General features: G+C 37.1%; 1 protein-coding gene across 4 annotated transcripts; it reads left to right on the top strand.

Moving 5' to 3' along the window:
- The first annotated feature begins 33237 nt into the window (after window positions 1–33237).
- NXPH1 (neurexophilin 1) lies at window positions 33238–169006 on the top strand. Of its 4 annotated transcripts, none has more exons than XM_090142156.1 (3): window positions 33238–33325; window positions 34955–35116; window positions 167866–168973. In XM_090142156.1, the coding sequence occupies exons 2-3, from the start codon at window positions 35063–35065 to the stop codon at window positions 168625–168627; spliced, it is 816 nt and encodes a 271-aa protein (XP_089998282.1). In that variant the 5' UTR covers window positions 33238–33325; window positions 34955–35062; the 3' UTR covers window positions 168628–168973. The 4 variants fall into 4 exon arrangements, with proteins under 4 accessions (XP_089998282.1, XP_089998281.1, XP_031470314.1 ...); XM_090142155.1 differs by lacking the exon at window positions 33238–33325 and adding an exon at window positions 33433–34129; XM_031614454.2 differs by lacking the exon at window positions 33238–33325 and adding an exon at window positions 34170–34369 and having other exon boundaries at window positions 167866–168972.
- Window positions 169007–223525: the final 54519 nt, after the last annotated feature.

Genomic DNA, 223525 nt, shown 5'->3' with positions numbered 1-223525 from the left:
TCATGAAAAGTGCATGAAGAATAAATATAGGCAAAGAATTTATCTGCAAAGAATTTTTATAGTACAGGGAAGCTATATTTACACACATTCTCCAGTCTTTATTTGAATAAATAAAGTGGTGTCATGGGACATGCTGCAATACTGATAATGAGTTTTATACTCATTCATCCTGAGAAGTTTCAATAGATATAGTTTGCCTATCAAATGGATTTAAAATTGTATTGTCACTGGCTTGCTTTCTGCAATGATTGCTTTTGTATTGCAGCTCCATGCCTCAATAGACATTTAGATTGTCTATATCTGCCACATTGTTCACATGAGTCTCCCTATAATCTGTAATAAGCAACCCTTCATTTTAATACTAAAACTCAACATATGCTCCTACAATGATTATTAACTTAGGGAAATGGCAGCCAAAATGATATTTTGCTTTCTATTCTCTATTCTTTCCATGTACATTGCATGACATGCAACAGTCTGCTTAGTTCAACAACTCAGCATAGTCAAAAAAGCATTGCAGAAGGGATGTTGTGGGTACAGTTGCAGACATTTCCATGGTTCTTATTACCATGCTATGCACAACTATAATAATAAACATTGGCTACACTTGGCTTAGCTATTATTTGAATTTCATATGATCCGAATCCTAATTTTCAGGACAAAGTATGACTTTAACTTAAAACATCTTTTAGACATTTAATCTATTTTAAACTCATTAAACACCTTAAGAATGAGTGCTAAATGTTCTGCTGGATTAGTGTTTTAAGACTTGGTTAAATACACTGCAGTCTGAATTTTATCAGAAGTGAATCAAACTCTCTGCAATTCTTAATGTAAATTCCTCTTTTTACTTTTCTAGTTGAAGTTATTTTAAACCATTTCAGCTTGGTAAAGGCTACTGAAATAACAGCTAGATTAACGTGTGGATGGACATGTATGTTTTTACTGGTCCCTTCTCTCATCTTCTTATAACCACTGAAATTTTTGGTCTATTCCAAACAGTCTGAGAGAAAAACAGTAATCTCAGAGATAGATTTCCAAATACTTTATGAAAGATGTAGCTGAGTGGAGAAAGCTTGCTTCAAAAAAAAAAAAAAAAAAAAAAAAAAAAAAAGCTACAGTTTGAGTCCTAATAACAGATCAAATAACAGAATCCAATTATAAAACTTAAATCCACAGGGAATCATCGATTTCTGTTGCTACTTTTTTTTTTGGTATGTTGTTTAGTTGAGTTCCAAGGATGATGACAGTTTCTTCTGGGAGATGTTGGCATGGTGATGGCAGGTGCTTTCTATTTAGAGTTTTGCAACAACAATAGTGTATTTTAGTTCAGTGTGATGGAACATATTGGTGCACTGTACCTATGTTATCCTAAAGTCTGGAAATGCTTTACTAGGGATGAGGTGTGATAGGGACAATGAAGGAAATGAGGAAAATCTTAGACTGAGCTAAGACAGTGAATTCACTGAATTGCTTTGTTGATTTGTTACTTAGTTATCATTTAATAATTTCATAACATTTTATAAAGGTTAATTATACCTCATATTTTATGTTTCAGTTCTCACTTGCTTCCACTCTGTCAAGAAGAAAAATAAGATATGGGGAGATTAAATAGATGATGAAGGCTCTGCTTCAAGTCTCTGTTATATCTCCAAAGTGCTCTAAGCAAGGTACATAGATACCAGAAACACTGCGGTCATTCTAATTAAATGGTCTTTTGAAGATTAAATTACCCTTGGCAAGTACATAGTATATATTGTAGATCTATCCTTAGTCAGGATAATGATAAAACTCTGATTCCAGTATATATAGTTAAGGTGACACTCTGGAATTTTGCCATTTCTTTAAAATATGACCAGATTTCACTTGTAATCCTTGAGAATACACTGCTTTATTGTGCAAGATTTTGGACATGGGCTTTTAAATACTTACAGTGTAAGAAACAACTCAACTCTAACTCTTCTTTTAAATAAAGTTAAAATTTGGTGAAAGAACCCTATACACTGAAATGGAAGCATGGAATAGCAACCATTTATTTCAAATTTTAATACTTTGTAGGGCTATGCTAGCTTCACAATACCCCACTACATTTTAAAAACTAATTAGAGCATATTTATTTGTAGTTCGCAGAAAAACTACTTACATTTCTCTTTGTGGTCACCATCTTCTGATTTCAATATGCTTCTAAGCATCTACTGAAACACCCAATAATTGAGTTTTAATATTGGGAAAATATACTCATGTTTGGTAAAGAAAGATTATGCACCCTAGTCCTCTTTATGGATCCCTCTAAAATGGTGGCTTTAAAAATTCCTAAAAAGACCAGGAAATTAGAAGGATATGAAAGAATAACTTTGGAGAAAGATTTGTTTTTCCAAATTAATATGATGAAGGAACATTTATCATTTTTCACCCTTTGTTTTCTACCCAAACTAAATTCAATCATCTATTTAAGTCACACTTCGGGATTTGCATTTGAGTTTGATGGCAATAATAAAGTGAGATAAATTAAATTAATATTCTTCTTGATACAATTAGTTTAATAACTTTTCCATTTCCATTCCCTTTTTATCTGCTTTATCACAATTCGATAACATACTACGGTAAACCAGTGCTTCAATAAACTTCTCTCTGTGCCCAGCATGAAGAGATTAGGATTTCTTTTATTGCTCAGATTGTCATATCTTGCCTTATATAGCACCTTTTATTGCAAAAGGAAGCCAGGCGCTTTGATATAAAGAAGAATGACATTTCTCAGAGTTGAAACGTGTATGCTTCTGTGGTGGAACAGAGACCTTTTTCACAGTCACCAGCAAATGCAAAGTCTTACATCCAAGTGCAAAGTACTGCATCTGGGTTGGGGCAACTGCAAGCACAGATACAGATGGGATGAAGAATGGCTTGAGAGCAGCCCTGAGGAGAAGGATTTTGGGAGTATCGGTTGGTGAAAGATTCAACATGAATCAGCAATTTGTGCTTGCATGCCAGAAGGCCAACTGTATCCTGGGTTGCATCAAGAGAAGTGTGACCAGCAGTTCGAGGGAGGTGATTCTGCCCATCTACTCTGCTCTCATGAGACCTGGAGTATTGTATCAAGTCCTGGAGGCTCCAACGCAAGAAGTACATGGAACTGATGGAGCAGGTCCAGAGGAGGGCTGTGAAAATGATCAGAGGACTGGAGTGCCTCGCCTACAGGGACAGACTAAGAGAGCTGGGGCTCTTCAGCCTTGAGAAAGAATGCTCTGGGCTGGACCTTACAGTAGCCTTCTAGTTCCTGAAGGGGGCCTACAGGAAAGCTGGGGAGGAACTTTTTATAAGATCAGGTAGCAACAGGATGAGGGGTAATGGTTTTAAACTGGAAGAGGGTAAATTTAGACTAGATATGAGGAAGAAATTCTTTACTGTGAGGTTGTGAGACACTGGAACAGGTTGCCCAGTGAGGCTATGAATGCCTCTTCCTTGGAAGAATTCAAGGCCAGGCTGGATGGGGCACTGAGCGCCCTGCTCCAGAGGGAGGTGTCCCTGCCTATAGCAGGGGGTTGGAACCAGATGATCTTAAGGATCCCTTCCAACCCAAACCATTTTATGATTCTATGATTCTATGTTGTACAACCATTAAGACAGAATGCTCTGAGAAACTGGGGAGGGGTGTAACAGCCTTGCTGGAGTCCTGGGACCTCCATTACACATAGGGCATGTACACAAATGCAGATACATGTGTACTCACATATATTCAAGGTTTTTTGATACTTATATACCACACAAAGAGGTTTTCTGCTTTTGTAGCCTGAGTATTTTGGCTTTAGCTGGATGGAACTATAGATTATCTGCAGAATGAAATTTTCCCTTTAAGCAGTGGGGTCACTGAACAGGATAGGACTATAGTGCTCTGATGCTACTGTTGCATCCATTGCCAATAAACTGCAGCCTCCGTGCATTCTGAGAGATGGAGTTGCCATGTTCAAGTGAAGGCAAGTCCCACACCCTCCAAGATGACCTTCCATGCTAGGTGACATGAAGAGTTTTTCTGAGATGTTGCTAATATTTCTCAGTGCAGGTCAAATATCATTTATATACATGTGTATATACACAAATACTCCTTTTTTTTTTTTTTTTTTTTTTTCCCCTCAGTAATTGACTTCTTTCTTTCCCTTTTACTTTCTGCAGGACTTGAAAACCCAGCTAAGATGTTCTTCTTGACAGGAAGGACAGATTTCTGTGGGAGTTGGGCAGTAGTAATTGTATTGGGTCAGCATCTATTAACACTGACAGTTTAAGCCACTGTGTTCATAATTGTCCTCTGTATGTTTACAGAAAAGATGAATATATATACACACAAACCTTTCAAGCCCATGTGTGGGCTGCTTAATAGTTTATCAAGTGTTATCAGCTAGTGTAGTCCTCCCGCTTACCCTTGCTACTACTGCCAAGTGTGTCTGGAGCAATTTTTAGTGGAAGAGTTATTCATTATGTGAATAGCCAGTACTTTTGTTCTCAAGACCATGTCAGGTGCACTGGAAGGCAAAGAAGTCATTTCACGGAAAGCATTTCAGCCTCTTGCTCCATACCAGGCTTCTACACGACCCTGGTCAAATCTTTTATATCTAGCTTTCTATATGAACTTAAGCTCATAGGCCTGGATCTGTAACAGACTGGCTCTGGGAGTAGAAGTGTCAAATATAAGTTGGGTGCCCAAAATGTGTAGAAAGGTGAGAGTCAAGCAGAGACTACTTTTATTTGTGCTCCATGAAGAACAGATAATTAAGTCATTTTCTTCAAAAGTACAGTGAGAGGATGTGAAGGGCAACAGTGCCCTACTTTTATATGGTGGTTTAGAGGTGAAATCCTTCCATCCTGGGTAAATAAATTTTGTATGTGTTTACAACTTTATATTTTGATAATATTCTGCTGAAATAGTTTTGATTTCATCGAGGCCTAAAGAAGAGCTCTCCTGAGGAAGCCCTGACAGGCTATTTACTCTGAACAACTCTGCTACATCTGAAGCAAAATGCATTCAGCCTTTGCAAAAGAACATAAGAATAAAAATAATGAAAGAAATTGGAAATAAATAAGATTTGTAGATATAAAAAAAAATAAAAAATGAAAAACTGAAACAAATTCTACCCTTTAAGATTTTTAAAGAGCCATTGATATTTTGGTTAAGGTTTCTCAGGACTTCTGGGCTCTCTATCAGAAGAGATAGATCTCAAACTGTTCTTTTAGTTATTTCTGTTCAAGGGTTGCTTGTAAAATCTCTTTTTGAATACCTTCTTCTAGTCTTCCTCAATGATGTTTTCATTCTACATCCCTTTTTTAAAACTTGTTGCTTGAAGTTATTAAGAGTTAAGAGCTCGGGCAGTGACTTCCTTTGTCTTCCTGGGGAAAAGCTGCACAACGACCCAAGGAATTAGTTCTGTCCATCAGACGTGTTCTGTTCTCTCTGCATAAATTTCTTCTATGTTGAAAGCTACAGTCATAAACAGAATTAATAAATTAATGCAAATTTGAAAGTCTACAAAAATATTCTCCAGGCCGTCACACAAGACTAAAAATTAGAATGCAAAGAGTTGTCAAAACTCTCCATAACTTGATGATTGACCCTAGGCTCCCTTCAAGATCAAGTACCACATCTATTTGCTAAAATATATTCATAGGAATATATCTTGTTTTTACATGTATTTAAAAACTTTAACACATTAAAAATGCTTGAAGTTCTGAAGGAAAAAAAATGTTATAAAAGAATTACATTGAACAATGAGTTTTTCTTATCCTAACAGAGTGACTTATCTCAGTTAGACATTTGCCCCAAAGCAGTAATTTAATATCTGTCAATTACTTCACAATTTTTGGTCATTCAAAGTAAAACTATTTCACAAAATGAGGAATGGCTTGATTTGTTGCTCAGATATTTTTCCTGGAGAGGTATGCTGCTCTCAGATGAGTCTTTTTGAATCTGTTGGTCTATACAAAGACTGGTGAGCCTCAATGGGCTGAGAACATCAGTGGATTAAAATGAAAGTTATTTTGGTTTGGATGGCACTCTTTTCAGACTTAGCTAAAAGAATTTCCTATTTACTTGGCACTGCCTAAGAACATGGATACTTTGGCACTTGTGGATCAGTAATGCAAGGTAAATACGTATGTGTTGTAACTTGGTCATAGATGAGATTTTTTTTTTACTTTCTAACAGTTACAGTTCTCACTGAAACTGCTGAGCATGACTATCACTGTTTCTTAAAGTAAATGAGAGCAGTTAAGTGATAGTAAGCAATAAAGAGGGAACACAATGGGTTTGCTACTGTGGACACTGACAGCAGAACCTGGCAGCTCCGAATTTCTGAAAAACACGCTCAGAGCCTAAGGTTCAAATGAATAGAAATGAGAATCAATAACTTTGAGAAAAACAAGGAGAAAGGACCAGAAATAATAGGAGACAAAGAAATATCTGTGACATGACTGAAGGAAAGCCAAAGGAAAAAGCAGCAATGCTGGGGGAGAATGATTGCTAAAAAGGCAGATTTAGGATGCTGAAAGAAAAAAATAACATTCTATTGCTTGTTCCTGCTGCATCAGGGATTTATGCTTGTTCCTGGTAAAGAAAATGGGTAGTACCAGGGCAATCACAGACTCTGTCATCAATTTATCCCCCTAACAAAACAATTCAGAGAACCCCAAATATCTGGTTAACTACCTGGATAAAAAGAATAAGGTTGTAAAGAAAAGAACAATGTTTCCAGCTGTGGAATTTGCTAGATAGGCTGTGAAGCTGAGTTTTGCATAAGAAATACATTTATGTTGCATTTCTAATGCAAATTGCCTGTATTTCACATGGACAGAATGTATCCTTTTTGGCTTGATCTTCAGCTTTTCAAATCAATAGAAGGACTCTAATATATTTTCAATAGACTTTGGAGCAGGCTCTTCTTTCCATACACTCAAAATGACTTACAATCAATTTATGGCAAAAATCCTCTCCAGAAAGTCTGAAAACTACAAATATGCAGTTTCATGGGAAGCTAGCATCAATTGCCTAAAAATAGACTCAATTTCAATATACTGGTCCAGATGCCTGCCTGTGAAGAATTTACTCCCTGTGCAAACGCTATCTAGCTTTTAGTAGCTTGAACAAAAGAGGCAGAAGACTATGTTTAAGGAAGAGATGCCAAGTGCCTCTTTTTATCAAATGTTCTCTACACCAAAATGGAAGTACTCAAGAAGTTCATTTTGATGACATGTTATTTCTTTCTCCATCCCCACAAGTAACTTGTCAGGTGACTGATATCAGAAGTATTGCAGAGAAGTGGATCAGCCACTTACATTCATACAGATGGGTCTGTAAAGAACCTTTTTATATAGTCTGTTCTAATGCAGTGAATGCAGTGACTTTTTTTTTTTTCCTGGCTATATCTCTACCTTGGATTTTGGGAGAATTTGCAGCTTCTGGCTGCAGAGGCGCATTCTGGAAGTGTCCTGTCTCATTGTTGAGCTAAAATTTGGGAAAAATACTTCTCTTCCTTTGTATCCACACAATAAATATGCACAGACACTGGCTGAAAGTGGGGACACAATTTGCACCAGGTCTGCCTGTCTGAACCATTAGGGTATGAAGGGAGCAGATGTTTTGCAGAGTTCAGAGCTCCAGTATTACAGATACAGACTCATGACACTACATTGAGGAACAGAGCATGTATATTAATCCCCTTTCATCTCTAGGGGAAGTGCCAAGAGTATATTAAGGGGATGGCCTGAGAGATTCAATGAGCAGAGTGGGCTGAAAGAAAAATATGGAATCACAAATCCAAAAGGGCACAGAACATTTTGAAGTTCAAAAGTATGATATGAGGAAAGGAGATTATGTATTATTCTGAAAGGCATCTGGGGGAGTAAGAGGAAGAGCAGTGGGCAAGTCATAGTAGAAAACTACCTAGAGCAATCTATGAATAGAAAGGGAGAAATGCATGAATATGAAGGATTGGTATTCTGGTTTAGGAGTTCATAACTTAACCTGACTCTTTGCAATGTGAAATAAGGGAGTTTGGGGAGTCCTGATTGAGGTTGAGAGAAGTCATGGGAGTTTTATGTTTCAATAATGCTTTTCTTTGCTATGTCAGCTAACGCCTAACACACTGCATCCATACTATGAACAGCCTGATGGGACAGCAGGAAAACTGGTAGAGATACTGATTAAAGAGTTCCTGGAACATTTAACATTCCATATTTAACTTTGTAATAATGTTGCTATCAACCCTAGGGGTGAACAGGAAAAAGGACAAAAGTCCCTTTTCACAATTTACAATCTGTGGTAGTGGTCATGAGGTAGAGCAATGCCACTTCTCACAGCATCAGAAAAATTCAGAGCAGTGTCACCCCTCCAATGAATGAAAGAGAGAATGATGATTTTCACTGAGAAATACCTGCTTCAAGGACTTGCCACCAAGGGTACTTGGCCAGATCCCCTAGCTTCAGTCCTCTAGGAGAACACAGCCCAGCAAGGAAGGTGTCCAGAATGATGACAAAAACTGTGAGGGTACCATATGCTCACTGGTGTACCCAACAGTGCAGCTCATGAGAAATCTGTGCTCTGGAAGCTGATGGAGAGACCTTTCTTATCTCCTGTAAATGATAGGAAGACACTTAATCTCTTTTCCTTTTATTTTTCTAATATAAACCACAGGTTTCTTAAATTTCTGAGCCCAGGAAAATAAGGCAGAAAGATATCCAAGCATTTGTATACCACTGCAAATGCTGCCAGCATCCTGCTGCTACAGACAGAAATTTCAGTGAATTGGTGGAGAACTGAGCCAGCGCCTTCTGTAAATGCACCTGACAGCACGAGCTGCCTATGATCATGTCCTTCCTTCTCTCTCTTTCTCGCTCTATTTCTAAACACACCTCACCATCTCCACCAAATATTGATGAAGAATTTTCACAGTTTACATCCTCAGTCCTCCAGACTGTGGGAGAAGTGCATGGGGAGATGACTCCCAGCTGACAGACTGGGTGCTCCCCAGCATTTCTAGACTTCCTGCTGTAGAACTGGAACCTGCAACAGGCAGATGATGTTTCACTTAGGGTGGGGTCTTACATCAAAGTGAATGAAATAAAGGCAACTAGAGAAAAATATAAAATGCACGTGTACATTTGTACAAGGTGAAGATTATTCTGAATATCCCTTGTTTTGTTAGAGTACAAAAATTGTGACAGGTGTTTGGTTTTTTTTTGGTTTTTTTTTTTGTTTTTTTGTTTTTTTAAGTCAATGAGAACATAGATCCTAGGAAAGAAATACGTGATAAAATGTTTTTGTTTTTTTTTTAAATTATTATTTTTACTGTTATTTTCACATCCCATTTCAACCCTAAATCTGTTGCTTCTATGCAGCGAGTGAATCCTGGCATGTTCTACCCCATGAGTGCATGCTTTGATGCTGATAGTTCAGCTCTGGACTTCTCCTTTGTTCCAGACCAGATGTTCTGCTTCTCCCTGGTAATGGTTAACATGGCGCTACCTCATTATACACCTCTCTCTGGAAATTATGCCAGTGCTACTTCAGAATCAGCCAAGAGCCGTGCTGAATCAATGAGACAGCTGGCACCCTCCCTGGGGACAGAGCGCTTTACCTTTTGGATTCAGGCAGTCACTATGAGCTGAGATTCAGGACGCTGTGAATGATTTTTCGTAGACAGGTGAGAACAAAAGAGCTTTGAAAATCTAATTCAATAGAACCTGAGAATATGGGGGTCTATTGATTAAAAAAAAATACACATACATCGTCCAGTTGCATTTTCATCTTAATTGATTTTTGTATGAGATGGAAGAGTGAATTCTGTCAAACAAAAGACTCCATAGAAATCTTTTCTTTACATACCATTAAGTAAGTAGATTTTTGCATACACAACAGCTGTGTTGTGTTTGCAAAAATCAAATAATTCCTGAATAAAGCTCACAAACTGTAAATTGATCTCTTTGATCTTGTCCATAACATATGCTAATCCTCAAATATCCAGGGAAGTAGAGGATGAGATAATGCAAACAAAATAAACACCTGCTTAATATAAACATTTGTAAATTGAGGTTTGAGGCCAGCTCACTGTTAGTATATTTACTTTTGGAGGAAAAAAAAAAAAGAACTCAAGACTTTAAAAGGAGAGTTTAAACAGGAGGAAATTTGGCTTTGTTCAGTGAAGTCTCATTAAACTGCAAGTTGGAAAATTCTGAAAATAAATGAGAATTGGCTGCACTTAATTTTCTCCTTCCAGTAAGTATACCTACTTTCACAGGATGTACTTGACAAAACCCATCATAAGAAAAGCATTTGGTTTCTACAAAGACTGTATGACTAAAGTAGACTACAGGATTCTCAAGATAATCCCTAACACTACATACAAGACTTCCTGGCTGATTCACATAAACTGGTTTGAACTGTTCGAAGAGCACTCTGTGCATTGTGCTACTCCCCTTACCTCCCACTCTGTATTTAATTTAGGAACGTAAAGTTGAGAATTTGTCTTTATTGCTACTTAAAAGTCTCTTGATCATGTTGGATGCTCCAAAAACAGTGATTAATAATAGTAATTTCTTCTTCCATGAGAGAAGGTCTTCTAACATAACTAGCTATGTTTCTGATGTCTCCCTCTGCCAGGGTTGCGTGGAACAACATGCCCTATTTTTGCTAAGTTTATTGAAATTTATGTTAACACCTGATTTTAAGAACATTTGCTCATTTCACCCCAAGAGGTTAATTTTACTTGGATGGCCAGTGTCCAGATCTAGAAAACTCAATGCAATAGGGATGGAAGTGTAAAGTACCAATGAAATCTGGGCTTCTGCCATCGTTTTCATCAGGAAATGCACTGCCTGTGTGATTGCTGACAGAGATCTCTCTGTGTTTCTTTCTTTCTTGACTTTGGTATTCCAAGCAAGTGCTGATTTTGCTGAATAGAAAGAAATACAGCTGAGTCACATGTCTTGAAAGTGGCTGCAGGATAAGACCTGGAACTGCATTAATATGACAGCCATCCTTCACAATAGTTTTTCTGCATCCTGTAGAGATCCTGCCTGGCAGAGAAAGCTATTTCCTCTAAAGAAGAGCCCTGTGGTTGGTTTTTCTTTCCTGCCTGGATTATCTCCCAACTGCTTTTATTTTGCTTAATCAAAACCAACTTCTGCTCAGAAATGAAGAAGGAAACTTAAATCTCAGAAAAATGATGGCATTTGTTAATTTCATACAAAGCCCATTAATTCCTTGCAAGTATATAGGTCATCAGTATACCCATGGTGCTTTTTATCTCAATCTTTTTCAAAAAAAGAAAAAAAAAAAGAAAAAAAGGCTTAAACTTTGCAACATTCCTGTGAGGCAGGTAAATCTTTTCATAAAAGGATTATTTCACCAATTACTGACATACAGGCACCTCCGGGGTGAAACACTGTGGTTGTTTAACTGCCTGTAGCCACACAGCACAAGAAGTGAGGGGACAGGAAATGAAAACCATCCAATCCAATTTAATTTTAAGGAGCAAATAGATAGGCAGAATGTAAGGTTCACAGCTGGGATTTCACCAGAGTAGAGGAAATAATACACCTTACGGAAAAGTGGCATAGTATCTTCAGTGATTGCAAATAGCAGGCTCTCGGTTTTAATATGCTATCTGAAAGACAGAATCCTCTGCAGCTCATGGCTCCCCACATTATCCTGAGATAGCAGCCTGAGAATTAGTGTCAGAGGGGAAGATGCAAGCTACCAAGTCACCATTTTTCTCCTTGGAGGAATTTAGATATTTCCTAGAGGTTCACTATGCAAATACTGCCCAAGCACTGCTGATGAGTTATGACAGCACTGCAATGCAAGGTAGCAGAATGTAGCAGATGCTTGAAGGTGCCATTGCAGAAATATGCCAGAGAAAAGATTATCTTCCAAAAAACTTTATTCCTTTTCCTGAGAGTCTCACAATCCATATCTACCTGTTTATTCATGATTCTGTAGCGATTAGAAATGTTTAGGTATTGTAGCATCATTTGGACAATTCTCCTCATCTGGACAAGGGCTGCTGCCCTCAAGGTATCATCCTCATCCAGTCAGAAACTGCACATTACAGCCCTGAAGAGGACCAAAGGTGTTAAGCGATGTAAAGCGATAACGATGGGGATAAAAATACATGGCTTGCTCATGTTTGATTGTAGGAGAAGAAACTGGAAGGAAGGAAAATGAGAGCAAAGATTAAACACTTGCTGCATTCATGCTGAACTTGTCTTTTTTGAGAGATACTGTGGAGGTGCTGCTGCAGAGCAATTACTCAGTGCTGCCAAGGAGAGCAGCAGCTGTGCAAACAGCTGTACACGGACAAAGCTTGTCTGATGGGAAGGGCCTGGCTGGTGGTGGTGGGGTGGGACAGGGCAGAGAGCAGCAGCACCAAGTGAAATCCTGCTCTGATTACAGACAAAGGTGTTTGCTCTCAAGAAAATTGGGATTTCTGTCAAGATGTACTTTTGTGGGTGAGAAATGAGAAGGCAGGATATCTTATTCTTAATTGCATCCTTGCATACTTGTCTTCTATTGGAAGTGTGTTTGACTTCTTCAGCTCTGAAAGATATACGTTAATAAGTGGAAACTGTTTTGAAGGAAAATCAAGCCTTTTTTTTTTTTTCCATAAACAATTCTTTGGAGCTGCAACAACAATGTTCTGAGCTTGAACTACCTCCTCTTCCAAAAATCATGCATTTATTTCTGACTTCCCTGAGCAAACCTAAGCGATCTACTGTGCTGTTTACAAGTGGCCTTCAAGCCTCCCACATCAGGATGTACCAATTTGCCAGCCTCCCCACTATGTGTTTCTTAGGTCAAAAAATTTGCTGTCTGCAGGATATCGTGATGAAAACATGTACGTTGTATCTCATGTGCAGCTTCTATGCATTTCCATCAGGAAGAATTTCTTTTTAAACATAAAATTCAGCCTTGCTTTTTATGGTTGGGGCACAAAGCTCTCAAATGCTTTGCAGTTTAAAGAGGACAACACTGATAACTGCAGAAATTTCAAATAGATATTGATTTCTGAGTTGCATAGAAAAGAACTAGTGTTATTTATTTCCTGAACTAAAGGAGTAGAAACTGAAATACCCATTGGGTAATGAAAACAAAGATCTCTGAGGACTTAGGCACAAAAACATCGACCAAGATAATCTACACAGAGGGGGAACGTTTAGTTTGAAGCCTTCACCTTTCTTACAAAGTGAGAAAGAGATGGAGATGTGCCAGGAGTAGATGATGTGTGGTCCTGATAGCCTCACCACAGGAAGGAACAGAGGTGTAGCCTTGAAGCACAGAGCTGGATACCCCATTTACCATGTGGAGAGTCTAAGATTCAGAGTTTTCACAGGACTGCCAAAAAGTGAGAGCTAAAGATGTGGAAAATGATGTGTGTAATGCATAATTCAGTTTCAGTGTTATATAATGGAACTCAGTGATGATATAATAGCAGCAGAAATGTCACCAGAAACTGTCAATGTAAAAAAAAATATTAACTTAGCTGTCTTTCCTTTTATCTCATAAATGCCAAAGTCTATCATAGCATTCTCTAAAAGATAGAATTCTTGTTTTGAGTTCATGATTTGGTGCTTGGAGGGGATACTTGAAATCCAGCATCTGAGATGGTGAGAAAGGAGTGATTTTGCATGAGGAACCTAAAATGATTTTGATGGAGTTTTGCAGAATACACAAAGCTTGTGTCTCTTACAGATTAGTGAAGTGGTGCCTGGGCCCTGTGTGAATCAAATCTTCTCAGTTTCTTTGATGTATAGTCCCATCTCTTTCCCCTCTTTCCTACTATGTGAGCTACTTTATCTTCTAGTTTGTCTGGTACTTTATTTACCTTCTTTATAGAGAGAGAGAGAAAAAAAGATCTGAGGACTCATTACTTTATCCCTAAGGCAACATTGGAATGAAGACAAGGGACATCACTGTTGAAAGATAGTAAAATGATGGGATGTAATGAGAAATACACTTAGGGAATGCCAGCTAAAGCTCATAGCCCTCTCAAGATAGTTGTAGCACAGAGCATCTTGCATTTGTCACAACCAATCATCCTAAAATCATTATGATGTGTAAGAAACCAAGAGTTTACAGTAATGCATATTTTATTATATTCTCTATGAAGAATACCAAAAGAAGTACTGCAAAAGCAAAATAGATTTCTGATTAAGAACAATAAAAATTTAGAAAGTTAAAATAGGATTGTGGGTAATCTGAAATTTCGCGTTATACAGGTGTGGTAATTAGGACTAAACAGGCAGGTTAGAGCACATTAATCATTAATTAATTTAGGAGTTTTATAGATCACTAGTTACTGTAGTAGATAGTTACTACTTATTTTCTCTCAGATAATCACACATATACTCAAGCCAAATGGGTGCTGTAATCACAAGGTATGAGATGGAAGAATGCTGTGACATGGCAGCCTGGACCTGAAAAGAGAAGACCCAGCAGAGGAACTCCTAGAGTCAGACAGGGGGCTGGATTCAAATTTGCTGTCCCCTGCATCATTAGCTGAATTAACTCTGGGGCTGTATGCTTCGGGAGAGAACTTGGGATGCATCCAATAAGGGTGCATTGACTTTCCTTCTGTACTCTGTGTGCTCTGGCACTGTGAATATGTGAGATAGTATCAAGGCATCCCTAGGAAAGCCCTGATGCTGTCAACCAAGAGGATGTAGAGACCTAGGGCATAGACTGCTTTCACTGTGGTTTCTGGTGGTTTGTGGAAGTGTGGGTTGACCAGCTCAGCTTGACCTAGCCATGACCAGTAAAGATCCAGAATGTCCCTTTCTGTATTTTTCACATAACTTCATAACACTGGAAAGCTACTAATGGTGTTAGATTATATTTGTCAGGACTGAACATTTTACATCCATGCAAAGATAACCAATGGGTTTTGGGATCATTTCTGAGTTGGATACATCATGGTAAGCAAAGCAAGGGATGAAAAAGAAACACACAGGTTTCAGAAGGGCAGAGAGGGTCTCACCACCCTTTCAGTATAGTACGGAAATAGCTAGCTGACACTATTAATTCATTTTATATAAGACACAAATACTAGTGACATTTTTGTGTTTTCATCCTATTATTATTCAGAGCCACACTACCCAGCAGCTGCAGCTTCCAGAGAGTCCAGCTGAGGCTCAGCACTATGAACTAATCTCACTGTACCTTCAGGCATCGTTTTAGCTCTCATTTTTTCAGCTTAGCTGAGACAAAAGTCTGTCTTCAGAGTCTGGCTCCTCTGCTTTATGTAGGCAGAAACATTCAAGCAAACTTAGAATCCCAGAGCTGCACAAGTAAGTGACAGGATCTGCACACATGGAGGAACCTGCTGTCCTGGCACCCCCTCCTGCAGGATGGAAGAGGAGATGGGGTGCTTTCGGCAGACTTTGAGGCTCTGTTTTTGGGCCATAGGAGGTGATAAGAGACTGCAATCTGCAGGTTGCCCTGGCTGGTCTGTGCATCCCCTCCTTCAGACCACATTTTACCTGCCAAGACTTCCACTTGTGTCCCTTCTCCACACCTCTGCTCAGGCACCTGTTTGATTAATCTTACCTACCAATACCTTGTGTTTTTACCATTGAACTATCTAGGAGGAAATATTGCCACTTGCACAACTTTCCAAAGGCATTTGCAATGTTTTCTCTTGCTATTTATACTCTTTTTTGCTCTCTTGCTTTCTCACTCTGTCTCACTGCTTTCTATGCTTGATCTTCTCTTTGAGCAGGGCAGAAGTAGTTGAAGCAGACACCTCAACAGCAGCCCCTGAGATGAGGTGCTACACTACAACTGAACCTATGCACACTTGCCCTCTCTCTGAGACTTTCTGCAGCAGTTTGGCCCACTTTCTTTCCATGGTTTCATATAATGACCAGCATCTCCAAACCAACATCTCTCTTCACTACAAGCATCACTGGAGATGTACTGCACACCCTCTAACATCTGTTGCGAAGTCTCTCACAGGTTGTCCTGTCAGTAATAAAGGATAGAAAAACTTGTTTTCTTGGGAACAGTGAAAAAACTCTTTCCCCTTGATTTCTTGCAGCTCTTTGTTGACAGCTGCCTGTGTTCTAATGAACAGATTACTTTTTTTGAAAGGGCGTACAGTAGCAGACACTTTCCTATCATTCACTATCTCTTTAAACATTTTGGCAGCAGTTCCATACATGCTCTAGTTTTTTCATTCACTTTTTATCCTGTTTCTTCTTGAGTAATGTCACTTTCATACAGCCTTTCACTAACAGCTTGTCTAGCATCAGCTGATACACAGTAGTACAGTATTTCCATTTTCAAGAACCTGCTGCTGTAGATAATGGGAACCCTTTCATCAAACAGTATTCTTTTTCATCTTTTGTTAGTCACTGAATGTAGTCCAATGACCTGTTCACTTTCCTTTACAAAGAGCCTGTTTACAATCAGAGATCATTTCTTGCTTTCATCTCACTTGCTTCTTCCATTTTCAGTCTCTTCCTTTGCAATGACTATGTCCCTTCACCTCTCATTGCTGAGCTGTTACCTCTTCATTTAGAACCGGTCTCATATGGTCTCATATCTAATTTTTCTTTTCTTGTCACACATAGACAGCAATGCGTACAACAGGATCTGGAATTGGGAAGTTCAGAATTTTGGCTCTTCTCCTCCCAGTAGAAGAAAGCACAAAGTTAGGGCAAAAGAAACTCAGTCAAAGTTATGCTACTGCTACAGGTTACAGTTACAGTATTTGATACAGTGGTAATTTTTCAAATTCTTTTGCAGTGGCTTCTCAAACATGCAATTTCGATTTTACATAAGTGATAAATACAGCTGTGACTTCTCACTTCTACTTTCAGTCAAAAGCCGTATGTTGGGTGAATCTTAGGTGGGAAAAAGGAGATTTCTGATTGAAGATCAGCTCAGCATGCTGTTCCTGTAATTAACACTGAAGAAAACTCAGATCTTGTTTATAAATGCTTGAATGCCTTGAAACATAGGGATGTGCTGACAGCTGAGTATCCAGTGGGAATTTTGGGTAAGAAATTGATACAAATGGAGTCATTTTTCTTCAGGCCTTTTGCTAATGAGGACAATGGATGAGTGAAGTGAGCAACGCATAACTCCACAGGTATTTTATTTCTAGGTTTGCTTATTGGCAGCAGTAAAACTTGGAACTGGGAACGTTGCCAGCAGTGCTACACAATAAGTATTAATCCAATAATCTATTATTCCTCTTCTGGAAGAGGCCAAACGCTAGATAAATTTGAGTTAGTGCTCCAACACTCAACTCTTTGCCATATTCAGACTGTTTGTCATGGCACCCATTAATTTTGATGCCTAATATGACATCTCTATTTAAGTGAACAATGAGTGATCTGAGAAATTAGGGGCCTTTAAATGCTGGTGTGTTGTACAGTCAAAATAGGCATCAAGAGTAGGTGTATGGCTGCAGTCCTCAGCCACTGAAATCTCTGTGCTAACCAGTGACTGGGAAATTGTCTTGTCTGGAATTGGAATGGCAAAGGTATTCCTGATGTCTCTGTGCATTATATTCTTCATTTACTTTTAATCGAGTGGCTGAGGTGAGCCTCTCAGATGAATAGATCCCTGCCCCAGGGTGCTTGTAAAAAAAGCTTCTTATTTACATCGAGCAGCATGTGAACAATTCACTGCTGGAAGCACCTCAGCTGTGTTTGCAAATAACTGCTGCTTTCTGACAGCAAATGCTCCTGGTTCATTCCCTATATACATATGGTGATATTATGTACGACGTAGATGCCCGTAACGAGCAAGGCCTTTACATTATTCCTGAGCTGGTGACTGCTTAACATTCATCCTGGAGAAAGAGCAAACAGCTTTGGAGTTTGACCTTCAAGGTGATTTCGGGCTGAGATCTCAGATCATTTATTTATTTTTTTAGAAAACAGCTTCTAATTTTGAGCATTAAGTAATTTGAACTTTAGGACTAGCATTTATGTGTCTGATAATGTATCTGAAAGCAGCATCAAGCAAAGAGTTGCCTAGATAGCCTCATTTAAAATCCACAATTAATGATTTCTGCATGTGAGAGGACACAAGAAATTGGTTTAATTCTCCCTAACTTTAGTTGCCTGGAATATTGGATTTAATCTATGTCAGACCTCCTTTCTGCAGCCAGTGGGAGAGAGATGGCATCTTCAAAGCACAATATGCTCTCACTAAAGCAGGAGCCTAATTGGTGCCAGAAAGCTAAATCAAATGTCAAAATGCTCTAAAGATTCGTGCCTGGGTGAGGCAAGATGAATTGCCCTATGGAGTTTCTTGCCCTAGTCCTCTGACTGCGAAACCCAGACAGTGAGCTAAGTCTACAAGCCAAATCTTTCGTGGTTACACATAGATGTGATGAATTGTAAATCAGAAATGATAGCTATGGAAACACTGCTCAAATTAGATCCCTTTTGCGTATTTAGCTCTCTGTACTGATAATGCTATTTAAGAGAGAAAGATCAGCTGAACAGACACTCAGAGAGTAGATGCTCCTTGTTCATGCCCAAGGAACATGGGGGGCTGTGAAGAATATGAAGCATTTTGCATTGTACCAAAATCTTTGGAAATTAGATCTATAGCAGCATCCATCAGCACAGTGATGTTCTTTAGGTTAGTTGATTTCAACAAGTACAATCCACAGCCTAACCTTGAGGTCGGAGCTGGTCCCAACTTTACGAATAACTAGAGCTTGTTTTTCTACTGAGGTTAAAATATGTTCAATCCCGTACATTTTCCAATTTACAATTCTCTTGTACAACCAAACTCTGCTTCAGCTATTGCTGTGAGAGTAAGTCATTCAATATTTTGAATCTCTGCACATGCTGGCTATTAAGACACGTTAACACATCATGCAGCTGATAGTGAAGAAGCGTGCACTATGTAACTCTGTATTTAAGGTCTGTTAAATATCACCATGTGGGTTTCACAGACATAATTGTGCTTCCAACTCTGCCAGTTATGGCTCCAGCTTCATTGGGAAGGCTAAACTTTTCAGAAAATTGCTTTTGCAAATGAAGCTGTGTTTTCCATAAAGAAGTAAATATATAAAACTCAGATAATACTGCATTGAATCCAAAGGACAGATACGGTTTTGTCTGTAACACTCTTCCCCAGACTGTATGGTTACAGCAGGATTCCCAGCCTTCCTTTTGTGAGAAGACACCAGAGTCAATGTGGGATATGGAAGATTCCCTTTTGGGTTTCCAGTCATCTCTGCAGTGTCGCAGAAGCATTCACTACAGAAATTACAAGAGCTGGATAGAGCAAACAGTGTGAAATCAATTTTGCTTGGGAATATAAGGTTTTACAGCACCCCAGGAAAAGGTGATGTCATTTGTCCACACATGGACATTTTTATTGTCTTAAACCATGAAGACTTATGCAGACACATGCTTTCAGTTATCAGTCAATCAGTAGCTCTTATCTGCCTATAGCTGCCAGACACAGCTGAACGCTTGCCTGGAGGAATACAAGCTGTCCCCCTGAAAACATGTTAAATGTGTGCATAATTTAAAGAGTGCTAGTAGTACCATTGATGCTGGGTACTGCTTAAGCAAACAGGTAAAGTTGATACTGAAGGACCCCAGATTAATCAGAAATCTAAAACCCTTTTCACACATCGCTGTGTAAAAAAAGATGACACTTTCTGAGTAGGTCTGCAGAAACATTGTGGGGCTGCCCATCAGCACTGCTTGCAGGGTCCCAAGAAACCCCACAGGGGTAGCAAGTAACTTGCAGCTAGGAATCTACAAAGCCAAAGTGCTACTGCCAACCTGTTTTCTCAGGTAGATAGTCACCAGTTTTAAAACAAATTATTTTACTCCCTCACTCCTATGTATGCGCACTGCTATAGTCTAGGTACTGGAGGGCTGTGTTGTTCGCCAGCTGTGTGCATTACTGAAAAACCAATTGCTGCAAACAGAAAATATAGCACAATTAAATTATAGTAAAATGATTTGTTGTTTTATTTATTTTATTTTATTTTGTTATTTTTTAAAAGCTGTTGTATTTTCATAACACTCTCCTCTACCCACATATTTCTTTTTTCCTTTGCAACTGTGGCTTTTGGGTTGAGGCCTGCATCCTGCTGTAGTGGATCTTCTCTTACACACTTTGCATTAGCAATTTCCTGCTTCACTGCTCCTCCACTATGAGACAAGCTTCAAGATTTAGTGATCGTATAGCAGAGTTGGATAACAGCACTTCCATTTCCTTTTACAGAAATTGGCATCTCTTGCCTTCTGAGAGCCCTAGTCACTCAGAGGCACCTAAACAGAAATTGCAACACAGAAAGGAAAGAGTAGCACCACATTTTTTAACAACAGCGTCTAATTTTTTTAACTTTTTTTTTTTTTTTTTTTTTTTTAGGAATATAAGAACAAACAAACTGGTGTATTTGCATTCAAAAGAGCTCTTTTCAGTCACTGCTGTTCAGCAAAAAATCACCAGGGGTATTCATTTTTGCATTTGTTTTTGCTTTTGTTTTAGCCTTCCTCTCTTGGGTAGACATCTACTTTTTGCAGTTCTGTTTTACATGGGGAGGTATGGAGGAGAAGGTGGAGTCCTTCATCTCCTCCTGTTCTCTTCCAGTAATGTACTGTAGTTTTGTCTTTTCTCCTTTAATCTAGGTTTTAAGCATGCAATCCTGTTCACAGCCTTGAAGCCTTCTGGTTCAGCAAATCCCTTCTGAGCCACGGAGGGTTGTCCTGCCAAGGACTGGACACAGTGGTTCAAGTTGTTTCTTCCAGTCAGATTTTCTACTTCTGGGCAGCTGTAGTTTAAGGACTGCTAGACAGACAAGGGCTTTGTTTAGACCAAAAGTCTATCTCTGGATGGTAATGCAGAAGGATGGAAGGTGTGTGAGAACAGAGTTTGCCAGCTTCAGGTAACCAGCAATTTAAAGACTGGCTGACCTAGAGAGAGCAGCTGGACTATTGTCACCATTTAATAGCATGTAATGCCTCTATCTATCACAAAGTTGTCTCTCTTTCCACAATTTCAGATGTGTAACCCACACATCCTTTGGTGATGTGCTCAGGAATTCACTTACATCTTGACCTCCATTTCCCTTTAATAATACTTCTTTCTCAGTTTACTGGGTGAGAACTCTTGCATTGAGAAAAGTAGTACAAAAATCGTTGCCTGCTTACTTTCTCCACATCATTTTCTTCCTTTGCTGTTGGTTTTACTAGCAGAGGAACTTGGTTTTTGAAACTTCCCTCATGAGGAAACTGTAGCACAGCAGACCATTTGTGAGTGGTGTACTTATGATTTCTAACCTGTTCACTTCCTATCTTCAAAAAAACACTGAAGATTTATTTCTCTCTACAATTTCCATGGATTGTTCAGCTAATAGATTCACTGGAAATTTCCACACACCTCTTTCCTGTGTGGAAATGACCATCTTAGAGCATGTATTTACATAAGGCTCTACCTTCTGATTTACTGACATTGAATTTCACATCAAGTCTTATTACCATTTTACATTCAAACCACTTTGTAAATGAAATACTTCTTCACTGCCATCTTTATTTTTTTCCTATCCTGACTAATTCTGCATCATCAGTAAATTTTGGCATGTCACTATGATGATCCTTCCAAATCATTTACAAATCCCTTGAATACCAAGAATGCCTCTACCAAGATCACTGCATCCCCTTGGCTAAATCCCTCCACTGGAAAAATTTTGAAATCATAATAGGATCTTCAAACTCAATGAAAGTGCTTTTGAATATCTATCTGCAAGAACTTTGTAGAAGTTTTTAAGAAATCCACATAGTACTCACTAATTGCAGTATCTTTGTTTACATATTAAGCAACTCTTCAAAAAAAAAGTAATAGATGTGTGAAGCATGACTTCCCTTGACAAAAGTCATGTTTTATAATGTACTGTATTTCTGGGTCTATAGTTTTGTCCTTCTGTATTTTTTTTAACAATTTCCAATTCATGATGGAATACAGAATTCCTAAGTTCAGTACTGATAACTGTATAAAAACGGCATCACCCTTAATGTCTATGGCACTGAGGCTGGTGTATGTTTTAGGTTATGAAATAGAGTTGATTGCTCAGCAGTTTAATATTCCTTTAGGACTCCTTGAGTGAACATTATTGAGTCCTGGAACATGATTTGCTACGACTTACTTTATAATTTGTTTCAAAATATTTTCTAACATTTCAGTCTGAGACACATCATATTCTTCCCTTGTATGAAGTACTTCGGTACCTGAGCCTCCCCCAGATCCTCCACCATGAACACAAGTGGAAAAATTCATTAAACATTTCCAGCCTTATCATCCATGTGCACTCCTTTTACATCTTGATCGTATATCTGCCTGACTAACTAGCTGGCAGGCTTCCTACTTCTGAGGTGTTTAAAGAGAGCTTTTTATGAAACATTTTTACGCCTTTAGCAAATTGTTCCTAAAAATATTTTGGGCTTCTTTGTGGTTTTCCCTTTAACTTGCCAGGTTTTTTTTTCTTCTTTTTTTCCTCACTTGGATTAAACTTCCTTTCTGTTGTTTCTACATTTAAAAGCTTTGTTCATCCTGTTGTTTACTCTAACTGACTTGTGATTTTGTTCCTTTTAAAGATTTCTTTTGATAGTTGTCACTGTCTTACTAAGAGCCGATGCTATGACATCTTAAAACAACATAAAAATGTTTACCCTTGTGCCTGTTATATTTATTTTCCCCTTCTCCATATTACAGTATTATAGGTAATTCTCTTTCTTGAAGTCAAAATCAGTTTGTGTTAATTCTTTCAGCTGTTTTGCTCCTGTGGGCATAGTCACTGTGCATGCAGCGTGAGAATATATTGCAACCCTTTTGCAGGTTGCTCTGAAGCAGACCACTTAGAGCTAAGTCAGTACTGGCTTTTTGTCTTGTAACTCAATCTGCAAACACAAGTGTGCAATGTCCAGAGGATAGGACACAGCAGGCACCTCTGACACCCTTCTGTACAGCAGCAGTGCCCTTGGACCTTTGAGTAACTCTAGGAAGATTCTTCTAATGCTTATCAGCTGTCTGGACTGGCTTTATTACCCACATATGATCTCATTCTTTCACCGTACTGAAAGGGTTCTTCTTGATTTACCCACCAGTATCTGTGAGAAGAAAGGAGGAATGTCTAAACTGAATAGAAATGAAATATCCCTTGGGGTATTCTGTTCAATGAGGAAAGAAAAGTCATCAAATGTCACATGATTATTCCTTACAGATATTTACAAATAAAGAGCCCTGTTTTTTGTTTTTTGTTTTAATTTTATTTTATTTCCCTAACTCCCTAACTATGGGCAGTAGGCAAAGAATGGACTCTCCCAGTTAGTCCCTGAGAGCTTTCAGGTCTTGTGTTTACTAATTACGTCCCAAAGCTTCAGATGTTCCCAACCCATTTCAGGATTCTTTGAAACTGGGCACTTAGAAGTTTGCCTGGAGCTGACTGTTCTGGAGGTGGGACTCAAGTAAAAAAGGGGATACCTGCTTTGTGTTAAAAGGTCTGGGAAATACAGGTATTGGGTCTATGATTAACTTTGGCATGTTATCATGGAGATGAGGCAATTCTCTATCTAGGGATTGTCACCCATAAAATCCTTTCTTAATGGGAATCTTTGAGTCTTCTGAGGGACAGAGGGAAGAAAGGAAAGAGTTCATTCAGCACGGCAGTCAGGTGCCCCATGAAGTGAGACAGATGTCTTGCCAGAGCTGTGAATTTGGTGAAGATGAATATCATTCACTTGCTTAAAAAGAGGGGGAATTATGACATTACAGAACATAGGAAAGAACAGGAGCTTTTCCACAAATATTGGCTTTCTTCGAGTTTTATTTAAAAGTTATTTATAACTTTCTGGATGAATCAAAGATTTGGTTCTGGTTTGACTTTGCATTCTGATATCGATCTCAAATATTCCAGAGAGCTTCAAAATCTTAACTTTTTACCTTTTTATTTACTCAACCACACTTTTAAGTGCACCTTTTCTGTGGTTCTCAGCACGGTACTAGAGTATTTCAGATTAAACATTAATTCATTTCCTAAAAGATGAAGTTTTGTTTATTTTTCTTCTCCCTTTGATGTTGATAATGCCATGGTCCATAACAACCAGGTCCCCTTTGCATAAGAAACTGTTCAAATGCCTTCAGAAGTCCATCACTGTAACATGCGACATATAAATAATTGGACAATTATCTGTGGCATCAGAAACTGGATTATGCCTGAAAATTTAATCTCTATAGAGTACTTTCTTAACAATGCAATCTTGATTTCTTGTCCTTAGTGCTAGAGAATATATAGATATCCTCAGTATCCTATTGCTCAGGGAGCCCTTTTACTGGAGATGTTCAGTCCTCTTTGGATAGATGCTACCCTTAGACAAAACTTACTTTCTCTTTGGTAGCACACAGCTGAGACTGTGCTAAGATTTGTCTGTGTGAGTAGTGCTATTCTGTCACTCCAAGTTCCTTCAATGTGTCGCATTTATCAGGGCCAGAATAGTGGTTGCCCTGAGCACACCCCATCTGCTCAGAGGGCAGATAATTGTACAGGTGATACCTGTGCATTAAGTGAATCAAGCAGCTTTCCTTCTGGTCTCATTAGATACTTTGCTCCAAGCTTCTACAAAGGAGATAGTTAATTAAGGGTAATTAATCTTTGTGTTACCCAGCACTCAAACAGAAAACAAACAGCTACCTATTTATCACTTTCTTAGACCAGCTTTATACCTGATCCAGTTGAAGACTGTTAAATGTGTGGATGTAATTCAAAGTCAGAATTTAAACTACCAGGTTTTACTAAATTTTAGTCAACAAGGGCTTAAACTGAACAAGTTCTAGAACTGAACTCCATACATCTGTTTTATGTGAGTACACTCTGCCATGCTGGCGATGTTTCAAATTTAGTTGAACTTAAAGCCTAATTGAATTACAGAATTCCTCCTGCCACCACACAAGCTTAAATGCAATGCCCCTTAAAGAATAGGGACATATCGACTCTATAATTATGACCTCTGGAACAAAAATTTACTCCTTCAGTGTTTGAAACTAGCCAGCTTGGAAAAGCAGATTTAATTCTAAACAGTCTGCTGTTACTGCAGAGTAATTTTATAGTGCATATCTGAATCTGGAGATATCAAAACCTGAGAAAATAGCGAATCCAAATTTGGCTGTGCACAAAGATGACTCTTTGGTTTGCATGTGTTTGGCCAGGAATACTGTAGTCATTCATATTGAAACTGTCCTCCAGATCTGTAAAGACAAAATGAGATTTGCAAGGCTCAATTTAACTGGGGAGCTGGAGTGATCATGGCCACCTTGCTTTAACATTGCTGTTTAAATCAGGCTTCTGTCAGCATCTGATTGTCTCCTTAAATCTATGTGTGAATATAAAACTGTGGACACATCTTCTACCCTCAACAAGAAGATGAATCTTCCAAAAATGTGCTTCTTACAATTATGTTTTATGATCCTATTATCTTATGAGTGGTACAATACATAAGCTCAGCTCCTTTGAAAACGGCGTAATATATACTATCGACAGATGACATGAAACAACACATTTGTCAGCATAGATCTACTGGAGTATAGGCTGAAAAGTAAAAGATGGCTCTGACAGTAGGTTAAATGGTTGATTCTCCAAATCAGGAATCCCAATTTAAGACCTGTTACATAATACCTGACTGGCATTGAAAGATAATTTTAGACATAATTATCCAGAAATGATTTGGTGCTAATGGACAATTCTGCTTTAGCAACCTGGAGATTATTTTCATACAATTGTCTTTTGTGAGTTGCCTGGACTTTCATACTCCTGGACAACAAGCAACTAAATTCCCCTGTTTAATTTATATCCTTTAATGTCTTTGCCGTTGCTTCAAGCCTTGTTTAGCTGAAAATGGCAGCTTCTCTGTAGGATGTGGGATGGTGAGTCAGCCTGGGAACTGGACTGTCCAGTCCATGAAATGCAGTGCACAGCACCAGTCTGAGCATGAACCAGTTTATACCGACTGCCAGTGCCACTGACAGCCCTTTGTCTTGTATGCCTTTCCTTCTTGAAGATACACTTTTCCTGTTTAAATAAGATATGTCCATCCAGATATGAGTCTCTGAAATTGACCAGTTTTGTTTATGGATAATGTAGATTTCTTCACTTCTAGGTTTAAGAAGCCCACTTAGCTGTTGGTAGAAATCCTTTATCGCTAAGGGATAGTTATACAAGTGGTTTATATTATAGACACATCTAAGGGCTCTGCTCAGGAACCATGATCCCATTGCTGTAAGAGTGAGCATCAGATTGCAGCAAGGGAAATCCTTATGGATTTAGAAAAAAAGTCTTCACAGTGAGAGCAGCAAAGCACTGAAAAGATGCATGCATCATGTTGAAGTAGACGCAGTGGTTTCATAGACTCATAGAATCATAGAATCATAGAATCATAGAATCACAGAATAGCCTGGGTTGAAAAGGACCACAATGATCATCTAGTTTCAATGCCCTGCTATGTGCAGGGTTGCCGAGCACCAGACCAGGCTGCCCAGAGCCACATCCAGCCTGGCCTTGAATGTCTCCAGAGATGGGGCATCCACAGCCTCCTTGGGCAACCTGTTCCAGTGCATCACCAACCTCTGAGTGAAAAACTTCTTCCTATTACCTAACCTAAACCTCCCCTGTCTCAGTTTAAAACCATTCCCTGTTGTCCTATCACTATCCACTGTCAAAAGTATATCCTTGGTTATATCACATGGAATAGTCATGGAGCAATGCTAAAGCTGTTCTCACACATGGGAAAGCCTGCCTCAGAGTCTGTCTGCAGTAAGCTTTGGAGCATGTTTGAGTCATATCTGAATGTTGGCATCAAGAATGACAGGTAGAACTCTGTACTGGCAAAAGTTGGAATTTTGTTCGTGAGCAGAGCAAAATGTAGTTCAATATGTAAGATGAAAAACACTCTGAATTTGTTATCTTAACTTATGGACTGCTACATGAGCAATTGTGTGTTTATGCTTGGTGAACGTGAAGTTTAATGTTGGATGCATTTTGCAGTCTTATGCTAAGCCACAAGGTGGCACTGGAAGATTGTAATAATCCATTGTAATTAACATTTCCCCCCCCCCAACTCCCCCCAACCACCCCCACCCCCTTTCCCTCATAAATCTTATACAGAGAAAGCAGGATTTTTCACATTAAATGATGTAAACCATGGGAATTGGTTATTTCTCTTTTGTCTGATTTTTGGCTTCACATCCCAATAATTTTTAGTAAAGTTTTCTCCAGAGTAAAATAGAAATGCATCTGTGTGCAGTACAGCCATTGCATCAGCACAACAAAGTAACTCGACAAATCAACACGCCTTTGTGTTTAAACATGTATTCATTAATACTGGTGATCCTGTCAGCTGTCCCTCTTTTTGCAGCCAAGTATTCATACCTCAGCAGTAACTGCATGCAAAAGTAGGGATTTCATTTCCTCTGTAATTTCTTTGATACGTTGCCTGAAGCTTTCTCTCCCCTTGCAAAGCAAAGTGGAAAGCCTATTTCAGGTTTTCATCAAAGGCAAAAGTTCTTCCAAGATTTGTCCATTTCTAACAAAGATTTCACAACATTCTGTCCAAAACATCTTGCATTTTTCTCATAGAAAATGTAGGTTCAGATCAGCAAAAGCATTTGATTGTTTTATGGTTGTTACAAGGTGAAATTTGACATATTTTCATGAAGTTTTGCAAAAGACATAACCCCTTCCCATAATCTCACATTTCTTTTATATTTCCTAAGTATGAAAACTGCTAGACCCAATTCTAAGTTGAGTAAAGTGGCAAGATGAGTGGATGCCTAGCTGAAGGCCATCCTTCATACCTATGGATCTGAAAGACACAAAATCAAAATGAAGTCCAGAGGAATTCTGTTTTAACTTTTATATACAGAGGGAAAAAAAATAAAAAAAAGGAAAGAAGATAATGAGTGTGACTCAGAGAACCCCTCTAAATAATTAAAACCAAAACTGTGTTGGGATCTTTTTTAGCCCTAATAGTTACAAGGTAAGATCTTGTTCCTGAAGTGCATACAGCCTTGTCTGATTTTAAAGCTATCCCTTGTTGGCCTTAACATCTTTCTGTGTGAAGTCACCTCCTAGATGAGGGCTGAGACAAAACCTGTTTTTAGAAATTCTTGTCACTGCAAGAGGTATCTAAACAAGAATTCTTGTAAGGGCTTAACATTGCCTCTAAACTTTCATTTCTCTGACAAAGAGCAGACCGATAGACTGAATGTAGGTGTCTAAAACATGAAAAGTAGAAACTCCTGAGTTGTTTCTTTATAACTCACTTTGCCTTGCAAGACCAACTACATGAAGCCAGGTCATTAGGGAAGATAAAATATCATCCTTGCTCAGATTCTGCAAACGACGAGTTCCCAGAAAAATCGGTGCGGGTGGTAGTTTACAAACTCTCTGCAAAGTAAAAACTGTCTGAAAGTGCTTAGAACTGCACATATCTCATTGAAAACTCACCCATGAGCCCGCTTCATCTTAGCTACTGTCAGTGGCAGCAGTATTTGGCATGAAGAGTCCCATATCTGAGCTCAGCTCTCAGGCTGTTCTAACTGAGGTAATGTACACCTTTATCAGCTCTTTCCTTAGAAGAGAAGAAGGTTTCTTTTGAACATCGACAATTCTAGTCATTCACCATCTGTACTTTTCTTGAAGTCAACAGGACTGTGAGGCTCTTTATTGCAATGCAAAGGAACTGTAAAGAAGTGAGCCTGGAGCAGAGGAGCCAGCACTGCACCAGGTGCTGCATGTTGGGCATACTGTCATGGTCTTGGCACAAAACTCAAGGGACGGAATGATGTGAGGAAGGGGCTGCCCTCAGAGCCTCTGGAGGTGCTGATGGAGGGGACAGACTGGCGTCCTGCCCTGCTCGTCTTCTAAAGCCACCCTCCATAGAGTAACAGGTAAATGCTGTCTTTGAGACTGGTAACCTGGCACTGCTGGAGTGTGACTGAGAAAAAATAGCAGAGCAAAAAACATGATCTTCCTTCAGTGACAGCAATGCTGTGTCATGGAGTTAATTCCTACTTGAGGCACACGTGATATAGAACTGTGATGTCCTACCTTGCACTCAGGGAGAAATTTTGCCTTTCCCCCTTCCTCTATGGAGTGGACTTCTGCCCCAAATGCTCCGAGTTTGTACAAAGCACTTTCTGGACAAGCCTTGAAAAGCTGTGTTCTCCCAGAAACAGCTGCTATAACAGTGCCCTCAGCTGCAACTGTCCATCCTTCCTCTGCATCCTTCCTCTGGCCCTCCAGGAAGTCTAATAACCTTCAGCTCTTCCCCACTTTATTCCTCACCAGCACACAGAAAACAAAGACTGACGGCCCCAAAGACTCTTTCCTCCATCAATTTCTACTTTAAGACAATTTAACTCCCTCATATTTTCATTCTCTTGCATAAAGCTTTCCAGCTGACATTATATATGTTACATTATCATGCAGTTAAAAATACATGCAGAAAAATTTTAATAAAACTTTTGTTATCAGGTTTTGTGATTTCAAAAATTGTTGCCATCAGCTAATAATCCCTTGAGTGGCCATCATGAAGTATTCCAATAATTGAATTTTAATTAAGAAATTCACTTAGTCCTACAGAATTTTAGAAATCTAATTATGTCTCTAGGAAAATCACCCAAGTTGTGGTATTTTCTAGACTTTGCTCAGTACAGACTCATTCCAATACTTTAAATTATTATTTTCTTCTTTTTTTTTCTTTTCTTATGGTTATCATTAAAACTCTATTTCCTGTGTTGCTACTGTAGAAATTGTCAAGATTTAATCGATGAAAAAAACATGGAATGCAAATAGAAATCTCTATTATATATATAGTGTTAGAAAAGAAGCTCTCTATGCAAAGAAGATTAGAAAGCTTTTTTTTAACTTATTGTGTTTATGATCTTAAGATATTTTTTTTTTTCCTGTGGATTTAAAGGCATTATTAATGAGCCGGTAGATAAACTTGGCTATAACTTTTATTCTTATAGACAATAGTTTATGTCTCACCTCATCTCAAGTATTTTGGGAAAAATCCTGAGTGTGCACAGAGTGTCACCTGTAATAAGCCCAGTGAAGCCTGTAGGCTTGCTCATATTTATATCACAGAAGCATTGAGTGATCCAGACACTACTGTTAGTACATTACCTCTTAGTCATCTGTGATGCTGCATGCCACATCTCACTCCAGTATTTCATGATTCTTCCTGACATAGTGACAGGAGAAATAATTAAGAACATCGTGAATTCAAGGTGTTTCTGTTGAAGTGATTGGAGTATCCCTGTATTTTTCCACGTGGAATACAGAGTAGCATCACTTCATGGTACGTCTTTGTAAGTAGGCAGAAATCAATGTAGTAAAAATAGAAGTCTCACAGAGATTTATTTTTTTTTTTTTTTTTTTTTTGTATTTAGATGTACGAATAGAATATACAGTCATATTATGACCTTGAAAAAATGGAAATAAAATGTGACAAAGGATCTGTTTGCAGTATTTATACCAACAATAAAAATACTCTGAATGTGAAGATTTCCTTGAAACCAAACAAAATCTCTTGAAATTGTGAAGAGGGGAAGGGATAAGAAGTGAAGGTCTGATGAATGAATGGTTGGCAGCATGAAGAACATTTCAGTAAGATTATTTACATGAGTGATATGAGGCATCTGGCCCATATACTGTATAGTACAAATATAGAAAAGCTGTGGAGGCCATAATCTGTCACTGTTGTGTATATGCAACTCCAGTTGAATTCAACGGTACTTCAGTGTGCATATAGATGAGATGATATTTGCTCACAGTACAGGCTGATTTTTTTATTTATTTAAAGACAGTAATTGCTAACAATTTAGTGTATCCTTTAAAGAGATGGGACAAAGCTTTTATTGACGTTAACCAAACAAAAATTCCCACCCCAGGCATTGGTTGTAACAGTGAAACACTGAGAAAAATCTGGTTGAGGGCAGACTGAAAAATGGTTGTTTGAGCTGCATCAGGTTTTTGCCTTCTTAGGCTTGCTTCATCACTCAGTACTCCAGCCCCTCTTGGCTTCTCTGCTTTATTTTCTTTTTATGTATATATATATATATATAAAGGATTCTTTCCAAAAGAAGACACTTAGGCTCTATGAATTGTATTGCATGACATCCAGATCTTCTTACTGCTTTTATTTCATGTATAACGTGCAGGTGGGTTAGCTACATCGCACAGCAGGTTTAGCCCAGTCATTTGATATTTATCATTACAGCACTGTGTGTTCTTCTAGTGCCTCAAGCAATTAAATCATGTGCCCATCTTCTGTTGGAACCTCCAGCAATTATTAATCACTTGCCATTGTCTTCGGATTTTCTGCTTGTGACCCTTTCAGTTCTGAAAGCCGGGAAGCTTTCCTCACGATAACAGGGAAGCTACCTAAAGGTCAGAATATATTTCAAAGCTTTAAAAGTAGTCCAATTGCATTTTAAAGTCTAATTGGACTTTTTAAAAGTCCATTAGTAAACCCAGAATTTGTGATTCTTTAAAACCTCACTAGCCGACACCACCTTGCTGAGGACCTTGTTGCTAGGATCACACACAGTATCCAAATGGTTAGAATTAAAATTAACTTTTAAAAATCTAATATTTCACTTAAGCTGCTCTGCCAATATTACAGATTCAGATAAAAGTCAAATGACTATGTCGAAAAATCCTAAATGTCAGATAAGCAGTGCCATTCCCTTTGAAAAAGTATCATGTGCTCACAGCTGGAATCCTTTGAAACCAAATTTCTATTTTTTTATTTTTTTAATTTTTAGTTTTTAGCAGAGAAGACCAATCAAAAAAGATCATCCTTGCTTCTTTCTTCTGGAGTGACAACAGAGGGAAGCGGTCCAACTGGCCTTTCTGAAGGAAAGCTTGGTTTCTCTGTAGTTAAGGAGCTCGGGTGGGGAGGTCAGCTGAAGTGAGAAAGCCCACAGTGAAGCCTTGGGTCAGTCCCTGCCTGTTAGGAAATAGATTCACTCCCTCTTAAGACCTTTACCTCAAGAGCCTTCTGATGCCTCAGTTAGACAACATACAGGCTTGTTCACAGTAGACCTCACTGAGTTTCCAGGGGGAGGGGATTTCAGTGAGCTGAAATAAAGAGGAGCCACGCTTGTGATTCCAATGGAGCCCCAGGGTTCCACTGCAGAGCTCATCTAACTGGGATACGAGGATCTAGGTGAGAAAGACTGAAGAGACCTTAATTCACCTAGCCAAAGAAAGAATTCCTCTCCAAGGTCCACTTTCATACCACTTCTGATTTGAAGACACTAACGATCCAGTCTTGGAGAGGCTGAATCAAGCTGTGCAGGCTGCAGAAAAGATAGTTTCTTCTTGGAGGAGGCTATACCTTCCTCAGCAACGTGCTCCTGGCTATCAGTCAGACTTTGCATTTGCTCCTCCTGTTCTACATGAACCTGGCAGTCTCATATCAAAGGTAAGAGTAACCATGCTGGGTCTACATACATAACAGCAGCATCTTGCAAAGACCCATAGCATAGATAATCCGTGGGCTCCACTCAGCTGATGGCAAGTTTGTTGTGTGCTATGAGAGGACCATTTCTCTTTCTATCTGTAGATTGTGTACTAAATGCAGACAAAGCCTCTCAACTTATAAGAAAACAGGCGTTGAAAAGATAGGAAGATGGTTGTTGGCACTAAGGATAAGTCAGCTGTAATTTTTGATTTGTTACCCCTTTGAAACAAGAAGTCCCCAGGCTGCTGGAGCCTGCACGGTATTGCAAGGGCTGTCTGAGGGGCAGAATGACAGCACGATTCCTTGCAGGCTGCATGCTTCTGTTCAAAGCCGTGACGTGAGCGTCCCACATGTCTGACAGAGAGCTAGTGCTGGAGCCATATGGAAGTGTCCGTCTTCCAGGTGTCTGGAGCGGGAATGGCCATGGGGGGAACTATGGTGCAGCTCTTCCAGAGGGGATTCACCACCTTGCCCACTCCCCTTCTGTATTAGCGTTCCAAACTCAGGGCCCGAGATTAAAACAGTATTTTACAGATCAGTCCTCAAGCCTCAGATTGCAAATGCTAAGTACAAGGACATGCTCTGAGAGAAGCAAGGATTTGGCAGGACAGCTGAAGTCTTCCCTCCCTCCAGTTCCCTGCTCTGTGCAGCTTGCTAGCTTGCTTCTTGGTTCCCCTTTGGGAGGTGATAAATCTGAGCTTTGCTATCGAGGCTGGGGATCTGGGAAGGCTGCCCTGTGCTGTTGGTGTCCTCCCCTTCACCCTGTCCCAATGTCACATTGGTAAGACATGGGCTGGGGAGGGGGGGATGGGGGGGGGGAGAGTGTGTGGAAGAGGGCAGGAAAAGAACCCGGAGGACTTGTGAAGAAGAAGGAAAGCAAGGTCGATGAGACCTTTCTCCTTGAATGACAGCCGGCGGGATTCGCCGCAGCACCGGGCAGGGATGCGCCTTCCAGCCTCCCTCCGAGGGGCTGCCCAGCCACAGGTTTCTGCCGGCGGGGGGAAAGCGTTCCTTTAATCCCGGAGCTCGGCTCCCGCAGCCGTCACCCAGCTCGGTCTGCAGGCTGAGCGGCTCCGCGGCTGCACGGGACACCCCCGCGGGTAGAGGAAAAACTGAAAGGAAAGAGAAGAGGCCGAGGAGCTCCGCAGGCGCCGGGCAGGGCAGCAGCGCGGCGGGCAGCGCGGGCGCGGCAGGCAGCGCACGGCTCGCTCGGGGAGGGCTCTGCTTCATCACCCCGTGCAGAGGAGAGGATGGGACGCCGCTGAACTCCCCTTCCTCCCTCCTCCCTTCCCCCCTCCGCCGAACCAGCCTCCCCCTCCTCCCCCCTCCGCCGCTCTTTCTCACTCCCCAAGCAGTGAGGCTCGGACAGCGCTCGGCTCCGGCGCTTTATTTTAAGATGATCGGCCAAGGTCTTTGCAGATAGATTTTATCTGAAGTTAAATAGCGGGCGCTCGCCGCTCCCTCGCCAATAAGTCATTTCTAATAGAGACAAATCGCCCTGGACGCCCCGGAGCGCCGCTGTCGCCGCTCCTGCCCGCACCCCCCGCCGAAAGCGTGCGGGCAGCCGGGGCAGCTCCCTCCTCCCGTAAGTGTCCTCCTGCTCGGCGGAGCCGTGCGCGACTGTGTGCGGAGAAGGGGAGGCGGAGGGGGGGGAGAGCCCGCCGGCCGCCCCGCCAGTGCCTGCGCCGGATGCCCAGCGGCCGCGGGACAGCCCGGCGCGGAGCGCGGCGAGGAGATGCGCAGGGGCGTGGGGCTGCGCCGCGGCGCTCGGCCCCTCTAGGCTCGCCCATGGAGCGCCCCGCGGAGCCGTCGGATCCCCCATGCCGTACGTATCCCCGCCGCGGCCCCCCCGCGGGGTGCGGGGCCGGAGGAGGGCTGGGGCCGGGTCTGGGGGGCAGCGCCCGTCGGGGCGCTCCGGGGCGCGGCCCCGAAACGGAGCGAGGCACGGAGAGGCGAGAGGAGGGATGTGGGCGCTTGGGCGCGTGGGGGGTCTCGGAGCTGCCCGGTGGGCCCGGCGATGATGCTCTTCGCCCCGGGGGAGCAGCCAGAACCCCGCTCCCCGCACCTCCTGCTCTTGTCCGCTGCGCCGGCCCCCGCCGAAGGCGGGCGCGCAGGGCTGGCTGTGGCACCCCCGGGCCGTCCCGGCCGCACTACGGGGCTCCCCAGCCCGCCTCCGACACGGGGAGCGCAGCCGCCGGGCGCTCCGCAGCCAGCCCGGACCGGGCGGTCACTCCGCTCTGCCGCCGGATTAATTAGATTTTAATCGTTTTCCGTTCCCTCCACCCCCATCCACACACCCCGTCTCCTTCTTCTCCCCCGCCCCCCCTTCCCTACACACCTCTCATCCCCCCTTGTCTCGAACCTAACGTTGTCTTGTGGTCATGAGGTCTATAATTTCATTTTTGTCTAGGCTGGTGAGAGCTCCGCTTGTTCCGTAAAGTGGATGTCAGGTGGATCTATGTTCTGCGAGGAACAAAGAGGCAGCGAAGGCAGCGCGGGGGAAGTTTGAGCGGCGAGGATGCAGGCTGTGTACTGGTGCGCGGTCCTCCTGCTGCAGCCCACCCTCTACTTGGTGAGTGCACGGGCCGGCAGCGGGGAGCGCCGGAGAACCAACAAACTCACGGCAGCTGCCGGCAGCCCGCGGCGGGGCAGGGCCGGAGGGGCGCGGGGCTCTGCGGGCGGCTCCCGGCGGAGGAGCGGAGGGCACGGCCGGAACTTCTCTCCCCGGGGAAGGGCCGCGCAGCCGGGGGGCAGCGGACGCGGGGTCCCGGTGCCACCTCCCGGCCGGGGCGCCCGGTGCCTGCGGGGCTGCCGCGGGGCTCCCGTTCGGGCTCGGGACCCGAGCAACTTCGTGCCCCACCTCTCGGCAGCCCCGGCGCCGGCACAGCGAGTGCCCTCGCGTGAAGCGCCGCTGAGTTCCGTGGCGAACCTCCCTTAGGATTCCCGGGGGAACGCGGGTACACAGAGGCGTTATCTCCGTTAGCGCACACTTCGCTCCGTTCGCAATCGCAAGGAACAAAACCAGGCAGGCTGCTCCCTGCAGCCCGCACCGGTGCCTGCGGTGCTTTCAGCGGGAGAACGCCGGGCGGTAGTTCATCCCTGGGGCGGAGGGGAAGGAAGAGACCGTCGGCCAGCGGCAGCCGCCGAAGGACCCCGACTCCCGTGCGCGGAAGGCTCCGGCCGCGGCTCCGGCGGCGGCTGCGGGGCGGCGGAGGCGGGGGCGGCGGCGCTCCCCGTTCCGCGTCTGCCTGCGTTGGCGCTCCCTCGCCGCATGGGGGCGCTGCGGTGCAGCTCTGCGCGGCGCAGCCGACGCGGGGCAGCCAATCGCAGGCGGGCGCGGGGCTCGGCGGGTCCGCGCGCGCTCTTCTCCCGCGGCCGCGCAGCTCCGGGGCCCGCGCCCGTCCCGCGCCATCCGGCCGCCCTCCATCCCTGGGCGTCGCCTCCCGCCAGTTTGTGGCGGAGGGGTGGGGAGAGCCGGGAAAAAAGCGCGCGGCGAACAATCCATCAAAGTACCGGAGCGAGATCGATACGTCGTGTTAAATTTTAAATGTGTTTGCTGGCAGTTAAACTGCTCTCGACTCATTACAACAACAGCGCTGGATTTATTCTAATGCGCAGCAGTCTGAACAACAAGCGCATTAATTCTCCTTTAATTGTAAACTGGGAGCATTTGAAAACCATTCAGTGTGCAAATTATGCTGATTCAATTACCGTTTAGTTACAGACTTCATTACCTGAATGCTTTTTTTTTTTTTTTTCGGGCTTGGCATCAGTGAGCAAAGGAGACGATATACATTTTTTTTAGTTTCCTTTGAAACAATGAGAATATAGAAAAAAAAATCGGGAATAAAAGGCAAACAGGGGGAGGGGGGGTGCGCTCCTCGGCCGGAACGCCCAAGGGAGTGCGGAGTGATTCCCTGTCCCGTCGGCTCCTCTCCCGCTGTCAGTCGGTCCCCGCTCGGAGATGCCGGCCCCTCTCCCCCCTCTCTGCATCCAGGAGTCAGTCGGAAAGTTCGCGTTGGGCCCTCGCAGTGATAAAGTGATCGCGTGGAAGCGCCGAGTTCTACCCGCAGCGCCACGCAGCAGCGCTCGGTGTTCTCTCTCGGTGTCCCTCTGCTTGGATTCAGTTCGGAATTAGATTACCTGTGCCCAACCTGTTAGGAAGGGTAAACGAAATGACGACGCAATCAGCTTCCCACCGAGTTTGTGGCAGGACCGTCTGTGGGCGAGAGGACAGCCGTCCCCCCCTCCCAAAACCGGCGGCATTCAGCGAACGCCCCGAGCCTCCCCGTTACAGCACTGCCGCTGTGTGACCCCCCCCCGACCCGTCGAACTGCTCTGCTCTTCTTCCACCGTTCAACCTTTTCCTAATGAAATCTTAGGGTAAAAAAAAAAAAAAAAAAGACAGAGAAGTGCTTCTGCTTTCCCTCCCTCCTTTTAATAGAGCCGTATGCCATTCCGCCTTATTGCCTGGGATTTATAGAGGTCACGGCTGACCGCAATGAGTGGGAATTTTGCTTGGCTGTATTATGCTTATTGATAAGAACATTAAGTAGCCTGTGCAAGACATGTGTTTTCTCCTTGTTCTGAGCTACACGGTGTAGTGCAAATATTACATTTGATTTGCACGGGAAGCGCGCTGCCTTTGGCCTAAACGGGTGGCTCTGTATTTATGCGGTAGAATTAGGAGTTAATCTCCACGGGCCGCAGTGATTTTGTTCCCTCAGATTTAGAGAGCTGCACAAAGTATTCAAAATGCCACACTCGGATGGATTTACCCCGAGACAGCTCGCTGTCCTTTCTAAAGCATCTCGGTAGTATTTTAATGAGTAATGTTTTCTCAGCTATCAGCGCTGCGCCCAGCTCAAAACCGTCATTGAGGAAGCATGCAAATATTTAGAGAGAAAAACCCACTCGGAGACTGGAGACTTTTTTCCCTTCTTTTTGGGTTTCACTTCTGTCTGTGCATAAGGACACCGGCGTCCCACACTATTCCTTTCATTGAAACCTTCTCGTTTAATTCCCACTTAGCTGATGGTGAATTTTCTGCCTGACACCACAGCAAAATAAAACTCCATGCTGTCTTTTCCCGCTTTTATTTCCTTCTTCCTTACTTTCTTCTTCCCGGGGTAGAAGCAACGTGCTGCAGAAGTGACTACAAAACGCACAGCAAAGCTGCTGGCGAAGCCGGCAAAGCTCCCAACCACTTGTTTCTCGGCGGGTCACCTCCGGAACGGGCCAAAAGGCCGAGGCAGACCGTTCCCACAGGCTGCACGGAGCCACTCGGTGCGAGCGGGGCCCGGCGGGTTCCCGGCAGGGGCAGCTCTGGCCCCGTCTGCCGCCCTCAGCGCGACATCCCGCACCGCCCGCTGCTTGCGGGCCCGCCGCCCTCCCGGCTCTGCCACACCGCAGACACCGGGGACAGCCTCCCACCCCTTGAGAGGAAGGAACAGCAGCTCGCACGTCTTCTGCTGGGATCACCCACCCTGCTCTCTGCCCGAAGCAGCGGGTTTGTCAATTAGGCTCGACACAAGCGTTGTCTGGTAGGGAGATTTTCCTCCGTACAGCACTTAAACGGAACAAGGGCAAATCATGATTCCCCCCACCCCCACACGCACCCCCGACGTGGGCTGCGAGGAGGTTGCTCCGCGGGGGAGCTTTTTCTGGGCTCAGTGTTTTACAGGGCGACGGCATTGGTATCTGCAAAAAGCCTGCGAACCTCCTCTCGTGTCGGTGGGATTTTAAGGTCCGTTCCACACCGATTGGAGGCCTTCCGACAGCCGAGCGGGGCTCTCCTGCAAAAATGTCGCGAAGAAGAGCTGTTTCCAATTGTTCTCAGCGGTGGCACACTCGGTGCGGTGTTTGCTGAGGGGGTAAGCGGGGGGTTGGAGGCTCTGCAGTTTGTGTACATTTAATTTCGCTCTGTGTCGCACTGTTTGCGGTCATTTCACCCCAGTTAATGAAAGCTATGGAGAACGTGAAGAGATATCACGTGCTGCGAAGATAAGTTGATTTTTTTTTTTTTTTTTCCATTTTTTAAGATAGTTGCTGATTGCGTCCTGCTTTGATGTGGGAGGGAAAAAAAAACAACAGCTCTACAGGCAGCGAAGATAAAAGAAAAGAAAACAAAACAAAAACAAAAGAGAGGGAAGGTATTGTCCTGTCATAATCACCACCCACAGTATTTTCTCAGAGGCATTCGGTGCTGAAAGCATTCGGCTATTGCTTTTTATTTTTTCCAAACAAGAGATTTCTTACATTTTTCAATTTGACGTCCGAGGCGTGGAGGGGGGAGAGAGCTTGGCGGGGACTGGGGGAGAGAAGTGGCTTTTTGTGCTGGGGAGTTGACATGTTCCTGTGACAGTCTCGCTCCCCCCTCTTTAAAGGAGTTTGGGACGCATTTGCAGTGGTGTAGGGGAAATAGTCACTCTTTCGGAAGATGGGGCACGGGAGTAGAAATCGGTCTCGAATCACTTGCACCTGGTGAAGTAAACTTCTCTGTGCTCTAGTTTTCTGTTAGGCACACAGTGATGCATTTTTTTACTTTATTCTTTTTGCACGCTTCCTTCTTTCCCAACCACAAGAACCGTTCTAGGAGCTTAAGGAGGGTTTCCTCTGCTCTGAAATTTATTTTCCTGCTGCTTAGCACATGCTGTTTTCATCTCTGGAAGAGGCAGTTCCGAGTAGTTTTTACCTTTCAGGGAGGCACCTGAATAGAATCCAGTATCCCCTCCCCTTTGAATAGCCCAAAACTTCCAAGGTGGTACTTAGAGGTATCCATTTTAAGCCCTTTAATATATCCCTGCATCTCTAAACCGCCATTTTAATTAACAAAAAGCCAATTTCCCAGTCGTCTTGGAAAGTGCGGTGAAGCAGGTTAAGAAACCAATTGCTCGGAATAGCCAGCACTTGGAGAAAATGAATGTGTGAGCCATCCTTCCCTCTCTAGGATTGGCTTCTGTTCTCTCGATTGGGCTTGGGTGAAGTTATGCTGTGATTTATCAGATAGTTTAACTCTCAACTCGCTCTTCTTATAAGTCAGCATTAAACCACCTCCTGGGTGCTTTGTAAATACAGCTTTAGCATTTTTTTTTCATGCAGCAGATTGACATGTTGACGATTCTGCTTTAAGGAATGTGACAATAAAGTGGAAAACCAAAGGCTGGCAAGCACTTCATCAAGGATAAAAAGGTTCTGCTGTAAGGATGTCACTCAATTTATTGTGAAAGTCGAATGAATTACGTTTAATGAAACTGCTCCCCAGATGAATATTACCAGCAATTTCCTGAGTTGGCTCTGTCAGATTGATATGAGGAAATGCCAACCCATATCAAAAAAGATCTCCAATCTCAATTACTATGCAAGCTTTCGAAGAGCTCCTTGTTATTGATATGATATATATTGGCGGGTTCTCAATGCAGTGGAAACTGCTCTCTGTTCCACAGGACAGCACTTTTCCTAGTTTATTGTTTAACCCTAAGTTTTTTAAGGCTGTATTTTAAACTTCTGAGAGTGTCCTTCCTTTGGTGGGGAAACTGCTTCTCATTCCCTTTTCCTTTCTGTGACCTAGAGAGACTGAAGTTGTGCTTCTTGCAGAGAGAAGGGGTGATGCTCATTTAAGGGAGTTTGTTCAGCCTGGATGGACAAAGCCGAAGGTCAAGACAGTGGCGTTGGATCTCCTAATTTTCAGTGTATTTCTAGGCGACAATCCAGAGCACGCCAATATTTATTATGACTGGCAGTCCCAATATTCCCGCCCTTTCTTCCTCATTCCTCTAGGGCTTCTTTGGGCAAATTAGAAATTCACTAAGCTTGCTAAGAGAGAGAAAAGCTCTTATGTCGCCTCATCTACATAAGAATTGACTTTGTGAGAGGCTTTTCTCTTCTATTTTAACTATGACACCGGTCGCTGCTTAGTAACAGTTTCTTTCCCAGAATCTGCCTTAATAGTCTTGTTTGTGATTAAAGGAGGAATTCAGTCAGTTTTATTCTACCACAGCCCAAGTTGAAGTGGAGAGAGAAAGAGAAGGTTTTGAAGGACAGTCGGGAGGTTCTTGACATTCTGCAACAGGACGAGATCATGGGCATCTTTACACGTGGATCTGAGCCATCTGCAGGCAACACTAAACAGGAAAAAGAAAGAGCTTCTCCTTATCCCGTTTCGAGTTAATTTTGGTTCCCTTCCTCTTCCTTGTTATTGGATCCGCGTGCAAAACGTTCTTCAGTGCACGATTAGTCCACGTGATTTTTAAAAAAAGTGGTTTTCTTTTTGTTTTCTCTCTGTTGGAGGCTTTGGACGTTGCAAGTTGGGGAAGGCTGTGAGGGGAGGAGACTGGGGTTTTCAGACGGATCGAGGCAAGGCTGACCTGCAATGCTCTGCTCTGCGGCTGTCTCGCCTGGTCCAGCCGCCTCCGGACGCTGGCGCACCCTTTCGGCCGCCCCCAGCCGCACGGGCTCCGTGGCTCTGCCACTCAGAACCTTGGAGAGCTCCGGGGCTGTCAGGCTGCGGCGTCAGCACCGCGGACAGTGCCCCTAGCCGCCCCTCTTCCCTCCCGCCACGGAGCCCAGCCGGCGCCGCTCGCTGTGTGCAGCCGGGGAGCAAGCCGGCCCTGGAAACTCCTCCGTCATAGACACCCCGTCCCGAGCCAGTCAGTATTTCGGGCAAATGCTGCACAGACCATAATCGAAACCCGCTCTGGACCTGGGGTTTTGTTGCCTGCGTCACTTTCCTGAAGTGGATGGGTGGACAGAAGGTCAATGTGTTTCCTGTTGCCGTGGATTGGCTTTCTTTTAATGGCGAAACAGCCTCTTTATTTTCTTGAGATACATTGATTAGAGGGATAATGCTTGAGTGGGTTGCGGAATAAGGATGAGATTTTGTGTTTAATTATCTAAGATCCCCAGTATGATGCCTCTGGAGTTGGGAAAGTTGTTCTGTGATGCTTGGGTTTGCCTCATGCCATCCCATAGCACTGCATCCTCTTCTTTTTGGAGAAGATCAGGGACATCTGAAAGCATCAGAATCAAAATGGGCTATGGGACATGACTGACACTGAAGTGTGAGAGTAAGAAATGATTAATTACTACTGACAATTCCCATCTTCTGGGTTGTAGTAGAAAAAGCTCTCTTGCATAGGCAAGAGCTGACATTACTTTCAGGGCAGTGGTGCTCTGAGACAACCTCAATGGACAGCCAGATCAGCTCACTCCACTTGCTTTTGTTCAGACAGCCAGGGCTGGGTTATATTCCAGCTCCCTACTTGCTCTCATGAGGAGGTAATCACACACAAGATCCTCCACTCCTGTAAATCCCCACTCACTATTGACAGAGCTGTCCTCTAGAGGTCTGCTGCCTGAAAAGCACTTGTCAATGAAATACTGACAGTTGACTAGGAAGGTATAAGTGGATGACTGATGGAGAGCCCTTCAATAAAGAAATGTGATAGGAATTGACTGGGCTATGAGGATAAACAACCCACAATCTCCACCAACCTCACAGACAAAACTCAAAGCCATTTATTCTTGATCCATATTCTCCCATGAATATCAGTAGTGATGGGGGTACTTTTGCTGGATGTGATCATTTTCCAGTCTGTTTTGATTAAACCATGTTCCCATGAGTGGTGCCTGGAAACTGTATTGTCTGCTTCAGAGATATTGCTTTTATCTTCCAAATGCCACCCTCATTAATGTCAGTGTCTTGCGGTACATCTAGTGACAAATGTCTCAGGAACGTTCATCTGCCTTGCATGCTGCATCCATCTCTACAGATGCCCTGTCTCTGCCTCTCCAAGGGGCAGTTCAATAATATTTTCTTCTTGTCCCCTGTGCCTGCTTTAAAAGGATTCGTTTGCTGGTTGGTCGCTGTCTTGTCCATTCCCATGTTGGTTTTGCTGATGTCCTCTGGGGTATCACCTCTTCTATTGGCTGTTTCATCACTCAGATGACAGGTTGACGAGTGCGTCAATGCACGGAAAGATAACGTGCTTTTTCCACATCTGCAGTTTGTAGAAAGGGACGAAACCAGGTTTAGTTTGCTTTCTGAGTGACTACCAAATGATAATGATACTAGTGCCCTATTTTCCTCAAATCTCATTTTCTAATCCAGGCTCATTTACTGCAAATAAATCTAAAGAATGTTGTTTCTTTGTGTGTGCAGCCCAGTTGTTTCTTTGTGTGTACAACCCAGTTGTTTCTTTTTGTGTGAGCTTTTAATCACTCTGCTTTTTGCTGAACTTTTGAAAAACTACTAAGTGAAATATACCTATGCTATTTCTTTGTTCATTTCCTTAAAATTAGATGATTGCTGGGACAGGGTCCCCAGGATCAGCAGACTCAGTAGGAGTATAGATTCTGTCTCCTGTTCAAGATTAAGTGTATCATTTCTATCACTGAGGATTGGTTGTTATTATTCAGGTGCCTCTTCAAATTGAAAGCATAATTGACAGCACTTCAAAAATTGTTACTAATGGAATTTCTGTTATGGAAAGTTCAGATCACCTGTACCATAATATTTTTATAAACCATTCTTGATTGAACTTCAGAAGAAAAATTCTTCTGTTAAGCTATTTTGTCAAGAAGTGTTGTCTTAGCACTTCAGGTACATAAAACTACTTATATAAAATTAATGGACTGCTTTTATTATATTTGTAATCTCATCCATAGCATTTGAAGCCTTTCAGAAGAAGATATGGGCTTAAAATAAAAATAATATTAAAGTTGTGCCCTCACAGTTGTTGCACAATCAATAGCAATATTGTAAAATATCAGTCTGTTTAAAATCAGAATGTTACTTGGTAATTTGACTCTAATTTAGAGTAATTTCTGTTCTCATTTACTGCAGCTACTCTGTATTGCATACAGAGTGTTTTCTTAAAGCTTACTCTGGAAACGTTTTGCACACTGAGGTTTTTTGGCAACAGGGCTAGGTAAAACATAGCAATGTTTTTGTAGCTATATGGGTGACAATTGCTAAATGCATGGGTCTTTAAAGAGCAGAAAAATAAGCAGGAGTATGAATACAGAGATGTGCATAATAAATGCCAAAACCTTGACCACCAATAAAGATGGACTCCATCCTGCTGCCTTCATCTGTTATACATACTGCCTTAACAAGACACACAATTTTATATACATACTTATATCTTATCTCCTCTTCCACAAACAGTTCAATTGTCTTCACTGGACTGCTTGCAGTAGATGGTAGAGTAATCATCTGGCCTTTGATAAAACAGTGCTTCGTGTGAATCAGCTGCTGTATTTTCAGCTTCTTTACAGTTAATCAAGTGGTGGTACTCTTCTCTTGATGTGTATTCTGTGAGTAGCTCTTCTGGCTCAGATAGTACCAGTCACTGTAATAATACACTATTCTACAGAATCATAAAGGTATCAGAAAGTGGCTTATGTTTGTATCTTTAATGCAGTTAATATTTGCTAACTAGAGCAGAATGTAAGCCTTGAAGAAGTTATTCGGTGGCTTAGCAGATTGTAATGATATGGTTCAGTCTTTCAGTGTAATGCAATCCAAATGAATATGGAAATGTGTGACTAAGTAGGTTAGAGGAGGTGCGGCTGCTTCTTTTATTCTGCACAATGAATGGAATATTCTGAAATTGTGGGGTTGCATCTGACACTTTAGAGTAGATGCCATGACTTCGTGACAGCTTTTTATAAAACTCAAGTTTAAGTAAAGAAAGTAGAATTGCTTACATGGGCTTCAGTGTTTTGCTGTACAAGAATCATAAGAAAGTGAATGCAATAAGTTTTTTTTTTTTTTTTTTTTTTTTTTTTTTCTGCTTTCAGGATATAGTTTTTTCTTCTCCTGTACCAGAAAAGACCATGCATCTATGTTTTTTAGGAGTCCTACAGCGTAATAATTTACATCTCGTCTACTTTGAATCTATTACAGAATTATGCTTCTAGGCAAGCATTACACTACCTGTCATCCCTTACCCTAGAAATATTTCCTTTATAATTTTTAAGAATAATTATTGGATAATAAGCTATTTGATAATAAAAATTATATATTGTTGTTGAATAAGATACTTTTTTCTACCTAATTCTGAATTTTAGAAATCGTGAGATATGATTTATTCTGCTAATTCAACTTGTGTATAGTCTGGGAGACATTTTTTTGTCTTTGAAATGAAATACAAAGTAGGCTTTTCAGATAGATTATTCATTTTTCTTTTTGGTAAATGTGTTTTTGGAGTGTTCAAGCACCACTTACTGTTTTCTAAAATTACAAAGATATGCAAATGGTGGCATATCTGAAGAAGCCGACCATGTGTGGCCTGTATGCAATATTATATCTGTGCTCTAGATTTGAAGTCTAACTGCTATTGATACATGTTTTTTGCAGACTAGTGCAGTTTTTTCCCCTTTCAGAAAATATTGTACTTGAATTGACAATCATATTAGTAAAAAAAAAAATTATCATTATATTTTCTTCCACAAAAACACAGAGTGTTTACTGCTCACACTGTTCAGATTTGTGAGAACTTTGCCATTGAATACTCTGGTCATAAAATAGTGTCCTTTTCTTGATTTCCATTTTTATAAGGTGGTTGGGAATGATATTTTGTTACATTATAGTTTGAGTTTCTTTGTTTGCAGTGGCTATTCGTAACTAGCACAGAAGAAGGAAATAAGCATTTTAAGAAATATGAATGAACAACTATGTATGTCTGTAATCATGTAAGGTTTTTGTTAGTGGTATTCATCATTTTTGAATAAGTTCATTTCCTGTGTAGTCAGAAGGAGCTGAATGGCTTCTATACTCTTTCATTTCTAACATTATTTCATTAATTGTGGTATGCTTTAGTAAATTTATCAAAAAGACTGGGATCCTGTCTTTGGTCTGCCATGAAACTCTTCCTTTACATCCAAGTCCTTTTGTGCTTTGGCAGAATTGCTCAGTGGCTACAGTATTCCTTCACTTAGAATAATGACTAAGTGGTTTGTTCCTAAACCTTTAGGTTTTGTTTTAGCGAAATAGAACAGTGTTATTGATCTCTGTCTAGCAAAAAAGAGAAAAAAAAAGAAAAAAACCTATGTTGCTAACTGTTATGGGTGGATGATTTGCTTTAGCTCAACAGGTGGAGCTGTGACTTCGCTAGCCTGGTGATTCAGGCTAAAATTCAGCTATCTGGACATGTCCCTGACTCAAGTTTGCTCACGTATTTTACATCCCCTAAAGTTGCATACACTTCTGTTCCTCATGAAAAGTTGTTAATCTCCTGAACTTCAAAACACTGCAGAAAGTGAGAGGCATATGGGCTCATGCGTTTGTCAAGAAAACTTGTACATTGGTGGGAATGCAGTGTTTGTAAGGTGCCACTATGAAAGTTTAGTTTTTACTCCAACCCTGCATATTAATGGAGAAATTAGATTGAGTCCAAGACAATACTGACACTTGCACCTATTTGAATATGGTCCACATTGCATGATTGATTTAAGATGAATTCCTAAATTCTAGGATTTTTTTGGGGGGATTTTAGCTACTACATCTATACTTTGCCTTTTTTTTTTTTTTTTTTTTTTTTTTTTTTGCATCTCTCTCTGTAAAAATATGAAGAATAATTCTTTCTTCTGCCTACTTAGAAAAGGCTATTTGCAGTAGATTTATGCTAATAACTTTTTAAATAGCAAGTTAATTGCTTATACATCCTATAATTCTAATTTCATAGAGATGTACTTGCACATCCTATGGGCCACGCTCCACGCTGCTCTTTTTTCCTTACTTTAGCTGCAGCTGATTATGTGGTTGGAGAAAAGCATGAAGGATCCCTCTGTGATGGAAAACATTTCATAGAAAAACAGCTTGACATTTGTTGGGATAATAGCATGAAGATCCAGATATAGAAGTTCACACTCTTCAGAACCTTTCAATTCTCCTATATTGTCATCCTTTTCATTTTTATATATTTTTTCAAGGTATGTCTATGTAAATATTTTTTTTTCCAGTGAATAGTTACCTAAGGACTTTCTGTAAGGACTGTACATCTCTTAGACGGTCAGAGGTTCAAACATAATGCTAGATATTCAGTAACCGCATCAGAAGTGTTACTCGTACTGCACTTAAGTGGCAAAGTCAAGTAGGGAACAAAGACAATAGTATTTGTCACACCATATCCTGTAAAACAATAATCATTGCGATGATGAAACAGACAGCTCCCAAGCAAGCTTCAGCATAAAATATGCTGCAAACACTCACAGAATGCTCATGCATAAAATAAAAACAAAAACAACAACAACAAAAAACCCAACAGAAATCAAAATAGCAGAGGTTATTTCAGGAACAGAAATGTAGGGTCAATTAATCAAATAAATTGTTTGCTATTAATAATGTGACCAGCTACAGTCAGATTCCAATAAATATGCCCTGTGGGAATGGAAATTTGTTTCTAGTGAAATTACATTGATAAATTTATCCTAGCTTCCAATGTCTTCTGTGTGTGTATTTCGGAAACAAACACTGTCATAAAGATGGCCTAATGGAAAACAACCTCAACTATCTTTTTAATTGAGATAGCAATCTTTGACAACAAAAGTAATTTTGGGGTTATTTACGGATGTTAAATGTATCACTGCATAGACAGAGAAATCCTAGCAGGAATGCCAACATAAAAGTGACCTCCAGTGGTTATAAATATAAACTTGAGGTTGTGCTTTTTTTTTTTTCTTGCTTGTTTTGGTTTCAAGACAAATAAACATGATATGAGAGCTACCTTTAAAAACAAAAATTGCATTGTTCAATCTGTTTAATTAGCTTTTTTACTTTGGTCACCTCTATTTTTACTAGAGGACTTATTGGGATTGGTAGAAAGAATGTGTTATTAGCTCTCAAAAAGATGAACAGAATGTTCATCTTTAATAAAACACTGTTGGTTCTAAAATATGAATGAGTCACTGAAGTTGCATAGAAATCAGTACAGTAATTGAATGGCAATCCTAGCTCAATTTCTTTCTGAGAAATCAAAGAAATCAACAAAAAGTAAATCATTCAGTCCAAATTGCTGAGCTTGCACAACCTTGGCTCTTTAAATGCTTATTTCTACTGGGCTATTTAAGAATCATTTACACAACATTTAAGACAAGGTTACACGCAAACCTAACATTTTGACTTTGGTCACAGCTTTGAATCAAGGCTGAAAACTTCAGTTAGAGTTTTCTTTTCTTAGACAGTATTACTGCCACAAAGCACAGCAATGAAATCCTACAAATATTCAAGGTCTAAGAAAATGACTGTGCAGAAAGCTTCTCTTATAGGCATTATTCTTTGTTTCTCATTGTTGTTGTCTTTTTCTGTCACAGCTTCTAGCTTTAATTAATGAACTACTTCATGATCTTCATAATTCTCATTACCATACACTCAAGCTCCGGTTTTCATTAGTATGGTGATTTCTGTTCATGACACTCTGAATATCATCTTTGGACATTTTTGCATGTGGATGTCCTCAATATGCAGTATCTTTTCTGTGGCTGATATGCCAGGCCATAGCTTTCTTGTTTGATCATTCTGAGCTCAACTGCCACCTTCAGTCACGCTCTGAAATACCACAGCTGCAAGACACTAACAACATGCAGCTAACCTCTACTCCCAGATTAATGAATGCACCTCACATTCAGATATGACTTATGGTAGAATTGATATCAGCTGGAATAGACTTCTGGGTTATTTTTAAGCTTAAATGCCATCACTACAGCAGCCTAAAATGCTGTAACTACTCTAGCAATCTTAATTCTTACAAAAATGTGAAAGCAAAAAGAGTACTGGCTATCAAAAAGTGGTTTCATGTGGATCTTATAGCTTACCTGAGATTTATAAAAGGGATAGGAGGATCACAGGATGCATTTCTTTGTTCTCACTCCTATTTTAATTATCAGCCCACTGGCTGAAAGTTTCATTATGGGTTTGGGAGATTCTGTTTCATTCTCTAATTTAGGAAGTATGAACTCAACACTCGCACTTGCTTCACTTCAGCCACTATTTAGTAGAGATTTTAGTAGAGATGGGAGATTTTCTTGATTTCACTTGTTCATAACATTATGCTTGGCTTAATACACTCAGGAAACAGGATCTGCTTATAGGTAAGTTCTGAAGCACTTCAATTTAGTTTTTTTCTTGCCCTTTGTCCTCATGCATAGGATTTCAATTGTTGTGGAGCCACTTCAGATTTTGAGAACTCATGTTAGAAAAAAGCTTTGTTTGGATGTGAAAGAAATGCTTGAGCCAGAAAGCTGAAATTACATTGCCAACACTGTTGCTATTAGCAATAGCAGGATAAGGTGCCTAACTCTAGGAGTGTTGCATGCCTAGGAAATGACAGAAAGCGTTAATTTCTCATCTTCCTGTGGTTGCTCAGTTTGGAGTGCATAGTAGCTTCTGTAAACCATGCTTTCAGAAATCTTCTTCCAATGGGATTATATGGTTACCTCATTCCAGATTAGGAATTTAAACATGTCCCTGATACAGAGAGAGTAAGTGCCTAAATGTAGCTGTTTCAGCCTCGTTTTGAATCTAACTTGGAGAATCTGCTAAAATTGCTAATATTAAGTTTAAGCAGTATTGTACTTTCTTGTTTATAATTTGCTTGCCTGAATTGGATTTTATTTATAAAGCAAAAATTGGATTTAAATGCAGTTTAACAAACCTCTCTCATGGCACATCTAACTAATTATGTCTAGAAAACTGTCCATGTGTTTGTGCCTATCACTGTGCATAAATATATCTCTTCAAAATACTATGCTCTCTATACAACTAGTCTCTGTGTCGTCTTCAGTGCCTCTGAGGCAGGAAACATCAGTAAGAAAACTGGAGAATTAGGCTTCAGCATCTCATTAACTGGCTTATGACATCAGGAACAAGAATTGCAGGTTTATAGTAGCTCAGTGCATCTAGTTCTATTGACTTGAACAAACACATTGTTTCGTGGAGTTAGAACATGTAACTGTTATTCCATACAAATAAAATTGGGAGCTGGAATATGTAAGGAATATTAGTGATTTTAGCTCTAAAATCTGAAGTGTTTCTGAAAAACAATAGTTAAGACTTGTGATTTAAAAAAAAATAATGAGGAAAAAACTCCCACGAAAATTGAAAACTAGACTAACTTTGAATGAACATTTCAGGAACTGTAAAAAATTACATACCTGGCAAAAGGGACATGCCCTACCACTTTTCAACTGTTTTCCATTCTCCAAAAAGCTAACATTAGGATTTCTAAAAGAAGAACTCTTTTATCAAAGCAAGGTATATTTTCCTGTAATCTTGTTCTCTAAACCATTTTGTGTGGAACTTTCCAAAAAGGTTAAACAAATACTGAGGCAGATACCTTGCAGTGAAAATTTTACTTCAAGTGGTTAAAGTTCAGCAAACTTTTATAAGAAACTGAAGAAAGGTCTTATTATGGGAAGTTTCAGGTAACCTTAATCATAGGCATTGCTACAAGAACCACCTATAATTTATAGACATATGTGCCCTCCTAGGCACTCTGTGTGGCACTAAATGCTCTCAAAAATGGTGTTATTCTATAAACTTATTTATTTTATGTTATACTCTGGAAAAGCCTGAAGTGTTAAATAGAATGGCTAGAAGAATTCAGTTGTTTATATTGTCCTTATAACAGAGCTGACTGTATTGTGGTTACAGACCAGACTTGTAAGAAATATTTTCTCATGAGAGCAAAAATAATGGTATGTAGTAACAGATGGATTGTTATTTTTTTTAAATTAAAAATGGCACCTAGCTACACCTGGTGTATACAGAATGAAAAAAAAAAGCTGCTATTTAAACACTTAAACATACAGGTTGTACTAAACCACATATAGTTTTTGATATTTCCCAAACTGTGGAAGTATAGACATCATAGTGCTGTTTGTCCAGAAGAGATGATTTATTTATTTTAAAATAAGGCTTTTTTTTCACACCACCACCAATGGATAGACTTTTTAATCCGCTGAAACAAGTAACTTGCTATAGCAGCTCCAGACATAATTAGTGATCAGTTTGCAGAAGCAGTAGTGGGTAAAAGAAGCAGTACCTCATTCCTAACCTCTCCATCTTAAGATACGAAGACTTTTCAAGTGGTAAATGAAAATTAATAACCAGCACCAACAGTTCTGGGCAAAATGTACTGGTAGTAGAACCAAGAAAGCCTTGTTTCATTTCAGGTTACATGTGACCTTGGGAGAGCTTAGTTATTCTTTGGGACATACAAAAAAGTTTCATTTTGTAGCAGTACCATCTTACACTTTTATGTGGATTTAAAAATCTAAATAAAATTGCTTTCTGTCAATGGTGTATGTGAAGGTCACAGTCATACTCACTACTAGAATTCAAGCTACTGTTTGACCCACCATTTGTTCAGTAGATAACAGTGTTCTATTCACTTCCTGTAATTTAGTTTTGTAAGTATTTTATAGCTCAATATTTTATGCTTAGTTGCTAAAAAGTAAGAAATAAACCTTCAAGCACTTCATTGCAGATTTATTTACAGAATAACTGTGTACTAAACACAGATGTTTTTTAAAATGTCAGGATATATTGTGCTACAGTCTTACAAAAATAGTGAGACAGAGTACTAGAAAAGATAGGAGTAATGAATAGCGGAAGAGTTCAAGAGTTCTCTCTCACTTTTTTTTTTAACTCTTATGTTCTTATCTCATGCAATTCTTGCACAGATCATTTTTGTTGCTGTTGTGGGATAAGTAAGAAAACAAGTATATATCACTGTGCTACTTTAAAGGTGGAGATGGATAAAAGGAGTTTAAATTTAAACGATATGGTAAAAGTGAGATTTTTCTTTTTTTCCATGTGTAAGGACAGCGAATAAGAGTGAGGTTTGCCACAAATCAGGCTACCCAGGTGCCTTCAGCTTACTCTCTGGGTATCTGGAACATTTGATGGCCAGAGCTTCAGCTGGTATTAAGTCCGGATGTTTCCCTTGATCTGACCATATGTGACTACCAGTACCTTCTGTTGTGGTTTCCTCTCTTGGCTAGCAAACCAATTATTCTGAAAGTGTGTAAGTTGTTATGCTAAGGCAGAAACAAACCCTTAAATGTGAAATGCTAGCATGAACTTTCCTTAGCACAATTGATTCTACAATTTCTCAATATGTAGATATTTTGTTCACTGAAATGTGAACTATATTTTATTATATATATTTTTATCTTCTGCACTATTTACAACTTCCTTATCTGCACCTGATATTGGCCATAGGTAGAGTTAGGACACCGGAGTATATGTACTAGTTTGGCTGTTACTTCATTCTGTAATAAGAATGCACTGAATATACATTACTATGAGACTATCTCCACTTAGTTGAGAGTAATCAGTGAAGTTCAACCACTGTTAGAATCTAAAAATGCTTTACAGCAACAGAATTATGGTTGAAAACACTTCCAAAAATGCCCCTGGATTTCCATAGATCTATAACAAGGTCTGACTTCTAGATTACATGAATGTACTGGGAACTACATTTTTACAAAAACATTCTTAAGTCTTCTGTAGGAAGATTTAATATACAAATAGAAGGAGTTGTTACTATGTCTAGTGGGGGGAGCTCAGCACCTCATAAACTAGAAGAGATTTCTTAAAGTATTACTGTAGAGAAATAGTTATTTCTCTTGCTTAGAGCACAACTGCATAGCCATGCACAGATGACTATATGCTTGGTTAGCCCCTTTTTTGGGGGGGGTAGCAGAATGAAGCATGCCTAATCCTGAACATATTGAGTTAGTTACAGCAATATGTGAGCTAAGAAGTCTTGCCTCTTAAATGATCTGTTAGCATGGCTGTGTACAAATACAAACAGTTTTATCTTGGAGTTTTCTCACATGGAGTCAAAGACATATGTAGCATTTGACCACGCAGTGGTTACATTTCCACAGTTCTTGGAGAGTTCTGTCCTTAACCTTGGCATGAACAAACAAGATGAATATTTTATCTGAGACACAGGAGCAGAAGATCCATCTTTGTGAAATTCCTCTTGTCAACAACTTTTGCTGATCTTTGCTTACAAAATATTTTTGGATTCAATAAGAGATATGAGGGCAGCATTTATTTGTTGTCACTTTCACAGTAAAACCCAGTTTGAAGGGAAATAGGTGAAAGCAAGACAATGAGTCTAGAATATTTTTTTTTGTGTGTGCTTATTAACCAAGAGGGAATATTCAGAATGAATGCATTTAAAATGAGTCTCCTGTTAAAATCATTCAGATCTAAGAATCTGTGTCAGCTAGAAGCAAGATTACTACATGGTTTGCAGAAAAAAAGCTTGTTTTGATTTATTTATTTTTTTGCTTTTTTGTCAGTCCTTTGTGAAAAATATAAGCAGAGGAGCCCAAGGATTATAAACGGTACTCTCAATGTATTATAGAAAGCAGTGAATGTGGATAGAAATGTGTACTAATTTCCTATGTTCCTCATAGTCTGATCTAATACTCATCACTGAAATAAATGGCTGCTTTTTCAAACTGCCACAAGACAAATTCAGCAAAGTCTTTCAATTAAAGATTTCAAAGCTTTTTGAAGTATAAAAGCAAAGCAAACATAAAGGCCCAAGCACCACCAAAAAAACTCCCACGTAAATCTAGACACAGTAAGTAGATAGTAAAATGTGCTACCCATTTTGGGTACCTCTAAATTTAGACATTGAAATCATCACTTGTTTGACTTACTAACTACAGAGAAACTGACAGTGAAATTGAAGATTGAGAAAAGTTCTCTGCAAATCAGATTTAACTGCAGGCATTCCACAATGGCAGTAATGCTGGATGCTGTCTAGGAATTCATACTACAGCAGTAATGTCTCTGTGTGAGGCAGTTCACAGAATTACAGAGTTGTTTGAGTTGGAAGGGAGCTTTAAAGGTCATCTAGTCCAACTGTCCTGTAATGAACATCTAATGCTAGTTGGGGTTGCTCAAAGTCTGGTCCAGCCTGACCTTGAATGTCTCTGGGGATGTGGTACCCACCACCTCTCTAGGCAGCCCATTACAGTGTTTCACTGCCTTTACTGTAAAAGACTTTTTCATTATATCCAATTTAAATCTCCCCTCATCTAGTTTGAAACCATTTCTCCTTGTCTGATCACAACAGACCCTGCTAAAGAGTCTGTCCCCTTCCTTCCTATAGCCCTTCTTTATATACTGAAAGTCTGCACTCAGGTCTCCCTGGAGCCTTTTCTTCTATGGGCTGAACAGCCCCAGTTCTTTTGCATGTCCCATCCACCACATAAGGGTGTTGATATGTAAGTCAGAACACTTCACCTACTGTGAACAATTAATGATATGATAGCTCAATGCATTTAGTCTTTAATTTAAGTTGTAGATCTCATGAAAGAATAAAACATTGAGGCAGAAGTGTGAGAAAGATATATTGATTTGTCAGTAATTGATTTTTTTTAAAAACATGAATCCTACTCTCATTATGTCATTTCAGATTGATGTTTTGGGATATTATGTATTTTTTGCAACTAACTTATCTGTAATAAAAGCCCCAGAGCAGAGAAATATGACTTGAAAGGATTTAAAAGAAGCAAACAAATTTGAATTTCTTACGATACCTTAGAAAGCTATGCAGAGATCATCGTTCTTGATAGAGACCTAGCAGAAGAATGGTGAACAGTTTCCTTTCTTGGTATTGGAGGAGCTGTGCCATAGCCTTTAGGTGCCAAAACATTTTCCTGTGTCTGAATAGCTCTTGACAGGTCTTTACATGTTACTTATGTTCTTTATATATAATTTTCAAAATAATAGTTAAAAAAAAAAAAGGCTCCTTGCATGCATCCATTATACTACCACAAATAAATCCTGGTTGAGGTTTAGCGTTAAATTGTTCGCTACTAAGATGAAGAGAAATTGCTTGATGACATTCTTTTTTTGACATGGAAACCCTGTTAGTGCCAGTCCAGTGAAACTCTAAAATGCATGCTTAATTTTAAATAAGGAACTCAAGTTACAGTCAGACACTTCACATGTTTAAACATTTGCTCCTACTCTCTTCTGGATTGAGAGCTATGTCCTGCAGGAGCACAGGTGAGCAATGTAAATAGGGATGTAAAGATAAATTATTGCACTATCAATATATGATTACTAAACAAAATTTTAAATTTCTACCTAAAACATATTGTAATATACTTATTAATATAATACTCTCTCATTTTTCTCTACTGCGACTTGAAAAATAAACACTTGTTCAGTGCCAAAATTCAAGTTGTGAATTACTGCCTGAACTGTGTACAGCTTGAGGCAATAGCCTGAGGATTCAAACTAAAAAATAGAATTAACAAAGATAACTGTTATTTTATATAGTGTCTTACATCTTTGTTATCTAGCTTGTCAATGTGAATTTGATTGATAAGGGATAATGGTGATTTTGTATGGTACACAAGATGAGGGTCTTTGCACTCTAGCAAGGCCCACAGAAGACTTACCTACTTTCCAAAGAAAGGTTTAAGTAGGATAAAGGAATGGTTTGTAACTGTCTTTGTAACTGGTCTTAACTTACAGTGGATTCTGAGAAATAATTCAGCCCTAAGGCACTTGGGAGTAAATACTTGTCTGGTATTAGATAAACCAGATGTAATGTAGTTTTAATGGTAAGACTTTATGAAATTTTAAGCTATTGGGATAACAGACAAAAAGATAGAATGACATTATACTACATTTTAATGCAAGTCAATTTCACTAGTGAAAGTGGTAAAATTCAAATGCTATTTGGTCAGAGTTTGGTTTGGCTGTTTTCTCAAGTAAATTCTTTTACATATTACAAATTAGCCCTATTCATTATTAGGGAGCGCTAATTGTCCACTGTTTGGTAGGAGATTATGAGGACAGTCCTTGGTTACATCCCATGGTTTCCCATCTGATCTCTATCTGCTGCAGCTAGAGCCTATATATCTCATTTCTGCAGCTGGACAAGATGTGTTTGATGTTTTCTCTCTAAATTTAAAACACCTTTCTTACACAATTTTGCTGATGATGCTGGTAAATGAGTGAGAAAACTGTAGCCTGGGTTTGTCTACTAGCTTCATTTCAGTCCCTTTGAAGGCATCAGACAGCTACGGTGACTCTTGTGGAGAATAGGACATGCATGAGTATTTCTTCCCACGGTTACAGTATGGACCTGTAGCTGCTTCTGCTCAGTCTTTCCTTTGCTCTCGTGTCAATCAGTGGAAACATTCCTATTTTTAATTATGCATGTAGCAGAGTTGGTTGTTACCAGTCTCTACCAAAATTTGTGTAAATCCAAATCGATCATGGGTTTGGCTGCTCATCCATGCTGTGAAGCCTATCCAGCCTTTCCATCTGGATCCTCTCTTTCCTTCCGAAGTCTTTGAGAACTTGTGTTGCTAAAAGTACAGAGAAGGTGAGGCACAGCTCCATGTAACCTGCAATGAATTGTTTCCTTCCTAACCTAGCTGTTTTATAACTTGGATTGCAAGTACCTGTCAGTTACACAGAGCAGTTCAGTTTGGTACAGTAAGGGACACTTATGTAGGAAGCAAATAGATTCCATGTGCAAGTATTTGTAAAAATTGGCCTGTTTATTCTAGTAAAATACCTATGCAAAAGACAACATTTGAGAGGCACACCTGAAAAGATACATGGCCTACTTGATTTTGCTTTACAGAAAGCTCATTATGGTGTTGGCAGCCATGTCTCTGCTTCTGTGATTATACTGGTCCCAGTCACTCTTGAATGTTCTTTGAATTCTCATTCTGGACTACGCATTCAGCAACTTGAGAAGATAAAGAAAATCAAAAGTGTAATCTATGTAAGATTCTTATATCTGTACCTACTTGTTTTAGCCTCATCTTTCCCGTGTCCCAGGTTCTGCTCTCACCCTCTCCCCTGCTTGTTGGTCTTGAGATCCATCTATTGCTACTCTGCATGGCCATTTCCCTTGTTTTGGAATGCATTAGATTTACTATCTCTCTTCTTGTTGTGCAGGGAAAAAGAACCCTGTCCACAATGTAAGCCATCCAAATAAGCCCTGCCAAGTCAGATGGCAATCCTGGGAACCAGCATGGGAGAAAATGACTGCCTGCAAAGATGGTTCAAGCACAGGGACAGACTTGAAATGGCTCAGATACTGAGTGTTGGAAGGATATACTGGGCAAGTACAAAGGCCAGGAACAAAAGCTGTATGTCTTAAAGAATTTGTTTTTGTATGCTTTTTTTTTTTTTCAGTTGAGAATTTTCAGTTTGGAAATCAGGCTGCCTCATATACATCTAGATATTTTAATCCAGATTGCTGTGCAGAATTATCAGATGGTAACCTGTTTTGACAAAGAGACCTAGCAGTGGAGACAGAGTAGCATTATTTGAGTGCACATATATGTGTGCATATGCATATATCTAAATGTATGTACATGTATAAGTGACAATCAACTTTGCCTGTTACAGTAGCAGTCAAGACTAGGATAGGATTTTCTTAACATTACCTGTCCTTGACAGAACATTCAGGTTAGAGCATAGACAGCTGAGGTATGTCTCCCCATGAAATTCCATGTTTCAAAATGGGCTAAGGACAGGTTCCTTTGTGATAAGTGCCATCCTTGCCTTCCAGATGTGCCAAGAAAGCACAGAAGCACTTGGGTGCTGCTCCTTGGGGCAGGGCTGTCAGAATACATTTTTTATGAAAGCAAAAAAGTGTGTAGTGAGGTGAATGAAGGTCTTTTGTTTTGGGTAACAAAAACCTTTAAGTAAAGGTTTTTGGAGAATGGTTGTTTACACATGATTCATCAGCTCTCTGTCTGACTTGGGAAAGGACCTTGGTCTTGTTAGCATCTGTTCTTCTATTTCCCACCTTCTTCAAGTTGACCCAAGAAAGCTGTATGCTGTCTTTTCTTGTGTGCTCTGTCCTGTGTCACATAAAATCTTGGTGACCTCTGATTATTTGGGGTATTCTCAGTGGGAAGGGTTCTTCAATGTGTTCCAGTATAAGTACTCCCAGAAAAATGATATATATATGTAAGAGTACCTACTGGAGTGCTGTGACCTGGATCTCTAGGAAAATAGGTGTCCTTTTGCTACCATGCCTTATTAGGCTACAAGCTCCAAAGTATATCCATGCCTGATGGAAGTCTGAGAGCCTCCTCCAGGGGCTAATCTCCTTTTCCTTTGGCTATGAGTACCACATAAGTAAGTAAATAGTCAGATTCAGGTAAGGCCTATTAAGATGTGTGTTTTATTCCATGATGCAGTTGTCAAAAACATAGAGTGAGCTTTAGGCAGGGATTAGTAGGAGAACAGCCAAGGACCTGGGTGCCCATCAGGACGCATGTAGTTTGATCTCATACAAGGTTGACAGGAATGTGGGTAGCTGCCTACAAGGCTGTAGTACTTATTGCCTCTAGTAGGAGAAACACAAGGGATTTATGCAGTTGCATTTGAATAAAAAAATGGCATCATGCTGTTCAGTTCCAAGGCCATAGAAAACTGATATTAATGGATTTTGTACTGCACCACAGCTGGGGTATAAGCAATTACATAAAGGTAATGCATTTGCATGTAGTCACGTTGACTGAAGGAGCTCAAAGCTCATTTGAAGGACTATCTTTATATTTCTTTTAACAGAACTCACATCAATATACTAATTTTTGTCTGTGAAATATTTCCATGCTTTTTTTTTTTTTTCTTAAGATTTGGCCTCATGGAAATCCAATTCATTTAGACAATAAATCACAGATTCTATTTTTAAATGATCATCATTGCATGATATCAATACCTTGAGAGGAACAAGTATTTTAAAATTCTACATTATGAAAGACTGTCTTACTCTATTGAAAGCCAAAGGAGATTGCCACTAGACAATATGCATGAAGAAAGTGGATGTTACTGTAAATTATGCATCTATCTGATCTATTTTTTCTGTTATTTAAAAAGTAATTGAATGGGAAGATCAGAACTACAAAGAAGTTAACGCACCTGTCTAGGGTAAGGCTTTATCTGCCTACCAGGCTGCCTTGGCTCACAATAAAGTGAAGCTTCTCTTCTTATGCAAACAACTCTAACAATTTGGAAGTCTTTTTAGGCCAAGCTTGTACAGGGAAGCAAGTATTGACAGGCAGAAATCTTAATTTTAATCATACATAAGGTCTAAAGTGTTAACATTCATAAGGAGCTTATGAATAGGAATCAAGAGGAAATTACCTGCTTCTTATCAAGTCACTATTTCCTCCTTTCACAAAGAGGGCAAGGGAAGAATACTTGGTAACTTTATTATGAAAATGGCACGTTATTTTCTTTTTTAGGCTTCTGAAGTATAGATCTTGTACTTGAAGAGTATACATCCTTTGTGAACAGGGAACATAAACCCTATTGTACTTCTTAATAATATAGATGCTGCATGGAGCAGAAATACATCACATTCTCAGCTTTCTACATACAGAACAATTGCTCAGTTGTCCATAGTCCTATAAAGGAGGATTGAGGAGTTGAATACAAGGTTTGTGAAGGAGATATCTGAAGGAACTCTGACTGCCTATTTACAAACACTGGCTACTTTGTAATAGAAAAGTGAGAGGATGGACCCTGGATTATCTCTACCCTCTGCAGTTATCACTGAAACAGGTTAGTTGCTAGGTCTGATTGGCCTCCAACAGTCATTTCAGAAGGGTGCTACATAGAGTAGCTCATTTATACCAGTGGAAAGCAAAGGAGTTTTTGATCCTATATGCCTCCTTGAGATTTTGTGTTTTCAGGATTTTAGCACTGCTTCTTGCCAAGGCTGTGACTTTAGGACACAAATGATGAATCACTAATGATTTTGAGGTGGATGAAAAGCAGTTGGCTTTCTGTACCTTGAGTTGTCTTAGGTGAGACAATGGGTGGTGTTTTCCAGAAATAGTATATTCTGTCTTCAGAAGATGACTGAGCCACAGATGGCTGGAGGAAAGGTATTCTGAGGAAATGTCACTATAGACCTGTTTTGTTCTTACAATCTTCTCTAGATACATTTTTCTTGCTGGTGTTGAAATGCTGTTGTACCTATCTGCTTGTTCTTGTGTGCTTATTGTAGGTGATGGTGGAAATTGCTTTGTGTAATTTTAGTCTCTTCTGACTCATCAAGGAAGGAATATTATTTCATGCACCACATCCTAAGACACTGTACAGCTATTGAATTTGATTCTTTGGGTCTCTGCATTCATCCCTTGAAGGAGTAACAAGTGTCTGAGCTGCTGCAAATTAAGTACAATCAGTGCTTTACAGGCAACTCTCCCTTCTGCAACTAGAATGTGCTCATGCAGGTGGATCAGCTAAAGAAATTTTACTGTATTTTCTAACTTAAAAGAAGCAGCTGTCTTATCTAAGAGACATCTGCCACTATTCCTGAGATTAAGTATTATGGTTGAGCTGATAGAAAGTAAAATTGGCAAGCTCTAAAAAATTAACATTTTTCTATGACAAACTTGAGCTTGAGACTAGCCACCTGAAAAATGGAATACTCACTAGGACTTGATTTTCACTTGCTTGTTTTTGGCTGCTCAGTAAGCCTATTTAAAAAAAAAAAATATATATATATATATATATATATGTATTACTGTTTACTAGGCGATTCAGAAATCAAAATTATGTAGTATATTTTCATACTGCTTCTAGTTCTGATTTGATTTGCTGTTCATCTAGCAGATTTGCTTGGTACTTACTAACTCCGTGGGTTTCTAAAGTCACTGTGGGAATTCTAAGATACACAAAATTCCATAAAAAATTCATAAGATAGTATCTCTTTCAAAGCTTGAATGGAAGCTTCAGCTGACATTTGCTATTCTGAAGTTCCAGTTTCTAACTGTACTTATTACTCTTTCCTTGCTTTCATGTTTAAAGGGTGGCATATCATAGGAGAAATTCAATGGAATAGGAAAACATACTTATTTCAAAAAGTAATTCAAATGCATTCAAATCTATTAAGTACATTATAGATTTTTATCAACTGTATTTTTAATTACTTTAAAGTAGATGCTTCTAATTTTATACACTTTAATACTAACTTTGACTTATGCATTTCAACAGAAAAATGAAGGAAAAATGCTAGTGTAATACACACTTTGCATGAACATGAATGATCATCTGAAGCACAAAATGATAAATCAAGGTTGGTGCTCCTTTTCCAGATAGAAGACTAAGAAACAGCTGGTCACCTTGATTAAGCCTAAAATGAGATACCTCAGTCTGTTTAAACCATTCATGTTTTAAAGCTTGGGGATCTCCCATTTCCACAATAGATACTGATGGGTGTTCAAAAGCAGTGCTTTTGAAATGAAAATCTTTTAAGTACCTTTTAAAATCTATGACTTTTTAGGGACACCTACACTTTATTTTGATACTTTAGTAGTATGTGTAGAGAAAAGGTAACCTTAAAGTCTATTTTTAAATTTTAAACAAAACAATTTTTCTTTTCTTAGTCCAGAATTCAAGTTCCTTTAGCATACTGTTATTTTTGAACACAACAAGAATGAATAAAAAATAGCTTTAGGGTTTTTTGGGAAAGATCTTGTCATGTGTATATAGCACACCTACATGGAGCATCTATTTGTATTTCTTTATGTTTCATGATCTGTAACGGGTAAGGTGTTGAAAATAATGACAAGGAACATAGACTGTGAAAGTGAACAGAATAAAATCTTTAGAGATTACTGTTTTTGAAGTATTCACAATTTATAAAGATCAGTTGCAGCTAATCGATCCTTTTTTGTCTCTTTCACTTCAGCTTATTAGAGAGAACTTTAAAATCATGGCAAGTGTAGAGTGCTTAAGACAATCTCAGGACATGGTAAAGGATGGTAAAGCATTCATTGGTGAGAGTATAGAGGTGAAAACAGGATTACACTGTGATGTGTGGGAAACTGTTTCAGTAAACGCACTGCATGTTGAAGAATATCTGCATTTATGTTTTGGATTTCAATACAATTTGCTCCCCTTTTGTTGTCCCAGGTGGAGTAACTGAAGAGATGAAAAACCACCCCTTCCTTCCCCACACTGTATCTCTGCATGTAAATGAAATGGAATGGGAAACAACATTGATTTTGATCATGTGTACAAATTCCATTTTCACAAATTAAAGTAAGAACACTTCATGAAAATTATTGAAGATGTGAAAACCTATTTATGCTCCATTATTTTTTCTCTGTTGAGGTGAATCATAGTTCTTAATAAAACACTGACTGTTCAATAGTGTATCTATATCTTTCTGATTGGTGACAACAAATCACAGTCCTGATATTTTCACAGGGTTTTGGAAATGCAGCTGTGAATTTTTTAGTGGAATGCTCCTACTTTTTGTTCTTCATGTCAACATGGAGACCAGTGCTGGTTATAGCAGTAGGAAGTGACAGGGAAGTTACTTTGGGGTGATCAGTGGCCTTATTTATAGTAAGGGAGAACTTCAGAAGGAAAGAACAAGCGATTTTTACTTCACTCATTGTAGGTTCTTGACACCTACAGTGAATGTAGTAGACTGTTTTGAAAAGTGTATTATGTTGTACGTTGCATCCGGGACCTTTCCCTCACGTAACTTTGTGCTAATCTGATTGCTGAATGAACTGATACAAGAATGTATGTGAAGAGTAGAAAGCATGTGCGACTAAGGACGAAATTATTTGCTGATCAAAGACAAATGGTCTAAAGGTTTTGAAGTGTTGATGCAAATGTATGTCACGATTTTCTAATCCTTTAGGCTGTATCAAATCTGTGGAACTTTTGAATAGCTCTCCAGCTCCTGGATTAGTGTGCATGACCCAGCCGTTCCCTAATTTGTCTGATTTGCATCAGTTTTATTCTTCATCTCCCTCCCCTTTCCTATGCTTTCATTTTATGAAGAGAAAGGGGAACTGTCATACTTTCAGTAAGTTCCTGACTGACTTGTTGTGAACAGGAACTGTAGGCTGCATCCTGGAGTGTATCCAATCTATGTATAGTCTCGCTCTTCAGCTGTGTCTCTGGAATGAACAACGCAATTCAAGAGCAAAGGGAAGTTTTTTTAATTTTAAATACTTGTCAAAATTTCCCTTAGCTCCTGGAGGTTGCATGTTGTCTCGGTTTCTTTTTTCTTTGTCCATCTCCATAAGGTACTTTATAATATAGGGATGATCTTTTATCCTGTATTTTATCTCATTCATCTCCTTTACTGAGATTACAAAAACAGGCTAGATACTTTCCACCTTTGTATTTATGGAAGTTCCCATTTTCTGGTAGTTGCTTCAGGAGAAAACTGTGCTGTCTTTAGGCATGCTTTGCACTATTGGTGTGGCAAATGCTGTTCAAGTACAGCTAAGGATCGGGGCCATATGCTAGCTGTCAGACGTGATTATTTTTCAGAACTATACCCGCAGAAGTGAGTCCTTTGATCATATCCCAAAGGCAAGAGCAAGAGGTTTTCTCTGGTCGTATTAATGTCATGCTGGTTTTCATTTATTTTTCAACCAAGTTTTTTCCTAACTGTGGTGAAAATCCTCATAAATAAATCATGGAGCATTAAACAAACTCAGTATGCACTTGGTGTAGGAAGTTTTTGCCTTTTAATTTTAGAATGTTTTGAAACCTATTTTAGACGATTCCATCCCAGTACTATTTCAAGTGTTCAGTGTTCAACAGCTGTGGCATTTCTACTGGTTGCTTGTAGCTGCTGAGGAAATGCCTGAAACACTTTCCTAAGGAATTAATTTCCATAAAGAAGGCTGCTTTCTCATGAATATCGTCTTCTAGGTCATGGTGCAACTCATCAGTAAATCAGAAAGTGAAAAAATTGTACTTTAGCTACCTACAGTGCTGTTGACACAAAGATGAATGACATCTAATTTTGGATGTTACACCAAACACCCCCCCCATGCTTGAGAAGTTTCCACTTCAGAAGCTTCTCTTGTGACAGATACAGAAGGAAAACACCACTACTGGGGAAAACACAGAGCACTATTTAACACAAATTTTGTGGTTGTCTGAAAGGCAGTGAGACTAGCAATTTCGGATTCAAATTTTCTTGAAGTAATATACATTACTTACATACATAACATACAGTTAGTGCTCTCTCTTTATCTCAAATCTGGAAATATGAGAGAGGTCTCCTTTTAAGAAAAGAGATATCTGTAGTCTGAGAATAGTCATGAGTAAATACCTGCATGGCTTCTGAGCAGAAAATACTCCTAGGTTTTGCACTGTGAAATGTCTGCCAGCAAAATCTATATACAGATGAAGTAAATTATTATGACTATCTACATAGGCTTGTAGTAAAATACACTGACTGAAATACTTCCCATTCAATTCAAGTGGATGTATCAGTAAGAAGGCTGTCAGAAGTTGACACGACTCTGGGGTGGAGTGCTATGTGTGCTGTACACAGTTTTTTTTGTTGTGCTGGGCAATAAAGAATTAGAAAAATTATATCATCAGAAAAGATGCTTCCACATGACTATGGGTCATTGATTACAGAGCGAAATTGAAGTTTAATTTTGCAAATGGACCTCTACTTGCAGAAGTTACCAAACTTAGGGATGCATAGCATGTAGAAGGTGTATATGCTCACTGTAGAATAAACTAAGAATGATAGATAACATGAAGCTCTTACAAATTAGAAATCAGTAAAATGAATGTCATTGTTATTGTTATTAATATTTCTTTTTTTTTTTTTTTTGCTTTATATCATCTATGTTTCTTTAGAATTTTACTACTTTTTTTCCAGTCTTTTACCAGAGTTTTCTGTTAGATTATTTTCTCTTATTTCTTTCTTCTCCACTGTCATTTCCTTCCTCTTAAATACTAAGTCATTCTTTTTTTCCTTTTTCCCCTACATTTTATTCCTTCAAGGTCTATTTTTGCTCTTCTTAGTGTTTCTGTTTCACAACAACATACATCTTCATTTTCTGATACTGTTTAACCCTTTCTTTTATTCATTTTCTCAGTTGAAAGTTGTTCTACTGTCTGAGTCTTTTGTCCAAGGCTTTATTGCAGGTGTATAAGAAATTAAGTCCTTGAAAAATTATGTTCCTATTATACTCTTAGCTTGGACTTATTTTTCTGTGAAAGCAATTAATCAAGCCATTGATATTTTATAACAGAAATGAAATGCACTAGGTCCATGTTGGTAATTGGGATTTATTACTGAATCACACAATCTTAATGACATAATAGAAGTTTTTTTGACATCTCATAAAGTTATTTCACTTTGAGTAAATGCCTTTGTGTAAAATATAAAAAAAAAAATTACAGTGAATATTTGCAGTTCCACCAAAAAAAAAAAAAATAAATCAAAAACAATCATGAAATTGAGGCTAACAGAAAAAGAATTATTATATTTCCAACTTGAGTTAGATGATAGTGGAAAAAGAGCATATTAATGACCAAAAATATGAAATAGCTTTAGCATTCAGAATGTCAAGTAAGTGTTTCTAGACACATCTAAATTTCTATGCTACTCCTACACAATCCTTAAGAACATATGATTTGTTTAGAAGCATGTGCCAGTGTCAAGTGTTCATGAGTCAATCAGATTTAGACCCCCCAAACTACTTACACTTCTAAGTCTGTGTAGCACTCAGACTTTCAAAATGACTGTAATAGTAACTCTCAAGGACCTAAAGCGGTTGTCTTTTATTTCAAGATTTTGGCCGTTTTTAGTTAGCATGCACTTAATTTCTTTGAGCTGCCATTTCCTATTAGACAGTGACTACTTCTGAAAAAATATTTTTCTTTTGTAAGTCGAGGTAATTATGTATTTGTTCAGTTGTACAGTGGCATGAGATACTAGTATAAGTTAGATCTTTCAGAAAGTGAATAATAATAAAAATTGGTTAACTAAATAATAAGAAAGACATAGAGCAGTTGTCTATCTTCCAGTGCAGGACAATTAGAAGTGGTGAGACCCCAGCTGCATGTGTTGTCTTTCATTTCATTTTATCCAGAAATGCAACATACAGCAATCACTGAACACAACCAAATTGGTATATTTTAAGAGTAAAAACAATAAATTTCTTATATTCCAGTGAAGAGCAATACAAATAAGTATAATTTGGAATTTTTATTCTGATTAACAAAATAACTATTTCATAACTTACAGCTATTAATCTGTAGAAAGTGTAATAACTGTGTACTAAAGCATCTAATAAATGAGATCAGCTTGAGCCAACTGTTTAGATTTACAAATTGCATCAACACAGAAGAGAGTGAGACACTTTCAAGCTTAAGAAAGAATTGCTGATGAAAGGCCCTTAATAAGGTGAAATACACATTTCTTCTGATTTGCTTTGCTCTTGTGCATTTTTTTTAAGACTGGTTAGATGTGAACTACATCATTAGTCTTTAAGAAATGGTCAATTACTGGGAATTGCAAATTAGCTCTACCTGTCAGTGTCTCCAAAGGGAAAGATTTGCTTATCTGCAATATGGGAACAAAAGGAAAACCAAATGTCATGGGAATCTCAAAATCAGCTGTGACAACAAGTGAACCTGTCTTCAAAGAAGAACAAGCCAATCGACCTTCCTATGAAAGTGAGAAGCTTAAAAAGAAAAATCAGAAGCAGCACTGCAGGATGAGAGTTTAATATTAACAGCTCAAAGAAAAGGGCTTGTCAAGAAAGAGATAAACTATACAAACTAGGAGATCAATTTGATTCGGCCCAAAATGATGAAGTACAGATGTTATTGATAAAATTGTTTTGTCTACCCTTTAATCACCAACTCTCCTAACATCCTTCAAGGGTCCACTACCCTTGTCTTCTCCAAATGGTGTGTACTTCAATTTTGGAAGAATTTATTGAGGCTCTACTTATCCTGCAGGCTAAAAATCAGCTATAACAAAAGTTTAGATACTTGACTCATGTGTACAAACATATATGTAGCCATCTAAATCAATATAATCCTCATTCCTGTGAAAATTTCTTGTGTCACTTAATTTGGTTGTTGCTGGTATAGGAGGAAGGCTTTTCTTGTTTACGTTATCTGTTGGCCTGCTCTAGGCTTTAAGACAAAATGAACAGCTGGGGAGGTTTGTCTTTGGTGTGATGTTGCACCAGTAGAACAAGTGACACATGTCCACATTGCTATTGTGCCAGACAAAATCATTTTCAGTTGAAGTGTACTGACATCCTGAGGTCAACTTGCAGAGGAACTGACCCAGCAGAATAGTAAGGGACCTAGAGGATGGTCAACCTTTTGTGTGGATAAAACTTTGGCCTAGGAATCCTTAAATTCCTTTCTGTAAGTGTTCTGGAGTGCTGAGATAATAGAAGTTTACTTGTTCCCACACTGAAACAAAGGCACTTTATCATGATTGTGTCTAATGAGGTCCTATTACTTGATTATTTCCTGAATGTTTTCATAGTATAATATTACTTGGAAATTGTTATACACTTGGAAATTTTATTAAGGAGTAAAATTAAGAGCTTATGTGACTGACAACACTGTGTGGCATTTTTTTTTTTTTTTAATAGGGGGAAGTGTAGAGAATATCACTGAGGAGTTTTTTAAAAAATATCATTTGACTTGACACAGTGTGGTATGCATCTATAGTATTCTGTTTTAAATTTGTGATCAAAACAGTACTGATAACACACCGGGGTTTTATCTGTTGCTCATCAGCTCTGGCACAGGATCAAGTCTCTCTCTCTAACTTTGCCCCTTGCCACAGGCAAGAGGTTGGAAGAGGGAAGCACCCAGGAAAACAGATCCAAATTAGTTGAAGGGATATTCCATACCATGTGAGGCTATATACCACATACTCACATATATAATGTTTTTGCAATAAAACATTAGGATAACTTTTCCAAAGTAGATGAATCTCAGAGATTGGTTGAGCCATCTGCTGGTGGGAAGTGGTGAGGCATTGTGTTTGCATCACTTATTAGTTCTTTTTTCCCCTCTCTCCTCCAGTTATTAAATTGTATTTATTGTGATCCATGGGTTTTTCCTGCTTTTGCTCTTCTCTTTTTTTTTTTTTTTTTTTTTTTTTTTTTTTTCCCTGTCCCCCTGGAGAGAGAGTGAGTGAAAAACTGATTGGAGTGCTTAGCTCTCCATTGGGGTCAACTCACTACAACTGCTCATCAGGTCATTTCTGATCAATCTTGAGTGTGGTGTGAACACTATTATAACATTTCTAAGTGTTTCTTTCAGGTTGAGTATACTGCAGCAGATCATTTCTTCAACCACAAGTAATGCTGAAGGCAGAGAACAGGTCAAATGCTGGAAAAACAAGATTCATCAGCTTTAACAAATTCTAATCTATCTGGGAAGTGTCCAGCAGAGCCCAGTTGTGGAATGGTCTAGGAAATGATTCATAACAAAAGCCTAGCCACATGCTGGAAAACAGCTGAAGCTGTATGCAATTGTGTGTTCTGAATATAATTTGTAGCTAATGGTATCTTTAATGAAAACATTTATTTCTGCCTTCCCCTTTACAATTTTTTATCACTAGAATTTGCAGAGTTCATTGTTATTATGGTAAAGTTAGTAGCCACTAATTTGCAGTTTACAGAGACTCTGATTTGACATCTCGATGTGATTCAAAAGAGAAGATGTGTGAAATGATGGTCTTTTTTTTGCTAATGGCTTACAGGCTAAGTCTAGGTTTGGATTGAATAGGCAAACATAAGTATCAGAAGAAAACACAAGATGAGACAAAAAAGATTAACATATTCACTAGCAGTCCTTTCCCTCAGGGCAGAGAAGCTGGAAAGGTCCCTGAACAGTTCCTCTGTATGTGAAAGAATATTTTTATATAGAAATATTGTGATATTGCTTATTAATACTTGCTTGTCATATATGTCTGTCCCGGTTTCAGCTGGAATGGAATTGATATTTTCTTCATAGTGTCTGGTATGATGCTGTTTTCGCTTTAGGAGAAAGACAACATTGATAACACACTGATGCCTTAGTTGCTGCTGAGCAGTACTGCACACAGCCAAGGATATTTCAATATCTAGTTGTCTCATACTGTTCTGACAATGAAGGGGGCTGAGGGAGTACAAGTTGTTGGGAGGTGATAGCACCAGGACAGCTGGCCTGAACTGGCCAAAAGATATTCCATATCATATGACACCATGCAAAAATACTTGAAAATGTTGAGGAGATGGCTGGGTGGGCACATGCTGCTTGGGGACTGTCTGGGCATCAGTTGACGATTGGTGGTGACCAATTGCTTGTACATCACTTTTTTGTGTGTGTGTCTATATCTATATATTTGATAATATCTAGATATTATCATAAGTATGATTCTTTTTTTCCTTTTCCTTTTTTTTTTTTTTTTTTTTTTTTTTCTGCCTTAGTAAATAGCTTTTATCTCAACTCATGAATTCCATTGTTTTTTTCCATTCCTGATTCTCTCTCCCATCTCACTAGATGGGGGGAGTGTGTGTATGACTGCATGGTGCTCAGCTACCCGTGGAATTTAACCACAATAATGTTTTTTTTTTCTGAATTGTTGTCTGTCTTTTAGCTCAGTTAAAAACACTGCCTTTGTAGGGATCCCATGATGGCTAAGTTGCTGTAGAAATGTGGGGGCTAGACATAATCTTAGAAACTTTAAACTTCCCAAAAGAGAGATATGCAACACTTTTTTTTTTTTTTTTTTTGACATCAATAAATATCCAGTAGATATGGATAGGAAGTTAAATGTCATGGCCAAGGTCAAACAGAAGAGAATGGTAGAACTGAGATTTAAACCTACTTTTCTCTCAGGTGTCTTAACCACAGATCTAATCTGCCGTTCTTTGTCTTAAAGGTAATTTATTTTGTAAGTCAAATTCTCAGTATATTACTCCTAAGATGTAGCAGGGTAATAAAAATAATTAAGCAGATGTTCAAATCACTAAATGAATGTCATTTTTTGTTTGAAGGCTATCCCAATATGAACTCAGATTTTAGTCTCCAGTGAAAATGTCTCATATAATGTAGGGTTTTAGCATATTACCAGAGAGAAGAATATTTAGCTACCTTAAATGTATTCAGCTATTTGATTAATTGAAGGGCTCAGCAGTCAGCGGACATCTCATTAGCCAATTCACGTAGGCATGCTGTGACTATTTTGGATCACATATCCACAATTCCAATTGACGGTAAAAGGCCAATTAAAAAGTAAATGTATTTTCATACACTGTAGCCGTGGTGTTGTCATGCGGCTTGGATTCTTCCTTTTATTTCATTCCCAATTACTCATTTTAATGATGTGCTCCTGAATGTAAGAAACTAATGTGCTTATTTTGAGCTCTGCTTAGAGAAATTGTCAAGCAACCTTTCTCATACTGTTATGCTCAGCTGCTACAAAGTTGTGTACTTTGACTACATGTACAGAGGTTATTGAGCCAGATGGTCTGGTTGTTTCTGGGATGTGAAGAACCACAGAGAGATTCCTGAAATATATCCCTTATGTCATAAAACATCACTTTAACTGGCTTTTCATAGATGAGACATATAGGTATATTAAGAGAGCCAAATTGTATCTATCATTGAATATCAAAAAGGTCAGCTGATACATTTACAAAGACATTGTATATCTACCACATTATGCTATGTTTTAGTAATGTTTTTTTTCCACTAACATCAATTTTTTGCTTTTGTCAATTGTTTAAAAGACAGAACATTAACTTAGCTATCAAATGATAATTTAGCAGAAATGTTAAGTCATGGCTTGAATCAGTGATTGAGCACCTGGTGGGAAGGCGGGGCCAACCCAGGGGAGCTCAGGTGCATGCAGTGCACCTGGGGGACCAGAAGGTGTAGAACCATTATCCACACCCTCCCAGACCTCATTTAAAGGTTGGCAGTAGAGGCAAGGGTATCTTTTTGGGAGTCACTGTGTATCTGAGGCCTTCTAAGGGTAAGCAGATGTTTTCCTTTGTTTCTGTGTCAGTGGCTGCCAGATTTGAGCATGTTCTCGCTTGCTGCAGTCTGGGACTTTGCTGCTTTGCTATCATGCCTGTGCTTTCCATTGTGTTACAGATAATTTGTCTCTAATTTTGTTATTCATTGTCATTTGAAGCAGTGATTATAAAGTGTATTTCTTGTTTTTCTGAACTAGCTAGATATATGCAGTTGTACAGAAGTGATGATGCAAGTGATAGGTTTGATCTAAAGTAGGTTGGGGCCTAAGTAAAAAAATGTAGAAGCTGTGACTAGTTTTCTATCTATTTCTCTCTGTTATCCCCCACAAAGAAAACAAATCAAAGTCAAGGTTTTCTGGTAGTTTAGCCACTAAAACAGTTTGTGTTTTATGAAGCAAATGTCAGTGCTGAAATAAAGGAATGTACAGAACGGAGGACTTTCTCTCTCTTTTGAATGTAATCATCAATTATGTTGACTAAACTCTGTTATAACCTGAATTCACTAACAAATAAGAGCATATGAAGGATGGTACAGCATACAGCCATGCCCAGTAGGCTCTGCCAGCTGGTGTAGGCTGGACAAATTTAGGGTTCTGCAAGTCCTTTTGCACACTCCAACGGTTGCCTCTGAACTCCATCTAGCACAGGTGAGTTCTGGATCATCTTTGAAGGACTACACGAGTTCCTACGCTACACTGTGCAGTGGTCTGAAGATCTCCAGAGTAGTCATGAATGCATGGTGTTGTACAGAAAAGTCTTGATACAGCAGACCAAGAACATTACCTTTGAATATGCATTTGTTTCCTTTCTTTTCCCTATGTTTGTAATTCCTTATTCCTAAAGGCACTTGGAACAGTACTTTACTATGTCAGCTTACTGGGCTTTGAGAACACCTTTAGAGCTTAGAGTGCCAGGGAACTGGGAAATGAATCTCAAGCCTAAATGGCAGATACGTTCTTTAGATTTCAGTGAACAGCAGCTAACTCCTGAAGTAAACTGTAGTTCTAGGAAGTTATTGTAGACCTTAATTTAATCTACCTGTTCAATGTGTGAACTAACAGCCTGTGTACTGCACTGGGTGGGGGGAAGGGAAAAAAATTGCCAATGACTGTAGGCTTATGATTGCAAGCTTTTTCAGATTTGTTCCAGAATTTAAAGTCTTGTGACAATTTGTAAATATGTGTAACTTATGGTCTTCACATTTAGATGTTGTAACAAAATTGGTACTTAAAAAAATTCTGATGTTTCATGGTCAGCTTCTTTCATCTTCAGTGCTCTTCAATTACTGACAAAAACTGCACATAAGTGCTTTGAGTAGTAAAGTTCCATTTGTGAATCATCACACAATAAGATGAACATGAGTAACATGACCAAAGCTTAATGAGAGACAGTACACTGATCCATCCATATTGATGGAGATTTTTCAAGTTCATCATTCATTCTCTAAAATGGATAGATTAAACTAAAAGGCTGCTTTAGCTTTTTTATTTTTATCACTTTATCTGGTGAGCTAAGAAAATAGAATTTAAATTCTATAGACACTTGTCTTTATTAACATCTCAAAACTTACCAGAAGGTTATTTTTTAATGCCACATAATAATACCTAATTTCTTCAACATATACTGACTAACCAGTCTTTTGTGTATGCCCATTAAAGTGTCATTTATTCACTGTGATTAGTAATCAGATCTGGTTAAGAAAGATAAAACAAATGTAAAAATATTCCTCTGTCCCTGAATTTCTTGCTTTTAAGGCAAAGGAAAAGTAAAACAGGTCATCAAGAAATTAAATACATAAAGATCAGAGGTGAGATAATGAGCTCATTTGCATTGCATTCAGGATTTGTTTTGAACTTCAAAACATGAGATCATACAACAGTCAACATTTAAATACTGCCATCTATATGAAAGACTAAATCAAAATAGTCTTCTTTTTCATCCCCTAACAATTATTCCCTCACTGTATGTTCTCAGTTTTTCATTTGGTGGCCTCTGAGTATGAAGTGCTTTATTTTTCTATAAACAGAACTAATCCAAAAACTACTGTATATAGCAGGTAGTGGGCAGTATAATAACAGAAGTGATACTGGGCAGGAAACAATTGCAGCTATTGGACTATTTGAGAAGCTGCTTCATAAATGTTTTTCCACTGGTGCAGTTCAAGACTTAGGGTAAGTAAGACTTGTGTTACACTGAGGAAAAATGAAGCTGGGGTATACGACTCCAGATACAATTTTCCTGTCCACTACTGTGAAAGGCCTATAAAATATCTTCTACTTTTGATACCTGGTCATTTTACAGATGTAATACAATATGGATACTTCTGTGAGTGCTGAAGAAGAAAGCCTTAGTGTTTTTTGGATATGGCTTTACAATCATTCACAGATTAGTGGAAAATAAACACAGGACAGCTGTGTATGTACTCCCTCAAAAACAGACCAGAGGACAACCTGAGTGTAGGTTTGAGACAGGGATGTGTATATTGGCATGTATGTTAGGAATTTGCCAACTAGATTTCCATCTTTGCTCTTGTATTCCTTTTCCTTTCAATATCTGTGTAGAAAACAAAATGCTTCACAGTTTATTTAGGACCAGATTATTCCTCTCGTAATTCTAGCAGAGTTATGGGCTGAGATGGCTTATACATATCTTCTCTCTCCTTTCTCTATTAGTTGGAAGAAGCTTTCATGTCCTTACAACAGAGAAATTCATGTTCTGAGCAGGGCTGAGCAAGGACATATGGCTATGTGAGGCCTTTCCTTTCCTCTGTTTCCTTGAAGAGCAAACCAAGGCTGTGACGGTTTTAACCTGCTGTGATAAACGATAACTCAGCCACCTCATGACTATAGCTTACAGCTTATAGATATAACAGGATGACCTTTCAGGGATGCACAAATTTGCTCAAACAAATAAAATTGGGAAAGGGCAACATATTTTTCCTTTCCCCAGTTACTGCATAACAGTAAAGACATCTGATTTTTCACTCTACGTCACCAGTTCAAAATCAGTCCAAGTATTACTTGGCTTAATTTTCTCTGAATTAGACACACTTGACCAGGGGACTGTCAGATACTCAGTGACCATAACTGGACACACAAAATTACATCTTTGCTTTGTCAGCATAAAAATGGAGATGAGGAAAAAAATATAAATAGATATGAGTAAAAAGCAGCACAGGTGACTTTCTGCAGGAAGCTTAGTGGAATCTACAGTCAGCCCTACTGATAAAGCTGCTATTTCTGCTTGCAATCTATTTTCCACTGAATATAATCAGCCAAACAAACACAAAATAATCATGTTTGGTGCAGACTGCTGTGTTGGCACCTGAACAGCACCTAATGTGCCAGCTGCTGCTTTGTTTTGTTTATTTGTTTGTTTCTTGCTGTATTAATGGATTTTACATTGCTTTCATTATCCAGTAAATATATAATAAAGACCATTCAGGGTGTGTGGATGCCAAGATGGCTTTGTAGAGAAATTTGAATGCAGATGATCTATTTTTGGAATAGGTGATCTTAGTATGTTTTCACTTGATTACACCTGTACAAAGTGTGTGGACTCCATTGCTCTGGGTGGGCACTAAGGATCCAGTGGGAATTTTGTAAAGGTGCCTGTACCCTGTATACCACATTGTTTTACAGCAGGCACTTTCTTGAATTGCTGCTTTCTTTGCAAGGAGACACTCTCTACCTCTCCTTTTATCTTCTGTTCCTGCTCTCAAGCTAAGGGAGTTGGGTTTTTTCAGCCTGGAAAAGAGAAGGCTCTGGGGAGATCTCATTGTGGCCTTACAGTACTCGAGGGGAGTTTATAAACAGAAGGAAACTGACTTTTTACATGGTTTGATAGTGACAGGATAAGGGGGGGGAGGAAGAGTTTTAAACTGAAAGGGGGAGTTTTAGATTAGATATTAGCAGGAAATTCTTTACTCAGAAACTATGGAGGCACTGGAACAGGCTAGCAAAGGTGTGGGCACACCATACCTGAAGATGTTCAAGGCCAGGTTGGATATAAGTTATAAGCAACCTGGTCTGGTGGATGGCAGCCCTGACATACAGTATGGGGTTGGAATTGAGTGAGCTTTGAGGTCCCTTTCAATCTAAGCTATTCTATGATTCAGCCATGCTAGACTTTTTACTGAGAACATGAAAGAAGGGAGGTTTTGTTTCTTTAATTACATCAGTGTTTCAGGTAATTTCTTTCTTGTTTGCTTTCACCTTCTCAGTGGTCTATTTCAGGTACACCATTAACTTTCATTTCTGAATTCTGGCAATATTATGAGAAAATCAGATATTGTTATTTTCACCCATAGAAGACTGATCAGAAAAAATACTTGTGAATGTGAAAGCTGAAACTTAGGGTCATGTTAAATTTAGCTGGATGCTTTGTTTAAGAGAATTTATTTTCCTAGATGAAATTAGTGCTAATTTGCTATTTCTGAAGCAGATAAGTGGTGAATTTCATGACTTGTAAGAATTTTTGGATAGATGTCAAAGAAAATATCATACAATTTCAGCTGGCTAAATACTAGTAACTTTTGTGCACAAAATGTCTTTTAGTTATTGAATATACCTAATAATTTTTCACATCTATGATAAGCATAGAGTTTTATGGCTGCGCTGGCAGCCAACTGCATCCTGGGGTGCATCAGGCCCAGTAGTGCTACTGGGCAAGGGAAGGGATTGTCCTGCTCTGCTCTGGTGTGGTCTCAACTTGAGCACTGTGCAGCTGGGGGCACTACAATATAAGGAGGGCATAAAACTATTGGAGAGCCTCCAAAGGAGAGCTGTGAAGATGGTGAGGGTTCTAGAGGTCAAGATATATGAAGAGCAGCTCAGGTCCTGTGACTTGCTCAAGCCCGGAGTTGAGGGGAGACCTTATGGCAGCTGTAGCTCCTAACAGGGAGTGGAGGGGCAGCGCTGAGCTCTGCTCTATGTGACAGCGACAGGGCCGGAGGGAACGGCATGGAGCTGCGTCAGGGGAGGGGCAGCTGGGGGTCAGGGAAAGGGTCTGTCCCAGGAAGTGGTGGGCATGGAACGGGCTGCACAGGGTAGAGGGCATAGCCCCGAGTGCTGGAGTTTGAAGAGCATTTGGACAGCACTCTCACACACCGAGTCGTTTTTTTTTGTTGTTGCTTTTTGGGGGTGGGGAGTGTGTGTGGGGGGGGGGGGGATGCCTCTCTGTGGAGCCAGGAGTTGGATTTAGTAATCCCTTGGGTTCCCTTCCAATTAGGATATTTTGTAATTCTATGACTTGCATACCTTTTAACATTTATGATGTCTGTGAAGCTTTAAAATAATGCCATTGTCATTTAGAGGAAAGCATTTGATTTAACTTGATTTTGTGTATTACTCAGAGACTTTTTCACAGCTAATAATCAACTTTTGTATTTGTGATAAAAGCTTCATTTATATGCTTTGAAGAATTTTAGTCTGGATGTGTTTATAAAATACTTAAGAAAAATTCTTGTTTAAAAATGTTGAGGTAACAGCTGTTAGTAAAAACACTGATATTAAAACAACATCATAATATTCAGTTTATTTTTATGTCTGGTAGAATAAGCTGTATAACTTAATCACAGCTATCCCAAACTCTTGATCTTTAACATTTATAGTAAAATACATTCAGGAATAAAATATTAAACAAGTGGTTTATGGCATGCAATTAAACAAGAGCAGTAATATAAAGTGCATAAAATTTATAAAGCATGAACATATAGATAATAGTTTGTCAACACAGACAAACAAATAGGCATTTGAGTGCATACACGTATATGGTTTTTTGATATATAAGGATATGGCACTTCTAAAATCGTTATTACCAGTGTTTACCACTTGCTTGCTTTCTGGTCTGCATGGCTTATTGCATATTATAATTTGAAAAGATTATCTTACTAGGGTAATGAACAATAAAAAAAAAAATTGTAATTCATCCTAATAAGCTTGAATGGTAACCCACATGCTTTGGACATTTTTAGCCAGGCATAATTTATCCACATCTTTGGCTGTGAAACAGTGTGGATCTTCTTAACTGAGTCCCTGACAGATGGTTTAAGCTTTTTCAGGACTACATTTCTAATCATTTTGCCCATATTGCAAAATTGGCCTTGAAAAAGGGTAAAGAGTTGTTATGCTGCATTAACATCTCTTCTGAATTGCTTGCTGTGAAGGACATGAAAAAGAAAGAATCAGAAAAGGAATGATTTCGAGATAAAAATTTTGAATGTTACAAATGTTAGACATAAAGATCTTAAATTATACCCCTTACCTCAGTGTGAATGTGGTCATGTTATGTGTGAACACAACTTTCAGTTACCTTGTTTCATAAATGATTCAGATGGCATTTATGGTTTAAGAGTTAAAACTGCCTGTAATTAGAGAGGCTTCCTATAGTCTTAAACCTCGCTGATGGATAGCACAATTGACTGCTATTAGACGAACGGGTATTTCTGTGGAATGTTTGAGGTTTTTTTTACTGCTCTCAATCAAATATCTGCCTTTGTTTCTGCCTGTAACATGGATTGATCATGCATACTATGTGAAATTTTCATTTTCTTTTGCAGCCTCAGCTGACTGGCTTCCTCATATAAAATGCTGTTCTTTTCTTCTTGCCACCTTTTAGTTTATGATAAAAATCAATGAAAGCTGAAGCCTTCCACGATCATCTATAAAATGCAATTACTGTATACAACACACAGTAAAACTCCTGTGGTGCATACGTTGAGACATAATTTATGCCACTTACCTCCAGAGGGGTATTGATCCTACTCCGTGAATACCTTACAAAAGGGCTGTTGAGTGCAAGCTCAAGGAAATATGTGGTTATTGGGCCTGATCTATAATTTGATTAATAATGACCTATTTCTTGAACTCTGCTCCTTACTGCACTGTTTTGTGTGACTGAGCCTTTTATCTTTGAATGCTATGCCCGCTGATCTCTGTCAGAGGCCCACCTCATCTTGCTGTCCCTCAGGCTCAGTGGTCTCTTTGATCCACGCCAATGGAGCCATAGAAGAAGGCTGAAATGACCTGGCAGATATGGTTGTTATCTTTTAAAATGTCTGGCAATCTTTGCTAATCCTGAAAATGCTGGTTGCCCAGCACAGCCTGCACCTATTCTGTGACTGGATCCAGTTCTTAAAATATTTTCCTGCTGTGGAAGGAAAAGCAGTTCCAGATAAGCGGTCCAGCAAGGATTCTCTGAGATATGTGTAAAAGCTACCCCACTTGGCTCAGTTCATGGCTTTGAGAACTGCAGTTTAATATATAAAATACCAGGAAAAAGCCCCAGTGAGTGAAATAAAACAAATGAGTGGATATTATTCAGAACCTTTCAATGTTCTGGTGCTGAAGGAACACCTGCATAGTAAAAGCACCAGAATAACGCAGTTGTATTGGATTTATTCCTACACTCAATATATCAGCATTTTTTTCTCAGGTAAATTCCTCAAGTAAAGAATTGTTGAGTGGTATCTCTGACCTGACTGTTTCCATTTCAAGTTCACATTCTCTGGGGCACAGCAAGAATGGTTGCAATTTACTGTACTATATGGAAAAAAAAAAAGCCATTGTGTATTCATAGAATGAGAGTTCAGGAGGGTTTAATTCACTTTGGACAGAGACCTGTGTTGTGGGGTAAGCTTCTCTATTATATGATTACAGTAAATAGTTCAACCTTGTTCTGACATAAATGCCCTGTTTTGGGATTTGGTGGAAGTTAATTATCTATTGTGCTTGCTCTGTAGTTGGTGAATGACATAGTGGCACAATTGATGAACAACAAAATATTTATTGAAAATGAGGAAAAATAGCCTGTTAAAGGAGTAGTAGCAACATAATTTTGGCCCAAATTGGCCTAAATGACTTCAAAATAGAAATATGCATAATTTCTGACACTTCTAGGGATGCTTTCCTCTCCTAATTATTAATAGGGTTTTCAATCAAGTATAAACTTATTTCATCAGTTCTATAAATCCAGAAGTGGTGCTTGATTAGAATTTGAATAAATAGCAAAATGAACTCAATAGGGTCATTACACATACAGAAAGAAACAGACCAAAAAAAAAAAAAGACTAAGAAAATAAAACAAGAAGCTGAACTTAAAATGTTTTTCTAACCATATTATAAGGAAAACCTGGTCTCAGTGAAGTCAATGGTGATCTATTATTGCATTTCTCAGGGCAAGGATTACAAGATGGTGGTAATTTCTAGATCCACTCTCTTACTTGTTTGGATTAAGTCTTGTGGCTTCCTCTGTTTCTCCTTTTGTAAGATGGGTGTATTCTATGAACTACAATAATAAAGGTGGCTTTTAGTGTTGAGATAAAGTGAATTAAAGAACTGAGTAAAATTCCTGATACTGAACATTGATCCAGTCCAAGCATGGAGTGGGAGTCCAATTCTCACACTGCTTTCTGGAGAGCTTTTACAGCAGGAGTGATCTTGATATATTTTTTTTTTTTTCCCCTGTGAAAATTGGAGAGAGAAGTTAGTGAAGTGAAAATTTTTGGGATTCAGCCACTACATTTGGGGACTAATAACAAGAAATTGTTTTATGAACTAGAGAAATTGGAAATTGCTGAGAGAAAGGAAGATTTATTGAATCAAGTGACCACAGATTAACCAACACCTACTGACACCATTTAGCCATGAAAAAGGTAAAATGTTCCTGAGACAGGTCAGGTGAGGTAATTCTAGTAGTGAGATGAGAAATGCTATTACTGACACGTCATATGGAAAATTATGTGTAATTCTGATCATTCATATTCAAGAAAGGAAAAATCTTATGTACAGAATAAAGGCTACTCAAATGACTCTGGAAAAGGGCAAGCTCTTTTAGGAGAGTAACATGAAAGATGAATTGGTGAGACTGACAGAAAGGGGTTATGTCTGCTCTGTATAAATATACTCAGAATGAACCCAATGGACAGTTTCTTCAGCTAGAGAACAATGTTTCCTTAAGAATGAATGACTACAACCCATTCCATCTCCCACTAGACCTGGTTGCTCAAAGCTCTATCCAGCCTGACCTTGGATGCTTCTGGAGGGTGGGGGGGCATTCACACCCTTTCTGGACAACCTGTTCCAGTGTTTCCTACTCTCAGTAAATTTCTTCCTGGTATCTACCCTCTTCCAGTTTAAAACCTTTTTCATTTGTCCTGTCACTACATGACCTTATAAAAAGTTCCTCCTCAGCTTTCCTGTAGGTCCCCTTCAGGTACAGGAAGGCCACTATAAGGTTCCTCTAGAGCCTTCTCTAGGCTGAAGAGTCTTGACACTCTCAGCCTGTTCTGAGATTAGTATTAAGGCAGGTTCTGATCATTTTATAAAATACAAGGTGAGATGTTGTGCCTTTTTGTTCACTGGGGTCTTTGATGCTCTTTTTTAAATAGTACATTTTAATTCATATGAGATAAATCCATCCATTTGAATTGATGTAACTCTACCAACTTCAGTCTGACTATATATAAGTTTAAGAGCACTTTATCTAATATGTAAGTAATTATTTGCAGAGAGAATAGAAGATTAAAAAAAATTTCAAAATTACAAGCAGGACTAGTGGATTCATTTAAAGTCACTTTGCTTGGTGAAGTCCTAAAGGAGGAAGATAACTGATCTTTCTGAGGCCAGATGTTTAGCTAGAGTAGCCTCAAGCTAGAATCTCTCAAGAGGACCTTAGATGAGAGCCTGACACAATGCAGTCCTATTCTTTCCACAATCTTGACTTACTGTGCACAGTACCCTAGGAATGCAGGAAAGGGTATTATGCAGACTATGCAACACTATCCTATTTGGAGACTTACTGTTAATGAAATAATATCAGATAGCTGGCTATCTTTATCACCTTCTGAGATTCTGGAGTGAGATCAAAGTAATTGCACTTGCTGGACTGCATTTTATCTAATAAGCTAAGAAATGATGCTGTTATACAGTTAAATCCTTTATTCATTGAACAGCTGGTTCTACACATTTTCACTCTCTGTATTTTGAAGTAATGATTTCTGTGGTTATCATCTGATGCCATGTTATGATGATACCGAAGGACTGCTTTGTCTACCTTGAAGTGTCACTGAAGGGATCAGACCATTTGGATGGTGTTTATCCTCATATTGACAAACTGTTCTTCAGACTGCAGTCACTGGCAAACTGTCTTGTCTATCTGTGAGATTTGATGTGTTTGGTCTATGGGGTCATGATACTGCAGGAATGAACCTTCACTTTTATCAACCAGCGTGTGGCTAGAAAAGGCTCTTGGGCAGATAAGTACAATTACTGACTGGGAAATCAAATGTGATAGGAAGTAATGCTTTAGCCAAGTTTAACTTTTAAGACTTCACAGAGACAAGGGTTAGAAAGAGGTTTGCTTTGGTCTGTCTTTGTCCCCCTTCTACTTTCCTATTTCCTAATTATTATGTTGCATCCTGGTACTGGATTTGGATGGTGGAAGTGGAAACTGTCATAGGAGATAGGGGAGCAGCTTCTGTCAGCTTTGTATCTGTTGTGATTTCCCCCTGTACAGAGCAGCTTTGGAAAAGTGGCATTCTTCGGGTTCTTTGCATGCACCTTGTAGCTTGTCTGTATGTCAAAGCAGATAAACAATAGATTTACATATTAAACATTGCATATAGATGAAATACATAGAATTGGTGCTGCCTATTTCAGTGATTGAAAGTTCTACCATATTTCTCTGTGCATGTTTAGGGAACTATACTTTGTCTATAAATGTGTGCTGAAACTAATTCATTTGGAACCTTTGTCTCAGGCAGGGCTTATCTTTGTGATCTAGAAAGCACTTGACATGTGATTACCAGACAAACTTTGACCATTTGTTTTTTAATTTTCAGTACCTGTATATTAGATACAGAACTTAGAAATCTTGTAAAGGACTTGGTCTTTTGTAGCCTTTGCATCCTGAGTCAGTCCTTGTTTGTATTAATTTATGTCCTATTTCAAATGCCAAATTGAGACAGTTTTCTAACATTTTATACTAATGGTATGTTGTGATTTTTTTTTTTTCTTTGTCTGCATTCATGTGATGGTGGCTTAGGTTCTAGTATGTTATTTGATGGTTCATCCAGGTTTAGGATACTTGCACAGACTGTTACTATGCATCTGTTAACTCGCTAGAATCTGAATTTTATTACTTGTTCTACTGTATACCAAAAATTTGTGGGGAAACTGGCTCAGAAAATAAGCCAGGTGTAAATACTACTTTGCTTCTGAAGAAAATCCTCAACAGCACAAATACAAAACATTTGCACCTCTCTCAACCAAGTTGCAGCAGACAGTTTCCAGGTGTGCTTAGAAGAGCACTACGTCTATGCTTGAGTTAAAAATGCGGTCCATTTTGGGTTTGTCTGCAAGAGTAGCAATTACTGTAAAGCATATTTTTTCTTATCAAGGTTGACTCAAAGGAAAGCAACCATCAGGATGCAAGAGAAGCCCTGAAGCAGATTGGCCCTGCACCAGCCCAAGGGCTGTTGCACAGCTGGGAACTAAGCCAGGGCAGAAGCTAGAGAAAAGGCTGGTCACAGATGCAGATGCCATTGCTCAAGAAGTATAATCTCGAATGTGACAGCTGCCAAACTAGCACTCAGAGTGGCCAGACCAGTTGGCTTTTTTTTTTTTTTTTTTTAAGGAGATGACAGAAAACTGCCAAAGGGACCAGTAAGGGCATTTCTCCAGCTAAAGGACTAAAATAAAGCCAAACAAGTATTGTGATCATGCTGTTTTTCTGTTTTTTTTTTTTGTTTTTTTTTTTGAAGAGGAGGTACTGTCAGCAGAATTTTAACCTAGACATTGCCTGTTGTTGCATCCATACATCCTCGAGGGCCTGAGAGTAAATGTAAGGACCAAATAGGAGTTTCCCCTTACTCTTACTAACAACATCCCCCATCCAGGGCAATGGTGTAATAAAATAATTATAAAAAAACCATCAGACCCCCTTTTCCACATCTCATAAACTGTAAAGCAAGACAATTTTCAAATTAGCAACCCGCTGATAATCCATCTATGACTGTTAGGCAGCTGAACAATAGCTATGTGGGCCATCCGCTTTAATGGAGTCTGCTTAGAATTGCACAGAATAAGGGAAGTGGTAATTGCAAGCAACTGTGTTTGGCACTGCCCTGAAGTTCATGTTAGGCACAACTACTTCTTGCTAACCTCTCTTTGGTCTTCTGATGTGCCTGGTGCCAATGGCTGACCTGGCAGCCTTCCATTCCACAGTGGTGAGCTGTCTTCACATCTGTACCATGGACAAAGGACAGAGTCCTTTGTTTTCTGTCTGAACAATCATGAAACATGCTTAGCTAATGAAGTCCCTGAATTGCTGCAATGCTATCTCAAGAGGAAGATGGACTACCAACACAAGCTATCCTGTCCTAGGTTTATTCAGACGTATCATGGTTAAGTGAAAGACATTGCTCTGAGTGATGGCAAAAACAAAAGGATGCATGGAAAGACTGAGAAGCTGAAGATCTTTTTCAAATAAGAAAAGGGTCCGGAGAAGACCACGAAAGAGATATCATCTTTGAAAAACAAATCTAGTGTGAAAAGAGATTGATTTCTGGGGGAAAAGGAATTTGAAAACTGTTACTAGAACTGGCTATTATACAATAAGCATCTAGTACATCTGAAGAGATCTTTTACACTTTACACACACTGCAGGATCACATGGCAAATTATATAATCACATGAGAGCTGAATGGATCATATTCCCATGACCAATCTCATCCATCATATTTTCTTTGATAGGCAGTTCATATTCTTATGATTGAGCCATCATCTTAACATGTTAAAAGTAGTATAGAAGAAAAATGTTTTCTGCTTCTCCTCCTGAATATAAAATTAAATCCATAATGACCTTGATCAGTGCTCAGGAGGGACAAGATACAATCATGTATTTTTATAAGTAAAAATGTCACTTCAGAGCAGGGGCACAGAATTCTTAGAGGGAGGGAGTTCTGAAGGCCATCTAGTCTATGTCCCCTGCAATGAACAGGGACAGCACAGCTAGATCAGATTGCCTAGGGCCTTATCCAGCTTTTCCTCGCAGGGGATGGGGCATCAATCACATCACTGGGCAATGTGTTCCAGTGCCTCAACACCCTCACTGCAAAAGATTTTTTCCTTATATCTAACCTAAATCTACCCTCTTTGAGCTTGAAACCATTTTCCCTTGTTCTGTCATCACAAACCCTGTTAAAGAGTCTGTTCTCTTCTTTACTGTAGCTCCCCTTTAGGTACTGAAAGCCTGATCTCAGGTCACCTTGCATCTTTCTCTTCTCCAAACATCTCTTTGAACATTTTTGTGGCCCTTCTCTGGATGCGCTCCAACAGGTTTATGTGTCTCCTGTTCTGAGGGCTCCACATCTAGGCACAGTATTCCAGGTGAGGCCTCACCAGCAAAGAGCACGGTCAGCTCCGTCACCCTGCTGGCCAGGCTTCTTTGGGTGGAGTCCAGGATGCAGCTGGCTTTCTAGGCTAGGAGGGCACCTTGCTGGCTCACGTCCAGCTTCCCATCCACCAGTATTCCCAGGTCTTTTTTGACAGGGCTGTTGTACTCAATTCTTTTATCTCCTAGTTTGTATTGGTAATCAGGGTTGGCTTGACCCAACTGCAAGACCTTTCACTTGAATTTGTTGAACCACATGAGGTTAACCTGGGCCCATTGCTCAAACCTGCCTCGGTCCCTCAGGATGGCATTCCAACCCTTGGGTGTGTTGACTGCACCCCGCAGCTTGGTGTTCTTTATTTCAAATTGATGATTATGATGTAAGACATCAGAAAGCTCTGTTCCTGATTGGTTATCATGCTCTTGTAGCCAAGGAAAAAATGGAATGTAGCTTATAGTTTATTTTTTATTTTTAACTTTTAAGATAATTCACCGGCTAAACATATATGCTTATCTCCTTTGACTACAGCTGGGGTGTGCTATGACAGGTTTGGTTTTAGGCATTTACCTTGTATGCATTTGAAGGTAGATCAGGTAAGTTGTATTAGTTGAGTCTTTATGCTTTAGGTTTGATGGCTTCCTGGAGTTGAGACTCCAGATTACTTGTGCAGTCTTTTTAGGGCCTGTCTATTACTCAGTATGTGGGAGACTCAACTCAGGCTCAACTGTTTAGAGACATTTCCTTCATTGCTTGCAAAAGTGGAATGCAAATTTTCCATCTGCCCATTTTACTTAGAGGGTAGCTGCCCCCTGGGGTTCTTTGTTATAAAACACATGAGAGAAGCATAAGGTGTTACAACTGTTTTCACAGAAACTGATAAATCATGTTTGGAACCGATTCTTAAAAAAATCCAATGACATGGATTTTACAGTCTTTCCCAGCAATCTGTTCTGATGTGTTACCCTCTTCATGTTACATTTTTTTTCTAATGCCTAATCTAAAGTTTTCACATTCCTTTATTTCTTGCTCTAATTCCCATGGACATGGAGAACAATTGATTCCAATTCCTCAGCAGGATATTATTGAAGCCTGTTATGACGTTTCCTCTAAGCATTGCATTCTCCAGACTGATCTCTTTTTTTCAGTCTTTTCCTTGCAGATCACCTTTATTCAACCCTCTTATCTACCTTTCTTGTCCCTCTGATCTACTGCAATTGTTTCACATCTTTATTAAAACATGGTTTCTAAAAGCACATGTTATATTGTTTAGCTGCCTGCTAATTCTAGAATATCTACAGCTGATTCTGGCATATGATACTGCTTGTATGACCTGGACAGTAGCTTTATTTTTTCACGGTGGAATTAATTTCTTGATTTCTGCTCAGCTTGTGATCCTTGTAGATGCCAAACAATTCCTTACAGATTCATTTTCTATCTTCTGTTTGTACAGTTGATCACTTCTGCATAAACGTAACACTTTCACTTGTCCTTACTGAATTGTATGCTATTGATTTTTAGACTATGTCTTCAAGCTGTCGGGTTCACTTTTAATAGAGAAAAATGAGTTCTACCTCAGAGCTTGAATGTGCATAGTTCAGTACAGTTACACAAGCATTGGAAAAAAAATCACAGCCTTTCCTCCACTTGTATTCCTTATGAGGTGGCAAAGCACAATGACAGTGTATCTCCTGGCATAAGTCCATCCTTTTGCACAGGAAGAAGTAATCATCTCTTTCTATAGTGGAGCTTGAAGACAAGACAAGTTTATTGTTCTGTTAAAAAGTGTTTTATAATGCTTCTTGTAAAGCTCCCACATTCTATTACGTCTTGTCTTTTAAAGACAGAGGAAGAGAAATTCACTCTCATTCCTTAGCATAAGGATCCTTGTTTTAGGTACTGCATTCACACAAAAGCTTACAACCTAAACAGAAGAAAAAAGAATGAATCCAAAGGTCTTAACAGATAACAGGAAGGTAGCAAGCCATATGCTCATTTTTGCACTTTCTAGAGGAAGAGGAGGGTTGTCAGGTGTTAACAAGAGAAAATAGGAAGTAAAAATGTAGGGAAATAGTATCCTGAAGTGAAACAAAGTGAAAGGGATTGAGTTTGATAAGGGGACCAGAAAGGCAGTGGAGCTGAGGGAAGAATGTTCAGACAATAACAAACCAAGAAAGTCCAGCCTTAGATGCAGAATGTTGCCTGTCAAGAGGTTCCCATATTGTCAAGCAGCACATCTCTAGCTATACTTGCTCTAGAGCTTGTCTTTACAGCTATAAGTCAGGAGAAGAAGATGCAGAGGAATGGAGAGATAGTAGTTAGATGTATTTTGACAAGAGCCCCTGTGTGAAAATGGGTTTATGTGTCTCGCTAACACAGTTTGAGAAGTGGTAAGAGTAGGGCTGGCACCATCAAAGCTGTGTTCCACACTGATATGTCTCGTGTTGTATGTCAGGCTATTCACAAAATTAATGCATTCTGCAGACTGGAAGAAGATGATAATCATATTTTTCTCCTGCTCCAGCAGTACAGTGTTTGGGAGTCTTAGCTTGACTGTATTCACCATGTTGTGAACACCATATCATCTTTAAAACATGCTCCATCCATGCACCTTTAAAGCCCTCTAGCTCAGTAGCTAGAAAATTGCAGTATATTTTCAGTTACTGACTTGTTCACTGAGTATTAAAGTGAGGTGTTCAGAAGGGTTAAATCACAACCTTTCATTATAATCTAAGTTCTCTCTTTGTTTCTTCGTTTTTTCTTCCCTCATCCCCTCCCCGACATAATTGGGGCACATTAGTTTCACTGTCTCAGTTCATTAGGTCATTTCTGAAAATCGAAAAAATCATAGTTTGTGTTTATTGGTGTCTTTTTATTTGTAGGAAATCATTTGCAATGAAACTACTTCTAAATTTCCTACTGTGTAGATGACTCTAGATCTGCCTGCTTATACTTTGGAAGAACTGCTAGAAATAATAGCTCTGAGTTAGGGAATGATGTTGCCTGAGGACTCTAGCCCTGATAATTAAAAATGCCAGTCCCTCACAGTGTTGTAAACACTCAATTCTCATGGGCTGCAGAGGGCTCTCAGTTCTTTGTAACATCAGGACTTAATTGTGAAGTGATGGAATAAGCTTTTGGAGCAAGCACAAGGCAAAATTTGTTTCTGTTACAGTATTAAAAACCAATGCAACTACATATGAACAGAATCTATGAGATATCCATAGGTAATTCCTTTTCAGTGAACTACGCTGATGTTCTCTAGCCTATGGTGTTTATAACAACTCAAAACTGGTCTATTTCTATGTATACCTGGCAGTAAATAAAAAGAATATGAAATTGAAAATTTAAGATGACCTGTGAAGAAAAGTATTTATAGTTTGTTTGAGATATAATTTTATTGAATCTTTATATGGCCTTTACAAAGGAACAAAAAATCTGGGTTATCTCTAAATGAGGAATAATATAGTGAGTTATATGTTGTAAGATTACTGCTATAGGGAAAATCTGGTCATTTCATCTTTCACAGCCTCTTTACCCCAGCATCACTTCACACTTTTCTTTCTTCATCAGTACCCCTCATCCCTTTTCTTGTCAATGATATCTCTTTTCTCATTTCTCCAAATTACTGTTTCAAATGTCAGCCTAACTTATGGGAATAGTAAGCCAATTTAGTCTATTTTTAATGATCTCTTTGAGTCTGGAGCAGCTTTTTTTTTTTTTCTTTTTTTTTGCCAATGTCACCTCTTTTTCAAAGATGTTCCTTGAGAAAACATGTAAGAGGCTGTGAGATGCGATCTTGAGTAGTAAGCATTTAGCTGGGACTTGCAACTGTAGGAGCTGAACGTTTTCTGAAGTTTAAATTTGTAGATTACATTTTGCAAAATGTTTACTTTGTATTCTAAAGTCAGTTGTTGATTTACTTTGAGAATTGGCTGTAGGAAATAACAGTTCCACTGTAAGTTTTCTAATAATTTAGAAATCTTATAATCCAGTTTTGTTACTGGATGATTAGTTGCATGTGCTCTAGCCTGATGGAAACTATCACACTGAAAAATTTTATGAAAAAAAAAGTAAATGGAGAATCGTGCCATTACCACTTAAAATTCAATTTCTTGACTCTGATGGTTTAAAAACATTTAAATTATGCCAAATGTTTAAAAAGTTGAGATCCGTAACATTTTTAATACATTGGAACAAAGATTTTTGAAGGAAAATGTGCATATTCATTTGTGTATTGTAATTAATTTCAAATGGAAAATTCCAGTGGTCACAGCATCTTTCAGACTGGATCTTCTCAAAGTGTTGAAGCTGTTTTTTGTGCAATACCATGAGGTAAGTTTGACAGTAGGAAATTCAGTTCTTGTTTGAATCACCCACTGAGTAGGTGATTATTAGAAAGGTATGTGTGACAGGTATTGAGATGGGCAATTTCCTGACATGTCAGTGAATTTCTTGCAAGACCTGGGAAACTGTTCTGGCCAGAGACTGAATTTATGCCTATGGCTTAGCATTAGGAAGGTTCAGAAATTAAAATTAAATTACCAAGGAAAAATACAGCAGTAAGCAACTCTTTCATGAAATGTATTTAAGTATATGCAGGACAAAAAAGTACTCAATCTCAGACCTGTGATGGGAAAGCTGATGTAACTACAAGGGACTTAAATCAAGTTAGAACTGCAGAAGGTTTTGAAGAACAAAATGTATCTGCAGAATGTAATGCTTCATCTTTGCCACAACAGAGCTAAAGTGCTACCACAGAATCTAGCAAATGTTTAGGGGGGTTATATAAAGCAGGAACGGGAGAAGACTGACAAGTGCTAAGGAGTATTCAGGTCAGACAAAGACATCTGCCAAAGACATCAGTCATATGAGATAAGGAAAATTACAATTGAACTCGGGGAGGGACAGGTGCTGTTCACAGAGGAATATCCTGGAAAGCTAATGGTATGTCAGAACAAAATTAAATAAGACCAAAAAATTAAATAAAAAACAAATATACATATTTGTGCACAGCTCAGAATTGTAAGAAGTAACTTGGTTGCTTGGACATATTGGTAATAAGACTTCTGAAAACTTGAGAAATGACAGCAAAATGTTTAAAAATGTGACTTTCACTCTTTGAAATAGACTGTCATCAAATGGTTGAGTAGTGTTACACCTAAATTATTCTCTATTCTCCAAGAACATATGATTTCTTAATATATGGACATGCCTATGAATATGGGCTTTATCACACAGATTGGCACATTTATAACATTACCAGCATCCTAACTAAGATATTTTGCATGACAAAATGAAGATCAATATGATATTAACTGCCTAAACACCAGAGGAGGAGTGACTTTGGGTGCATTTCTAAACTCCAAAGAATAAAACACACTATTTTTCTAATATGTGAGACTTAGTTCAATTGGAAATAACAGCTGAGATGACAGATGTGACACTGATATAATTAAGCCTGATTTATTAAACGCTATGGAGTTGGAAACACAATATTGGAAGCTACGTTGGACAGTAACCTATAAATCTCCATAGCAATCAGCAGAAGAGAAATAATATAGCATGGAAGAAATTGGAAGATATAATGCCATCACTTTATTAACTCTGTGCTCTTGTTGAGGCCATTTATGTATAAACTAGAAGAGGCCATTAAATACACTTTGAAAACAGTTAGAATCATAAGGCAATTTTAATTTGAGGAATAAGATGAAGTACTGAGTTTCAGAAAAGAAAAATACACATTGGAATTATACAAGTAGTAAATATTAATATGAATAATAATTTTGCTTCTTAATAAGAAGCTAAATCAGAGGCTTCTTACTTTCTAAAGATTCTATCAGAAAGGGACATTGGTTCAAAATTGAAAGCCCACAATTAAAACTGATGAAAGGAAATGCATTTAAACATAAAATACTTAATTAACCTGTGGCATTTGTGTAGACAGTGCAAACACTCTCAGTACATTAAGTGGGAAACAACAAACAAGAAAATAATCAGAGACTTAAGCCCTCAGATATCAGCATGTTTGCCTACCTTGGGAAAAATCACGTCTGTGGACAAGTCATTTTTAAAAATGCTGCTAATGAATTTTGTTCTTTACTTTCTCTCATGAACTGAGAGAAGGTTGTGGTATGCTGCTGAAGCCAGCAGTGGGTTATCTGTTTTAAAGAAAAGGTGAAAAATCAGATTCTGTTACCACCCTGCAAGAGGTGCAGTGCAGTAAATGCTTTGACTTGTCAGATGATATTTAAAATTTCAAATGTTATAAGTAAAATATTTTAAAGCCTTTATAAATTCAGTAAGGAGAGAGATCCTATGCTTTCACAGCATCTCATTTTCTTAAGAATAGAAAATAAATTGCTGTCTCAAAGTAAAAGACAGTAAAAATAGGCAATTGTTAGTTCATATCTATTTACAGCATTTGTGTATATGGATGAGGGATGGAATTAAACAAAGTCCTCTATAAGTTTTACGATTTCTGTTGGAAGTGTACCATCATGAAAAAAAAAGCAAGTGATGGGCCTGAACTCATCACTAAATCTGAGCATTCTTTCAGGTTCTGAGGTTGCATCTCCTGTTAAGGATGGCTTGCTGAGCTGGGATGGTTGAAGCATACCGATAAGAGGAAGGAAGGTGATGTGATTAGTATCTTATCTGTTTGTCCTTGAATTCCACACTCCTATGACCTCATCTGAGTTCCTACTGTCTGGGGAAATGTGTGCTGGGGGAAAGGCAGAAGGGATTAGAGCACTGGTCCATAAGGAAGTCAGCTCATTTCAAATATGAGGACACTATACCTACTCTGTTTTTTGTGCCCTGTGATGAATTATCTGGTAATGTCTTCAAATTATTTGCATATTACTTAATGACATTTATAGATAAGAATGCTTTTTTAATGATTTTTTTAAAAATCCAAACCAGATTGCATAAAAATATGTTGTTTTAACAACTGCTCTTTCAGACTTGGTTCACACTCTTCACATTTATTTGAGAGGTTACACATAATGCACTTTAAAATCATACCATTGTAGGTCATCATTTGGTTTTATCAGAAGACTGGAAGAATGGGAGCCTGTGCCAGCCTTACATACTGGGGACTGTCAAGTACCACAGACTTGAGTCTTAGAACGCCTAAAGAGAGTTGTGATACCGGCACAGAGAACCTTGTTGACAAGGGTTGTTCTGAAGGTGTTAGAGTCTACTACAGCAGTTCATAGAAAACAGTCCTTCATAATGGGCTAATGGCTGTTCCAAAACCATTAGCCTCATGAGACTTCTGTTATTTTGTGGGAGGCATTAGCAGAAGTCTGCTGAGTGTGGAAATGGAACATATTTTCAAAACATCTGTTGACACTATCCATGTTAATTGCATTTCAAAATTGTCATGTTTTTCAACATAGGACATCTGTAGTGGTAGGCAATATCTGTAAAGTGCAAACAAAAGTGGAATTAAATGTACAATAAATAGATGAGGACAAATAACATTTTTCAATACAGAAACAAAAAAAAAGGAGTATCTCCTTTATCTGCTATCCCCTTCTCAAGAAATATGCTTTCTCTGTTCAACAGCCTAGCACCAGACAAATGAATGGGTTACAAGATCCAAGCATTACTGGGACTGTAATAGCTTTCTAGTCATGTAAGACAAGTTGTTACCCATGTCCTAACTTCTACGCTCTTATGTACTTGACCTCTGGTAAGTGCGTTTAATTTATACTGCTAAAGTTTTCCATACATGGAGTGAGACAGTTTTGATGCTTAGTCTGGGTCATAGAATTACCAAGTTTGGAGAAGACCTCCAAGATCATCTAGTCCAACCATCCACCCACCACCACTATTTCCCCACTAAACCATATCCGTTAGTACAATATTTAAACTTTTCTTAAGCAATGGTGATTCAACCACCTCCCTGGGCAGCCTGTTTCAGTTACTGACCACACTTTCAAAGGAGAAATTTTCCTAATATCAAACCTGAATCCCCCGTGGTACAACTTGAGGCCATTCCCTCTAGTCCTATTCCTAGCTACATGGGAGAAGAGGCTGACCACAACTTGTTGTTGTAGAGATAAGGTCACTCCTGAGCCTTCTTTTCTCCAGACTAAATAATCTCAGTTCCCTCAGCTGAATCTCATAAGAATTGTGCTCTAGATTGCTCACCAGTTTTGTTGCTTCTCTTTGGACTAGCTCCAGGGCCTCGATGTCTTTCTTGTAGTGTGGGGCCCAAAACTGAGCACAGTACTTGAGGTGCGACCTCATCAGAGCTGAGTACAGGGGAATGATCACCCCCCTGCTCCTGCTGGCAAAATTATTTCTGACACAAGTCAGGATACCATTGACTTTCTTGGCTATCTGGATCTCTATTATCTCATGTGCTAATCACTGGGGTGATAAAGTTACTTAGTAGGATATTAAAAAAAAATAAATAAAAAAAAAAGAGGGGTGTTTTAAGGTTTTTTAAGCTAACCATGGTCTGGAGCTACTGTGTAGGCTTCAGTAAACAAGTATACATTGTAAACAAATATATTCCTGTGACATGAGAGCTCTCATTTGCAGTATCTCTATGGATTTTGCATTCTAGATAGTGGCTTAAACACCACCATTCTGAATGGAAGTACTCTGTGCCCCTTCTATTGAAGCTGGGCTCTTTCATCTGATGTGAATGTTTCAAACCAACAGCCACCACGTAAGAGACTTTTCACATAACTCAGAGCAATCTGAATGCATTACGTTTGGTCAGAGTATGGCTGGAAATCTAGGCTCCTCTGAAGTCTCAGACATTAGCACATCTTTCTAAGTTGTTAATAAGAGGTGACTTATCTAGGCAGCCAGCTCAGAAAGGAGAAGAATGCCTCTGAGTTTCCTCAGTAATGCATCTGTAATTACTGAAGAGACTTTTCCCTGAAACCTAAGTGGATTAGATAGGGTTTTATCAATTACTTACTTGATCTTGGTAAGTTAAATTTCATCTATGGTATATTTCAGATTTGATGGAAATCTACCCAGTGTGTTCCATCAAAAATCTACTTTCTATCACATACTGCCTCAGGAAAGATGCAAGAAAAACAAGCTGTGTAGACCTCTTTTGGAGGCCTAAGGAAAACAGTGTCTTCATATATCAGGCCTGGAACTTTGGCTCTGCCTGTTTTTCTAGGAAGTGGAGGAACAGTGGATGAGGCAGAAGGGCTAGAGTGTGATGAAGGCTGAGCTACAGAGAATTGTGTTTATTGATATTGCTGACACAAACAATCCCTGCTGTGGTAAAGTCTCTTTTGCCAACTAATAGTACTACTGCCTGTTGGATTGCCTCTTGTCTTTTTGCAGCTGTGGCATGTAACTTGGGTTTCCAGGGTTCTGCTGTCAACAAAGTAGATAGGGATGTTATGTCTGTTTTTGTTGTTCCTGCTAGTCTTTCTATCTCCAAAAAAATATCAACCTGACTTTTATCTAAAGCAAGCCTACCTTCAACATAGAAAAAAATTTACTGAGCTGAAAATGGAAATATGTCCAGAATGTGATTATTTTGGATGACAATGCTTACTCTTTAAAGGTATGCCTAGGAACATAGAGCAGTTTGGAAAAAATGCTGAAGCTGTTGCTTTATGTTAATTATGTTTGTGCACTTTCTGTTTTCATGTGTGTGTTCTGATCAGCTCATAATTGGAAAAAAAAAGGAAATAACACATTTTGCTCCAAACCTTCACAAGTTCTGTTTTGAAAAACATTCAAAACATAGCATTTCATCTTTTTTACTTTGAAAGAACTTTTGCTTAGGATTTTATCTTCACATCTCAAAGAAATGTATTTAAATTCTAATTGATATCTTTTCTTACATATTTTTGTGAACAAGTATGATTAATGGAGACAACTGAAAAATCACTTCAGAAAATATTTCAAAATTATGCTTCCTTATATCAATTTGAAAAAGGAATTTGAAATCTTGCTATAGTTTCCAGGTGGCAAATGTATCTTGCTTTCCTCCTGACACTGTTGTGCAAAACTAAGTGAAAAACCACTAAAGTTTGGCATGGTGATTTAAATATTTAAGCCACTTCAGATGAAACTGCACTCTAATTAAGCAACTTTTCCCTTTCCCTTTCTTCTTCCCTACGACTATCAGTAGCTTATTGCTCTTTTGTAAATGTAACTAGGCCCTGGATGAAGTGGGGAAACAGCAGGAATAGTTTAACAGGAGCTTTTAACAGGGTGAGTTTTACTACTTCTTGAGAAATGCAGGTGTGTTGATTCAGGTATGATATGAATAGCTGATACAAGAGATGTTTCTCATCTGAAGTACTTACACACCTGCCAATGTTCTGTTAGCTGGTATTATAAGGAAGCCTTGCAAAGATTAGTCAAAGTTTAAGAACACTTACATTTAAGTTAGGTAGAGAGCATAACCATAGAGTGAGTATTTTGCTGTTACTACCACAGAAAAACATTTATAGTCAAGATCTGTTCTATTATTTGCAGTTAGGATCATCCTTGAAAATATATTTGTTAGCGTAACTTTGTGCTGTGCTATATGTCAGGTTTATTGATGCTGAAGAAAATGCCCTTGGTCTAGCATTTGTTCAAATTTCTCTACGGATCAAATTGGTTTGGAACCTCATATTCCAGTTTTGACATAAATTTATCTGCAGACATTATAAAAATTATCCTAAACTTACAGTTCCCAGGAGTTTTTTTTTTGTGCTTCAGCCCATTCTACAGAAAATATTTGTCTATGAAGCATAATTTACTGGGTATAGGAAAAACTTCCATGCATCTTTCACTGTGTTGTGCTGTTCATTGATAGTGTGAAGATAGTGTGAAACATTATTGATTACTACAGGGTATTTTGGTAGAGTACTCTGCAAGGATTGAAGTTTACAGATTTATCGTAGTATCATATCATGCAGTACATTTTTCTTGTCATAATGTCTACTAATCATTTATTACTTAGAAGACAAACATTAGTTTATGAGTGTGAAACAGGATAATTCCTTAGAAAAATACACATAAATCTTTCTATGAAAGACACTAGCTGTTGGTAAAAAAGGGATTTCTTTTCATGTATTCTGGTGAAATGACGTATATCAAGGACTACTGAGGTTGAAAAATCAACTCTTCTGTCTAGTTGGAAATACCAGGTTGTGGCATGTTCTTCAGAAAACCCGTTTTTGTAATGTGTTTCAGTAAGTTGCAGTGCAACATACTAATGCAATTAATTGGTCTTCAGTTTGGGATTTATATAAATTTCATTGAGATGGGAAAATAAGACATGTTCAAAGAAAGAGAAATCATTCAACATTTGAAATAGACTTTACCAATATTAAAATGCTGTTTAGATTCGAAATTTTCAGAAGTGCCTTCATGCTCATTTGAGTGGCTACAAAAACCATCCCTGATCTTGAGATCTTGTTAAAATTAATGATATTCAATTTTAAAATTTGCATTACTAACCATTTTTTTTCCCACACATCACCCTTGTTCTTCAATGAAGAAATCATACTGTGTTCAGTGTAGGAAGACAAAACATGCTTTCTTAGCTCTACCAGAAACCTACTGGAAGGAACGAGACAATTTTGAAGAATGTCATTGGAGAAATAGATTTCTCAGTGCTCTGGTCCAAAACCGTGTTACACAAATTGAGTATCTTTAAATGTGCATTTTTTTCCACATCTAATGCCACACTGAGACTTTTTTCTTATACAGTCAGGAATGAATTAAATTTGATCAGAGAAAAAGATGTATAAGCAACTGAAGAAGAGAATGGAATCCAAAATGCCTCGTATGCATGAGAATATCTGTATGTTCTTATCTCTACTGCCCACCACAATAATGAAGCAAATCAACCTCAAGTACTGGAGATCTTATAATATGTTCTCTATAAATAGTGATCTATGGATAAAGTGTTAAAGCAATTTTATACATGCTGTAATGAGGAATTTTCCCATTGTAACATTTGATATGTTTGAAACTGACTTTTGTAATGATATGCTCAAAGAGACCACAGCTCTATCATGCAGATATATATATATCCTGTCTGTAACTGAAATAGTAAAACCTGCCATCCAGTATTTTAAGGAATTAGCATGAAGTGTTTTGAGGTTTCAGCATATTATTACTGGAGAACTATTTTTATCTTCAGAAGTTTTTCTTTAAAGCTTGTTAAAAAGAAATCCTCTTTTCTTTCATGTCTAAAAATAAGTAGAGGTAAACTAAAATTTTCAGAATGTCGTGGTGATGACAGAAATCCTCATGAAGCCCATGTTATAAGAAGTTTCAGACTTGATGTAATTTTTGGATGCAGAGATTGCTATGAATTTTGAATATGAGAGATGCTCCGGGCTTTTCTACCTCTCCTTCCTCCACACAAATAGTAGTGTTTTTTTCTTTATAAGGTGAAATTGTTGTGCTTTGTCCAAGGGGCTTTGCTCTGACAATTACTATTATAAAGATGGCCCAGTTATTTTCATTCCCTCAGCAGGCATAGAGCGTTTGAATAACAGGAAAAAGCATGTGGCTTTGCTGCATGTAGTGCTTAGGGAACGGTGAAGAGAAAGCTCATGCAGAGATGGAAGTGAGGGTCATGTGTACTTAGAGTGGTTCTCTTAAGGTCTCCGTTTATCACTGAAGAGGGAATGAAGGCTTTGGGGACTGGGAGAAAATGTGGTAAATGCAGATCTACCAGTTAACCTCCTGACAGTGAGTGAGTATATAGGGAGCAGTTGCTATGCAGGATTTAATCATAAGCCTCCAGAAGAGAGTAGTAGGCATGTTGAAAGCAGGATGAAATTTCAGAAGAATTCAGTCTAACACAGGTGGCTGGAAATGATTATAAAAAGAGCATCATCTGACATGTTTGCCTGGCTTCTTCTGTGAATTACTGAATCAATAGATAACGATGTGTCTCTACATGCCGTTTAACAGCCTTTCTGATAAGGATTTGACAGTGTATCAGAAATAAGCTGATCTATAAAATCATAATATATAACATGCATGCTTGTGTCAAACACATTGTGTCAGGAAAGTCAAGATGGGAATTTATGAAAGGCAAGAAATTTTGGCAAATCTCAGGTTGCGGTAGTCTACACAATTATAAATATCATAAAGTGTATGTATATAAAACACTGATAAAAATTTGCTTTAAAAATATCTAGATATTGTGACAATTATATAGAATGAGTGTATGCAGGATGCTGGTTATTAATGGAGTATATATATGGGTTATATACATCATGGTAATTAGGAAAACGAGGGACATTCTGAGAGTCTGCAGATTTTTGCACACACAGTTGTGGTTAATCATTGTTTTTTATTAAGCATCAGATACTGGATTCTAGGTAATAACTGTGTTCTTAAAGAAGTCAGTAACTCCATGACTAAACCTTAGATACAGAAACACCCTCCTGCTCTGACAAACTTGGAAGAAAACTTTTCTAAGTGTTAAACAACTGTTATATGGACAAAAACTCTCCTTGATCACTCAGGAGTAATAGGTGCCTAGAGTGCAGATAAGGTTTCTAGAAACTAAAATTTTGGGTTTTTATTTCTTCCTAGTGAAACATAAGAGGAAAAAAGGAGATGACTAGAAGGTAAAAAAACAAAAAAACAAAAAAACAAAACCAACCAAACAACAACAACAAAACACAAAAAAACACAGGTCAAGAAGAATTAGAACTTGTCATAGAAGCTTATCAAAATCAGGAATCAGCAACTGATGAAGAATGTTTTGAAGTCAGATATGAAAATCAGCCCATTAATTAAGTTAAAATTTGTTTGGCATACCGGATATGGACTATGTACTGATATAGAACTCCAGTTTCCAATATTGTTACTATTTTTTTTAGTATAGATCAAAGAGATAATGAAAAGAAGAAAGTTTGAAGTTTCTTGAATATTCCTTATTTTCTCATTAAAAAAGTGACTGAGGAAAAAAGAGGGCTGTGTTAGACCTAGGTTTGGAAAACTTTCTCAAATTATTGCATTTAAAGGAACTCAGCTGCTACTGCTTGAGGAATTCTGAAATCTAAAGGAATACCATAAAGCATGTTTTAGCATCATTTTTCAAATGATTTTTTGTGAAGCTGATTGATCAGGAAGAATTTTTAGCTTCTGCTCCATGACACCTTTCATGATGCTACTGAACATAGTACCAGAAAAACATAGTGAATTACCTAGCCGTTTTTGAAACCTATACCTCTTGTTTGGTGTCAGCTATTTGTTTTATCTTAGAGCTCATTCAAATATAGGAGAAGAGGAAGGGATTGCATATCTCATCAGAGAATCTGAAGATATTGGCATATAAAGTGGAGTCAGAAATAACACAGATCGCCAAAGCAATTTGACAATTAATATTTTTTTATACATAACTTCATATGAAGATTTAAAATTTACATCTGTGCATAGAAGATGAATAAGCGTTTTCACAGTGGGTTTTTTTAAGCATTACATTCTCTCTTTGCAGAAGAAAGAACTACAGTTTTTTAAATCACAGTTGCATGGCAAGTCCTGCAAGTATAAATATATCTAGTATTCATGATGAGAGGGATAAATACTAAGGTGATAAAATGTCTGAGGTACTTGGAAATAAATTACATTTAGTTTCCTGAACCAATAACCTCTGCAGTAATACAAAAAGTAAAAGAAACTAATTTCACTAAATATTTGTACTGTGAAGATTGCTTGTGAAGTGTTTTTAATAAACATAATGCAAAACAGGAAGGCATACTACAATGTCTCCTGAAATGTTCTTTTGCTGTTAAGGAATAAGCAGACGTAAAGAGGGAGAAGCAGAACAGGAATGTTTCATAGAAAATACTTATTTTGGTGTAAGTTTTCTGTACAGATAATGCCTTAAGCAGAAAAGCAAGATACTGTGCAGGAAGGGGATGGAGAGGTAGTAGAAGTTTAAGTCTTATTCTGGAATTAGGTTTGATTTGATGTTTGGAATGTCAGAAATAAGTCTATGATTTGCAAAATTGTAAAATCTATACCATTAATGGGCAGTAATAGGAAAAGAAGTCAAACAGATGATTCTCCTCTCAGATGCACATCAAAATAATTTAATTTACATTTTGTTTTTTTTTTCTTTCTCATTTAAACTGCTGAGAGCAACAGAAAAGCCAGGCCCAGAAGTGGGCCATTAGGACACCATTTTTAGATTTAGTTCCAGCTCACATGTCTGCATGTGAGCTGGGAGTCTCCACACACAGTATAATCATCAGGGCTTGCTTAATTCAGTTGCTTAAGCATGACTACCTGGTGCCAGCTGAAAAGCAGATGGCCATGGCTGAAAGATGTTGGTTCAGAAGGGCTTGGGTTTCCTAGTTTTCTTATATTACATTTACACTTGCATTGAATTTACAGTTATGCACCTAGAAGCAAAAAGTATCAATTTTGTGCAACCTGAATTGAGCACAAAGTGTTTATGGTTACTGAAGCCCAAATAGGCATTGAGCTGATCAGCTAGAAGTCTGGGTTCTACTGCCTATATTCACTAGCTTTCCAGGGACAACAGAAGCAACCTGGGCATCTAGTGTGCATGCGCACTTCTCAGCTGAGTCCTACCCTGGAACTGTGCTCAGTTCTTTCGCCCACCTAGTGTTGTGCTATCAGTACTGGTCCCCTTCTAGGGGGCAACTGGATTTCAGGCTACTGTCCCAGTGGGAGTAAATACTTATTTTTAGGTAAATTAATATAGTTTTATCTTCCAAGGGCAGAACAAGTGCCATAAAACACCCTAAAAATGTTCTGTGATAGGGAAATATATAATTCCACCCTTTGCCCTGTTCCAGAACAGTCAGGTTATTAGGATGCTCTGCTTCAGGTGTTTTTTTTTCGTTTTTGTTTTTGTTTTTTTTTTTTTAGATTAAACAAACTTTCAGAGGCATTTTTAAATAAAGAAAATTAATAACATAATAAAAGTATTTTGTCAAGGCACAGGTGTAAATCCACTGGAAAAGGAATCTGAAGACAATCCCAATAACGGGATTCAAATTCAGAGGTACAGAACCTGAATAGCACAGTTCAGCCAGAATTAGCTCTAGAGCTGGATTTGGATTAGGAGCATTCACCAGCTGCAGAGGATTCAGAATTTGAATTATAGGATCATAGAATCATCTAGATTGGAAAAAACTCTCATCATCCAGTCCAACCTGACTACTGAGTCCCATTACTAAGCTGTGTCCCTTAATGTCACCTCCCTTTACACAACTTGAGATCTGTTATTGTGTCCTACCACTGGCCACCTGAGAAAGGAATTCAACACCCTCCTTGCTGCTGCCTTCCTTCGGGGAGATTTAGAGAGCAACAAGGTCTCCCCTCAGCCTCCTTTTCTCCAGATTAAACAGCCTCAATTCTCTCAGTCACTCTTCATAATTTTTTTTTTTTTTTAAATGATGGAAACAGGGAGAAAGCAGCAGTTCTTATGGGATTTTCTATTCTCCTATACTTAAATTTTGAAAAAAAGATGGTTTCATTTTAATGAGATCTAAAAGAGAAGGAAAACTAACGCTTGGCTTAGGAATCTAGAGTGGGTTCAGATCTACAAAATAAAAGTTATTCACCCTGAAGTGCACTGGGCTGAAGGCACATTTAGAATTCCTAACTCTATATCATTTCAGAAACAATCAGTATGTGAAAGTGTATTTTATAACAATAACAGAGAATGCTAGATTTATTACAATGATTTTGCTGATGCTGAGGTTGTGTCTTATGATTATGTCATCATTGTGTTTAGCAGTCAGACTTTGATGTTTGTGTGCTATAAATAGAGCTTGAAGTTGTGTTTTAATGCCTTAAAATGAGGTCTCATCATTATTCTGTACTCAGTAATATTTTCTGCCTTACTCTAGATCATCAAAGTTCCAAGATATATTCTGAAATAAATATTAATACCGCATTGTCTATAATAATAACAGCAATAAAAAACAAAAATAGATAGTTAAAACCCTGCATGTATTAAAAACCACAGTATGACATTTGCAAAGAACTTTCTTCTGACATCAAGATACAGTATTTTAATTCTATCAGGCATAAGAAATGTGCAAAGTACATCCTCTTATCTCTTACTGCTAACAGAAATGGCAGTACTCAAAGATTTCAGAAGGTGATTGTAGGATATCAAATATGTAAATTAAAAGGTGGAAGACAGGCCAAGTTGAAAACTCTTTGGAGGTTTCTGCTGTTACTAAGTAACTTTTAAATAAAACTGAGAGAATGAAAACCTGTGCTTTCTATGGACATAAATCCAATTTTTTTTTTTCTCATGGCAAGTTTCTTTTAGTAGGTGGTTTAGTTCAAGGAGAACTGAAATAGTCTGTGAATTATGTTGTAGCTATTATGGCTATTTATTTATATGATAAAATGGCCGCATTATTCTGCCAGTAAATCACAGCATTTTAGAAGGAATAGAGAAGTCCTTGGAAAAGTGAATATATTTACAAAAAGAATATTTTTCCCACTCTCTACAATAATCCATGGGTTTATTAATGGTCTTTTCTATAAAGTATAAAGATTCTGTAGTATTGATTATTTGCATGATTAAAACAAAGGAAAATCCTAAATATCAACAATTTTAGTGCAAATGGCTTCATTAACATGCAGCACAGAACATACGCCTACGTTGTTGATACCATTTTTCCTGTTTATTCCATGGCAACTACACAAACTGGCAGCACTTAACATGATTATGTCAAGATCTCACACAAGTTAGCTCACAGCCAAGGGCTGACATGTAGAGTCAATATGCCAGGGCTAATTATGTTGATGTCACAAAGTTACCTTTCTTTGTGCATGATAAATGTTTCACGTAGATTAAAGCATGTTTGTATACTGTGAGTTTTACACTAAAGATTGCACCAAAAGGTCAGCAGTCTTTGATGCAATTTAATTACAGTATTTTTGATTATGCGTGCCTTGTAATCAGAGGCTCTGATCAAAGTCAAGTGTGGGATTTGGAAAAAAATATGCATTATGACTTTTAATCATCCTTTCTGCTCAATTATTATGTCTGGGAGCACTAGTAGGGTCTGAATGTTAACCTTGGAAATGAATGCTTTGACTATACCCATTGTACTTTGTTTTCATTTCTTCACAAATTGAAGATATTAGCATATTCTTTTCTGTGAGATTTTGTGTAGCCCATGACTTGTACATGTAAGGAAGAACAGAAAAAGCTTTTTATATTTTGCAGCAATAAAAACTGTTCAGTGCCTCCAGTTCTTCTGTCTGATTTTATAGCATTCCCTTACTGCTAATGGAAGGCATGTTGCTTATTCTGTAGTATGTAACCTGCTCGCTCTTCTTTTACCTTCCTTAATATTTTTCAAATGAGCACAATTACTTGTTACTTCAAGTGTATGGCTTAGATTCTGGGAAAAAAATGGATATGAACACACTGGAGGATAAATTCCTGCTCTCTTTTATCTGTTTTTCTTCAGCTTTCCTTAATATTGTACAGCTTTTTGGCTTACCTTACCAGAGGGACCATATCTGGACAAGAAAATCCATAACCTTTTCATCCTCTATTACCAGAGTCGTTGCTAGTTTTTGCAAATTATAATGGTGAGGAGAATTTATATGGTAATACATTGAATATTCTACAAGTACCTTTCAACTTTTATTTATCATATTTTCACTCTGAGGTGGAAATACAGTTTTGGTAGGTTTATGTATTGCAAAATGGACTTGTCTCCTTTTTCTTGTTGTCTGTTCCTAGTGTAGTTACAATGCACTTTTCTTCTGGGAAAAGATCCATGAAAGATTGGTGATATGCATGCTGACCATATTTGGTGTTTGTATGTATTTTATATGTGGTGGAAAGGGGTGCACCCGACTAACTGTCAGTTGGTGTCCATACCTTGAATATATGCAAGATATGTGTTATTCTGGAAATAGAAACTGCTGTTTAGCCACTGTAAGTTTATTAATTCACAAGGTATTTTTTTCCCTTTACACAACTTAGAGACAAACTTTTTATCCTGTTTGGATAGAAAAATATGTAGCCCAGCCGAATTCTTTAATCCCTCTTTCCTTCCCACTTCCCTTCAGTATACATTTCTTTAGTAATGACAATTTGTGGAGAAACTCTCCAGAGAGATATAAAATCCTGGCATCTGTATTCCTTTTTGGAACCAAACATTCTGAAGAGCTATCCTTGTTGCCTAATGAACCAAAACCTAAAACCTTGGATTTCATTATGGTTATGATTCCTTAACCCACTAGAGTCTCTCATCAGAATGTGGTCACATTAAGTGAAAGAGACGCTCTGCACCACTACATTAGAATTTGCTAAGCTAATGTGTTGTCTGATGTGAGGTGAGATGAAATAAAATTATTTCAGATCTGTTCCTAGTGGACTGTAACATACATCATCAGCTGGAAAAATATGTGAGACAGTTCAGAATTCTTAGTTGTGAAAGTCCAGTTTTGAATGCATGTGTAAAGTACTGAGTCCAGAGAGGCACGGGCTTCTTCTGATTGAAGAAACTAGGTTGCCTGCATTGTAGTTCAGATACATCCAATTCTGCTGTTTTTTGAAAAAAAAAAAAAAAATTGCTGGTGCTTACATTATGCCTGGTGTTTGCATGTTTATCCAAGAGGTGAGAGAGCAAGGAGCCTTTCTTCACATACATGTCCCACTTTACAGACCCTGGGCACAAAAACAGGCTCTAATCAAGAGATCAAGGGACTGTTTCTTGCTGCTGACAATTTGGAGATCAACAGAATGATTTCTTGCTTTTGCAAATAGAAAGATCAGAGCTGAAACGTGCTTTGAGATAGTAAACAATGTGTTTGCCCCAGAGAGCTGTAATAAAAGTCAGAGGGGAAGAAATTTCATGCAATGCAAAGGCTGATGTACTTTGGGAATCTGTTGTCCAGGGAAAATCCAATAAAGATCAGATTAACAAACAGAAAGTCAAAGCTTTGAGTATGCAATTAAGTAACTAAACTCAATGCAGAATTTCTGTATCTGGGGCATGTAAACTTAACTCCTAAGTAGGTATTCAGCTACCTATTTACATAGAAACTATATGATCATGTATTGGTGCTACCTGCATATGTAACTAAAGCTCATTGCTCTGGAGCCTTATTTCATGCAAAGCGAATATGGATTTGGATTTTTATGTGCCAAAACTTAAAATATTCCTCCATGATATATTTTAACAATTCTTTGTAAAGAAAACTTGCAAATTGCATTCTGGATATCAAGATGAACGTTTCAAGATAGTGACTGAAAGGGCATAGCAGAGTGAGATCTTTGCACTCAGTGGCTTTCCTGCTTCAACTGGGAAGGTGATATTTGAGCATCATACACAAATATTAAAATTTTCTATTGAAATCGTCTGTAGCTGTGTATCAGTGAGTTGGTCCTATTGTCCCATGTTAAGCTGTGCATACTATCAGCACAATGGGTAAGATCACAAGACAGAATATGAGAAAAAATGAGGATTAGTGTGGTCTGTGGTATTCAACTATCTCCTTTGGAATGCTGGTTGTCAGAAGTCAGGAAAACATGTTAGACTTCCCTGTCAAGAGTGTTCATGTTGAGCCAGGCATACTATGGGTCACTGAATACTTGAATAGATCTTGAATGTTTCAGCACATTTAATTCCTCAAATGCTGTTTTATACATTTTGCACAAGGTTGATGTGGCTGTGTAGCGAGTTCTCTTTTTTTGCTCACTCTAAGAATTAATTTGACTCTTCCTGTGCCTAAGAAAAGTACTCCTGTTTGGCTTAAGTGCAAAGATTTACAGGAAAAAGAGCAAACTAGAGAAAGAGTAATGATTTGTAGAAAGCTGCAGGAGGTCTGAGTCCCAAATCCAAAAGTAACATTGCTTACAATTACATACATAGTGTTCCCATGCATTTATCCCAGCTATAACCAATAGCTAATAACAAATTATAGAGGCCCAGTGTGATTTACACACAGAGGTTTCTATACAGGGCTTTGTGTGAATAAAAATGACTATTATTTCTTTTTCTATCCAAAGAAAGAAATAAATCGAATTCTTGTGGAGAATATAATTTTCTTCCATTTAGTTTTAAATAGCATTAGCACAGCAATCAGGTTTTGAGGTGAAAGATAAATACTTCTGGACCTGGGTCTGAAAATGTACAAAACATTAGACAATAAAAAGAACAACTCCTTCGCCTTCTTATTTCAAAGGGCTTTAATATTTCGCTGTATAGATGGATAGCTTCACTGACTGTTTTGCTGCTAAGTTGACCTATTCCATTATTTTTAAAGTGTATTAAATGCTTTCTGAATGTATACAAAAAAAAAAAGAGAGAGATTTAAACATTTAAATTTTACCATTATTTTAAATACACATTTGATATCGCAGTACAATCATGCCACTATTGGTGATTGCTTCCAATATTACTGTTCCTTCCACTACAGAAATTTCAGAGCTTATGTAAATATGTAACAGTATGGATAAAACAGTTCAACTTCGTCAGGAGAAAAGTAAATGTAATATCATTAATCCTTAAACTGCACTTTAAATTACACAGGGGGATCAATGTCCTGTAATTATGAAAGGCAGCAGTAACACAGTGACTAAGACAATCCCAGGTAGTCATCTCCAGCATTCAGAAAAAAGGAACCAAGAAAATAAGGGTAAAAATCCAAGTTTCAGCAGTGGGGGAAATGTCTGCTCCTCTGTAATGCAGAAGGGAGAAGGCTGAGAGGCAAGATGGGGAGAGCAGTGAAAGGTCTCTGCAAATGCATGGGTGTAGGGAAGGTGGGTTACAGGGACAGGGGATAGAGAGGTCTGAGTCAGGGTCAAGATGAAATCATGGCTCTGGTTCATGAAGAGTTTATCTTGTATCTTTCTCACGTTATGTTGGAGCACATATATGGCACCTCGTATGTCAAGTGGCTTTAATTATGCTTTTAAAAGGGTGTGATTAGAAATAAACCAAGCAAGGTTAAACCTTTGGGCTGCTGCTCACGTTTCCCTGGTCTCTCACTGGATAGATTCCTCTAACTGCAGTGAGAATGTGCCTGAGTAAAACAATGAATCAGAGTCTTTGGTTATAGCTTTAATTATGGAACTGAGCTGCAGGAGAAATCAATGTCACATTCACTTAAATTTGCAGTATTGGAGCATGTTATTGGCCTTTCTAAACCAGGGCCTGCCTTTTTTAGCTGTGTAGATCTGAGGCAATCTTGTTGATTTTTTTCACTGTTTCCTTATAGGTTGATTGCTACAGTTCCAAGTAACTGCAAGATGTGGCAGCAGCTACTGCTGTTATTGATAAATGGTGCAGCCAATTCAACTAGGACATACTGAGGTGCCTTTGAGGTAGACAAATAAGAGGATTTAAAGGCAAAGCCCTGGATAGAGTGATGTATGAAGTGCTCAGTCTGCCTGGTTGTGAATTGGCTGGTTGTGTTTGGCTGATAGCTGTGCTATAATGCATTCACAGCAATGAGCTACTGAAGGCAGCACTGTGTACCTGTGAAAGGTCTGGGTACATGAAGTGTAACTGCACCCCTTCTCAAGCAGATATTTCACCTGCTTCCTTCCCATTTGGGGAAAGGATGATCTTCTCTCAGTTTGTTAGGGGCCAGCTCGCTTCCAGTGATGCGCTGCTTTTGTTTGGTCTACCCTTCTTGCCTCTATCTCTTTGCTCATATGGAGACATGGGTTTGCTGCCTTTACTCTTTCTCCTACAAGTGAGGCCAAATTTGAGGAAGGCACTTTCTTATCTGTGTACCAGCAGAGAGTCAGTAGATGTATCATGCCATCTCATTAGGATTCTTCCTTAAACTTTCAGACTTAGTTATGGGCTCTTGCCCATAACTGCCTTTTTCCTTTTCTGTCACTTACAAGTAGACAGTCTTTTCCTCTGTTTTTATGGTTTTGGATCTGAGAGGAAAAAATCAATAAAACATTCAAATAAAACCACAGTGAAAAACAAAGAAAGAAGCACACACAGAGCCCAAGGATGTATGCTCTTTTGGTGGTAATATTCTGGAAAAGCTTTTATATTTCTGAGCAAGAGAGAATGATTGCTTTTGAAGGTATATTCAAGGATACACACAAAAAATGCTTTGTGAATATCAGTGGATGAATACTTACTTTTATGGTAGTCGATGATGGGAAAAAACTTGACACAAACAACATTTCAGCTTACATGGGTTATGAAAATGCAATGTAGTATAAAAACACACTGTCACTATCTGATTCAGAAGATAAGTGGAAAGGAAGCAACTAGCCGCTTTGAAAAGGCAAACATTAAGATTAAAGATTAGAAAAAGACTATGGCGTTTTGCTAGAATGCCCAACAGCTAGTTTGCTTGCACTCAGTAAAGCGAAGCCTTTTGCTGATTTTGTCTCATTGTTTTTAACTGATGTTTTGAAGAATGTATCTGCAATAAAGATATAGGGGAAATAACCTGTACCGAGATGACAGGGGATATGATTAGATCATGAGAAATCCAGATCCCTCAGCTGAGAGACGATATTGAGAACAGACTAAGATGCAACTAGACAGGTTGTGAAGAGATTAAGGTTTGCATGACACAAAGCTGTGAGCTAGTTGCACAGCATGATACAGGCTTCAAAACCAGACTTTTCTCTTCCTTTCAGGAACCTTCACTGATCCCAAAGGGAAAAAACTGATGAGAATTTAGGCAGGGTGCTTTGCAAATATATTAGATTGTGGCTGACAGGTGCAGAGCGGAGCACTCATGACGTTGTGCAACCAGGTGGGTTGCAGAAAATGAAGGGTACCTACAAACAATGGGCTGCCTACAAACCATAAACACTCAGGATACAATCTTTTACAAGTAGAAATTGATGTAGCTCATACATGGGTTTATAGGCAGTTTATCTCAGAGGCATGACAAAATGTTCTCAATCCTCCCCTTTTGTACATAGAACATAAATATTCTGTCAAGCTTCTGGGATGGTGGTATTCACCATAAGCCATGAGAAAGTGTACCAAAGTATTTGCTGTCAGTCTCCGTATTGTCCTGATTTTAAACATTATCTAATAGTTCCCTGTTTCATTACTTACAATTGCAGTACATGGGTGATTTATATAAAAGATTAAAAATAATAAGCCATATTCTTTCTTTGCAGAACAAAAAGGGATCTATAATCTATAATCTATATTTTGTATCTCAGCTTTACTTGACTAAAATTTCAATCAACATAAAATTTCTGCAGAAGCAGTTTAAAGGAGACCTGGGCTTTTTATTTACTTGTTTCTCAAGTGGTAAAGATGTTTTCAGCCCCCTAACATCCTGAGTTTCCATCAATATCTAAGTCTTATATAAATTATTTGACTAATAATAGTAAATTTATTTTATTCAGTTTAATTAAACATACTTCAGATAGCGAAAACTAATAGATTATCAGATGATACGTTTATAATCATGACATTCTCCTCTCTCTGTAAATGTTAGGTCATATTGCATTTTGAACGTAGGATCCTTTGTTATATTTAGTTGTCATGACTTCTCACTGTCATCTCCAGATGTCTTAATAATTGGAAATAGAGTAGGGATTTCACATCGTTTCTACAGAGGACACAGATGAAAGGATCAAGGCTGAAGGGATAACACATGAAAAGAAGCAGAAGGAATTATTACTGCCAAGTCCAACAAGCATTCAGAACAGGGTGTCAGAATGGATTGACTTCAATAAAAAAAATTGCCCCAGTAACAACTGAGAAAAATGCATGAGTCAGGACCTTGAGAATTGGACTACTGTTTGATATTTCTGCAATATCTTTGCATGTCAGTCAGCATTAGTGACTGTCTGGGAAGCTGACCTAGCTGAAATAATTTGGCTGTTAAGTATTGGCAATGGTCTGATTAGCCTTGTTTTAAAGGAGCATTTGTGGTGTAGATTGCTGTCTTTATCCCTACTTGTTGATTTGCATGTTCTACCTACTCACACTTGTTGCAATCCATTTTGAAGTTTTCTTTGAATAAAAATACTTTGTGGTAGTGTTTCCTTTCCTACTGGCTCTTCAGCATCTTCACTCATAATTTGTTTAATGATAAATGGAAAACATCAGTAGTACTTTACATAGCCTGTATGTATATTTTTGTAGGACTAACAGTGTGTTTAGGCTTCTACTGTAACTGAAAGAATCTGAAATAATTGAAAATTCACTCCTAAGGATTATGTTTTCTTAACCCAAGTTAATTTCTTACAAGCTGAACACTATAAGCAGGCAGTAGATGGTATGGAAAAATTTGTTTTTCATTGGTGTCAATATATAACTATAGGGTCTCTTTTCTAGTGCAGTTGTATTCTGAGAAGAGACAATGTAAAAGTATTTCTTTCATAAACAAGCTCCCACTCTGTGTGAGCTACAGATTTATTTATTATAATGATATTAAAAGAAGGAAATCTTTCCCAGTGGCAAAAGAGAAGATATGGAATAGAGTGAGTAATACATAATTGCCTGATGTTGAGTTTTCCCTAATGATGAATCAAGCTTGATAAGATGTCTGCAGTGGACTAGGTTTCTGAAACTCAGCTGAGAAGGATTTGAACCCTTTTCTCAGCACTGCCATTCCTTCTCCATACATCAGAGGTCATGTAGGGTCTTGGCTTCCTGACCTGCTCTGTCTTGAGCTTTGGGCCCAATGTGCTGAGAAGTAACTGTGTCTCCCTATTATCTGACTTTACAGCAGCATTTTTGACCTTTTCTGCCTTACACACAGCTGTTCTGGGGAGTCAGCATCCACCTTTGCCTTGATCATTAGCCTTAAATAATTGAATAATCTGTCTGGATTGCAGGAGCTCTTGTGCCATCCTTCCGGCAAAGAGCCCTGTCTAGAGAAAAAGACTGTGACTGAAGTGCTGATGTTCACAGCCGTGGTGCTGAGGGGTTGGGAGTGGTGAGAAGAGTTCCAACAGGAGAAGGCTTTAACTTTGGCCTCCAAGATCAAGAACGGCTACTGGAATTCAGAACAACTTTTGTTGTCACATCTTATTTTTTCGTGGCGCTCACTTTGACGACTTAAGATGCTGCTATGAAACAGAGCAATGTGAATAAACCCCAAATAAATGCATTAGCTGGGGAAGCTGGAGCACTGCTGCCAAAGATCATTGCTGTTGAACTTTGAAGAAAACCAGGAAATATAGTGCCCAGTCACCTAGTAATTTAACTCTGATTCATAGTACATCTGTCAGGAGTTGATTGCTGCTGCTGACAGAAATTGAAAAAAAAAAAAAAATCACCTTCTTGTGAATCCAGCCATAAGTGCTGTACCCTTCCTTGCAGCAAACCTAATTACAGGAGACACAGTGTACGGGCAGATAATTATGCAGACCATAGAATGATGTGTGCACCTTTGTTTTTATTCTCACACCAAGTGGTCAGTTCACAGATGCAAAAAGTCTTTTCAGAATTAGTTATAATGTGTTTCTTTTCCTTTTCTGAACATTGTAATTCATTTTTGTTTTAATTACTGCTATTTGAACTATTAGCAGATGAAAATTAGGCAATGATATAAAACATAAAGGAACTAAGTGCCCATATACAAACTTGTGTCATAGAGAATATCTCTCAGTTATGTCAGCTGTATGTATCACAGTCTATTTCACCACTGAAAAATATTTTCTGGACAATTGATAGATGTGGAAAGAAGAGAACAGCTAGAATATTTGACAACATGCAAAGGAAGACATTTTGCTGGGAGAAGGCATTACAATAGGAAATATTAAAGTGGTGGAAAGTTGGTACAGGAGTGGAACAGCAAAGGGACTAGTACGGATAGGATGGTATTTCAAAGGAGAAGGTGCTCATCCATCTCCAGAGATACAGGCTTACAGGAAAGACTCCAGAACAGAGGGATCTCCAACCATAGATCCTTCCACAGTGGCAGCCAGCACTTAAATGAGGTCTAAGAGAGGTGCAGTCAGGCTCCACCCCTTCTACACACACAGATGAATTGCCTTCACCTGTGCTCCCTGGGCTGACCCTGTCCTTTCCCCAAGTGCTCAATCAGTGGTTCAGACCGTGACTCAACAGTTACCATACAGATGGTTTAGGGAAAGGAGCGTAAATTGTACCTAAAATGATCAATATTACATATGCTTTCAGACTTTCATATGGTTAGGTTCAATGCATAACAGTGAGGTACATGTATCTAGATTATAGTAAACTTTATATAGAAACTCTGCTTCAAAAATGTCAGGTTTTTTTTAAAGTACTTTGACAGGCTCCTCCACATCCTTTTTTTACAGTAATGCTATATTTTTCTGCTGATAGTGTAACACATGTGCTGAGTTTTTTCAGCTCTTTGACATAGTTTGAAAAAATGCTTCATGGTCTCCTCCGTTTTTTTCCTTTAGCCATCTAAATTTGTATCCCTCATTTTCAGTAGTACTCCTTAATCATTTCTTTCTGGAGGCAGTGATGGGAGTTGAGTGTTCTACAAAATCCCTGGATCAAGGCTTCAAATGGAACAGGGACAGTTGTTTTCCACTTGTTGCATCCATACAGGTTTTAGCAGAAATGTTACCTTTTCAAATCCTTACTTTCTGATTAATTGTCAGATACTACTTTGGTTTAGCAGACACAGAAGGTAAGCTCTCCCTAAGGCTGCAACTTTGGGTGTAATTCATGGAGATGAAGTTTCAGCAGATCTCTATAGCTTCTTTGTAGTTTGTGTCTTTAACAGTTTTTTTTCTGCTTGTCTGGCCTGTTGAGAAAAACAGTCTGGATTTGGGCATGACTAAAATGTCCTTTCTTTGTCTTTGAAAGCTCAGGCAAAATCTGAGGTATGTGTTCTGGGTAAATCAGTATGAGAGTACTAAGAAGGAGCAAGTGGGTTAGACTACATTTTCCTGGTTTTCCCAGCCTTTCACAATACTTTAAACCAAGTGAGGATGGACCCATGTTTCCTAGGCTTGCTTTATAGAGATGCTTTAGCAAAGAAGGGACACTAAAGTACTCAGCTTTCAGCATCTTATCTTTCTCTTCCCTGATAAATCTACCACTGTTATGAAAGTCAGACACCTACTTTCAAGATGCTATTCTGGGGCAACATACTTTCTCGCAGCAGGCTAAGTCTTTCATGTTTGCAACCTGCCAAACGTAGATGAGGGATTTGAAAATGGAATCAGAAGTAAATGTGTTTTCATTGATATTTATGTTGCAGATCTAGGGGGAAGAAAGAAGGTGGAAAAAAAAAAGAAATGAAAGATAAATATGCTTTTTAACAGTCATTGCTTTTATATTGCAGGAAGTGAAGATGTGACTTTCAGTTTTTAAAATCTAAAACTTGAATAACTTGCTTGAGTTATATGCAGTGGATGAGACAAATGCAGGCTGGAGCAGCACCAAGAGAGCTGACGCATTTACAGAAAAGGGAGATTCAGAGAACGTTTTTCTGCATGGTGAGCTTTACATATACATATAGCTGAAATTCATCCTTCAGAAACTCTGACTGGTGGTTAAGGATGATAACTGAATGGACTCAAAACAAACAAACAAACAAAAAACTAGAAAGAGAATGTATTTGTGTGGAAAGCTCTGTTTCTGACAAGTGGCTCTCTGTCCCTCAGGAAAAGAGAGTGCAAGTGCTGTCTTCCACAAGAGCCCTGCACAAAGGGGCTGGAGGACAAGGAAGGGAAGAGCTCAGGTTCCACATGAACCCTGCTCCCTGCCTGAGCAAGCAGCCCCAGAGAAAAGAGGGGGTGGTGAGGCAGCTCCCAGTGGGCAACCCAGGGCTCTGGGAGCTTGGCCACTTCTCTGAGTCCCCACGGCTGGCCACCCTATGTGGGAAACCTGTCTGAAGTGTGGCCACTCAGCCATTCCACGTGATCTTGTTCTTTCTGAGTTTACCTATTCATTTTATCTGCATCTCCAGTAGAGGTTATCCTCTCACTGCTTGAACTTGGGAAGCAAGAGAGGGTCTGCACACCTCTCCCCTCCAGAACTCTCTAGGTAGTTTACCTAACCCCACAATACGTGCCTTATGTCACCAACCCATTTGCTGCAGATCTATTTGTTAGTGGGGAGAGACAGCCCTCGCTTGATCTGCAAAAGCATTCACTGCTGCTCAGATAAGCAAATTGCATTTCAGATGAACTTGATACATGAGATGATGACAGTTTAGGAAATGTAAAATTGAAATATGAATGGGTTATATGCTACTGTGTATGTGGGGGAGGGAAACATGATAACTGAGCAGTTTAAATAGCAGGGTTCCCCTCTGTTTCTTTTCTTCCTGGTACTTGTGGAAAATTACGGGCTTAGTACTCAGACTCCAGCGCACATTTTACCACCTTGTTTCATAAGTCTGAATACAGCATTTAGTGGGAGGACAGCCTGTAATTATGCTGTAAGTTATCAAACAAACTGCAGATGTATAAATGTGAGGGTAGGCTTAACTATTTTGTTTTGAAAGGGAACTTTAGTATTAAACAAATATGTACTTATTGGAAATGGCAGTTGAAAGCCTGCATTGTGAGCCTGACTTAATAAATCTAATCTTTCTATAAAGCTTCTTATATTATGGAGAAATAATAAGGTATCTCAACTAACTTAAATATTTCCTTTCATCTTAGAAAGAGGAACCCACTTCTAAAAGTAATTAATCATTTGATTTAAAGCATCTTGTGTACATGATCAGATTTTTAATATTACCTGCACAGATGCAGTTTCTTGCACAATAACCAGGTATGTGCCTGCACAGTAGTTTAGTTTAGTACATTAAATGTTTGTGTGTATTTAGAGAAAGAAAAAGTAATGTTTTCTTGCATTTATTTTTGGAAATCCTCCCTGTAAAATAAGGCTTTGACAAACAGAGCTAGATATGAAGCAACCTCCTCCAAAAATTGCAACTGAATCTAGGACAAATATTTAATATTTTTCAAGAGCTATGGTTTTTGTTACTTCACTTTTTACCATTTTCTGTTTTCCCCTTTTCACAGACAGAACAAAAATGTACATATAGCACATGAATATCTACATGAAATGTGCTATTTTTTAAAAATAATTCTGATTCATCCAAAAGGATGAACTACATTGAGCATCATTTTTTAGTCCACTTTAACACAATAGATTTGGATCATTCGTAAAGACATCAGATGAGCATATGGATAATGACCACACCTGAAAGCTGATATCAGCTACTCTCACCTTTTCAGTTTTCCTGTTTTTTGCTGCAATGTATGAACAGGATGCCAGTACGGGTACTGTACAAGGAAAAGTGCTACGAAGATAAATGTGTCAGTTATCTTGCTAAACAATTTAACAGGGTGTGAATGAATGCATAGGCAAATATGATCTTTTCTGATTACCCAAATAATGATAGTTAAAAAGTCCAAATACTTACAATTCATTTGTTATGGAGAAAAATGAACTTATTTTCAACAGGGACAAACTGGAATCAACATGAACTATCCTGAGTTTGTGATTTGGCTTTGAAACCCAGGTCATAACTCTTAGAGTGGAATTGTTTATTGTCAGCTATGCATATCTAAGTGGCAAGTAAGTAGAGAAAAGAGTGAAGTTTTAAAGAAGCAAGGTATAATTCATAGTCCTGAGGAACAGAACAAAGAATCAAGGGTGTATTAGGGAAATGAGTCTTGCGGTATACATGGCTCACATAGGAAAGAGTATCCAGAGACCAGGGGTGGTGGCAGATGAAGGCAAGGAATTCGTTCTCAACTCATACTAGAGGTATTTTTGGTATTTGCTTTCTGTTGTAGTTTGATCTTTCATCTGAGTATGTCAGCTTGCCTGCTGTGTAACTAGTATCCAGAGCTTGCATAGTCCATAATGCTATGTATATTTCATGCTGGATCATGCACTTTATGCACTTTCTAATACATAAGGCATGTAAGTTGTCATTACAGCTATCTGTGATTTTTTTTTTTTTTCTGCTAAGTTTAATGCCAGATGGTGTTTTCATGTTTTGATGAATCCATCCTTCAAGAATATTCATTCTACAGGAATTAATGGGACTCCAGTTTCTTGATGGAATATTTCTCATGCTATTAAAGGACCAAGATAAACCAGGATCAAATGCTGTTGTTTTCTGTTTGTATTACATAACAGATTTACAAATCTCTCCTAGTAGAGTACCGTTGGCTGACTTAATTCATCATTTACAAAAGCAAAGAAGTAAGAACCAACCAGAACAGCAATGAGTTATAGGATTGCTCTACTCTCAGACTAAAAAGTAGCTCTGTAAAGAAGACTTTTCTCTGGCTGAGACTAAGTGACTACACTCAAGAGGTTGGGTGACTGCTTTATTCATGCTGATTTCAGCATTTTAATAATAATTTCAGCGTAATTTAATAGACAAACCTGACGGCTCCACTAGTTAGATGAAGTTTCACCTTCAGTATCTGTAGCTATTTGGGAGCACATCAGATCTGCCAACAACACCAGGAGAACTTGCCTATGATGGTCTCACTGCCTTCTTGAAGGCCTTTCAAAATTCCTCTTTCCAGTGCAAGAGCAGTAGAGAGCATACTTGGAGGTGTGGTATAATGTGTGCAGCAGCAATCTCTTCACAAAAGTTCTGACTCTGGGGCAACATATGAGCCAGACTCTTAGGTCCCAGGCTGAATGGCAGAAATATTTTCATTTGAAAAACTGTACCATGTTAGTTTTGCATTTAATTATGTTAGGTTTTATGTAAGTTAAGTTAGATTTTATGTAAGCTAATAATTAAGCTCCAACAGGTTTTGAACAGTCCTGGAGATCCAGTCCTGATCCCGTGTGATCAGAAGTCATTTAAGTCACCTGATAAATAGGCAGGCTTGACACGTGTATTCAACTACAATTACCAGTTAATGGATTTATATTCAAAGTGTGCAGCAAGTATTGTTATGTTGGATTTGAGGTAGTCTTAGAGTGCTATGATGGTTCAAGTGATAGCTGCTAGATTATGAAGTTTTTGTAGCCTTTAGATCAATGTGATATACTTAATTAAATTTTTTTTGTGATCAACTCGGAGGTAGATATTACATGTATGGATTCCTGTGAGTGGGTAAAGTCTGCTGTGTGTGAAAATGTGCTTGAAAATTGGAACATCTTTTTAAATGTGCTATTGCTAAAAAGATTTTCTGTGCATTAATATTTCTATTTTGTATGATCATTGGTCCTAGTGTTAATTGCTGTTTAAAGCGTGGCACAAGATATCTTTTATTCTAAGTTACCTTCTGATTGGAACACCTGGCTTGGTTTAGGAGGAAAAATGTTTATAACTTTTAAATACAGAGTATAAAATCAGATATACTACAAACATTTATGGTGAACAGCATTTTAATAACTTTTCACTTTCCATGTGCTAAAGAGAGACTATCCCTTAAAATTGTTTCCTCTTTAATGGCAGACACAATATAATTTGTAAGAAGTTAAAAGCACTTCTGTACAAGTAATTTCACTAATAATGTGCATTTATAGTGCTTTTATGTTTTTATTTATATGGATTTGGAGAAAATAGGAGCACAAATCAGAGACTGAAGAGTATTGCAATCAGGAATCCATCAGTGACACTCTAGATGGATCAGGATGTCTCTGAATGTACAATAACACTCCTTTAACATGTATTCCTATCTACGTAGCTACCAAGACAAAAAAAAAAGTCATTTAAAATCTATGAATCTCCTAATGGAAGAACTAAATTGTGTTTATATCTTTAACATCATTTTCAGTGATCACAAACACATTTCCCATGTGGCCAACATTCAGTATGAAACTTCTTATAGTAAAATTCATCCATGCATGCCAAAAATCTCTACGAGAAGTAGGCCAATAACATGTAGGTGTGATCACAGCCACCAACAGGGACACTACTGCCAGCATAATTAAAAAAAAAGAACTTGATGTACATATCAATTTTATCTCTTAGAGACTGAGAGGACGGGAAAAAGAGAGGTGGCTATTTGAATCCAGAATTTTTGAAATCTAGTTCAGCATTAAGAGACAATATTTACTGTTGCTGTGTGGTACAACATGTGCAGATAGTAGGGAAGAGAGTTGTAGGTGTGAGTTTAGTGGCATCTGTACTTTGCAGCGTCCAACCTGCTATTGTTCTGGAAGAGGCAGAGGAAGCCAATATTGCAGAAATAATAATTGGAGACTGCCTCTAAGGGCCAAGAGAAGGTCGAATTTCACTCTGAGGTCTGTAGGGCACAGTAACCAGTGTACTGAAAACTGCTAGTGATGCACCAAATAAGCATTTTTTTTAAATTTTTTTTTAAGTCAAAAGTATATGGGGAAAAGAAAAAGATGTCAGTCACTGTGATGACTCGGCAGCTGCCCAAAAACCAGTAACTGGAAATGTGTGGATCAGCAGTTGAGAGAAGTTTGTGAAATGAAGTTTTATTGGCTCTCCAGAAAAATTCATCTTACTGAAAAAAGTTTTCTTGTTTACTTGCCTTGAGAAAGTCAGTACTTCATCTTAATCAGATAAAAAATAATTGACACCCACCCCCCACCCCATTTTCCATATCTGAATAGCAATGTCTTTGAAAATCATAATGTCCCTTGGATATACTACTGCTCCTGTTATAACTGCGTGCTAGAAGCAGCTTTCCAGTCTGTATGGTTTGCTTCCTCCTCAAACACACAATATCCTTCCTGAGTGGGAGATTATGTAGTCAACAGTCCTCTTTTTGAATTAACTCCATGTAAATTTGCAACACTTTTAGTTCCTTCAGGTGCCAGAGATCACCAGATCCTAGTTCAAAGTGGTTATACCATCTGTATGTACAGAACCTAGAAGGAGCTTCTGGCAGTTTTATGAAAATCCACTAGAAGAAACCTAAAATTACCCTGAGTTTTGGGGATTACACAAAATGAATTTGTAAATTATGAAACTCTTGTGGTTCAAAAGAATTTAGGTTGAGATCTGGGCAAGAAACTGGCAGAAACTGTAGATACTGGAAAACTAACTAACCTACTGTTGTGTCCAGTATATATTTTTTCTTCTGCACAACTGCATTAGATTTAAAGCTTGTAAACAGCTCACCATTGGAAACCGTTTGAACTCAGAGTAAACGTATGTTTCTATTTATAAATCATCCAATAGAAAGCTGTCCTATGCTTATCTTTCCTTGATATCCTAAAGTAATTAATTAAAGCGTAAACTCTATCTTCTGAAAAATCCTCTGATACTGGTTGTGAGCTTATTGCATTTACTGATTAGACAATTTTGATTGATTTAGAATTTAGCATTCTCTGTATGTTTTTGCCATTACAGCTTTGGTTCATGATGACAAACAAACACAAAAACTGGAAGCAAAATGATTTAAAAATTCCAAAGAAAATGAATATATATGTTCTTTGTCTGCATACAACCAAATGGTTCTACAAGAACTGGGACAAATTCATTTTAACCTTTTTAAAATTCTGGAGAGGGTCTTTGCAGAACTGGGAAAAAAACGTATTGTGCTATGGCTCAGCCTCTGTACATCTAAAGTTTTGAATTTTCTGTGGGTATAGGAAGGCCACAGTATTTTAAATTCTCAATTGCATGCTAATTCTTGAACTGTCCTTGGTTTTTCTCCTTCAACTTTGATATAATTTATGAGAATTTCAGTGAGAATTGATTTTCTAATTCCTTTAGATCTTTTTATAAGTCCACCTTGTGCATAACATTTTACATATCTGCATGTTCTGTAGGTCCAATTATGCAGGATCCTTTCAAACTTTATGAAACCCATATGATCTGCAGCACCATTCTAGAAATCATCAGCACCTTGTCACATTAGGCCTTTGTGATCTGATAGGCAAGTTGTGTTTTTAAAGAAAAGTACCTCATAAAAACAAACACATTTGATCTTTTCAACTATTTTTAGTTTATGCCAATCTTTTGTAGCCCTGAGCAACACAGGAAAAATGCCAGCCTTGGCAATCTTTTCAGACACTCTAATATGCCAAGTTCTGGCAGCAGCACATTTTTGATCAGAATTGTTTTCCATTCTCAGTAAACGGCTTCAAATGCTGGTATGCCTGTTATGGATAAGACATCCATGGAGACCACAATGATTGCAATCAAAAAGTAGTGGAGAAAATAGAAAGAGTTAGTGTCATTTCTGATTCTCACTATCCTCTTCATCATGACAGTAAATTAATACAGCTCAGCTTCTTCTCTGGTAAGCCTTTTCCATGAGAGCAAGGTTTTAGAATTCCAGTGCTTAACATTCAGAGTGAAATATTCCACAGTGTTACAAATGTAGTGGAAGTCTAGTATGAAATGCAAAAAGGTATGTCTGTGCAATGTCCTGATAAGAATGTACACGCAGAGAGGAGTCAGAGAATTTGAAATGATGATTCTCACAGGAATTTTAACATAGTTCCCTTTTACCTTACAGAGAATTTTCTAACACTTCCTTTGGCAGATATTTTCAAGCTTACATGCAGCGTGGATGTTGCGTTTGCCATGGAAATCATAATTTTGAATTGCTTTACTTTTTGGAGAGTGTGAATTTCTTAAGCTAATGTAATAAAAATATTCTTTTAGGGCGCTTTACTTCCTTTAAACTAATTGCACCCACGGTTGCCATACAGTGTACTTGTAAGGTCAGACCACAAGTGCTGTAAAGACAATGAATTGTTGTGCTTATGTTACAGATAGGGTACAATTTCTATGTACTAAGTACGTAATGCAATACTCTTACTGTTGATGTCACAGAACTGGGTTCATACCTGAAGTTGTGACTTCCTTGTACCTTAAACATACTTGTAGTTCTGTTGCCTTTGGGCATTAAATCAGATTTGTTGTTATAATACAACCCGTATTGACTTATGCTACAAAATATGTTTTCATGTGTTAATTAATTTTTTCTTATCCATTACTTCTAAAGTCAGTCAAGTATGAACTCTTCCCCTTTGACTACGTATATACACCATTTGAAGCTTGCCAGATAACTTTTTGGACTAAGCACTATGCAAAAAAATGACAAGGACATTTTCTTTAAAGCACAAATGGCAGTTTTTCATGAAAATAGCCACATTTTACTTTATTCATCATGAAAGGTGGTGAATCTGAACTGAGCACAAAAATGAATAAAATCAGTTCAGATGATATTTTTGCTTTAGAAAAACAAAAAAGAACTCAAAATAGGATTTGGCACAAAATTGTCTCTATGCTTATATTTGCTCATCTGTTTGCTATAAAAAATGACCTTTTCAATGTTTTCTCCTTGGGAGGAGGCTCTTATCTCCTGTCTCATTTCCAAAGGAGATTAGAGCATTAATACTAATGCATCCTTCCCCTCAGAGAAGCCAACATCAGGACAATTTTTTTCTTTCACTGATCAGTACGGTGGTACCATGGACCAGCTGGACAAAGGGAGAATCAAATATAGTGTTAGCTCCTCAGGATAGATATCTCAGTGAAGAAATGGAAAGAAATGCAGGCTGTGGAGCCCTCACTAATGTACTTCACAGTACAGATTCCCAGTAGAAGTTTTTATTGGATGCTCTTGTTTTTCACAGGGTCTGCCCTACTACAGTATGAATGGATAATCAGGTGATATTCTGCTTTAATAAGCTAGCTTCTCTTTCTCTAAAGAAGAATGCCTCAATCTTATACAAATCATACACGATGGAAGAATGGTACAACTGAAGTAATAAAATAGCAGGACAAGACAATGTGGGACTCTTCTTTTTAGTCTAATATGAAGCCAAAAAGAGATAATGAAATATTAGTATACTATATAATACTTTTGCTAATGCTTATGAATATCACACATAGGCAAGGCAGGCTGTTGTTGTACTCAAATGCTCTGCTAAGGGAGGGTGAGGGAATAGTTTTTTGGTTTTTATTTTTTTATTTTTTAATTTTAGTTTGCTTGTAATTTTTGATGCATTCTCAGATATTACTGATTGTTAAGTGATAAATAATGTCACAAGACTTAAAGTTGAAACTGTTATACTTGTATACTTAACACCTATTCTGGAAAATGAATACCTGAGTAACTTATTGAAAAAACTTGAAATGTATTGCATGAAGTGTTTTTTTTTCTTGACTTTATAGTTAGGATTGGAATAATCTGGCATTTCTTAAATTTGCTTTTAAGGTACAGGTGTGACTCTTACAGTCATAATCCTTTATCAGATATATCAACTTCAAAAATTCTGCTTGACCTTAAAGAGTGATTTAGGGATTGATTTATATTCTGGATATGCTTTTCTTCTTAGATATACAAAATTAGGGAAATAGAAAAATCTTGCAATGGAGTTTTCTTAGCAAAACTTTGCCATAAATAAAAATAGCTCATAAAAGAGATGTATGCTTTCACTTTCTGAAGCTTCTTGTTTATAAAATACTTTTGAAGTAAACTAATGGTGAACAGAAGTAAAAGTAAGTTTTGGCTACCTCAATGCAAAGCATAATGAAATAGGCTTTATGGAGAAATCTTCTGTGGTATTTCAGAGTGGGGATCTGGTAGCATGCATGAGACTTTCCCTTACAGACTAGAAAGCATTAGCATAGCTCCTGTTTAACTTCTATTTTGTCATATCAGGTCTGCACTAATCTTTGAACCTGAACTCTCCAATGTCTACTTTTTGTACATTGAAAAGTTATGAGGAAATAGTGCAACAGAAAGAAAAAATATTTGGTCTTTATGATCCAAGGTGTTCCATCTCACTAGATAAAGTATTTTAATTGCTTTAGTGACACTGAAGTAATAAGGTAATGTCATTCTTCTCTGAAAAATTTAAGATTAACTCCTGATGTGTCATTTTGGACATTAGATATTAAGCCTATGTATTTCTGCTGATAGTTACTGCTGCGTATCATCTGCTCTTGGGGTCTTTACTCGTTTTATTCTAGTATTGAAACAGCTCTGTTTGTGGTCTTTCAGTTATGGTGTGGTGTATTCTGCTGTATAAAGCAGTTGTCAATGCAAATCTTAAGATGTCCAGCCTGTATGATTTTTTGTCAAAGCTAGAGGTACACCTGGCCCATAGAGAGTGACCAAAAGCAGTTGCACAGAAAAAAATCTAAAACATGACGAGATACTTCTCCACAGTACATCTTCGTTTTCCAAACAATTTAGAGTTAACAGAGGATTACAGATAAGACTTATGATAGAGGTAGGACAAGTGACGTGAATGAATCTTACTCACAGGTGATGGAGATGATGAACAATTGATCAAAAAGTCTGACTCAAGAAAAAATCACTTGCATTGCATGGGATTTGAGATGATGAAAATTTTGAATTTATCACTCATTTTCACCTTTGTTACATATTAAAAATAGTCTAATAAGGAAGAGTTTTAAAAAAAATTTCTAAAAAAAAAAGGATCAATCATTTTATATTTTATAAGTAAGTAATTTCAAAAGATACAGCACACCAAAATCAATTCCTTATCTTTCTTTCCATTTGTTGTTTCTTTAAGATATCAAACAAATTCCTGTTTAGTAACCCACGTTGATCATAGCACTACAGTTGGCACACTGTCATTCTGCCAACACAATGAACAATTAGGAGAAATCTGGAAAATAGAAATTTCAACTGCTGGCTTGGCTAGAAAAAAAGCCTCCTCTCTGGCAAGTTCCAAGTGTTGCGGACTGCTTTACTGACTAAAATTGACACCTTTACTGTGTAATACTGCATTTAAATATTAAGGCCCATCTTTACCAAATTTCTCATCTGCGATAATACTGCCAGGTACTAAAATGTGTGCTCATAAAGTATTTGGAAAATGAGATTTTGAAAATATTGGCACCTAAAAGGATCTCTGTTGATGAGTATGTTTGGAGGATTAATTTACCTGCTCATGAAAAAGGAGCCAAACAAATGAGAAGCAAGGAAATATTTGGGAATAGAGAAAGCACAAAATGTTCTCTAGTTAATTTCAATATTCTGCCTTTTAATCACTAGGATAATTAAAGCAAGGAAAACATGTTTTGCGTTCTTTTGCAAGATAAAGTGTTTGTTTTGGAAGATGCTGATGTTTTGCACAAATGAGAAAATAACATCTTATCTGCCCTGAAAACTTTCATTGACACTGGCTTGTTAGTGATCAAGTGGGAGTGTGCATGTGTGCAGGCATTCACTAATTTTGAATATTTTATTTCAGTTACTCCCTGTCTTAACTCCAGCAGTAGTTTCCATATTAAAACCTTGGGATTTTGCCATCTGCAACAAAATATGCAAAGGTCTTATTGCTTGCCACAGCTGTGCTGTGCTCCTCATTTTCCCTCAAGCCTTGCAGTTTCACCTTTAAAACTTGAGTTCATAGCTGTGCTAAGAAGCTGAATGAGTTGTGCTGAGGAAGGGTATTTGACCTCTCATTGTAGTGTTGATGTGTTGTCCATAGAAGCCTAATAGCTTCCAGTGACAGAAAGAGCAAATGTCTAGTTTACACACTCCTCTTGATTGCTCTGGGAGTTGTCACTGCAGGTTTCTAGGATTTTCTCTGAGGCAACTGTATCTGACTGTTGAAACATCAAAAAGTCTTTATGTTCAAACTATTGGCAATCTTTGGCAGAACTATTCAGGGATGGAAAAATGCTTACGTTCCGCAGTCTTCAGAATCACTCAGTTTCTATCTCTTTCTGGACCCTCATTCCTGAAAAGAAAAGCCATATTTGAAATGAAGGAAGCACCCTTATTTGAAGTTTTCTGAACTTTCTTATGAGACCCTCTTGGGCTACCCTGCACGTGTATCATTCTGGATGTTTGGCAGCAGCTCATACCCTTGAGGTTGGGGAAAGACAGTCAATGCAAAATCATTGACTGGTGTGAATATGCATTTGGTCATGGAACATCTGAGCTTCTGCCAGAAATTACAAGCATTTAGTAGTCCCTTGGCTAGTGTAAACACTTTCAGCTACTAATTAGGAGTAGCTTCTCACTTTCCTGCTCTGGGGAGAACAGAATTGCTTGTAAAAGCAGAGCTTCCTCTAAGCTTCTACTTCCCCTTAGTGAAGTACAGCACTAGTGCTGTGTTCAGGTTATATTAGTCTGACTGTTGCAAATGAAAGAGTGGTTTTGCTCTTCCCTCTACCCTTTCAGCTTCTTGTGTTGGAAACAGCGAGTGTGTGACTGTGTGATGACTTACACTGGAAGTCAACCCTCCAAAAAACAATTTTTCCTTTGGGTTAGTAAATTGATGTGACTCTGTATGGCTCCATTTAGTGTTAGAATTGATGAAAATGAAGGAATAACAATCTATGGCCATGGAAAAGGAGTTTGGCTTAAGCCATTTTAAAATGTCACTTTTAGACCTTATGGTCCCTTCTGAATCATTTCTTGGCTCTCAAGGGACACATAACATGCCATTTTAAAGCATAGTCAGGGAAGAAGTGAATGGGACAGGATGAAAGAGATTAATACAAAAGGAGTTCAGAAGACATGAGTCTTATAATGTCTCCTTGAGAATTGCTTGTAGAATTAGTTTGAATTTGAGACTGTCTTGTGGAAACTCACTTCCAGAATCTTCTTAAATTAGTCTGGTGCATAAGTGTTCCTTATTATTTTGCGGGTAATTCTAGTGATGTGGTGGTTCTTGTGCTTCATTACATTCCTCTTTAACCAAATAGTGACTTGTATTAGATAATTACTACAAGGTTTGTTGCTGGTAAAAAGTAACTTCTGTTAGTCTATTTGTGTCCAGGCTGTGCATTCAGGGAACTTTAGTGAAACAGAATGAGCCATTCTATGGCAGAGGATCTTTTTGGAAATAATATTTTTATAACTATGGAGTTTTGGCTTTGTGATTATAGTCATTACTGGAAAGTGCTGAAATGTCTTATCTCTTGCATTCTTCTACAGCGGCTGACTTTGCATAGAACATTTGTCATTTGCTCAGTCCTTATTGCTGTTTGTATTGAAACTAATGATGAATTGCTGTTTCAAAGTGTTCATCAGATTGTGCAGATATTTTCTTTGAGCATATACCCATTTATTCTCAAAGGACTGTCTGGATAGTTTAATTGATCTAATGTAGCACAATGGCATGTGTCAATCTACAAGCAACCCTTTCTTAATATCTCACTCCCGTTCTTTTAATTTGGATTCAGAGAATGCTACATCACAATGAATGAGGAATAACTACCATACCTCCTGATTGTATAGATGATTGAATGATTCACTGTGTCTGTTATGGCCTCAGGATCTTTCACAGAATTAAGAAAGAAGCTTTTTTTTTTTTTTTTTTTTTTTTTTTTTTTTAAATAAGTCCACATTTGCTAAGCAATTCAGGATAATTTCTTGACTGTTTCTTCAGGCACATCTATTTCCATGTCACTGCTCTTGGCCACTGAATTAATGCAAAAGTGTTTTTCAGGTTTTTACCTGTCATATATTTATACTCTATGGCATATTTGTTGTATACATCTTGTTTTGTAGCCTTTTGCTTTACCTCTAATGAATAGAGATCACAGTGATTCTTCTGATAGAAGTTTTTATTCTGTTTCAAGATGTTATAGTGAAATCACTATTTTTTTCAAGCTATTTGTGTAAAACTGATTTTGGAAGGAAATGAGGAAATATATCTTGGTATTGAGTCAGAATGAAGGTATGTATGCTGACCAGGCTCAGTTAACTGGAGGCTATTTTGTGGCTTTCAGAAAATTTGGATCTGTACTAGAGGATTAATCTTGTGGGTAGTAACCAGCTGAGATGGTTGGAACAAAACAAAAATTAATTTTTCTGATATGTGAATGCTATACTCATGAAAACATTCAGAGTAGTAGTTTAAATAGCCTTTTTTTCCCCTCATAGATTCCCTGAATGGACTTATCTCCTGTTGTCTTCTGTCACCTACTGTTTCTTCTATCACATTTCCCCGTCACATAATATGGTCTCTTTAGTTAGAGCTGTGGATGATACAAGGTAGTGTCCTTCCACCTGAGATAAAGGTTCTTGTCTCTAGGTCATTCCCGGATGAATGAGGGAAATGTTGAAACATAATTCTGCTTCAAAGTCTAGTGAAACTATTGGAATTTTTGTCTAATCCCACTACTTTTCATCTTGACTTTACAGTTGGCTGAATAGTCTGAGTTTATAATTTCCTCTAATTTGGTCAAAATTTGTATCCCTAGAAACCACAACAGATTGTCCATTGTCCATTTATGTGGCCATTTCTTTAGTGTTTGTACTTCTATGCTCCAATGGAGATCTTACTGAAGGTTCTCATTCCAATTGTGCTTCTGTCAGTGAAGATGGCCTGCAGCACTATTTTTCTTGGCAGCATTTTGAGTTGTCCATGACTTTGCATCTGAATATAAAGAAGTTCTGTGCAATATATTAGAATCTTTAACTCTTTCTTACAAAAGCAACTACAAAAATCCTGAGTGACAGAACCTTGACAAATATTACACTAAAATGCTCTTAGGCAGAGTGACCTCAAATCCTTAAATCTGATTTAAGAAATATCTGTAGGTGGATTTTATCATCTGAAAATAGTTGCAACTACATTTGATAGCATTTAGCCTGATTACAGTTCCCTATGGTGAAATGTCAGTTACATGTTGCCTTTCTTCCATTTTGGGGTCCGAAGTGTTTTTTTTTGTCGTTGTTGTTTTTTTGTTTGTTTGTTTTTGTTTGTTTTTTGTTTTTGTTTTTTTTCCCCCCTTCTGATCTATCTAGTACCAAAGAATTACGCTGCTTAGGCATATTTTGATAAAATGGTACATCTTAAAAACATCCTTGGCCTTAAATTTCACCAGGTTGGGTATTAGGAAAAAATTATTAGAAAGAGTGATGATACATTGGCACAGGCTACCCATGGAAGTGGTGGAGTCACTGTCCCTGGAAGTATTCAAGAAATGTGCAGATGTGGTACTGGGGTCATGGTCAGTGGGTATGGTGAAGATGGGTTCTCAGTGGACTTTTCCGACCATAATAATTCTATGATTCTATAATCCAAATTTACTGAACACAAAATCTTTCACGGTTAGATAAATATTTAGTAAGCCCAATGGAGAAGGTTACTTTCCTCAGGGGTGGAGCTTCTGCTTAAAAACAGTGAGATAAATGGAGATTGCTGTTACCTAGAATTACTATCTCACTCATTAATGTGGTGAGAGTATGAAAAGGAACTAAAAGTGAGACTTCATCATAATAGTGGGTAAGAACTTTCCTCCTCAGGATATCAACTCTTATGGATGTTGGTCTCTCACTCATTTTCTCCATGTTTTGGAAAGTGACATTTCCATACCTGGTGGCAAGTTACTATCTTTAATCTTCTACATCTTTCAATTCAAACATAGATGAAAAATTTGGATAACAATAATAGGGAAAATACTAAAGAACTGTATGGACATGTTGGCAAGCTGAGAAGAAACTGGGAAGAAAACCAAGAGAAAAACCTGGAAGTAGTTCCACATGTTTGAATTCATCTTTCGTCTCATGCTCAGTCTAAGTAGTCTTAGATCTTAGGGTTATAAAGATAGCATGAGAGTCTTCTAGAATCTTGAATTAAGCAAACTGCATTATTTGTATAGAAACTGATGCCTGTTGCTGTAAAACTTTTACTGTCTGAGCAGACAATATACTGCTAGATCAACGTGACTACGTTTCAATGTACTTTTATTCTACAGATGACAAGCTTCAGTATGCTTCTGAAAAAAAATACAATACAATTCCAAGTGCTTAATGATCACAGTGTTTACTGAAATAACTTTTTTTTTTTTTTTGAGTTCTAGCACTAATAAGTTCTTGAATGAGTTATACAATTTAAGCTACTATATTTTCATTTTAGTATAAGACTAAAAACTCTGATTAACTGGGAACAGAACAGGTATTCTTTAGTAAAATCAGGCTGCATTTTGAGTCCTGCAGTGTGTCCTGGATACTGTGGAATTGTGCTTGTTTTCCTCAGTACTGTTTTTGATTGTGATAGTTTTTTGTTATACTTGCTCATGGCTCATCTGACTTTTCAGAATTGAGTAGGGAGTGATTTTGATACTAGAAATTTAGTAGAATCTCCTTCACAATTGTTTTCCCTTCAATCAAATTCACTACAATGATATTCTCACTTAAGGTGGTTTCCTTGGCTGAGGACAATATCTTGAGGCATCTTCATTCATCTCATCTTTACTAATTGGAGCATAAAGCTGTAGTGCCACAACTTTCCCAAAATAATAACATTTGAAAACAAATGTAATGAAGATAATACATTCCAGGCAGAAACAGGGCAGGAAATGACAACTATGGATGCTACCCAAAATATTTTGATCCTATTAAAACAATTTGTCTCTTGCCCAATCTTCCCTGTCAGTCTAATCCAGACAAGGGATACTCAAAAGTTCCTTGGTGATTGCGATTTGTGATTTTTTATATCTCATGGAGTTCATTTCCATTTATAGTCATATCATAAAATCATGGAATCATAGAATGACCTGGGTTGAAAAGGACCACAATGATCATCTAGTTTCAACCCCACTGCTGTGTGCAGTGTCGCCAACCACTAGACTATTGTTGAAGTAGTCACCACTAATACCTTGCATTTATCAGTAAGTACCATATGATTTTTACAAAATCATGGAATCAAAGAATTCTTTGGTTTGGAGGGTCCTTTAAAGATCACCTAGCCCACCTCCCATGCAACTAATAGGGGCACCCGCAGCTAGATCACGTTGCTCAGAGCTGGTCCAGCTTGAAGAGTAATAATGCATAAACTAAGATTTTGCTTAGAATGATCTCTTGTATGGTATGTGCAGTGTATATATTGCTATGGAAGGTACAGCCTACTCCACCAACCTAGGGTGAAGTAGGCTGTATGTGAGGAGGAGTTAACCTCCTCAGAACATTTTCATATATATATATTTTTAATCTTAAAAAGAGGGAGTAAGTCTCCCAAACACTTGCAAAGCTTTTTTAGTCTGAGGCCTGGGCAATCATACAAGGCATTCAGATACTGGCACACTTTGCATATGTGGGAAAACATTGATATTTTGTAAAGATGAATATTGTATTCAATTGTACTGCAGTGTATAATTGCTAGTATTCTACATTACCTTGTAGCTAAGACGCTTTACAGTGTGCCAAGGATGTTGATTGTATAGTAAAAATCTGTTAGAATCTGTGTTTGACATTATTGCATCTTAACATATGCTAAACACAGTTGCACTAAGTTTTTGTGCATGTATAACTTGTAATGACTTATAATAACTGCAGTCCCCAGTTCTGCGTTCTATTGTAATTGGGCATCAATACCTGAACCATATTTATTCTGTCTGATCTTTTTCCTTGGCTTGGCTTTATTAAAACTATTTTGTGTGATTCCTTAGGATATGTAAAAATAAAAGAGATACACAAATATATACAAGCATAGTATAGTGACACTGCTTATGTATTGATTTTGGCACAACTACACGCCATTTGGGGGAAGGCAAAGGCTAATATTCAACAGATGGCAAAGCCTTAAATTCTATATTAATGACTACAGTTATTTTCATTACTGTCATCTGATGACACACACAATAGCTGAAAAAGACTTGAACTGGGTAATCACAGCAAATATACTCCAGAAGACCAGATGCACTTCAAACAATCACAATAGTGATGGATGTTCAGGCTGAATGCTACTTCTGTCCATATTCTGGGTATATTTACAGCTGAAGACTAGAAGGCACATTGTTTGTTGTCATACACTGGACTAACACTTTGCCTCTTTGCAATAACCATGAAAAAAATTAAAAATTGGCATCTATTGCATATAGGAAATTATTTTATATAGCTGATACAGCTGTATACTGTTATCAAATATAAACAGGTTGCTCTGAAAGAAATGCCTCCACAATAACATTATTTGATAGACCAAATCCTCAGCTACAAAACACTGTTTCTCAACGTAGCCCAAACTAGTACCCATGCATTTTCACAAGTGATGAACAACAACCTGCATGCTACACTTGTAAAAATCTGCATGGCTGTTCAAAACACAGCTTGTTTTTCATGTCACTGTCGCCATTGCTGAAATGCACCACCCACTGTCTCACTCTACTGACATTCACTCTTAAGTCTCCATAAATGTTCAACAATCATTGATGACTGTCAGTGAATGCATTTTTTTCTGCGTAGAGGAATTCTGTTCCACACCTTTACTTCATATATGCTTCCATGTCAGAAGCCATTTTGTCAGGCTGCCTCTCTGCTGCCATCTGTCACACAGCAACAACATGAGATGAAATATGTGTGGGAAAGTTCAACCTCTACTGCCATGCCATCAACATCTGCCTTCGATGTCACGGGCTATCGTAATAAAATAGGAGACATAATTTTCATTGCAACCATTGTATAAATTTAGTTTGTAGATTTTTCATGCGAAAATCAAAATATTTAAAAAGCAGAAAATATTTGCTGGGGAAACACAGAAAAAATTATAAATAGGTTGGATGAGTTTCTTTATGATAAATATCAGTTTAGGGAAAGAAAATTATCAGGAGATTGTATCACAAAATTGTGCAGGGTTTATGGTATTTTGGTCCTTACTGCTTAAGACGCCTACAAACTGTTTGTTATTATCCTTTTAAGGAACTATGATTTCACCATTTAAAGTTTTATTAATGATTTTGATTTTTATGGTTTTTCAAATTTGAAGGCAAAAATTATGATAATCTGTGACAGCACTGGATTTTAGAATATTGGTTTGATCATATCTGAATTTATTTTATTACTTTGTATCTGTGTAAAAATAATTCCTGCCCATTACCCAGAGATTTAGAGTTTGGCCTAGTACAACCCAGTTAAAAAAAATGCCCAGCAAAGGAGATCTTTTTTTTAGGTATTCATTTTAGCATCCACCATCATGTGTTTCCAGGCTTTGGCTCAGCTCATGTTAATAAGGGCATGCAGTGATCTCTTCCTTCATGTTCATTTATTTTTTCTAAAAAAAAGCAAGTAAAATCATGTTACTTTATTTAAAAATTCTGTACAAAGCCTTCACATGCTCCAACAAAACTGGAATATTTCACATGTGCCATCAGTGATCTAAGACTTAAGTTTTTCCAGCTCCTACTGTGATATTTTTTAAACTATTTCTTTCCTCTGCTTGGCTAACAGTATAATAAAGACCAGGAAAACTGCTCTGAACATGGCATTGCTAAAGTCTCTGCAAAAAAATTCTGAGTTAAGCCTTCATTCTGACTGTGCTTTCATAACTGATGCAAAGCAGACTAAGAGAACCTGAAGAAGAAAAAGTCTTGTTAAATCAGAATGTTGTTTTATCAGCTGATGTTTATCTACTTATACAAGTTCTTTGGTGCAAATCCTGATGTATTCATGGCTTCTATAAAGTGGCGCATTAAAACGACATAAACAAGGGGGGAAGTCCATAAATCAGCCTGAATGGGAAACTGAAATTATAACAAGACTTTTACGAATCTCTTAATAAAATGAGAGTCGTTTTTAAACAAACAAACAAGTGAACAAAAGAAGAAATAACAGAAATAAACCAACTATACATTATACCTTAACAGGTATTATGGAGCACATGCACCTTGGTCTACAATATGAAGACCATTAAAATTTGTAAGAAATCACCCCCCAATGTTTTCATTACATCTCAGATCAAGCTCCTTTAGTTCATTTGAGGCCCCTGTGGAATTAAGCTGGACATTTTCTGAGAATGTGTTTCAGTGCTGGTTTGGAATACATTGTTGAGTACACAGTCAAGAAAGCAAGCCATCTAAAAATAGCCTTTATTCAAAGGAGAATGAAGAACATTTTAAACATACTTCATGCAGAAATGGTAGGGATTATTTTTGTTTCGTCTACTAGATCTGTGTTACATTGGAAATACTGTTTAATTTGGAACAGATCTGATAGCAACTGAAAATGATTGTCAGGCTGGTAAGACTGTATCTGTTGTTAGCAATTGTTGCTGTTAAACCGCATTTTTTTTTTTAGTACTTGGTAAGATATAATAAGAAGAATTCTAAATTTATATAGACTTGAATAATGGCATTGCCATGGAAAGTCCGCTGACTTTGATCCTAGTTTTTAATAAATTGATGTACTTGCAGACTCACAGTAATAGTAGACACAAAATCAAAAGCTCAGGTAATTGTCAGGTAGATACTGGTAACATATGAGTAAAAGTGCAAACCTTTCTCTGTCTTTTTAGTTTGTAAGTTTGAGTAGGATAAAAATCAAATTCGAATGCAGAGATATTGTGCAGGAGCTACGCTAAACTGATCTAGAGGTATCAGCTTTGATTCTCAAAGATAATTAGGAGCTCTAAGACCTGCTATGTTGCTTGCAGACTCAATGTAATCAATAGGAATTCAGAAGATTGGAGCACTGTTGTAGAACTGATTAACTTGACACAATTTGATTCCGAACTTCAAAAACTGATCATATGAAAACAAATTAATATTGAAGCTGTGCATAAGAACAAACCCCATCATTTCCCTAAATCAAAATTTGAGTGTAGAAGTCTTGGCCTTTAAAAATCTTTCTAAGAAAAGTCAATGTTGCATGAGCAGTGCTATGGCCTTTCTACTGTCTGGTGGTGTTTGTACTTGTTGATCATGGATAATCTTCCCTCATCTTTTCAGTGCCCACAGTCCTGGGCAATGGAAGACCTCTTTTTCATTTCTTATTGCCTTTTCTTCCTCTTTTAAATCTTCTCATTCATGTTGATTTCAGAGATGACAAAAAGTTGTGACAACCAGATGTATTGTCCAGTAACAATGGCATTTGTAACAGTGGATGGCATTTCAGTACATGTATCATTTTCATCTCCATGTAAATATGGGACGTGAATGAATTCCTCAGGTTTGTAGCTATGTAACCTGTCTCAGGATGCATTATGAGTTGCCTTGATAGAGCTAATGATTATGTATGTTTTGAGTTTTACAATTACCTATGGGCTTCAAGTGACATTGAGGCCATGTTATATTAGAAAACATGTACATAAAGAGTAAATGAGAGTACCCACCACACACAACTTGCAGTCTGGACAGCAAATGGTCAGAATGGGACAAAATGTTATACCATGAAATGGTGATGGTCACACAAAACGGAGTAGTCAAATTGGGTTTAGTTTCCTAATTCATGAGATTCAGTCCGCTACTAAGAACACATTTATAAGGGATCAATGAATGTAGTCATAGCAACCATTAGTTATTTTATAGTCCTATTTTGGTCCATTGTTGTTATAATAAAATCCATTATGGCCCCTCAGTCTAATGATACATGTAGAATAGGATAAATGGATAAACTTGCCAATTTTTTCAGTACCCTTTGTAGGCTGATCTGTTTTACCACCTGGGTCTGTTCTATAGCTCTCTATAAGAAATTGTTAACTTAAAAATAAATTCAAACTGGAATTACCATCAGCCTTTTTTACATTAATGGCCCTTTTTCAAACCTTTACAATAAATGAATTTGAATTGTGAGGATCAACCAAAATTTTTGTTTTGATTACCACAGCTATATGAGCTGGTTAGTAACAGAATAATACCTATTTCAAATTGTTTATTACAGATGGAACAGGGTGTAAAACCTCCAAAAAATAAATTGATAACAAAATAACTTATAACATTTCCTTTTCACATTACATGTGTTTATCCTTGTAGAACAGAAACTTGTGATCAGTTCTTGTGTCACTATATTGATGCATCCCATATTTGACATAGACTAAAAACTTGTAAACAAATGGAAAACTTTTCTCATTTTTGACTAGGCTATTATTTCAACTAGAAGGGAGAATTTCTACTTTTTTTTTCTGTCTGTGTATGATGAGTACTGCTGAAGTTCGTTGGAATTTTTCCAGCAATAACTTTATCAAACCCTTTGTAGCTAGCTGAAGTAAACAGTTTCTAGTTAGTCAAACCTCTTATGTGGGGTGCCAAACTACAAATATTTTTGGCCTTGAGAGTTACGCCTCATTTACTTAGTTATGCAAATAAGTCTTTGAGTATCTAAATTTAGGCTCTCAAAATGGTCCAGTTGAAAAGAAGGAGTACTCCTAAAAATATGTCTTTCCTTACCAAAACTGTAGCTAACTATAGGGTGTAATGCTAAATGATAAAGTTGGTGGAAATGGATAATTGTGGAAGTGAAATCACAAACTTCAGAAATAGAAGAACATGTACTGTTAATATATTGTTGTCAAATTAGGTGGTTGGGTAGTGATACTATGCATAGTTTAGCTCTTTTATTAATGACTTTTGAGTGGAATGTAGACTGTATTTACATAATATCTTTAGAAATAGAAAATTTCTCTCTGCATCTTCATATTGTACAGAATCTGAACCTGCTCAATACTTATTTAGCTCACACTGTTTAGAGGCTTTAGAGATGTCCCTCAAGGAAGCAAAAAATTTGCATAAAAAGATAGAAAAAAAATAAGAACAAATTATTTTTCCAAGTAAATAGATTTTAAATCCAATGTTTGAAAATGTCTTTTATCTTCAGCAGAGTGATGGATTAATTCTTTAAGGGAAAATGGCAGTAATTAGGTATAATACCTGAGAGAACTCAATAAATATTTACTAAATTAAGATTATTTATTATTTGAATTCTAAGAGTGTCTAGAAGCCTCTCGTAAGTGCAGAGCGCCATTGGTTAGGAACTGTATAAGAACAGCTGCTATCCTAACCAGCATACAGCCCAAAATAAATGCCAGGGAAGACAGGAACAAAATGAATTGCCTGAGGGCATGGGGTTAGCTGCAGATCTAGGTCTATGATCTCTAAAGCCACCCTGGGAGCATTACCTACGGGAGCTGCTACTTACTCTTCCCTTCTCATCCCTAATCCTTTGACTTCCAACCATTCCTCAGTGCAGCAATGTATCTCTGATCCATTATCAAGGCCTTAGTGACTATTATCATTGTCCATTTGCTCTGCTGCTCTTAAATTGACCCTGTATAAATGTTGGGCAAATTGTGAGTCAGATGAGAGTTCGTTTTTTGCTGACATTTTCCAGATGATACACTGCAGAACTTCTATTAGAACAGTTAATTACTGTGATCTGTGCTTTTTTTGGTGGCTGATAGTCTTTATCTCCTTAGCTGAAAATGACACAGCCAGCAAGTTTACACATCCAAGAGTGAGGCAAATCCATGTGGACACAGACATTCCAGGTAGTCTCCTCTGCATGCTGCTTTTGATTTATGCTCCAAATTCAAAAGAAATTTCAAATATGGCTGTTCCAGACAGCTGAACTAATTAAGTGGTTTTGAGAAGAAATAAATGGGTGAAGGACTGCATGGGGAGCTCAAGTGAGCCTATCTAGGAGAGAACAGTACTCTGCATGGAATTACTTCATCTTGTGTAAATGTTGCTTAAGAGGCAGAGAAACAGACCTGGGGGAGATGATTTCTAGGGACGGTGATTCTGTCATACATAACATGTATCTTCTGCAGTTTTGACATTTTCCTCTTAGTTTATATATCAATGTGAAATTTATTTGTACTTGATTTATTGTTATGTCAATTGTTCTACTCTTTCGCAAAGGCTTCAATTCTGAGATCATTTTGTTCAGCAGTCCCTTGATTCAACAAAGGTCTGCAGACACCCAAGCTGAGCTGTGCTAATAGGGGATTCTCCTAGGAGCATCTATTGACAAATATGTTCTGTAATCTAAACAGCAATTGAAACATCCTGTTTCGTAGAAAAGTTTTCCTTCCCTTCCTGCCTTTGGGAATAGCTCTATGGAGGTTACTTACTTAAAGCTATGCACCAACAGATTTATGCAACTTTACCTTCAATTATTGCTTTTCTGTGCCTCTTTTTCACAGTGAGTGAAAGGGCTGAGTATCAGTAGTGCTAATCCCAAGGTTTGAGAATTTTGTATATATTACAGTGTAGGCACTGTCTCTGAAAGAAACCAAATAATAGTACAAAGATTCCTAGAGGCTGAAATAATGGAAAGTGAATTCTGTGATGAATGTTCCTTACAGCTGGGCTGTTGGAGAAGTCTGGCTAGAAAGGCATTCAGCATAAATTTCTAGGGCGTACTCCAGTTTCATCTTATCGCTGTGTTACCTTTAGCTGTAATATATTCCTCTCTAGAGTTTGATCTTGTTATCTAGGGAAGAACTTTTGTGATTTCATAAGAGTGATGCATTGCCAGATGTATATTCAGACTTTTGATAACAGTTTAATATATTTTATATATAAATATTTGTCTGTGTACATACACGCACATATATATATGTACACAGAGATATATATATATACATATAGGCTTCAGTGTGTTTCTACCAGACTGTCCATCCAGACTACCTCAGACTGTTTCTAGCAGCTAAATTTTATAGTGGCGAGTCAAAATTAACACAGATCACTTGTGCCAAAAACTGATAGGAACACATTTACAATAGGTTTATAACTGAAACATTTTCCAGGAGCTTATATAATGAGTTTTTTTCCTAGCTGAAATAGCAACATAAGATGGCATTGAATGAATTTCCAGTATTAATTTCTCCTTTTTGTTTTCTTTGTCAGGAAGGACAGTATTATTACTACTTTTCATCTGTTCATTGTTAGATCTAAATACTTTTAAGTATCCTCTGTTCTTCACACAAAAGAACTTATAACTCTAAGAGGACCAAGTCTTTAACTGAATCCTTAGATCTGTGCAGAGACCTAATTAAGCTGCTATGCATCTCCATAGGAATATAAGTAGTCTATCACAGTAGCAAGACCAGGACCCAAATTAGGATAAAAAAACTTTTGAACAGAGAAAAATCATAAGGAATAGGCTGGAAAGTCCTACAAGCTTATAGTTATTTTTGATGATTTTCAAAATATCCCTGCTTTGGATGATAGTCACAGCCTAGGTAGCTTTAGTCAGCCGAAGTGTACCTGCAGGATAGAGTTCAGGCTTTGGAGTTTTCCTGGTAGTCATACCAAGAATGATTCAAATTAGTTGCATAGAGACTTCTTTTTTGTCATCTTAGGGTATCCGATAGCTTGAATAACTTTACATGTCTAAAATGGTATGAGAGGCCTATATTTAAATGCATTATGTGTCTTCTTGACACTTTTTCAGCATCTCAAATATATTTGACAACTTTGATATATCCATACACCTAGTTACAGTTCTGAGCCTGACTTTGTAAATGCAAACCCTGCATATGCAAACACTATGAAAGTTATCTCAAGAAGAGGACAATAGCCTCTTGAAATTACATCTATCTTTTGTTTAGAGAATATTTCTTTCTAATGATTTTAAATAAAATGATCAGGCTTTTATCTTTTTAAGGTATGATTAGGGTGGGATTCTCAGAGATGTGTAGGGGCTCATTTTCTTTTGCTTTTTGGAGACAGATCTTCATGCCCTGGTGCATAGATATTTTGGATATTTTTAAAAATTAAGGGAAGCCAGAATCTACTTCTTTAGATGCCTCAGTAGTTTGACAAAATTTGTCATTCATTCCCAACTATTTAAGACAAGAAAGATTACTTTCTCAAAAGTGCCGTGAAATGAATTTTTTTGAAGATTTTGGGATCTTTGCAAAGTACAGGAGGAACATCAGAATGCTAGGGTGTCATTGCAATCAGAACTATATAGTTATCCATATGACCTTATCACAGTACTATATATATCAGATTTGGAAATAAAGAGTTGTGCCCTGACAGACTACTGGATAGTGCTAAATATTAAAAAATTAATCTGCTGGAATACGTTCCAATCCAGAATTTTGAAACGCATAATAAATAATTCAGAATTCAGGACCTTCAACATTTGTTGCTTTCTCTTTCTTGAGACTCATGCATGCACTTCCCTTGTGTAACAGCTTTGAAACCCTAAGCTAAATCTCACTGTTCAAAGCCCAAAACACTTCAGAGTGAAAACCCATCTGAAGCTATTAAGGGATGTGAAACCAATTATATATGAGTTTTCCATCATTTTAGTGAAAGTCTAATAAGAAGTAAGTAGTATTTTCTACATGGAACATGGGAATGATCTGTTTTGTTTCACTCCAGAATCCTCTCTGGAAGCCAAAGCTATAAATTACAGCATGTGCTCAGGGGAGTCTAAGCAGCATTCCTTAAACTTGCTAAAGCAATCCAAGAAGTCCAGGACATTTAAATAACTCTAATGGCCTGCAAAAATGGCTGAGCTCAGAGTAGAACAGTATACTCTGCCATTCTTTTGTCATGAGAAGAGTTTTGCAAAAAGTTTGGTCTGGAAAGAAAGTTACATTGGAATTTCAGCTGATATTTTGGTGATGAGCTAAACCAAGTTTAATGTTTGGATCCTTACCAAAGTAGGTGAGCCTCTGCAAGGTGCTATGTCCCTGTGCTCTCTTCCATGTAGTAAGATGTCTGCTGTGCCATTTTCTTAGATGCATAGCACACAGGCTCACCTGGCTCACTCCATGACTAGTGTGAGAGCAGAGGTGAACTGTGTTTCTACTCTTCTTTGTTGTGTGCTTATTCATTCCAAAGACTAGCACTAAGCAAGGAACAATTCTCAGTCTTCCTAAATAGAGGCTGTTATGAGTAGCTTTCAGACCAATGGTATTTTTTCTTGGGACTATTTTCTTGACATCAGGTGCAATATTGCTTCTGAAAGAATATAATGGTTGCACAATATGGCTATTTCATTTGGTTTGCATATGTGTACATGAGTATACACTGCTATGCTACTATATTCATAGTATATATAACTAATATATATAACATAGTATATATAATTTGTTATATATAAGCAAAATATATTTTGTTTCCATATTCCTGGGGAAGTCATAGTTTCAGGTGATGAGTACAATATTGGTATGAAGAAAGAATAAAAAAAAACTAAGAAGCAGTCATAATTTAAATGTGAAATATATAGGTAGAACTCAAAAATTAAACACTGTCAAACAAGTTTTTGCTCTTCATAGTTCACCTACAATTGTCCTTACTCATAATTAGAGCTACTATCCAAGGACAATATCTGACAGTATAGTGAAGATGCATAGTGTTGACACCAAAGTAATGGAAAGTAGTGTCATGGATATACATGTAAGGATACAATCAGCTACAGAATCAGTTTTGTCCTTTTTTAAATTCAGCTGTTCAGTGCTGCCAGGTACTGTGAAAGCTGGGGAGTTTTTCCTAAAATTCATAATAAACTAGTAATACAGTGATGGAATTATTTCTTTTGGTTTTGCAACAATACATTTGAATAATTTATATCTATTTTTTATACATTTGAACTATACCTATGACTTTCTGTGCTTTGAGTAAAGGGAGAGTTTTACTCTTCAAATCATATAAAAACAAAACATAAATTCCTGGATGAACATAGCTTTTGTTTAAAACATTAAACCCCTTCCAGCTCAGCATTATCACTGTATTCTGTCAGTTTGAACAAGTACCCTGTAAGTCACATATTCCCATTTTTGCCTTATCTGGGAACAGCTTGTTTAAACAATTTCTTTGTTCTACAGAGTTGATTTTCTCTTGAAACTTTGTTCAGAAACTGTTCTGCAGGTTGTAGTTGATTTTTGTCAGGACAAAAATACCCCATTTTTAGATGTATATTTAAAAAAAGATGTATTTATTAAAATGTTTAATTTAAGAGAAGAAATTTAAATGAGCAATTCCTGATTTAAGGACTGAAATATTAGAAAAAATCTTATTGGTGCACAATTAGTCCCATAGCAATTTTTTTTCTTTCTCTTGACTACAATTAAGGAACTTGATGTGATTCTATAAGTAGGTCTATGCAATCAGCATTTGTTTTTAGAAAGGATGAGAAAGAGATGAAATTTATTCTGTTGTTCCAGAAGGCATCTCTATTCTTTATTCAGGTGTAATATTCAGTTGTAATTTTCATAGCACAGCAGCCAGGCATTATGGAAGGCAGAAATTAGAAAATAAATAAAATAACCAGCATAGAGTTATTTCAGTGATGACAATATATTCAGGAAAGATTTGTAAAGATCACTATATAGCCTTAAATAAATCATATCATCTTCAGCAATTTTTTCTTGGTTAAAAAACTATTCATGATCTCTGTAAGGAGAGCACCTCTTGAAGAATATTATAATGAATGAAGAAAATACTGAAATGCTACATGAAAGCCTTGATTTCTACATGTGAGTCTTCTCCAGTATCAATGACATACTTATCCTTCCTTCCGCTCTGAGATACCAGTTTTGTTTCTTTCTTCCTCTTAAACCTTGTTTATTAACAAGGAATAAGAATTACAAATTGTCTATATCTATATAGACAATAATTTCTAAATGTATAAGTATCTGTACCAAGATAAAAAATTCTCCAAAAAGCAAATCAGGTACCTCATTTAATGATTTTGAAATAACAATATGATTTGACAAACCAAAATTTGTAACAAAAGAACTCAATCTAACTGGATCTAAACTGCCTAGAGCAATAATTATTAGATAAAAAAGACAGGCATGAAATGGTCACTGAAAGAAAAAGAGAAGACAAAAATTATTCAGGTAGGTAACCTTAATTAAATCAAAATAATATAAATAATAAAGACAAAGTACAGATGCATCATTCATATGAATTTTAAAACTACCCATCAGCAAAATTTTAATGTAATGTAGTTTAATATCAAGTAAAGTCTGACAATAATTCAGAAACATACTTCAAGCAAGGTATGACTCCAAGGGCAAGCCATAAATAACAAACATAACAAAGGAAGCTCTATCACAATGAATAACACAACTTACTACTGAGTTTATACTCAGCTTCACTATTGAAATTACACTCATGTAACTATCAATTTCAGTGTAGGCCAAAAGTTATAAAACTTGAATATCACTCTGATGAATAAAGCTCAGATTCTCATTTCTTTTTTTTTCATCACCTGGACATTAAAGATCTTTAGCAGTGCTTGTCATATTTTTCTGCCTCCTTATTGGTCAGCAGCTTACATGCTTATTTGATGGCTATTTAAGAACAATTTTCCAAAAGATTTGTGTCTGGAACATATTCCCTAATTCTGACTGTATGCTTAGACACTGAATTTGCTTGAGACTCATTTTTTATTTTAATTTTTAATTTTTAATCCTAGGTTATTCATAAACATCCTATACATCACCAGATTTTTTTACACATAGTTTTCCGTTTTTTAATCTCAATATCACTGCAGAATCTCATAAGGATTTCCCATGCCACAGCCTACTTTTCAATAGTATAAGACACAATTGTACAACCCTAATAATTTTATTAGGCAGTTCTTTCTCTACAGTACAAAGATTATGTTGGAAAAATGCTATCACACAGTTCTTAAAATCTATTTATGCACACTAATCAAATTGCAGTTTTTCTTTGTCATTGAAGCATTAAAAATATCTGATACATAAGGATGAGATATATGAAATGTTATTTATGTCTGGAAACACTTTCATTCTCCTATTGTTTGTTGCCTGTAAGGGGAAAATCTATATAAGTGTCTAAAGCTAGAATTCTATGAATCATAATGCACAGAGAAAGCAGTCACTTTACATTTTGTCTTTCTTTTTTAAAAATTAGAAATATGTCTGCTTTCTTTAATTCCTTTAGCATTTCCACAGGCCTCCATATAAAAGGTGAAATCATAAATGAGGTCTCCAATATTATAGGTTTTTTTGTTTGTTTGTTTAGCACTGCAGCAGCAGCACTGTTGACACCTGGTGCTTGTTATTCCTAAGAGTTCTGATTACCTCTTGAATCTCTTCAAAAATTTGGCTCAGCTGTCTGGAAAATAGCCATTTGTTATTAGCTTTTTCATTCTCCTTATGGTGCTTGTCTAAGTACTCCTATAATATTTCTGTAGTTGTATTACTTGAAATAAAATTATTTCCATTTTTATTATTTATCAGATATATTTTATTATTTATATTCTTTCCTTCATGCATTGATACTCTTATAAAACTCTTGTACACCCTCTGTATCCCTTGGCTCAATCGTCAGAAGCAAAATCTCTATAAAATATAATGGTAATGGTTCAGACTTGCCTGAGAAAAAATGTACAATTTGCCGATGACGTCCATCATACCATACTAAATATCTCCCCCAAAATAACCATGAAAAGCCCCTAATCTTGTATTTGAATTTCCCAGAATATAATATATGTTGTATATAGAGTATAATCTGTTCATGTTAATGAAGTTTCAATATCATGAAACATCTCTTTTTTTACCTCTACACTTAGCATGCTAAGACTGTGGGTATTACAAGACATTGTATGGTTCTTCAAAATATTCTGAGCACTGATCAGATATTAATCTTTAGTGAGAGGAAATATATTGGTGAAATCACTTCTGAGCTATCTCTTTTTAATGTTGTTTACATATTTGTCCACTAATGACTTTTAATGGCTTTTGATAGTATATTTAACTGTTCCCATTTCACGTTGTGTAGTCCTTCTTCCACTGTGAATATATAAATTTCTGTGTATCCTATCTCTGAGAAGACTACCAATTATGCACAGCTCTGCTTCAGTAGCTCCATAAAAAAATTCAGAAATTTTGGGCCTAAATGTTAAATGTTCCATATTTCTAATTCCTAGTCTTTTCTGTCTTTTTCCTCATCTTTTCATATTTGATGGCAATTATTCATATTATCTGCATTTTTTCTGAAGTTTTTCAGTTGTGTCCCTAAAATTATGCTTTACTATAGATCAAAGAAGCCATTACTAAATTTCTGTTTCCCGTAAACATCCTTTTAAGCTATAGATAAAATCATTCCTAATCTTCTCTAAAATATTGAACCCATTTAGTATTTAGCTATGAACAGAATTGAACTGCTAGGCCTACACAAGGCTCTTCTGTCAACTGATTGTGATGTACCAATGTTCTTCTTGAAACATTGCCACTAGAGATGGTGTGTTTGGCATCGCTTAGGATGTTGCCAAACATACAAAGAAGTATCACAATACTTTTCACCGAAATATCTCTTTCCTTAAAAATTCTGGGAAAGGTATTGTCATAGGATTTGATTTGGTTTCCTCCCAACCAAATGGTTTTGGGTACGTGGTGTGATGTAAGATTCTGACAAAACTTTTTGTACATAAAATTTATATTTTCATTTAACCTTTAGAAAACCTCCTCAGTTTTTACCCAATTCACTTAAAGTGTCCTGTTGGGTTTGTACTGGCTGTTCATCTAAGAGATTTGCTACCTTTCACTTACATCAAGATGTGAGTAACCTAAAGCCTTTATCAGTGATGATTTATGTTACTTCTAGATCAGTGTGGATGCTTTTAAAAAATATGGGTCACAAAAACTGCAAATTGCATGACTGAGGTTTCACATAAATAACTTGCGCAATTTCTCGAAGTCATCACATCTTTTTGTTTCCTCTTCATCCTCTATTTCTATTGCAGCAAATCTCAGAATAAAATTCTCAAAGGTAATGGGCATTTGTTTTAAGTTAAGGCAGTATCAGGCAATTTGACATTTTATACCTCTTTTACTTTTCTAAATGAGCACTGGTAATGCATATATTTTGTGTACTGGAACAGGTCATGTCCCTTTCTGTCACAGTCCACCTTGTTTTGTGATTATGCACCCTTGAATGCATAATGGAGATATGGCCACTTGTGCATAAAGAAACATAGCTTAAATGAAGTGTAAAGATTTGTGCTTTATTGGACGGTGCTTTTTGAACTTTTTTTCACGAGCGAATTATTCAAAAGATCTTCGTAAATGGTGCATAACTTTAAATTTGATCCCTAGAATGCAAGTCATATAATTGATTCTCCTCCTTAACTTCAGCCATTATATGATCATAGCACTGCTTTTCATATTTTGAGTATTTTTCTAATATTGATATTGTTATGCAAATAACATAAAGCAGTGTCTAATATCTTAATCTGTTACCCTTATTTCTTCTGCTTATTTAAATTACCCTTCATGCTCTCTTGCAAGGTCATTTCTCTTGCTGAATCAGAACACAATTTCAGATGAAGATATCTGCTTGAATTTGGAGACAGACTGAAATTGATAATGATATAAGACACATTGAAAGTGATAGGAAAGTGATCAAAATCCACAGAGAAAGAAAAAAGCTTAGCTTTTTCCGTCAGAAAAAGCTAAGGAGAAATTCTGGAAGAGTATGGGTATTTTTTTTTTTGTTTTTTTTTTTTTTGTTTTTTTTTTTTTTTGTTTTTTTGTTTTTTGCTTTTTCTGCTCAACATTTTAAGATGGATCTGTTCAGTTTGGGTTGCTTTCCTATGCTATGTGGAGATAGACAAAAAGTTTGTTGAAAATACTTAGGTGAAAATGAAAATCTTACACTACTGTGAAAACTGAGCTTCTACTGTGTTTGTTACACACAATTATTATTATTTTTTAATATATGCTGCACGGACTGAAAGTCTTCTCTTTTATAATATGTGTAGCTGCTTGTAAGTCCCTAGCAGGTACTGTGTATAAGAAACAGTTTCCCAGTAGTCTGCATTACTCACTAATGCATTTTTCATGTCTGTATTCTAAAAGTCACAAAGACATGAAACTTTCTTAAGATAACAATTTATGATTAAATGGAGACTGGGTTGTCAGCATATAATCAAAGGAGAGGACATTACTGTGTTTGTAGAGTGAGATTATGCTAACAGCATGGAGCTGCCTCATTCCCCTACAAGCACAATGAGACATTCTGCAGCTCCACAGTTTCAAGTCTGAAATGCTTTTTGTAGTGGTATCCATGTTGTCTTCAAACTGTTTCTGTGCTAGAATAGTGTCTGGCTCTACCTACCACTTGACTTGCCTCCCATAGAAGTGCTATGGGATTAATGAACTACTGAATCTCTAGAAATCCTTAAATTCTCATAACTAAACTATTTTCTGATACCTCTGACTAAAATGACAGAATTCAGTTTCAGAATTCACGAACATAACTGATATAAACTTCCAGATCGCATTCTTAGTATTTTCTTTTAACAAAGTGCAGTGGAAGGAAAATTTATTCTATGAATTTGAGTAGTCTTAATCTTAACTGAGCAATACAAAGTCTAACTTTTTGTATCTTTGTTGGTATGTAAATGTACATATAAAAGCTGCTTACATGCAAATAGTGTGTTCTGTACCATATATGAATATTTGTTAGGTATACTTATGTTTACATTTTCCTCATAGGCAGAAAAAAACTTTCTCTTTGAACACTATGTATCTCTGGTTAGAAAAGTGCTAGCTTTTCTCCAGGTGATAAACAATTATCAGGTGAACTGTGTTAATGAGTTGTACTTCTGTTTAAAGTAATTTTTGAATGTACAATCCACAGCAATAATGTATCAGGGATAGGAATAAGGTGACAAGAAAATAGTGTTGAACTTCCTTGTCTTGTTTAGAAAAAGAAATTATGCTGAAACCAGGGCTTTTCCCTCTTACCCATAGTTCTTTTCAAAGATTTTTTTCAGAATAGAGAGTGAACTGACCCTTCAATTGTGTGTTTTCTTGCAAAAAGGAGAGAGGAATTTGAGATTATATTGCATGACTTTCTATAATTACTTGCTAGAAAATAATAGAAAAAGGGAAGTGCAAACAGGTTTTCAGGAGCTAACAATGTATAATGAGAAGGAAAAGCCTTATCTTCTGATTATTTATATTTTCAGCACGAAAGAGCCATAAGTCATAAACTAGGACCTCATGGGGAGGCTATGATTCAAATCAAAGATAAGAGACAACACATGGATCCAGACAGTCAAGTACAACGAAACGATGAAGCAACATTGGTTAGCATGAGAGAAAGTGTCTCAGTGCATTATTAGCTTAAAAATTCTCTCATGTTTTTTGTAAGCATCACAGCAAGAGAGTTTTAATGAGGGATTTGAAGGAAGATAATGAGGTTGTGAGGCAGATGCTTGGAAAAAAATCACAGAGGAGATTGTTTAAAAATATCTGACAAATGGGTAATGGAAGCCAACATTCTGGTCTAACTGGAGAAAAATCTCACTGGAGATGATAGGTAGGATAAAAATAAAAGGGAATTTGAAGATGAAGCCAAACAACGTATATCTGATTATTTTGAAAATCATAGGTAGAAGTTGGTCAAACAAGCTGACAATTTTGTTCTATTTGATTCTGTGTGAGAGTGTCAGGGTTCACCAGAGGAATAGATGTTAAAATAATAGAGATTTGAGGTGGTTTATGGCTGGATAATACCTTCAGCTTTGTAGGTGAATAGGAACAGGTATTCTTTAAAGACACTATGCAGAAACATCTACAAAAATGCTGAACCAAATTAGAAATTATTTAGCATCATTTACAGAATTGACTTGTTTATAAAGGATATTATGTGAACCCTATTTCTAGAGGCATTTGATATAGTTTTATAATACATAAAAGGGAAACACTAATTGGCACTGAAAGGAAGTTGTGTCAGAGGTACAGTGTCCGTCCTTTCTAGTGTGTGAATCTAAATTCTTTGTTTGAATGAAGACAATGAAAGAATTTAAAAAATTTCACGTGTGAATAAAAATGCATTCACTTATGTACAAAAATACAGTGGGAGCAATGGTAGCAGTGACAGAAAGTCAATTCTGCACATTTTTGATAAATACTTATTCTATCCCAATATTTTTTTAATCAGCTTTAGCTGATTAGTTTCAATTCTTAATGGTCTTCACCATCAAAAATTTGCTTGCAAGATACATTATATCTAAATGCTTGTAAAAAAAAAGGTTGGTTTTTGAAAAATCGGGGAATCAAGGCTATTTCTACATCCCACGGTTGAGGCCAGGAGAGAATAGTATATTTGGGAAAAAACTAGTGCACAAAACAGACTTCATTTTTTAAGTTTTACAGAAGAAGGTGGCAAATATGTGCTCCTTTTGTGAAGCCTAAAACTACAGAAAGTGTCAACATGGGAGAAGACATGCTGAAATGTTTTGTGAAATCATTTTAAAGTACTTTACATCAGAAGTTCATAAAGGTAGCAGGAGTGAGAAGCTAGTATAATTAATGGTCAGAACTTCCAGACATTAAATTAATGGTTTGCCTGAACATTCACAGGAGTGGGAGACAGATGCTGAGAATTGATGTAAATTTCCTAGGAAAGGTAGAAGAAATACTGAGGGAAATCAAGGCCATACCTGAGCACGTGATCAGAATATTAGAATCTCTAAAGTTTAGCAAAGCTCAAGGGCCATCATGAGTCTGTTCTAAAGATCCTGAGCAAGTGTAGTAAAAATATTATAAAAGAGGGAAGATGTTAGAGGACTTAAAAGACGTGACTAGAAACTGGGAAGCAAGAAATTACTGATATTTCTATAATACTGATTAGTGTTCTTCTGCTCTTCAGGATAGTGAGATCCAAACATTCAGTTTCAGGAAGGTATTATTTGATCATGATTAAAACACAAAAGTAAAAGGAAGAAGTTTAATTATAATTTCAAGTACTCGTCTTGTTACCTCAGCTGGATTAAAAGTTAACTAGTGAAGGGAGAAAAGGAAAACAAATGTAATTTATTCTAAACAAGCATTGGCTATAGCACAATCTGAAAGAGATAGTAGTAAACATCTATTTCAATGTATGTACCTCACCTTTTTAGTCTGTGTTTCCTTTAACTATGTTCAAAGTCCTTAAAGGAGCTGCAAAGACTCTGCACTCATCACATCCATAGTACAAATGGTGCTGATTTGGAATAAGTACAACTCAGTGTCAACTACAGCAACCACTGAAATGTTGAGCTTTTTTGGATAAGGGAAGATGATTAACTTCAGGTGATGAAAGAACACCGGAGTTAGCAGGTAATGGCAAATATAAATGAAGGCAAATGACTTCAGCCATTTTGTGAGTATCAGTACAATGGTAATTTTTACTTATTGGAGCAATACAGTGAAGAAGTATAGGTGAGTAAAATGATAAGAAGTGGTAATGATTTGTAGCTGTGAAGAACGTGGCATTAAAGCAGAGGTAAGCAAAATAATTCACACTTGCCTGGAATAACTCAGAAACTTGGTTTAGTGGACTGGCTAGTAAATACCAGGTAGAAAAGTGTTAGAGAAATAAAAATAACTTGTAAAAATGACTGATTCCCTATAGTCACATGCAAATTAGCATTAATCAGATGGAAGATCAAGATGAAGAAACACTATGCATATTGCTCATTTTTCTGCATAGGGTGTAATAGCAGTAAACAAAGAAAGCAACTTCAATATATAGGTTTAGGAATTGTATATAAATTATGTTAGCATGCTATAAAAAACCTGTAAATCTGAGGTGCAAATATCTCCATTGTTTTTGTCATTATAAATCTTGTATTAATAACTTGTTTCATGGAAGACTTCAGAATAAGCATGCATGGATAATAATTTTGCAAAGGATACATATCTTTTTTATTGTAGATACACTATTTATTTCTAAAATGAAAATAAAAATGATCACCCAGTACTGCAACCAATCAGAAAAACTCAGTGACCAACCAAATACCATTAGTTCCATACTTAATTTGTCATTGTTCTACTATATTTAAATATAAAACTTATTAAAATCTAAAAACTGTAGAATGCCTGTGAGTACATCTCCTGAGCTTTCCTTGTGCAGTAGAAATGTCAAGGTTGTATTGTCTGCCTCTGTTTTTCTAGTGCAAAACCTCCCCTCAAGTTGTTAACAGTGGTGATTAATGACTAATGCAAAAGTCTATCAAAGTTAATGGAAAGATTTCATTGTCTTTTTGATCAGTTCATCTGTCCTCTGGCATTTTGGACTTGTGGCTTTTCCATCAGTAAGAACTAATTTCAGTTGTTTCCTCTTTACAGAACAAGGGAGATTTACTTTTAATCAGACTTTCAATCAGACTAAGGGAGGATTTGTTTCTCGGAATGCACAGACCCAACTTTCAGAGTAAAAGAAAATTTTGAGAAGTCTGAGGGAGGCGAAGGAAAGAGGGGAAGCTAAATGCCTCAGAGAAAGTGAGAGAGAGAGCAAGGTGAAAGATCTTGTGTTATTGCCTATTTCATACCTTCGGAATTGGAAGAAATAAACTAGAATGATATAGATCTTCCCAGGGAGGACTGATCGTATCAAAATACCTAAAAGTTACAGTCAGTGGAAACCACTGGAGAGAATACTTCATACTCTTTCTTAATGATGAACAACAAGCTGGAAATATGGGTCTGGGGTGGTGGTGAGAGTACAAAAAATCTTCCCAGAGAAAAACATGGTAAAAGTGCTACATTGCCCTTAATATTTCTGACACAAAAATTTCTTCTGCTGCTAAATAGTTGCAGTAGCATCCTAGATGCATATGCAGATACTTTTTCAATCCCACAGTAACTTCAAATGCTAATTGATCACTGATGATGTATATGCATCCTGCAAATCTTCCAAGTTATGTGTGCAAAATCTGATAACAAAAAGAGATTTCCCCATTCAGTACTGTGCAGTCAATAAAAATGTAGCTGCGGCAAACTAAGGTGCACTCTCTTCTCCCAAATGTACAATAACCATTAAATTATAAGCTAAGATACAATTCCAGAAATAATTTTGCACATAACAGTTGAAGCACAGAGAACATAGTTAACGTGCAGATGTGAATTTGTGCTTTCATGCCCACCAGACAGGAAAATCTGGTCTTGACTTAAACTAAGAACTTTTCAAATGGGATCCTCTGATGGATATACATATGAAAAGCAAAAATGTGTTTGTGTGGTCAGTTTTTTATCCAGATGAACCTTATTTCTTCCTGTCAGATTAATTGAGGCATATACTAATTTTCTTGCTATCATTCCTTGTATGTTCCTTTGAATGTAAATATTGTCATGGTTTCCTGTTTTTACAGACATATTCTATTTCTTGCTGTTCAAGACATGGCACGTCTTAATGATTTGATATAAGTGTTATCATGCAAAAGACTAAAGAGTATAACACTTTCATAACAATATTACCTTTCTAGTTCTTTCTTTTGTACAGTGTGTGAGAACTGTAGGTTATTATTAAATTTCATAGTGTCTTGTTATAGGACAACATTTAAATACTAATTCTAATCTTTGAATTGAAGATACTTTCAGGAATTGTGCCTTGAACAGCAACCTATTGCAGCTAACTCATGTTAATTTAGGGTGTAGGAAGTTTATTGCAGTGGAAGTTGAGATTATTCCATAACAACAACTTGCAATCTTGCTTTGTCCTTGTGATACACTTCTGTTGTTGCTTATGCATGGTATGCCCTTGCCATACCTTGGATTTACTATACATCAAGGACAGGCATGTAAGGCTCTGTGGAGAAGCTGACATACAGTATCTGAATCCTTTATGATTACTTTAAGTGTCAGTGAGAACACTAGACACACAGCTGGGAGCGTGCATTACATGGAGGCCTCACTGCCTTGCAATTTAGATACATTACCCCAATACATGTCAAAGTATCTTCAGCTGATACTTTGTTCTTTGCAAATGGCAGGGCTAGCTGACTTTGCTACTCTGATACCAGCTTCCTTCAAATTTTCCAGAAAAGATTATTGTTGAGAGTTAAAGAGGATATTTTTAGAGGTGGTTGCAGGTAATTGTCTGTCTGAAGTAGACTTCAGAATGGAGCAAGCTAGAAGTTTCTTCACAAACTTCTTTATCAAGGCTAAGAGTATGCACAGAAATTGTCTTGGTGAGTTTGAGTTAGTTTTTCTTTAGCATATTTGTTTTGCTCAGAAGGAATGTCTTTATCACAAATAAATGAATGAGGAAAACTTAAAGGTGCAGGAGCAGATGATTGAAGTATGCCTGTCTTCACTTACAAAGTCAGCTATTTTCTGTTATTCCAGCATAAACCTACTTAAATGTTGGCCATAAACCTTGGCTGCATTTTAATATTGGCTGGGTTCTTGTGATCTTTCTCTACTGATGCTTAAAAAGGGCATTGACTCTTCCCTTTATTAGATTTCTGTCTGCAGTTATAAAATTAATCTCCCAGTCTCATGCTGCAATGAGCTGTGCCAGTGGAAGAGAGATCAGTTTCATTTTTTTTTGCCTTAAAACTTCTTCCAAAGTTACAAGGAGTTTAGAACATTACTTTCTCTTTTCAATTTTAACAAAGCCTTTGTCTTTTTTTTTCCCCTGCATTTCTATTTTATCCATGTCATTTTGGTTCTTTTGTTTTATACTTCACATTTTTCCCCCACTCTTTTTTCTTCCCTTCAAGCCTAGTTTATAGTCTTTGACAGGATTCTTTCTACGCTATCTGCCAAAACATCTGTTTCTTTTCTGAATAAAAAGCTTCAGTATCCAGAAAGTGTCACATGGGTCCTCACCAACTATAAACCTTCCTTTCTCTATATGACTTTGTCAATGATGAACCAGCATTGTGCATCTTAGTACCCTTGTCTGCTTGTCTCATTTTTTATTATGCCCAAGACAGGTATTTTATTAGGAAAAAAAAAAAAAAAAGTCATTGCACTATTTGGATTTCAAAGTACATATTTCCTTTCAAACTATGCTATTAGTTATTTGTACTTTCTATTTTTAACCTTGCAATTATTTCCTGAATTTCTGATCAGAGCAGATATTTATTAGCTTAAAATTGATTCCAGTTACAAATACTCTTCTATTTGTGCTTTCTTGCTAGGACCACATTTGAATTAATATCCTCACTGAATATGCTACATAACTGGCCGTGATTATTCTTGGATTGATTTTTGTTGATGATACAATTTTTCAGTCAAAGTGGCATTTAGGGTAGTTTTGGATTCTCTTGAGCAAGTTGTGTCACTTTCAGTACTTTCATTTTGCCATTTATATTTTTAATGATAGTAATAACTCTTATGTAGTAGACAGACTTGATTCTGTTGTAAAATACTTTGATGTCTTCAAGGAAAAGTGCTGTATTTGAGCATATTATTTGTATATTATGTTCCCACAGTATTACAAACTCTATGTCACTAAGGTTTTTTCAAGCTACATTTTATAAATGGTCAACAGAAGAAATGAATTTAAATGCTTCCTTTAAATACTGAAAGAATTTTGTATTGCTTTTTATGTTGCAAGGTAAAGGAAGAAAGTAATTTTCATATGTGTTTGTCTGGTATAATTTTCTGTTGGTATGTTGTTGATATCTTTGTCTTTTGAGTATATTGAGGAGTAAGACAAAGAGGATTTGCTGGTGAATGGTTTTATGTTCCTCCAGACATCTAAGCCTTAGTGTGTTAAATCATATAAGAGCGATGTACAGATATTTTCCCCCTGGAATACCTGTAGGTGTTTCACTCTTTCAGTCCCCTGAAGTTTTCACTGATTTTTGCAGAAAATGAAGAAAATTTTTTTATTATTTTTATTATTTTTTTTTAATAAATCTCTCAGTAAATCTCTCAGAAATTTCCTCATTTATTTATTTATTTATTTACAGATTTTACATTTCCATTGTAAGATCTGTTACTTAGTTACTTAGGAGTTTCTGACATCAAACTTGTATGGGGAGAGGGAATACACATTCTCCTTCATTGTTCCCTTTCTCTGCTGGACACAATGGGAGTTTGTCCAGGTGGCAGAGATTTGATAAATACTGGGAAGCCATGTAAAGAGAATTGCTAAGGAAATTGAATCCAGCTTCTTTCCATCACACAATTCCCCCTAGAACAGGTGGCCTGGCATGCTGGCCACAAGTTCTGTTGACAGTCCATCCAATACCTCAGTTCCCTTGTTTAGGGGGTTTGTTTGTGAAAGTTGGCAAGCTGCCTTCCTGGAGGAACTGCTGCAACAATAGGAGGGCTGGGAATGGTTCAAAAGTTCTAAGTCTTTTCATGGCTCTTTAAGTGGTTTTTTTTTGGTTCTCTGAAGGGCCTGACAGAGATTGATTTGTGATTCTATGTATAAAAGTTTGAAAAATACTAGTTGATGAAATATTTTCAATAAAGCAGAAACCACACAATTTTCTCAGTCAGCTTTTGGTTTTAAGTACTCACGTGTGTCTCTTGCCAAGATTTTAGGGCAAAAATTAAGGATTTTTTTCTTTTCTAGGCTTTAATTGTCAAAATTATTAATTTTAAAGTAGTTTGTATTACGTATGCAGGCATGTCACAGTATTACCAAGACATCAGGAAAGGGAAAATATTCTCACTTCTGACAAAAATTAATTACCTATTTTAGTAAGTTGATACTCAGTGGACTATTCAGTAAACACATGGAACTGATTAAGGCTTCGGTCATGTATGTGTAGTACTAGAATAACTCCACTGAAGAATAGTCCGCTCATAGTATAACTTGCTCTTATTTGCACACCGGTAAACCATGCTCTCTATTTGTCCCTTGATATGTACACCAAGTATCTGGTAGCCCATCAAACTGGGAAGTATGTTTTAATATGTCCCTTTGTGTGAACTACTAGCATCTCCTGTGGTCCTTGCCAATTTCAACTGGCCAGAACTCAGTTTAAAGAGAAAATGATTCATTCCAGTGAAAACATACAATTACTGTAATACTGTATTCGCCTTGTAAAATATGCAGTGGATAACAGCGTAGGAAATGAGGGCTCTGTCAATGCAGCACAAAAAATACAGTGCAAAACACATTCTCCTAGTTTAAGCTTTGCAAGAAGGCTTACCTGCTTTTCAACTGAAATATCTGTTCAGGTGCTGAGTGCAAGGTAGGCTTCCTTGCTTTTCTTTTCTCAGTTAGTAATTGTTAGTCTAAAATATAATTGAATGTAAATTTGAAAATAACCAAGAAAAAAGATTAGATTTGGTAATAAGAAACTTAGAATAAGCTAATCATATTCAGAGTAAAGCCTCAAAGAAATGCTCTTATACTATAGCTTGAAATTTGAGGAGAGGAAAAACTTTTGTTCATCTCTTTGCTATGTATGATCCTTTCTTATAATGAAATTCACTGCAAAGTGAATCTCAGTTTGTTTGGAATTGTATTACCATCTGGGGGAAGATTTTGACACAAGCCAAAACTAACAGATTTCCACCTGGCTCCTCAAGAATTCCAATTGCCAGGAACTGGGCATTTCTTTGAAGCAGCCTGACTGTTTAGTTGCATGAGTCTGCAAGATCTTCTTGGCTGCAAGATCATCTTGGCTGGAGCTACTTTTTGATTAATATATAATCACTAAGAGCCCAGCATATTTTCTTAATATTTCTAGTTAGACAGTTTCATCTATACTTCATCTGAAAAACTGTGGCCAAAGCTGTAATTAGCATTGGCAAGTCTGAGCATATTCTTGATGATGTTGTTGGTTAAAACCAATGTTGAAAAGAGGGGTTCAAGCTGCATGCCTCAGAGGCTCTACAGCTACTTCAGAGACCCTCCGTAGGGGTTAACAATCAAGTTACCAGTTCAAATCCAGCAAAGGTCAAGAGTGATTAACACTCTTTTGTTCTATTGGTTACTGTGAAACAGATGTGAAATGAAGTTATGATCAAAATCCAATTCCTAGTAGATATTTTACATCATAAACACTAAACTCCTAATGATCCCTTGCTGGCAATCTGATTAGAATGAGCAGTTAATTGAACAGACGCAGAGACTGCTATGCATCCCTTACTGCTCTTCCCTGTAACGAAAATTATGCTCATTTTTGGACTGAAGGACATGACAGAAAATTGCTTTTCCTGCCTGAATCCTTCATATTCAGTAGATATATTTAAAATTTTTTTAACCTCAGTGATATCAAATTATATTTTTGAACACAGGTACTATTAAAAATTGTTTTAAGTTATTTGATTGTAACTAAAAATGAAGCATTTGGTAATTTTAAATGTATGGTCAGATCCTCAGCTGGATTAATCAGGCATGGACCTACTGAAAAATCAGTTAAGCGGTAGTCAGTGATGTTGGCAAAGGATCTGCTTCTGCGTTACTCAAAGTACATGACAGTGCTTGAAAAGGCATGGGTAATTTTAGACAAAAGTATGCCATAGCTGAATTATTTGCATACACGTGTGTGTTTTCTCTTTAGAACCTCACAGTCACTGCCCTTCTCCTACTTCCTGGGCACCAAACGCATTTAGGGGCTAAGAATGAAGGGATTAGGTCTTTGATTTGGATTTTAGGCTTCAGACATTTGGTTATATTTACTACCATGATACAGATACTGTAAATTACAAAGCCTGATCTTCTCATACTATCCTGCAACTACTGCATGACTGAATATCTTTTTTTTTTTTTGTAAAAATAATATCTTTTAGACCAAATGTCTGTATACATTGTGCTCCATAGAAAATATTGTTTTGAAATTACTGGAACATCTATTCTATTAGTTCATCCAGTGTATTACTGGATTCTACTATTTCATAAACTTATTTTAGAAAGAATATCTGTAAGATGAGGGCTCAAAAAAATTCACTGAATGGATATAATCTTGTAACAAGTACAAATTGGACTTTTCTTGCTGTCTTACAGTCTCATGTCTTAGTTACTCATACAGTAAAGTAAGGAACCCTTTAAAAAGCAGCTATACTTCTAAGTTGAATAAGATTTTACTGGTTTTCAATAAGTTTATGGGAATTATATTATTAGACTTTGATTAAGTAAATTTAAAAAAGCAGAAAATGTCATTCATTATGCAGTTTAGAAATTACCGAGAGGTGCTATTGACTGACAGCTGGATAATGAAGGGGGAATTGATGAATTCACACTTTCAAGGATGGATTATATATATACATATATATATCATTACCTTTACGACAACTCTTGTCAAAGCAACAAGTCATACATGTCTCACAAGTAAGGAGAGATATCCTTACCTGTGGAGAATATTCAGACCTCTTAATCTCCTACGAGTGGGTTTCAGTTCCTTTGATCATATGGACTTACTGAGTACAATAAAAATCTCCTCTGAGATGTCTTTGTTTCCCAGAATTTGTATATCTTTCAAAACAGCTAGTGGCATTTTATGTCTCTGCTGGTGATTGAAATCAACATTTTTGGGATATCGTGTATATGACATTCAAAGTAAAAGTGCAGAGATTTGTACGAACTCTTAACTTTGTAGTTGAATTGTGATATCACCAATATTTCTTCTTTTTTTCTTGCCTTGGCAAATTCTATTTCTATGATAAAGCTGTCTAGGGCAGGGACTGTATATTTTTGCAGTTTCTAGTATGTCCTAACCCTGATGAAAGGGTGGATCATGAACACTGCAGTAATAGTAATCATATATAACACTAATTGTGGATTTTGAAATGATGTCTATTCTGCAAATGCATTTCAAAGAAACACAAGGAAAGGTGTAGTTTACTCCCTGAAAAATAGAACTGCTGGGCATTTAAATTTAAATTAAATGCTTTTATGAGTTCATTGAATGTTATTTAGCAAGTATATCATAGCAAAAGCGTGTTACCTATTGCCTTAGAATGAGGATTTTATTGCTTTTTCATAGTTATCTTTTGTACCGGTATTTGGCAGGTAACAAATGAAATTTAGTTGCTAAGGTTAAATTGTTTTGTGCTGTTGTTCAGCCACACAAATATAGAGAATACAGCAATGGAAGAAATATTTGCTTTTGGGGAGGGGGCAGATGTTTATGTATTGTGGTCTTGACCTCTCTTTAAGGAAATATTTATTCTCTGAAAGTCGAAGAAATTAATTCCTATCTGAGCCACTCCACTGAAAGCCAGTTCGAACAAGAGATGGTACAAATGGAACTACAAACAGAATTGGCCCGAACAATTCTGTGTGGTCAAGGCAGTGACACTCAGAACGGTCTGAGGTCAAAGCAGAATGGACTCCAAGATGAAGGATCTCTCAAACTTGATATGAGGAGTTCCTTCTTCTCTATATATCTCTAGAACTCCCACATTTCCTGATTCATGCTGATTTGGAATCAATAATGTCTGATTTTTCCTGAACCCTGAGTTTGTTATATTTTAGTGTTTGCAGTACTAGAGGGGAGCTTACAAGCAGGAGGGAGACTGACTTTTTACATGGTCTAATACTATTAGTGATAAGAATGGGGAATGGCATTAAACTAGAAGACGGGATTTTTATGTTAGATGTTAGGGAATAATTCTTTACTCAGAGTGTGGTGAGGCACTGGCACAGGCAGCCCTGAGAATTTGTAGGTGCCCCATCCTTTAAGTCATTCAAGACTAGGTTGGATGGGGCCCTGGGCAGTCTGATCTGGGGGGTAGCAACACTGCCCATAGGAGGGGATTGAAACTAGATGATCTTTAAGATCACTTCCAACAAAAGACATTGTATGATTCTCTACATACATGCTGTTGATTAAATACTCCAACCCACACATATAAGGATTCCAGCCTTATTTTCTGGTCTCCATTTTTTTTCTCTAATTCTCAAAACCTTCTGAGTACTACACATGTTGGAAGTTCACTGTTTTCTAAATCCATTTCGATAGACCAGTTGAATTTTTTACATAACTGAGAAGCCACTGTGATACAAGGTCAGAATAATAAATTTTATACTTTTATTCTTTACGTAGGAAATGTAATATAGTGCCATCACTACTTTATTACTCTGCAGTCATTCTGTTAACTATTCAACTTAAAATATTTCAGCCATCAGCATTTGGAGAAAGTTCATAGGTTTTGGGCAGTCCATAATAATTTGCCTTAAAAGACTACATTTCTTCTAGACACCCTGCCTGGGAATGCAGTTATGGATCAAGACACTGGAGTAGTTGAAGTGAGCTGAGGAGATGCTAGTCTGAGAATGCACTCAATTACCTCTAGTTTACTAATGCTTTAGGGCTCCTGTATTTCTATTTGGAAGCCAAGTTTATATTTTCTGCTAACTGGGGTAGTTTGGTCCCTTTCTGTAGACTACGAAAGTGTCTCTGAAGGGTTTATGAAACTTGGACTCAAGTTTTGATTAAAAAAAGTTTCTCTGTTCTTTGAAGGTGCTAGGCAGAGATCAGCAAGCATAAAATAATCCCAAAGATATCAGCCTAGTAGACCTTGAACTATCTGTATTCAACTTGCTTCAGTACATCTTAATGTGAATTTAAAACTATGTATCAGAACTACTCCATGTTATAGCAGAGTATTTGTGATCCTCCAAAGACAAATTCATAGGAATGCTCATCATCTTAGAAATCAATGTGCTGAAATGCTGTTCATGTATTTTCTTCTTATGCTTTTCATTTTTGGTATGAAAAACTTAGCAATGAATAACATCCTTCAGCTTATGTGTCAATGCCCAAAAGACTTGTAACTCATCTGAATTTAAATTAATGACCTTAGTGATGGTACTAGCAAGTGGACCAAGGATCTCATGAGCCAGATATTTGCATATGGAATTTGATTAATCCTGTTGGCTATTAATTTTCACTTTTAATTAGCTATGATGCTATTGTAGGAAGAAAATACAAGACAACTATTAGGCATAGAAAATGTTGATTTTTCTGTTGAGTACTCTATTTTGTTTTGACTGTGCTACGTTCCTTCACAGCATCTGCTTTGATCAACTCAGAAATATACCATAGACCTAAAAACTAGTCAGCAGAAGTTCAGAGATTATACTACAAAGGAATACTTAACTGAATAAATATATGTACTTTACAAAAGGTAGAGAAATTGGCATATGGTATCCTCTTCTAGTAGTCTGTAACTTTATTCCTGTTAATGGAATAATAGACATTGCATGATATCTGTGTTCAGAGTTACAGAAAGGCCAACGATGTATATAAAATGAAGTAGTATTTGTCTGAGGCTGCTTGATCTTCCTGCATCCCAGCTGATCAAATGTGCACTGGTGGTTGAGTCCTGTTCAGATTTAGATCAAGAGCAAATTTTGCCATTTTCTTATGTCTCCAACATTTTGCCATCTGGGAACACTGCAACAGGTTTGCTCATTGAGTTCCAGGAAAGCAGGGCCCATCACATATAGTGCTTATGTGGGAAAACAAGTGCCATCACTCCTAAGATCTCTCTCTTCATCCTTCTTTAACACAGCTTTTATTGCAGAACATGGCCTCATATGGTATGGAATATCCCTTTAGTTAGTTGGGTTGAGCTGTCATAGAATCATAGAATCACAAGGTTAGAAATGACCTGTAAGATCATCTAGTCTTCTCATTATGATTGCTGCCATAAACTAAACCATATCTCGTAGCTTCTCATCCAGGCACCTCTTGAATGCTGCCAGGGATGGCGACTCCACTACCTCCCTGGGCAGGCCATTCCAGTGCCTGACCACTCTCTGTCCTGGTTACGCCACCTCCCAGCTCCTTGTGCATCCACTGCTCCTCACTGTCAAGGCACAGAATCACAGAATCACAGAATCACAGAATGACCTGGGTTGGAGGGGACCTCAAGGATCATGTAGTTCCAACCCCCCTGCCTAGCAGGGCCACCAAACATACACCTTTACTAGATCAGGTTGCCCAGAGCCTCGTCCAACCTGGTCTTGAACACCTCCAAGGACGGGGCATCCACAACATCCCTGGGCAGCCTGTTCCAGGACCTAACCACCCTCCTAGTAAAAAACTTCCCCCTAACATCCAACCTAAATCTTCCCTCTTTTAACTTAAAACCATTTCCCCGTGTCCTGCTATTATCAGCCCTTATGAAGAGTTTACTCCCCTCCTGGGAGTAAGTTCCCTTCAGATATTGAAAGGCTGCAATGAGGTCGCCCCGCAACCTTCTCTTCTCCAGGCTGAACAAACCCAACTCCCTCAGCCTGTCCTCATAGGGGAGGTGCTCCAGCCCCCTGATCATCTTCGTGGCCCTCCTCTGGACCCTTTCCAAAATCTCCATGTCTTTTTTGTACTGAGGGCTCCACACCTGAACACAGTACTCCAGATGGGGCCTCACAAGAGCAGAGTAGAGAGGGACAATCACCTCCCTATCCCTGCTGACCACCCCTCTCCTGATGGAGCCCAGGATCCCATTTGCTTTCCGGGCTGCCAGAGCGCACTGCTGGCTCATGAGTACTTCAGTCTGTGTAAACACTGCTCTGGCGTATTGTGACAACTATTTTCACCAGCCCCTCCCACTCTCCCTCCCTCACCAAAACAGAGAATCATATGAGCCTCTACAAAGAAAATTATCTCAACCAAAACTGTGATGCCACCGTATACTACTGGGATATCTTCCATTTAACCAGTGTAGAACACACTACAGTATTTTTTATCCTCCTCAGAAGGTATGTGTAGCCATGCAAAAACAGACATTTTCTTTAGCGTGTTATCTGTAAAGAAAAATACAGTGCAAATTTTGATTAAAACGTTGCTCTGTGGCCTTTCAAATAAAATCTAATTTTATTTAATATTACTTTATACATGTATGCAGAAAATGGCATACCAATATTAATAAAAGAAGGCTTATAGGAATGTGGAAAGAGAGAAATATATCCTTGACAAAATTTATTTACCTACCTAGACTTTCATTTTAAAGTTAGCTGCACTGTGCAATACTGGGATAATAAAAGGGTCATAAAACTCTGTTAGACATTTTTAACCCACTTTAATTTATTCCATGGAAGTTTAATCCTCTGCTGAACAGAGCTGGTTGAATTTTCAAAAGCCATAATCCACTGAAGTAAAAAATCCTTAATGACAACACAGGCAGCAAGCTTCAACAGTTTAGTTTAAATTCTTTCTAAAAATGTAAAATGTAGTGCAAGAGTTAATAGGATATTTCATACGGATATATTTCAATCATTTTCCAAATCTTTATAAGTTCACTTGCATCTCTACCATTAGAAATATTTGGAGTGAATTCCAGCACTTCTATGGCAGAAAGCAGAAAGCTGTAAAATTGTAATGAGAAGAATTTCACACTGTATTGTAACTCAGCTGGTCCTTCAGTTCACAGGCTGTTATATGTGGTACTGTAATGTTTTCTAAATAGATAGAGAAATGATGTTGAACAGCATCAATTCTACCTTAATTATATTACTAGTCAAGAAAATGAAAACAAACTACATAATGCCACACTGTATTCATTCTTCTGCTCCTCTAGGAGTTTTATAATTAACTTCAGAGGTGGGTCAGGACTGACCAATAAATTGAGCAGGGACAGTTCATAAATTTTCATGTATTTCAGAACCGCAGTTACAAAGTGTATTTATACAGTCCATTTTCTACCACCTCTGGAGCTGCCCAGTTCTTGAAATACCTTTAAATGAGGCAGCACTTCCTTTTCTTGACCTGGAAGCCTGGAAGCATAGTTCCATGCTTTCCTTTATGGTTCTGGTTGGCCTGAGCATCCAGGTACCAATCTTCTGTCTGAACTATAGTGGAGAAATGAAGGTGCTATGCTAGATTTTGTTGTGGCCTTCTGGACAAGAATTTAGGTGGCATCATGCTGATGTTCTCAAGCTCTTAAATTAATTTGACAATGGCAATCTCTTCCTTTTTTTTCTTTTCTTTTCTTTTTTTTTTTTTTTTCCCAGGAGATATTTTTTGAAGAAAAACAATGAAATTCCTTCTCTGAAAGACAATAGAGATAGCAGTTCCTGTTTTTGCCACTGCTTTCTAGATAAAGGGAGAATGTTCCTTAGAGCTGATATCTCATGACTTCCTGGTATGGATCTGTGGTTTTGATTCCTGGTTCAAAGTGCCCAGCTTTCTCCAGGCACTTATAGGAGTCTGGGTGTTTAACTTCAAGTCATTTTTCCACTCTGGTAGTTTGTGAAAGGGAAAAGAAAATCATTACAAATAATTTACAAAGAGCTGTGCTGCCACAGCTGAGAGGACAATACTTGGGTAGGGCGAAGCAGAGAAAATTGAGAAAGAAAAAATGTGTCAGAGCAGTGCTGCTAGAAGAAATATCCCCATAATCATAGTCTGTCTGACTGATTTTGAGTGTCTATATCTCTCTTTAGAAGGCTAAACACTCTTTGAATGCCCAGGTAGTAAACATTTGTTCTAATCACTAGTTAACAAAACAGGCTCGAGGAAGGTTATTTTTCAGACTGTAAACACTTGTGAAAATTATTTGTATGATCAAAGATCAAATAAAACTCCAAAGATAACAAAATAGTGCAAAGCTATACTCTCATCAAAAGGAAAGCCCTCTGTAGGAAATTTCCTAGATCTAAAAGTATAAGCAATACTAGAAAGTATTCAAGTGGAATAATGGAAGTGTTCAAGCCCAGTGTAGATAGGAGGTAGATGGTAGTGGGAGGTATCCCTGACCATGACAAGGGATCCATGTGATCCATTCTGATCCAAACAATTATATCATACTGTGGCTCTATGATTCTAAGACTACACTACTTGTACAAATAACACAGCACTAGCTTCAGTGCACTTACAGTATGGGATACGGTAGACTTTGGTGTGATTGTAGTCTTGTGGAAAGGGTTTTGATAGAACAAACTTGTCCTGCTTCTAGCCTGCAATATTTGTGCTCCCTCCACGGTATTCTCTCAATGGCAATTTCATTAAGCGATAGGCACTGTAGGAGAACAAGATGATGAGTATTTATTCAGTCCTTGAAGGTCCATCAATAGCTAATTGAGATAGTTCATGTAGTTCATTCTGTTTCTCATGTTATTAGTTGTGGAGTAAGCCTAGAAGAGTTGCTTGTATCTACCACCGAAATCCCATGCAAGAGAGGTGGTGAGTAGATGATTCCCACTCTGAATCATGAACTGGACTGACACAGGATATGCTCTGACTCCCTCTTAAAAATTGGTGGCAGTCTGCCACTTTCCTTCTTCAGTCTGTTTCTTAACATTCACAGAGCTTGTGGCAGTAGCCACAGGCAATGTAAATTCAAAAGATAGTAAATAAGATTAAAACAAAATTTGATGTGTAATTCTAAAGTATTCTTACTGGAAACCAACCTCTGAATATGCTGTATCATCTTTGCATTTTGAGAAAATTATTTGAAACTAACTAGTTTTCATACTTATGTATAATAGGCTACTAACATTGTGTTTATAATCAACAATACAATTACTAAGAATTGCAGTATACTTAAATAAAGAAGTGTACCTGTTGATATATCAGAGCCCTCATCTTTCTGTGGATATCAATTTTCTAACTACTCTTTGATTCTTAGTCAGGTCCAAATCAGATATCAACTGATACAAGCACTCTAATTTAAATTTCTATTAAATTTCACTGAATTCATATCAGTTGCTGGTCTTGGATAATCTCTATTGTGCAAAATATTAAAAAAGCTCAAATTTTCCTTCAAGTAAAAGCCATTTGGAACAAATAGTATAGCTTAAAAATTAAAACAAGAATTTAAATAGCATAAAGCAAATCTTAATAAAACATAAAATCTACACAGAGACTGCAGTGTATGTTAAATTCTATTTCGCAGTTAAAAAACAACAAAAAAATGTTACTTTCCCTATGGTTTCTGTGCAACATAAATATTGTATTTTACACATAAGTGAAGTGAATGATCCCAAATGAGTATTTTACATAATATTACTGAGAACTTCGGGTGCTTCTTTTAAAATGATAAGTAATGAAAGAAGGTCACCAATGGAATTCTCTGGGGCTCTGTGCAAGGACTCTGTTCAACATATTTATAAATGGCCTCCAGCTGCTGTTGGAGGCCAGACACTTTTCTGAGTTTTTGGCTTGATCCCACATAACCATTTTTGTGTTCTCATTTGAGTAAATTAGGATTTTCTTTCTCATTTTTCAAATTCATCTGAGTTTGCATGCTTTGATTAAAAAAAAAAAAAAATCGAAATACTTTTTCTTTGCTGGTCAAACAGAAAAATGTTTCCTAAGTTTGAAACACAGATTTCTGTCTATGTGAGGTAGAAACTTGGGAGATTTTCTGCATTTGCCCTCTTTTCACATATCAATTTGCAGCAGCTACAATTCCTTCACTGAGTCTACCTTACAGTTATGTCACAGTACTGTTCTATCAGCTGGGATATTTGACAGAGGAAAGAAAATTCTAAGTTCTTCTGTACAGAGAGTACACAAACAGTGCTGCCAAATTGTTACAGAGTTATGCCAACAAAAATGATTTCAGTTTTGATTAGTTGTTTACCTGAAGAGAGAGATTTTCTATCTTGAGTATTAGATTGTTGTTTACATTTTCATTTGCCCTCAAGTAGTCATATATTCAGATAAACAAATACGTAATTTCTAAGCCAATACTGTAATTATAGGTAATGAACAGTATTAGAGAAAAGTGAGAAATCAAGACACACTGTGTATCTCTTTGAATGACTCTTTAAATCTCAAATTTCTCTATCTTAATATTAATATTACTATTGTTGATTTTGCCCTGAGATGAGAATAGAGCCTAAATCACTGCTTGAGACCCTGATGGCTTCCTGACGTACCTTTCCAACTTTGTTTTCTTTGTTTTAAATGTTCAAATTTGATCTGACTAAGCATTCAGAGTTCAGTGTCTTAAAGAGGACTCCAAGGTTTTTGAGACAAATCCTACCTATCTCTTAGGAAGTCCTAAATGAACTACAGATATTCACTAAAACACATCTAATGAAGCTAAACGTCATGAAAATTTCTTCATCCTCAGAACGAAGGATATAGAATGAATAGAAAATTCTGTTTTAATGGAGCAAAAACTGCATTACAGATCATTCCTATGTCTTTTATTAATTGTGCTTTGATGTATTGTGTCCAGGGAAACCACTGTCTATATTTCTGCCTAAAAACATAGGAAGAAATGGAATAGCTGTTTGTCATTATTCATTGAAAAAGGTTCCAGGCAGTCTGCTCCCTGTACCTTTTTGATATCAGTAAGCTTTACTAGGTAGTGGAAAGTCGTATTTTCCATTAAAGATACAAGACTGGAAGCAAAGGTCAATTTGTTATACTTACTGAGCTGCTTTTCCAGTAACATTTGTCGTAATGGCTAAGCTTTCCTAAATCTTTTTTCTCCTTAATATTGTTCTATACAGACACTACTGACATCATAATTATTCACTTCTAGCTATACAGTCACAGGAAATTCATCTCCTCAGCCCTTTTGCAACATTGATGTATTGCACTGTACTTGACAAAACTTTTCATTGTTTATTGTATACTTTACTGTTGTTCCTCCATTAGAATAAAGCTTAAAGCTACCAGTGAAGGCTGGCTACCATAGAAAGCTCTGTATATACATGCAATAAAAAACAAGCCTGGACCCTGGTCACTTCAGCCAACAGAAGCTGAAATAGATCTTATTTTTGTAGGGTGAAGTAGACATAAATCTGTTCCTGTCATCTCTGTAATTTTTTATAATGTAAATATAGAGAAAAATGCTCATTCTCTCCCTTACTGTATAGACTTCAACAGTCCCAGTGAAATCTTATTGAAATTTGTTACTGAAAAAAAGTTAAATAATGAAGGGGAATGCATTGCAGTCTGTAGTGGCTGTGGTTTTGGAAGAGAAAGCGACTTGTTTTTATGTTGAATTACTTGTTAAGAGACAAGTATGTATGTTTCTGGATTACATGCACATATAGTCAAAGAAGAAGAAAAAAAGCCAGGATGGAACTTTGGCTACTCTAGGGTTTAACCTTCAATTAGTCATTTTAAATTGGATCTTTTTTTCCAGGTTTTGCTAAAATGAGTCTGTGTTTCAGTAAGCTAGTTTTCACAATGCTAAGTGCAAAATCACATAGATTTTATGATCTTTCCTGTATTATTTCAGACTTACGGTTGGAAAGAAGAGAGACAGAAGAAAATTGTGAATTAGTTCATGTGAAAATAACTGCTGCACTTGCAGAAATTCTATTACACAGCAGTGCTCTGTATTATTGGGTGTGCAAGTCTCTGAGGATACATTTAGCTGCTTTCCATAGCACATAGTGCACTAACAGTACATGAAAAAGCACTTGACTGGAAAATGTTAGTGAAGAGCTATGAATTCTAGAGCTTTTTTATTAACAATTGTGGGCTGTTTCTTGAGTACTCACACAAACACTTGACTAGGGAGGGCAGGTTCAGGCCTTTAGACATGAATGTAGTCAGTTACCCACAATGAAAATTGCAGAGGTCTCAGGGCTAACTGCGTGACCAGAAGCCTTTCAGATGTTACTAAATCAATGACAGTAACAATCAGTTGTATTTATTAGGTCAAGTATGAAGCTGTTGAACATACATGGGATCTGAATCATTCATTTCCATGAAATATACTGGCTTTCAAAAATGTACTTGTATTGGATCAATCAGCAATTATATAAAAAAATACTTGCTTCCCTTTTTTGTTGTTCAGTTTTAGCTGAAAGAAAAAGACCTTATTTTTAAATGGTTTTTATTCCGTTACAGCTTGTTACATGAAACTTGCTGCATAATCCTATGAAATGTAAATTATTGGAGACCGAAAGGAAAACAAACGAAAAGCAAGCTCTGAGGAAAGAAAAATATAGTGGTGATAATCTGTGTCCTACCTACATATTGTAGGTAGACTAGCTCTCCTAACTAACTGCTTAGATTCATAACAGGTTGACAGATTCATGCTGGACATTTTTCCTTTTAGCCACATATCTCCCCTTATTTTGCACGCCTTCCCCATATGCCACTGCAAAATTATATTCCGAGTCTTGTTCGCTCTCCCTGTGACATGTTCATTGCTGCTTCATTAACCAGTACACCATCAGTGCATTTTCTTACAGCTTCTCGCTTGGCTCGCTATGTTGATCCGAAGATGCAGCTAGAAAGTGGCTATCAAAATGCTAGGCTGTGTTTATCCTTCTTTCATTTCAAAAGAGGAAAAAGTCATCCCTTTGGCAAGGTCTTAAATAAAACCCATACTTTAGTTATTACTTCTACTGACTCCTCTCACTGGAATTGCACTGGGAAGCTGTTGTGTGGGATGTGACAGAACAGTTTACCTATTTGTTTACTGTAAAGGCTGTGGACATACCTCCTATATGAGGATACTAAGACTACTTAGTCTGCTTTTATGTATATGTCTTCAACTGACCTTGAAATTGTATTTAAGCTAATAAAGCATTTTTGATTCCATGATTGTTAGGAAATGAAAAGGTCAAGCTGTGATAGATATTGTCCATGTCATATACCTCCAGTTATACCAGTATAGAGCCAATTTTCAATATATTTCCTTAGTTGAGAATATACTCAATTCTATTTTAAGTGAAAAGAAAGATGTAACTGAAAATATGAAAGCACAATGTAACTCCATGCCAGAACACAGGGTTATAAACCAGGCATTTTCAGAATGAGTTATGTAGTCGTGAAAAGGGAAATAAGAAACTCAACGGCTTCTTCATGTTAGTTCAAATACTAAAAAAATGTGGTAGTGCGCCTGGTCTAAGGTTTTAAAGAAATGAGTCTAAGGATGTTGTAGATGCCTCCTGTCTTTTTGCTGTCCCCTGCTAATTCCAGCCCTACCTGCTCTCCATCACTGCTGTGAGTTAGACAGCTGTGAGGCTGCATATGTTCTTGGTTTTCCACGTAATTGAAGCAAAGAGAAAATAAAGAAATAAGAAAAAATTGCTTTGACACTGAATTCTGTGAAAATCTCTCTCTGAAATTTATGATTTTTAGGAACACGATCCACAGTTTTCTTTCTCCGTATCTCTTTTTTTTCTTTTTTTGAATTTAAATGCACTTTGTACTATTTTTAAAAATTATTACTTTCAGATAAGTGGCCACATTTTTCCTTGAAATTGCACAAATGACTCTGTCTTGCACAGACCACTTTGGTTCATGGAGAAAGGTGTGAAGAAACAGGAGTGAGGAAGGGAGAAATACATATCAAACTTCATACAGACACATCAAATCAGTAGCTGATCTAGAAAGGGAGCAAAAGAGCATGACTCCTCTTGCATTAATTGGGGTATAATTCACAGTAGGTTTATTGCTGTTGAAGAAACTCATTAAAACTTACATTATTCTGTTATTTATACTGTAGTTGTTACTGAAGGTCTTAGTCAAGACTGCAGACTAATGTCTTTTTTACAAAAGAAGCAGGGAAATTAGGTTGCGATTGTTGGATTTACAGTGACATGGACTTTGAGCATGGTCAGATTGGCATCATCAAGACAACACCCTAACAGTGAACTCAAGGGGCAGTAAAGATAAACAAGTCTGCCTCAGATAGGGGAAAACACAGCTACTGTGAGGAGAAAACATTAAAACAAAAGTACTTCACTCTGAGATGAGAAATGGTCACTGAAAGCAGGATGGCACAGCTGTGTACTTAGTTTTTGCACACTTCATTCCTTACTCATCAATTACAGGCATCATGAAGAGGTAGCTAGTATGCTGAAGAATTAAATGAATGGTCAGAACTAATTCTGAAGGCAAAAAAATTGACAAAAGAGAATTAAATAACAACTACTTGGAACGAAGAGGAAAATAGACAGTTTTGTTTTGTTCGACTTGTGTACAGAGACTGTAGTTTTTTCTCCCCAAAAATAGTTCTTTATGATTTTGAAATCTGCTCATTTTCTCAGGTGGAAACGGTGGGTTTTGTATTATATATCTTAATGTCTCCTTTCTTTTTTTTTTCTTCATTCTTTTTCAGGTTACCTGTGCAAATTTAACAAATGGAGGTAAATCAGAACTTCTTAAATCAGGAAGCTCCAAATCCACACTAAAGCACATATGGACAGAAAGTAGCAAAGACTTGTCCATCAGCCGACTGCTGTCACAGACTTTTCGTGGAAAGGAGAACGATACAGATTTGGACCTGCGATATGATGCCCCAGAAACTTATACTGAGCAAGATCTCTGGGACTGGCTGAGGAACTCCACGGACCTACAAGAGCCACGGCCCAGGGCAAAGAGACGACCTATTGTCAAGACTGGGAAATTTAAGAAAATGTTTGGCTGGGGCGATTTTCATTCCAACATCAAGACTGTGAAGCTAAATCTGTTAATAACAGGGAAAATCGTTGACCATGGCAATGGGACGTTTAGCGTTTACTTCAGGCATAACTCCACTGGTCAAGGGAATGTATCTGTGAGCCTAGTGCCCCCTACAAAAATAGTGGAATTTGACTTGGCACAACAGACAGTGATTGATGCCAAAGATTCCAAGTCCTTTAACTGTCGAATTGAGTATGAAAAGGTTGACAAGGCTACCAAGAACACACTCTGCAACTATGACCCTTCAAAAACCTGTTATCAGGAGCAGACCCAGAGCCACGTGTCATGGCTCTGCTCCAAGCCCTTTAAAGTAATCTGTATTTACATTTCCTTTTATAGTACAGATTATAAACTAGTACAGAAGGTGTGTCCTGATTACAACTACCACAGTGACACACCCTACTTCCCCTCAGGGTGAGGATAAACATATGTCTGAGACTGAAGCCTGGGGAATAAAAGAGTTCGTATGACAGGGCTGTAACCTCAAGGAGGAAAGCCACATCTATTGCCTGGAATGTGTCTACAAACTGCTGATGATGTCATATGGCTGCAAATATGTTAGTGGAAAACAATCTAATGTAATTTTTGCCCAGTCAGCACCATGTATCAATCTAGTTGTAAATCACTATGGATTTGAAATAAAACCATAAACACAGAGACACACACTCTTCAGCTCATATCTATTGAGATTCCTGTTAAGAGAGATTTTCATTGTCTGATAACTAAAGTTTGGGGATAAACTATCATCAAGCAAAATGGATTAACTAGACAGAGAACAGTTTCTTACACAGACTGTGGTGGAAATCTCTTTGAAAGTCCTTTGAGTATATACCAATAATCCCCACTCATGCATTCTACTGCTTGGAGTAGCTGTACCAGTAAATAATACTGTAGGACTAAATACTTGTTAAAATGGGAAAAAAATGTGTGTCTAGAGTTCAGTATTCCTTGCTATATGAACACAGCAAAGCATAGTGACTTTTTTCCAGCATACAGTAGGCACATTCAAGGTGGTGTTAGGTGGCTCTTTTTCCATGGAGTGAGCCTGTTACCAGTAAAGATGGGCAAACATTTGGAATTTACATGTGGGCAGACATTCTGGTTTTATGTTTCTCTGACTCTTTAAGCTCTGATCCTTTAAACCTGGTTGAGTTTAGTCAAGCAAAGCTATTTTAAAACCCTCCAGATGATCTTTAGGAAGGAAAATGCCTCATGGAGGACATGTAAGTTATAAGTGGCTGTCTTATCTTTATTACAAAATATTGTAACAAATTCAATATCCTAGTCTTGATTTGTATGAATGGTTTGTATTGTACATAATTTAACCAGTGTTATTTGAGCTGCTTATTAATATTAACTTGTAATTGTCTCTTTGCTTGTTATTGGTTAAAAACAATCAAGGAAGTGAGGAATCCATTTTATCAATGTAGCTGTAAACTCATTAAAAGACAGAACTATGTACAAAGCATTTATTCAGCTAAAGTATTGTTGAAAGCTATACATATAAACATTACAGTCTGTCTGTACTTAGATATTTTATTTCCAAACAAAAAAATGAGCTGTACATAAAAATAAAAGAAATCTTAAAGTTGAGTTTCAATATGTACTGTGTAGATGGTAGTTTAAATGGTTTGGATAAGTGGGTAACGTTCCAAATCTGACATGGTTTTCAATCTTGCCTCTTTGCGTATGTACTTATATTTATAAATTTGCGAGTGGGCATGTTTGTGTGTGTATATATACGTGTGCATAAGAGTATGTGTAAATACTCTATGGAGAATATATAAAAACTTCTCAGGCCCGATTCTTAGCAAGAAAATATCATTACTATGAAGGGTGTTGATAACTTCAGTGAAAGACCCCGTTCAGATGAATTACCAAATTTAGGATTTGTTTGAAATGATTCAGTGTTTAGAAATGGGGAAACATGATGCCACACTGTTTTCAGGCCTCTCATTGCCTTAATTCTAGCCCCCTCAGAGGCACTGATTTCTCTTTATGGAATGAAGAGATCCCTGTGTATGGATTGAGGGAATTTTCTTAATATGAAAATTCTTCATATTTTCATATGAATGAAAAACTCCTAGCTTTTACATATTTTTGTGCATATACTGGCACACTTTACCCCCACTAGCAGGTTAACAAGCGACTATAGCAAGACCATGCTTAAAAGAGTGCTGCCTAAAGAAGAACTCAGTATTTCTTCTCTTATCTTCCAGAATTATCCTTCCTAGCAGCGCTTCCTTCCCCCTCTCACTCTTACCCCAGGTTCTGTGCTCTTCTGTCAAAGCTGTGAATACAGAGATGGGTCAGCTTCCAAATGTGCACGACATCATGAGCGGCTTCTACAAAGTCCCAATAAACAATCTACTAATGTTTCAAGAAGTGAGAAGTTTGAAACAATATCCAGTTGTGGACATCTCTTGCTGAAACATAAACAAGAATGAAACAAAGTGAATAAATAATATGTTTGACAAGTAAACATTTTCCTAATAATGTACAAGTAGGAGAGGAGACTTGCATATTATTAATGCTTTGGTTCCTTCAAACGTATATGCCTGTGGGAATTATTTCTTCATTATATGTGACTTTCCAAAGACAACCTTGTGGTCCTGGACCATGTGTAGATTTAGAGAAAGAAAATGTCCAAGCCATACAGTCCAGATTCTGATTACATTCAGGAGTATGTTGGCCTACAGTTCATTTGTTTTTTCTTTGACAGGAACTGTGATTGTACTAGTAGTGTTTCCTCATTTGTGCTGTATGAAAAGTAACTGCTGTGAATATATTCCACAGTGTAATACATGATATGACCAGGAGTAAAATCTTGGCTCCATTGAAGTCAATGCAAATTTTGTATCTAGTTAGGTAGGGTACTAATTTACACTTAATAGTATATAGATTCCAGTTTTAAATATGATTAGCATCCTCTATTATGATTGAACATTACATGTGTGGTTTCTTGTTTATATTTCTGAAGAGTGAATGTGAATGACTACTACTGGTACAATTTTGTTATTTTTTGTTTTTTTTCCCGTTCATGAATATAAGAAGTATTTGCATTCTATGAAGTGTATAAATTATATACATATATATATACTGCATAGATATATATAGATAGATAGATAGATTTCAAGTAACACCAAGATGCAAAAGAGTTATTTTTCAAGCAATAGATTTGATTCTTCTAATTGTGGTAGTTGGTAATTTATCTGCCTCTCTCACAGCCATTCACAATGTTTTTAGTATTAAGCCTTAAAAGAACTTGCTACTCCTGATAAGCTCTCTTGAGATTGAACTTGGAAGAGTTGTTTTGATGATCTGGTTGTGAAACAGGGATCTAAAATCAAAGCATATAATGTGTTACTTATATGCAAGTACTACACTGCAGTTCATTCAGTTTCTCTGGGAAATATTTTGTGTTTTTTTAACTTTAAAAAAAAATGCTTTTGTCTCTGACAAGTGAAAAAGGAATTCAGTGAGCATGAGTATTTCTAATTCAGTTAAACAATGTACATATAGATATTTGGGTCTTGTACATAAACAATGCCTTAATGGAGTGCTAGACTAGGCAAATCTTGCCTTACTACAAGTCACCAATTCTAGACATTATAAAGCTCTAATAGCTCTAAAGGTATATTTTTAGGATTAAAGAAAGTTAAGGTATTGATTTTTACAAAATTAGGATAGTGGCTTTGTTCCTTCTTTTTTTCTTTTTAAAATAATATAAAGTGTTTACAAATGTGGTTATTTTAGTGAAAAAAATCATTGCAAAGATACATGGATCATACAATTGGGCAAGGAGAAATATATTTAAATTGCCTTTGGTGGATCAACATTAGAACTTATTTATCACCTTCCATGTTTGACAAGAAATCTAGGATACCGGAAACAGGAGGATTTACATTGCATTTGTCTCAGATCAAACTCCTATACAGTGATGAAAACTTGAAAGACTTTAACTTGTCATTCCTATCAAAATACTTCAGCACAGAACAGAAAATTCACTTTCTTCTTTGCTCATGAAATGACTCATAACATATTATCCCTTTATCCCTTTTTCCCCAGGTTTGAACGGATAGTAAACAAACTAGTATGTTCACACTTTAAAAAAAATCTTGTCTTTTAAAATTTCCCTTGTGAAAAAATATAATGCCAGAAAATGCTGAAATTCACTGTACTTATTTATGATGAACCAAGAAATATTATAACTCCACCTATAGGAGAGCAGAAGGGAAGGGAAATTTTGTGGTGTTTTGGTGTATGTTGGCCTAGACAATACTGCTCCATGGTGTTTAGTTGGAGTACATGTTACTGTGATTAAATCACAGCATTCTCATGCATTCTTTGACTCTCATGCTGTAACCTGGTAGTCTATAGGAATATTACAAACTGCTATGAACACAATGTGTTATGAGAATGTAGATTAAAACAGGGATTGCATCCTTTGCTCCCTTTTCTTCTTTGAAGTTCCTGTTTACCAGTGCATGCAGCATACAGAATAAACAAGAAGAACTGGGGATCTATGTGTGGTCACAGGGCCATGATCTCACTCTGGGACAGTTTTCATACCTAAAATGCTTTTGTGGATGGCTACGTAATCTTTAGAAAAGGTGAACCAGCAAGGTGAGGTGGTGGAAACGATCTTTATGTGAGAGAACTGGAAAGTATTGAGCTCTGCCTAGGGATCACTGATAAATTAGTGGAGAACTTATGGGTGCGAAGCAAGAGGTAGGCTAATCTGAGTGATACAGTTGAGGGTGCTTACTGCAGACTGCCTTAACAGGAGGAATCTGATGAAGCCTTCTACAGTTGCTGTAGCTGATAGCTGAATGTAGCTTCACGCTCACAGTCACTGGTTCTCATGGGGGACTTCAACAACTCCAGTATTTGCTGGAAAAGCATAACTGCCACGCACACACTGTCCAGATTTCTTCAGTGCATGGAAGATGATTTTCTGATGCAGGTGGTGGAGGAGCCAATGGGGAGATGTGTGCTGATGGACCTTGTTGTTACAGTCAAGGAAGGACATGTTGGGAATGAGGTCAAGAGCAGCCTCAGATACAGCAAACATGAGATAGTGGAATTCAGGATCATACATGGAAGAAACAAGTCAATAAGTACAATTGCAACCCTCCACTTCAGGAAAGCGAACAGTGACTTATTCAAGGGCTTACTTAAAGGCATTCCATGGGTTAGAGCATTGGAAAGTAAAGAGGCCTAAAAGAGTTTGTTGATCACTACTTCCAAGCTTAAGATCGGTATATCCCTACGAGTAAGAAATCTGACAAATTAGGAAGGAGACCCACATGGATGAGCAAGGAGCTCTTGGAAAAACTCAAATGGAAGAAGAAAGACTAAAGAACATGGAAAAGAGGTCTGTCCACTTGGGAAGAATATAGAAACACTGTCAGGGCATGCAGAAATGCAACAAGGAAGGTTAAGGCCCTCTGGTGAGGGAGGTCAATGATAACAAGATTTCTTTAAGTATGTCAATAGCAAAATGAAGACTAGGGAAAATATGGGCCCACTGCTGAATAAGTTGTGTGCTCTGGTAACAGAGCGCACAGAGAAGGCACTGAATTACTGAATGCCTTCTGTGCTTCAGCCTTTGCTGTTAAGACTGCTCCTCCGGAATCTCAGATCCTGAAGATAAGAAAGAGAGTTTGGGGAAAGGAAGACTTCCCCTAGTTTGAGGAGGATCTGTTTAGAGATCACCTAGGTAAATTTGGTGCACATAAATCCATGGACCCCAGTGGGATGCATCCTCAAGTGCTGAAGAAGCTGGCAGAAGTGATTGCCAAACTGCTCTATATCATCTTTGAAAGATAATGGAGAATGGCAGAAGTGCCTATGGAAAGGCAATATCAATCCTGGGGTGCCTTAAAATGAATGTGGCCAGCAGGTTGAGGGAAGTTGTCCTTTCCAACTACTCTACACTGGTGAGGCCATGTCTGGAGTAATGTGTCTAGTTCTGGCTCCCCAGTTCAAGAAAGAAAGGGAACTTCTGGAGAGAGTCCAATGGAGGGCAACAAAGATGAACAGGAATCTGGAGCATCTCCCTTATTAGGAATGTAGATAGGAGGCTTAGGACTGTTCAGTCTGGAGAAGACTGAGCAGAGGGGTTCTTAACAGTGCTGAAAAATACCTAATGTCCAGGAGTTAAGTAGATGGGACCAGCCTACTTTGGTGGTGCCCAGTAACAGAACAAGGGGTAATGAGCATAAACTGGAACATAGGAAGGAGGAAAAACTACTTTACTTTGAGGGTTACAAAGCACTAGAACAGGCTGCCAAGAGAGGCTGTGGATTCTCCAGTTCTTCAAAGCCCACTTGAACATTTTCCTGTACAACCTATCTAGGGAACCTGATTTAGCAGAATTTTCAACGAGATGATCCTCAGAGGTCCCCACTGATCCCTATGATTCTGTTATTCGGTGATTACAAAGTATTATCTGCCCTTACTTGAGCAGTAAAACCTACCTAAAGCCCAGGCATCTAATCTAAAGAATTACTCATCACCAGCTGAATTGTATGCAACTATGTGTTTAGCATTAGGAAGATCTTAAATGCCTGCACCAAGGAACTCCATTACAATACAGACATTTGTATATACAGTATATACTCAGAAATAGTTTTGAGGCTAAGAACTTCCAACTTTCAAAAGAATGTACTGCAGAGTTCTTGTGAACCATATTTGTATAAATTTGAGGCATGATGATCATGAAATTAATTTTAACAAAATTATGTACGGTTCTCAAAAAAAAGTACTACTCTTCAATCGTTATGTATATGTATCAATGAAACATAAGCATTCCTTAGCAGTGGCAAAACTTCTGATCTCTGTGTACGTCTGGAATTCATGAGAAATGGAGTAACTGATTCATTTTATGCAAGTATTCAGAAGCTGGAAAAATAATTATTATTTATACTGAAGTTCTTTGGTGACTTTCCCTGCTAATGCTCTAATGTATAAATACCATCTCCAGAAACATTTTGACACTGGAAGAACAGACTACTGCCTAATAAAACTTGTCTGTTCTTTTAAGAAAGAATTGGCAGTGTCTTACTCAAAATATGCTAAAATTCATGTATGAAATATTTTTAAGATAAATTTGAGGAAGTGTATGTATAAGTTTAACACTTTGCTGACTGTGAAAAAAAACCACTCATTAAAATATAACTCTTTAAAGACTTTAAAGAGTCCAAGAAAATGTAAGTCTGTTGGAATATTGTGTTCACTTGGGTAGTATACATCTCACAGTATAACCTAACAGATGTAGCATGATCCAAACATCCAAAAAGGATTGGTGAATTAGATAGGTGAAATAAATCCCTGCTAATTAGCTGAAATTCGATCATTACCAAAATTAGCAGGTAGATCATTCTGTTTTGTGGAGGACTTTATTTTCTCATTGGAATGTTGATGTCTTCATGATAATATATTCCGTTTGAAAGGCATGGGTGCCTACCTCAACTTGGACTGATGTCCACTATGTGGCACATATTTCAAATCCTTTATTTCACTTTGCCTTTGGAATAAAGAAACAATACAGGTGTTTGTTTGTTTGTTTGTTTGTTTGTTTGTTTTTGTTTGTACTTTAGACCAGGAGGAAACCAATGACTTACTTGAACTTTAATCCTAATTCTGAGAAAATCAATCTTGTTGTCAAGGATAAGATTCTAGAAGATGCAGCATAAGTGAGGTTTACTATTTATTCAAAAGGTGCCTCAGCCCTGCAGCAAGTAGAGGTAGTGCTATGAGGGAGAGCTTTAGTGATGTGCGAAATTAACTCCTCTCTGTTGTTGGTGGGAAATTAGGGGGATCAAAAAAATGTCATAAATGTGAAACACACCAGTGAAGATTTGAAAACTAGACATTTCAAAAAGTAAACTTTGAACTGTTTTTCTAAGAGTATTTTCTGACAGTAACTCTACCCATATTATGGGATGATGCTATCCCCTCTGCATATCAGTCTTACTTATTATTCACTATTTCTTTAATCAAAGCTATTACAATAAAAAACATTTTATTACATAATCTCTCCCTTTAACAAGTATTATTTTCTTAATTTTTCTAACATTGCTTTAGAAGTGTCATACAAGTCTCTAAATATTTCACTACAGATTATATAAGTATTTATGTCCCTGAACAGAAGACTTTTCCTCTTATTCAGGCAAAAACATCAATTTCTTTTGTTTATGGGAATTATGATTTTTTCCCAGTTTTATTGCATAAATTAGTAAAAATTACCTATACAGTTGTCAATTAACCATTCTGAAAGATGCATGTTCATCTTTTTAGAACAACTTCTATTTCCTCAATGTCTCCTGCAGTTAAGATCTACAGATTAATGCAATATGTTAGATGGACTCTGAAAGACAAATTCTCTCATCATATGCTTTTTAATAAATTCCTCCATTTTCATAGTTTCAGTGGTCACTCTCAGGTCTCAAACTGTAAAAAAGAAAAAGACTTGTAATGAGCTTTCCACTATTAATTGTCATAAAAATAGCAAGCCTTAATTATACTGCTTTTCAGTGTCCTTTCTATTTCATCATTTGAGTTTTGAACTAGCAGTCTTCAGATGCTTGTGCTATTGTCTTCAGCTCTACCTCTTTATGCCTATTTTCAATATACTTTTAACCTCAGAGGTATATGAACCACCCAATGAACTTCATTAGACAATTATATGCACCTATTTGTAGATTGCTGCTATGTCAGAGGCGAGAAATGGTTCATGGCTCACTTCTTACTGATTTCTGGTGTGTCTATTATCTTTATTACTTGTCTGCATTTTTTCTTACACTACTGTTCTGTTCTTGCCCATTTTGCTAGTTTTAGATTACATGCAAATGGTGCTCCACACTTCTTTATTATATACAGTGGAATGGATGAGATACAACTACTTCTTTTACTAAAGTGGAAGTAATGAGATGATTACATTAACTCATTTATAAATGCAAAGTAACAAACAGTATTGGTACTTGTAATTAATCCTTGGGTAAAGACATCAGTAGGCTTTAAAAATAAGTGGCACTTTATTTGCAGGGCTGGGAAGTACAGCAACTTGTTGCCTCTAAGTGTCTAAATATCACTGAAAGGCAGAATGATTTTCTTGGAGGTAGAGCAAATCAACAAAATAATCTCATTTGCTAGTAAAGATATTTATTTTCCTGCTATTTCTTGTATGCTTCTAGGGATAACATATAGTTGCAATCACCAGCATGTAGGCTTCTTTCTACTTTCTCTCATTCTCTCCAGGATATTGTTAACATTATTTTCAAAAAATCTTTATAGTATGTTCCCTTTTCATATATGGCTTAAAACATCTGATGGCTTGTGGCCACCATTACAAGTTTGTGAATTTTTAGAACTTCTATTTTGTTTTGCTTGCATACTTTAACTAAACTCTTTATCTTTATCTAAGCAGGCATGGATTTTTCAGCTTCCACTTCAAGAACTTTTCAATCTGCTGTCTGAATGAGAAATGCTGTCAACACAAAGGCTTCTATTTTAAGATTAGCTGTATATAACATCTGTTGAACTCATTATAACATGCAAACTGCAAATATATAGAAAAAAATATATATATAGTATAGAAGTAGTACTGTGATGGAGATATTATCTGAATAACCAGGTGGCACATAAACCACCAATAATCATAATTTTATATGTAACCATAAACTTAATTATTTATTATGATTTGCAATTGTAAGTGTGATATTGTAAAGATGAGGAAGATAACATGAAAGAGACACTGAAAACAGAACTGTGATTGATCAAGTAGAAAATTAGGGTATCTTGCTCTTACATTTGAAATAACAGATGTTTCTTCCCTGTACCTAATTGCAAAACATGTATTTAAGTCACATACGGGCCACTGGAGGGATTACATACTAGTGTGGTTTTTATAGATTTCAAGAGATAGAGAAAAGAGAGTTACAAAGCTAATTCTGGGCTCCTGCTAAGAAGGTGTAAGAATGCTTAGACCACACAGAAATATGTTTGTGTAAACTCTCCAATATATTTGTTTCCTCATTCTTTGAAGGTAACCTGCCTCAAAATTTAGCCAGTATTTCTCAAGCATATATTCTTCTGCCCCTCCCCCATGAGAAGCTTGTTCAAATCCCTTCCTCCCTCTTTCTCTTCTTTCTCCATTTCTTGCTCTTAATCTCCTCCTTTTTGCCTCTCTTTCACTATTCCTCTCCTTCTCCCACTTTCTCTTCATCCCTTTTCCTCTTGTAGAACTGTCATGTTTCAAGGCTAGAAATGCAAATAATAAACCCAAATATTCTTCCTACTTTTCTTCTTGTTGACCTGTTCATGTACCCCTCAGGCTGATAACACCTCAACATTTTTAAAATGTAGTTGACTATATTCATCTTTGCAAATGGAGCAGCTATTTCCTTTCAATTCCTAATGGACTAAAAGAAAAAAAAAAAAAAACAATCCAGTAGACTCCCTTCAAAGCATTCTTTCACATTTTTTTGAAAGCCAGACTCAGATAGCAGTCATAGATTTTTTAAACAATCTCATTTCTTTTAAATTTTCCATTATAGGATATTTGATTATATTCTTACAACTGCTCCAAAACTTGCCTTATCTTTCAAGCTTGGAACCCCAAAAGAAATAGTCTATTCTTGCTGATACTCTTAACAACAGTGAGCAAAGCATAATATGAAGTATTATCTTCTGTTCATCTCCATGTTATCAACAGTGTTGTATGCAATAGTGATATCATGGTTATTTTTCATAATTTATCACTGATTTCTTGTTATGCTTTCTGTGATGTCTATATCTTGCTTATGCTGTAATATTGTCTAGTCTGTAATTCCATACTTTGCATTTGCATTTGATTTTTCTGCCTAAACCAGTGTATAAACCAGTAAATCGCTGTAGGCTGGGATACAAATTTACAGCATGCTAATTTCTCTTTGCCAGCTCCCCTTGTGTATACTTGTGGCCTGCTCTAGTGCCAACTGTGTGCAACATGTGGAGTAAACAGTATCAGATAAAGCTATACTTAGTGCTTAGTAGGAGTGTTAACACGAAAAGTTAGTATGCAGCAGCAAGTGTATTGCAAACTCATGTTTTAGTTTGCTGTACTAACCTACTTGTGTTGTCGAGCCCCAAGTGTAGTACTTTGCACTTATCTCTATTGAATTTCCTGTTATTGATTTCAGTCCATTCCTCCCATTTATCAACATGATTTTGGTTTTCAATAATGCATCCCTCTCCTCCTCTTTTCCCTTTCAAACTTACAACATCAGCGCTTCATAGTCTTTAATGATGCTGTAAATCATTGCAAAATGGCACAGGTGGGGTCTTAACATTTCTAGAATAACCAAGCTGGCATTTTTACAGTTACTCTTTAGACTACAGACACACAAGTTTAAAGAAATGATTATTTGGGGACAAAACAGTAAACTCACCAGAAACGATGACTTCCACGTGTTGAGGGAATGAGATAATTCCATCATTTGCCTTCTTGTAGGAAGAAAAAGTGTCAGCAACTTTAAGCCTTAAGTAGATTTTTGTGTAAAGTAAAGTAAAGAAAACCATCTCCTTGAAACTATCTACAATTAATAAATGCCTAATTCTTGTTCACATTAACAAATGAATTAGTTCTATAGAAGAGTAGTAGTCTTTTGGAGATTTCTGCTGAGAGTTGCTAATGGATTAAAAGTTACCCTTACCTCTGGTCCATTTGTATGTATGTATTACAAATGCAAGCACTGTGTGGATGAGTTTTCAGTTTGGGGAAATGACTTTTGCTTCCTTCTAAAAGAAGATTTTAACATGCACCATGTGCTCAAGAGAAACTGTGTAAAGCTAGGATACATGTTTACATTTTCATCAAAACAAGGATTTCAACCCTTACAAATATTACTTAATTTTGATCATTGAAGGTAGGTCATTTAGCTTTAAATTGAGTTTGATCCTCATTTATTAATTTTTTTTTTAAATGAAAAAAGACAAAACTCACCTATAGCTACTGCCTACGTTATTTTATTATTAACTATGAGCTCTCTGTACATCTCCATTTGTTTCTAAAGTGGCTGCAATGACATATGGAGCAGCTTCATGTGGAAACAGTTCTGTAGGTCTGTGTGGTTACTTGCATGCGGAGAAAATCTTTGCCAGTGCTTCTATAATAATGGATATAATTGCAGCATTTCAATACCTAAAGGGAGCCTACAAATGGGAGGGGAATCAACTCTTTGAAAGGGTAGATAACTGCAGAACGAGGGGAAATGGTTTTAAGTTGAGGGAGGGGAGATTTAGCTTTGGATGTCAGGGGGAAATTCTTTACAGAGAGAGTGGTGAGATACTGGAACAGGCTGCCCAGAGAGGTTGTGGATGCCCCGTCCCTGGAGGTGTTCAAGGCCAGTTTGGATGGGGCCCTGGGCAGCCTGGTCTAGCGTTAAATGAGGAGGTTGGTGGCCCTGCATGTGGCAGGGGGGTTGGAGATTCATGATCCTTGAGGTCCCTTCCAACCCTGGCCATTCTGTGATTCTGTGATTCTGTGATAGCATTAACACACTCTCCTGTGCTGGTAAACCTTTTTGATAGGTTTAAATGTGAGAACATCACTGAGGTTACGCAATTGAAGCTTTTGGGCTGGAGGGAGGTAAGGTTATCTCACAAGATAGTCCATGAAGTTCGTTCAATCATTGCTGTAAAAAAATTTAAAACAACAAAAGCAAACAAACAAAAAGCACAATCAAGAAAAAATTTGTGGAGTTTGAACTGAAAGAGAGGAAGTGATTTCATTTAACAGCAGGCTAGTTTCTGCAGACAATGGTGAGAGCAGTTTTCCATTTCTTGTTCTCCTGTTTTTTTCCAACCATTAAGTGTTATCTTTTTCTCTGAATCAGATCTCATGAGAGCTCAATATACTTTGAATTAAACCTCATTTCTTTCCTTCAAAGAACTGAACAAAGATTTCCCTTTTAAAATACACAGGGCTCATCTTCACGTTTTCAGTGAGGACCATCTCGTTACAGCACTTGCCTAGAAAGCAGAAGTGAGTTTGGTACTCCTACTGACTCTCTTTCCTACTGTCATTGCATTTTCTAGTACTATGAATCCCATCCTTTTCTGCTCTATATGCTATGAAGCAGCTTACCAAACTAAAAACCTCCACTCATTCAAGAAGAGAAATATGTCAGGCTTATGTATACATTACATGTTAAATGTTCTTTGTGGTCAGTACTTAAGCAGGAGTTTGCAATTGTCCTGGAGTTTTGTTTTGTGAAAATTTGGATTCAGTATCACTGGAACAAACTTGATGGACTTCAAGGTGCATATGTCCTTCTGCAGACCTAACCTCTACAGTTTAATTAAACAGAGAAAACACCATTTGCACTACAACGGAAGACAGTCTTACTCTCTATTTACTTGTTTACTGAATAGTCAATATACTCAGGGTTTATTTGCAGTGCTGTTCCCTATTAGAAGAAAAATATCAATTATGCTCCATTGCCTTGCAGCCTGACCATCATAAATTGGCTCATTTCCTGAAGACATGGTGTTAGATGTGGGTCCTTCCAGTCTTATATTATTTATATTTCTGTTATTATAAATCCTGTTAACCATCAGTCTAAGTAGAGTACAGTGTGGATCCTCACATTTCTGAGGTCTTTATCACTGGGAGGAGACAATGACCTCCCAGCAATCTCTTTGTGTATCACTGCATCAGCTCCCGAGCTGTATGTTTTTTTCTTACTCAGGCTGCTTCCCACTGTTCAAGGAGAGAAGATAGTTTTGTCTCATTTTCTTACCCATTGATGTTTTTGCATGTCCTGCAATCCTTACGCTTTCCTCTGTCCCCTTTGCACTATTCTAGACAATTATGTAAGGTCCTCTGTTGCAGATATTACACTTGAAGAAATGCCATTCTGCTGAGAGATGACAACATTTCTTCATCTACAATAACAGGTCATTGTTTTGAAGTTTCTGAAAAGAGCTACTGAGGAACCTCATTATTGGCAATCTTTTCTTTGTAAGTTTGAACTATCAGATGCCCTTAGTGTATTGAAAAAATCACCTATGGACAATCTGAATCACAAAGAGCTTGGAAGTTCTGTGGACTGAAAATAAATTGCTGTTCATAAGAGATTTGGCTGTAAACTCTGTCTGTCTGCCAATCATTTGAAGTAACCTAGCTTAATAGCATCCATAAATGGGTGCAGCGTGCTTGATTTAAGATTTGGTATGTTCTGTTGTGTGTATCTTTAACTCTGGAGTGAGGTATCATGGTCATGCATTTCACTGTTCGGGCATGGTATGTTGCATCGTTTTTGCAAAGGTCGCACTTCCAAGGTTGCATTTATACTCTATGAGAAATTCAACTCTTCTCTTTGCACACAGGGAAGAAAAGGAGGGGGGAAAAGCAGATATGGAGATATTGGCTAGTATCTAAAAACCATCTAAGTACTGCTATGCACTAGTGCTAGAAGAAAGGGGGTATCTCATAAGTATATGCTCTGAACTGGTGTCATCAAACATGATACCTTGTAGGCTTGTAAAATAAGAGCCTCAGGGACAAGCACAGGTATATACAATAAAACAATACTCAAGAGAAAAGCAAAAGAATGAATGTGAAAAAGAAATCCAGCATAAGTACAAGACAGAAAAATAGATATAAGTTCCCAGTAGCTAGATGGAGAATTTCTGTACTGTTCTTCATCACACAATATAGATAGAACCTTGGTTTTAAGACTCTTCTGGTTTCCAGAGCCATTTTCTCCATCTTTTCACCTGAAAGGTCTTCCTGGTCAGTAAGTTGTTTCAGGAAGATATGCTTGAATGTGTATCTATTTTTTTTTCCTTTTTCTTTCCCTGCTTTGAGTAATTTAATTGCTGATTGGCCTAATCTCATCCCTACTGGCAGGTGAACTTAGTTTTGTAGCACTAAGGGATCCTGAAGAGTACTGCTGCCAATATTACAGATTCAGCTGGATTCTCTCAACTACAGAATATGTCTGTCTTCTGAAATTCTTTTCTGAGATGCTTAACAGTATCTTGGTACCTTGCTAACTCGAGGCTTTATAGCACCAAGGACCCGTGTGGCTGTCTCAAGGATAGATATTTGCTCTCTTGAAAACTATAGTATCTCAGGATTTGTCTATGGGATTAAAGGCTGCCAATTAGACTTTAACATTACTGGTGCTCTGAGTTAGTTATACTGGGTCATACCAAAAATCCATTTGAGAAAAAAGGATTGTCAACAGGGACTCAGTCAAGTACCATCTGATTTAAATCACTCAGGAATCTCAGAGAACTCCATCTCCTGTGGCTTGGAGCATGCATGGATCTGGCGTGTTACAGTCACCAGTTGCCCATGTAGAATGGCTGTAAATCTTCTTAGAAAGCTAGTCCTACAGACTTATGCAGTTGAGCAATAGAACTTGCAACTTTATCTCAGAGGGCACTGCCAATTTCTAGAAATGTGTCATTGCTTAGGTGAGATATTAAATGGTTGCACTGCTTTAAATTCCAGAGTTGCATTTAGCATATAGGTTGTGAAAATGTTCTGCTATGTGAAAGGAGTTATGGAACTTTTTATCAGATCAGATATTTGCTACCAGACTGCTCTCTTTATTTATTATGACAGACAGAAGCTGCAACTTCTGTATCTATGAACAACTGGATATTGCAGTTCACTGACTATCTGAGTTATACTTGCACAATTTGGCACACATCACGTAGAAAACATTGCTCACTCATGGTTTTGCTAGGGTTTTTTTTCAGAGGCATGTAATTATTTTTTTAAATTCATTCTACTAAACTGGCTGTCTATTATACATCTCATTCCTTGTGATTATGTGAATTTTTACTACATTCTGTGGCAGAAACTATTAAAAAGCCTGAAAACATTTCTGTCATTTATCTATATCCAGACAACTTCAAGTAATTTTCTACTAATGCAAGTTTTCTCTTTCATAGCACTAAAGAACGTTTGATGTGCTTTAGACAACACAGTAATCGTAATGTGTAGAATGTGTGGTGAATAAGCACAGTCAATTTTGTTAGAACATTCATCACAGCACACATTTGGATCTGTATTTTCGATACATAGTGTCTAAGTACTCTATTTCCATTGAAAATCATCTTTAGAACACATATTTCAGTTCATTTCACACTGTGTTAATTGTGTAACACACTGTAACCATTACCTTTTACCAGCCACAGTTGCTCATCTAATGGGAAATGATGACTTTAATAAGGAATTATTAGATCTGTTTGATCAGAGAATGCACATGTGGACAATGGGGTTTGCAGTCTGGAACACACACCATTTTCTCCCCCTATGAGTACGTAATTGAATTAAAAGTCTCATTGTAGGAACAGAAATGCTTTGTAGCTAGCCCTGCTGGGTTGCAAATTTTACTTAAATCTACTGGATGAATATGTTGTGTTTACTGTTACTTCAGTATAATTTAAATTTTTTCAGGTTTTCTAAATGGAAAGCTTATAGACATAATTGTTTTTATTGCAAGTTAAAAAAATTTAGACTATTTTTTCATGAAGTACTGATACAAGTTTAAAATCATATACTGGGGATTAATATCCCATAATTTTCCCAAAGCAGGAAGAATACATGCAAGAATCTGAAGGTAATGTTCCACGCTGTACCTACTGAGATAAAAGTGATTTTGAACAGTATTGCAGAATTCTTTGAATAAAATATTTCTGGATTTTGTTGCTAGTGTAACTGAAAGTCTTGCAGTCTTATGAGATATGTCTCACAGGACTGTAAGTCCTGAATATGTCATATTAAGTCTGCTAGTGCCACCTATTCCTTATTGGTGGATGAATCATTATTTATGTTCTAGGAATTCAGAACAAGAATTTAAAATCCAGTAAAAAATAACCTGGGAACCTAAAATCCAGTTTTCATAAGTTCCTGGGAGACATAGGGGTTTTGGGATATTTACCCTACACAGCTATGAAGCTGCTCCCATTCAGCAGTTATGCCAGTCTCAGTGGCATTCCTAGTCCAAACAATCAATTCTGAGAGGATAGTCACACTTATTACGGTGGAGCTGAGCTGATACGACTACTCAACCTTAGAACCTGATATAGAGCCTCAATGAAACATCCCATCACAAGCTACAGTTGTGTAGCTGCAACGCTAAGTCTCCTTGAGATATTTTCATATGGATTTCAAAATAATTCAGACTCCCATAGCAACAGATTGGTACTTAGACTCATTGTATTGATGCTGCTTGTGTTTTCACAGCTGTAAATACATACTTACCTTCTAGGTGTCCAATTCAGTACCTGCAGTCTCTCGCAACTGGCATTGTCAAATCAACCAAAGTACTGCTGCAAAATACTGATCAGTTATTTGTAGTACTAGCTCCAGCCTTAAAGTCTTGAAGATAGACTATTGCAGATGCTGGGAATGTCTTGTTTGTGAATGATGTAAAAACACATCAGGTGTCTAACACTTTCCATCCTGTAAAATTTTTAGCAAGACTGTTAGACTAAAGTCTCCAACATCCCAAATATCTCCAGAAATAACAGCCAAATGGTACTGGCTGTGTCTTAAAGAGGTACTGCAAATGGCAAGAGAGATTGAGAAGCCTGACTTCATGTGGGATCCACATGGGACAAGTTTTCTGTTTTGGTGCTATTGGGTGCATATTCCTAATCTTTCCACTCTCTGCTCCCACTCTTTCTATAGCCTCTAAGCAATGGATCACATAGGCTGAAGTATCAGCTTAGTGAAATTTCACAAGGCACTTCACAAGGCACTGTTCTAACTATGACCATCGTGAACATGTCTGATCATCTAAAAAACCTCTAAATCCCTTTAAAAATTGAGCCCAAAGACTTATTTAAAAGCTTTTGCTGTCACAGATGAAAATTCTCTTAGGTGGTCCTACAGATTTATTTTGGGCTAAGTGTGAAGCTACTTGTGGCTTGTAGCATCACTTGACTTTCAGATCGTTGCTGATGATACAAAGCTGGGAGGACTGGCTGTCACATGTGAAGGCTGTGCTGCCATTCAACCATACCTGGATGGACAGGGCAGAGAAGAAACCTGATGAGTAACCTGGGTCTGTTCATCCTGGGGAAAAAAAGAGAGAGAGGACCTGATTAATGTTTATAAATAACTAAAGGGGAGTGGGAGGCAAATGGTTGAGTCCAGGCTCTTCTCAGTGGTGTGCAGAGATAGGACAAGGACTAATATTCTAAAACTTGAACATAGGAAGTTCTGTACTAATGTGCAGAAGAACTTATTTACAGTAAGGGTGACAGAGCACTGGAACAGGTTGCCCAGAGAGGACATGGAGTCTCCTATGGAGATATTCACGACCTATCTGGATGCCTAAATGTGCAACCTATTGATGAGTACTTGCTTTAGCAGAGGGATTGGACTTGATGATGTCTTGAGGTTCCTTCTAATTCCTGCAATTCCGTGATTCTGTGATTCAGTGAATTTATAGAAGCTGTGCTCATGAACACTGATCTTGTAACATCATGATGTTCCAAGAGACCCTTACACCCGGCACATGGAATGTAGCTCAGAAATTGCAGAATAACCAAAGCATGGTGCTATTGACCTGTATGCCCAGTTCCCTTTATGCCATTCTTCCCACTTCTGTTTTTCCAAGTCCCATATTTGACAAAACTGGTACTGAAGACTTGGATATACTTCAGTTAATTTCCAAAATGATTAAGAGATATTTGAGTCACAGAAACAGAATCACAGGATGATTCAGGTTGAAAGGGAATGCAAGAGGTCAACTTGCCTATCTCCTCTGCTCAAGAAGGGCTACCTACAGCAGGTTGTGTAGGACCAGGATGGGCAAATTCTGAATGTCTCCAAGTATGTAATGTTCACAGCATTTCTAGGCAACCTGTGCCAGTGTTTGGCCACAATCACAGTAAAAACATTTATTTATGTTCAGATGGAACACCCTGTGTTTCACTTTGTGCACGCTAGCTTGTTCTGCTACTGGGCACCACTGAAAGGAGGGTGGCTACCTCATCTCAACAGCCTCCCTTCAGATACTTATACACTATTGAAATTAAGCCTGAGACTTCTCCAGACTGAATGGTCACAACCTCTCAAATGAGGGGTATTTCAATCCCCTTAATCATCTCTAAGTGGACTATCTTCAGTTGCCCCATATCTGAGGAATGCGGAATTGGACACAGCACTCTATGTGTGGCCTTACCAGTGCTGAGTATAGGGGAAAGACCACCTGACTCATATTGTTCTGGCTAAATTGCCATCATTAAACTTCACTGATTCAAGGGCAAAAGGACATTCTTAAAAAAAAATATAAGCAAAGGTACAAAAAATGCCATGTCATCTCACTCCTTGACGAGATTTCAAATACTGTTGTGCATATTTCTTTCTTTATTTTTTTTGTTGTCACATCATCTAGATTAAATCTTACACTCAGTGAAGAACAACCAGAAATTGAAAGTAGTGGTAAACTTCAGACAGTGTGATGTTCTGGTGCACTGTTACTCATACACACAGTTCTCTTTATTTCAGAGGGACTAGCCTTGTGTGGATGAGGCCTCTAGAGTACAAGAAATGACTCAAAATTCTCAGGGCCTTGTTGATCTACATACATGTGCAAATGATGACCAAAATACATTTCAAAAATTACTAAATGATTATCTGAATCTTATTCAAATTTCAATACATTAGTATTCACACCAGAATTTGGCTCATTTCATCAGTAGTAATATCACAAAATCGTAGAAAATGTAAAAAAAAAAAAAAAAGAATATGTTTATCAAGTCAAGCCATCATCTAAGTCCATGAAAAGTACCATGTGTAAAGTGTCCATAAGTGCCACATCCACATCTCTTATATACCTCCAGGGATGGTGACTCTATCACTTCTCTGTGCATCCCATTCCAATGCCTCATCAATCTTTCTGTGAGGAAATTCTTTCTGACATCTTATCTAAACCTATCCTGATGTAACTTTGTAACTTGAGACTGTTTCCTCATGCTCTAAATGTCTACCTATGTTCAATAGAGATGATAGAAATATTGCATAAATATTACAATTTTTTTGCAGAAATATCAAGGTATACAACTAAAATTATGCACTTGATAAGTGGCTTGATTTTAAGTACACTGAGGGTCTTATCCACCTTGAGTCCAGTGTTCAATCAGTGTTCATCAATAAATTCTTACTGATGTTGATCATTCATGCAAAAAGCAAGTACCTGACATTTCCATATTCAGTGAAGGTTGCAGTTTGTGGAGTCAGGTTATGTCATTGCTTTGCTCTTTCAAGCTTACCATGCTATCTTTTGAATATAAAGATAATAAACTGTCATTCTGAATCCAATATGATATTGCATATTCCTCTGTCTGAAATTGGCATTACTTTGATTCCTCTCTCACTTTCTGCATTGGTGTTAGAACTCACGGCATTTTAGAATATACTCTCAGAAATGTCATTGCATTGCTGGGCAACTTAATGGAAATCCTTTTCTGTAGCTTTGATTTTTCTTCATTACACTGTTATTTACTTAGCTTATGTGACTGAACACCGATAAATTGGACTTTGCTCACATTTCTTATCACATTGGTTTGAATTACAATTCTTAAACTTTCTAGTAACCAAAAGCAGAACTGGAGAGATTACATCTTTGATAAGATTACAATCCCCTCATGTAAGTAATATTAAAATTGACTCTCTGAATATAATCAAGAATTTGTCTGGTTATCTTTAATTGATCTCCCTAGAAAGACATTACAAACTACGAATGAAATTGATGTATATTACAAGTCAAAGCAATAATATAAAATCATAGAATAAATCAAAATAGCAGTTTATGCCTATCCTGGACCTTTAAAGTTATAGCTCATCTCTAACTGACAGGGGAGGTCATCTCCGGTTTGTGGAAACAGTACAGAAAATGAGACGTCCAGGACAACACAAAATGACATATTCAGTATTTAAAGATGTTGAAAAGTGCTTTCCTTCTTTGTGTGAATGATTAGGCTTAATAGATTTGTGAAAAAAATCAGGACTGAAAGCAAAACTCCCATAAACCTGTTCTTGGACACCATTCACAATGGGGTCAAGAAATTTAAATTTTATTGTCATCTTTATCTTTATTTGAGATCATCCTAATACATCAGTTTATCTATCTGCTTCATTTTCTTGTGGGCTAGATATCCAAATTCTATCCAAATAAAAAATTTAAAATCTTTTAGACTAGTGATGTCTAGGTAGGTATTTGGAAGGCCCCTCAGTGTGTCCTTTCTTTTATGAGAATTCCTGAACTTCTTTATGCCATCACCTGGCATAAACTGTCTGTTTAACCACCTGCTGTTGATGCCAGCGTGTGCTCGTGGCCTTTCACAGATTTGATCAATCCTTAGTGTTTTCAGTTCATAAGTTTGTGTAGATTCAACAGGACTCTGAAGCATAAAAATTCTTGAGAGACTGTCATGTGGTACCTCTCAGCATAACCTTTTAATCTCTTCAGCCTGTTGTTTTCTATCCATTTAAACCCATAGATAACTGCAGAAATTCACAAACACTCACACAATGGGTCACACCTCTTTCTTCATTAAAGCTAGAATACTTGGATAAGTGCATATTAGGAAGATGGCAAAGAAGTTTTCCTCTGCATTCAGTAAGTGATAATTTGAAATAACTTTTGATGGTACTAACATTTTCTGCAGGTGCTGAGAGTTAGTCAAAGAAGATGACTCAGTTATAACAAAAAGACAAACAGAAACAGGTTTATGAATTGTAATTTTAAAGGAGAACGCCTTTTTCTAGAAGGAATCCGGGCAGAAAAATCTCAGGTGCTTGAGGTTCAGGAGAGTCTCCTACTACAAGAACTCTCTAGTGTATATGACTTAGATAAGGTGAAAAATGCAAAGGAAAAGGTTGAATTGATGTCTGTATAACAGAAGTGGAGAATGGCATACTGAACAACAATGCAAGAAAATTTTCTGTTGCATAAAGAATATAGAATATCAGTAAAAATTAGCTGGAGAATTGAAAATGTTACTATGCACAGTAACATAGTTTTGAAACAAATTACTGACTTGCTGATGAGATCTTACTAATATATATTTTTTAAAATTTTGGGACTATTTTATAGAAATGAAAAATTTAAGACAAAGAAAAAAGAAAAAAAATGAGAACGCGGAAGAATACTAGATAAATTTGAAAAGCTTTGACTTTCATAGGTCTAACTTCGAGCAGTTAAGAATAAGAGTGAAATCATTTAAGACAAAAAATCTCATGGAAAAATCAGAATCAAAGAATTTTTGTTCTTCATGAGAGGTAAAAATCATACTACATACAGTTACAGAGAAGTTTGATTGAGCAAATGAAGTGAAAGTTTGCTTTACATTAGATGATCTTAGGTTGGCTTATTTAGTTTCAAAGATGAAGCCTGAGAGACACAAAGATGTACACTGTATTTATTTTGGGGGACTAGGGAAAAGGAGAACTTAAGCAAAAATTATTTCTCAGAAGAATTTATCAGAATTTTTGCTTGTTCTGAAGGCAAGTAACACTAGCAGAGCTATGTGGTGCCAGTGCCAATGCTAGCATGTTGAGTATGCAGTGCATATACATTGCAGAAGAGATAAGGACAGGGTTTATCCATGGGTAACTCTGATAATAATGCCTTCTATTTATTTCCATGGAAATTACAACAAATACAAAGAGTACAATAACACCATTTCATTGAGCAAATTCTCAGATACAAAACAATATTTTTCAGCACTCTCCATGGTTAGCTGTGCATTTTTGCCAGGAATAAGAAAGAGCTGATGCATGTAAAAATTTACGTGGTTGTGTGGAATGTGGCTTATCTTTCTTATCACTATTACACTTCTGAACATCACTATGCACTGCCTCACTGCTAGCATGTGTTGTTTGGTATCTATAAATATTCATCAAGCTTTGGTGAATGCCAATGGATACAATTTTTTTTCCACATGGAAGAATTCAATGGCACAGCTTTGTTTGTCTGACATGCACTTCCATGTCAGACACCATTTTGTCAAACTGCCCCTCTGCTGCAGTCTGTCACACAGCAACAAACAGATCAGAATGTTGGTGGGAAGGTTCAACTTCTATTGCTATACCACCAACATACACCTCTGGTGCTGTGGGTAAATATAATAAAATAGGTGATATTACTTTCAGAGCAGCCCTCTTTTTTCACTGCAGCTATAAAGATTTGGAATGGTAAACAGTTGTGCAAAAGAGATTGGAGATGTAGTGGATTAGTGCAATGTTGAAGACTGATTTCCAATTTTACTTAAATAAATGACTATATCTAAGGATGAGATGTAGAAGAGGGTTGAACTTTTTCACTAATCTGCCAGGCACTAGATCATCTTTCTTAGTCTTTAGGATGCACTTAGATGAATAAAAAGTCTCTATTGTTTAATTGTGTTAGCTCACTTTAGTTAGTGTCATTGTGGAGTGAGGATAACACATCTGAAGCCATGTTAATTGACCAGTTGTCATCTCCCTACCCCTGATGTTTTCTCCTGAGGCTAACTGACCCGAAAGCACAGTAGCATATTTTGTCAAGGGTTTTTTAATTGGGTTAAAGTCTCCTGAGCAAGCACCATTAATAGTTTCACTTATAGCCTGAACATGGTGTAAATAGTGAACGCAGAGCTCTGCAAAGCTTTTGGTACTGGATGAATTTATGCTTACAAAATCCTCTTCTCGGCTAAAAAATTAAACATAAAAATGGGTTTTCAGCTGATTAATTTTATTTTATAAGAGCTAGTAAGTTGCAAATTGGTTTCAAAAATTAGGCTTCCATGGGAAAACTTTGATTAAATCTCCAGAAACAATGAATCATTTATAAAAATAAGCAAAGTAAGACGGGTTTTTTCTTTATGGATGGTTTTTTGTGTGGGAAGCAGCACATATAATATTGGAAGAAGACAGAGAAATAGCATTTACAAAATTACAACTGTTCTTTATGAATGTATATTAAAATAAATTGGTTACTCTTTATACTCTGAAAATGACAAAATAAAAAGAACCAACCCTATTCCTTTAATTTCAAGCAATGTCTTTAGCAACAGTTGTTCAATGACTTTTTAAATAGCCAAAGCATACAGTAAATGATTGATGGAAAGAAAATGTAAATTATCTTTCTGTGAAAGATCAGCTCAGAGGAAATGCACTTTTGGATACTACCTGAGCAGCCATTTTCAGTTATACCTAAATTATATCATATGCCTTCACTGTTACATTTTCCTGTTAACTGTTTAAAATCAAACCTACATTTTCGACATGAACCCCAAAATCTAGAACCGCTTGTGAATTGTTATAAAACTATACATTTTGTGAAATTCAGAATAGCTTTCTTCTCTGATGACATATGTGACAAGTGTGGATAAATTACTTTACGAAAAGTACAAGAACTAAGTATTATATTTGGTTCCTTAAAATTTATTTTTATTAACAATTTTGATTTTGTTGATAAAATCTTTATCTGCCCTGAAAATATATTGAACGTTGTGTTGTTTCCTTCCTTTTTCAAGATGCATGTCACAGATTTATTTATTTATTTATTTATTTCTGTAGTAGAGCAAGATGAATAGAGCATGGTCTGGGCCATTAAGAGAAATTTCAGTTGATCCATTAGTGCAGATTTTAAATACTAGCAGTGACTCTTTGCAGAATAATTGATAGGGTCTGTGAAAAGTTCTGGCAAATACATAACAATAATTCACAGACTGGGAATAATTAAAGACATAGAAAGCACATGAATCTTTCTTTCAGATAATGAAATCAAGATAAGTCTAAATAGCCATATACAAGTAGGTATATTTTTTCATTCTTCTTGATTTTTGAGAATATTATTTTTTTCCTGGAATCTTAATTAACTTGTATAAAATGTTGTTATTCAAGTCAAACAGATTTTTAAGTCATTTGAACTTTTCCTGAAAATCACCTCCTGTCACTTTCATGCTAAAGGCATTTTTATTACTTCTGTCACGTCAGCTGAAAATAGTAAGAGTACCGTAAATGTGATCTCACCAAAACTGACAGGCTCAGTGAAACACATTTACATAAGTGGAATTGAGTGAAAATTTTTGTCTACTAAGAAATGGAGAACAAAGATCTAGAGTGGACTGGAAACAAGCACAGAGTAGAGTGAAAAGAATGAGATCATTAGGTCAAGTCCTTCAATCAGCTTGTCTATTTTTCAGTCACAGGCTAACTAACTGACTAAAGTACATTATTACTCTTCAATCACACCTCAAATCTGCAAGACTCTTGATGTCTAGAAACTTTGAATTGTTTTGCATGATTTATGCAGTCATATTTCATCTTAAGAGCAGTAGTTTTTTTCAGCACCCATTAGCTTACAGAGGAAGTAGGTGCTAGGGTTAAAGTAAAACCAACAACATCCCATTTTTCACATAGATTTTATTTTAATTTCTGAAGTCTTATCTCTTTGTAAAAGGGGTAATATTAAAAATGCTATGTGAAAAAATTATGTAGACAGAACCAAATCTGCATAACCAAATTGAATTAATTAGAAAAAGCCTTCATATCCTATACTAGGATTTAATATGACTTTGAGGATATGTAATCTCTGAGATAATGATTTTGAAAATAGGGTGATTATTTTCTAGTTTGAATGTATAAAAACTGTTATAAATAACAAAATAATAGTCAACTAACTGGTGAAATATCTGCAAGTGTATGGGGTAGAATGAGACAAACAAGTCCATCTACAGATCTACTGTCCATTCCCATTAGTCATCTCATTTGACAAACTCAACATGAATCATTGGTGTCTGGTAGCTCTTATGCAGAAAAGATTACAGCAATAATATGATGAAACACTAGAAGGTCAGTGTCTCGGGAGGCTTTTGCTGATTAAGAGAGAAGAGAGAAGCCTGAGTTAAAAGAAGAAATTCAGTCCAGTTCAGAATCAAAAATAGTAAATAAATGTGGGAAGAAAGAAAAACAAATTTGTAAGAGGAATTTGAGACCAAAAAATCTAAAAAGCTTAGATTGGTCTAGGTTGTTGTATGAAACCAAAGTTTTGAAAGCCGGTTCTAAAGATCTCAATTGCTGGATATATTTTTTTTTTCAATTCCAGAAGGATGAAGCATTATGTTAAATCTTACTCACTGGAAAAAAATGACACATAAGAACACATTTCCTATGATTTCCCTTCCCCTTCCCTTTTTTTGGAAAACTAAATCATTTTTTTGAAAATAAAGTTATAGCAGGATAACATTTTCGAATGGAACTAATCTAACTACTTTCAAATTGCAGGGACTTTTGCTTCTGGGGTGGAAAATCTGATGTCCAATCTCTTTTTTTTACCAGGAAATAATTAATGACCTAACTGTGCAGCAAGGTGACAATTAAGAAATTCTACTTTGTTATGAGTTGTTTTCCTAATCCTGAGTTCAGCCTTTCGAAGCAAATAAATGATGGAGACTAATCTCATAGGACTGTCACTATAACTGAAGAAACATATTTGACATATGGATGTATCTTGTCCATTACTTCTACTGAAAGTAAACTTACAAAAACTTGTCCTTCTGCTTTCAGTTAGGCAAAAAAAGAAGAATGAAAATATGTTTCACAATCTTTAATATTCATAATTATGCCACATTTTCATGGTTTTATGATTTTTGGTTATTGGTACTCCGCATTATAACATCATGTAGTGCACTGGAGGTTAAAGAGTTAATGCTCCAGTTCTGGGCACCTGTTTGGAAGAGGAGAAGAACTACCTACCCCAGAACACTTTGTGTTCAGAGAGGAGATATAACCCCTACAAGGTCACCTGATGGCCATTTCTTCCTTTGGCTCTCCTCCCTGCTGCTCGCCCCAGCTGCGCATCTCACCCCAGGGTATGGTGAGGCCCTCAGTTCTCAGACACGCTTTCTCTCATTATATTTGATTTATTAGCTTTGATTCTAATTATATTGTATTACTGTGTGTTGCATTCCAGTACCATATTTAGTAAATTAGTTTACTAATTTACTCCTCATATTCTTGTAACTGTTCTTACTTATTTGGGGTCCCCTGTTTCCTCTTCTGGAGGCATGGATCTGTGGATCCCTCTGCCCCACTAGTCATGGAACTGGGCCAAACCAGCCAGTAAACCAATGACACACATTAATCATTTTCCTTTTCTAATTGCATACGGTTATTTTAAACTAAGTGGCCTTTTCTTTTTGTTGTTTATGGACTAGTCATGGTGAATCCATTGTGTTTAAACTGTTGATCATCACCGTTTTCCTTTTTTTAAATTGACAAGTCATAGCATGAGAGATTTTCAAAATGCCTCGCAAACTCATAACTTCTGCTGTGCTCAACTAACAGGAGTTACGGCAGCACAAGCCTTGAATGGCTGACAGTCCACTAGGTATTATATTTACTTGCTTTGTTGTTGTTTTTTTTTTCTTTCTTTCTTTTTTTTTTTTTTTTTTACTGTTTTTTAAAAACACTCAGATGAAAAGCAAATTAAAAAGTTTGTAGTGATACCTCAGTAACTCTTTCAAATTTTGGAAACCCTTGGATGTTAAAATTTTTCAAATATGCTGATGGAGATCTTCCATGAAGTTATTTCAAGTAATCACATGAACATGTATGGATATAATGAAGACTGATGCATGGGAGTGCTTAATCTAATGAAAAAAATGGTTACTTAATGTCAAAAACCAAAATCTACCACTTTCAATCACTATCCTCCCCATATTTTACGTAGATGTTTAGCACTTATGTATTATTAGTTATTATGACTTCATATAATCTATTATTAATCTGTAACAAATATTTCAGAAATGACTCTAAGTATTCTTTTTGAATATTTGGTGTGGTAATCCTATGTGGTTACAGTCCTCTGCTATTGTTCTTTACATTAAATTTCTTAATACCTGGATCCCTCCTATATGCAATTGCATATATCTTTGCCCTTTATATGGCATTGCTCATATACTCATGTAAAATGCATATACCAAGTGTCTTCCTATGACTCTGCAGTATTACAGACACCTTTTTGGCTGAAAGGGCCCTTACTCATTTACCAACAAGTTGAAAATGAATTAGATTTCTTCTGACACTTCTGTTGATGGTAGATATGACCCTCTGTCACCTCATACATCCAATATCATTATCTCAATTTTCATTAACTGCAAGAAGAAGATTCTTGCTACTGCACAATGCAGTGAAACCAACACAGGAAGAAAATCTTAACAGAGATGAAAAAATACTTGTCAATAAAATAATTCCAATTTATTTTGAGAAATATGTGTTGTTGAACTTCTATACTTACTGACTTGAATAAGCATTCAATTTCACACACAATATTCGAAGAGCATACATAAAATAATATAAAAATATCAGTGCACAGTCTTTGCCCAATTTACTGAGATCTTCAATCTAAATAAGGCAATGGTGAAACATTTATGCTTTATGCTACTTATGAAAAAACACTATCCAGAAATATTATACTTTGTTAGTCATAGAAGTTTTTACTAAACTTGTATATATTAAACATGCTGTAGTTAATGGAGGACCTCACAATGGAGCATTTGGATATTTCCTAATGGAACAGGCTTGTAGAGAGTTCATGCTGGAGGAAGTTTATCCTTGAGGACTGCAGCCCATGGAAATATCTGCACTGGAGCAGACTAGTATGAGCGAGGAACAACAGAGAGGAACTGTTATGTAAGACTCATTCCATATTTGTCTCCACTGCTTGGGATATGGAGGAGGCAGAGAAGTTGGAAATGAAGGAATGAAGATAAACCTGAGAAGAATGGAATATATGAATATGATGTTACTTCAACTGTCTTTATTTCTCACCATCTAAATCTGTTTCAATTCCCCACATACTAAAATAATGTTCCACAAGTCAAGTCTGTTTTGCTCATGATAGTAAATCACAAGTGAACTCTGTGTCTTTATCATGATTGACGAGCTTTTTTTCATGTTATTTTCTCCCACTCTGCAGTTGAGGAGATAGACAGGGAGAGCATCTTGGTGTGTGTCTGGCCAAGGACAAATAGTAGTCAGAAGTAACAGGTTATAAATCTGTTTACCAACTTTGTCAAAAGACAGGCAAATCATAAGCTCATATGAAACAAAAGAATTCCTCTTTTAAGAAACCACCTGGCTTCAGATAAATGTAATCTCACTCACACAACAAAATGAAAGTGAACCAATAGACCAAACAATAATTCAGAAGGGAAATTCAGAAGATGTATTATTGTTTGCTACTAAATGCAAGTCTGTTACTAGGCTTTTTCTTTACTGTTTTTGTCTTTCTTTGATGATAAAATTCTTATTTTAAGCAATTTATATGTGAATATTAAAGTATCTAAATTTCAGAAAACTCTGATTTTTGGGATATGTTTTATGGAAACTCATTGCTTTTAACTTATTCGTATTCTTTCCCTGATTGAAACCTTAACTGTTTCTAAACTTTTTATGATAACTGTTTCTCTCCAATTTATAGGAGGGAGAGGTGGTTCTTTGATATATGTATATCCAGTGTGAGATTAAGAAACAACAGTTCAAATGTTGGTCTGACCAGTTTATTACAAATCTTAACCAGGGAGATGGGGAAGGGAAGAAGGGCGATAGAGATAGGAAATAGAAGTGAGGAGTCTTTATAGAAAGCAAGAGGGAGATAGTCACCACCATGGATCCAGTGTGGTTCGTAGTTCAGTCAGATCTTCAGTAGTGGTGGGTCATCAGACATTGTTGTTCCATTGATGATGATGACATTTTAATGGTAGTATCAACTTATTTATAAGTCCAAACTGGTCGAGTCAGCTCTCTTTGGAGTGACAGCTCAAATCCAAAGTGATTTAGTCAGCTCTCCTTGGAGTGGCAACTTCTGGCTCTGGAATCTTAGTAGAAACTCCTTTGTTCCCATCTTCTGGGCCTTGCCAGCAGATAAGAGGGGCCTTGCCCACCTGCATCCTGTTTTTCACAGGACATGATGGTATCATTCCCCAGTTTTCCCATACCAAGCTGGAGCTATTTAGTCACAGGCCAGATCTTCAGTCAGTAAACACTCCTGAGCATTTTCTTCTGGAGGCAAGCACGTATGAAGGAAGGTGCTTTCAAATGTCCACAAAGTGATGTTGATTGTCACACTGTAGCACCCATTACTTGCCTCCTCAATAAATTAGTTAGAGTCTTATCACAAGAAATACCTCAGGAAGCAAGCTTTGAGCCAGAAAACAAAGAAAGGTTCTCACAATAACAAGGCTCTTTTGAAATTTGAAGGTTAAAATTTCCGTATATCTAAATGTAAACCATTGTATAACAACTTTCTGATTCCCTTGCTATATGAATAGTAAAAAAAATAAAATAAATGTAAAATATGAAAAAATTGTCTGATGCTGTGCCTGGATAAAACAAATATGCATTTAAATATAATATAAAAGTCCAACAACAAAAACAAACAAAAAAAATTATAACAAACCTGCCTCACCCCCAAATGAAAAAAAAACCAGGCCCTCAGACAATATTATTATTTGGAGAATTAATTAGGAACCTGACAATGTTCAAGAAACATTCTTATTTAACTAAAAACAAAACCAAAAACTCAACCTGGACAAAAATCCGTTTTCAAAGATGAAAAGTAAATGAGAAAAAAGAGTAACTTCTCAATCATCCATTTAAAATGTAAAAGAGCCCTTTAAGAATATTAAATTTTAAAAGGATATTTGGAGAAGAGATAAACAAGGGTATTTGGATGTATCTGAAGCAGAATCTTAACTCCAAATGGGCCATGGGCCCTGAGGAAAATATAGGGAAATATCAGAAAACAAACTAAATAAAAGAGCAATACATCTAACTTTTAAAGTCTTGTCAGGAAAAATGGCAGTAAAGCTGAAATAAATCTGTAACTCTTCTACATATACAATAGTAGATCACCTATTCATGGCTTCAAATCATTAAGAAGAGAACATACAAAAAAGTTTTAAAAGAATGAAAATATGACAGCTGTTAATTTGGAATATAGACAAGCTTAAAAGAGACTTTCTCTGTTTCTGCCCTGAAATTATGGAGAGAGAGGGATATAAATCTCCCTGAACTGAAAGTAGAATGCTGTGGTTCCATCTTTAGCTTCACAATACTAATCACAAGTACTTATTGCTTCTAAGTCTGACTCACAAACAACTGAAAATGAATTTATAAAAAAGCATTGTTGAACATGATGAGAAGCTAGGATAACAAAGAAACTGTACTTATATGGTAATAATGACGTACTTTGGCTGGAGATACAGCTAAAACTTCAGCATAAATTGGTAAAAAATTCTATGACAAGGAGAGAATTATGTTGAAATTTTTTTGAACTTTTCATTTAAAAATTTTCAAACAATACTTTAAGTGAAATAACTTTGTTTATTGTCATTCTAAATATATTTTCATTTTCTGCCCTTTCTGAAGCACAGATTTGTTAAACTGAAAATGTCAAAGTTCTACTATTCATCCTGCAGCTGGTGAAATAAAAGTGCTTGTATAGCTATTTTGATGCTCTGAGAAGTGCTGTTGTGACACGCTATGTCAGCAAATACATTTTGGTTGTTGGTCACAGCCAAGATTTGAATATAATCATTAGTCGTAATCAAAACTGGTCATTGTCATTAGCATGGTGTCCTCAGCACCCAGTAAGTGGCTTTTTTGTGTTTAACACAGTAGTTTATATAAGAACATAAGAAACTGAAATACAGTTTCTTGTTTCTTTAGACATCAGTTTCTTTTCACAGAGCATAACTTGGCTATCAGCAAACTGGAAACTTGCTGATCACATGGAATGTCCTTTTCAATTTCTATTTTATTTGGTTTGGATCTTCACAAAAAATGAAATACTTAGGGTTTCAAAATGATGGGCATCTTTTTGAAGTTTCTTGCAAAGTGCCTAAAATAGAGTATTAGCTTCTGAAGTAAAACATATAGTCTTTAAACTCAAGGTAAAATCTAGAATCCTGTATGAACTTGTGAGGTTACACAGGAAGATGGTCAGATGTTTAAGACAAGATCTAAAGGTGTTACTTTCTTTACTGCTGAGAAATGATGATGGGAATACAGAATTCAGGGTACTTCTGTAACTTTTTAGGCAGGTTATGCTAAGACTAGGGATGCTAAGAACTAGAGTCTCTACAGATTTGATATACAGACTTTGGAGATATGTTGTAAAGATACGTGCTTATATCTTTTCCATTATTTTTCTACATCTGCTATTATAACTTTATCTCCATCCACCTTCTGCCCACAGTCATTTTAGGGAACTCTGGTTCTCAATTTTAAAGCACTTAGAGGAAGGAGTTGGGTATATAAATTGCCTGATGTCCTTTTTAGGTTCTCACATCCCTTTCTGAACCTGCAATCTAATGCTGCCAAAATTCCTTAGTAAGTGACGGATGAAATCCAAAAACTACAGTAATTTAAGAGAAACTGCAAAATGGTGTTTTTTTCCAGGTGCCTAGGAGTTCTAGATTACATTGATAAATTCTAGGATCTTTTAAAACTGAAACAAACCAATTTTGATTAAAGTAAGTCATGTAAGTCATCACCAGTAACTAATTTTTTCTTCAGAATTCTTTACAGAAGAATAAGAAGAAGGAAACTTCTGTTTGACATTTTTTCTCTATGGGTGTAAACTACAGATGTCAGCACTCCTTCCATTTTAAAACAAGAACCTGAAGTTATCCCTGCAATTATTATTATTATTTTTTTCTCCCTGGGTCTTTTCATTGTGGTTAGGTAATTCACATTCTCCAGCATAGAACATTGGTGTCTGAAGCCTCAATAGTTCTACAGATTCTGAAGGACAATAAGAAAGTTTCTATACTAACAGCATGTTCTGTGGAATTATATTACGGCTTAACGACATCATTACATATCTTCTGAAAACAGAATATAATGTCATGTCCTTATGGATGTAGCTCTTCTTATCTTCATGATACATCAATATTATTACTCCGCTGTGCACCAGCTGAGAATCCAGCATCTGTTTTCTCATGATCTTCTTGTCTGACCAAAACACTTTCCTAATTCCTTTTTTTTTTTTTAAATGTATCATAGAAATGTACTGAGACTGGATTATATTTCAGCTGCAACTCAAAATATTCTTTAGTCATTGACACTGAATGCAATGTAAACCCATTTCACTTTTTCACCTGCCTAGCACGGTTTTCTTCCTACAGCAGCACAGATGTCACAGAGGTGCTAACCAGTATTTTTTTCCCTAAATACTTTCTATAGGCCAAAGCTTTGGAATTAAGTACTTTAAGTTGTTGACAGCTATTGGTCCTAAAGTTGATTTGGTATGTAAACGACAATTTATTTTCCTCAAAATTTTGGTGTACTCTGTCATAGCGTACCTCAGCGCGTGCAAATTAGTATCTTATTTCTGCTTACATTCTTGTTTTATCAAGCGTTTTTCAGTGATATAGGATTGTACTTTTCAGGAAATAGGATTGTACTTTTGATTAAGTCATTTTTTTCAAAGGAAATCTGAATCCTGTTTGACAGAGACACATAGAGTCCTGAAATTTGACAGCAAGTATTCTTACTTGATAATTTTGATCAAGTTCCAGATTTTATTCACCAGAATAGAAATTTTCAGCAGTGGGACTTAAACTTCTGTGCTATACATACCAACTATGCCCTAACTTTATATAGATATATATATTGCTTCTTTGAAAAAGTATTAGGTTCTTTTTTCCCCGTGTTTTATTCAGGTCCCATTTGTAAGTGTGTGATTTAAGGTATACCTTATATTAGCAATTATTTCCTTGGCTAATCCTCATAAGGGGTAGAAAATTACTTAAAAATTAGTGACCTTAATTTTGGCCCTCCAATTGCATTCTCTATGACATTTTAGTCTAGTACTATATTTATATCCCCTTTCTGATTTAAGTTTTTTTTTTTTTCTATATAGTATTTTAAGTTTAATCAAAAGTCAACTTAAAAAGGCCATTCTGCCTAAGGGATATTTTTCCATTAAGTATTTGACATATTGGTGGCCTTGAGGGATTATTGGTTTTTGAAGAAATATTAACAGCTGGAAATTTGCATTTTAATACAGTTCTCCTCAACTACTCAAGCAATTTTATTTTTAAGACCTGTGACAGGCTTCAAAGCCCTAGTTCTAAAGCAATCTTGCCAAGTAGTAGCTAACATAATTTTACTACAAATGATTAAGTTTCCTAATCGGTTTTCCTTTTCAAAATCCTGTTTGAGGTGTCTGTGAAATCAATACCAAAACTTTGAGATTTGCACTAAAACTCACATTGCTAATTTGGCTGAACCAGAAGCAAATGGAAAATGAACCCCCTCAAAAATCTCAAAACCATAGAAAAAGAATAATGATAAACTAAATATAAACATTAAAGCCACACCATAATTGTGTTCTTTAAAAGCTAAGGAGACTGAGAATGTTTATAAATCGGTTCCCTTGAAGAGCCTGTTAAAATTTTGACTATAAAAACTAGCTTTCATGAATGTATGTGTTGTTTATGATTACTGAGGCATTTGAAAGAATCAGATGCAATAAGAGACATTTACAGTAAAACTGGAATAATCTGCACACTATAGGTGAGCTGATAGCATCGCTACACACAGTGTCAGTTCCAAATGCCATTAAAGTGTAAATGCCCATGCTTTTCATGTCAACCCATGAAAGAACTTCCAGGCGAGTGACAGGTTTGAAAATGGTATAGAATTAATTTTTTGTGATATTAGCATTGCGGGCTGAAATTAAACAGAACCAGTCTGATCAAATCATCATATATTTTTAGGGGCTAGTAAATAGATTTACTATAAGAATTACTGGGCAAAATTTGGATAATAAAAGAATTTAGCTAAGTTTTTAACTTTTAGCAAATAGTTAAACAACTAGATGCAAATGTACAATGGAAGAAGAATGCACTAGCTGGGAAAACAAACAAACAAACAAACAAACAAAATTTTCGATAAATCATCAAGCCTGTTGTAACTGTTGTCTTCAATGAACACAATTCAGTGTACAATACAATGTAATCACTCCTTCAGAAAAAAGAAATAAATGCATATAAATCTGACCAAAAGCAGATGTTATAGCTGAACCTTTCTCAACAATTTACTGCAGAGCTTGGGATTATGGGAAGGTCCCTGTTGATTGGAAGTCATTCAATCTACAAGAAGGGCATAAAAGAAGACTCAGAAAACTACAGGTCTGTCAGTCTAACCTCAGTGCCTGGAAAAGTTATGTAGAAGACAATCTTGGGTACTATTTAGAGGCATTTAAAGAACAAAACAATTAGTGATAATCAACATGTATTTGTCAAGGGAAAGTCTTGCCTTAGTTATCTGATTTTCTAAGATATGATCACCTGTATAATGGAAGAAGGGAAGGTAATAGATATATAATCTTTCTAGATTTTAGTAAGGCATTTTCTCCCATCCCTCAGCAGTATCCTGATGGATAAATGGTCCAACTGTGAAATAAACAAGTTCATGCTACTCTGCATGATGAACTGGATGAGCAGTAGAGCTCAAAGTTTTGTAGTGAGTGCGACTATATGTGTCTGGCAGCTGGTCATCAGAGGTATTCCTCTGGATTCAATTCTAAGGTGAATGCTGTTCAAGGTTTTTATCAATTGTCTGGAACTGGGAGTTGAATGCATCCTCAGCAAATTTGCTGATGGTATTAGACTGGGAGATGTTGAATCCTTGGAGGTTTGACAGGCCTTGCAGAGGGATCTAGATAGATGAGGGCACAGGGTAATCAGCAATGACATGAAGTTCAGTGAAGGAGTATGCTGAGTGCTGCACCTATAGTAATGCAAAACACAGGCACAGACTAGGAGACAAGTGGCTAGAGATAGCTTAACAGAAAGGCACCTGGGAGTATGGTGGCAGCACACCAAGCATGGAGCCAGCAACATGCACTGGCAGGCAAGAGGGCAGACCACATCTTAGGATGTATTAAATGCAGCCAGCTTATCAATAGAGGTGATTCTCCCCGTATGTTTAGAGTTGGTGCAGAATCACCATTCTGCGCTCCACAAGGTATGAAGGATATTATGGTCCTTGAAAACATCCAGAAAAAGGCAGCAAGGCTGATAAAAAGGAATGAAGGCTTGTCTTGTGAGGAAAGGAGGACGCTTGGATGACACTTTTCTAGTTTGCAGAAAAGCAGACTAAAAGCTAAGTCGAAGAGGCAACCTCATTACTATCTAGAATTTCCTTAAGGGGAAAATGGATCTGGACATGTCAGTCTCTTCCTTCCGGTAATTGATGATAGGATGTGAGGGAACAGCACTAAGTCCCACCAGGGGAGGTTCAGGCTGTGTACTGGAAAAATTTATTCACTGTGAGGGTGATCAGAAATGTGAACAGGATTTTTGGAGAGGTGGATGATGACCCATGCTTCTCAGTGCTCAAAAGGCATTTTGATTATGTCTTCTATACTATTCTTTAACCTTTGCTTATCCCTTAAGTTGTCAGACAATTGGATTTGATCTTACTTGTAGGTCCCTTCCAAAAAACCTAATCTGGGCAAGTTCACCTCAGCCTCCTGGATATTTTTCTTCAATTGACTATAGAAAATGTCAGATCAGCTCTGAAATTTATTATTTGATCCCTAAATTTTGTAAATCCTTGAAGTACAGTTTCAGTTTACTTTAATGGTTTCCATAGCAAGGAAGGCTTTTATTCATAACACTGTGGATAACACAGTCATGATATCTTAGCAAAGTAGAGTTTACCACCTGATTGTTCTGTTATGTTCAGTAGTTAACTTGTGAATACAGAAGAGCTGCACTTGGCATTACCATGGAAGTTCTACTGGATGACTCGGAAAAAAAAAACATCAAAAAGACTTTGTTTCCAAGCCAAGCAATGCACAAGTCAGCTATCTTTTCCAAGATATCAATGATTTCAGTTCCAAAATAATGGAATTATTTGTTTCTAATGTTCTAATGAATGCATTTTTGTGTGTGGACTTTTAGTTTCTGAATTTTACTGCTCCATTCCTTGTATAAAATACTTAACATTGTTCACTTTCACAACTTATTCCAGTGACTTCCCTTTCACTGTCCAGCCTATTTGCATATGTTTATTAAATCTTTCCTAAAAATATTATGTGTTTTGGAGCCAGACAACCTACACCAATACTTTGTTCAAATTCCTTGTCTACCCATATCTCCTAACCACCATGCAGTCCCCTATTTATCTCTAAACATCTACAATGATTTTTTTGAGCATCTCGTCTACAGTAGAAGTAGCAGGAATACAAGCCTACAGATCAGTGCTATATGAGTACACCTTATCAGCCTAGTTGCTAGTTGCCATTTTACAATTCAAAGCTAGACTGACTGTGTGCTGTGAGGTGTAAAAACAGGTGAGGAAGCATTCCCTGGAAAAGTTAAGATGTTTCTTTATCCTATTGGCCCTATATAACAATATTCTCTGGTAAAACAGAAGGGTATTTACTTCACAGCCTGTATCAGACTGTGGCTAGAAATGGATGCCTCAGAGGGATGGACAAGGAATACTGTAGAAATTGTTTGGATTATCTTGCTCACCAGTATCTTTAATTTCATATATATATATATATACATTTTTTTCTGTATAAACAAAAATCTTTCAGTTTATTTTTTATGTAAGTTCTTATGCAGCTTTTTTTTTTTTTTTTTTTTTTTTTTTTTTTTTTAATTGTGACAGCTAAAACTACTATAAAGCTAGTTAGTTTTCAATAGTTTTCAAAAATATCTTTTGGATTCTGTATACCAATTCAGAACTAGTGGGAAGAATAAGAAGTTGTAGCTTGCATCAGTTTAAAGTGAATTTTCTCCTTTCACTTGCATTTTAATTTCAAATCCAGTTGCATTATCATTATCCAGAGAGAGACTGGAAAACAAAATCTCTTAATCATATAGTCAAATTATTTTGAAAGCCATGATAAATTTTAGGACGGTTGGAAATTCTTAACAACATATATGAAAGCAAAATCCAATTAAGTAAGTGGAGATGACAGCATTTAAAGTAAAAATCTACCAAATACTGTTTAGAAAGTAATATGAATTTCGTTATTTTCCTGTTAAGTAAAATGTATTCACCATTGTAAGTGAAGTTTTCGTACAGGGACTGCAGTGGCATTTAGAAAGTTTGTTTATATCCCTTTGGTATATTTCCTTAAAAGAAAATGCATCAAGGTGCCAGTAACTCAATACATCCCAATCCCCCAAAACTTCTTCTTAAACTGGTAATTGTGTAGCAAAATGTGTATTTTGTCAGACTTGATAAGACCTCAGGCAAATAAGGTACACACATAGGAATATGATTACAGCTAGCGGCTGTAACTTTATTAACTTAATTAACATAATGATAACTGGAGAGATGCAAAACAGCTATTTCACCCAATATCACTACATAACAGGAGTGCTCCACAGTGCTTTTACCCAGGAAATATCAATCAAGTTAATAACAAGACAGTGAACTTCATTTACATTTGTCAGCAGCTGACAGTCAAACCTTTCTTCATGTGTTAGAGGGGAAGGGGAAAAGTTTCTAGCCTATGCTCAAAATATTTCCATATACAGGGAGGCAGGTCAGCCACTAACTTAGAAAACACTTAGGCCTACTTGAAGACTTCTCCGATAAGTCACTTCAGACCTTTTACCTTAAGGTTCTATGTTTCAAATTGGTAAAAACTGTAAGAAAAACACATCATAAAACAGCTGCTGCTATAAGCCCCTCTGAACCTGCTCAACTTCTTAGTTGTATGAAACAGAAAAATTACATTTCAGAAAATACATTTTTAGATACTAGAGGGGACGAGCAATGCTCAATACATGACTCTCCCAAAACTCAGGAAGCGAGCAAGAATGACAGTAATCTAGAAATATAGGAAGAACTAGAGATAAGACAGGTTTGCTTTGTAAATCTAAGCTAAATGTTAATGATCATAAATAATGCTCATGTAATAGCTTAGTGTGTGGATGTAAGAAAACAAGAGTAATAACTGATTTTACTTTCATCTAATAGGCTACAGATGAAGTATCTTTTATCAATAACTCTAGACTGTGTTAAAAATATTCTTATTAAAGAGAACTATTATACATGACATCTTATATTGACTCTTAAGCTCCAGAAGCTAAGTAAGAGAGTGCATAAAAGTTATACTAGAAAATGAGAGGTGTGTTTTCTTGTTTGTTTGTTTTTTGTTTTTTGTTTTTTTGTTTGTTTGTTTTTAGAAAAATTTAAGTAAGGAAGTTTCTTATTCTGTTTCATCACTTTTCTCACGGCTTGTTAAAATATCAGTCTTGAAGATCAGAGTTTAAGACTTCACAGCCTGCATACATCAAAAACATCATTATCTTCAGTCTCCTTCTTGTTTCACTAAATGAAATGCAGCTACAGTTTTAATGGATGCAAGTATTCTCATTACTTGCCATTCCTTTGGAAAATGCTTCTATTGTTTCCACATATATATGATAGAACTATTCCGCAAAAGTTTGCATTCTGTAAACTTTAGTAGAGGTGTACCATGCCAGGAAATCTGCTCTGAGAGACGCAAGTGAGAGTGATCGAACAAGGGACATTTTTTGGATGACATGAACAAAGGAGTTCTCTTTGTAGGAGCTGCTTTGGGGACATAAATAATGAAGACACATACCAGAAATATTCCCTGCGAAATAATCTAATACATGACAAAATTGAAAAATTTAATTTCAATTTTCAACACTTTTCAGTGCAGGTTTTAAAATAACCAATATAGAAGTACAAATTCTGAAATCTTAGCACTTATTCTCCAAAGTACTTCAGCTGTTTATAGAATGTCCCTCATGCTTTTGATGAGGAGGATGAAGGAACAGACATTCTACAACTTCCCTCTTGTGCATCAATAACAATCAGACATTAGCAAGAATTACATGTGACTAGACATTCACTACTTTACCACTTATGTTTATGAAGAAACCAGACATACTGTGGAAGTTAGCTTATCAAAGCATGTTATTGTTTCTTGTGAACATATTACTACCCTGCATTAAAGATATGCAGATCTACAGGAGAAAAACAGGTGGAAAAAGATATTTGAAGTAAACATTTGTAAGACATTTTGTGAATAAAAGAAGATGCATAATTTACCGTGGCCTGGGGGTAGCTATAAATTATATTCAGACAAATCACTATTTGTTCTTTTATTGCAGCGAAAAAAATATCTCCTAGCAACTACCTTGTCTCACTGTATCTTCTAGTTAATATACAGAACAAGCTTTCTTAAAAGAAAATACAAATACAAATGGATGACAAAGATCTTTATCTTTTCTGGCAAAGCCCATAAGGAAAAACCATTAATTATCACTTGAAAGGAAAAAAAAAATCTTCAGTTGCTTTAGTTGCTCCAAATAGTTCTAGACTATTTAGACAAAATAGCAGAAAAGTAAGGTTTAACTTACCACGTCAAGAAACAGCAACAGAGTAGGAAACTAGGTCTGTATTAAAATACGTAAAAAATAAAGGCTGAAATAAAATATTTGAATCCTTATATAGAAAAATAAGAAAACATAACTGTAAGTTATCTGCAGAGGATGCCTTGGAAAAATAAGTGTTTATAGTGGATTGTGTATGTTTTTTACAGATCAATGGACTAAAATGGAAAATTCCTACATCAATTCTTGAAGTGTTAAAAACCAGAAGATACTGTATTCATGAGGGACTTAACAATAACCGTTTTGAAACCCATTAGCTAATGAAGACAGTAAAACATGAAAGTAGTTCCTAGAATACAGAGAAGACAGCTTTATGATCCAGAAAGTAGAAAATCCATGCAGAGAAGAAACTGTCCTGGATCTACTTCTTCAATAGGGAGGAACTAATTAAGAACGTGAGTATAATACAGAGATTCTGCGTTACTTACAATATGTACTTGATTGTAAGAGAGGAAATTCTGTTGAAAAAAGAAACTGAAGGAACATGGCACAGCAGAGAAAAGGTAGGCAGACTAGAATACATCTGTGTCAAACTATCAAACTTCTGGGGAAAGCTAAGTATAAAAGCTCTAGGGGTGTGTAAAAAGTTGCAAGCAGTGATGCTTGACACATCATAGACAATCCAATACTAGAGGCCATCAGTACCAATTATCTACTAAATTGTTTCTGTCCTGCAATCTGCAGGCTGATATGGTAAAATTAGCTGACACTGATCTCAGTGGTGGACTAGCCAGATTAGTATGAAGCATGATGCAAACTAATTTATCTGGTATAGTAATTTAAGATTACAGATTAAGTACATCTGGAGTACCTCACAGTGGAGTCACCGGTGAGGTCAGATCTCAGGATTAAGTGAAATCTTGAAAATATCCAGGCATGGAGACTACATAACCTTCCAGAACAATCTGCTTACCTGTTAAACTGACATCATGGTGACTATATTTTTCCATATAATCAGACTAGCCTTTCTTATTTCAAACTAAGTCTGTTTTATTTGTTCAGCCACCACGCAACACTGTGAAAAGCATGTCTCTGCTTTCTTGGTTTCACAAATCCGTCACCTCTGCTGTCACTTCTTCTCTGTGTCTCTTTCAGCTTCTTCTTACAGGCGCTCAAGACCATCTTGGTTGTCCTCCTCTAAACTTGCTCCAATTTATGAATGCATTGTCCTAAAGGCCCAAAACTGGACAGAATACAGATGTGACATAATGAACATTGATTAGAGGTGAATTATCACTCCCTTCAATCTTCCGTCTGTGCTCCTGCCCACACAATGCAGCACACTGTTTTCCTGTTTCCTGCAATGACTCACCATGAACTCATGCTCCGTTCACACTCTGCCGACCCCACAGACACTTCAGTGAAGCTTCTCCTGTTGTGACCTGACTCTTGGGTAGCGTACAAAGGTCAAAAGATCTGAGATCCTCTTAGGGTCAATTAACGTGAAGCCACACCAAACGGTCAGTTAAAATATTTGTACTTCATTATATAGCTAGATCTATATCCGTATATTTATAATTTATTGGCAATAAGCTGTGATGATACACCTTGAAAAGAGTGAGAAAAAGAAAGAGAAAGATATGAAAGTAAAGATATAGAGATATCACCACATTTAGATCCAGTGATATAGTCAGGGTTGTTCCTCAGGTGGTGGACATGCACCTGAACTGGCAGTCTTCTGACTTTTATTTGACTGTGGTGCCACCAAGGAGGAGCTCAGTCACTAATTGTAAATAAGCCTCAGGCCCTTGTGACTCATTTCTCCAGTCTGCAGAGGTCCTTCTGGATTGCAGCTGTGGCCTTGAGCTTCTTACTTGCCTTACATAATTTGGTGCCACCTGCAAACTTTCCATCATCTTCCTCTTCCTTCAGTTTTCTGAGTGAACTCATTGAGGGAAAGAGCTGTATTTTGTATAGCTTTGTGTGAAGTGCCTTACTGAAGCATCTTAGAGGGTCATTTTGTTAGAAGCCTCAGGTCTTTCCTGTTATATCAAGGATGACCATTGGGGATTAAATACTCTGTTGTATACTCTGTGGACAGAGATTTGTGCTGCAATTCAGTTCTTAGCTCAAGTAGTTACACTATATTGGATGAGAGTAGACTGTAGAAAGAAAGGCTATTCAGAGCATGTAGATACAGTGAAATATGAAGAGAAGATATTTACTCCAACTTTGCAATGCAAAACTTTTTTAGACTCCATCACAATTTTTTCTTTAAAAAAATCTTGAATAACTTACTGAGAAGTAAGTCCATGTTGTCTTCTTATTTAAATTATTTATGTTTTATCACTCTTAACCCATGATGTTTTAACCCTGTCAAAAATTTGATCTCATTATTCAGCTGGTTTGACTAGCTAATTTGGAAGAGCAAATCTGGCAGAAAAGAAAGTGAAAAAAATCAGCCATTTTTCTTTTTTTTTTTTTTTTTGCCTCAAGCATGTAACTATGAATGATTCATAGCACTTCTTGCTCTCTGACAGATTCATTATTAAAAGTTTATTTAATTATCAATACTGTGCTCTACTCTATTAAGAAAATCATATTTTATATTGACTATTGCTTGTGAATGAAGTTATCAGTGTCATTCAATCCACTTGAAATCCTGAACATCTGTTTCATTAAGCTGATAGAATTCATTATTGACATATTTAACACAATATATTTTCCAAAGGCATATTGGCAGTTTTGCCATGTGTTGAGAGAACTCATTGCTGTAAGTATCCCCATTTGTTGTCTGTATGCTTGATGTACTTTTTAGGCTCAAAAACACTGAGAGAATGTACTGCAGTGCCCACTTCAATAGTGTTAGGTTAATTTATTTCATTGCAATTTTCATTGCAAATGCATGACAAGAAACACAGTAGCAGCATGTAAATTATATCTGGACAGACAAAATAAAGGGATTTATTATCTGCTGTTAACGTCAGTTGTTTCCAGTTTGCCTAAATACATTAAAAACATATTATGATACTATGGATATTAGGCAAACATTAACATTAACATATTTTAATGCACACTTCTATTTTTTCTTCATTTTATTTCAGATTAAAATCCATTACCAATATCAATGTTTTATCTCTTTTGTGCTGGAAACTGAATGCTGCATTAGAGAAGGTGGATAATGTTTAATAGCAATATTACAAATATTCTAAAATAGAAAAGTTTGTTCTCTAATTATGATTGTTATGCTCAAATTATATATATATTTTTCTTATTATTCTCAATAGTTCTATGTTGGAAAACACCTATGTGAATAATTAATTTTTTCTAAACTGAAGTTTCAAATATAATCGAGAGGCTTTCTTTAAAAGCGTTAGGTACACTTATAATATAATACCTTTATATATATATATATATTTATTTATTTATTTATTTTAAATAAAACACAAAGAAATCAATGTGGTTTTTTTTTTTGCTTGCTTCACTGGACAAGCTCTCACACTGTTTTCTGTTTCCAAAATTTTTCTTAATATTAGGAATTAATATTTTGCTGATATTTTGTTGATAAGGAATATATTTTGTTGATGTTGTTATCCATGTCAGGACAAATTTTATACTTTAATAGTAAGTACTTTTCTCTTGTGTTTCTTGTGTTATCATAAAGGTGATGCCATTTTAAGTCAGAAAAATGCAGAAAGGTAAGTATTTATGATATTTTGAAATGCCTACTCATTTCAAGTATTCTGAGTTTTGCTTTTTCAAAATTTTAATTTTATTCTGTCAAATTTGAAAGTGTATTGAATGGTTTATTACAAAAATAAAGATAGAGAAATGCAGGTCTTGAAAATATATCAGGTGGTTTCCAAACTGTTACTCTAGTAACTGCCACAAATATAAGACTTTATTTTCACTAAACAAGTCTCATGATGAATCTATCAAATGGCTTTAAAATATAAAAGAGTAAGTCTGTAAATAGTGATAAATAAATGTGCAGATAGAAACGCATACAACTTAATTTAATCACTACAGCCTTGTTTAGTAAAACTCAAGATACAATTGTAAGAGCTAGTAATTTGGCAGTTTGTTCCCTGAATTTTCATCTCTTTTCCTCTAGACCTACCATGTGACGAAGATATCAGTTGCTGACTTTTTCATTAGAGTCCTCAAATATTTATATTTTAAGATACCCACCCAAACTCAGTGGATAACTCGTTCCCACGATGACTATTTACTGTGTTCCTGACCAGAGATTGTGAGAAAAATTTCCATCAGAAGGAATTTGCTTTATGGAACTGTACAAGTATGAGGCATACTTTCAGAATGTACAGAAAGATTTTTTAGTTATAACTTTTAGTTATAACTTCTTGGATTCTAGCCAAGATAACTAACAGAATAGAAAAAAATGAAAGAATAAAAGTACTGGGAACTTGATTTCAGGACTTCACATGCTAGATTAATAATTCTTGTTTAAAGAGACAATCTTTATTCAAGCACTGGTACAGTGACTGCTTATAGGCTAATCTAGCATATCCCAAACTGTCAATAAATCCTCATTTTAGCTATTATTCAAACAGATTTTTCTGTTTGAAGTCCCTTTCCATATGGAATGGAGACTTCAGTGAATACGTGTTTTTGCTTGAATGTCCAAAAAAAAAAACAAAAAACAAACAAACAAAAAAATTACAGTTAAATTTTAAATATTGTAACTAATGGTGCTACCATAAGACATGAAGCAAATATACTTTCCTGTTTCTCAATATCTTAACACCATGTATAAATTCAAAGCAGAAAATGAATATAAGCCAAAAAAGTCCCAAACACCATAAACACTACTGTTCAGTTTTCACATGCTACAAGATGAAATAATCAATGGGAATATAATTAAATGAAAATCATTGATACTGAAAGGAAATATCTCAAAATTATTTATTCCACTTGTCCTTACAAAACAGAAAAGTTTATTTCTTTACATGTCATCTCAAGCTAACCAAGCTCATGGCAAGAACAAAGCATCCAGCAAGCTGATGTCATCCAGAACTTATCAGAGCAACATCTAACATCTTGACAATACCATCAACCCCTTTCTTGTCTATCCCAAAGGTAACATCAAAATTCATGAATCAAACATATGCTTTCTGTCAATGGAACTTCATTTGCTATATCTAGAGCCACATGCAGGGGAAGAAATGCAATCACTATGTGTCAAAATGGATTTACTTGGACAGCTTATATAACTCAGTGGGAGAATAGTTTTAATAGAATAGCCATTTCCCAATCTATTACTTTTGATGCTCTAAGAAAACTACAAAACACCTGCAAAGATAATAAGTGTTTGAATTAAAATTGTAACTCTGAAATATACTGCAAATTACAAATTTAGTTGTAATTCTGTTTTTCTTGTACATTGCAGGTTTCTCCTATCATTTCTGGATCATACTACTTTTTCTTATATCTGCTATCTATCTTTCCCTTGAAAACCATTCAATGTAGTTCTTTAGCTTAAATCCGTTCTTTTAAACTGTGATTTATTTTGAGTTTGCTGCTATTTTTTTAACATTGGAATATAATTGAGTTGTAAAATCTGTCTGCCAAGTTTAGAGACTTCATCTGATGCATGAGATATTGTTACTTTCCTCTACATATCTTACCATACAGATGCACATTATATACAGTTTTTACAGTACTGGCAGTTATTGTGTACCACTGGCAACTCAAAAAAAGAGAGAAGGAGATATCAAGAAACATATTTTGTAGACTATACAGTAGGCAACTTGTCAGAGTACTAGTTTTCAACGTGAAGAATGATATCCAAGTTCTTGTCTGAATACAGAAAATTCTTGTATCCCAGCATTCAAATGTGTGTTCCAATAAGTAAATTTTTGAATTTATTTACATCTTTTATTGTTGTGCAAAATTTTTAGTAAAATCCTAGTGCTGAAGAGGAAAAGAGAAAGAAATGAACTCTTACCTCATGTTATTGCTCTCTGAATTAATACATCTTCTGAGATATCTGTTCTTTCTCACCACCGTATCCCCTTTCCCTGCCAGTAGAAAATGCAAAATCCCTCTTTCAGTTCATAGTGCATGAAAAGCTTTGAGATGTGAATATTCCCTGTGCCACCAAGCAGCAGCCTCAACGATATCATGCAACTGATGGGATGGATGGATAGTTGCAAATAGAAGATGACCAAGGATTCAGCTGAGGGTTAACTATTCTCTTCTGACTGTAGTGCATGATTCTGGGATCCTGTATATTTAATAGTTCGTCTTACAAGTTCAGAAGTTTAGGAACTGGATAAACAATGTAGCTTTCCTTTTCAGTACAGTCTGCGCAGTTCCTTGATTCATCAGTTTTCCCTGGAGACAACAGTAACCATCCAAAGTCATTACTTATTATCTACATTTCCATGTCCCTGCAGAAGCTTTCAGAAGCTTATCCATTGCATTTTTCAACTGCAGACCTTTTTTTCTTTCTTTCTTTTACTAATTACTTTTCTTTCTTTTACTAATTTTAGGGTCTGGATTTGGTATCTGAAATGGATTTATAATAAAATTGCATTTATATTTTAGCAGAAAAAAAAAAAAAAAAAGCAGAAACAAAATCTAAAAAAATGACAGTTAAAAATGATATCTTTAAGTTAAGCATATTTCAAAATAACAGATTTTACAAACTGATTTTTTTTCTCCCCTGTGTGAACTTTTTGTATTTTGTCTTTCTTCATAGCCATTGCACTGTGGAAGTCAGATGCAAACCACTGAGAGCATTAATTGTGTTTCAAAATAACTAGGTTATTCAGAGATGATCTTTAAAATTCTCCCATAGGGAAAAAAGTGATAAAAAGTCTGCATCAGTATAATGAAAAAAAACGAAGATATGGCCAGATATTTTCTATCCTTGACACAAAATATTATTTACATGCTTTCATCCTTTTCTTTTGGCAACATTTAACTGATTTTTGAATCTGATTTTTGTCAGATTGTAATGACAATATATAAGATGTTCCAGAAACAACCTGAATTCAGCATTCAGGAAATAAAATCTTCCATTGTACCAGTGCTGCTCTGAAAGTAATGACTCCTACTTCATTATATTGGCCCGTGAATTCAGAGGCAGATGTTAGTGGCATGACAGTAGAGGTTGAACCTTTCCACCAATATTCCATAACGTTTCGTTACTGTGTGGTAGATGACAGCAAAAGAGCAGTGTGACAAAATGGCATCTGACATGAAGTATGTATGAAACAAAGATGTGTCACTGAATTCCTCCATAAAGAAAAAAAGGCACCCATTGGCATTCATCAATACTTGCTGAATATTTTAATGTTTTTGGAGACCCAGCAGTGGATATGAGCACAGTGAGGCAGTGGTAGTGCATTTCGGCCATGGTGGCAGTGATGTAAAATACAAGTCACGTTCTGGATGGCCATGAAGATTTTTACGAGAGCAGCATGCAGGTTCTTGTGCATCACTGGCAAAAATGACTACCTTGAAAAAAAATGTTTTTTAAAGCTGAGAATGGAGTCTATCAAATAGTGTGCTCTTTGTATCTGTTGTAGTTATCATTGAAATAAATAGGAGGCATTACTTCTGTGGTGACCTACATATTTAGCATAAACAAATTATTTCTGTATTTTTTAATGTTGGCCAGTGTACTCTCAATCTCTTTCTCTTTCTCCCTCCTTTGCTCATAAAGTTTTCTTCGTAATGAAAATGAATAAATTGTTGATCCTATAGGAAGTGATACTTTCAATTATTATGTGATATTGATATGCTGTACTAGAACAATCTACAATGTAGTTTGCTGATTCAGTAGAGTGCGTAGGGTTAACCAGATGTTTTGCTTCAGTACGTTTATACTTATTAAACCTTCAGTTCTTTCATTGCACCATTTTTAATTAATGTTTGATAGCTTTGCCACAAGGTTCTCACTATTTTATGAAACATATTGCTGCTTACGTTTTTTTGATCAATCAACTCCTAAATCGGTTAGTAATAACAATTTATAACTTTCATTTTAGACTTTTAAATATAGTTGATATGTTCTTTAGAATGGGTGTTTAATTTGTGAATTTACTGACACACATTTTGTAACTTCTTTACTTGCTCATGGGACTTTGACAGAAGTTAGGAATACTTCTTCATGGCACCAGGAGTATTATACAGTGGACAATCAGTTTAATTTGGAGAAACTTAAAGATTGTGTTGTGCTTTGTATGGAGAAGTACTACATATTGCACTTCTAAATTATTATGACAGATTAATAATTACTCTTCATGATGAACTGGTGATAAGTGAATAGTAATACATGTTTCTGGGGAAAATAAATAAGAGATGCAATCCAGTAAAGAACATATAATTAATTTACTAATTTTACATAAAGTGGAAACATTTCCAAGTGATTGCAGAGTCAGAGGTCAGGAGTTGATGGTTGATACCATTACCTCTTCCAGTTAGCATCAGGTGTAAAGTTAGTTTAATGGCACATTATGTGTAGCATAGTTGTGAATCTGGTAATTGCAGGAAAATCCATCAATATATTAGTAGAAGTGAATTGCTTTCCTTCTTTTGAGACTGTCTGACTGTATCATAAACAACAGGAATGTTACAAAGACTTCTTGCTGAGATGTTCAAAGCTCATTTAAGAAGTATCCAGAATGCCAATTGACAATCTGCAGAGTTAAAAATTCATTAACTCCCAGAAAGAAAATATAATCTCATTTCTAATGTTAAAAAATGGGTAAGTATTTTACTTCTTGTAGAAGTAAAAAATGATGTTTTCAGAGCAGATAAAAAATGGTTTAAATGTACTTGAGAAACAACAACATAAAACAAACAAACAAAAAACCCCAAAACCAGAACAAACAAAAAACCAACAACATTAAGGCACATGTAAATCTGTGCCAATTTACTTCAGCAGATCCCAAAGCAAATAAGAGGTCATTTACATATAGACCTAAGTAGAGCTGGTATCCATAACCTATCATAAAAATCTTAGAGTGACATAATAACAGACTGACAGTGATAACCTATGCCATTAAGTCAAAATCAAAAATGACATGAATCAATACTTCCCTCTTCTTCTTCCTAACAAAATGAGCTGTAATGAAACTGCAATTCTGAAAATGGAGATCATAAAAGTCCTGGTCAGGATTTCAGGGATCTGAAATACTAAAAAGGTAACAACTCTACAGATATATCTCCAGATGTTTTTTTATAAAAGAAGGGGAAGGGGAAGGGGAAGGGGAAGGGGAAGGGGAAGGGGAAGGGGAAGGGGAAGGGGAAGGGGAAGGGGAAGGGGAAGGGGAAGGGGAAGGGGAAGGGGAAGGGGAAGGGGAAGGGGAAGGGGAAGGGGAAGGGGAAGGGGAAGGGGAGGGGGAAGGGGAAGGGGAGGGGGAGGGGGAGGGGGAGGGGGAAGGGGAGGGGGAGGGGGAGGGGGAGGGGAAGGGGAGGGGGAAGGGGAAGGAGAAGGGGAGGGGGAAGGAGAAGGGGAGGGGGAAGGAGAAGGGGAGGGGGAAGGAGAAGGGGAGGGGGAAGGAAGGGAAGGGAAGGGAAGGGAAGGGAAGGGAAGGGAAGGGAAGGGAAGGGAAGGGAAGGGAAGGGAAGGGAAGGGAAGGGAAGGGAAGGGAAGGGAAGGGAAGGGAAGGGAAGGGAAGGGAAGGGAAGGGAAGGGAAGGGAAGGGAAGGGAAGGGAAGGGAAGGGAAGGGAAGGGAAGGGAAGGGAAGGGAAGGGAAGGGAAGGGAAGGGAAGGGAAAGTGATGCACACAACAATTGCTTACCACCAAGATCACTTTTTGACAGTACTTACATTTGTGAAAAACTATAAGTATAGAAAGAGTAAAATTTCATTAGAAATCTCTGATGAATAGTTTCAGAACTTGTAAAAATTGCAATTAATTGCATCAGATCAGAACAAGATCAAATATCCCACTACTTTCATGGTTTATTTTATTTTATTTTATTTTATTTTATTTTATTTTATTTTATTTTATTTTATTTTATTTTATTTTATTTTATTTTTTACCATTCCCCTTCCTTATTTCCATGACTTTTACAACATATACAAAGAAGAGAATAACACTATTTGTCAGAGAACATTATTAGCTACAAAACTTAAATTTTCAACATAGACACCACCATTAGTTATGCACCTTCACCAATGGCAATCAAGTGCCTGCATGCTTTGCTCATCAAAATCTACACCAGCAGAGGTGACTCTCTGTTTTACAGCTCCTATGATAATGTCATTGCTAGGAACACTAGGAAAATGTTGCCCAAACAGTCCATCTTTCATTGGCTCAATCAGATGGAAGTCAGAAGGCATCAAATCCTGACTATACAGTGGGTGTGACAGGACAGCCCGGCCAAAACTTGAAGTGTGCTCCAACGTCTTCAAACTGGGGTGGGGCCTGGAGTTATCATTTTGCAACAGAAAGCGTGTCCTTCTCTAGCCTGACTCTGGAAGTTGGAGCCTTCAGCTCAGTCAGTGTTGCAATGTAGCAGTCAGACAGAGGTTATGGTTTATCCAGATTCCAGGGAATCCAGAAGGATCACTCCTTTCCCATAAAGTCAGTTCACATCATTTTACCCATGAAGGGCTGCAACTTGAAGCTTTTCTTCAATGGGGAATTCACATGCTGCCATGTGAATGAACTGCCACGGACTGCCTTTTTGAAGTCTGCTCATCATGTTGACATATTTCATTACCAGTAATGATGCAATCCAGGAAACTGTCACCTTCAGCTTCACACTGGTTCAATAGGTCTGATAAACTTCATACAGTGTTTTTTTCTGTTCCTGTGTGAGCATTCTTGGGACTGGTGCAATCTTTGAAATATTCCAGTGTTGCCATCGTCTCAAACATATTGAAGCCAATATTCAGCTCCATACACAGTTCTCTGGACAGTTTGTGCGGATTAATTGAGACATTCTTCATTTCATGATATGACAGCATGGCCGTCCACAATACTGTTTGTCTTTCATGTTGCTGTCACCACTGCTGAAATGGACCACCCACTGCCTCACTATACTCACATTCACTGTTTGGTCTCCATAAACATTCAGCAAAGATCAATAAATGTCAATGGGTGTCATTTTTCTGTGCATGGATCCATTTCTTTTGCATGGTTCGACACCTTTGATTCATCTGCACTTCCATGCCAATTTGTCAGACTGCCCCTCTGCTGCCATCTGTTGCACAGCAACAAAATGTAACAGTGGGAAGTTTAAATGTTGGTGGAAAGATTCAGCCCCTACTGTCGTACCACCAACATCTTCTTCTGATGCTCTGATGACATGGGCCAACATAATAAAATAAGAGACATTAATTTTAAAGCAGACCTCATACATTATCTATATTATATATTTTTCATGCAGCTCAAGACAATTGCTATTCATTCAGTGTGGTCCAGGCAAGTCAAAAAGTTGGATGTGTGTGAACTAGAGTGAGGAAAAATATCACAGCTGAAAACCAGATGAGAACGTTGTTCAAACTTAATTCTCCAACCTCTTAATGGCTGATTGAATTATTTAATTGCTGTCAGTTGAGCAAGTTCCAATTAATGCATAACCAAGCAATGCCAGTGTCCTGCATAGAGAGTTTTTCCCCGTCCAATTTGGTGAGTGTTTGATAATGTCGGTCAAAAGCAATGGGTTTGTTGTCACTGTTCTCTTAAGATGATACAATGAATCAGTGTAAGTCTCTGCTACATTCTGCGGGTTAATGCTCCTAAAAGGAAAGATGCTTTTGGCTGTTAAGTCTATTAGCAGACTAATGAGCACATTTATGCTAATAGCATGTATTGCCAAGGGTTGAATAATCTATTGATTTCCCTTAGTTGAACTACTTATTTTTCCACTTATATCAGTTACCAACTCACTGTCCTAGTTGTTACACTGTTGCCCATGTGAATTTCACCTGAGAGAGCGGCTCCTTAGAATGACAATAAGGTTACTGGTAAGGCAAAGGCATTATTACTCAGACTGGGAAACTGGGTTGTTGTGAAATCCCACGGGAATTTTCCATCTCTATTTCTGGCTTATCAAGACTCTTTAAGTACTGTACTCCTCATTTGCAGGTGATTCCTTCAGTGTAGAAAGTACCTCAGGAGAGTAGCATGTTGCATAGGATGTAGAGAGGGTAGGAGAAGTTAGCCACAATTGCTATGGAAAATGTTGCCTCAGTCAGGTCCTCTGAGATAGTTCCTGAACTTCTGATGCTGTGAAGATACATACCAAATTCCTCAGTCTCCCTTGTACAATTTGTAAGGAAATTCAGATGTATGCACAGAAAAGAAAGAATCCAGTATGGAAATCCCAATGGAGGAAGCACAAGTGATTAAACAGTTGCACAATATTGTGAAGGATAAGCCGCATAGAATCCTAAAATTACCGAGGTTGGAAAATATTTTAAATATATTCTATTATTAATTTATTTTTGTATATAAAGATTGATAAGAGTTAGCGAGGCTAAGAGAGTGATGTGTACTCCATTGTGACATTACCTGTTTAAGGTTAGACCTTGGTGGTGAAGTTTTACTGTTTTGAAACAGATCCGAAAGAGAAAGCACAAGCAGCTGAAAGTTACTATTTGTCTGAGGTATTGGTATATTTTTTTTTTTTGCCAATGGGAGCATATGTATTCTGCTGATCACTCAGCAGCTAAGACATTGCAATATCCTTAATCTTCTTTAATATTTAAGATTTAAAATAAAACAAATATTATTTGAATATTATTTGACAATACAAAGCAAATGGAGTACATTTCCAAGTTTAGAAAACAGTAATTCTGATCTTGATGTTCTTGTTTCTTGGGAGGCTTGACAGAATAACACATGTGACAATCAGTTTGAGTGATTTTTTTTGAGGGGCTAGACTATTATTTTTCTTATGGCATCATGAAGGGTAAGTGATTTCTCTTGTAACTGCAGGGCAGGATTTTGGAGATACATGACCCAAGATATAATAAGACTCAGTGAAGGGCATCAGTGTAGGGAATAGGGGCCTTTATTTTCTGACTTCTGCTGTAATAGAGATAGCTGGATTAGAAACTTTTTTTCCGATGCAGTACTTACAGATGGTGTGCTTTCACTACTGTGTAGTGCATGGAATGAAAAGATAGATTTGTGTTCTACTGTGGGACACTGAAGTGATGACATCGTTCTCTGTAGTTGTGTAATGTTTGATACAACTAAATGATAAGTCAATGCAATGCTTTCTATTCCTGTATTTGAAGGAAAAAAACCCTCAAAAGAGCAACAACAAAAAACAACAAAAAAGCAAACAGCAGACAACTACAACAAAAACAACTAAACAAACAAGCAATGAAGAATTGGATTTAAGAACTGCAGCAGTTGAGATAAATTGCCTTTTCTATTAACATGCTTCATTAATTTGTCTCAATAGCAAATATATTTTTGAATGCTCTTTATTAAAAGAACATTTTTAAGATCAAGTGATTTCTTTGTTTTTAGAACACTTTAGAATCTTCAGGTTATATTCTAAACATACAAGATATTATTATTACTTACTACTTCTATTTTTCTCAGTATCATTGTTAACCTTGTTAGTTTTATTTTCATTCAGATAGTCTGGTCAAGCATTCTAATGCTTGCCAATATAAATAAGCTCCCCTCCCCTTAAAAAAAAGAAAAAAAAAAAAAAAAAAAAAAGAACACAAATGATACTGCTTATAATGAAAATAATTTATGCCTTGGGAAAAAACATAATTTGAACAATTAGGTGGGACAATAGAATGCTCCATAATTAGGTACAATACAATACAAGTGTAACCATCCTTAATATCAGTAGTATGCAAGCCTTTCAGACTTCATTAAAGAGTTCCATCAGAACATGTGAATAATAGGATTAATATAGCCACAGGCACTGCTGGGTCAGCTGGCAATAGATCAATCCGAAATGTAGAGCATATTAAAAGGATTATAGATTAGCAATTAGATGGCTTTTTCATGAGCAAGAAATAGTTCCTCAAGCTTTGCCAAAGGTTAACAGAGATAGAACGTCGATTTTTTCAGTTTATAATCCAGTAAGAGCCTTAAGGTGAGGGAAGTTATGGCATTTTCAGAATGATAAGAATGATAGGAACAAAACATAACAAACCTTTTAGGATCAGTGAATTGGTTTAATGGGAAAACTACTCTTACAAAAAATGTAGGATATAAACATATAATATTAAGAAATACATTTCTAAGAAAGATTTTAAGCAAAATATCTGAGATGTCAAAGGTAATTTTTTCAGCTCTTCTCTACTGCATTCAGTTGGAAAGCCTTTCTTACATATCAGAGAATAAGATCTCTAACAAATATTTATGCTGAGCATTACTAACACTACTGGCATTATAGTTTGACACTTATTTTTAGTTTATCAATAGCACAGATATCTAAGATTTTTTATAGCAGCCCAGTGCTGCTATATATACTGGATAGCAATACTGGTATGTTTTCAACTGCATAAAGAGAATGTAGTATGAGGAATCAATATATATTGATTACAAAGGGAGCTGAGTCTCAACATTTCTAAAAATCAGGTCAGTTATATGGATGCCTACATGTGCTCTGAAAATATGATGTTTTGTATAAAAGGAGACTGGTAATTTTGGGGAAAAGGTGAAAGGACATTGCACTCAGAAACAAATCAAGTATGCCTTGAAACAAAAGAATAATTAACAGTGAATATTTTTTTTTTTTTTTACGAATTTAGATATTTATATCTGCTCACAAATGTGTTTAAGCCGATTAGAGCTCTCTTGTTTGACTCCCTTGATATCCCTTCAGAAATTTTGGAAAGGAAGATCGACATAATATTTTGCTTTATCTATCTGTTATTCTGTTAGAAATGTGTTGATGAGCTTGCTGGGAGTAGAGATAAGCAAACAAACCACAATAA

This window comes from Phasianus colchicus, chromosome 6 (assembly GCF_987193195.1).
Source record: "Phasianus colchicus chromosome 6, bPhaCol1.hap1.1, whole genome shotgun sequence".
Lineage (NCBI taxonomy): Eukaryota > Metazoa > Chordata > Aves > Galliformes > Phasianidae > Phasianus > Phasianus colchicus.
This window is presented reverse-complemented; position numbering and strand designations above follow the sequence as displayed.

Bases quoted from the DNA above. Each gene is read 5' to 3' on its own strand.
- NXPH1 (XM_090142156.1), top strand. From the start codon at position 35,063: ATGCAGGCTGTGTACTGGTGCGCGGTCCTCCTGCTGCAGCCCACCCTC. The intron at 35,117-167,865 runs GTGAGTGCACGG...ATTCTTTTTCAG, and splicing joins TGCAGCCCACCCTCTACTTG to GTTACCTGTGCAAATTTAAC.